Here is a 274,082-nt window from a genome sequence, read left to right as displayed (position 1 = left end):
CCACATGAGAGATGAGGTTCTTCTGCACCAGGCTGCTGCTTCTGGTGAGACAGCAAGTTCTCCCACATGCTTCCTTATTTTCTCTCCAATCCCTTTTGTGGCAGACGAAGCGGGTCAGGGGATTACCAGACAGCTGCCAAAGTTCATCTGATGATACACAGCAGAGAGGCAGTAGCACCATCACATGTGAAATGCACAAGATGCAGATGCTGAGGGCACATGAAAGGAGGGGCCTAAGACACGGGACTTGGCAGGAGTCAGGTTGCTCAGGCTGTGCTGGAAGTGACAGCTCAGTTGAATTAAAAACAGGTGGCAGCTAAGCACAGTCATGTCATCATCAGGCATCAAGGAAAGGTGAGACAGCGGATGCATTCCCACTAGGAGGCAGGAACTGTTCCATGTGCTTGGTTTTTCCAAGACTGTGATTGTAGGTCATTTCTGTGAAGTGCCTGAAAGAAAGAGGTAAAGTACCAGTGAAGTAGAAACTCTAGAGAAAGCAATTGTTTAGTCAGGAATTCACTCCATATGGTAAGTAACAAATTACAAATATTTAAAAAAAGAGGAAGAAGATTGATCCTAGATGTAAATTGACTTTAGCAGGGAGTGTGCAGGTTCTCAGCGTAGATGAGGAGGCTAGAGTGGATGGGGTCATCTCAGCCAGAAGGGCCAGTGAAGAAGTAATTTTGGTGAGTGAGTTTCAGAACAGGTGAGGTGGGACAGGACCAGCAGTGACTGGGGATGAGAACGGTATTAATTATCTTTAGGAGTTAAAAAACAGAAGCATGACAAAGATAGCATAGGGGAGTGCATAAGCCAGGGAGGAGAGAGGGCTTCAAGAGACAGGATGCAAACGGGCAGAGTTTTATGAGATACTAAGTAGGTGGAGTTTTGTGAAGGATGAAGAGCTCAGAGTGGATACAAAAGGGTGGAAGGAGCGCGATGTCTGAGGAGACTGAAATGGCATGAAAACAGGCAGTGAAGATACTTTCACATTTGCTTATTTGCACCAGACAGCGTAAGTGATATTAGAGGTGGGGGCCGTAAGGCAGAAGAATGAAATTGTATTATTTGAGGAGGGAAATAATATAACTTGAACACAGAAGGAAAAGAGAGTAACGACAGAGGAAGAATGGGCTAGTTAGTGAAAGCCTCAGTGCAGATGGAAAAAGGGGCGTCAAGGTTATGCATCTTGGTATGTGGAAGAAAGATTTTAATTAATTTATGTACCAAATAGTGAGCAGTAGTGCCTGTGGTCACAATTTCAGTGTTCTGGGCCATGTAGTACCAAAGGTAAGGACAGGTGATTCTCCCTTAAAGCACTTATGCCACAGGCATGTAGTGTTCTCCATGGTTACAGCTGAAGGAGTTTACTGCAGGCTCACATGATGGGTCATTTAGGCACACCAGCCCACCTGCTCACAATTCTGGCACACTAGATATATTACTGAGTTTTATCTGGGAACTCAGGCCTCAGGGAAGTTGTAGATATGTGAGTGGCCAAGGAAAAAGCTAGTCGGAGATACAAGCGAAAGCTATAAAGAAGATGGGATCAGCTGTAAGAAAAATGGATGGTGATAAAGGCCAAGTCATAGCAGACACTAGCAGAGAAGCATGGAGAATGACGCTGGGGGAGAAATGCTGCATCATCTGGACGTGCAGCTTCAGACCTCGTTCCCAAAATGGGGGAGGACATTCGTGGGTAAGCTGGTGGTCATACTCTATCTCAAATTGGGACCAACCACTTGCACAAGCCTTGCTGTTGATCCTGTTCCATGTTTGCTTTCTGCCTTAGTGAACTACACACAGCCTAGACAGCAAGAAAGCTGCTGCCACACAACGTATCAGACTATCTCCTATCTATGTTGTCTGTAATAGGAATTTCAGCTTTACAGTATTGGGCATCACTTATTTCCTCTGACTGTTGTATGAAACACTGGATCAATAATCTCACCATCAGACATTTCTCTGTCATTAGATTGCTTTGTGAAGGTAAAGGTGTTGCTGAAAACCTCGTTACTCAACCACTGAAGAAAGGCTCAAATAATTTTAAGTGTTTGTAGCAAAATTAATGTTCTTCAAGAAAGCATTGGAAGACAAGAAGGTGGAGACAGAAGAGTAAGGACATGAATATAGGAAAGGTAACAATGAAAGACCAGAACTAGGATCACAGCAGCAACAACAACAGTATTAGAAAATCCTTTCCAGATATTTCCACAATAATTGTGCAGATGCTCAGGTGCTGCAGGAGAACGTAGCGCTCAAACTCCCACAGTTGCTGCGCTGCTTCCACCAGCAAAGGATGGATCAGCATCTCCACCAACCACAATAGGCACCTCATGTTCTCTTTCAATAACATGTGCCAACCAAGGGACAGATCTGTCATTCTGCAACAATGTTAGCATAAAAAGCAATGTGGGTATTATTGCATATTATCTAAACTAAGCCTGGGAAATTGATTCAACTCTTTATCTGTCTTTGCTTGAACAGAGTCCCAGCTACATGAGATTAGAAATTTTAAAGAAAAATGCAAATTTGCCCATGCTAATAAATAAAGTAGAAGGAATCCCAATACCTAACACTTGTAAGCATACTGGAAAGCAAAGGCAGTATCAATATTAAGAACATCTTGTTCACATAATGAGAATCACAGACATGCTCCAATGACTCTGGAGACATAGGAAATATGAGTACGTTCCCTCCATAAAACAATTTGTTGTGGCATTGTCAAAATTATCTAAGGACCCGATCTAAGTCATAGGAAAAAACAAACATTAAACATACTCCTCTTGAGAGCTGGCCCCCAGCCAGGATTTAAAAAAAAAACTCAGTCACAGACAAAGAGTCCACTCAAAATCCCTACATAATCTTTTCACAGGGGCAACATTTTCCACTTGTCAAGCAAAAAATATGCTTCATTAACAAGGAAAAAAACTGTCCATCTGTGAATCTAATGACTTCCACTAAGTATTATGCATTCACGTACCCAGAGTCTTCTCCAACTGGCCTTGAAAGTCTCAGGACTCCAAAACTAATATTTGAAGGAAGTTTCAAACATCTCCTTTTTCATCTGGTGTCATTCGTGATACGTAATCAGTTTTGACAGCTGCCTGCAGTTATTAATTTGGTTCCATTGATAACAACAGCTTCTCAGGACTATCTAGAGATGTCACTGCAGTTTTTATCAGAATTTCCACTTTATGAACTTTCCTGGAGGAAGGAACTCTCCCAGCCTTCTAAGAAAAAAGTAATTGGGGAGATTGTTTTACTAGAAACAGAGGTTTTGCCTCCTGTGGGAAGTACCACAGCCTCCTGTGAAATCCTCCTAGGCTTCTTTTCTGGTTAACTATGAAAATGAACTCCAGAAAGTTTTGTGTGGCCTGGAAATGAATTCTAGGATCTGAAATCAGTCTTAAGCCTGCAACATTAAAAAGTGCCTCAACAGTTCTCTCCCTGAATATCGTAATCAGTCAGCAAACAAAAGAGGAGCCAAGATCATTGTTCCAAGGAAGCACATAGAAGAGAAGATTGACAAGAATGTGTCTAAACCATGGCAAATGAGCCAAGTGGAAGAGCCAGCCATCGAAATAGCAATTCATGAAGTGGGATAGTAGTTCCCTGACTTAATTAAATGCCCTACTGTGAATCCAAAGTGTGAGGAGTTTTGCTTTGTTTGATATATACTTGTCCCAGTATACAAACAATCCTCCGTATTGTTGGATTTTCCTGTAGGGTTTTTTTGTGTGGTTTTTTTTTCTGGTTTGAGCAACTGATGATTTTCTGGAGTTCGTGAGATTTCAGCATATTCCTCAATACTAAAGTGTAACTGCACACAAATTTTATACACAGATGTCTCTGAGCTGACTATTCCTCAAGGAAACTGCCCATTCCACTCGGGTAGTTCTACACTTTTCTCTTTTGTTTGGTGATAACATGGTATATTTGATGCTTGTTAAATTCAGTGTGATAGATGAGCAAAGTGGAAGGCCCATTTGTAGAACTGAACAAAACAAAAGGCCATTTCTTTAAAGATGGGGTTTATATACTTACCTCAAGTTTTACCTACAGCTGCTTGAAAACTGTAGGAAGCTCGAAGAAAACAAAACATCAAGTTTTCCGCTGGACTTGTGTCTGCTTTACAAACAAATTTAACACCAACCTTCATGTATCTCCAGTCTGTGGAATATAGAGAGGCTTGAGATGCTCCAGCTGACAGAGTGGTTCATCACTTGTGTTCACACTTGAAGATCTAAAATTTATTGTACCAGGTACGACCCCAAAATACAAGACAGTATAGCAAGTCAAAGACTGTAAGACCTACCCTGCCAGAAAACATCCCGGTTCACAGCTTTCAAGAACAGTCTTTAATTTATCAATTTTCATTCTGACCCAATTTGCTAACTTAATATTTAAAAAGGCAAAAATAGGACTACATTCATGAGAGTCCATTTAATGTCTGTCAACTTCAGTATCAGTTTCTTAAGGCCAGACACTAGTTCTCCCACGTTAGGCAGGGTTTAGGCACTTTGGTTACAGTATAATCTAACTCCAGCAACAACTGAACACAGTTGGAGTTTCCTGTTGGAGAACAGGAATCCCCATGTGCCTGTGCAGAAACTCCTGTTCGTATTTTAAAATGCCCTGCTATGGTGAAATACCCTGACTGTGTAAGCCCAGTGAGGAGGGGACATCCTCAGAGAGCAAGGATACCTTTTGGGCACTATCCTATTCATTTACTGCACACTCCAAAATGCCGCCGCCTCGAAGGCGGCTGTGAACCATTTCTCTGTTCAGACACAGATTCACCCAAACACTGTTACCTTCCTGGTCCTACGAAATCTGCTCCTCTGGTATTTCCTCACGGTCATCTCTACCTACTTCTCTGTCCCGCTCCTCTTGTGCTTCTGGCTAAGTAATACCCGAGATGTACCCCTGGCACATCGGTTTATATTCCAGAAAGCTTTGCAGTTTTGGGGACATGCACTCTTGCTTGCATTTATCCTGGTGAAGGCGACTCTGTATCACCTCCTAATTTCAAGTAACTTTCTTCCCAAACTACAGAATAATGATATGAATTACTGGATCTGTTGGTGGTTTAGGCTGTAAGTCTGGTGTCCTACACACAGATAAACCAGTACCATCATCAAGTCAGAACAGGCTGATGCAGCGTAGTGACAGGAATTACCCAGTCGTAAATTGCAGTAATACACAACAGCAATCACAGGCCAGTGCATTGCTGCAGCAAGTTTGCATTGCCACCTGCAAAGTCGATCTAAAACCATTTCAGGGAGCTGTGTATGCTGAGGAAATGAAGACTTCTTTTTCATTCTGTATTCATTCTAAGAATTTTAATTTTGCCTATGCCCAGCATCACAGCTATTTAACTACGCCTCTCTGCCACCCTGTTTTTGAAGAATAAGATATAAAGAAGATCAGTCATAACGTCTTAAATTTTCTTGCTCTTCTAGCAAGACCATTACAGTTGGAAAAAACATTTTAGTAGGAAAATTAAGTGAGCAAGTAGGGATCCGCACAAATGTACAGCACAGGGTCAAATCTCACAGAAACATGGAGTCCCCTGCATGGGTTAAACACCACCACCACCCCCCCATCTTGAAATAATACATAAACTGCATGACTAGAGAAAGCAAAGAATCAACCTACAGGGTGGGTTGTGGAGCACAATGGTGGTAAACTGATCCTAACTGGCTGGATAAAAGTGTGATTTGGGAAATAACTCCAGTATGCAAAACTGATTACTTTGACTCAGGACCAGGGGCTAAGTCACATAATAGGGTAATTGCAATTGGTACATCATTTCTATCCTTTGGGAGGAGTTATTCCTCTCTTATTGGTGGAGTACACTAGGAAAGAGAGGCATCAAACGCTTATGCTGTGCAACCAAGCACTTCTAAAGCAGAGGGAGTCAGATGACTCAGTTCTCATGGAGCTGATCTGGAAGTAACAGCAGTCATGAAGACCTTACCAAGGAACAACGACCTGACACCAGAACTTCCTCATCTGTGTGCAATGACCAGGCCCTTCTCTTGCTTACTTGAACCAGACCATTTTCCAGCAAAGGCATTGAGGGAACTCTAACCATCAGGCTGTGCAGATGTGCTATGAGGGGAACATCCAGAGGAAACCTCAGCAGTGGTGCCTATGCCAAAAAAAAGCAATGGTGCTTCCTGTTGAGAAGGAAAGCAAAGAGGTCTGCGTTAAATTGATCTTAATCCCGAAAGGACCATGTGTGAGTATGGGAGCAGATCTCAGGTGTGATACAGAAGGAAATGGTTTATCTACGTGAAAATTGGCATACTTGAGTAATGTAATACACAGCCTTATTCTCTGGGCATCTGTCCTCCATAATTAACATCTCCCAAAAGAAAAAAGCAGCCCTCTGAGCATGCCATTATTTGATAGAGTGCATAGAAATTGAGCTGCTTGTCGTCACCTGGACATGTAAGCATTCACTGTGAGATTTGTCGGCCTTGTATTTTGAACAGTCTAACATGGACACAAAATTCCTGTTCCCCTGGAGACCCAGTCCTGCTCACCCTGGCCACCCAAGTGGGCTTCTCCATCTGGAGGGATGTATCCTATTCTGGAGGACATGGGGAGCTAAAGGCACCAAGTCCTGAGAGATTGGGAGAGTCTGTATCTAAGGGACAGTGACATTCTTGCTGATCTGAAGTAAGGCAATAAAGTACACAGGCTGGAAGCATAGTTAGGAACACCTACAGCAGAGTTTAGCATGTGTTCAGTATCACAAAGAGAAAAAAATATCATTTGCCTGCAGCAGTTGACAGGGAGGTAAAGTCAGGACAGACTGGAAACTCTGGAAGATCCCCATAGGCCAGAAAGGTTGTGCAACTAGCTTAGGAAAATGGTGACTAGAGGTCGGAGAAATACTGTTTTGGAGTAGACTTCTTCAGAGAACATGCCCTGGCTCTCCAGCCCAAGCCCTCCTGTTGGAGACTTTTGTCCATGCAGTGAAGGGTACCAAAACATCTGCCACAGGGAATGCCACCTCTGGAACTGGATGCAGACTCCGTGGCTTCCTGAACAAGCATCTTTGCAACTGAAAGTCCTGAGCCCTCCTTGCACTAGGCTTAAAAGTACTGCAAGCACAGAACTTAACAGAAAATTGCCTTTCTCTAAGAGAAGCAAACACAGAGAGGTTTTATAGAGGTTCAGAGGTGGAATTTGGAAGAAACACAATAAAAGATAACCTTAAAAGAAGCTGGAGCAAAAGCATTTAAAAAATCTCAGTCACCAAGTGCCTCATTCCAAAAAGCAGCAAAGAGAAACTGAAATGGCAGTGGGCAAGCTGTGTGTGCACCCATGTGCTGGGCACAGGGGAGGACTACACAGTACCCTTTACTGGTATTGCAAAAAGGGGAAGAAAGATCTCCAGTCTTAAATAAAGGCATGTAAGTGCATCCACAGTATGAGACTATTTGTGGAGCATCAGTCAAAGAAAGAGGATAAAGATACTCATGCAGAAATGAAGCATTTCCATGAAAACAAACAAACAAACAAACAAACAATAACAGCAAAAACCTTTATACAAGGGTCAATAGAAAACAAACAAAACAATAGATCAATGTGTTTTATAGGGTTCATCAAGTATTAAGTTTTGCAAACTGACAAGCTATTCAAAATTCAAATACTTTTTTTCTTTTATTCCCTCCACTTAAATAGGAATCAGTGATATTAGCTTGTACAGAACTGAAATACAAGTCAAAGTAAACTACCAGTATTAATTATTTTGTTCAATTCCTGAATACTGCTTTATACCTACAAGAATTGATAGGTTTTCCCTTGAGAAACATTCCCTCTCCTTCTCCCATACTCTTGACACTTCTTTACACAACATTGCTGGTATACATCAGCCTTTCCAGGTCTTTAAGCACTTTTTCCCTCCTTGGAGGGTTTTACAGCAGTCAGAAATCCATTTTGTGAGCCATAGGTGAACTGTTCTCAGTATCGATCTCTCTCTCTCTCTGAGTTTATTATTATCTGTGTTAGGAGAGCACTTTGGAGCTTCGGTCATGGACCAGCATCCCACTGCTCTAAGAACTGCGTAAATACAAAAGGAAAAAGGCTGCTTAGAAGCTCTTGGAGCTAAACTCTGAATGCAAGTAAGTATAAAGAGAAAGGGAAAAAATGGGTAAGAAAGCCCACAGGCCTTTCCAGTGTGGAATTCAGAGGCTTTGCAAGGACCTTCTGCACTTCAGTGGATTTCAGCAAGTTTTTATTTCCATACCAAATATTCCTTTTTGCACAGTAGAACGTCACGTTTCTAGTCAGTGAACTACAGTCCTAGAAACAGTTGCTTTAATGGTAGAGTGAAGCATTTCTCATCAAATCTGGGCTCTCATAAATTATACACTAGGTCTGATTTTATTTTTTCTTAAAAGGTAAATAAGTGACAAACAATAGAGTCATTGTCCACTAAGTAGCATTCTTACACCAACAGCCTTTCATAATGACAGCAGCATCATAAAAGTGCTTTGATCTACAAAGGATCAAATATCTTTGTTTCCTATTAACATAACTTTCTTTCCCAATGGAGCACAGAGCATTTCTGATAATGGCACTCTATTAAGATAATTAGAAAAAGATTGTTCAGCTGTATTTTCCTCTTAGAGCTCCATGGCAAATTTCTCCTTTCGTGTCATTCAGATTTTCTACCCCAAATACCTCTGTCATGAGGAAAAAATTTAAAAGTTTCACATTTTATGGCTCAGAAGTTTAGGCTGCCAATGTGATGTTAACCAGCCATTAAAAGATTCTGAAGAAAGATCCAGACTGAAAATTAAGCCATCACCTTTTAAAAAACTAATATTTTATTTTAATGTGAGCAAGATTTTCAATAACTATGTCATAGATCTTTTAATAAGGTAGCAGGAATGTGCCCTGGGTTTATTTGCAAGGGAGGCACGAGACAGCATTACAGGAAAAGCTTACACCAAGGGATTTGTGGGTGCAATATGACCAGAAACAGAATTCATATGACAGATGACAGACAGAAGAAGACACTTGCTAAGAGAGTATACCCAGACATCGTCTTGGCAACCTAGTTTTCTTACTTTGTCTTGCCATGCGATATGCAGGCTTTTGCCTCTTCCATCAGAGATGCAGGTCTGAGGTCGCAGGCAGTTAGGGCCGGGCTGAGAAAGTCAGTCTTGTTTTGCCAGGCACCTAATGCCACCACGTGCCCAAGTGAGCCTCGCTGCCATTGTGAAACACTTATTTCCCTTCTCAGTTTCTGGTTCAGTGAGTCATCCCTCTTCTGGAAAGCTCATAAGGACAATTTGAGGAAACTCCGTGTACAGATTTTGGGAATTCTGGCGGAACGGTTGCTCCCATGTTGGTGGCGGTGGAGGTGGAACGGGAGCCCTTAGGCTTCAATGGTTTTCCATCTGAAACACAGCATCCTTGATCAGCAAGATGGTTGCCAGTCATGGCAAAACACTCTGAACTGCAGAAAGGAAACAATCAATTAAGAGATCAACCGATAAAACTGATCAAAGGGCTCCAGCATTATGAGAGAAAAGAATCTCATCAGTCATGCTGAAGAAAATGATGGCAGGAAAGACAAAGGCAGAGAAAACAGACCCCAACCAAGCAAGCAGTTGTGTGAAAATGGAGACTAGGAAATCATGCACAGACTCCTCTCATATCCGTACAGAAAAGTGGTCAGGAAGTCAAGGAGACTAAGTGGATTGAGACTTACTTTTGTTCGTATCTATGCATTTATTATTCTGTAAAAAGCACATGGTCCAGTTTGCTTCAGCTATCTAAAAATGTAAGCTTTAAACCCAAAGTATTTGGAAGGCTGCAGGTAGGACATAGGACATAGATGTCCTGAACCTGTTGAACTGTTACAGTTCCCAATTCCAGAATCTCAAGGCAGGTGAGACATTAGAAAGTGTGCTGGAGAAGCCAGGAAAACGGTTAATACTGCAGCCCACTTTGACAGCCCATGTACGCAACCTAAACACTGCAGCCCAGCAAGTGTGCAGGTGGGCAAATCACAACAAGGGTGTATGACAAGAGGCTTACACTCCTCAAAAGCAAAAATGTCCTAGAATGTATCACAGTCTGCACACATTTGACTGCTCAGTCGAACTGCCATCTTCATTGCTATCACCACCACAGATTCCATAAGACGTATGGAAAAATAATCACTTTATTAGGAAAGCATCCCCCCTTTCACCCTGCATAACTGTTTACATGCTTGTTCTTTAATCACTACAGTCCTGAGAAGGTTGTCATTTCATGCTGACTCAGGGGGCCTGAAGGGAAAGAGAGGTGACCTGCACTGGAGAGCTTCAGCTGTAAGGGCACTCAGGCAGTGCCGGCAGCCCAGCTGCTGCCTCGAGGAAAAAGCGTCTGGATCCCATCTCTGGCAGCTTGGGCGCTCAGGACTTCCAGGATCCCAGCTCCATCCAATAAAAGAGCCAGGAGGCTCTGGTCAGTGTGTTTGGCTCTATGAGCTCCTCTGGCTCTAGAGTACCAGCACACAGCCTGAGTCACGCCTCTAGGCACAGGGGCCACATCTGTACTGTGAATTAAACAATCTGGGGACATTCTATGGCCTCAGAGGATAATCCAGGTCTACACGCTTACTCTCTCTCCAATCCCTCTTTCCCTCAAAATAGAGCGATCTTGTCCGTAAAACACATTGGGAACAGTGTCTGCTCTACAGTAATTCACCAATGATAGATGCTGCATGGACCAAAACCACACCAGGGAGACTGCTAACTGCATGTTGAACTGTTAGCCTGTGCTTGAGTCCATATCTTGCCCAATACCATTAAAACAACCAATGTTTCTGAAGTTTCTAGCACAAATCAGGTGTTTCAGAGGGATATGGTCCAGAGTTTAGGCTTAGCATCCTATCAGTGTGTCCAGCAGACCTGGAAGCAGTAATCCCAGGCAACTGGGTGGATTTCTTGCTTAGAGACTTTCCAGTCTGATCCATTGTCCAATTGCCTGCAATCTAGCAAAGACAAAAAAACAATTCTGGATAAGGCCCAGTAGCCCATCAGCTGGTGCTTTCTGACTGGATCAAGGATTCTTGACTCCAGGTTTCTATGAATGATTCCATTTGTCCTAGTTATGATTTAGGACTTCCACTACATCAGAAATCAGAATGTGTACAATACCAGAAGTGAGCTCAGGTCCTGCCATTGTACCTCCGTGTTCTCCACCCATCTACATGTTGGGTGAGAGAGGGACAGGCTGAAACAGCTTTCATTGCTCCATTTCAACAAACACTTTTCATAACTTAAAGCCTCTGGACTGCTTAGTGGAACTGGACAGAAAAAAAAGGCAGGAAGACATACAAAAATAATAATCAAGCCTAACCCTTGATCTAGGTTGATCTGATAAAGCCTGGCACAGGGCCTTCAAAAACAACTCAACATAGCGCTTTGGAAGGATTACACTGAACAAGTGATAAAAACACAGGCTTTGTGTTCATTGGCACTTTACAGACACTGACCCATTCACGTGCTGATTTCAGACACAAACACTGACTTATTACCTCCCAGATGAATTCCACTTGTCATTTTCCTATCTCCCATCATGCAATTATAAATCCACTTATACTATTTATGGTGCGATATCCTTCTCTCTCCGCACTATTCCACAGACAATCTATCAGAGTATGCTGGGGCTTTACAATAAGAAAACAGATGGAAGCAGGACTTCCTACTTACCGAGCCAAAACTACTCCACTCAGAGCTGGTGCACAAGCACCACAGGACAGTTCCCCTGGACATTGTTCAGCTGGAGCAAACAGACCCGCTATAAAAACAAGCAGACATTCTGTGCTTTCTAAACAAGATTATTGCCCATGATTCAGTCTTCGGCTTTATCCAAATCTCCAATATTTGGCTTCTGACAATTCAGGAGATATGCCATGGGTTGCTGGCTGAAAAATGTTCTGAGAGTAAGAAAGTCCTGCCTCTTTTTTCTGTATCCAGAGGGGGGGTGGGAAAGAAAGGAGAAATAAAATTTTAAAAGCCTAACCCTTTCTCAGAGAGAAATGTCATCAAGATATGTTTGCTTTTATGATGTTGTCCAATTTCTGCTCAAAGAACATACGTGTCTTACACAGTATTCTTCCAGTTAGTGTCTTGTATAGTCAAAAATGCTTTTATTTATGCTGTAAGGAGCACAGTAACACACCACGAAAATCTTTGCTTTCAGATCAACAGGTGTGCTGGTTTGGACTGGGGTAAAGTTAGTTTCCTTCACAGTAGCTGGTACGGGGCTATGTTCTGGATTTGTGCTGAAACAGTGTAGATAATGCAGGGATGTTTTCGTTATTGCTGAGCAGTGTTTACTTACACAGTCAAGGCCTTTTCTGCTCCTCACCCCACCCCACCAGCGACCAGGCTGGGGGTGCACAAGGAGCTGGGAGGGGACACAGGTGGGACAGTTGACCCCCACTGACCAAAGGGATGTCCCAGACCGTATGGTGTGATGCTCAGCAATAAAACTAGGGGGAAGGTTGGCCAAGGGGCCACTGCTTGCCATTGCTGAGCATTGGTCTGTTGTTGGTGAGCAACTGTTTTCATTTGCATCACTTGTCCTTCTTCAGTTTTATTTCTCTCTCTTTGTTATTTTCTTTTTCATCACTATTATTATTAATGTTGTTATTATTGTTATTAATGGTAATAATATTATTATTATTTTACTATTACTATTATTGTTTATTTTATTTCTATTATTAAACTGTTCTTATCTCAACCCATGAGTTTCATCATTTTTCCACTTCCAATTCTCTTCCTCTCATCCTGTTGGTGGGGGAGTGAGCAAGCAGATGTGGCGCTTAGTTGCTAGCTGGGGTTAAACCACAGCAGTCCTTTTTTGGTGCCCAACAGGGCTCGAACTGTTTGAGATAATAGCAGATTGACCAGAGTGTATTAAAAGGGATTTATATCTGTTAACAGCTGCAGGTCACGATATTGATTTGTCTGTTCTTAATATTATTTTATCTGATCTGCGCCACGCTCTTTTTTTTTTGCTGTACCTGTTAAAGATTGGTGTTGGCTTTTGCAGTTTGCTGTGCTCTGTACTGATTAGTGATGTTTTGACTGGGAGATTCGTTATTAAAACACTGACCTGGAGCTTTAACTGGTACTTGAGCTCTGTATTGAAGCCATTACTGTACTTCAGGTACCATCTCATGGAGACAATCAACGATTATACTTTTTCCTCTGAGTGGCTTTTTGTGCAGGAATGCAGAATGGCAGCTTCTCTACATTCTTCTGTGAGGTTTTTTCCCTCATTACAATAAATTATTAGTTTCTTGCACATCCTTGGGTAGTTAAAATACTTCTAGTGGTATTTCTTATGAATATTGCTTTGATTTTCTCTAAGGTTAACAAGCAATTTAGGAATATGGCCCAGGCTCCACGATAGTATGGTCCTGGGTGGCATGGAATGGGGGAGAATATTGGCAGGTACCTAGAGAACTTCTCACCTCCAGTGGTCTGAAACTTCACACCCAAACAACTACAGGAACTTGATGAAGTGATAGAATGCTTGGGAAAAAAAAAAAAATGCAACATTTATTCCGAAGAGGCACAACTTACCACTTTGTGCTGGGCCCTGGCCAGCATCTACCGAACACTGCTTGGTATTATGCAGCAGCCTCAGAGGGAAGAGAGGGAAAACGCCAACAGATACTGTGGCTAAGCCAGACACTATATCAGCCACCCCTGTAATTAAAAAGAAACAATGGAAGCAGAAGTAAGCTTATTTAGTAAGGGTTGAAGAAGCTTCCCCTAGGAGGGATCAGGAGAAAGAATCAGAAAAGGCAGCCTGTTCTGCAGCAGAGCAGCCACAAGAACAGGGAGAGGAAGAGACTGAAATCATAAATGAGACAGAAGCCTCCTAATCCCTATCCCTAAATCAGCTGCAAGATATGCAAAAATATTTTAGCTGTCAACCGGGTGAGCTAATTCTCAGCTGATTACTCTGATGCTGGGATATTGGGGCCAGTAGTCAGGAAGGTCTTTAGAGGGTTAGGAAGCCCAGAATCTAGTATCCCTTGCTAAGCATAAGGCCATTGACAAAGGGATTGGAAAAAGGGTAGGAGTCCTCAGTCTTTGGTGGTGACTCAAGTCAAGTGTGAAGGACAGGTATCCCTTCAAGGAGGAACTTGCAAATTCCCAAAACAAACGGACCAACACTGAGGAATGTAACAAGTATCTGAGGGAATTAGCCCTGTGGTACAGAGGTGATCTGTAACAACCTAGATGACAACCGGGCATCCAAAGACCTGGACAGAATCTGGCACATGCAGTCCATGTGGTGAAAGTTTGAATGAAATGCTTCAACGTCATACACCTGCACCCTGGTGCTAATGAGCAGGACAGACACAAAGTCACCAACTATAGATGAACTGGCCAGACAACTCCGAGAATTTTAAGATAATCTTGATTCTTTCATGTGGACCTGTGTCACAGCTGTCTACAGACTGACCCAAAAAATGTCTGAACAAGCCAAGAAGGGTAGGTCTTTCTCATGCCCTCCAGCAAAGGCCTCAGCTTTTAAGAGTCAGCTTTTTTCTGTCCAAGGTAAAGGGTGCCGGTGGCACACACCACGTGCAACCCAGTGGTTCTTCCTGCGTGACCAGGGGGAGGACATGAGGCAGTGGGATGGTGAACCTACCTGGAGACTAGAAGCTTGGATAGAGGAACTTCAAGGGAAAAACAACAGCCAAAAAGCAGTCATCCAGGAAAATAACTGCTCCAGTGTGTGTTGTACAGAGTAGAAGGGCTGACTGTACTTTTGACCCTGATGAAGGGACTTCTGTTTTGCAGTTACAAAAACCAAGTAATGAAGACTCCAACCAGGACTAGAGGGGACCTGCCTTCGGCCTAGCAGAAGAAATGGGCAACCAGGTTTACTGGACTGTGTGGATTCAATGGCTTGGCACATTAGGTGCCACATTGGGCACCAAAAAGGACTATCGTGGTTTAACCCCAGACACCACCAGGTGCTCACTCACTTCTCCTCCAGCAGCGGGATGAGAGGAAGAGAATTGGAAGGGTAAAAGTGATAAAACTTGTGGGTTAAAAAAAGTTTACTAATTTAAATAAAATAAAAATATAATAACAAAAAATGTAATGAAAAGGAAAATAACAGAGAGAAATAAAACTGAAGAAGGACAAGTGATGCAAATGAAAACAGTTGCTCACCAACAACAGACCAACGCTCAGCAATGGCAAGCAGTGGCCCCTTGGCCAACTTTCCCCTAGTTTTATTGCTGAGCATCACATCATATGGTCAGTGGGGGGTCAGCTGTCCCTGCTGTGTCCCATCCCAAATCCTTGTGCACCCCCAGCCTGCTCACTGGTTGGGTGGGGTGAGGAGCAGAAAAGGCCTTGACTGTGTAAGCACTGCTCAGCCGTAACTAAAACATCCCTGCATTATCAACACTTTCCTGCACAATAGACATAGCCCCATACTAGCTACTGCAAAGAAAATTAAATCTATCCCAGTCAAAACCAGCACAACAGGGAATGAATGCACCACAAAGACCAGCAAAAACTTCTTAATAATAAAAAGCACATTATCTTCCGTAAATAGACTTAGTTAGTAGACAGGGAATGCTGAATGTTGTGAATGACTGTTGTCAGTATAGCACATGTATCTCAGAGCCCTCATCTATATACTCAAGTTTATCACAGTTTTCTGAGTCCATACTGAACGCTCCTCCCAAAGACAGCACAGACTGTCTTGCTGACTGCTAGCACCAAGGGCTACTTTGAGGCATGATTGCTGACCTCCCTAAACACTTTCTGCAGTACCAGAGAGACATAGTCTCCTCTAAGAGAATCATTCAAGTAGGGAGCCTAACTCTGGTTCTTTAATGAGTGCCTCAGAGTAACCAGGTACATCAGACTCCTCTGCCCACTACTCTCTATTGGAGACTTTGGCTTAGGGGGCAAAGAGGTGTCAGTGCTGTCCACACAGTGCTGCAGTATGCATCTGCCACAGGATCTGGTTTTGCTATACACCATCTCCTGTACCCATCATCAAACCTTGAGCATACCCTGCATCGGTGTCTTCAGGCATAGCCTCAGCTATCTTATGACTCTTGTGAATATCATTTTTTAAACCACTGAATTTGTCCTCTGTATAGGCAAATTTTTAGTTGAACCTCCTTCCATCACTTTACAGGAATGATGGTATCATACTTGTAATTGAACAGTGTAGAGCCACTGCCCTTTTGAAAGCATGCTTCAGTCTTGTTGGTCTATCTAGGGCCTTGCAAGGAATGCACTGCCACTCTTTCCTGCTGTCCCAGCAAGAGGAGATTAGACAAAGTTTGGTTTCTCTTGACTGTAGAGATCTGAACAGTGCAGGCCTTGGTAGTAAACGTCCTACCAAAATCTTCCCAACCACTCCTGACAGAAAAAGATGTCTTAAGATTTCACCTAGAAGAGAAGAGAAGTTCTCAGAAGATTTCAGAGGCAGAAGGAAGCCTCAGGAGGGAAAGGCAAAAGCTAGTGGGAAAGGCAGATGTGATATAGGGAGCAGGGGCTGAAAAATATGGGCTATTCCCACATCACATCAGCATAACTTGAACTTCCTCATGCAGGCTTATAAGGACAGCTCTTCTGCCTTCCTACTCATGCTGTATTAACTCTGGTCCGTACAGGAGAAAACATCATTGCTCTCATGACTCAGAAGTTCCCCAAACACCTTTCCTCAACCACAGCGTTTTCTCAAAGTGAGCAGAAAAGGGACTGACTTAACTAAAAAGAGCCAGAATGACAGTTGTCATGAAAATAAAAAGCAGATATAGACATCAATGAGGATTATAATCTCAAAGAGCAAGCGCTCTTCACACGTCTCCTGTGGCCATCACATGCTGTGGTAGCATTGTGAAATTAATTTGAAGTTATTATCTTTTTCGAAGATACAGAGTTTTTTCCAGCTCAGACTCTTTGAACCAAGTCACTGACATGACAGTTTCACTATATTTTCTATGCTATTTTCTGCTAGACCAGGCCTTGCTCCCTGCTCTGAAAGGCCTCCTGTTTACTCTTTAGCAACATTTTACTAAGCCATGATACGGTCACTTCTGCCAGTACCCCGGGTGCAGCACCACAAATTTTATGATTGGATTTTATGCTCCCATTAACAGAGAGCAAACAGACGCATAGATAATTCATTGCCAACAATTATACAAAGTTAATTTTCAGTTACAAGTCATACTTTGCTTTATTATCTGCTGCTCAGGTAGGACAACAATAAACAGTATTACGTGATAAAAAAGGAAAGCAGCAGTTAACGTCTATATCTTCTTTTAAGCCAAATTCTGATCCTGGGTTCCTTGCCAACATTAAGCCACCTTACAGATAAGGATAAGCTAACACCCCTGCTCTGTTCTTCAGATCCCCTGGCATGAAATACCGACCGACTCTGGAAAACAGCCTTTTTCTGCTCTCGTCTCATTCCTGACCGCTCCCTAAAACCAATGGTAGGATGACCCCAGTTTCAGGTGAAATGGCAAGACATGTGAGGACATCTGCTGGTTTTAGTCTAGGTGCTTCAGGTAAGATACAGATCCATCTATTCCTATGCACTAAAACTACCTCAGAAACCTACTTAGAATTTCTAAAGGAATTGAAAGATTCTGAAAAATTTTGAAGAAAATGCTGCTATATCTTTTTTTTCACTCTATCCAAGATAGTTAGGAGCATCACCACATCCACAATTACGTTCTCATTACGGAGTAGAGATATAACTTGTATATCTTATATGGTAGATAAAGCAGGTAGAGATATTCAACTAACAGTCTTTTCATTGGGTACATAACACATAAATTTGTTATCCTGTACCCAAATACCACCAAGACATAAATGCTTACATTCAACTCACTTACTTAGAAACTATCTTTGAAATCTATCTGATGCAAAGATGTGACATAACATCTAGCAAAATTTTTCAAATTATATCCCTTTTATATTCCCAGAATCAAGGAAATAAATTACTTTATTAACCAGAGGCTGAAAGGTAAGTTAGGTTTTGAGAAGCAACTGACAAGGAAACTCCACAAACGTAAATGGGCTTGATTACATGCAGTTTGCTAAAAAAATCTGTATTCCTGAAACCATGTAATTACCATGCATTCCCCTTATCCTGCCACAATCTGTGTCAGTGAAACAGCCTGTGATTTTTTATGGATACACAGTTGGTGTCCTTCAAACCAAAAGGATGGGGTTCAGTTTGTTCCACAACAGTTCAGGAAGCTAATAGCTATCAGGGGGCAGGGGGAGTGATGACAAAACCAAAGCACAGAAAGCTAGCTAACAGATGTGACCAGAGTCAGTCAACATAAAACCTGAAAAGGGAAATGGGACTGCAGTTGGCTTGACTACCTGACCATCACTTGGGAACCTTTTATTTGGAATCTAAAAAAATATTTCTAGTGGAGAGAAATTACATTATTGATCAGATTGTGTTTCCGTGTTCATATGGAAGAAGTTTGTTCATAATCCTAAAAGGCTGATCAAGATGACCAATGCACTCATCTCTCAGCTGAATTTGTCCATGACATAAATTTGGGTGATCAGACTTCTCATTTATTCACATAAACCAGAATCCGTGTTGCCCTGTAATTCTGAATGATATTTCATGGGACACAAACTCAAATTACCTGTGGGGTGGAAAGGGCTTAGTCAAGGTCCAAGCAGCCTAAGGTGCTATGCAAATCCATGAGCATTCTGGAGCCCTGGGGACAGAAACCCATCCCACAGATGGGGAAGTCAAGAATTAGTTTATTCCTTCTATCAGAAAATTAATTCAAGTCTATCCTATTAAATACTTGTTGTGGTTTGAGCCTGGTCAGCAGCCAATCACCACAGCCAGTCACCCACCCTTCCCCCTCCCCACCTGGGAATGGGGGAGGGAATTGGAGAGGTAAAGGGAGACTCACAGGCTGAGATAGGAACAGTTTAGTAATGGCAATAAAACGAGAACAATTACAATAATAGAAAAAAATATAAATGGGCAATGCACAATGTAATTGCTCACCACCCGCTGAGCGATACCCAGCCCGTTCCCGGCCAGTGATCCCAAAATACCAAGATCCCACAATCGTAATCCCAGAAGTGAGAGAGAGAGAGGGAGAGAGAAAGGGAGAGAGAAAGGGAGAGAGAGCCCCTTCCCGATCACCCCTCCTCTATATAGTGAGCATGACATTACATGTGTCCTGGTTGGGGCTGGCCTAGAGCTCCCGTTGGTCTGGCAGCGGGAGGAGCTGCAGCACCCTGAGACCCCAGGGGCTCCCCAGGGCCCAGTGCCCTCACCTGTGTGCGGGGGCGGGGGGAGCACAGCTGGAGGGCTGGGCCCCGATTGGCCGATAGTCCGTGTCACGTGACATTGTGCTCACCATATAAAGGCAGGAGAGGGCTGGGAGCAGGTGGGTGTCAGTCAGCGGGTGGTGAGCAGCTGTGTTGTACATTACCCACTGATACTGCTGTCAGTGTATTATTCTGTTACTGTTATTGAACTGTTTTTATCTCACCCCGTGAGTCTCCCTTTGCCCCTCCGGTTCCCTCCCCATTCCCAAGTGGGGGGAGAGTGGGTGAGCAGCTGCGTGGCGTTTAGCTGCTGACCAGGCTCAAACCATGACAACATGATATGGAACATTTCATTGGCCAATTTGGGTCTGGTGCTCTGGCCGTGCTCCCTCCCTGTGCAAGTGCGCACGGGCAGGACATGGGGATTTGGAGAGTCCTTGAAATCTCTGTAGCAGCTGAAAACATCCGTGCGCTGTCAGCATTCTTCTCATACCAAACCCAAAGCTGAATCCAAAATGCAGCTCTCATCTAGTCCCTGAAAAGGAATATTAACTCTATGTCATCCCAAACCAGGACAATACTGTGCTTGATAAATATAATCTGTCTTGATGATTTCCAAAGTCTTGAAGTGGTCTTCTTTATGGACCAAAGGGAAAACAAAACCAGGCAATGCCCAAAACTGCTAGAAAAGAGCAGAACTAACAGAGGGCCAGACCAAGTGGTTCTCAGGAACACTGAGAAAGCAACTTCTGCGAGGAAGAGATTTTTATTTTGTGATGCTTTTCTTCCTTCACTGATAATTTACCTCCTTCCAAGGGGCAGCTTTCTGTGATTTCTGCCTGTTTATGGTGCGTGTTTCCTATTGCTCCTTCTCACTAGAGGCCAGAGTCTTTGATATTTCTCTCTGCGTGAAGGGCCCCTCCACTTTAATCATCGTGCAAGAGAGTATCTCAGAGGAGAATTTCTCTAGAGATTTGCAGCTTCCAGCCTTTGAAGAGTACAACCATGACAGCAACCACAGTGACAATGAAGAGTTTATATATCTTAAAGCCACACCAGCACCCTCTAATGAGTCCTCAAACATGTTTACAAGTGAATTTTCCTTGATTAAGGAAATTTCAACTCATCCATACATTGCTATGCATACACTGCTAGGAGAAACATATTCACAGTCATTAACTCCACTGGGATAATTGCACTTCTGTAACAGTCATCATGGTTCGCAATTTTAAAAGTCCAGCTCAAGAGTGCTCCAAGTCTGATCACTTCTGCTTGTCCCAGGAAGGCTTCCTTTGGCACTTGCTACATATCCAGAGTTTGGGCTAGGGGGTGAAGGAGGACTGTTCAATTTTCTGTAGCAAAATATAGATGTGAATACGTTCTTAAAAAAAAAAAAAAAGGATGCCAGGTAGTTCATCAGTTTTCTCAGATAAATACAGATTATGCCATCAGCAACAGGTGGCATGGGAATTCCAGCAAAATTTGTCTGGCATGGATATTATTTCCAGCAGTCAGGTCTGAAAAATAGGCAAAAGTTTCAGACTATTTTGACATCTACTTGCAAAGATTTAGCCATTATATTTATTAAATGCTAGAGGAAAAAGTTACCATCAGCAGATGAAAAACTGGCAAAATGAGGAAGAAACAGCAGCAAGGAAGACCTCTGCTATTTCTCATTGGATTTGTTTCTCATCATGTAGTTATTGTTCAGACCCTCAGGGCTGGAAAACAACGATTATCGTTCAAAGGATTTTAATCCCAGGCCCTAGGTCATAATTACAGAAAATCCTCAAGGCTGGGTAAGATTATTGGTGACATTTATAGTATCTGATTAGATAGCAATTCATCTAGTATTTCATTATCAACACAATGTCAACCTTGGGTAATATGGAATTGGTTCCAAGCATCCAGCTGGACAGGGTATACACACAGGACAGTACCACAGAGCAATGACCATATAGGGGTCTGAGCTGCAGTGTGCCCTTCAGGAAAGCTGGAGGATGTGGAAGTTTTCACCGCCTCCTTTCACTTAGCTCCTCTGAAGATGATGTGAATTTCTAATGTTTGGCAGGATGTTGTCACTTTGAGATGTTAGCTCCTCCTCTGAGTAGTAGTTAATGAGCACTGAGGGCAGCACCAGCACAGCTGTACAAGTAATATACCTGAAGGATTTTGACAGCAAGCCCATTCTACACTTGAGCCTCACAGATCTGGGGCAGGGTCTCAGCTACCTGCTGTACAAGATCAACAAGCATCCTAAGTCTTCTCAATTGAAACCATTATTTTTTTTGTTTCTGCCAATCACCTAAACAAAATTTAAAATACATCTTTCATTGAAGGCCATTGTTACCTCCAGAAAAAATAAAGCTGGGCAGGAAGTCTCTACCAGTAACTGCAGTTCCTGTACTGACTACATGAAACAAAAGGTGTGCAGTGGGAGAACACCTCAATAAAAGCACTAAAGAAACTATGAAGTCCACAGCTAGCTCTTAAGCTACTGCATACACTAAGATAAGAAGTTTTTACAAAGTTAGCCAAGTGCAAAAGGTCACATGCTCACAGCTCTGTCTCAGCCGGGGATGGTAGGAAAGAATCTAGATTTCTCCTGGCTCCATGCTTTTTGCCCTTGACTTAAGGAGCATGAAGGCAGTTGGGGGCCAGGTGCAGCTGATGAGGCAGAGGGGGTGAAAACACACAGATTTAATGTACACCACGAACGGGACAATCACAGAACGGTTGAGGCTGGAAGGGGCCTCTGGAGGTCATCTGGTCCAACCCCCTGCTCAAGCAGGACCACCTGGAGCCAGTTGCCCAGGACCACGTCCAGATGGCTTTTGAATGTCTTCAAGGATGGAGACTCCACCACCTCTCTAGCCAACCTGTGCCAGTGCCCAGTCACGTTCACAGTAAAAAAGTGGTTCCCGATATTCAGTTAAAACCTCCTGTGTTTCAGTTTGTGCCCATTGCTTCCAGTCCTGTCGTTAGGCACCACTAAGAAGAGCTTGGCTCCATCCTCTTTACACCCTCTTTTTGTACACAATGGTAAGGTCTTCCCTCGAGCCTTCTTCAGGCCGAGGAGTCCCAGCTCTCAGCTTTTCCTTACATGTGAGGTACGCCAGGCCCTTAATTATCTTTGTGGCCATTCAGTGGGCTGTCTCCAGTAGCTCCATACCTCTCTTGTACTGGGGAGCCAGACCTGGACGCATCACTCCAGGTGTGGCCTCATCAGTGCTGAGGAGGATCACCTCCCTCAACCCGCTGGCAACGCTCTTCCCAAGGGAGTACAGGAGGCTGTGGGCTGCCTTTGCCACAGGGGAACACTGTCGGCTTGTGTCCAACCTGGTGTCCCCAGGTCTTTTCCTACAAAGCTGCTTTTCAGCCTGAACTGGTGCCTGGGGTTATCTCCTCCCCAGGTGCAGCACTCGGCCCCTCCCTTTGTTGAACTTCACAGGGTTCCCATTTCTCCAGCCTGTTGAGGTCTGTCTGGGTGGCAGCGTGACCCTCTGGCATACCAGTCACACCTCACAATTTTGTGTTACCAGCAAACGTCCTGAGGGTACACCCTGCCCCATCATCCAGAACATTAATGAAATTGTTAAACGGGACTGGACCCAGTACTGACCCCAGGCTACACCACTACTGTCTGACCTCTGACAAGACACTGTACTGCTGATCACCACCCTACGGGCCCAGCTGTTGAGCCAGGTTTCAGTCTACCTCGGTGCCTGCTCATCCAGTCTCTGGGTCAGCTTCCTGCGAGGATGCCATCCCACTGCCCACGGCTACCGCCCACGGAACAACTCTGCATCTTCCCCCCACGTACTCCTGCAAGCCTAGCTTCCTTCAGACACCTAACTCGGTACTAGTGAGGTCGCAGCAGCTGATAAGTAGGTTGTCAGATATGAGAGGAATTGGTTATGAAATTTTTAATATCAAATAGTAAGTACTGGTCAGGTTCTGATGCACAGCTCTAACACCTCTTGTAGTCTCGATATAAATCTGTACTCCAAAAAATAAAGGCAGAAGGCTATTGTCAGCATGGATAAACAGGAAGAAGCATGTTCTCATCGGGTAAAAGGTCCTATTCTGCATGTGATTACATTTTTGGTATGTTTACAGTTTTATACAGCCCAACCATGAAAAACTGTCCATAGATTCATGAGTTAATCCAAGGGTTTGTTTTCCCTCTCTTCACACCTTGCTCAAGAATTGTAATCCAGATAGAAAGATAAAAAAGCTTGTCCCTGTCTTCGCACCATGTCCTAGAAGCATGAAAATGGTAAGATAAAGCAGCTCAAGAATCTACCATCAATGCACAGAACGTAATTCATATGGGAATAACATTAACTCAGCACTACAAGCAGAAATAAAACCCATCTATGTACAGTTATATGACCAATGACTGCAATTCAAAATCCTGGATGCTGCTGCAAAACAACTTGTTGGATGTGAAGGCCAACAGGTAGGAGTCAAAGCATCTGACATCTGATGGGGGCTGAAGAACTCAAGTTTACAAGACAGGGACCTTACCAAGGCCTGCTGGGACAGGACAAATGGTTAAGTTTTAAACTGAAAAAGGGTAGGTTTAGGCTAGACATCAGGAAGCAATTTTTTACAATGAGGGTGGTGAGGCACTGTCAGAGGTTTCCCAGAGCAGCTGTGGCTGCCCCCTCCCTGGGAGTGTCCAAGGCCCGGCTGGACGGGGCTTTGAGCAACCTGGGCTGGGGGAAGGGGTCCCTGCCCATGGGTACCTCAGTCTACTCCACTAAATAGGGATTTGCATCAGCTCAGAGCCCATCCCCTTTCTGCACCCAACGCCCAACGTTCAGAGCCAATAAACCCACAGCAGTTATCCAGAATGGCTCTATTCAACACCAGGGGTGTCCCAATACCAGCCTAGTGTTCCAGAACAGCACTGATTGCAGAAATGTTAGCGATGGAAACCCTGTTTGTTAGTGGGTCTGCTTTCACAGTTGAAGGGTGCATAGCTTTGAGACACTGATCAGTTCAGACCTTGGAGAAAAATTCATTTTTTTCTGAATCCCAGAGGAAAGTAAGGGTTCACAAGCAGCCTCAAGCTCAGAGACCTCTAAAAAGCAAAACAGAAGAGAGGTGGCGATACCAACATCTGACAATGCTGTTCTATGAACTGGAAAGTGAAATTAGAGCTAGGAGGAACCTTAGAACGTGCACTGCTAAAATGAAGCTCTCATGAATGATGCCTGAAATTAAGTAGTAGATGCTGCCCCTACTCTTTACAAGGAGGTACCCCCGGTAGGATCTTTCTTCCTGTTTTTTTCAGTTGACTTACCCAGTGTTCCCTTTCTTCTTTCCACTTTCACCTCACATGAAATCATAATGAATTGGAAAATCACGTAAGTAAAGGGAAACAGACATCACAGGGCTCTGCCTCACAGTCCCGGGCAGCAAGAACAGGTTGAGGCTTGTCTCATTTTTACGCTTTTTATAATAGGAAGCACAAGGGCCACCAAGCACAAGCAGCATGACAGAAGTGAAATGAATGTAATTCAATGAGAACAAGTTATTTCCCACAGCACAGAACAGTTTGTACATCACAGTGCAAGAACTCTGTTCTGTCTCGTTTACAGATGGCCAAGTAGGCTCTCAAGTAGTGACCTCTGATTGTAAGAATACTAATGGTATTAACGGTTGAATGGCAAGAGCACCAGCTGTCCCACCGTGTAGAACACCAAGACTTACGGGCAAGACCAAGGCAGCTGGCAACAGCTAAAGTGAACAGTAAGCTGGACAGAACATCTTGTGAGACTACAGTGCCCTTCCGAAAGCTCAGTGGCAGAACAGGGGGCCCACAGCACCCCGGGCCTGCACCGCTGTTCCAGGGCTGCTGTCGTTTACCCCCGGCTCTCGTCGGACCGAAGCAGTCCTGCGTTTCGCACCTTCATGCTCTCAGCTCCCTGTGTACTTCCATCGCACTTCTTCAGTCTGCCAACCTCCCCATACCCCTCTTAAAAGGTTCGTACACCTGCTGCCAGCTAGACCAGGTAAGCCTGCTCTCTCATTTTAGGTAACAGTCCTGTGACGTTGAAAATTCCTGGATCTTTAAGTTTTATACATAAAACACAAAACACACACTACAAGTTTCCAAATCTTTCACCTGAAACAGGGCCTGTAGAATACGAAAGGGAATCCACATCTGCTTTTAAGAGTTGTCAATTCCCAGTAAATGTTGCTATGTAAAATGCAATTAACCAATGGGCCTCGAAGAACAAATAGGCTCATCCTTGAACCTAGTGAAAAGAGGATGTGTCTTGCAGGAAAATATTATTTATCCCCAAACTTAAAATATAGGAAAAGACAAGTCTCAGTTATCTCAGACAGGTTAAGACTACTTTAAGCCTTTCTATCTAAATTTCTTACCTAAACAGCTCTTTAAAACCTTTCTGCTAACCCCCCTTATTGCTTCCCTCCGCACCTGCTTTCCAACATGCCTTTACCTTGCAGTTGTGAAGAGCATATCTATAACAAAGCTGGGTTCAAATTGAACTTTTGTGAAAAGAAAACACCTGATCAGTTTACGGGATGGCATGCTATGATGAGCACAAAAATGACCAATACTGAAATAGATTATCTTCCTGTAGATCTTCACTGAATGTATTAAAACGAACAAACAATAATTTCCATTTATTTTTCTTCCTAATAAATGCAGCTGAATGTTTTGTTGAGAGTGTTGTGTCTTTGCAATAGCCAGAAACTGGAAAATACTGCAGTAGGAGTAGTTTGGTGCAATACTATTAAAGACCTAGACTTTGTTTCCAAAAAGACTTAAACTAAAGGCAAAACAATCAGATCACTATTGAGAAAGTAGCCACTTTGAGCATAGAACAACTAGCAGCATAATTTTATGTTAAAAATTACTGTGCTTTCCTCATAGTCTTCCTCATAAGCAGCTAGTAATTTTCTTGACTGACTGGAGTTATCCTTTATGCCCAGTTATTCACCACTACTGCCCATAATCTGAAATTTATTTCTTTTAGAAACAAGTCCTCAAGGAGATATCACTAATTTAAAAGACTAATACGTACATTAAGACCTCTGATTAAATTTCATTATTCCTGGCAATGAATTAATGAAGTTTAGCAAACTACAGGAAGAAACCACCTTGTTTGTTTCTTAAAGAGAACGCCCCCTTTGTAACTACCAGAATACCAGAGGACAGAAGGGATTCAGTGGTAGCTGCTGGCCTGTGGAAGTTCTAAATCCTTCCTGGCAGTTGTACGTTACCCAGGAGTGCATTTTGTCTCTGGCTTGATGAAAAAAAAGTGCTTGTGCTGCTCTAAACTATAGAGCTTCTTCACACTTCTTCATTCCAGCTCCTAAATGAACAATTCCCATTATGATTAGCCCCTTTCACATACCATCAAGCCAAGCAAAATTGAGTCAAAAGGCCACATATAAACCCAGAGTATTTTTATTAAAACAATACGGATTAAGGCCAATGGAAGATAGAACACTGGTTTTGGTTCCCCCTCCCCTTGTATCCAAGTATGTGAGAAGCCATTAAGGCAGAGTATCTAAAGCTTAAGGTCTCCTTCAAAAGAGACACTAGGCCTTTTGTTATAAAGTCACGGCACAGCAAGGCAAGTAAGGTGACAAAGGAACACTCCTAAGGGTAAGACAAACCTAATCTAGGAAGCGTGTAAGACAGCACTGAAAGTGCTGTAACCCTTGCCCATGGTAAGCCTTTCCATGTTTAACAGCAGAACAAGAAAAAGGGTATCACACATATAACTGCTGCAGGTGTTGAGGTGTTGCTGCAGAAAAATATCAGTGAAGTGTAAAGACAGATTTCGAAAAGATATTTGGGCAATATGTGTAAGCCAGCATTAACCATACTTGAGTGGTCTTTGAAAAATTAAATACTGAAACATATGCAGACCGTAGAAGTGCATTCTCAGCTATACCACATAAGAATTTTGAAGAAACTGGGATACCACTCTACTACAATGAAGAATGAGTTTGAGTCAGCTTTTCTGATACTGGTTGTGTAGTCTGGAGGAAAACCTGGCCATTAAAGCGGGTATTTGAAGTTTTACTTGTTTTAATTCATGCTTATATTTAAGAGTTGTCCAAAAGGACTTGAGGTGCAGAATCACCCTCCATTCCCCTAGATGAAAACCAGTATTTCCCGCTTCTCCCTTTAAGAGCTGCTTCATGGGTAACTTCAGATGAAGTAAAGGTTTTGAAAATTACTGGAAGTTATACATCACAAACCACTTTGCCCCATTCTCAAACACGAAGACCACTGGTTCCCTGCCTTCTGTGGCATCTGAGTAAGTCACCTCTGCAAAAGTCATGACAGCCATCTCTTGGTACAGATGGAGAACATGGGTGGAAAGCCCCATCGCTGGTTTGGTGGCCCGACAGTATCTCTCTCTGCAACATACATGCAGTGACTTTGGAAAGTGAGTCTCATTTCATTAAAGGTGGGAAGGACAACATGATTAATGTACTTTCCATTACTGAAGTGGTATTATTGACAGGAATAGTTGTTATGGGACAGATGTCTGCATACCTGAGGCAAGAGGAGGAAAAAATCCCACTGAGGTGGAGTTATATTCTACATCCACAACAGGTAGCTCAACCACATTCACCTACCTTCTGATCAAAATAACAAAAGACAACAGATTTTTTTTTTTTTTTAAAAAGGTCAGCTTGTATTGAAAATATCTCTGTAAAAACACCTGTAATACTACAAGGTAGTACCTTAATACAAAACAGATCAATATTAACTTCCTTTAAACTGTTAAACTTTATTATAAATTAAAATTTCTTTACAAAAAATTGCACATAATTGACCACTCTTAGGTTCTGATGCACTGGCATTTGCAATAGTTTCTTTAATCTTCAAGTTTAATAGTCTCTGCCGTGAGTCCAATGCAGAAAAGGGCAGTAAGCAACCCTCTTAGAGCCTTCAAGTGCAAGAAGCATACTTGTGGCCACGGCAGTTACACTTTCCTTAAGAGCGGCTGCTTTTGTTTTAAATCCTGCAATGAAAAAGTCTCAAAAAAGGTTTAAAAAAGGAAAAACCCAAAATGGACTACTTGCTTTTTACTGTAAACACAGCCCAGTAAATTAATCCCAAACACAGATCTCTCAGGCATCAGCGAGAGTGTCAAGTGAATCAGGAACAGCAAAACAAAGAAAACAGAAAATAAAAAGAAAACATAAAAAAATAATGTCTGTCATTTTGATTAACTATACTTACGTAGATGACGTTATGAGAATCTGGCAGGGCCCAGAAGCAAGGCCAGACAGGGAGTTCATTTTTCCAGAGGAGGGTCATGTTAATTGTTTCCAGGTTCAAGGAAAGCAGACTGGAGACTCGATATGCTCAGCAATACTCATCTGCCTTACACAGATCTTAGGCATGGATCAGCCTGAAGAATCATTCAACTGATTTTGGCATTTAATAGGACTTATGGCTGACCGTACCCAGCGTTCAGTGATTCTTGCTTTCTGTTCTGTAAGTGTTTAAATTTAAAAGCTCATCTAGGCTGACTCCAACCTCTTGGCACTTGGAAACTAGTTTTCTCAGGTTATCAGTTTTACCTCCTCCTGATGCTTCAAACAAGAGTTGCTGTAAGAGATGGGGAAGCAGATATAAGATTTAGCCAGAGCTTGAGCATCACCACATCTATGGATATGGGATATGCAGAAAATTTATATGAAACCTCAAACTGAATCATAAGGAGAAAACATTACATCTTTCCACAGTGTTGCACATAGAGGTAACTTCTGAAGGGCTCTTTGATATAAATGATGGACCTGTAAAATAAAAACAAGTATTAAAAGTCAGTACAATTTCGTGCACTCAAAGTGAGTGATCTGAAGCACAAAAATCGCTTGCAGTAATTTTTAATATCCGTTTTTTAAAAAGTTTCAAAGTCAAGCATTAAATAGCTACTAAAAGCAAAGGCAAGTTTATGTCTGACCTTAATTCTGACCCTTGTATGCACATGATTAATTACATGAGGACATTCTATTTTTCTTCACAAGACTCTTGCCTCATTCATTGCACAGGATGGAACACGCTCAGGGAATGAAGCAGCTTACTGAATATTTCTCTTTCACCACTCAATATGTAGTCTCAAGGTCTTGCTTATTGCATAACATCCCAATCCTGCAATGAAAATAACTGTTTCATAGTTTTTTTTTTTTTTTTCCTTCAGTATCTATCTATCTGTGCTTTAACAAGCAGTACGCATCTTTGCAACTCTCTAAAAAGAAAAAATGGTTTTACCATTTTACAGTTGGAAATAGAGGACCAGAATGTTTAATGAAAGTATTTACTCAAGTCTCCTTCAATTACTGGTATCTAGAGTACCAACTTTAATCAGAGAGTCATTAGGGGAGGTATCTGTTAGCATTTTAAATACTCATACCCATTTTTATATTCTTTCAGCAAACCTTTACATGACCTCTGAAGGGAACAAATGACAGGTTCTCCAGGAGCAGGAAATCCAGAATCTGAATCACAATTCAGTTTAAAAGCGGTATCTTACTTGCTTACTAGAAAATACAATTATCTGGAACAGTCACTGCTTCGCATAAACAGTTGTAAATACTCACAACATTCCAAACTAAGCCCCCCCCCCCCCCCCCCCCCCCCAAAAGCACTGCACTATGTGTGCCTACTGAAGTGATTTTACTCCACACCATAGTTAGTCAGGTGGTTGCAGAAGAAAGCCACAAGATTTCTTCTGGGTGTAATCCAGCTATGATGTTTTACATATGCCTTCATTCTAATTGGTTCATTTTCTTCAAGGACCCTCTTTTGGATAAATTGAAATATATTTTTCTAACTTTCTAACCAAACAAAGCAGGGATCTTTTAAGTCACCAGCCTCACTACAGGCAGTGCCTAAAAATGCAGTCCATCTAATACAATGACTGAAGCAGGGATCTGTGACTAATTACAGATTACACCAAACCATCAACACAGAGACAGAATTAAGGTTGAATAGGCAACCATGCCTTTGATATCTCCTGACTTTGAACTATTTGATCTTACAAACCAAGTAACTGTCTGCTTGGTGGGGGGGTGGGGGGGTGGGGTTTCTTTTTAAACATTCTAGGAGACAGTAAAAAAGAAAAGATTTCATATGTGAGTCTAACAATAGCCATGCTACCCATTATGGATCAGTTAAAGCTTTAATGCTATTTCAAAAGACTACTGACAGAAAAGAAGAATGCTGAGAATCGTCCACTACAAGAATGACACAAAACAAGATACAGCAGAGAACTAGCTCAGAAACACCACAAGCAAGTTGAGTCACAAACCCAGGGCGTCATGATCCCCTCAATACACAGCATCTTTCCACAGGCAGAAGAATATATTGAAGGTGACAGCAACAATACCAGGGAGATCCACTCTGAACTTAAAAGTGACTCAATTGCTGTGCCAAAAGCCTCTTGTTTTTGTAGATAGAATGATAAAAATATTTCCCTCCCCAAAGTACTAATGAGTAAACTTGTTATTTCTGGAGAAAGAACTGATGTCTTTGGTGGGGTCAGGGACTACTCAAATTCTCCACATATACTGGCTTGGCAGACGCACCCTTCCAACTACTTGTAAAGAGAATCATTAGCATCTTTCAAGCACAACAATACTTCCTTCCCTCTACTGTATTTTAAGTGCTAATCTTCTCCAGGTAAAGGGGGAAAAAAAAAAAAAAAAAAAAACACACACCCGTGTGAGGAGAATACAGCCCCGCCACCCCTGCTAAGGGAAATATATACATAAACTGTACGTGCAAGTACTCATGACATAACCCTTTCTACCTTGATTGCCAAAGATATTTCTCACGCTTGAGGCAAATGCTTCAGTGTTTCTAGAGTATTTCAACTATCTAGAAGTCTTGGATTTAAGAGATGACCGACCATTGCTTTCGATAAAGCCAAGGTATGAAAAGCTTTACATAATTTTATAATTACTCATTTTAGTAAGCTGTGTTGACTTACTTCTCTTTGTCCCATTAGAAAGCATTCGGCAGCAATGGCTCTGAGGAAAAGAAATATATAAAAAAATATTTATTCTTGAATGATTTTAAATGCCATTAGTGGCAGAATACTGACTGTGGAATGGAATTACAGATTCCTTGAGAAGAAACTGACTAGCTTCCAATGATGTTAATCTACAGTGAAAAGATAAAAATAGCCATTTTTTTAAAAACAACCTTACATGAGCAAGACATTTCAGTGGTTCCCCATTATGAACAAACACTGAAGAAAAAGATCAGTTCAGCATCACTGGATAATGGAGATTACTGCTATTGTGATATATAAAGGGGAGGGTAGACAGAGGGAGACAGAAGTCAATAGTTGAATTAAAAAGACAACGTGTAAATACATCATTCATTTATCTGCATAATATCCATTCACATAGGTTTCCCCAAGAGGGAAATTCCATTTCTCATTTTAAAAGAAGTGACAGTACCTCTGTCTGTTGTAACAGACAGTTACTGTTTAAATAATAATATAATGAAAGAGAGACTTCCAGTACAAGCCCAACTGGAAGGACATTTCAGATTTACCTTTGTGATGTAAACCTTATAAACAAAAGCAATATCTATGAAAACAGATGTATGACTGTTGCATTACATTTTCCAGATGGCCAGGCATGTTGGGATATTATATGTAAACATCTTGGCTTGCAGTTTCAGAATTTGAACATTGCTCTCCTCCCAGTATTGCAGAAGCAGTCTGTAAAAGGCATTCATGAGAAAGGAACACTGCTCTAATCACTGGGAACAGAAAAGCAATCCAAAGATACAAAGACATTACACAAAATATAGTATACCTAATCTGAGCCAAGAGTTGCAAGTAGGAAAAAAAACCCAAGCCACTATATACAATATTGACTGAACATGCTCTGAGAACAAAACAAAACAAAGAAGTTAAGATACACTTTCAGAGAACAACTGAGAAGTGGGAAACCACAGGGAAAATATGATCTTGGCACATTACAAGATCCATTTTTAGCATGCACAAGGTACCTGTATATTTGAAAGAAGACCAATTAGTTTTATAGTCATGTGGCTAGGAGATACTGTTCAGTCAGCTCTGCTCACCCATTTCATGTAGTATCTACATTGTCTAAGGAAGCTGCAAGTTCCATCTAGACACAATTGCAACTCGGTTTAAAATGCAGCCATTCAACTTCATGTGCCAAAGGCAGGTGTGCCACACGCTCCCCACGCCCCCAACCACACACACTTATTCCAAGTCTTGCTCTGAGTTATCTGGGGTCACTGTTGATGACGAACAGTAAGTGTCTGGGGACTTTTCAAAACTATTCAATCAAATGTTCATGAGTTCACTGCAGCTGAATATGGTAAAACATGGACACTCTAATCCTGGAAGAGTACATTTTGAAATACTGTTCAAGTAAGAATCAGTGCAATGCTTGTATCAACTGTTTTGTTTCCCGTAAGATTTTTTCAAAATTAAGGCTCTTTGCTAAATAAATGTGAAGTTAAGGCTTACAGTAGCACTATTATACACTGATGTATACATTTTTATTTATGCTGGAACTATACTTTTAATAGATCATTAACAACAAGATTTTAATATCTATCTGACGTTTCTCTACACACTTGAAATTTTGACCATTTGCAGTCATGTACAATGCAGAGCTAATTCCTGATTAATATAACCTTTCTGTAGATAGAAGAGAACCCTGTCAAATACAAGAAAGATTGAAATGATGTCAGAAGGCAAAATATGCCTCAAGCAACATCCAATAATAGAAGAGTTTTACTTTTGTAGTAGAAAGCAAACCATGCATGTCTTGCACAGAAACCAGTAGTTACATTAACCAGCTGTTTGTCTTGATTACACGTTTTTTTACATACCTCAGTGCAAGTCCAGGATTAGCAGGCATAGTAGAACAAAACCGTTCCAAGGTTTTGGAATGTTGAGATTTTGGAATGCAGCTCAAATAAAAAAGAATAACCTGTAGAATTTGAATTATAAACATTAATCCACTTTATAGCTGTCTAATTTTGATAAGAACAACGGAATGACAAACTATGAACATTATGACTAACATGAATTACCACCTACAAACCTTTTCCCTCAAGGGTACAGAAATCAACTTGTATAATGAAAATTTAGTGTTAAGTTGCTAATAGCACATATTTTAGTCCTTCTAGCCTGCATTTAATGAGTAAAGAGAAATGCATTGGATGTTAGCAAAACGGGACCCAAGATTTCTCTAAGTTTTATTCTGCCTGTAAAAGTGCTGTATTTGTTTTTATTCTTCCTCCTACTCTATTTCTTGTTTCTCAACCACTGTAACTTCTATGATCCAAACTGACAGTTTAAATACTGTTTCCATCTGCCAATGTTGCAGCTCTGCAGACTCCTCTTGCTCACCCATCTCTTCCCTCCTTTACTCATTTTCCTCTTTCCTCTAGGCAAGAATAGTTTATCATTAACAGCTGTATTCACAGTATTAAAGCATGCCATAATAAAGCTTCTCTTTGCCTTACACACCCTTTTTTCAAGGGGTCACTGCTAGATAGTCTTCTACTGAGTACCCTACTCTCCCAAGATACTTGTTTCTTTTTCTAATTCCTAGCTCTCAGTGTTCATATACTACTGGTGCTGTATTTGAACAAGTAAATTACAAGTACCTGCTAAAAGGTCGCCAGTCTCTGTTTAATTAAAACTGTCCACAGACACATTTTTACCTTATTATGAAACTCATAATTGGTCCAATAATCAGCAGTACTAAAAGGAATTGGGTATCGTGTGGGGACTGTAACCAGACATCTGTTCACTAGGTCAGTAAAAAGCTTGAATTCTTGAACTTTGTTGTTGGATCCAACAACTTTGCTACTGATAAAAACAAGATAACTGGAAGAAAAAAAAAAAAAAAAAGAAAAAAGATGGTTCTGGTAGCCTTCACTTAATAGTTTCTAGATTAATTTATTTTCTTCCCTTAAGAACTTACTCCAGCCAGATGTTCTGAACAGTTTCCTGCTGCATCACTGCTCCCAGAGCTGCTTCATAAGCATCCAGTGCTTCACCAACACTTGCATGAAGAGACTGGCACAAACTGTTTGTATTAGAAGTTAAGAAGTGTTGCATGTCAAACAATGCATGTTCTTACATATTAAGAGTAAGAAACAATTAAGAATTTCCCATTCTGAGATGCAAGAAAAACCAGTGTTTCCAGTATAGCAGCATTATGGACTTATTTATCAGTCAACTTATTAAAATGGTGAAATCTCAATTGGAGATAGTAAGAAATAATACAGAAACCATGCAGTTTAAAATTCAACTCTGAATTTAAACACAGATGAAATATCACAAATCGTCTTCTATTCTTGTAAAGTACCTTTTTTACTAATCCTTTTAATAGAGATGCTCTGACTGATACAAAACAGAGACAAGGCTTGAGTTTCTGTTTGGAAAGCTCCAGAATAATAAATTTCAGTCAGATTAAAACCACTTGAGAAATGGTATCAGACTGTGGAAACAAAATTAGGGTTCTGAAACAAATACTGCTAGACATCTCGGGTAGAAATATGCTGATCATGTCAGGGGAAAAAAAAAAAAAAAAAAACAAACTAACAAGAGTAGTCAAAAACCCCCTTAATTGTGTTCCACAGTTCCTCAAAGAAACATATGGTCAGACGAACACATAGGACATCACTAAAGAGAAGCAGGCACATTTTTTTAACCAAGATTCAGTGAACAATCCTTATTTCAAAGTGTAAAGCAACAGTGAAAGAGGTAAAACTTTCAGTCATGAGGGAAAAAAAAAAAAAAAAAAAACAAAACAAAACAAAAACACTCTCGAAGAGGAAGACTACAGAAATGCAAAATAAGATAGCTTGCTACAGAACCCTCCTGACTAGGGTCACATAATCAGAGTGCCTGATTCTACTCCTGCTTTCCCCAAGAACTAAATCACCGATTTGCTACTCTTCTTAAAAAGTATGTGTATACATTTGTGCACACACACACACACAATGATCTTTCCAAATAAAGCACTGTTCTTTGAGCTTTGAGAATTTGCTGATTTTCATCTCATCATTTTCACTTGCTAAAAATTAACTTCTATGTCATTTTTCCTCTGTACCTGAAATAAAGGAAAGACAGATACATAGACCCAAATACCTAGGCACTTACTGTGGCAAAACTCAACCACAGAAACACTCCATTATTAGCTCTCAAAGTAATTTAGGTGCTTACTTCAAGGGCCATAATCTTCCTCTTAGAAGCAGGTGCTAAAATACAGGAGCATCTGAGCTTAAGTTAAGGTCTCTAATGACTAAACAGTGACCGCAAGTGTCTAACAAAGTTTCTATTGTGCAAGTACCAAACAAAATTGAACTTCCAAAGAGGTAAGTATTCTCTAAAAAAAAAAATTATTTGAATTGGTATTAATGGACAGTATAAAAAACAACTTAATCTAAACCTTAAATAAAGATTTTCTTGAAAAACATACATTTCACCTGTTCAGAAGTTGTCCACCAATTAAAAGCTATAAGCAACAGTACTGAAGGAGTTTTGAGGAGTCCTCACTCAGTATCTGAAGCATTACCATCTTCGCCCCTTTACTTATCTGAAAAGCCAAATAGCTACTTGAAGATTGGCAAACCCAGACCATGAAGTGGTAAACTTCTTAAACAGCCTTAGTCAACATCTCAGTAACTACAGTTATACTAGTGTAAGTTATAGATGGCTAATACTTTGGTGCTTGCCAATCCTGGATATTACTGCTGTCAAAAGGAATGGTAGAAGAAACAAAAATAATATTGTGTATACCTAACAAAGATCTGTCACTTTTGCAATCTCTTGCAGAGGAAAAGGTCACTTTGCTGTATTACTTTACTACAGAGGGGTGTCTGTGGCTAGTTCCAACTTCTATAGTCTGTTGATAGTAGCTCCATAAACAGCTGAAACTGGGTTAAGGAAGGTGGGGAGACCAGGACTAAATAAAGTTAAACAGAGCAAGGGAAACTATTGAAAAATAAGTGAGACAACTGAAAGCCAGAGCAACAACACTACTAACAGCAGCAACCTAAACCCAAAATAACACCAAAAAAAAAAAAAAAAAATCACTTTGAGATGAACACGCCTGTTACTGTTCCCACAGGGCAGAATTTATGAAAGATTTCTCAAGTGGAGAATTTAAATTGATGTGCAATTCACAGTTTCATAAAATTGTCTCTGTTGTGCAGCAGGCAAGTAGGTTTTCTAAGGACTAGCAGATTATTTATTGACAGAATCAAGTGATATACTCTTAGGCAAACAATATTCTGCTTTTGAAAATGCAATTTACTCAGACCCAATAGCTGTTTCCCAGAAATACTTTAGAAAGTCTCACCAGTAGATCTGCCACAGATATGGGATTTGCTGGTTTACAACATCATCTGTAAGATGTTCTTTATAGAGAGGTGACGTAAATTCAATTGGCATTGGAAAATTCAAGAGATATCTACAAGAGAAAAAAGCAGTAGTAAATGAGAATATCCCTCCACATGGAAGAGTCCTATGTGGATGAAACACTTCCAAAATCCAGCTCATGGGACATTAAAAAAATATGCATTTTTCCTAGATTTTAGTTTAACTTTATCCAGATAGAATTTATACAAAAAGCATTACATGGAAATATAGAAACAGTTAATATAGAAAGCATTTACTCCCTCATTATGTACTAAGTTCTTTTATATCTCAGATGCTCCCCTCCCCACATGAAGTATATTAAGTAAGGCACAGTCATCTACACACACTCAGCCAAGCTGCACTGCCAATACTAAATGTAATGTAAACAGAAATAAAAATCTAACACCTAACTTGGAGATAAAAACATTTCAAAGTATCTTCTGCATAAGTTTCCACACAGGTCTTCCTTTGGCAGCCTTCAGAGGCATCTATTTTGACTATAGGGAACTTGTCCATTTCAAAACTTCAATAAGTCTCTCAATTAGGGGCTAAAATTAAAGTAAAAAAAATCAGCAGGCTAGATACGATCCTGTGCCTTTTCAACAATTATAATCTGTTGATTACAAGCATGCTGGACCTCTGGACTGAGATCTTTTGCAAGTACCTAAATACAGTGGTTTAGGTATGCAATTTTAGGCTCCTAGCTTTGGAGAAAACAAAAACAAAAAAAACCCCACAACTTTGGCATACATATGATTAATTTTAATTCCCCAAATCCAGACATTCAACTTGCTGGCTCTTTCATCTTTAAATGCTTGTGGTTTTACAAGTTAGTATACACACACAAACAACAGGTATAAACCTTATGAACTACCAAATCATAATTTACTTAAGTTTTAGCAAAACATGCCAAGATAAAAATAGAGGAGTTGACAAATTCTAGAGTGTCTTGACAAATTCTAGAGTGTCTTGTTTTTCAAGAAAATGCCAATATTACCAAAATTTAAGTAGAAAAAAATATTCTAAATGTACCTTAAGAGATCCATGGGACCATGCTGTTGACATGTATTCTCAAAGAAAGCTGCCACAAAATCTTGCAACAGTGGAAGAATACTGCTTGACCTTTCCTGTTTTGGGATTTTATTTTTTAAATATAAAAAAGTTAAAATTAGACATTAACCTGAAAATGACAATAACAATTTAAGCACAATAAATAACAAGTGGTGTGTCTATCTGCAATGCTCCTTTGTCTTCATTCTCTCAAGAATGAAGACTAATTGGGCTAGTCAGCAAGTAGCAGAAGAAAGCTAAAAACATATTACAGGGTTTGCCATTAATGTGTATTATTCTCACTTATGGATATTAACACTGGGTTGGAACAACTCAAACTATAAATTTATGATTTTATGTAATTCCTTTGATTATCTTTAATCACGTTACTGACCTCGACAATTCTATCTTTCCCATCTACGTAAAGGAGTACTTGACATTACAAAAATATCATGAAGATTAATCAATTTGGTAAGTGCTTGAAGAAACACACAAGATCCAAGCTTTATAAAGCCAGCAGACCAACAAAATAAGTTTTGGAGTATAGTATTACCTGTGAAACAAGGAATTTACATAATTGATAAAAAATTTCTGCATTCTGAGGATTCTTCTCAAAAGCTTCAATCCACACTTTGTAGGCATTGTCACTCTGGTCCATCTGCAAATACAAGGTGGCCAAACTCTCCAAGAGCTGACAGTTATTAGGGCAGAGCTCCAATAAAGATCTACAAAGTTCTGCAGCAGAATCCCACCTTAAAGAAAAGTAAAGGTAAGTTTTCAAAGAAGCAGAGTTGAATACTCCAATTAAAAATGTCTTGAAACAACCTACCTTTCAAGAAGCTTCAGCAAAGCTATCATGTTTCTGTAGAGAGGAAAGCAGATAGCTATTCTTCTGTCAGCCTCAAGGCTTTCATCAGTACATGTTTTAACCGCATCTTCAAAACAAAAGCAAAAATCAAGTCTTTAGACCTCAAGCAATGTCAACATTATTTGAAGCCTTAACATAATAAAGAGTCTCATCTAACATGATGAAAATGCTTAAGTGTGGAAAGATATTTCTGAGAGTGCTGCTTTTGCAAATTAAGAAAAGGAAGATGACCATCTTTGGAAGAGCTCTCAACACTTATCACCACAGTGCAAAGATGGAAGTCTTTCAGAAGATTCATCCCTTATTTATGAAACAGGAAACATCCTACCAATGAAATGTTAAAGCCACACTACAGATAGCAGTGTATTAGTACATTTAAAACTACATTCCAGGATTTCCAGCATGGCTGTTGAAAGCTATTGAGACAAAATCTAATATAGGATATCATTTTTCTTCTCAGCATAATAAGAAGCTACCCAATGATGAACACTCCATTATCGTGGCTAGACTGCCTTCACTCCCACAGTTGGGCTACTCAACTTATCCTTGAGTATTTCAACAGTGCATTACCACCTGTGGCATAAATCTGTTCTCAGTGTCAATTCAGTATTGCCGCTGGCTAACAGATTAAGTACTGACTTTTATACAATGCTATTACAAAGCCTACCTATGGCAGCAGCACAAGACAATGATTCCGTTTCTTCCAGTATCTTCATGTTACATCTTTTAAAAAATTATTCCGTTTATGTAAACTTTCAATGAGGACAAACACGTATTGCTCTGCCTCTTCTAAGGAAACACACTAATCTTCCAGGAAAGTAGCTTTCCAATAGACACATCCCATTGAGGGAAAGGAGGGTAAGAGAAAGAACTTTAACAGAAGCTTGGCTTTACACTTGCATAAGCCCAAGAAAACGAGCTATGTCATACTGTCACAAGTCACTGGTCTTTATCTTGACAGAATACAGTTCAGAGGAAAAGCTATGGCTTTAAACCACAGATGAAAAATTCTGTGTTAAGTACCCAAGAACATGGACTTTCCTCACTGCTCTGTTCAGATCAAGATGAAACATTCACTGAATTAATCACAATGGCTTAACAGAGTCATCAGCGACACTGCCTTGAAACTCCAAAAGCTGGATAATATATCTTGATTTACAAGTGATTAATGTATTAAGTAGTTTGCCTCCTTAATCTTACCTTCAAACATAGCTAACAGTGTGTCAGGATCAGTCTTCACATCTTGAATTGTTTGCCATGGTATTAAAAATGGCTCTTTGTTCATGATCCTTGAAGGATTGACATTAGCTGGATCATAGAACTTGACTGGGAGAACGCCAAATTCAGTTAGATGTATGTAAACCAGCCAAGCCAAGCAACGGTCACTTACAGTAAGGCGTTCTGGTATCTTTTCATTTGCTGATTTTAAAGCATTCTGTAAAAGTTAAAAGAAATATAATGTATTTCAACCATAAAATCTTTAAGATCTTAGAGAGTGAGAAAAGGAAACCGGAAGAGTAAGTTTTAATATTGTCAAATCTCTTCCATAGAAAAACTAATTGTTTACATCAGTCATGCTTATATTTGTCTTATGTATGACTGTATTCAAAACATACACATAATTTCTAGTAACAGATTTACAAAAACTGGAGAAGATTGTTACTGTGAAAAGTGAACAGAGATATACACTGAAAACATGCATCTCCCAACATGTGTTCCATTTTTCTGCTTATTTCTTGGACAATTACCTTCTGTTGCATAGAAATAATACATTAGCTCTAGAGACAAGTAATCTACAAGTTGGATTCAGCTTGCTATGTATCCTACTGGGTTTTGTGATTATGGAGTTGGGGGCTTTTATTGTTTTGTTTGTTTGTTAATTAAATTCTAATTACACAGCTACTAAGTTACAGCTATCCAAAGTCTACTGAAAGCACCGCCATCTCTAGACAGTTTAAAAAAATGCATTGGAAATGTTACTGAAAACAAGGATACTGCTTCAAATTTTCCTATCAGTCATATGTGAAACTAGAATAGCCCAATAAGATTGGCAGATCCTAAATAAAAATCATTAGAGCATGCAATTAGACGAAGTCTGAGCACAATTGCTCCTGAAACAGAAAAGAATCTCATGGCTAGTGACGTGCCAACATTTTTCTAGATAAATGCATGCAATCAAAGAATGAACTTTGCAAATTTAGACAAAATTCACCAGGACACTTCTCTTGTAATAGGCAAAAACTAAAGTTTCACAAACATTTCACTTATTCACCCTTCAAAATACTTCAGAAAAACTGCTTTCAAGTTTTCTAAGAAACACATTGCTACTTACTCTAAAATGGCATTGACTTAGGTATTATCTTCTCTTAAACATGGTTAAATAATCTCTCCAATACATTCTTTTCAACTATGCATTTCAGATTAATATTAAAAAAGCTTGGTTTTGTGATGATGCTTTGGGGAAAGGTAAGGGAAACCAACCCATGTTATTCTCCCATATATACTCAATTTCCATGTCAATTCAACACAGAGTTTTTTCTCCGTTTTTTTTCATTCAGTCAAACATTCAGAGTTACATTTATCAATACTGCTGTATTTAGGATAGATTTTAAAGGGAATCACACAGCATTATACTTTTCTATTTCAACTGGAGCTAGGAAAAACCATTATGGCCTTAAACTACATAACAGAAAAATGTTTTAGGGTGTAGCAAGCAACATGTGCCACCTGCTGGTAGGAATGAAAAAACTCGCAATTGAAACTACAGCAGCTCCCACTTTTAGTAGGAGCTGACATCAGCACTCCATTTCTCACCTTTATCTACCACTTCCCTTGTCTACAGAACAGTTAACAGTGACCTAAATCCTTTTTCTAGTCTCAATAAAAGCCTGAGATACCTCCATGACTTTGGAGTTCATGGGATCAATAAGGACAGATTTAACAGTCTCCAAATTCTGGAGCAGGGCAATACTATTAGATAACACCATACTCTGTTCTTCCACAAGAACTACTGTTTTGATGATTTCTGTAGCAATAAACATTCAAGTACCTGAGGCAATACATTACTCACAGGCCTTTCACTGCAGAATAGTATTTTACAGCCTACCAGAAATCAAGCAGTAAAACAATTCCCTGAGAACTATTGAGACATAGTGGTCTAGGCTATTAGCTACACAAGAAAAGCAAAATAGGTAACAAAAACCCCAAGGAGATACCGCTGTAAAATTTGGGTACCGTATCTCAAAACACAAGTCTCTAGGAGAAATACTTCAGCAAATAAAGGAAGGAACAGTTTGTCTAAAGTTGACACTACCAGAGCCACAGGTATGAGAAAGGTGAAGATATGAAGACAATTCCTGGGGTGGTAGCCTGGAAGTTACCTGCAGCAGAACAAGAGCATTCTGATGCCTTCCTGTAAACAGGCTTAAGTGAACCCTGTACAGCAGAGTCTCCAGCAGCTGAAAAGACAGGAGATTTGGATTTTCTTCTCCCCCCGTCACTTCCATTAAGAACTGTAGCATCCTCCCACAAATGTAGTCTTTTCCATCAAAGGAATTCTCCAAATTCAAAAACTAAAGAGAAAATATTATTAATAATAACAAATACTAGCAAAGCTTCTGGGTTTAAGTTTAAAATCACTTGAATCACAAACTTCAGTTCATGTCTTTCACCACCTCAAACTATACTGCCCCCTCTCACCAAATTTTCACATTAAACCTCAAAACATGCTGTTTAAATATTAAAGATCAAATACTCAGGGTTAAATTTTGCAAGCTTAAGCAACAAAAAATAAGACATGTAACATCTCAATTTTAAGTAACTCTTATTACCTGAGGTAGTGATGATTTCTACAAACACCTTGCAAACAGAACTTTGAATTGCTTTATTTTGAGCAACTCTAGCTTTCTGAAAACTCAATAGTATTTTTGGGTGCACACTTTCCTTGTCATACATACTGGTTTTCTACAGTAGAAAATGCACACTTACATAAACATTTCACATATATATTTTTTTTCACTTACGGTCCACCAGATTTGATAGGAGGGAGCATATTCTACCGCTGTTTCACACATTTCCTGTATCTCCTCCTTGGTTCCTCTTTTTGAGAAGAGTCTGAGGTAATGACACCAAATTTCAGGGTTTTCTTTGTTGTTCTCAAGGGCTCGAGCCAAAACATTTAAAGTAGAATCCAAACATTCAGATGATGAGCTGTAAAAATTAGAAAATTTAAAAAGCACTCAATATCAACTGTGCTAGTATTATGACTTACACAAGATCAAAATGAAAATGGATGTTTGTAACAGGAATGGAAGTGACAGTCTTTTTTTTTAAAAAAAAGTCTTGTCCTTTACTATGAAAGTTTCAACATTTCACTAAGTTCTCATCCTTCAAAGGTTATTATTAGGTGCAATTATTATAGAGCATGGAAAAATAAGTTCTTTAGGAAAAGAGTGCAAATTCAAGTCAAGAATATGATTTAATTGAAAATGGGTAAAATTCATCTGTAAGCAAAAGTCTCAAGCTGCAATCATACCAAGGCATTTACATCATACAGACTTATGTAGAAATTTCAAAGGCTTAATAACTTAAAATATTTATTACATATTTAGTTTACTTTCTACATTCAAACAGAAGCCTTTATTTCAGGTTTCTATGCACATGCAAGTTCTCTCTGCCTCTGACCCATTAAAAAAAAAAAAAAAGGAGATTTTACTTTGAGGTAACTATCATGAGATGATACTAGTAAAGTTATACAAGATTAGCTCAAATAACTGACTACATTAAAAACCACAGAGCTGAACTTTAATTCATAAACAAACTTCCATAAAACCACAGAAAGCTTCTGAGGTCACATTTATTCTGAAAACATCTTTAGAAATTAATTTGCATAGACATTTATGGGAGGAAAAACACATGTCCTAAAATACAACTAACACAGTTCACCATGTGTAAGTCTGAAGACTCCCCAGCTCCTTCTATCATCACTGACACCTACTAAACCACCCAGTTTCTTCTGAGTATTGAGGCAGCTGGCAGGGGAATTGGGAGAGGTGGCTGTTTTAACCTAATGGAAGACTATGCACCCTTTTCTTTTCTCCCTTCTTTTCCTGATCTTTTTCCAAGTATATTTCTATTTAGAAAGTGTGCTCTTCTCACCACACCACCTGCTGGTAGTATTTTTTTTGAGTACTCACCTTTCCAGTTCTATCCCTTCTAGTGCTCAGGCAGCTATTGATATAAGCAAACTGATCTTTTGCTACATTACCCATTATCCACAGTTTACATAAGGCTTTTAAAACAGAGTTGCTCCTCTCCATTCCCCTTCCTCCCTACTGCAGCTCCTCACTATTCAAAAAATCAAAGTCAATCTCTAGAATGAAACCATCATGACAGAATTCCTACCAAAATTATCTGATTGCCAATAAAAACATGGTACCCTGCAGAATAATTTAAAGGAACCAACTAGAGAAATTTAAAAATCCAAAAATTACAAAATAAGAAACTGAGTGATCAACTGGACCATTTCTACAGGGATAAAACCATATAGCAGAACTCTTCTCATAAGAAAACTTTCTAATGAAAGCTATTTCAAACATTACTGCAAGCATTCATGCTGTAGAGGAAAAATGGATTTGAGTTTATTGGTCTACTACTTTATCACTGGAAGTACAATGTTCCACAGTGATTTTGGGAATTTGTTAGCTTGTGCACTTTTCAAACACAATTATTTCTCCCACACTACCTTCCATCAACTTCTCTTCTCAATCAGAACCTACCTAAAGATAAACCATCAGTGCTATTTATTACATACTATACTGCATACAGTAGAAAATCTACTTTTTAACCTTTAAATTATAAATCATTTGTGGCATTGTCAAAGCAAGTTCTTTAGCATCAGAAAGAAACTTGATTATGGCAGCATGGGTAAAGCACAAAATCTAATCTAAAATGTAGCAGACTTACCCTTCATTTTGATTCAAGTATTTGTACGCAAGTTTAATCCAAAGCTGTACATCACAGGGGTTTTCTTGGACACTTGCCTCCAAGTTGGAAATGTCATCAGTCTCACTTGTAAAATACCGGACATCATCTGGAGTCACTACAGCATCAAGAGCTGGAACTCTTTTTTTATGTTCTGTGGGATGGGCTGCAAATAAATAATTTTTGAAAATGTTTCTTTTCAGAACAGAAGTGACCTGTAAGATTACAGCTCACACAAGGGCAGGCATTTATATATTTCAAGTATAACCATTTTTTGCTGTGGTCAGTGGTTATTTCAACATTCTCTGAAACTTAAAACTGTGTAGTCTGTAGGAAACAGGTTGTATTTCAAATGAAGGCAAGAAATAAATAGCTGTACAAAGCTGCTTTGATCATCACACAACAATTAAGGCAGTTCACTAGGAAATGAACACATTTGACAAAGAAAAATTTATCACAATTATGAGTCTCAAAAAATCCTTTTTACAGTACCTGATAAAAAATCCTAAAGCTCCCACTTGCACAAATCACACGTGAAACACTTACAGGTTATTGACACTCTGTCAAGCTTCCAAGTCTCAAATGCCATTTAACAGCAGCTTTTTTTAACTCCTGACCTCAACACCAAATACTAACTCCGTGTAAATTTAAGATATCCACACACATTAAGTTTTATTATTTATAGTTCTGGGAGGGAAAAAATAAAAATTGTAAAATAATCCTAAAGGTCTATAGGCAAAGCTGAAGCATTCTAGGGATACAGTTCCTTATGTTCCTTTTAAAAATAGGTAAGTAGAAATTCCACTTTGACCTCCTGTGACACAGGTTTTGGGGTTTGTTTTGTTTTGTTTTTTAACTTAAACACAACAAATTCAGGTTAAACTTCACCCAAAAAATTATGCAACAAACTTTGCATGCAGAAAATCTGAAAAGAGTTATTAAAGCCATTGTTTTTAAGAACCACTTTAAAAATTAGGTGTTGGGAAGAGGTTGGTAGGTATTTTCTCCCAGTACTCTTTTCTTAATGGATGTCACAAATCCAGATTACCATATTTAATAGGTCCAACAAACTGTTCCTCTTCACTGCTGCTACTGTCTAACAGCGGTTTTCTCCAGTACTTTGGTCTCCATTTCCTCTTATCTTTCCATGTTGTAAATGGAGGTGCTGTAAACAAGTGAAGTAGAAGTTTTTACTTTTCTGTATTTGAGATTAAAAATCTTTGCTAATAAAGATTTTAGATAAAAACTTTCTGTGAGTGCAACACAAGTGTGTAAGTTTCAACACTACTTAAAATCTATTGTGCTGAAGTGCATAAATCACTTTTCCAAATTGGATTCCAAAACTACTATATTATTGCCTTAAAACAAACTCTGGTACCTTTAATTTACCATAAGCAGAATTTATACTACTGAGATAAATACACTAAGCAACAACAACAAAGTTCTTGGTTTACAAAACCATCAAGGTACTTACATAATTTTAAATGTTCATATTGTATTGAATCTACCAGGTTACTTACTGTGACTTTTACTCTCATTGACATTGCTGGCCAGAAGAACAGCCATCTGATCCACTGACATACGGTCTCTGTTTATACCAAAAAGTTTTTCAACATATTTTTCTGAAAGAAGGATATTTGTATCTTACGTAAATACATAAATGAAAGTGGATAGGCATGTTAATAGCAATTTAGCACGACCTATGCTGAATTCATGAAATATGACTGCTTCTAGAAGTACGGTAATTTAACACACTAGAACAAAGAAATGTAAAACTGAAAAAGTTTTGTCTGGAAACTTGCCTATATGGCAACAGGATTGTTACAAAATTGCTGCTCCACTGAAACAGACCAGTCCAGTAGTTACAAGAAGTGAGGAAAGGGAGAGGGAAAGATTCCATGCCCACTGCTCCCCAATCCTCTGAATCCCAGCAATACTTTTTTTTTAGTGAAATGCTCCACAGATCAATGAGTTTTTATTTCTGTAATCACACAAAGGTAACTACCCACTACAGAGGACTGAATTAGACAACTGTAGAAACCTATTTTTTATCATATAGCTGTATCTTATACATTGCATCACAAAGTCCTTGCACCCAGAGCTTTCAACTAAAGCCATTCCCTTCAGAAATGAATCTTTGTATATAAAAGTGAACAAAAGACTCTTAAAAACCTGTGGCAGTGCTGATTTCCTCATCAGTGCTTTTTTCTGAACAGCCAATCAGCTCTAAATTGTAAGACAGAATATCCTGAAACAGCTGCTTACGGCTAAGAGTGCAATCTTTCATGTGCTGCCTAAAACAAACAAATAAGCGATTAATTAAATTATTGCTGTGATAAATATATAAGGGCTGTAACTAGAAAGTTTGCTTTCGTACACATTAGGGTGAGGCATGAAGAAAATTATACCCACAGAAAACACTATATCCTGCTTTGAAATTTCTGGTAAATATGTCTGGTTCTTCTCTAAACTTAAGCCTGCACCAGTGACTCCATTCCAGTCTTCATTATTTTACTATAGCCTTACTCTTTAAAATACACCTTTACACACCCAGTTCACACTAACACAAAACCACAGTACTTAAAACTTTCCAGTTTAAACAAGGTAGTTAGAAAAATTAGATATTACTTTGTATTTAAAAGATTCAAACTATGGTTTCATGCTAACAGCTGACCCAAAAAGCTGCCACCAAAAAGGGAAGAAAAAGAGCTAAAGTCCACTCCTATTAAATTTTTCCAGTAGTTAGAAGTTTCCAAACTGAGTTTATTCCTGACCAATTCACATCCATTTGCTCTTGTACCAACTTTTTAAATATACTGTGCAATATTGGTTAATAAATTATTTCTAATGTAATTTAACACCAGGCTTCAAAGAAACAAACAGCCAGTATTTTCCCAGAAAACTAGAATTCCACTACAATAGTTTTTTTGTTTTTTTTTTTACTTAATCATATATTTGGTATGTGTTTTATTTCAGTTAGTAGCACGATACCTCTCTAGATGGTCTGAGATTATGCTGAAGCTATAAAAGCAAGAAAAGTCCTGTCCGAATTACAAGGCAATCAAAAGGTGAAATATTCTATAACAGTCCATACTGCTGTTCTAAATTTACGTCTAAAGAACCTCCTTTCTTCATGTCTTAGATAAAAGTATTTTTTTTTTTCCCTGCCAATGAAGTATCTGCAATAGGGTATTAAAAATAACTTTATTTTCTAGAACTTGCGCATAGGACCATAAATCCAGACCTTTTAAACAAATGAAAAATGTGCCTATTTTGGTCTTTGAGTCAGACATCTAGAAGAGAGGCCTAGTTCAAATGAACAAAATTAAAAAGAACTCACCACTGACAGTCATCATCATTACATGTGCCTGTTAAATCAAAACGGCAGAAACACTGTTTTGGCTCAATCATATTGCTATACGTTACTGAACTGAGGTACAGTTTTTCCTTGGTTCGAAAATACGGACTGAACCTAAAATGAAATGGTGAATCATTGTGACAAAGCATACAAGGTAATACATCCATTTTACTAAACAAAACATTTGGGGGAAAAAAAAAATGTCACTTTTTCTGTATTAAATCTCATTTCTAAAACCCTACTACTACCCAAAAGCATTGCTGATCTACGAGTTAAGAGGAAAATGAAAACAGAGGGAAGGAGGAACAAGACAATACTTCTTAACTGAAACAGTCTGTTCTAGAATTCTCTTCTCCCTTAAGTGCAGAACTTCATTTATTTGTATAAAAACAGGAAATGTAGTAATGACCCAGTAGGGAAAGCAAACTACTGAAATTGAATTTCAGTTTAGTTCTAGAAAAACTGCACTCATGCTCTAGTCAGCGTAAGATCAGAGTCAAACAGAAGTATAAGAGAACCATGAAAGATTAACCTGAATAAGTGAAAAAATTCCCATCACATTTTAGAATGCGTAAAATAAAAAAAAGCAGTCTGAGCTGAGCAGACTAATACCTGTTTTAAATCTTTAGCTAAAATCTGACTATGTTGATTTTGGTATTTCTAGCTCCTTACGGAGTTAAAGCTGTAACTTACAAGAAGGTAAAACGAATACGCCCGTAAAGACAGCATCCTCTGTCTTTTGCTATTTAAGAGTACAGAAACAAAAAACCTCAAGCACGTGGGTAGGACTCAACAACTCCAGTTTAAATTTCAGACTTCTGTTTTCTAAAATTTAATGTGTAGGAACAAAGCTCTCTCTAGTCAAGACAGAGGGGTCAGTTTGACTATACTTGCAGGTGCCTACTTTTAAGTTAAGATGAATCACTGTGGTCATACCTCTTTCCACTGAGCAGGAATCTAGAAATAGTTGATTGGCTCAATCTTGATTTAACGTAAATCCTAGCCAAGTTTAAAGACTGTATAATCGAAATACACTTCTGTTATGTTTTCCTGGATTTCAGAGTTTCATATTAGATATAAAAATCCTGTTTTCAAATGCTTAACTATTATTTTTTTAATTTAGTCATACCAAACAATGATCCAGTTGTAGGGAACAGTACACAATACAAAGCAAAAGCAGCGTACTGCTGAAAAGCAAGGGACTCCTGCATACCAGAAAAAAATAACTAAAATCATTAGATTCCCTAAACTAGACAAAACTGTTTCGGGACAGTTCCTCACTGTTACTTTTATTTCTGTACATGCCTAGGTATCAAGGAAGAGCAGTGAATAATACTTGAACAAGAACACATACACACAGAAGTCAGAATTGCTACAGTCTTCATACCTGTAGGATTTAAATGCTAGAAGAGGACTATGATATGGTCCAAATGGAAATGGTTTAACTTCAATTTGCTTATTCTGTGACATAACAAAATCCATGTCCACTGAAATTTCCTAGAAAACAGATAAACAGATATACAGCAATCACAGTATCACCTAATAAAGACAACCCTCGTATTTAGTTTTAAAGCATTTACCTGACCACACAACAAATCTTCCTTAGGTACTATAAAGGCAGTACTTTTCACTAGCAGCTCTTTCAAGCTGTCAGCTTTAGCATAAAGTTTTTTCAGCTCATCAATATTCAACCCAAGAAACAGCTCAGGCTCCTCTGATGCCTTTTTAGAAAGTTTGTTTATAGTTTCTTGTTTTGGAGTGTCCACGTGTTTAAGATTTGGTTTAGTAAAAGAATTAGACTCTCTGAAAGATCTCCTTCGTTCTCTGTTTGAATTAGACAGAACTTCATCATCAAAGTAATTTTCTTCACTGTCCAAAGACAATTTATCCTGTGTAAGATCATGAAGTGATGGCTGAGGTAATGCAAATTCAGACTCCTCTTCTGCATGAGGTACAATATTCGATTGTTCCTTGGTTTGAAGTGCACGGGCTTCTTTCAATTTCTGAATCTTTAGAGCATATTCATACTCTAGTTGCTGTAGTCGTTTTTTCTCTAGTGCAATCAATTCTGCTGAATGTTTTTTTGGACTTGATGCAGGGGAGTTCTCCAATTTCAACATTTTGCTTGGCTGAAAAGAGAAAAATTCCCTTTATTTCATTTTCACATTTACTGATCTATTGACAAGAGGCAAATGAAACATGGGCAAGATATTTAATTCAGAGTTTGTAAAAACTTATTTTAAACTCTGCCAGAAAATTTCAACAAACAGCAGGAAAACAGCACACGGGTTTGCCACAATTCAACTAGCAGGTTTTTTGGTAAAAATTACCCTACATCGTGTACAGGGCTTCAACAGAAGTTCTGGACACATTTAAAAGGTGAACTATAAAACAAGTATAGACAGTAGTGGTGGGAAGATAGACAGATAGGGACAGGACACACCGAAAGAAACATTTATAGGAATGTTTTAGCCTTTTCTATCTTTTGTTTTTCAAAACAGTATCAGATTCCCTCTTCACCATCTTTGCTATATAGTCTCAACAAGATCAATGATGTCTACAGACAGTAAAGTATTTCCTTCCTTCCTTCACACGCATGTATCTCCTCTTATTATTTATCTATGACATTCCCCTGGCACAGTACTGTAGGTTTTGAACAGTTTTCTTTTTTAAACTATTAATGCCTTTTCTGTTGGTTTCCTATATTTTTGAGAATTCAACAGGAAGATTCCTGCAGTGCTTTTGAAATGTTTTCCTATTTTCCTGAAATCCCATTTGAACTCAAGTTTCCTAATTAAAATTGCTACTGCTTTTCAAGTACAGCATGGTTTAAAAGCACGAAACAGAGAAACAGACTTACTCCAAGATGATCTTGCTCCAGTTTTCGTTTCCCAATTTCCTTACTTGCTACTGCTTTTGCTCGAGCAAGTTCTTCCCCATATTTTAATGCCAGAGCTTTTTTTACTGTAACTCGTTGTTGAACTTTATGAATCTGAAAAAAATAAAAAGAATACTACAGTAAGATGCAGTTTTTCAGATATGAACGCATAATAAAATATAATCAGAAAAGACACAGGAATTAATCATTAATTCAAACAAAGCCTACTGCCTCCAAAAGTCAGGCTTCCCATTTCAAGATTTCCAGCTCTAGGAAACAAACTTTTCAAAATTCACATTACTTGTTCCTGAAGCTTCTTGAGAAACATCTTATTAGCATTCAAGATCTTCTCTGTTGCTTGTAGCTGTTCAGCCAGTTTGTTAATTTTATTTTCAGCAATTCGAACATTCTCTCTTTTCTTGGCCTCTTGTTGCAACAAATGTTTCAAGACAGATTCATCCTTCATCAACAGAAGTCTAGAAGTAGAAAAGCCAGTAACAATTTTTTTTCCAAAAGGAAGTTTCTCAGAGCCATCACTGTTCCTCTGAAACCCTACTTATATAAGAACCCAGCTCTTTTTCACTTAGCAACATTCTGAGTATCTCCAGATATTCTTAACATCCATGAGCCAATAAATATTGATAGTACATACAGCAGATTTCAGTATCCCAAGTTCAGCACGTCAGCGTAAAACAGATGAAAACATTCTAGTTACGAGGACAAGGGAAGGTAAGCAAGTTGAGTACCTTTAATACTGTTTTTAACAGAAAGCAAAAACATGTTGGTTTGGATGTCTTAATGTTAAGTAACAACCCAATTCTTCCTTAAGGCACATACATGTATTAGCAGACTACAAGCTGTAGTATTATGGCACAGTAGCAGAGTGAGTAAATATAAAAATCTATGCATTAAAGGAAACAAGATAAAGACTTAGACAGATGGGAGGGGGAAATAATGTTCTTCAATTGATGTCTAATCACAAAACAGTTTGTTCACAAGACCGCACAGAAACAATCAAGTGGCAACAGAAGCAGAAACAAAAAATGCAAAGCATTTATATTTTCCACAGTAACTTTGAAGAAGGGTGAGAAACATGGAAGAGGCATGCTAAAAGAGAAAAAACGTACAGGAAAAGCTTCAAACAGCTTATCTGTTTTTCAGAAACACTCATTCATATATATATATGCACACACATACATTTATACATATAAATGTATATATATAGTCAGGCATATCCCATTGGAACATGCTACCTTCAGTGTACTGAGAACTGAAAAGCACACTAATTTTTTCATAGTTCAGAGTCTTTAAGGGGCACATGAGATATTCTAGTCACTCAACATAAACACAGCTGAAAACAGTTAGCATGACAAACCATACTTAAGAGTTACCAAACACCATACTGGCACTACAACACAGTTCCTCTTGTACAGCAACAGAATTCAAGACTGAACAGTTCAAGACAACAGAAAACCAACTGTTTGATATACTTAAAAACGTTACACATTAAAAAGTATTATTTACTATTTTCATCCTGCTAAGCAAACAAGGGAGGATTTACGACAGTGAAATACATACCTATTCTTCTTCAGCTTTGCTTCTGCTTCTGTGACTTGTTTTGTCACTACTGCTATTCTCCCAATTCCATCAACTTCACCATCAGAATTTGCAGGGGATGAATTGTTTCTCAGTGGATCAGATTTAATTAAGCGTTGCTTCTCACGACTACAACAGAGATGTTCAAAGCAAAGATGTTCAGTAGCTTCAGTATTCATTTCAATGTGTACTCATTAGTTTTAAAATCTTCCAAAAAGTAGCAGGACAAGATTTTAAGTTAAAAGAAAGAACTTTCCACAACTGCCATCAATTCTTGTAAGTCAGTTCAAATCCAAGGACTTAAGATTCCTATGTTTTCTTACTAAAAATTGAACGAGGGGAAATACCTGAAGGTAACAGCAGGGTTTTCAAACTCAGATTTTCCTTCCAGTTACAAAAAAAGACTAGTAAAGGACTATAAAGAATATACATTTTGCATTAACAATTAAATTCAGGTGTACCTGGCAATCTCTTCTTTTAAGAGCCTGTATTCTATCTTTTTATCTTCTGGTAGAGCCTCTGGAGTTCTCATTGGATCATTTTCTTTTTCTGATTTTGGAGGGGCTTTGATTTTTGAGGCCTGTTACAACAAGGTTCAAGTCAATACTAGTTGCACCAGTTTAAAATACAACTATTAACTACTATTTTTAAGAGGCAAATCAGCACAAATTTAAAGCTGTTCTAAGCTACTAAGGTATTTCGAAACACTATTTTTTTGCTAGTAATTAAAGATGCATTGAATTTTAATTGAAAAAATGAAACTGAAGTATTACAAATTCTATCTTCAGGATGCCATCTTAACCAAAAGATCATTTTAATTAGCTTGTGCAATCCAAATTATAATGTAATGATCCAGACAGGAGTTCTGTATGCACTCTTGCACATTTCTGATGTAATCCAGTATTTCTTGACCAAAGTTTAAATGCTGTATACAAACCAAAATCATTACAAAATAAACCTATCAAATGCTGATAGTGTTTACCTCAACATTTCTCCTTGCCTCCTTTATCATAGATTCTAGTCCTCCAAACACACTGCTAGTTGAGTTAGACGGCTCTCCATCAGACTCACTATCATCAGAGTCATTTAATGTAACCACAACAGACTTGTGCTTTGGAAGCTGTGGGGTGAATGGAAGAAGTTTTATAGCAAGAAGAAAAAATTGGAGATAGATACAACTGAGCACAGATTTACTAGAAAAGAAAAGGTGGTTAGCTCCTTTTTTATCATAGCACACCAATTCCACATTATAAGAAAAAACCCAAGCATTTGTGTACCTCCGCTGCAAAACAGCAATATTGTACCCATTCTTGATACTGTAACATGAGAGATACTCCAACATTTTCAACCTATTCCCAAGTATCTGCAGCATATTTACATCTCCATGGTCATAGTATACCAATCTCCAACCTCTGACTCCTATAATTCATGAATTATTTCAACTAATGATAATTTTCATCTGCCACTTGCAAGGAATTTTTTTAAGCACCTAAGAGGTAACAATCAATCAAGTCTGCATTAGAAGTGCTGTGGCAGACATACCAGAACTCCTTTATCTTCCTGCCACACAGTTGTGATGCCTCTTGTCCCAGTTATACTTAGCTGACCTTACTGTGAGCTGCTTGGGTAGTTAAATTGGCAGAACACCAACAGTACATAAAGAACAAATGAAACAAGATTAATCACTTTTTGCCAACATCACTAACTGAAACAGCTCACAAAATCAGATGACTGCCAACTCCAGCACAAAGAAAGATGCAGAAACAAGCAGACAATTTAGATTAACCTCAAATGCTCTGGAGTTACAGTTTGAAAAGAAGCAACTTAGTTCAAATTTCCAGGACTGCTCTTCTCATCTCCCAGTGTAGGTCTGGACAACTACAGTTATACATTTAACCTTTACCTCAGGACAGGATCTCTTTCAAAGCTCTAAGAGTCTTTTAAAGCACATACCCCACATAAAAACCTACTTTTAATGTGAAAAATATCTCATTTCCACAATTGTTTATTTTTGATATTCTCTTTCTGGTCAGTTCTTAAAGTAAGGATGGCATCTACTACTTCTGAATGTATTACAGCCGCACCATTTTTGCACCACCATAGCACAGGTAGGTGAAATTCTAATTTACATTGGTGCAAAAAAACAGAACAAGGCACTGGTGCTCTCCTCACAAACGTTGTCTATCTGTACCTCCATGGAAACTTAACCAGGCAAGGCACCCTACCCTTCACCTAATCTTCAGATGCTCAATACACCCCTTCCTATCACAGGCTCTTGGTACTAAAACACCAAAACTGCCAAGCTGCTTTTGGCACAGTTGTGTAGGGTAAACTGTCTCCCAACTGCCTTCTCCATTTTTCTTCTAGGGGAAAAGCTGATAGTAGGGAGGGTTAAAGTCAGGTTTTCTCCAAGGTTTTTTTCCCCCAGCTGTTTCTTTGATGTAGTCCAGCAAAAGATTTAACAATCAGAAAAATAACAACACTAGGCAACTATCATCACACTGCTTTCTGTTAGATTAGCTTCTACTGCAGGGGAACCACAGCCTCAGTTGTAACACAAGATCTCTCCATGATTTTCTAAAACATATTTTCAACGTGTGGTGAGCAGAACCCTGAGTGTCCATGAACTACTTGGAAAAAGTTATCACTGAAAAAACAAACCAATATCTGTAAGCTGTTGCACTATGCAGAGGTCCTCAACTCCACAGAAGAAAGAAATCCAAAGGTTTGTACATTTAAAACCTACAGCATATTCAAACATTCAAAAGCTACCAAGCCCCCAAAACTATGAAATTTGATTTCAAAAGCCTGAACAATCTGCATTTTCTATACCTTTCTGATTTTTAAATTTCTGCAGATATCCATAATCCTCTCAGAAAATTTACCAGTTTTTAAGTTCAAAAATAAATTCTCATGAGTTTCCTTTTTTAGGCTCTAGTAAGAAACACCAAATACTGTGAAAGTTTAAAAAATAAGTTTTAAGTATTCAATACAAATTGTTTCTAAAAACTTCAAATAACTGGAGTAATTGATACTGTTTTCACATCGAATTGTTTTCACAAAGGACAGAAATGCCTTGTGACTAGCCTCCTGTGAACACTGTTTAGCCACAAGCTCTTTAAAACACTCATTTTTTTATATATATAAATATCCTTATCCCAACCTATTTAAAACAATTTTTAAAATGCAAAATGCTTTGCTTCTACAATAATTTTTGTAAACAAAAAAAAAAAAGAAAAAAGAAGAAAAAACACACTAGCCAAGCTAGCTGATTCAAATACAAGTGCATCTGTCAACTTTAACTAAGGTAACCATCATTAGCGACAGGCACTGAATTTCAGTTGCAGGTTTTTTAACATTTATATAATGATGCCTTTCAACAGCACAGCTGATAAGACAGTTATTACATCACTAAAACAAACCAACAGCTCCCCAGTAACGTGTTTGCCCTCATTTATGCAACAGTAGTCAATGAAGTCTCAAAACCATAGAGTATGTGGTAATTTAAGGGCTTTTTCAGAATAGGTTTCATTTTTAAACATAAGGACACTTGAAAATACAAGTAAATATGAAAATTACAGAAATGATATAAGCATGTCCGAACTGAACAACTACCCTAGTTATATCTCGAATTTAAAGTAGATTGTGAAGATGGGTACAGCCAAAAAAAAAAAAATCCACTTTAAACTAAGAGCACATTTTCCTACAGAAAGTAAAGCAGGTTTTCAAATGACTAAAAAAAGGAACATTCAGGTCTCTACCACCTTAAACTTTGTTTTACATTATGGCATCTGGTGACCAAGTGATCATACAGTCTGCATTTATGGCAAGGAAGCTGTTGGCCAGCTACAACTAGATTTGATAGTGTTAATAGTCTCAATGACACTATTAGTTCCTCCAAATTTAGTTTAAAAACAATAGTTCATTAGTATCACCATCCACTGACAGAAAGGCAAAGGTATGGACTCAATCATACCATTCATTAGAGAATCTGCATAGGGAAGAGCTACAGCCAACCAAGCTTTGTAAGATGTGTTGTTAAAATAATCACAAGCTATCCACTACGTATGGCTCACTGCCATAAATGGAACAGAAGATACACATGGGCTTTCAGTCTGGCACAACACAGGCAAATATGTTTTTATAACACATTTCCAACAATCTGAGAAGGTTGTAGACATCATAAATCAAATGCTAGCTGCACACACCTCCTGTGACCATTGAGCCAATGTAACAAAGCCTGCTGCCTAAAGAAAAGTCCCTCCTCTGTCTTCCACCCACACTCAAAGACATCATCTGCCACTACTTTTGTGCCAGCTCTGATGCTCACACACTGTTCACTGAAAAAATACAACTCCCCATAGAAGCACTTTTTTCCCCCCAAGGCTAATTTTCTAACTACTTTAGCACGTTAAATAAGCTAAGCAACAGGACTGATGCTCCAGATCACAGTCTAAAAGAAGGGAGACACCATTTGGCCAGGAACAGAAGAGCAAGACAACCTCTTTTGTGGCAACGAACAGTGATTAGATTGGTTCAGCTACCATTGAGCAGCACCTTTTAGTCTGTGCTAATCTAGAAAATAAATTAATTGAACATTATTTACAGTCTCTTTCAGTTCAGATGAGTGGAGTGTTTTGCTACTCTCAAGCTATAAATTCTTATTTCAGTGTCAGATTCTTTCTAGAAGAGCATATGGATTATCAAAGTTACTAGTAATTCAAATGTTTAACTGAAGCTCCACCATTCTGTGCTGCTATGCACTTGAACTGAGGATAACTTCAACTCACAGTGTTATTAATGTAAAACACCGATATTTCCTTACTGTGATCACTGCTCGTGGAGGCCTCGGTACTCTAATAAACTTTGTATTTTGTACCCGTGGCTGAGACACGGTATTAATACTGACAGCAGACAGGTTGCTTCTTGGCAGAGACTGCAAATTATCTGGAACAGGAGGGGAAGGTGGACCACTGTTACTTGAAGTTTCCTAACAAAATAAAACAAAAATATCATCATAAAAATGCACACTATACACAGCTATTTTAAAATACATAAGCATATAAGAGATTGTTCCATACATGTCTTGGAACTTCGAACTGTGATTTAGGCAGACTATCCAAATGGATTAAACAGATCTTGCAATTCTCCAAAAATATCAAAAAGGCACACAAGAATATGACAGTTATTCACAGGTCAACTGCAAAAGATCTCTGACCTTCTCATGAGGTCAAAAACAACCAAAGATTACAAACCCACAAACTTTGCTTCTCACTCAAAAAAAAAACAACAACAAAAAAAAAAAAAAAAAAAAAAAACCAAAAACACAAACAAACAAAAAAACCCCAAAATCGTAAGTTAACCTCTCCCAACTGCTTTTGCTAGAAAGTTGAAAAAGTCTTGCTTTCTAATTGACAGCTGATACAGAAACATTTTTTTTCAGAAAATAAGATATCCATTGCCCTGATCATATGAAACTCCAAGGTACTGATAACAGTTATTCCTTCAGAAATAAAAAACAAGCCCCAATTTACAATTCAAAGGGTGTGCCAGCATGCCTTTTGTTTTGGTTCCTTTTGGGAGGCAGAGGGCAATAGAAATTCAGAGTTAGTTGGGCAGTTTTTTTTTTTTTGTTTTTTTTTAAGTCTTCAGAAAGGCAGCATAAAAGCCTGTAATCCTCACTTAGTGGGTCACATTTAAGTTTTGGTCAAGATTGCCATCTAGAGGTTTACATTGAAAAACCAATGATTTACCTCAGATCTGAAAGCTCGTTTGTTGGCTAGAGACTTGAGCAATTCTTCTCTTAAGAGCATCTCCTCCTCCTCTTCCTCATCAGCAAATGGAGGTTTTGGTGGCTGTTCAGGCTCTTCAGGGGGAAGAGGTGGAAGAGGTGGAGGTGGCTCAAGAGAAATACAAGAAATACCCTCCGTGTAGAGTTGGCTCAAAGACGGTATAGGCTGAGATAAAAATGAAAACAAGGGTTTAAAACATGAAAATTGCTACTACTTTATGATTATTTACCAGAGGTTGAGACCTAAAATATTTCATGGTTTAAAACTAATCCAAACTCCAGAGGATTTCGAACGCTGTCAATGGCTGCTGCTAAACGGTTAGTAATTACTTGAAGATAGTGGAAACAACAAGGTTACATTTGGATAATGAAGTAGTGCAGGCATACAAACTAAATATAAATGAGAATTCAGAATCAGAGATAGTCTAGCCACAGAAATATGGCTGACCAGGTAAGTTCACACTGCTTGAAAAAAAGGGTCCTTAGCAGATTTATGTATTTATCTTAACTAACAAAATTACAATTTCCATCAGTCAAAAATTCAGAAGCTGTCCTGGCAGGGAATGGCAACTTGCTACTGCTTTACTAAGAAACTTAACAATCACTCAGTGAAGAAAAGCGGTGAGGAAAAAAACACCACACACTAATTCAATATCCCTGTGGACTCAGGTGGGAAGACAGACAGCATATCATCAAAATGCACAAAGTTTGAAAGGAGGACTGTGATGAGCTACATTTTTGGTTGTTTCCCTCCCTCTCCCCTAGATAACAAGTCAGAGAATAAGCATACATACATACATGGCCTAGAGATGAGGCAAAGTTGACTTGCACTAACAATTCCAATTCACTATTTTTCCTTGTGTGCCTCAGGTAATTTTTGCTTTCTGTCATAAGACATCATAGCTTTAACAATGAAGAAAAATGTTCTAGTTCAATAGAGAGAACTTCCTTTAAACAGGAATTTGATCAGCCAAAAAAAAGCTGAAATAAAGAGTTTAAGAAGTGACCACAAGTCTATCAGATAGCTCAAAGGAATCGCCAAATATAGAGTTGTATTAAAAAGAGAATCTTAATTTAATCCTAACTTTAGCATTAGAAATAAGATAAAAAATGAGAATTATTAACATTTTTGAAAACATACTCCTTTCGAGGTTACTTACTGGTATTGGAGGTGGCAAGGTCAAGGAAATCGGTGGTACAGGAGGTGGAAAATATCCTATCGGACACTCAAAGAAAGGAGGCTGCACTGGAGAAGAAGCTATAATTAAAAAAAAAAAATGCTGAGTGTAAAAAATCTGGCAGGTAATTACTAAACAGCAACTCATGCTTATACTTCATCTGATTTAATGCAGCAGAAGGAGACATGTTTTTGCTGTGCACAAATTTGAAAGGTAACGGCAGATACAGTACAGTGCACTTATTTCTTACATACATATATACAAACAGAGTAGTTACCTGTCCTTTTTTATATTTTACATATGAAATGCAAGTACAGTCAAACAGTACTACCAAAATAATGGTTTAGCCCTCATATTTGATTTAATTTGCAACAATCTACCTTCTTAAACTAGGTATCTCAACACAGTGTCTCCTGATCACTGGTTACCAAAAATACAATACAAATTAGGACAGAAGCAGGCCAAATGTACAGCTGATACTGATTTCTGTAACATAAAACTAGAGCTTGAGACGCTTCATGAAGAGAAGATTCATGTAGCTTGCATGTCCAAAACAGCAGGTGCAGTATTTTAAAACACTAACGTATAAAGAAGGCTGACAAAAAAGGATGGAAGATGAAAAGCAAGAGATTTTAAAAAGGCTAATAAAGTAGTATGCTTAATGAAGCTTTCTCAACACTCCACATGTTGAAAAGGAACAAGGAAACCTGAATACCTTAAACGCTCCTCAAACTCATTAAATTATTTGATCTGGAAGAGACCTCTGGAAAGCATATGCTCCAGCACAGGTGCTCAAAGCAGGGCTGCCCCCAAAGTCAGGTTGCTAAGGGCCTTGTCCAGTCAAGTTCCAAGTATATTTGAGGATGGAAAGTCCACAACACTTCCAGTTAACCTGTTTTGGTGTCTGACCATCCTCTGTGAAAGTTTTCCCTTATATCTAATTAGAATTTACTATGTTACAATTTAAGTGTTGCTCCTTGTCCTTCTGTTGCACACTCACCAGAAGAGTTTGGCTCCATCTTCTCTACAATTAACCATTAGGTAGCTCAAGACAGCAGCAAAAGCCTTTCTTACACTTCTCAACACAAACTCAGCTTTCCCAGTCTCTTTCCATAAATCAAGTGCTCTAGTCCCCAGTGAACTTTTGAAAAACAAGCTTTTTTTTTAAAAAAAACAAGCCTGGAATAGTTTTCCTCAGTCAAAAAAAGTCCTTTGCTAGACTTATTCTAGCACATCATTATCCTTCTACTCTGAAACCAGAAAACCGATCTAGTCTCATCAGTGTTTAACAGCACCCTCCAACCACCCACCCATTACAGACACAGGGCTACAACCCAGGCTGCAGTTTGCTTTTATCACCCAAAGCCACACTGCTGACTCACATTTCACTTAATGACCTTGGGGACTCCCAGGCCCTTTTTTGTAAAGCTGCTGTCTATCCAGTCACCACCCTGGGGCCCTTACTTTCTACACAGCTACTTGGGAATGTAAAAGAATGAACTCTAGAGCACTGCAATGAGGATAACCTTGAAGACCTTAAAAATACCACTACAGCAGAGGGAAAAAGGAAAAGGAGTCAGCAGTAAAACAGGACAGAATTAGCTCACCTTAAAATGTTTATTCTTTAACTGCCACACCTCAAAAGAAAGACTTTCCTGCTAAAAATCCTACTAAAATGGTAGCTCATTTCCTACTTTTTAACTATTTTTACCAATTACCATATAAGAAAACTATAAATAAGTCTTACCTGGAGAGTTAGTTTCACTATCTGTATCCATAGCGACTTCATCATAATTATCATACTGATATATGCCTCCTGCACTATCTGTAGTCTGCTTATCCAAAGACCATCGCAAGTCTGTATCTGAAGACTAAACACACGAAAAAGGTTATTTTATTTAGCTGGTCTTCTGTTACTCTTTTAGAGCAAACCAATTCAAAGTCCATTTTAGAAACAGGCCCTTATAATTTTGTCTAATTGCTTTATAAATACAATTTACTTAGCTTGTACAAAAAGAGCAAGCTGAAGATAACTTAACCAAATCCACTGCAGGTAGTGACTTCACAAATTAACAAGCAGTTTTAAAACTGCATCTCATTGGGAGGTGGTGTGGAGGAGGGTGTCATGATGCAATTTTTAAATACTTGTTTGGTTATTACATATCTGGTGAATTGTCATGGTTACATATTTCTGAAACACTTAAAGAGAATTAAATGCTTTATTATTTCTGTTAATCTGCCATGGCAATTACCAAGAGCACTTGAACTATCCCTGTTAGTAACAACACATAATTGCACAAGGATCATCTAAACTATAACAAACGCCGTGTGTTTAGGTAAAGCATGTTGATTGTTATAAGACTGATGTCTCAGGTGGAGAATCTTTTTACTGTCCCAGAAGGAGCCACATACCACACTGAACCACGTCCAAAGACTGTCAACTAATTAATCAGACTGTTTAAAGAACCTCTAAGACTCTATGGATGCTAATCAAACGTTCAGTGAACAATGAAAATATACAGAACAGGTAAGTATGACTTCTTAAAACTCTTCAATTTGTATCTTTGAGGCATACAGTAGACATTTTGGTAGCTTTTAGAATTCCTACTGTTTACAGTTAAACACTTTCAGCCTCACTTTTCCAATCGTTATTATAAACGCAACTCTTCTGTAACACGACCTCAAACAGGGAGTCCCAGTTCCCTTCGTTGCAGTTTCATTTCTCCTTATAGCATCAGTAGCTCCAAGCACTTGAAGCACCTAGCTGCAGCAACTGTACTGCTTCCATGATGAAAGAATTTATGCTGAAGAAACACTCATTTTTTCAGTAATGTACCAAAGTTTTAAAGACAAAATATTAGTGATTCAAGTGCCTTTTGCTAATCTCAAAATGAGAGAATGAAGACAGCCTAGCAGTGCAGCACGATGACCACAGCAGTAACTCTTCATTAATTTAACATAACTCTGTAATCCTGTAATGAGGCTGAAGTAGTTATCTTTTGTGTCTGAGCATATTTTGTACCTTGAGAAATTAAAAAATACTACAAAGAAACCAAACCTGAGATAACATTTTGAAAGATGCAGGCATTGAAGTTATATAGATACAAAAAATGTGAAAGTGTGGAGACAAAACTGCAACCTAAGAAGAAAGCCAAGAAAGTTTGGTTGATTGGTTTGTGTTAAATTAACACAATGGTCTTTGATCACAGTGTTCAAAATATCTTTAGGAGGAAAATGATTTACCACTGACTTGCAAATGTACAACTCATACAAAACCAATCTTACCAAACTCAAAGGGAATACCTGTCTAGCATGGGATTAGAACACTGTAAATCCTGAAATACTTAAAGATTTTCTTTTTTATTTTAAGGTGGGGCAGGGACAACAACCTAGAACCAGGAAGGACAAGACAGAAATCACTCATGAATCCCAAATGTGCCACCTGAACACCATATAACAAATTTGTTACCCTGCTTCTCGATCTCCTCTTTCCTCCAACTAGCTTCATAAATCGATTGTACTGCTCTTCTTGGTTTGAGAGATCCCTAATTTTTCTGATTTCTTCTTCTCTCTTTCTTCTCTCCTCTTCCTCTTCTTGTTTCCTCTGGTCTTCCTCTTTCTGACGCCTGTCTTGTTCCTTTTGCTGCTGCATCTTCTTTGATGTCTTTGTCTGTTGTTTCCTCAAAGCTTGCTTGGCTTTAAATAAAAAGATAGGTGATTAACTCCACCTTACCTAAACAGTTCCCTCTAATCCTAGATTCTTCAAGAGCTTTGAGCAGATGTATGGGGTTTTAAAAGGATTAAAGGCTCATTGCCCAATGTTTCACATAACGTACTGTTTTTTTTAATTTCAGAGGTCATGCCATTGATAGCCATTTCAGTAACATTAAACTTATTACCTGTAGCACTAGGTTTTTTCGTTGAATGTGCTTTTGTACTGGCTTTGACTTTCTGAGTTACACTTTTCGTTTTTGTTAATTTTTCCTTGCTTTCCTTCATCACCTGTTGTTCTTTTTGCTGCCATTTTTTACTAGCAGACTGAAGTGCAAGAAGCCTAAGTTGCAATTCAGACATCTCTTCCTCATCATCAAGCAGCTTCTTGAGAAGAAAAGAGAAGAAAGGATAAGACAAAAAGTCAAGAAATATCATTTATTAACTGAATCTTTTTTGAGTAAGTCGTTTGAGGTCTGTCCCAAAATTTATATTGAGAGAAAGATAAAATTCCTACTGTACTGGTAGTGTTATTCCTTAAGAACAGACTGTGTCTATTGCAGTCCAGAAATGTTTCAGTAATTTGGAAAAAGCCATCGAGTATCATACTGCAATTATGCCTCATCTACAGAATACTTTCTTACCTTTTCAGATGTAACATCTGAACTGCTAAACTTTCTCACTGATGTTTGTTCTTTGTCTTCTGTACCTTCCAAAAGAAAAATACCATATTTTTGAGTAAGCTGTTTCATGAGACAGACATACATTAAAATGATGTACAGAATTTAATCCATACAAATATATTTTATCAGTATCATTGGTACATAGTATAAAACAGAACAGCAGTTGTATGTGTAAGATCACATTACCATTAATATAAACTTGGCATGTCTGATGAAACCCACATCAGCATGATGCCATAAGCCTAAGGCATGATTGGTCATTTTTTAATAATTCTCTGTCTTAAGGATGACACATACTTCCCCAAGAAGCAGAGAAAAACAGATTTGGAGACAAGGGGGAAAGATGACTTCTGGCCACCTGCTTTATGCCACCCCCTCATATCAGCTGCTGTCCTGAGCATCTCAGATTCCACTTGCAGCTATTTTGAGTAACTGGTCAGTCTTGTGCAGAATAAAATAAAGGCCCAAAACTGCAGTAAGAACACATTACTCCATTTCATGCCAAAGAAAAATAGAAAAGAATTATCCTATGGAAATGAATAGTAAATGCAAATGCTTTCCTGCTAAACATTAAGATGTTAACATATTAATTTGTTACTGCCCAAAAGCCATATATCCATCTGATTATTATATAGTGTGTATACATATACATTAACTTTAAAATACAGATAAGGCTATATATTATTACACAATTTAATGATTATAGCTAATAACTATTAAGATAATTGATAACAAAATTATAATTATATAATTTGTATATAATCACACATACACATGTTTATTTGCATCAGAGGAAGGAAATACTTAGAGAGAAGCTTTGAGATCTTTTCCTGTATTAGCATGTCTTCAAAGAGAGATTCCTTCCCACAATTCAAATTGGTAGAAAATAAGTTTACACTCTGTACAGCTGTCCTGGGTTGAGTGAATGGTGGAGTTTTTTTGGTGGCAGGGGAGGGGGCTATCAGGGCAGCCCCCTGTGAGAAGCTTCTCGAAGCTCCCCCAGCTCCACGTCAGCTCCACTTCTGTTTGGAAAACTGAGCCAATCGGCTGCGCCTCTGCGATAACGTATTTAAGAAGGGACGTGGTGACGGGCAGTGGGACTGGTGAGGAGGAGTCGCTGCATCTGCATGAACACCAAGGTCAGTGGAGAAATGGAGGAAGAAAGGAGGGGGGAGGTGTGCCGGAGCAGAGACCCCCCTGTATCCTGTGGGGAGACGGCAGGGCGGCCCCCCCCTGCCACCCATGAAGATCTACGGTGGAGCAGACATTGATTTGTGGCCTGTTGCTCCTGCTCTGATGATCAAGGTGCTGTGCCCAAAGAAGGCCGGGGTCTTGCGGGAAAAGGCAGCCCCGCTGCTGTAATTCAGCGCTGGGAGGATTGCAGCATGCGGGGGGAGTCCCACGCTGGAGCAGCTCGGGAAGGGCTGCAGCCGTGGGAGGGAATCCAGTCAGGGGAAGTTAGTGACCCATGACGGAGCAGTGTGGGGAACGCTGTGGCCCATGGGAGGAACTCATCTCAGAGAAAGTTTGTGGAGGACTGTCTCCTGTGAGAGGGGGACCACGATGGAGCAGGAGGAACAAGTTCTGGACACTCCCCTCACCAAAGATGAAGGAAGTGGCAGCGCTGACTGCACCCCCCATTCCCTGCACCTGCACCACTGGGGGAGGAGGTAGAGATATCGGGAGCAGAGCTGAGCCCGGGAAGAAGGGAGGGGTGGGGGGAAGGTGTTCTCAAGATGTGGCAATGCTTCTCACTGTCCTACTCTGTTATGTGTTGTTGGTGTCTGTAATAAATGTATGTTCTTTTTTTCTTCCCCAACGAGTCTGCCTTTTGCTCATGATCATAAAAGGGGAATTTTTCCCTATCCCAGTCCTATCTCGAACCCCAAGCCTGGCTCTCTGTCCCTTCTCATTGCCGGAGGGGAAGGGAGAGAGAGCTGCTGCATTGTGGTTGGCTGTCAACCAGGCCTAAACCACGACAACAGCTTGTACTCTTCCTAGCATTTTATGAAAAGTCACATTCAGAAAGGTGCTGTTTAAAATATTCTAAGACCTTATACCTAACAAAAATGGTATGTAGCAAATGCTGAAGGTCTTCCTGCTTACATCTGCATGCATTTTTTAAAAGCACGCATAAAAGGAAGAAAAATAGTATCTAATACCCGTGTGTATTAAAAAAGATTATTCAAAAAAGTTATTAGACTAAGCAAAGATCCTAACCATTCAGTCCAGAGGATGGAAGCAGGGAGACACAGATGGCACTGCAGTTGCTGTGATGCAGACAGACATAAACAGGGACATACTACACAAACTAAAACACTCTTTCAAACCAGAAGGGGACAACACAGGCAGAACAGACTAACAGACAACAAGGAAAAGAAAGCAAGAAATACTATAAAGCCTCTGTCAGAGCAGTTGAACCACAGAGAATTAATTCTAGCAAGAGACACAAACTTCCCTGAGTTTTAAGACAAGTTCTTCAACTTGAACAAGTCCGAAGAAACACCTAATATACCATTTGAAAATAAATATAATGGGAAGACCAAATTTTGCTAATTTCCCAATATATGCATAATCAAGTAGTATCCATTTCACCTGATAGACATGAATCTGCAGTAACTCACATCAGCTGGATGGTTCTACTGTGGAAGCCTATACTATACTGGCTTGAAGCCACTCTCACACATAACCTATCTGCTTTCAGATCATTCTTATACAGTTGAGTGGTGTGCAAAAATTAAGATGCTCCGAATAAGCATACTATAGCATCTATTTTCATTATCATATGAACTGTATTTTCAACTTCAGTGCTTGTAAGTTTTGAGGTTGGATTTTTTTTTTTAAGACTGTTTTGATTTTTAAATTGCTCTTGTACACCTGCCTTGCTATGGTCAAGATCTGTTGGTTTTCCTCATGTCTCCCATTAAAAACTACATTACCTCTTACATAATACTAGAACCTAATTTTTTTCAGTTATTTTTGTTATTAATGGGAAAGATATAAGGGGAAAAATACCTAGAATGAGGTGGTTTGATTATTATCAGTTCTCTCAGTTTCTTTACAGGCTTTGTCTTCTAAATTCTCATTCTCCAGTTATATCACTGCCTTTCAGTGCTCTAGCCCTACCTTTCTTCATATTCCTACTAATTACTCACCTGTATTTTTAATCCATCCATTTACTACTTTGTCTCTTCCCACTCAAATTGATAGTTTATACACATGGACAAATTAGCTAATGTAAGACGACAAGTAATATCCACAAGCACACCCTCAATAACAGCAAACACTTACTACAACCAGATGAAGCCTCACAACACAAAGTTTAAGCTAGCTGCCTTATTTCACTGCAGACTTAGAAGTAAGCTCAAGGACTTTTACAAGTCGGCTGGAGTCCATACCTTGTTTCTCACTACCTGGTTTACGTATTGGAGCAATTTTGCTCTTTGACCTGCCATCCAGAACTACCTGGACAAGATACGTACTCTACCCTTCCACTACATTTCTTCTACAAAACCTTTGTATTTCCTTTCTGATTTCTTCACTACTTGTGAATACCAATAATGACCAAAATAATTCTGCTGAAAATAACTAATAAGAGCTTGCTACACCAAATAAAAACACGTAACAAAGATGAAATGCAGAAAAAGATGTCTCTAAATGTTATCTTTTCAGATAAAAAAAACAAACACACATTTGACTTCTGCAAAAAAGAACAAGGGAAAGAGATGGAAAACTTTCAGTGAAAGCCAATGATTTCCACTGCAAACAGCAATTAAAACCTTCAAGTCTTATCCTCATGTTTTCTGTCAAACTATCAGTTAATCTAAGACATCAGAAAAACAAGCAAAAAACAAACAATAACCATGCTTCGAAGCATGTTTATGTAATTCAATGAATTACATAAAACAGAAGTATATTAATAACTTAAAATGTTTAACGCGTTAAGTAAAATTTTCTCCAACACATCATAAATATGATTGATAATGGCAAGTAAAAAAAGCTTACAAATGAAAACAACTTTACAAGTACTTACCTTGGCCAGAATCTGTGACTTCAGATTTTTGTGAGGACTGTTTTGTTCCTTCTTTGCCTTTTTTTAATCTGCTCCTCTCAGCTGGAGTAGGCAGTTTTTGTCTGAGTGGTTTCAGTTCAAAAGCCTGAAAGGCTATAACCGGATTTTTCTCCTCAGGAGATACTTCTTTTATAGCATCTGTTGTAATACTGTCATTTTCTACAGTTATTTGGTCCTCTGTGTCCACTGTTTTATCATCATCTTGTTGTTCACTTTCTTCCCTGTTGCTCAAAGCCAGTCTTTCATCTTTATTAATATATTCAAGCTCTAATTGTATCTGCTTATACTTCAAGAGCAGATCCTCAAAACTTTCTTCCACAGAGTTTTCACTTTTAGAAGAGTAGTTCTGCTTTCTAGATGGGGACCTTCCAAAAGTTTTGGCTGAATTACTGGTCAAGAAAACTAAGACAAGAACATGTATAACCTTAACACAGTGGTGATACTATCACTGAAGACTAAATTATGACAAACAGAACTTAAGATCATTCTCATAATTTACTTAAATTTTACCTTAACGCTAATTTGAAAAATGCCCCTTATAAATATGAGCAGTATGCAAAAGATATATCCATTATTATATATTGGCAGCTTAAATAAACATCTTCTCAAAGCAACAATTTAAAACATCCTACTTATGACAAGAATTTTATTAATTGCTGACAAGTCTTGTCTCTTGCTCTCACCATACTCCCAGAAACAACAGCTGTAACACTGAGAAGGTTCCCTATCACCGACTTACAGAGTTCGTAACTCAAGTATAGACTCCCCATTTGACCTTCTGGAAAAGACAGATTAAATCCATTCTCACTCATTTTATCACTCCGTAAAATGCTACCCCTAGCCACAGCACAATTACACACTGCAGTAACTACAGCTCAACAAATCAAGTAAGGCACAGAATAATCAAGAACTGAAAGGAATGAAATAAAAAGTGGCTAAAGACTTGCAATCAAAACATTCAAAAAATGCTTAAAGAAGATTGGGAATTGCTAATTACTTAGAAAAGGTTGTCAATGCATGCCCAGGGGATAGATTTTCTTGAGAACGTATTGTCCAAGCCAGGCAATGGCAATATTCTTAGGCAACTGTATCCAGAATAAAAGTTGTCACTATTAGAGGTTCACTTCCTCTTACCTTAACCTGACACTTGAAAAGATAAACTACCCTGGAGAATAATCATGCTCGAGGGGAAATCTTTTTAGGATACCAAGTAAGGTTTGACTCACTGGACTGTCAGTGTCAACCCCGCTGTGGTAACAGCTGACTCACACCCAGTTATGCGAAATGCTTTTTATCAACGTCATCTCTTAAAACAATAAACAGAGTAACATTAAAAGCTAAAATAGGTGTCCTCTGAATGCAGACATATTGAATTCAGAGGAACATAGCCTTGTATTTGTCTTCTGCTCACAAGATGCCTCAACAACTTGGATGTTTCACTATGTTAACTTCTAACATAAGTATGAAGAGTCTTGGTATACTACAAAAGCAACTTCTGCAGTATGAGGAAGTGTTTTGCTATGCAATGCTTTCTTAAACATCAGCATAAAAAGCAGAAACTTGTAAAGATAAACTACAGAGAATCCAGAAGGCAATCAAACAATCTATAAATATTCTGCAAATACTAAGACCTGTGTGTAGTATAACACCAAATTAAGTAAGAAACATATTTGCCAAATTCACTTCCAACACATTTCTACTTCCAAAAAAACAACTACATTATTGATTCTGTGAGTCACAGGAAAGTCTGAAGCTAATTAAGTGATACAATAAGACATAAAAATAAGCCTAACTATTATTTGATATTGAAATACTTCAATAGCTTCTAGAGTCAGCCAGAGTTGGGATTTAATTTTTTTTTTTTTTGTGCTCAGGAAAATAAAACTGCTAGAACTCCCACAACCATATTAATCAGAAATTCCGTGTTCCACATATGTAGAAAATTTTTTTATATGTGGTTCTACACACAGAATGCAAGACTATATGGAGTGATATGAAAGGCAGACAGGTACATACACATTAAAACAAGGATTATTATTCAGTCAACTCAAGAGAAACTTCTACAGCCAAAATCCTACAATCAAGAGTTCAACTTTAGAAACTGGGGGGTTAGAAGAAAAAAGTGCACAATGTGAAGAGTTCAGAATTTATCAGAAACATTTTGGTCCCATATTTCAGACTCAAAATTCCACAATTCTCTATGCAAGACTTTCTGCAGAATTGCTATCCAACAGCTCCACGTTAAAGTTGCTGAGAATTAAAAGAGAAAAGCCTATTAAAAGCTAATGCCCAAAGAAAAGTAACAAGAATTTTTCAAGTGTTCCAGCACATCATTTACTCCTTTTGTATATACACTCCTACAAAGCACTGTACAAACTACTAGTTGTAAGGGTAAAGAGAAAAAAAAATTAAAAAAAGCCATCTCTCTTAGCAAACACTTAAGCATCTTGCTTTCCTGGGGGAATTCCAAACACCACTCTCCAGGCCACAAGCCTCCTTGTACCAGCTGATGTGAAGGTCTCTTCTGAAGTCACATGCCCATGAACTATGCCCCTACTTCATTAATATTTGCAACATGGGGGTACCTTAATATTTAGGAATACTGTAATACTGACTCCTTTAGGTGGCAAGGATATGAAAAATACAAAGAACTTACATTGCAAGAAAATCATGAGCCTCCCTTAACTATATTATCTATAAACAAATCAATGCCACTTATTAAAGAACAATAGTATTAGAAACTTCTCTATCATGTTTAAACAGAAAAGTGCATCTTAGATACTGAAGGGGGGAGAAAGACTCATTTTCTGCTTTCGGTTTGAAAATGGAATGATTAGTTTCTGAATGCTTCTTTAATTAAAAGGGAGAAGACTCTATATCAGTATTAACAAGCACTGCAAGGTCTGTTTAGTATGATGAATATGTTTGCCCTGCAAATTTTTCATTACACAGAAAGTAACCATTTTCTGGTATGCAGACCAACACTGCAAATTAAGATACTTAAAATCTATTTTCAGCACTAGAACCATCTTACTCTGCAACCTTGGGCAAATCACTGCTTCACTCACTGTCTCTCAAGACAAGATCCTTAAATTAGAAGTTCTTATGAAGGCTTCAATAATGCTGTAACTTTACCAGATGAGAAAATAAAAGCATCTCTTCATCACTAGTTTACATATTCCACCCACATTTAAAAAAAAATAAAATAATTACATGGATGAGTAATCTTTTATCTAAAATAACACAAGGATCCAATGAGTAGCTTTCAAAACCTTAAGTGCTGGCACAAATAGGAAAAATTCCTGTTCCTAGGATCAGCCAGCACAGTTAAGCAAACAACACACATCCTTTGACTATTGGTACAGAAGACAATAAAACACTGTAAGATCCTGGAGAATATATTTTAACCGCTAGTTCTCTCGCTCAGTGTTTTTTACATTTGTCTACATTTTCAGTGAGGCGACAATGCAGTTACATGAAGTTTCAGTACCAGACTGCCCTTAAATTACATATGGAATCAGTTCTTTACGCTTTTTCCTACAACAAACCTGGAAAATGAGAGCTTTTTTTTTTTTTCCCATCACTTCACAGTTCCTGTTCCTAAAAGGAGAAAATAGTAGAGCTCTATTAAATGTCACTTAACCAACTCTACGACCAATCAGTGCAGAACATCCTACAAGGAACGCTGTGTATGCCTTTATACAGAAACAGAGCTTTCCTACATTACCAAAACTCCCATATAAACCACATTCTGTGCATACAGCCCCAGTTCAACTTAGCTTTAAAGTTAGCTTTAGCTATGTGTAACTGCCTCTGAAGGGCTGGAAGCTAAAATGAAAAAACAGCGGATCCTTCATTGCCCAACAAGGAAAATTAACAAGCTTTGGGTTTTGGCTTTACAACTGTGACACTAATTATATACATTAAAACTGCCGCACCAAAGACTGACCCCACTTCACAATACTCGCACTTCGGGCTAGAAAGGCTGCCAGCTGGGATACAATCGACTTAAGGCTTTTGTTTCAGGCTACACTTTCTCCCTACACGGGAATAAGCGGCCAGGTTGCAAGCCAGGTCACGGCAGTAATCCAGCTTCGCAGCAGCCTCTCCTTGAGAAGCGGTGCCCGCTGCCCCTGCCAGCCCCCGGGGCTGGGAAGGGGGCCTGCCTCTCTGTTACCCCGGCGGGAGTCCCAGCGCCAAAGCGGGAAGGAAAATAGCCCCTTCCTGAGGCTTTCGGCCACGTAACGTGGCACACACACAGCCAAGCCCACCCCAGCAGCATGGCCTTCCCGCCTCCGCTCCCTCTCACGTCTCAAGGATACATTTTCGAGGCGAGGGTTCCCTCCAGCCCTGGCTGCTACTGAATCCGGCCCCGCCTCCCCCTCCAGGCGGTCTCCCCGGAGGGTTGCCCCCCCGATCACCGTCGCCTCGACTCCTACCCCAGCGCCCCCCGCCCCTGTAGGGCCGGCCTCGGAAGCGGAATCGGTCCAGGGCATTGTGGCTGCGCTCCCAAAAGGAGAGCCGGGGGCCCGTCTCGGAATGCGAGCCCGCCGACATCCGCGGCGCCGGCATGGGTGGCGGATGGGAGCGGAACGAGTCCTTGGGCCGGTACCCGCCATGGCCGTGCGGGTGCCCCATCTCCGGCGGGGGCTGGTGCCGCGAGCGGGAGAAGGGCCGGCCAGAGGAGGAGGAGAGGGAGATGCCCCCGCGGAGGCCGGGAGGCGGCCTGCGCCTCGAGTAAGGCCTGCTGCTGACGAGGCCGCCGCCGGGCTCGGAACCGCCGCCGCCGCAGGGCCCGAAGCCGTTGTTATCATCATCGCTGATTTCGCCGTCTTCCAACTCCCCTTCTTCCTTCGGCGAGAGCCCGCTAGGATCCAGCGCCGCCGCCTCCGCGGGCGCGGCCGCCGCCATGGAGCCCAGACCAACGGTCTCTGCAGGCAGCGCGCGGCCCGCCCTAGCCGCTCGGGCGGCTTCGCTTCCTGCGCAGGGCGGCCCCGCCCCGCACTCTCGCGAGACCCCGCCCCGTCCAGCTAGCCCGGGGGAGCCGGCGCGGCGCGGGGTATCTTGGGGAATGTAGTTCCCAGCTCGGGGCGGGGCCGTGGGAGGCAATGGGAGGGTGGGGAAAGCCGCCGGCTCAGCCTATTAGCGGGGAGGGGGGCGGGCACCAATGGGAGCTCGGCCCGCCATGTTGGTAAAGGAGGCGGGTGGGAAGGCGGACATCTTGTCGAAGGGAAGCGAGTTGCCGGGCGGAGGAGAGCGGTGAGGGGGTGGCAGTTGGCTGCGCGGCGGTGGGCAACGCTGCGCTGCTGTTCACCGCGGGGGTGTTGATGGCAACTTCCCTTAGCACCCTCCCGGGCTGCCCCAACAACGGCGCCTCTGGGGCGTGGATCCTCCTGGGTGCTCATTTCTCTGAGCCGCAGACCCGTCGTTCTTCGTTGGTGGGGCCAGCGTCCTGCTGCCCCCTTTTAGGCTTCTAAAGAAGGAAAAGTAGTGGGTGTTTTGGCAGTGCCCAGCACCCTAATAGACATTATTAATCTGTCCGCTCCAAGTTTCTGGGAAGCTCTCCCGACCTTCAGTTGCTTTGAAATTCAGATTGGCCCTAATGGCTTCTGTGATGGGAGTGGCATGCGAGCACTGGAGAGGGTAAAGCAATTACATATATTCCTTGAATCATTAGTTTTCATTTCACTTCTCAAAATTTTCTTATTCTGGTGCTACCTCGTCTGTTCAGACAACTCAGTGTCCTACAGGGGTATTGTCAGGTGATGTCTTGCTTGGTCAGAAGGAGAAACCTTTAAAGCCTTTCAGCCTTTCTAAGTCAAATCGGTGTCTCCTGGAAAACTCACAAAACTTCTAGCAGTGTCACTGAGTTTCTTAGCAATGATCATGCATGCTAAATGCTTTTACAGACTTGCCATGGTTCTCAAACTCGACAGCTGCCTTTTTGTGCTTTTCCTGAGGGTGAATTATGAATGGGTTTTTTTTTCAATGAATAATGTACTATGAAAGGAAAGGTGCCAAAAATAAAATTCAGTATCATGTTACTATTTATTTGTCTTTTTGGTCTTTCTCTCTAGATTTTTTTTTAGATCGAATAAAAATAGGAAGAGTAGATAATGCATATCCTTTGTAAAGTCCAAAATATTGTGCCAAACAAAACACTTTTCATCCTTTTGTTTTGACCTAACTGGACAAACTAAATAACTTGGTAAGAGATGACTCTGGATTCCCTGAAACAGGACTGAGAGAAGCAGCCTGAGGGAAGTGTAGACAATGACAAGAGAAAGGAGGTAATGGGAAGGTAAAGATAAGGCATGAGAGGGCAGGAGGCCCTCCAAGCTGAGGAATGTCTCAAACACTTGAAAGTAATGAAACTATAGTTGTATCATGAATAATGTAGAGTCTGCAGCTGATAAGGTTGTCTGCATAGCACAGGCTGTGTCTGGCGGAGGGAGCCCTGTGGAGACAGGATGGTTCTGCTCTAGTGCATCTTGTAAACTTTCAAGGGCCATCTGTTCAGTGAATGACCTTTGTTTCATTATCAGCAAAATAGATAATATAGTTGACACCCCTGCGTATGCTAATGAAGGTTAACAAGATCGTGGTAATTACAACACCCCATGAAGTGTCTTACTCCTCCCCATACCTATGATACATCAATATGTAGGTTGACCTTGGGCAGGCACCCAAGGAAAGTGTGTATAAATTGGAGAGGGAAAAGGATAACAGAAGTGAAGTGAAGATGACAGATAGATCCTTGAAGCTTCGCTGGCAGGACCAATGCAGGAACCCAGACCAGTGATCTCTATCCCTATACCCACCTCTATCCCTATCTCTGTCTCTTCTCTCTTTTCCCCTTGTTATCATAAGTAACGCAAGGCGTATCATACCGATTGCCATAACTGGTTATATACTTAGTCAGTTACTGTATATCCAATTAATACATTGTGGGAAATTAATAGATGTTTTATGCATGGACTTTGAGACTTGTCTAACTGTTGTCTACTCCACTGGGAATTTACAAATCTAAGTCACTTTTCTCCCTCTTCTGAGCGGGACATGACAGACTTAGAATAGATACTGTTCCAATGACTTGACTTCATACAAAACTCAGGGTGGAGTAATTGAATGTGTATATTATGTGCTAAATTTCTCTGATTTCTTCTAACAGTGTGGACCCTATTAAGATATTTATAAGGAAGAATGAAGCAAGTTGAAAGGTTCCTTTTTTTGTTTTACAAGTATCCATCATACTACAGTAGTGTGTTGTTTGTGTCAGTTCTTTTATTCAAATAGATATTATCCCTAGAAATCATGTTTTATTGGTGGCTTATACAGTGCTAAAAACAGCCACAATTATGACACAGGACCTACTGAAAACTATCTGAAGTAGCAGCTGAGATCAGGCAGGTTTCTTAAGCAGTGCCAGGTGCCTGTGTCTGTGTCTGAAATCTGATCTGCTGTAGTTACAAAGAAGTTTCAGTATCACTACATCTAAGCTGCAGAAATTTCCCTCCCAGCAGACGTTTGCTTACTTAGGCATCCCAGAGCTTTGCATATATTTGGTTCCAGTTTCCTTTCTACAGTTGCCTTTATTTCTAAGCATTTTCACCAGTAGGAAATTAATATCAGCATCTTTTACAGTGGGAAGGAAAATATTTACGGAACTGTAAGGTATTGGCAAAAAAGCAGCAGCTCTATGGGAAATCAACCTGATACAAGTATTCCCACTCTATTGACTGTTAATGTATGTTTTCTTACAGTTCATCGAAAAAGTGTGCTGTATTTATTCAACAGGGCTATATGATCTGTATTATAAATTTCTAGCTGAGATACTTAACCATCTGAAAAAGAAGGTCCTGAGAATCTTCCAGTGGTTTTGCGTGTCCTGTGGTATCATATGTCCCTTCTTTTATTTCAGTCATCTGATACTGCATGCTTTTTTCTCTCATCTAGGGTTATCAGGCAAATAATTTTATGTCTAAATTTTCAGGAAGAAGTGGATTCATCAACTGTATTGATCACTGTTAATAATCAGGGAAACTGATGTTGTTGAAATCTTTTCTGTAAAGTGAATAAAATGCCATGTGTAAAAAAAAATGTGTTGATCTGATGGTTTTGGTATCTACACAATTGAACAGGAGGCCATAAACGTTTGAAAACTGTGAGGGAGCTACCATTCAAAGAGAAAGCATTAAGAAACTTCCCTGCACATGTCATGAGTAATAGATGAAGAATTTTTTGTGAGGTTTCATTGCAATCTGTAAATTTAAGACTAATCGGTAAAGAAATTTTATCTTAGCTGCATTCGGCTTCATGCATTTGAAACATGATATCGCTGCTGGGGAATGAATTTTTGTGTTAAATACTGAATATGTTTTCAGTAAAGTACAAATGGAATAATTAAAATATAGGAAAGTATATGTCGTAATACTGGAGCACAGAATTAGATTTATTCTTTATCCCATTCCCTGAATATTACCTGCATCTCTAGACATGGACAAGAAAGCTCTGGAGAAATAGCATGTTTGTGAAGATGTACGTGAATTACTGAAATTTGTGTACATAAGCAGCTAAGACTCCTGGAATTAAAAGATATCTTTCAGATCCCTCCTCTCCCCTTTTCTCAATAAGAGATCCCATTGCTTACTATCATTTTCCAAGTTTAAGTTGTTTCTACTGCATGTAAAACATTTTCACCAGCTGTTTGGTGTCTTAACCGGAGGGGATCACAGAACCTTTGCACAACCTGGGCTCCCAGTCTGGGTGGTAACAATACGTCTCAAGCTCTTTATCTAGAGCTGAAAAAGAATACTGCAGTTAGTGGTCTCAATGTTGTTACTGCTTTAGGGGACCTCATTTCTTGTCCACAAAACATAAAAAAAATCAAGTTTTCTGAGGCAGAAAATTAGTGATATGTTTGCCACATAAGTTAAATGAGCCCTGGCTTTTTTTGTGCAGCTGCCTGTCCTGGTGTGGGCTCCTCCACAGGCCACAGGCCGGCCTCTGCTCCACCGCAGACCTCCGTGGGTGGCAGGGAGGGGCAGCCCTGCCATCCCACCATGGGATACAGGGGGGCTCTGCACTGGCACACCTCGCCCCTTCCTCCTCCTGTCTTCCACTGACCTCAGTGTTCACACAGATGTCTTCCTCTTCCTCACAAGTCCCGACCCTCTCCCAGCTTCCCCTTCTTAAATACATTACTGCAGAGGCGCAGCCACTGTCACTAATTGGCTCGGCCCTGGCCAGAGCCGGGTCTGACTTGGAGCTGGGGGAGCTTCAAGAAGCTTCTCACAGGGGCCACTGCTGTAGCCCCTTCATCTGCTACCAAAAACCCTGCCACAGAAACCCAGCACATGAGGATTATGTATTTTTTTTTTTCTAATCAAGAAAACATGAAGTGGTTAAAAATTGAATTTGGGGAAATGATAATGACAAAGTATGTGACAAATACTTCTTCATAGGTTCGGGGGGGGTCAATTTTATGATGAAGGCGTTCTACAGAAACAGTTGAACACTGTATAGATTGAATTTGAAGTTCAGAGAATTATGTTCAATTAATCCATAATTTGACAGTATGCAAGTTGCACAATTTCACATCACTTTGTTGTTTTGTTTCCTAACTAATTTCCTCTGTTTTTCTTGTCTTTATCAGAAACCTGTGTGAAATCTTCCTAAGAAGAAGGAGGTTTATCTCCAAGAAGGATCATCCAACTTCAAAATAAACATTCAGTGTAAACAAAATCTTACTGAACACAGTTAATGCCTTCAAAAGAAAGTGAAAAGAAGTACAAATTAAGGGAGACTAAGATTGTTTAAAAGAATGAAGAATCACATTCAAACAGAAGACAGAGCTGAACAATGATAAATTGTACTACTTGCCTCATAAGAAGCTCAGAATCAAATATTTCACCAAAAGATATATCTAAGCAAATTGTACCAAATACCTTCCCTTGGGTAAGTTAAAAATACAAGATATCAAAATTAGATATTTATATGAGATAGATTAAAATGAGCTATTTTGCAAAAAAATATTTACAAAAGTTTTTCAAATCAGAAAGTAGTCTGTAATCTTTACTTTGGTATTAACAGTGAGTTAATGCTAAAATATGAATCAGTCACATTAATACACTCTCAGATTGTCCTGTTTTGGGCTGGAATAGAGTTAATGTGACTTTTTGGTAACTAGAATAGTGCTGTGTTTTGGATTAAGCATTGGGTTTGGTATGAGAAGAATGCTGACAACACACGGATGATTTCAGCTGCTACAGAGATTTCAAGGACTCTCCGACTCCCCGTGTCCTGCCCGTGCGCAAGGGCGCAAGAAGCAGGGAGGGAGCACGGCCAGAGCACCAGACCCAAACTGGCCAATGAAATATTCCATATCATGTAATGTCATGCTCACTATATAGAGGGGTGGTCGGGAAGGGGCTCTCTCTCTCTCTCTCTCTCTCTCTCTCGCTTCCAGGATTGTGATTGCAGGTTCTTGGTATTTTGGGATCGCTGGCCAGGAACGGGCTGGGTATCGCTCAGCAGGTGGTGAGCAATTGCATTGTGCATTGCCGATTTATATTTTCTATTGCTGTCATTGTTTTCATTTTATTACCATTATTAAACTGTTTCTATCTCAACCTGCAAGTCTCCTTTTACCCCTCCAATTCCCTCCCCCATTCCCAGGTAAGGGGGAGGGTGGGTGAGTGGCTGCGGGGTGTTTGGCTGCTGACCAGGCTCAAACCACAACACAGATACTCACTTAGTGATGACAAAGATCTCTTTTTTATTACTTCAATTATTCAGTATCTATTAGTTACTAATGAAGACTTCATTAAAATTGGGAAAATGTTAAAATGTGATTTTATGTTTTCACCTCAGGTAACAGTAGTGTCTGATGGAATAGCTGGTTCTGTGAGTTCTGTCTTTCCCAAAGTGCATACAAGAAGCTTGTTTTCTTTTGGAAGAGGCTTTATTTTTAGGAACATAAAAAAATCACTGCAGATAATTTCATGATGGAACACATTTACTCAAGTAATAGTTAACTTCACCTGTAAGATGTTGCTAAAAAGAATGGAAATTTCCTCTAGGGAACGTCAGCACCTTTTCCTTTATCCCCAGAGATTCACAACTGAGGATCCTGTGCAAGTACTTGAGACTCTACACAAGCCTCTCGGTAAGGACTCACAGGAATGAATGTCATATCAAGGACAAGTAAGCAAGCAAGGTCATAAACTGAACCATATCACTCATCCCCTCTTTAAGGCAAAGAAGACTGTAGACTTTTTCTGTTGAGTTTGTTTTGTACTTGTACATCTAGCCCAAGGTTAACCCCAAAGTCTGTGGTGAGTGTGTAATGCTTTTTTTTGCCCTTTGATGAGGTGATTGGTGTTCCTTAATTCTTCAAATTGTGTACATGGCTGATCATGGTTCTTTAACTGGAAAGATCATGTAGAGTTTTCCTTTAATTTTGCGCTGTAGCATATGCGTGTATTTTTACTAATCAAAAATACCTTTTTTCTTCAGATAAAAGATGAAGAGAGTTGTTATTTGTAGTGCATTGATGATGCTACAGGCAATTTCATTGTAGAGCTATTTAGCAGATCAAATGTCTGTGGTTATTTTTTACACTTTAATAGATATGCAAATACATATATAGATGATTAAGTGCAATAATTTCCATTATTTTGGCATTTTCATGTTTTTCCTAAATGCTTTTTAAATTTTTCATATATTCCTTAAAACAGAAAATCTGAATCTAAGGGCTCAAATTAGCATGATTTAAAGTAATATAAGCTATTATACCTTTTCTATTTGACAGGTAAATACTGCCATGGGTTGGGTTGCACACAGAATGTTGGAAGGAGAAGGAAGTGAAAAAATAAACCTCACATTAGCTTCACATGAGGATTTTTTTTTTTTCTGATGAGGTGAGTGAAACTGTACTATAGCATTTTCATCTATTTCAAGGTACAGTATCTTTCTTTTCATTAAAAACACTGTAGAAATATTTAGAAGCAATACCCTATCATGTCCTGCAGTTTTTCTCAGTTCTTAAAATTCCTCCATATAAACATTTGTAAAGTATTTCCTGCAGCAGATATTCAGAACAACAGGTAATGAAACTGGTCTTGGACAGAAGTTACAAGGTGGTTGTTGCAACCATAAAAGGAGCCTTTATTAACCATCTTTTTGGAGGGAGGGAATGACGGGTTACAAGGCAGTACTTGTTTATTTGTATTGGACACAAGTGAAGATTTGCGCTGTTGGAGAAACATGAGATAAGATTAATAACTCCTCCCTTTTGACCAGGAAAGTTTTCTTCATCTGAACCTGCCCTTCAGAAGTGTATTTCTGGATGACTGAGACTGCATTTTTTTAGCTAGTAAATGACTTGTCATGTCACTTCACATGAATTTTACGTATTACTTAAACAGTAATTTCTCAAGTGCAAATACTGCTGAACGTATTACCCCTCTTCTTGTGTATTTTGACAAAATGCATTTCAAGTAAATCACTGTTTCACTGGTGTTACAGAATAAACATGCAGCCTCTTTTGCAGACTCCGGTCAGGCAGAAGCAGATTGTTTCTGTAGCTATAGGAGAGACCACAAAGTGACGGGCTCAGCCTTCTATCGAGACAAACTCTAACAGAAAACAAAAGCACTGGGGCTTATATACATATATGGCAGATACAGGCTGTTTTGTGAAGGGGTCTGATATGACAGCAGCATCTGCACAGGAGGAAACTCTTTTACAGCAGTTGTACCAGTGTGTTCCTGATAGCTCAGTCTGCAGCCCTGTGGCCTCGACCTACAGCCGTTCAGCTCATCCATCTTGGGACGCTGCTGTGTTCTTGACCAATGTTTGGGCATAGGGAAGCCTGCTTCCACATTCCCCCCTCACAGTTTTACAATCCTGAGGGACCCCCAGGGTGCAGAAGACAAGGCGTAGACATCTCGCCCACGGATCTACTGCCAAAGACTGATCATGGTTCTTGTCATCTGCTTTTGCTTCTAGGCTTGGATGCTGAGCAGCATTTCTTCTGGATTTTTTCTCTTTCTACCCCTGTTATTTTCATGTCAAGGTACACAAGTCCCATCTGCAAGGCCAGGGTTAGTGTGGCTAGAGCAGTATCCATGCATTTCTTAATACACAGTTCTACTGTACAAAGAATTATTTGAATAAGCACATGCAGTACAACCAGCAGCAGTAACATGAATAAAATACTATACAATTTCTTTTTACTTAGCAGTCTTAAATTTTTAAATGTTATCAAACCAGCTCAAAAGTTCCAGTTATTGGGTTCTTTTGCTTTGGCTGCCTCTTTTTTAATGTGTTCACTCAAACCATGAATGGTTTCAGAATCGGCTTGGATAAACATAAGACATAATTTTCCAACTGAAGTGCGTATTTCACACCTATGAGCCAGCATAAGGTCAAGTGTTAATCTGTTTTGAAGGGGACCTGTACGGATAGTTGTCATTTCAGTCATTATTTTGCAAGAATAATCTGCAGTGTTATTACCAATTTGCTTTAAATAATAGCTAATAAACAACTTTTTTAATGGCTCTTGCCACCTCATACATGGAAACCACAGTAGTCCCAAATTTTCAGGCTCTGAGATACCTTGCCTTTTCTGAGAGTATTCAGAAGGGAGAGACAACAAATGTTGAACAGCTGGGGTTATACACCTGATATAACATGATCCAAACCAATCCTGTGGCTGCCACGGGTATGCAAATGTGCCATGAATGAAATAGGCTCCCAAGGACATATGTAGAGATGATGTCAGCTCACAGTTTTGTGAGCTATAAAATAAACATCTAGTATCAGTCTGACAATTAAGAGTTTTGGTACAATTACTATGTCCCATGTAGGATGTTGCATTTACTTTCAATTAACAAGTGTTCCCAGGGACATCCAATCCCAGGAGGTAGGTAGGAGCTGGAACTTTGTGCACATCTGTGTTGGATCAACTTAGATCAGTTTCCATTTATTGTCATTAAGGATGATCTTGGACAAGGAATTTCTATCCTCTGGGGATTCCAGACTGGTCTTTTTACTGACAAATTGCACGCTATAGGAAGCATGGAAATACCTTCACTAGAATGATGAGGGCTGTGGGAACACACCCAGCCTAAGTCTTCAGCATAATGGTAGGCCAACTGAAGAAAGGTATTATTTTACTAGTTTGTGTGATGATATAAAGACTTTCAGTGCTTGGAGAACAGGGCATCCTTATGGGTTCCATTCTATTGATCATGAGTAGTCTGTGTGTCACCTTGGTGTAGACCCAAGTCTCCATGCTCCCAGGAGTGGCACGTTCAGTGGCAGGTTCTGGAAGGGCTTCTTTTACCTGTGAGTGAATAGTCCTCACACATTTCATTAGAGACTTGCAATAATTCAGCATAACATCTGTAGCGTGGATCAATGCAGTGGCTTACATAGGGTATGCAGCAACCTTATGGGCTTACCCCTTACAATTTCATATGGGGATAATGCATGGTTTTTATTCACTGTGCTCTTGCTATCTATTAGAGCCAATGGTAAAGCTTTTGGCCATTTAAGGCCAATTTCTTCACAGATTTTGGCTAGTTTGGTTTGTAAAATGGAATTCTTACTTTCAACAGCTCCACAGCATAAATGCCATTGAATTACTATGGCTTCACAGAACACCTGGACAACTTGTTCCGTGAAATAAGTCCCCCAGTCACTGTGTAGTACAAGGGGTATTCCAAAGTGAGGCATTCTCTCAAGAGTTTCTTGGTGACAGTAGTAGCTTCTGCATGTCTATATGGGCAGGCCTCTACCTATCCTGAGAACATGTTTATGATTACCAAAATGTATTTGCAGTTACAGCAGTTGGGCACCTGTATAAAATCCATTTGCAAATTTATAGAGGAAACCTACGGGTTTGGGTGTGCTGCAAGCTTGGTTTTGACCCTTTGATGTTATGGACCAAGCAAACGGGACAAGTGCTGCAGTATTGGTGTGCTCTTACAGAGAAATTTGGAGCAAGCCAATCTCATTGTATTGCTTGCCCAAGCGAGCCACCAAGTGAGTCACACCAGCAAGGTAAGGGAGAACCTGAGGTGCAATGAGGTGGCCATCTGGGGAGCACCACAAGGAATGGAGGTGTAACTGGCAGCCCTGGAACTTTCAGACAGTGGTGTTGTTTCCAGGGGCTGGGTCCTGTAAAACAGAGTTCTGAAAGAGAAGCAGGCAGTGACTGCACTGTGGAAAGGCTGATGAGAGCATGTTTAAGAGTGTGCTGGCCAGAAAGGCCTGCTGTCCTTGCTGATTGATCAGTTAAGGCATTTTCTCATGTGATATGATCATAAGGAAAAACATGAATTTAGCATTTTACTATTGCTAAATGTAATGGTAATAAAAATGCTTGTAGAAGAGCTTCAACATAACAGCTGTTTTGAATAGGAGTGCCAGATGATGTTAAGTTGAGCTCTTTTCAAAGTTGCCTACAGTTGTGCACAGCCCCAAAGTCATATCGGGAATCAGTGTAAACACGGATTGCTGGGAGCAGCTGACTTTCTTTGTGCAAGTACAGAGGTGTGACTCAGGACAGCAAGTTTTGCAGTTTGTGCTGAAGAAACAGTTGGCATCTAAAGCATCTAGACCTTTGATGGAAGTACAGACAGCACACCCTACAGCTAGGTGCTCGGTGGAGCCATGGGGACAGGACCCGAGGGTTATGTGTGGCTTCTGTAGGGGAACATCTCTGAGGTGGTGGTGGGTTGTCAGGAGTTGTTCTGTGACAGATGGCCATGTGAGTCTCCATGGGCAGGGGCAGGACATAATGCTGCAGGGTTAAGGGCAGAACAGCAGGAGAAATGATTGCTGCTGTCAGTTGTTTTTGTTGGAACATATGTTTGTGTTGGAAATGTGCTGGGGTTTCCGTTTTAAAAGGAGGGCTGTAACAAGTTGGGGAACAACAACAGTTAGGGGATGACTCAGGACCAGAATATCTGGGGGTTTTTTTCTATGAAAAAAAAATCAGCCCTGGCTTTATGTGGTTTCTTTTGTTTGGGTTTTGCTTTTTCCATTGGATGTCTTTTCATGACAGTTGAAAAAGACATCCCATTGGACCTGGGCCACCAGGTTGACTGAGTATTTATACTATTAAACATATCAACAAGGGATCCAGATTTTAAAAAATTAATGCATTATGAAAGTTACATTAAAAAAAAAAAAAGTGTGTGTATTACTTCTCAGTTGGTAGTTGTGAAGTGTTGGGATTGCAGTCCTGCAGAATTAAACCTATATGTAAAGAGGTGTGACATGACTCTCTGTGCCAGGACAATTTTTTCAGCTTTTCCTGCAGCATTTATTTACTGTTATTCTTCAGCCTAATCTGATCTATGACTATGTGGGAAAATTACAGAATTTGAAGTGTTTTGTCCAGCTCCAAACATATCTTCTTTACACTATCTTCGGAAAGCTTAGGAACCTTAACTTGGCAGGAAAATAGAAGTGGAAGGGGGATGATATTCACAAAATCCCCAGTTTAAAGCATTAAAGTCTAATATTTGGCTTTGTGCTGCTAAATAAGTGGGCTTGGGTCCAATGCCTGGCCTCAAGGCCAGCTGGTGCTTAGGACTATCCCACTCTCTAGGAACCTCCTGGAAACAGGTTGTTGGAGCGATCCAAATACAGCTGGAGAGTAAGTTTACAATTAAGCAGTGTTGATTACAGAGAAGTCAGTGCTTGAGCTGTACCCAGGTGCTAATTATTTAACAGTATAAATTTACTGACAGGATCTTCTCTCTTAGTTAATGGAGAAAGAAAAATTTTGTTACTGATTGTTTCAGTTCACCTAAGGTCAGGTGACTTCCAGGGAGGACACACAGCAGAAATCTCCTTGTATTAATTAACAGGAAGAGAGTGGCTTCCATTGGCTAAACTTAAATTTTATATATACACCACCAGTGTCCTAAGACAATGAATCTGTTAACATCATACCATGAGGCATTTATGCAAAAGCTTCAGTACCTTATGCCAGGCAGCAGCTACTAGTGGCGTAATTATTCTATAGAGAACTTTCCATTACTAGTTATATTTTGGATGTGAGCATTTTCTAGTGAAACTGTAATATCAGTTGTCAGGAAAAAAAAAAATAAATTCAGAAGCTCTGTCTGTGGCACTACTGACTCTGGAAGAGTTCTTGAGTTCCTCATTTGCGAGACAAAAATCTAAAGCCTTTGACAAAAGTTCTTTTGGGTTTGAATCTTTAGACAAAAAAAAAGTTTTTTTTTTAATGCAAGTACTTTGCTCACAAAGACTGGAACAGCTCCAGCATTCCCAAGGCTTACAACTAAATCAGTGGCTAACGTAAGAGAAATTAAGCATATGACATGACTTCCAGATAGTTGAACAGATTTACAGGTGGGAGGCTCAAATAATTAGCATAAAAGCAGGCTGGGTGAAGTCTCAAGACAGAAGAATGCAAAATATATTAAAAATTCATGATCCATTCTTCTAAATTAATCACTGATGTTAAAAATATTCACCTTTTATTTATGTCTTCAGGTTTCTCCTGAGAAGGTTTTGTTTGAATCCAAGTCATTCTTTCTGCATTCATACTACCTAATGTCTATGTCATCAAGAAAATATACCAAATGTAGCAAGACTTGGCAGCTGTGAGATAACCTCCTGTTTTTATAATGATGTCCTAGACTTCCAAAAACTGAAGTATCTCATATTTGTATGGAAAAGCAGAGCACCAAGTTTTGTTTATTTTTGTTATGACCATCCTGGGGAATAAATGCAGACTTTTTTTTTCCACAGCTATTCAAAAATACAATCTTTTCTGAAGTTAAAACAGTGATACCTTAGAGTGTTGTGTACAGTGATAGGGTGCTCTGCAACTTCAGTACCAATTTATGACACTGGGTGGACCTCTGAAGTCAGAAGAACAAGAAAATAAATACTTAATTGACATGGTCATGGCATGACAAGAGTGGATTGGGCTCCACCCTGTTTGTTAGTGCCGTGATTTCTCCATGCTTCATGACAGGGAGATTTGCTGCGGCATCACTTTACTGTTTGTGACTGAAAGAATGGGAATAAATTATCACAGAAAAGCAGCACAATAGGCAGTTAAATATTCTTCCTGATAAGAAACTTCAGTGGCTGTTTGGAATCTGCAGTTCTTTATCATAGGACTTTAACTCATCTTGCTCTTGAAATACTTCTTCTGCACCAGTTCTGCGGAATCTGGACTAGAAGTTTTGAAAGGTAAGGGATATTGTTACTTAACTGTTGAGTGCACATTGTTATAGCCACCTCTTCTAGGTAAAACTCTCCTTCCTTACTCTGTAGTTTTAGTCTTCCAGGATGTCTTCACATTTTGTACTTAATTATCCAGTTTCTAAAGTGAAAAATTCATCATCTCCTTAGTCATGTTTGAAGCTAGATATGCAGGTGTTTATCCTGGGTGAACCAGAACTAAAATTCTGTATTGCCAAAATCGTAAGTATTGTATTTGCATGAGTAGAGTATTTAATGATACAAAAATCCAATTTGTTGTCCACAGATAACTTTGTGCTTTCATCTATCTGTAAAATGTAGCTAAATCTGTAGTGTACTTAGCAAGTGTGTTATCCTCTAATATATATCTCTCCAAGGAAATAGTATTTATCTGGTTTAACAGAAAACTGAACATCCATCCAGGTATTACACAACATGTAGTTTTTCAGTTGCGACCTAACAGGTACATATTTACAATCTACCATAAATCTAAGAATTATGGGGTTTAATTTATATTATAAACTTTATATCTTTATAATAATGCTGCAGTTTATATAAGAAAAAGAATCCTCTTCAAAAACCCATGAGACACCGATGCTGTCTGTCGTAGTTTTTAATATGCTGCTACTAATGTGTAGGGTCTTCTGTGTCCTGAGACCAAATCAGTGCAAGGGTTCTACAATGTATGAAATATGTGGAAGGTCCCATTGTGCTGTGGATTTGAATTTAGGTACACCTGTCAGCTGGATAAGTCCCTCATGAACTTTCCGTATAGTTTCTTTGATAATTATACAGGTAAGCATTGAATGATGATTGTATCATTTATTTTATTACAGGATTCAGAATCTCTGCTTAGGGCTCACAGCATCATTTACAAATGTTTAATAAAATGTTTAATATAATGTTTAATTGTGTATGAAGGAACTGGCGGATCATCTGATTTTATGTTGTTCTTGATTAAGTTTCCCATGTGGTCTGGAACAAGATGTTTACCAATAGTATTTCCCTTCCTTAAACTTCGCCAACATGTAATGTTTGTGAAGCTTTTTAACATCTTGTGACTGAATTGCTATAGAAATGCAAAGTATGTGTTACTAATTTAGAGAGACAGAATACCCTCAGTACTCAAGCTGTGACTTCATAATTGATGTCTCTCCATTGCATGTAACATCCAGCCATAATATCACACTAATAGTGCCTTCATACCATCATTCATTCAGTTTAAAATACTCATTGCTTTTGATACTTCACTTTCAGCTATCCCATGCTTTTAGTAACCTAAAAAACTGAAATAAAGTTGCTTTGAAGGTGATGTAACAGGCATTTTACATGCTTCACTAGATTTTATATAATGGTTTATGAGCTAAGAATATGTAACTGCAGAAAAGAGTTGTAAAAGCTGTTTTTGTATACTTTGCTAGTCAGACCTGAATTTAGTACATATGCAGTAAACTCTATTGTGCTTCTAATCTTAATCAACTGAAACAAATGAAGACTACATTCAATAACGGATTAAGTGAAGTGATGGCTACTTTATTTCTTCTATCAGAACTACCAGGAGCACATCAGTATTCATCATATCATTCAACTGAAATGAACACACTTATCACTGGAAATATGAATTGTATCACTTTCATCCATGTGTCTAATATGAGTCCAAACTGTAGTGGCTTAGGCAGCTAAAGCAAAATACACAAGTAGGGACAGTGCCTTCATCATCTGTTCTTTGCTATCATCTGTCTTTCTTCATCAGCTCAGCAAAGGCTGAGCCACAGCTTTGTGACCCACAGCTTTGCTGCCTAGTAAGTACCTGAGCACAATTCTTCTGCTAGTTTAAAGGAGATATATCTACAAGGTAAAGGTAATCCAAACCCCAGAAATTTTGTGATTTACCACTTTGAAAACATTTGTTACTAATAAAAAATACCACTTCCTATGTTTATTTCTCAGAAGCAATTAAAAAACAAAAAAATTGTCAAATGGAAGTTTGATCAGGATCAAAAAAAGTAGAGACACAAAATAAATGCCTTTAAGTGGTGCTTGAGAACCAATCTCTCCTTTAATAAAAAGAAATTCTCACTGTAAGTCTGCTTTTTAAATAGTAATTAGTGAGAAAATACATCCGTTTGATGGTGTTAACAGCATCTACCTTGTGGTTTTGGGTCAGATCTGCACATTGTATCATCACATCTTCAGATTTGTGTGGCATTGCAGCATCATACAGCCACAAAAGGTTCATCCCAGAATTTATGTAAGTCTGTTTTTTTACAATAGCATCCCACCCTCCTTCACGTGGAAAAGGCAAAGAACTGGAGTTAAGCCCATCTCCACCTGTGTTTCCCAGGCGTTCTGCCTGACCTTTTCTTTGCAATCCTCATTTTTGCCCTAGAATTTTTTTTTTTTTTTTTTCATTTGAAGCCACCAATCTTCTTTTATATGAAGCCCCAGCTCAGCAATTTCATAGCTCCCACATGCCCTTCTGGATTGCATTTCTAAGTATTTTCCTTTTAAAGAACTACAGCTTATGTGTTCACAGATATTTGGCTCCCATTTCCAAGTAAAATCAATGAGAGCTTGGCAAACCTGTAAGAATCCAGACCTAGTCACTAATAACCTGGAGGACAATATTTTTTATTAAAACTTTATTCCATGTCTGGATTTAGCTTTGGTTAATCCTCTTGCCCCCCAGTACCTCTAACAAAATATTTTAAACACAGTAAAAAGTTAGTTATCTGAAATTTTAGCAGTATTTACTAGAATTGTCCAATTCTGCTCAATACTCTAAAAGTAAACATGACATAGTTCTTTTTCTAAAAATCTTAAAATCTAACTATGATCTATGTAGAGAAAAATATATATGTGCATAATTCTTCACTTCTGCTCAGTCTGCCTAAACAGGTCAAACTGCTGATTTGAATCATTATGTATGACAAGTTACACCCACTTGTTTTGAGGCAGACGTGGAAGGACATGTGTTTTCTCAGGCTAAAAATGTATGTAACTTAATGATTCTGAATCATGTAAAAGTTATCTAAATCTAAAAGCCAGCCAATCGTGTTCCCTTGCACAGCTATTATTCTGTCAACATAGACTATGCTCTACCTAGTGCAGTGATACACAGCAATGATGCAGCTTTGACACCAGTCCCGTGGTGTTCTCATCCACCAAATGTCGGTGTTTGTTTCTCAGAGCAGTTTCGGTGTATATGAGCGAGATTCCTCCTGGAGGAGCCTACCTCCCAGTTTCCCTCCAGACACATTCAAAGGCTTGAGGGATCTGACCCCACATGTGGACCACGCCATTGCAAAGTCCTGCAGCATGGACCTAACGAATTGCCAGTAAGAGGTTCTCAAGCAGGACAGAACTCTCAAACACTGTGGATCCATCTGATGCTCTAGAGAGCCAAATGCCATGGGAGCATTTGCCTCAGTTGCCAGCTCTCAACTCTTTCTTGAAACTCTGCTGCTTCTTCCTCAATCATCCACATTCCTTATGCATAGTCCCTTCACATCTTTACCTGCCTTACTTCCTGTTACTCTTCCCCACTGCTGAACCCTTTATTTTTTTATTACCTTATTTTTACAGTCTAGTTCAATCTCTTTAACTTTCCTCCTGTGTAAAATGCCTTTCACCTCTCAGAAATCCACTAACATTACGTGTTAATCTGAAAGGGACAAAGATATCACAAAAACCATAGGATAACTCAGCAACAGTACCAGGAGGTTGCTAACCTCAGGACTGCTACCAAATGTAAGACAATCACTGAGCAATAATTTATTAAATTTAAAGAAAATCAGATTGTCTTCTCAAAGACATTGAACACTCCAGGGGTTTGTGTCTTGGGATGGGCGCTGGATAGTAATGTGGATCCCCTCAACACTCTCACTTTTTGCAAACTCAACAGGACCAAAGAACAAAGTAAGTTCAATGGAACCATTATTCAAACGAAAAGTGTTTCATGGATGGCCATGGATGGCCTAAAGACTTTGATCACTGTTTTGCCCACAATGGACTTGTCTATGCAAAGCTGGTTAGCCACTGATTAGTAGGAGTTGGGGGTTGCAAGACTACACAAGGCAGTGGATGCTCTTTGAACACAAGAATAGGTTCCAAAATATTGTGCAAAAATGATAGAGGAATGGAGCCAGCTCAGAGACACCTTCAAAAGGTGCCCCTCTACATCTGAAAATTTCACAGCAATTGTTGATTATCCCATATGTTATGATTATGCAGTTCCACAAGCCTGAGGTCACCTCCCATCTCCATAAACTTCCAGTCAACTGTAAGCAAAGCACCTGGAGCAGCAAGGTCTTCAGAAGCACATTCTTCCACTGCTTCTTTATGTCCGAGGACTGGAGGCCACTTGGTCCATGGTGTCTTCTTAGCATTGCTGCTGCAGGTGCTGGGTAAAGTCTGTTCTTCCCCAAGTCTTCCTTGCAGTGTGTGTTGTTCGCACTTGGACAGAGGAGGTAGATCAGACAGCACAAGCCCTTGTGTCAGGTGGAAATGGTACTAATAATAATAAAACCACTTTCATATGTATTTCTTTAATACTAGTGATAATAACACGGGCATCGGTGTGTTAATGCCATTGTCATGAGTTAAATGAATGGAGAGGTTGGTGTTTCCAGAGGGACCCACAGAAAGGTTTGCAAGCTATCTTCCTTTCAGATAGTTTCAAACTACAGATGTAATACAGTGTGCAGTACTGAGCCCAATTGTATCTCATCCAAAATAAACTCCCCAGATCAAATACAGTAGAGCTATCAGAAGCCTGAACACCCACTACTTTCAGCATATTCAACCTTTCCTGAATTACGTGCTAAAATAGATAAATACATAGTAAACACATAGCAAAAAGTAGGTCATGTGTAATAAATGGTCATGTGTAATAAATGTTTCCACCACTAAAAAAATGTCAGTTTTCCTGAATCAGAAAGCTAGCCTGGACTATAAGGCAGTCTCTGGGCATATAATGCCATCATGAAGTATGTCCAACTGAGGAAATAGGAGACCAGAAGGGATGGACTTCTGTCTCTGAAAGTATCCCAGGATCTCAAAGAGAAAACAGTGTAGAGTTGATTTCATCTAATCAGAGGAACTAAAATAAATAGATCACTACTCATCAAGTGTAAATTTTCAAACCAGAAAAAATCCTCACAATATTATTGTCAGTTTGCGAACATGTGTTATACTTGTTAGGCACGTGTGCAAAAATCAAGCATAGGAAGATCCTTTGTGAAGGTTCACAGACAGTCAGTGATCAAGAGAGGGAATAGAACTGATTCAGCAAAGCATTTTATCAGAAACCAATATGACTAATATGTTTAGAGTCAGGTGCTTGTAGAAGTTTTTCAAACTGGGATAATAAATTTATAAATACTTGTGAAGCATTTCTCTGTACCACACTTTCTCGCGGTTGTTTCCAGTAGTACTCAAATGTGTTCACAAGCTTTATGAAAAACACAGTCCTTGTTCTGAAGTTACAGATGGGGAAGGAAGATGATAGTTCTGTCTGGTATAAATTCAGTTTTGCACAGCATACATTGTGTACAAAATGCTTATCTTGAAATAAAATTGATAAATCCTTTTTAAAAATTTTGGCATACCCTGTGAAATACCAAATCAATTTCAAAAGGCAAAATAATACTTTGGATACTTTGAAAAGGTCAAAACATTTTAGGATATTATGAATAAATTGAGTTGGTGTCATTGTGCCTGGATAAACTGAACCAACACAAAGCTAAAGCCTATCCACATATATTTAATAAATATAATATTTAAAGCATCGTTCTGTGTTCTGTTCTTTTCAATGAGGCAAGTGGATATTTTCATCATTTGTTGCTTTATAGTCCACAATCCAAATCCTGCTATAAATAGTTTTCCTATAGTGTTAATCACTGACATTTTTGACTGCCTTAAAAATGTTATGAATTCATCTGTATAGCAACTCCTATGGTATGAAAATAATCGTTTGCAATTTGGTTGGTATTTTCACAGGTGACTACTAATTTTGGGTGCTCTACGTAAGATGGATATTGTATAAGATGGATACTGCTGTATTATGGTTTTCCTTCTGTTTTCTATAGACTAATGACACTCTCAGCATAAAATTTTACAGTCTATTTTGTCTTTTCTACGAGTGTGAATATTATTCAAGGCCCTTGTGAATAGCTATACTTAGTACAATGTTAACAATGTTTACAGATTTTTATTTTTATGTATTTAATAGTATTTTGTCTTCAATAAGTTTCGGCTATTGAAAATATAAGTTTAACAATGAAGAATAAAAGATGTCTAAATCAGTATTTAAGTTTCAAGCTATAGTATTCATAATGCATTATATCGAGCACAGAAACTATAAAGGCAACTGATAAAAAGCAGAAATATTCTCTTAAGTAAATATATGTATAGATATAAATTCTTGAGAAGTGTTACAAAGAAAATACAGCATAAAAGTTCGTGTCCAAGTATGATGTTTTCTCCTGTAATAACCAAGTAAAAGAATGTAGTAAAAATTGAGACCATCAAAGGGTTTTTTTCCTTCATTGTCATAATAACTGTAAAACAAACAATACTTGTCTCCAAAACCAACTTTAATAGTTTAATCTGTTTTTAAAAAACAATGGTCAGCTCCCTTTATCTTTCTTTTTTCTTCTACTATAAACAGTATTTCTTACCCTGTAAAAAAGACTACAGGGGGAGGTGAAAGGGATTATTCCATGGTCAGATCAGCATTTTCTATTAATTTTATACCACTAACAAAAAAGAATAGCATAACAAAAACAGAACTCTCACAAACATTAATAATGTTTTAAGCTGTGAAGAACAGAAAGTCTACTTCTAAAGTCTTCATGAAAATTCGGAAATTCTATGCTGTATTATGGCAACTCTACTAAATTCTAATGTATTCCTATGAAAAGAATTAATGTAAAAGAGTGATTAGCATGCTATGTACAGTAACATGCTATTATCTTCAATTTGTCATGCTGTCTTTAATCATCTAACATTCCTGTCTCCTATTAAATCGTATTTATTTTTACTTCTAGACTCCTACTGCTAGACTTTGCATCCTATAGATCTAAGTAAAAGGTAAGAAGAAACTCTTCTTCTAAATACTGGGCAACTTATAATTCTTTTTTTTTTAATCTAAATTTTTCAGATTCTTCTTATTTCAAGTATGTATTTGTATGGGAAAGTGTAGAGAAAAGCTTTCAGGACTATTTGCCTCAAGCAACTGTTACTTGTCATTTTTTTAAATTATCAAATTTATCAATATTATTAGGTGTGAATGAGGAACGTGTTGCTTATAAGTAAAAATTGTTTATGAAATATATGCACTGAGTGTATTAAATATACATAATACTCTTCTTACTGATTCTAGATAGAATTTTAAATGCATGATTTCTAAATTCACAATATTGTAAACATCCTAATGGACATCTAAATTAAAAAAAAAAAAAAAAAACAACAAAACAAAACCAAAACTTTTGCACATTAAAAGTGTTGTGATTTTTTTATTATTATTATTGCAGGACCTAGTAAAAACAAAGGACAACATCTAGAAAAGAGAACTTTAAACACAGTATTTGGACCAATGACAGTAAGTGCTGTAGACATTACTTTAAAAAATGTGGTTACTTCTTTCAGTTTCTCAGTATAGAAAGAAGTCTAACTTCGGGTTCCTTTCTTTTTCACTTTTTAATCTACTTGTAACTTTTAATGTGTACCAAGTAACTGCAGGAAATTTTGTTGGTTTCATATAACTGAAAACAGTGAAGAGGGATGTATGGAGCTCAGTTACGTAACACAAGTATAGGATCTGAATCGCTGAAGGGTCCTTTAGAGCCCCGCAAACCTGCCCCACATCATCTTGTGTGTTATCATTAGTCATGGTCCCATTGTCCTACTGTCCCACAGATATCAGCCAGGGCTGCATGATTCCTGCAAGAACCTTTCCAGATTTCTCCACCAGAAATTCCAGTATCACTCTGTTACAGTTTAGAAAACAAAAAGTAAGCAATAAATTAAATAAAGCAATTTATTGCAGTTAAGGGTGTATTTGAATGAATAAATTTATGGGAGTTGGTTACACCTAAACAAGCAGCTACTTGTTCAGCCACCGGCCTAAGCAGAGTTGGTCGTCTTCTGGTTGAAAAATTCAGTTACCTATATTTTGGCAGGAGCATCTAAGCAATGTCACCATTGGTGTTACACTTTGAAAGGTGTCCTGTTCTTACAAAGCAGCCCAGCTAATGAGCCCCTGATCTTTAGATTTAAAATCCAGATGTCAGATGGAGGTTTAATGAAAATTTGGGAGGTAAGAAAGAAGAGACCATATATACCAAAGGCAGTCTTCCTACATTAGTACTGATGTTTTGGGGATCTCTAGTTCAGAGAAAATCTGGGTGTTGCCAGTCTTTATTATCAATAAATACAGCAAAAAAAAAATATGATAAAACTTGTCCACCTCATCCAGGCTCTTATTGCCTGGAGCAGATACATTGTAAACACCCAAGCGTTAACTTTAACCTCTGGAATAGGCCTACTATCTTCAGCTAAAACCAAGTATCTGTAAATCTTTGCAGAATACATTCCCCTAGTTTAGACAGTATTTGAAGAAGCTCTGAGTGATAACTGAGTATTTCTTTCACAACAGCACAAAAATATAAGTTTTTTGTTGCAAAAGAATCCACAACCTGGACTGCATTCACATCCTGTTAGAAACTTCAGATGCTGAATGAAAAATAATAGAACATGCCTCAGAGATGAATGGGTCCCAACGAGCCAGAAATAATGGTCTTAAATTCAGTAGGGAAATTATCAACTCTTACACCAAGGTTATTCACTTGAATTTTCAAGTTTCTCAACTAGTCTCATTGTATGTAGAAGATGTTTTAATTCACTTTTTACTATTACTCTGCCTCTCACTGAATATTTACTCTATTCTGCTGCTGCTTCAAGTCCATGAAAACAAGCACCTGAGGTTATTGATGTTCATGTTTCTACCAGTGTTTGTAAACTTGAGCGTTTTTTGGTCTATCTTCCACTGAACAAATGCCGTATAGATAGATGCTACTGCAAAATTATCTTCTGTGATGCCTGAAGTCTTATTTCATAGGCAGCTGCCTCAAAATGAAGGGAGAGTTTTTGAAAAGTTGTGGAGTTTTCACATCTATGTGCTTTGTTAAACAAAGCCTTTCATGGGTGGAAGGGACAGCCGTGGATCCCTTCTAGTTACTCATGTTAGCGTCTTTATTTACAGTAAAGTAATTCTGGCATGTCCGAAGAAAAGCTACCACACAGGTTTGGCTCGTTTTCATCCCAAGTTAACTTTAGGAAACATTTTGAGTCTCTTTCCTCTAGTGTGAATGAACTTTGCAGCGTTCCAACGAGCTTCAAACCTCATCCAGATACTCCCTGGAATCACTGAATATCAACCAAATTAGTACTTTTCACATTGGTGTCATTCCCATTTTTATTTCACAAGCATTATTTCGCAAATTGGCTTTATATTTAACCAGTGTTTCTTCCTCTGGCATGTACACCAACTGCTGTTATTCGGGCCTACCGCGCAACGCCCTCAGCGCCCTGGCCGTGCAGGCCAGCCAGGGCCCCGGCAGCCCGTGGATGGCCGCTGACGGATGGCCGCCTCGCGGACGGCCGCTCGCCGCAGGGGAGGCACGCTGGCGGCACACGGGGTTTCGCGACGAACAGCCCCCGGTCTCGCTGAGGACTGACCACCCGGGAACCCACCCGGGGCTGGGAAGGGCTCCGGGAGCGGGGAGCGCGGCCCCAGCCCAGCACCGAGGCCTCAGGCCTGGCTGTGCCGCGGAGAGGCCGGCGCCGAGGGAAGCGGAGGCCCCGGCGGGGCCAAGCAGCCGCCTCTCCCTACCGAGGGGCCGGGGCGGCCGGCGGAGGGATGCAGCCCCATCCCAGGGCCAGGGCGGGGCGGGGGTGGCGGGGGGGGAAGTCTGCTCTGAGGGGAAAACCGGGGCGGGGAGGGGACAGGCTGGGCCGGGCCGGGCCCGCGGCGCCTCCTCTTCCCTCCCCGGCGAGGCAGACGCAGGCGCTGGCGGGGCGGGATGGTGGCGGCGCCGGCGGGCTGGGGAAGCGGGTCGGTGGCGGAGCCGGGCGGTGCGGGGGGGTGGGCGGGGGCAAGCGGGCGGCGGCCTGCGGCCACCCGGCGCCGCGGCCAGCCCGGCTTCCCCGTGAGCGCGGCCAGCGCGGCCGCAGCCGCCTCCCCATGAGCGCCCCGGTGACCCCCAGCAGCGCCCCGGGGGGCCGGGGGCCAGCGGGGGCCGGGCCGGGCCGCGGCTTGGGCCGGGCGGCAGGAGGAGGAAGAGGAAGAGGAGGAGGAGAAGATAGCAGCGGTGTCACTGATGCGCTGCGTCTTGTGCTTCCCCGCCAGGTGTTCTCCCTCTGGCTTCCTATGTCCTATTACCAGGAGGATTTCTTCAAAGAGTACCTCAAGATGATGGCGAATATTATTGTCCTGAACTTGCTGATTTGTATTTCTCTGGCGTTCTGGATCGTGTCCATGACTGCAAGTACGTACTACGGTGAGTCCAAAGGCCAGTGAGCGGGGAGAGGCCGGCATGGCGCGGCGAGGGGCGAACTGAGCCCCCCCCATCCCCTTCAGCCCCGGGAGGATGGAAAGAGGGGTGTGCACAGCCCCTTCCATTGTCAGTAGAGCTGAAAACCTCAGCCCTGATAGGAGGTGGGTGCTAACAGCCACTGTACCCTTATTTGCAGCACTACCCAGGGATCCCGTTGAATTTAAAATGGTATCCTTCGTGATTTGTCTCCCTGGAAAGGGGAGCGAAAGAGTGAGCTGATAGAGGTCTTTCTGTATCTGGAGAAGTAGTGACAGCATGGGAGGAGTGCGCCAGCTTTCAAAACAGTTTCGGGAATGCACATGCAGCCTTTGAACTGGGCATGCAAGAATTCCTTGGTCAAGGAACAGAACCAGGGGAAATAGTACAAAAAGAGAGGGATTCACTGGCACGGTGTATACAGTCAACTCTGTTCTGCTCAGGCAACTCTGGCAGGCTGTGAGTTAGTTGTGTGTAGTTGCAGGGACACTAGTACTCTCTGTGGTCTATAATTTCGGTTCTAGGACCATCTTTACAGTAGTGTGCAAAAGCAGCAGTACTGCCTTCCACATCAGTTCAAGCCTACAAGAGTTTAACTGCTTTCCTGGGACAGGTAAAGACCTCAGCCAGTTTGATGCAGGAAGAGCTCCTGTGTCATTGCAGTGTTGCTGAGTGTCACGGGATGCAGTATGAACACCCTCAGCTGCCTAGTGTCACCCTGGATCCAAAAGCTAGAATAAATATCCCACCAATATAAGCTGCTTTTTGCAGTGGTAGTTGGATGTCTCTGCTCAGTGTTTTTAGTGCTTCAGGAATTAGAATGGGGAATTAGTCCTGGTACAGCACTGAATCTGTGTTGCCTGGACACTTCTACTGTGGCTTGTAGAGAGATGCCAGACACATAGAAGGTATGCAGAAGCAGGCTTTACAACCAGGTTTTGTATGTGTCATTTAGAGCTAGGCAAGTTGGATTTAAACATGGAACTTTGTGTGTGTCTGCTCTCTGTCAGTATAGCGCTCTGAGTTTTTCTGCTAGTTAGGATATTCCAGTCCTTGCTATCTAACCTGATTGAGAATTGGCAGCTTCGAGTGGAGAGGCCTGGTATCAGATGAATCAGGATAGGGACTGATACAAAGGAGGATGCTGCAGACGAATCCTCCTTTTTATAGAGAATTGTTATGTAACAAAAAGGACATAAAACTTTTTTTGTCCATTTGCCTGAGGCTATGGAAAGACCTTGGCTTGAGGAGGTGAATGAAGTGTATAGTATCAATGGGCTTAATGAAGTGAGAGAGTTAAGTAAATTCAGCCCATAAAAACAATTAAATCTTCTACAGTCTTTAATCATAAATATAAAACTACTACAAACATGCATTTATTAATTTACAGTTTATAGTTCATAGTAATGCTTAGTAGTCTTAACTAGTAGTAATTTAGTATTACATCTAGTAGTAATTTAGTACTAATACATTTTTTTTTTCCCCCAAGGAAATACATAAAGGTCAGTTTAAAAATGGACTTAAAAAAATTAAAATTTTGTTTGTTAACTCAGCTAACCAAAAAGAGCCCCTTTCTGTTCTGGTACTGCTCACACTCAATACCAAGAACCTTCTTGGTTTGTGATTAGCAATACCAGATTACAGCACTGGTGGTGCTTTTTGAGTTTTTGAGTCAACCCTTGGCGGCAAGACTCCCTTGCACACTTCCTATATCATTGCAGCTTTTTCAGTACTGTCCTGGTTGCAGCTGGGACAGAGTTAATTTTCTTCCTAGTAGCTGATATAGTGCTGTGTTTTGGATTTAGTATGAGAATAGTGTTGATAACACACTGATATTTTAGTTGTTGCTAAGTAGTGCTTATCCCAAATCAGAGATGTTTCAGTTTCACACGCTCTGCCAGCGAGGAGGTGCACAAGAAGCTGGGAGGGAGCACGGCCAGGACAGCTGACCCAAACTACCCAAAGGGATATTCCATACCATGGGATGTCATGCACAGTATATAAACTGGGGTGGGTTGGCTGGGAGATGCCAATTGCTGCTTGGGGCTTGGCTGGGCATCAGTCAGCTGGTTGTGAACAGTCGCACTGTGCATCGCTTGTCTTTCCTGGGTTTTATTTCTCTCCTTTTTGTTATCTTCCTTTTGATTACAATTATTTTATTTTATTTAAATTATTAAACTGTTCTTATCTCAACCCACAAATTTTACTTTTTTTCCTTTTCTGATTCTCCTCCCTGTCCCACCAGAGGGGAGGGGAGGTGCAGGATTGAGTGAGCAGCTGCATGGTGCTTAGTTGCCAGTTGGGGTTAAACCATGGCATGTACACAGAAGGGAAGTTTTCGCCTTCTGAATCTTTATGCTTGAATGACAAGTGTTTTATTGTGAAATGTGTTTGTCCTACTTTGCACCAAGGAGCCTGTATATCTGCAAAGCTCTAGCTACTGCTGACACAAAAGTTCTTGTTGAAAGTCATCTTAGCTTTCCAGCAAGACAAGCTGCTGTACCTGTGTGAAATCTTTCTTCTATGGGATTAAGAGCTAACTAATGATAGATTTGTGATGTCTTATATTTGTATAGCAGATATGATAAATAACTTCTAATGATTTTGTATTTTTTGCTCAAATCCCACATTAACTATTAGCTTTACTTTTTAAATTTGTGGATTTTATAAACAAAATTGTCACTTAAAATTTTGGTGAGATAGTAATTGGCTTAAAGTATATTTTTGAGAGCCTTACATCAAGTTCAAAAGAATGGAAAAGGCTGATGTTTTAGAAGGCAGTCACACCACTTTCACCTAATAGACTGACTTTCTTGTCATTTTCTTAGTAGTGAAATTCTGTCAGAGTAATAGTGTAGTTCAGGATGTAATCAATAGCTTTCTTGTGTCTCTGACTGCAAAGATGGAAGACTTTTAAACTATAGTGTTAAGGAAGAATTTATTCTCAGACTTAAATTTCAGTATTCTATAAGATGTACGTTTGGCATCTTTTGCAATGCAATTTGTGCCTTCCAATTTAAAGTCAAAATGAGGTGGTAGAATATAAAGGTTGTAAGAATTTTACTACTAAGGCAGTAATTTCTTGAGTCAGTTTTATGATTAAAATAATTTAGCTTTTAACTGGACAATAACATCTCCTTTATTAACTGCTTTTATTTTAGTAAGTGTTCTGGAATTTTATGAGGAAGCAAATATGTTTAGGACATTGATAAATTGTCTCCTTAGAAGATAAGTTGCTATGGACACTAGTGCTTTATGGAATGGTATGGAATTATGACAGTTGAGTGGGATATTGTTTTCCTGTTCTGCAAGCTTGTTTAAATTCAGATCATAATGACTTGAATGACTAAGCAAAGGCAACAAACTGGGAACTCAAGAAAAAGCTTTTTAGAAGGCTCTGTAGTTATCTTGATGAGAAAATAGCTTGACCTTTTGTATTCAGTTTTGTTTGCAAAAATAAACCATTTACAGTTTTGACAACCAGCATTTTTTTGTTTGCAAGTTGTTCAAGTGGTCTCTCTTGGCAGCTTAATAATTGTCAGTGAAGATATACTTAAAAGCAATCCGTTCTTGTAGAAAGTTCTAGGTTTGACTAATTTGCAGTTAACTACTTCAAAACATTCTAAGTTGGGTTTATTTTCGGTGTGAAAAGGAGGATAACAGGTGAGCCGGTTTTGCATAGATGTTAATGCTAGACCTAAAATAATTTATTTCTCTTTAGTTCCTAAAAAGCAGTATACTTTCCAAGTACAGAAGCTTTGATTATATAGAATTGCTTTCATACGAAAGCAAGGAATTGGTAGATTTAAACCATGCAATGTATTGCAATTGTTAGGTCTCTGAGAAATCCAGCAAGCTACAATCAAATATTTGAATAGCTGTAACCCAGGAAGCTCAGTTTGATGAAATTATTTTGACCCGTAAAAAAAGTAAAGAGGAAGCTCAGAGCTGTCTTGTTAATTTTGCTACCCCTAAATTCACAGGTATTGTTCACTTAGCAAATAGGTAAACCTAAAATCCATCCTCATGTGAAATTGCAAGGTAAATCTTGAGTGATGTGGCAATTCGGTTGCAGCTGCTGTCAGAGAACAAAAATCAGTGGAAAGGATTCCCCCACTACGTGGGGCACATTGTCTCATAGAAAAAGAAGGGTATCTCCTAGCTTGGATATCTGTTTTCATTCTATGCTGAATATACCACGCTACAAAGAAAATAACTTCTCGTGCAAACATGTTGTACAAACAGAAAGAAATTCTCTTCACTCAATCTGTTTGGTTGCACTGTACTAGGCAAAATTGAGAAAAAAATAACAGGGAGGACAGTGGAACACAGAAGTAGAAAAGGATTAGTCTAGAGAATCCACAGAGAAGGAAAAATTTTTGAGAGTAAATATATATTACAAGACATTAAATTGTTGGATTCAGCTCGACATGAAGTTGTTGGATGCTTTTCAACAAGTCTCTGCAGCACTCCAGACCAAATTGTGCAGTTAGTTGTCTATACTGCTGCCAGGTTGGGAAGAGGCTGTGCGTGCACACATGTACAGTGGAGAGGGACTACACAAAGCAAAGAATAATAAGTTTAAATCATCTGTGATTCTCAGCAAAGCCAAATTTTCTATAAATTAGAGAAACAGACAGGATAAGGAGAACTGCACTAGATTACTTCAGGCTTGCTTGAGGATAAATACTTGGGTGGAAATCAGACTATATAACACCTGACTTGTATGTTAAGTGGCTACCTTTCCTTAAATACAAAATGTATATTATATAAATACAAAGTGTATAGTGTTCTTTATTAAAAAACATGATTTTGGGAACGCAGTGGCTTGCTGAAATAAGTTTAATTATTTAGAGTGTTCCTAGGTACCTTTGCATGTTTCTAGTACTAGCCTTCTTGGTGAAAAATTTAGGGTTAATAAAGTCATAAGAACATCCGTTGTAAAGATAATGGATGTGTTCTCAGGACCTGAGGGATGTAAATTCTCCCTAAGATATGGTGGAGAGAGGGACCCAAGAGCTTGGTTACCATGGATAAAAGTGATCAGATAGTAATGCAAGAAAATATGATGAGAAGAACAGGGAATAGCAGGGCAAGTACATGTTTCACACCTCAGCTATCTGCAACTGATAAACTGCTGTGACTAAAGAGGTCAGTAGTCTGGTTCAACACAAGCAGGTAATTGGGGAAGGGAAATTACACTATCCAGGTTACTTAATGTATTCTCCTCTTTTTTTGGAAATGAAACGCCCGTCACTCAGCCAAAAAATCAGTAGATTGTTGGAAATAGTAAAATCTTGGTGTCTCTCTGCTATGAGTACTGCATGCACTTGCAGTCATCCCGTTTCAGAATGCCCATGGCAGAATTAGAAAGGAACGGTGAAGACAGCAAGGATGATCACAGCAGGTAACAGCATCTGTTTGAAGAGGACTTAAAATAGGTAAAGATGTTTCAGCATAGAAAGGGGACATCTATGTAGGTCATGGATGGTAGGAAGAATGTGAGTCAGAAATCATTATTCAGTTGGTCATATAATTTAGCAGATGTCTGATGAAACTTGAGGCAGCAGTATCTCTGTTGTTCAGCTTTTTGAAAGGCCTTTTTTGGTGCATCTAAACCCAGAATTCAGTTCTGTGGGTAGTTGTGGAGATGAAAATTATAACTATTTTTAAAAATGGATTGGACAAATATATGGGGGATTTTAGAAATGCCAATGTAAAAGTTCCCAGTAAAACAGGAAAGATCAGTCTGTATCTGTTCCTTGTGCTCTTTCCTTGAACGTGCAGCTTACCACTGCCAGATGGGATTCTGAATCAGACAGATGTTTGGCTTGATCCAGTTTGGAAGGTCTCCTATTTTCCACCAAGTGTAGTGTGGAAACAATCAGGACATACTGGATATCAAGAAAAGAGGAATATTTCTATTTTTAATTCTGTAAAAGAAAGCCAAACATCTAAACTTCATTTCTTGCATTGGTGTAAATTATCAGTGATGCTGTGATTAAACTGATGATTTGTTCAAAGACCAGCTGAAGGACAGAATCAATGTACAAAATAAACGTATATATGAACTGCAGGACTTCCTACTAGTTTTGTTAGATGACACCAAGTATCACTGTAGCTCAACTACGCACTTAAATATGTTACAGTACATGTAAGTTTTCCAAACTAGAATACAAAGGATATGGTGGTAATATTAAAGCTATAGAAGCACAGCCATTAGCTAGCTTATATGCATGCTGACATTTCCTCTCCACGTAAACATGAAATTACTTCTGAAGTCTTCTGTCAGCCAAGTAGCAGCAGTTCTTCTATTAACATAGTGTAAAATTCGAATCGATAGCATAGACAACAAGTGACGACATTAGGCTCATCCTAGGAGTAACTAAGGATACACAGATGATGAAAAAAGTTGCCTGTTTTTCATAGCCAGAAGCTACCAAACTAAAGCTTTTGATAAACAAGAATAACTTCTCTGAAAAACCACTGGTATTTGGGATATCTTGAAAAGCAAGGTAAAGCTTCCAAAATATTGTTCTAATTTTCCTTCCGTTACAATGCTAAAAAGCATTAGTGACCATCGACAGTGTTGTTTGTTCCCTTTATTGCTACCATATTTTCTGAAACTTCATAAAAAAAAATCATAATTAAAAAATTCAGATTTTTTATTGTAGTCACCAGAGAATCAGTCATAGCATATCTATGAGGGAGGTTCTTGCATGAATTTATTTAGCTAAAGTTGCTTTTCAGTCTCTTTACATGTTTTGTTAACTGGTTAGTTTGAATCTTACACATACTTGAAACTAAATTCTGTATAATTTACTGTGGATGTATGGGTTGTTTGTTTTTTCTAAAATCTGAAATGATCTGTTCTATCCAAAACAGGTTTCAGCTGGTCTTAACAATTTTAATCTTAATTTTTGGAGTGTGTAGATCCCTTTTAGAATGGAAAGTATCACCACATTTATTTCTTGACATATTTGCTATTCCTTTGTAATTTATTTTAGTTAGTGTATTTTATTTTTTTCTGTGAAATCTGAATAGAAAAATTGAGTAGATAATTGCAGATCTTTTGGTCTTCCATTCATAAGAATTTATTTCTTCTAAACGGTAAAAGTTTAATTTCTGTTAAGATCAGATTTTAAATATATACTGGAAGGTAATTACTTTTAAGATATAGAGGCATTAAAAAGGCTTATAAGGATTATCTGTAACCATTTTATTTGATTTATCAGGTACTTGGCGACCCATTTCTCCATGGCGCTGGCTTTTTTCTGTCTTGGTTCCACTAGTGATTGCTACACAGGGTTTTAAGAAGAGGAGTCTTGATCATAGTGGTGCATTGGGAGGTATGTTTTTTTGAGACTACTCAACATTTAATAAACTAAATTAAGGTCCTTTTTATTGTACATAATATTCTTTTAAGACTTTCCCACCTAGTTCTATCCTAATAGAAGTATAAATGTAAGCATATATACCTTGAATTCATACTGATTTTTTTTTCTCATTCCTGTTTAAATAGTTATTTTTTGATGTTGTAATTAATTTTATTAATATTGTCATTAGATTTATATAAACCTATAAGATTGTATTAAACTTCAGTACAGCATGCAGTTAAATCACATGTTTTTCTTTAATGTATAGATGGATTCACATAGAAATAATGAAATGTCAGAAGCAGTGATAAAGTAATACCATAAAACTGAGCCGTATCAGCAGCCTACCTGCCTGGTAGGAAACCAGTAAAGATAACAGTTCTCCTTTCTATAATCAGTTTGGGGCATTTTTTGCCTCCCCAAAATAAGAAGAATATTAAATCTATACTTCACTTCAAGCAAATGACTGTTTCAACAAAGTTCTTGACCATGAGAAAAACACCAATGTAACATGCAATAGCATTCACTGGAATCTCATGCAAGGTCTCCATGTGACATGATTCACCCTTGTCTTGTGACGTTGCCTGAATTGATGGTCGATGGAAAGAAACAGGACCTCAAGTCCTTTCCTCCCATATCACCCATTTTGCAAATCTTGTTCTGTCTGTGAATTAAGGGGAGCATTTTCTAAATTTAAAAAAAAAAATCTCTTCTCTTCTGCTATGTTTTTACCTCTTAATGTAATGGCACTGCTAGCCAGCTTATATTGGCATTTGCTTTAACTGCAGCCAATTTTCTTTCAGTCATGAAGAATTGTAATCTCATGGTGGGCAGTGAGAATTAGTCCTCCCCTGTGAAGGAGGGAAGAAAAAAGAAGCATATCCAGGAGCAGAAAGAAAAAGATGGCACAAAAATTGGAAATGGAAAAAGAGATTAGGAATTGAAGGGAGAAGTAACATCTGTTAAAATATGGAGGTGGATTGTCCAGGTTATCTTAGAGACCTTGGGGGGGGGAATTTGATTCCTAAACTGAAGATAAACTTGCTGATAGAGACACAGCCACAGCTGTATATATGATTCTTATACAAATAATCATATTCTTCAGGCGGAGTACTTAGATTTCAATGATATATCTTTTGGCTTTTTTTTTTTTTTTTTTTTTGTTATTCTGTTTTTTATTTTTGCACAGTGTGGTCCTAAAAATCACACACTTTGGCAGTAGCAATAAAATTAGCAATTTAACAATAAAATTTCAGAGAAAATTATAAAGATGCCTGGGTTTTTTTTTTTTTTTTTAGTCAAGATGTCTCTGGAATTCTCATACAGGTATTAGGTGCTTCAGTCTCTTGTTGCATGGTTGTGTTAGTTTTGTCATGAAGATACTCTTTATAGTCAAGATTCAAAATACTTAATTGATTTACAAAGGAGGCATTGTTACATGATGAAACTTTATGTGTTTTTTTTTTTTTCATAGGATTGGTAGTTGGATTTATCCTTGCAGTTGCGAATTACAGTTTCTTCACTTCTTTGTTTGTGTTTTTTGTTACTTCTTCAAAACTTACTACATGGAAAAAAGATACAAAGAAGCAAATAGATTCAGAATACAAAGAAGGTAAGCTGTAACATTTTATTTCTTTCAGATCCCTTTGGAGAATAATTACTGCATGTTCTTTGTTGCAAAGGGTCAGATGAGATGTAACATCCGGAGTAGGGAACACTGTTGCTGTCCCTCCCCTCCACTCCCATCCCTGTGAACATTAGCAAGTGGCTTTCCTTTTGCTTCTGTTCTATTTAATAAATTGCTATCTAGTTTCTGTTTTGAAAGTGTGTGTCTTTAAATCTAGCTTTCTATATAATGTATTTTGGTTTTGTCTCATGCTGTTGCCTGTCAAGGTATTTTGCCTGAAAACACTATAATTCAGTTTTTGTCACTTTAGGTGGACAGAGGAATTGGATGCAAGTATTCTGTAACGGTGGTGTTCCTACCGAGCTGGCTGTCTTATATATGATAGAAAATGGACCGGGTGAAATTCCTATCGACTTTTCAAAGCAGTACACAGCATCATGGATGTGCTTATCCCTTTTGGGAGCTTTGGCATGCTCTGCTGGTGACACATGGGCTTCAGAGATTGGTAGTGTTATGAGTAAAAGCAAGCCAAGGTTGATAACAACCTGGGAGAAGGTTCCAGTAGGTAAGGGGTTATCTGTTCTACATGTTGGTAATATTTTGCTAATCTGTTTTGAATTATGTATCCAACTTGAAAAGTTCCAAAAAAGACAGAAAAGCAGACAGAAATCTGGGATTAGAAAATGTTAGCAGGAATGCATTCTCTCAAATGGAATATACTCAGTTGTGTTTCTGCTGCATCTTGTTGGTGAGATGCACCAACACAGCATCCAGGGACCTAAAATCACTCTTAGTGAATTGCTGTTGTTTCTCATCTCTGGCACTACTAGAAGTGTTTATATCGGCAATAATATAAAGTATACAAGTTACCGACTGAATTTTTCAGACACTAAAATTTTAAGCAGTAGAAGAACATATGTATTCAATACAGACACTACAAAAAATTCACTTCTTAACCAAATCACTCACCTACTTTACTCTCTTACCGAGGGTGGGTAAAGTGAACCTTGTGTCTGTCAAACCTTGCCTACTCAGTGGATGACATTGCTACATTATAGCAGTGTGTCTTTTTTGAGTCTTGGTGGCATGTTGATCTGAGTTTTAGATCTTGTGGGATAGGATTTAAAGGCATGGGCATTTTTTGTCTCTTTATAAGCATTCTTCAGATTTTTATTCAGTGAGCTGTCAAACATCTTCCTTTCTATGGATTTTGTTTTTTCTTTTAAATGTGTTGGTGAAATATGTCTTGGTATACTTCTGAAAGAGGCATTGCTTTAATAACATGCACTCTCAAGCTCTGTATTTTTTGGAGCAAACCTCTTTTTCCTATCCCACCCCCCACCTCTTACAGCAGAGAAATACCAGGTGACATTGAGAGGTGTGCTATCTGTTTTTATTGAATTTAATGCTAGTGAATATTTCTAGATAACTAGCCTTAGACACAGGAAAAATAACAGTAATAGGCTGTAATGGTACAGGTTAAGCTTCTCAGCAGCATAATGAGAATTGTAAATAAAAGCTGTGGTAGTGGGGTGTTGTGGATATAATGGGGAAAGATTACTGTGAAGATAGTTTTGATTTTATATAAAACATTTGAACAAATACAAGTTTTTAAGAAAAAGTTTTGTAACTCTGCTTGATTTTGTTTGACTTAGGTACTAATGGAGCAGTTACTTTAGTGGGCCTGCTCTCAAGTTTGCTTGGGGGCATGGCAGTAGGTATGGCCTACTTCGTAACACAACTCATTTTCGTGACTGATCTGGAAATATCTGCTCCACAATGGCCCATTGTTGTTTTTGGTGCAGCAGCTGGCTTACTGGGATCAGTTGTTGATTCATATTTGGGAGCTACGATGCAATACAGTGGTAAGATTCTTCTCTTTTTTTCTTTTTTTTTTTTTTTTTTTTTTTCCCCTCTCCTAATGTAACCTAAAAATGGGTTGAATTTCCAGAAGGGCTGAGGATGTGATTTGTAAGTGGAAAAAATACAGAATTAACAACATGAAGGACAAAGGGAACCAAAGTGATGGACATGATAATGAAAACAAGAGCAAGGGCAGTTGGCTCTTTTCCACTTTAGATTTGTTTATCTTAATGTTACTGTCTTGTTGGTGACTGAAAGAGACCAGAGACCTCCAACATATTACCTTTGAAGAAGCAATTGCTGCCCTCTCCTTTTCTATATATCTACTTATGGTAGCATTTGATAAGAAGAAATGTCAGCTTAATTTTATCCATTCAGTCAGGTTAAGTTGTCACTGCAGAAGCTTAATTTCTAACTCTGAAGACTTACCAATAGTCTCAGCTTTAAGACTGAAATAAGAAAAGCTCCAAGAAAATGTGCACAATATTTTACATTTTGGGTTTTTCACTGCTTTATAGAGTACTGTTCCCTATAAGTTAACCTTATCACAAACTAGCTGTGACTTTAAAAAAAAAATATTCAATTTTAAAAACAATTGTTGGCTGGCTGATTCTAAATGATTTCAGTATTTATTTACTTGTTGCCCTTAAGGATCACTGTGAATAAACACTACAGACAACCTTTAGGCTAAACTGTAAACTTACCCTATGTTTAAAAATTGTTTAAAGCCTTTATCTGACATTATTCTGTTTAACAGTTGGTTTACAGAGAGAACTTAAGTTTTCAGATTTCATTATCACTGTATTTATTTGTTGGAAGTCAAGGTTTGAATGTGCAGATGAACTGCTTAAGAGATACGTGTCCTTTAAATCTACCATCACAGTAAGAGCTGCAAACTGTTGATGATGCTGTGGATTTGGCTTTTCAGCAGTTTTTATGCTCTGTTCCTTGTAGTTCCAGGAAAGTCCAAAATATAGTGGAGCATTTAAAAAATTTAGGAATTTTTAGACATTTCTGTACCAAAGAGGAAAGCACTCAAACAATGTTTCATGCTCCTAAAGAGTCAGATGCATTAAGAGAATGTGGTAAACCTAGCTAATGCATGCCTGCACTTAGCAGCATCTATTTCTTCTTCACTTCAGATATTTTTCCATGATCAGCAACTTACTATGCTAGCTGCAGCAATGACAGCTTGCAAGTTCCACAATTTATTTTATAAATTCATAATCACTGCTGGAGTATATGTACTATATACACATATGTGCTAGGATATATAGATATATATGCTGTGATATAGATGAAATAGTGCTGCTCATGTGGTGCAGAGTTAGGTTTTGTGCCCCTCCTTACCTTAACCCACTTTTCCAATCCCTATTCCATGTGGTCTCATAAGATATACTCCAATGTCTCTGCAGCATCTTGAAAAACAGTAAATAAATATGGCAGTAGTAATAAAGAATTGTGTCTCTTTTTGGAAACACTATGCTACCATTGCTGATCCCTTCTGTCAGTGTTTCTCCTGTTGGTAATCTTCCTAGATTTGGTTTATGTAGTAGTCTGTGATACCCACTGTTTCTAAGAGGAAGTCCTTCCCTGCCCACACTTTCATTAAGTAAAACTTTGTCTGAATAGCTGTGCAGAATTAGATTAAAATTTTCCTGTGTTACCAGTCCAAAGCTGGCAACATATTCTGTAAATAACAAAGCTAATGGAAGGATTTACGGTTACCTTTCCTGCTTGTTTATGCCCTGAATCTATGCTTTATGTGCATTTGAGGTATTTACAAAAATTTATTCCCAGTTTTTCTTTCAAGAAAACTTACAACTTTCTAAAACATAGCAAGTGTTGAGAGTTAAACTATCAGTCTTTGAAGTTTGATTTTCTTGTAGCTCTTTTGCATTATCCAAAGCTAGGTTTAAATGCATGATTCAAAGGTAGCAGTAATACTATCTATATACCTTCCAAGCAGGTGTGTGGTGTGGGGACTTTTTTAAGTCTTGGCTGAGGTGCTGAAAATTTTTTTGTAAGAAAACAGAAGCTCGAAATGAAATTTCCATGTTGTGGGTATTAGCAGATACTCAAATTTGCAGAGAAATATAATGTTAATATAAAATGTACTGATTTGGTTTGGAATGTTTCTTTATGTCAACCTTAAATGTGTGCATATGCATACACTCAGTTGTACTTCACTATAGTGTGAGTTGGCATTAAAATCAAGCATGCTAGAATTTTATGCTTTTATCAGCTTATAAAATAATGCAGCTGGACAAAACATAGGATATTGGTGTATGTACAGTAACAGCTAATGAAACACAGTGTTAGTGTACCAATAATACAGAGGTAGAGCAAGAAATGGCTTAAGTAGTAGGGAAAAAATCCAGCTGCTAATAGTATAAAACTGCTGTGTAAATAGAAATGATAAATTCAATTTCTGTAAGGAGCTTGTTTTCTGTCAGATCAAGTAATAATGTTATTTCCATAATTTTCCTTTGAAAACAAATACATCTTGACAGGAAATACATGTTGCTAATCAGCTGTTTCTGTTCTGTTCAAAACAGCCTCCTTTTGCCTTAGAGTAGCTCTTGGAATAGCTTTTTCCTCTTCTGATTTAGCTTGTTTCATTCCTTTCTTTGCTATGAAACTACATGAAGAGAGAAGTAGACCTGAGAGAAATAATTTCTAACGTAAAGTATTCCATTTATATCCCATTCTTTGAAGCTACCAGATGAAACTAACTGTCATTTAGTTCAGTCTGTTGGTGTCTTTTCTTACAGAGGTTTAACAGCATAATGGTGAACTAAATTTAGGAAGTTGCATACATTTAGTTAGTAAGGTTTCTTTTCAGCTCAGTTGGCTTTGTAAAATGAAGTTTTTATCTTTTCCCAGGTTTTGACCAGAATATTGGCATGGTTGTCAGCCACCAAACAAAAGACTCCAAGCACATATCTGGAAAACCTATATTAGACAACAACACAGTAAATCTTTTTTCTTCTATAATCATTGCTTTGGTGCTTCCAGGCGTGGCGTGGTTTTTCTGGCCCAGGGGTTGACATGGTTTAAGGTTTTCTGCATGTGATCCATTTATGTTCAGTCTTACTCAAAGACTCCAAAGACTTCTCGTCAAACTCTCTTGAAAAGAGGGATCTGAAACTTTGAGAGAGCCAAAGGACTTTGCATCTCAACTTACTAAGGTGTACGCTTCATATGGCAATTGGCATCTCTCGGGGCAGGGAAGGGGTTTGGTCAATATGCTCTTGCTGCTCTTCGAGTGGATGCAGATCACTGCCAAGTGAGGTGAAGCACTTCATTTATCCTCATGGAGCTGAAGGGTTGGTGTCATGTTCTCGCCTGTCCCCAGCATCTGCAAGAAGCTGGAAATAGAAGTCAGACACAAAGTACACTGCAATTCCGTGTAGGCAGTGATAACATGGGTGAAATGGGTGAATTCTGGTGTTTCTCATAATCTACAGTATGTAAGGTTTTATGGAAATATTTTTTGGGGGTGGGGGAAGAGAGGAGTAAGCCTTGTTGCCTATTCTGTACCCTGATACTATCTCCAATTCCCTGAGAATAGGGTTGGTAAAAGTGATGACAATACATAATGCTTGAAGCAAAAGACTAAATTTAAAATAAAAAATCACTAGTTTTTCCAGTAAGAATAATAAATTTGTCTGTGCTTTTCTGACATCTTTATTTCAAAACTAATGATACTTATGAAGATTGTCAATACTGTGGTACTTATTAAATTATCTAAAATTAAAGATTACAGTTGTGAGTTCACATTCATCTCTTTAGAAGTAGAGCATTTTTCTTCCATAAGCATACAATTGCTCCATAATATTTAGCGTTCTGACCAAACTATACTCTTTGGTTCTTTCTCAGCAGTGGAAGTGTTTTCTATTTTGTTAGGGGTTGCTATTCAGAGATGATGGCCTCAGCCAAAGAAGCTACAGAGGTTATCCTCATAGTGAATGGGGAAAGTCTCACTTATAAACCATTTAAAAATGGGAATTTAACTTTTGGTGCTCAGGCTCCTATGTTAGGTAATTCCATCTTCCTTCGTTAATTTATAAAGTAATTTAGCCAGCAAAGATTTTTATTTAAACTTTAGAGATACCCTCATAAAAACCTGTCACTGTCAACATCCAGAAGGTAGGGCCCATTCTGTTAACTTATAAAAAGCTTTTTTTTTTTTTTTTTCATCTGTAGAGATAGTTGAGTATTTTGTAGTAAACATCTGGGTTTTTTACAAATGTCTTGTGTATATTGCCTGTCTTAATTCGCTTGTGTTTTATGTCACCTTTTATGGGACTATTCAAAAGTTTGAACACCTTTCATGTTGAGTTTACCCTTCTGAATTTATCACTGGAACTAGTTCACTGTATTATCCAATTACAAAGCTGAGATTTCAAACTAGTAAAAGCTTTCTGAAAAGAACAAATTGTGTAGCTGCTCTATGTCTGTTCTTGTGAAGAGGAACAAAATTATAAAAGGAATATATGCACTTAAACTGTAACAATAAACACTTGAGATTTTTATGCATTGTTTGGATTTATGCGGCTTCTAAATAAACACTGGATTAGTTGTCTTTTAAGATTTTATTAATAGTGTTGTGATTTCTAGAAGTAAGAGAGACACAGTTTTTGTAAGATACTTTTTCTTTCAATTAAATGCCTTATTTTTGTATTCCTTTGTTCCCTGAAACAAAGTATACTTTCAAACACCGAAGTGGACATGGTCAGCTTTTCCCTATTTAATACGGGTCTCATTTGAAAAACAGCTTGTCACAGTGAGAAGACATCTGTAATTTTAAATTCACAGCAGCTCGAAATGCTTTGATCTGTTAGTATATGAATGAATGTGATCTGAATGAACTCCTGCAAGGAGGACCTTCAAAGGCCATTATTCAGAATTTTTTATTTGTCATGTCTCAGTGATGGCACTGAGTTGCTTTTGAAATTCCCACTCTCAAATCTCCAGTATTTAGGAAGATCTGAGCACTCTTGAACTCTGGGTATATTACACTGAGTGGAGTATAACTTATGCAAATATTGTTACATTTAACTATTTAGTAGCTGTAAAGCTGTTAGATTTTGGGAAGAGGCAGTAAAGAATACAGGGAAGAAGTTACAGAATGTGACAAACTCCCTGTAAGTTGGTGTGTGTCACGAAGAGCAGTTCCTGAGCTCAGAAAGGAGAAGACAGGAATACTGTCCACATGCTACTTGGAGAGGCAGAAGATGCAGGAAGTAAAAGGAAAAGTAACGAAGAGAGGAGGAGCTAGGAAACCCCAAGGAAATCCATAGATCTGAAGGTGCAAAATAGGTCGCTGCAGTAAGCAAATTTAATTTCATTCTTTAAACACTCAACTATTTATTTTGCTTCAGAACCACCAGTACCATTAGTGTATGAGAACTCTGTCACCGATTTCCTTTCATATTGAGGTGGCACCAGTATTTCCACAGCACCAAGATAATACACTCAATATTTTTTTAGTTGAAGAAGTTACGGTTGTGAAGCATTGGTCCTCATTCTTGCCTTGATTTCTAGATGTGTTGGAAGTTCAAGTAACAGTATGATTATGATACAATTGAAAAATTGAGAAATCTTTAGGCAGGTCTCACTTCGGCCTGATGTCTTGATCCTAAGTGTTGAAGTATACGGGTATCAGTCACCAACATTCAGTTATTTTTTTGTATTTCTGTTCTGTTGTTACAGATTGTCTTGGGTCTGTGCATGCTGCTGTTAAGTGGTCCATCATTGCAAATGTAAACCACAGTTCCCTGGGGCGACCAAATAACGTGGTATAAAAAATGAAGGGGATATGCCACCTCTCCTAGGTATTAAGGACTAGCGGATGTTCGGAAAACTGAGGCTGAAGCATTTTGAAATACTGTTGGTATTTTAAAGAACCTGATTTGGGCACTGGATAAATGTGACAATAGATTGATATTCACATTAAAATCTGTTAGGATTGGGTATCTCAGATTTGTAAGTGGGATTTGTTTTTCCTGTGTTTGCCCCAACAGTGCTTTGGTCCCTACTCAGTCTTTTTTAAAACTTCATTATCCAGCATTTTAAATTGCAGTAAGTCACTCTTCTTCAAGCAGGAGTTAACCTATTTACAGAAAGTTTATTCACTTAAAGCTTTGTAGTTATATTACAGTCTCTGCTTCTGGTTATTGCCATAACTGGGTAATAACTTTCAATTTAAATACTGCTTCTGTTGGGGGGGTTGGGTGCAGCTCTCACAGTTATGGACCTGTTGTAATGTGTAAATCAGTGCAGATACATGAATTCACTCAGACTGTGGATCCCTGCAGTGTTCCCAAGCCTGCAGCCACCTTCAGTAAAAATGCAAGTCCCAAATGAAGATGAAATATGGAAATGTGGAAATAAAGCTGCCGGGCAAATGGCAGCTTGTACTTGTGTACTCACAAATCTGTAAAACTTGAGTCCAGCTAAAGAAATTCCACCAGGAAAGCATTTATTCAGTAGTTTTTTCAGTCGCTATAGCCACTAACTAAATCATAGAACAGCCCAGGTTGTAAGGGACCTTGACAGATCATCTGCTCCAACCTTTTGTGGGAAAGGGAGCGTAGATGAGATTATCAAGCACACCGTCCAATTGCATCTTAAAAATGTCTGGTGGTGGGGGCTTTACCACATCCCTAAATGCCAGTTTTACTTGAAACACAGTAAGGCAGATGCACAGGAAAGCAGAAGACCACGGTTGTGGGAGTTCTGACCAGGAAGCCTTCTATCTGATGGACTGATAATAAGAACTAGTAACATCACACACATCACTTTGAAAATATGTTTAGAATAAACATGTTCTCCCTTAGCAGACCTAGCAAGATGGTTTGCTCTGTGCTGCTCTGGGATTTGCCGTTTTCAAGTAGGGGTAAGTGCTGGTTCCTAAGTTGTTGACTGAAGAAGACCAGGTTTAGCTGAAATGTGGAAGAACCAGTCTGACCCGTGTTGAGGGAAGGGGTTTTGGAAAGGGGAATGCCACCAATATGGGAACAACTGCTAGTTTGGGGGGAGCTACCTGGTTGGACTTGCAGAGCCACCTGTGAAGCCCTGTATAACTTGTTTGCACCTCTCTTGACAGGCGGCTGCTTTTTCATAGCTTTGTTCAAACAAGCATAAAGCAGAATTAAACACTGCAATGTGATCACCATCCAAATTTGTCTTGGAGGTTCAAACCACGCCACTAGCAGGGATGACTGGTTTTAAAAAAAATGAGTGCAATCTGCAATTAGAGGAAACATCGGTAGAAAGCAGTTAAGAGAAGTCTTCTGGCACTCATTTGTTAATATTCTCTAGTAACTTCAGCAACTAGTTTGGTAAGGACTTTGCAGCTGCAGCCCTAGCTGCAAAGCTAAGAAGATTGAAGGACATCAAAAAAAATCATGTTGGCCCTAGGAAATGACATCATGCACATAATGCAGAAGCAAACACCTGTAAACAAACCTCCTGTTGCAAAGGCCGAGCTCTGCACCCCACCCTTGTGGTTCTGCAGCTGGGGAGAATTTTAATCTATTTTTAATTTTCTCTTTCAGTTAACCCAGTTATGGGTTTCATACAACCTCTTGGGTTCACAACATGTTTGTTTGGATAAACGCATCAATCAGCTTCTACCCTTAAACCCCAGCACAGATATACATTTATAAGAGCATTAAAATCCCCATGAAGCAGCCCAGATCACCACTTCTTCTGAATGCTTGGCTAGTATCAGTCATGGGGGCAACAGTAGTGACTGTGATCTATAGTTTCTTGCTGAAGGGCTCTTGCTGCAGTGACTTCTGCAGAGTTCAGCCCAGTACTAGCAGAACAATGACTTCTGTCTTCCTGATTTTTTTTGTTACCATTACTCATTATCCCGATATTTCATTACTCCATTTGCTGCTTCCTAAGTCCTGAAATCACTCCACTGTTGAAGGCTGCTGCAATCAAATGCTCCCCCAAAGCAACAGTAGTTTCAGTCTGCCTTAAACTGCCAAATGCCTCTGGTTATGGTGCTCCCAATACATGTGCATCATCTTGTATTAAGCGTCTCCTTCTAATATAATTTAAAATGAAAAAGTGAAAGGAGCTGATCCATGATGCATTGGGATAAGAAGCATGAGTGTAATTCACCTCTGGAATTCTGGAAACCCTATGTTTTTTGGTAGCTGCCATAAGAAAATTAAGAAATGTGTGTCATCATCTGACATTGCACCTGGTGGTATCTGCCCGAGAGGCTCTACAGCTGGTTTAACCTGCGTAAAGCTATGCCAGAAATCAAAAACAAAACACCAGCCAAACCCTAAAAAGTGCCTGAAGCCATTATCACAAGACAAAATGGAAGCATAATTTAATTTATTGTACTTTAGAGTTTGAAGTTAAAGTAACAGAAATATTCTCACACTAGGTTGCCTCTAGACTTATGAGTAATGCATCACTAAGACTCAAATAGGTTTGGTTTGGATTAACATATACTTTATATGCATTCAGAACTCACCTGAAATAAAGAATATAATCTAGAAGTTAAGCTTAGATGCCTTTCCTTTTCCTTTCTTATCTTTAATGAAGCCAGTTTTTTACTATATACTTTGATTTTTTCCCACAATGGAAAACTGCTAGTCATCTGTCTTCATTTACTGTTCCATGTGAGAAACTATCTTAAGGTATAAAAAAGTCACAAGGACAGAGGCAAGAATAAATCCATTTGTAGTTCTGAAAATGCTTTGCCTAATTCCTCCTTGCAGATGTTTTGCTCTGGAGTGCAAGCTCTAGGTTGATTACAACATGTTCCAGTTCATTGACTTGTACTCTTAAATCATATTTAGGCAAACTGTTCTCTTGCCTCCACCTCTCCACACAATCACAGGAACACAGGTCTTGTACAGTGCATGGCTTGAGTGAGCTTGCAATAGTATTTTCTGAAAGAGAATAAAGTCCAAATTCACTAAATACACAAGGCTTAATTTAAATATTCTCCAACCCAAAATGTTCTCCAACCCCATCTAGTGACTTTTGCAGCAAATTTCTTCCTTGTTAGAGAATGACAGTATTTTCATAGCAAATAGATTATATTCAATCTTGATATGTAGCACATTTAAAGTGAAAGAGATGTTCTATCTCAGATTTTTTCCTTGATTTCTTGGTTATTTTCACTGTAACAGGGCAGTGTTGTTACCCTCTATTTTCTTGAGATTTTTTGAGAATACTGCTTTTATTGGAAAAAGTAAACCTTCCATGTGCTCACTTAATACTTATGCTAAAAAATAAGTTACTGGTGCTACCAAACCATTATCTGTCATAGGAGAAAAGTGAGTGCTTAAGAATTTCGTAACTGGCCAAACTGAAAAGAAGAAATTAATGAATGCAACAGCTGATTTCATATTAAGGAACACAAACGAACATATCATTTAATGGCAGCCTGAATTACGTATGCACGTATTAATGTTGATATTCAGAATTTAAGGATTGTCCTGAAGAATGAAACATGTTAACAATTAACTGTTGTTGACATTTGTACATCGTGTTAACAGCAAAATCCTACTAGGTTGGGACTTGTGAGGAGGAGGTGGGAGGAAGATATCTGTGTGAACACTGAGGTCAGTGGAAGACAGGAGGAGGAAGGGGCGAGGTGTGCCAGTGCAGAGCCCCCCTGTATCCCATGGTGGGATGGCAGGGCTGCCCCTCCCTGCCACCCACAGAGGTCTGCAGTGGAGCAGAGGCCGGCCTGTGGCCTGTGGAGGAGCCCACACCGGGACAGGCAGCTGCACTTAAAAGAGGCTGGGACACTGAGGGGAGAAGCGGCCCTCACTGTTGTAGTTCGGCGCTGGGAGGACTGCAGCTCACAGGGGTGACCCATGCCAGAGCAGCATGGGAATGGCTGCATCCCATGGTAAGGACTCGGGCTGGAAAAACTTTGTGGAGGACTGTCTCCTGTAAGAGGGGGACCACATGGAGCAGGGGAGGAATGTGCAGTGTTGTCTAACTTCCGATGAGGAAGAAGCAGCAAGCTGACTGTGACCCCCATCCCCTGCCCCCTGTGACTTTGCAGGGGAGGAGGGAGAGAGGTCAGGGGCAGAGCTGAGCCGGGGGGGGGGGGGGGGGGGGGAGGTGTTTTTGGGTGTGGTGGCACTTCTCACTGTCCTACTCTCTCTGTTAAGTGTTGTCACTGTTAGTGTTTGAATTAAATTTATGTTCCTTTTCTTCCCCTAATGAGTCTATCTTTTGCCCATGACCATAACAGGTGAGGCACCCCTTCCCATCCTTATCTTGATTCCTGAGCCTTTTGCTACGTTTGCTCCTTCCCAGTCCTGAGCAGGAAGGAGTGAGTGAGCAGCTGTGTGGTGCTCAGTTGCCCTTTGGGCCCAAACCATGACAATATGAAAGGGATAATACCTTTTAGATTAGTAATTTTCTTCACACCGTTACCAGGATAGCATCTTGTTTAGAGGTTACTCATACTTTTTGTCCAAGAAGCAAACATTAAAAATGCAAGTTAAAAAGAACTTTTAAAGATTTAAATGGAGTTGAAGTTATTGAAAATTGCTGTTAAATCTGTGATGACACTTAAATTCCCTTGAATGATGTTTGTATGCACATGCATACAGCAGCTCTAATTTGGTATTTAAGCTAGAAGAGGAAGAGAAATGTGATAGTCATGTAAACACATCAGTCTACGCCCATGTCTTCACAGTATTTGCAAATCCAAAAATAACACCTGCACAGATTCAATTTTGGGGTTGTTTTCCTTAGTTCCCTGCAAATATAATCATTAAAGGATTTTTGAAATTGTTATATATCCCCTCCTCTCTATTTTCTGCTATTACCTGAAGAATCCAGTTCTCTTCATTCCAGTTTATCTCTTTTTCTATGTTACTGCCCCGGCGCCTGGAGTCCACAGCTACCCTCTGATCCTCATGAATGTGAATTAGAGGAACCACAGAACAGTGACTCTTCATAGCAGCAGATAGATACGAAGTTGGTGTCTACTCTTCTGTGCATGGCATAGGACTGATCTGTTTTGTGCAATTATTTTTTTTTTTTGCTAGCACAGATAGTCATATGAAAATACTATCTGATGTCCTCTGGGGCCTATAATGTCTCCCTTCGTATTCAGGTTTAGGGAAAAGTGAAATGTAAAACATCAAAAGCTGGCAGCTAGGGCTGAAAGTTGCAGAAAGCTGAGCTCCACTTCTGAATTAAGGATGCTGAGGAGTGCTAAGGTACCCCCGTCTGTACAAGAGTTCAATGCAAAGAGATACCTTTAGATTTGAAGGCAATTCTAAAAAACATCAGCTCAGCATCTTCCCCAGAAATCAAGCATCAGCCCTGTGTGACACTATATCAGGATACAACAGACACATCTGCACCAGGATCATTTTATTTCTCTACATAAGAGCACCTAGAATAGGTTGCTTCCCATTTTTTTTCAGATAGGAAAGCTGGAAAGCAGAAAAGTAAATTAGCTTTGCCAAACCACCTGCACTTACATTGGCTTGTTTTGAGTAAGAAATGGTCTGCTTAGTAATTTTTGTAAAGACTCCTTGTAACTATGACAGCACTTTTATCTCTACTATGCTAAAGCAGGCTTAATTTGAAGTGTCACAGGTTGATTGAAGTTTTCAGCACAGCATTTGTACAAATCTTTGCACAATCAATAACGCTGTTGTAGTCTTGCCAAGGTTAGTGGCATCAGGCATTCCAGCGGCAGCTCTACCTCCTCACTGTTTAACCCCACTAAGTGGAGAGCAGCAAGATACTAGCCAGCAAAATGTTCAAGCCCACAGTTAATTTTAAACACAAGAGTAGTCCCACTGAAGTGCTAGTAATCAAGGAGTATGCTAGTGTTGTTTAAAGTTAAGCAGACTCAGAACTGCATTGCTGAACTGCAGGCAGCATGCTCCTCTGCAGCACCTGTAGCAGATGAGCCCTGCTCAGGTCAGTAAAGTTCATTAAGTGCATGCACAGTTGCAGGACTGAGTTAATAGGTTTTATCTTTGATGAATTATGTTTAATCTTCAAACATAGAGTAACTAATTCAAAATGACTGGATTATTATTGCCACCAGTTCAGACCCTCCTTACCCTGGCACTTATTTTCAGGCTAAGCAAAGTAAATTTAGTGATAAGAAGCAATCTTGGACCTATCTTAATATTTCACAAATCTTGTCTGTTTTTTCAATCAGCTTGTTATTTTCATGCAGCTATGCAAACGTATTCTGTCCTGCTACTTTAGCTCATCCTGTCCTCTGTTTTGCATGAAAAAAAGCAAAATATTTTTCTTTTACAAAGAAGAGAGCTATCAGCTGATGCCTGTTGACAGAAGCACAGCTTACTATGAAGGGAAGCATTTGTTTTCCTTGAATTTGCTAATAGATACACACAGTTTCTTCATCTGCCAACATTAATACATTTAAAATTTATTTGGACACAAAAATACACAAGCAGCCTAAAGTGTTCAGACCCAAAACAACTTGCAGGCCTTTAATGGCGAGCAGAAATGATTTCCTAGCATCCTGGTTTAAGCACAAAGGGCAACTGAGCACCACGCAGCTGCTCACTCACCCCTTCCCCCTCAGGACTCGGAAGGAGAAAAGAAAGCAAAAAGCTTGGGAATAGAGATAAGGACAGGGAGGAATGACACCCATTATGGTCACGGGCAAAAGACAGACTCGTTAGGGGAAGAAAAAAAACCATAAATTTAATTCCAACACTAACAATAACATTTAACAGAGAGAGTAGGACAGTGAGAAGCATTACCACATCTTAAAAACACCCTCCTCCCACCTCTCCCTTCTTCCTGGGCTCAGCTTTGCTCCTGATCTCTGCACCTCCTCCCCCCAGCAGGGCAGGGGGCAGGGGATGGGGGGTACAGTCAGTGCTGCCTCTTCTTCCTCCTCAGGGTGGGGAGAATTCCTCGCATTCTTCCCCTGTTCCCTCATGGTTCCCCTCTCCCAGGAGACAGTCTTCCACAAAATTTCTCCAATATGAGTCCCTCCCACAGGTTGCAGAGTTTCCCATGCTGCTCCAGCGTGGGTCACCCCTGCGTGTTGCAGTCCTCCCATCACCAGAACACAACAGTGGGAGCTGCTTCTTCCCACAGAGTCCCAGCCTCCTTTGGGCACAGCCACCTGCTCCAGTGAGGGGCCCTCCATGGGCTGCAGGTTGTCATCTGCTCCACCGTGCACCTCCATGTGTGGCAGTGGGGGACAGTCTCTGCTATCTCACCACAGGCTGCAGGGGTGGCTCTGCACTGGTGCACCTTACCCCCTTTTCTCCTTCATTCTTCCACTGACTTCAGTGTTCACATAGATGTCGCAATTCCTCCTCAGAACTCCAACTCCTCCTCCCAGGTTCCCCTTCTTAAATATGTTATTGCAGAGGTGCAGCTGATTGGCTCAACCTTGGCCAGAAGTGGATCTGACTTGGAGCTGGGGGAGCTTCCAGAAGCTTCTCACAGGGACCACTGCTGCAGCCCCCTCCCTTGCTACCAAAAACCCCACCACTCACTCAAACTCAGCACACCTGGTAAAAACACAGAATTACTAAATACAGTAGGATTTCCAAAGTGGTTTGCCTCAGCAGAGCTCTCGACTATAGTATTATTGTTGCAACACCACCACTGGAAGAATTTAAACTATATTTCCATTACTGCTACAGGTCTCTGTGCTTCTGTATCCTGAGGGACTTGCCATTTAATTCTGCTTGCTGAGAGGACTGTTTGAATGTATTACAGCAATTCCTGAGGTAGGGCTGGGACAGCAGGTCTGGGTTGACTTCTCCTACCAGGCTGAACTGGCAGCACCAGGGAGAGAACTCGCTCTGCCCATCTTACAGTCTTCTGGTTCTACAATACCAAAGTATTCAATGGCAGGAGGAGGGGGCAAGTCCTCCTATCTTCCTGACCCTCAAGATTTTTAGTTGGCTTCTATGAATTATCTGAACTCTTCTGGTTGTTGCAAATAAGTTTTGTCTCAGGTCCTACAGCACCCGAAAGCAGAAGCCCAAAGTTGGCTGCCTGAATACACCCATATTTGCACAGACAAGTATTGTATTCTCTGACATGGAATAATCTCCCATAACCAAGGACCTTCTTGTATAATTTACATAGAGGCAGTAGGCAGAAGGTATAACCTGGCAGACTGGTGTAACATGGGACAATTTGGCTGTACTGATGTGAGGAACCAGGTAAACAAGACACATAATCAATAGATTTTAGATGGTTCTTTGATATATTCATTCCTTGATGATGAATGTATTCTGCTGTTTATACAGACATGTCTGATACTGATGACATATGGGTTGTTGCAATGAAAGATCCTATGACGTTTAGTGAAAAGAGCAGAGGTCAGCACTATCTTCTAGATGACTTGTATGTTGGGTTACTACAGTCTGTCTCACTGGTAAGTGTTGTGGTGAGTTTAAAGTTTACAGCGTTTTTCATTTCTTTCTTCTCAACATTTCTGCACTGGAGGTTGTACTGCAGCTTCCTTTCACCATGCTTCAGTGATGTCTGCTCATTTTATCTGCTGGTGAGGTTCCCATATTTTGCACAGAAGCATAGATCAAAGACAACAAACAGCCAGGGAACGTTTAATGAAATGCATTACTTGAGAGTCAGTCATCCTTTTATCAGTATTAACCTTTAGGGACTAGTTAACTTAGTTTTTACAAAATAAAGGCCATGACCTGGAAAGTTCCATGAAACTATTTTTTTTCCCATTGTTTCTATGACAAAAATCACAAGCGTTGCAGTTTTGTGAGTCCTGTTTTACAGCTCTCATTCCTGATCTGCTCACACCCACGACCTCCACCAGCAGCACCTCCTGTGCAGTGCTGCTCCTCCAAGTTCTCACACTGAGGTACAGACGTTGTTGCCTTGAAGACAGGAAGGTCCATTCCACCTTTGGTCAGAGAAAAACGTTGTGCGGAGAACAACACGTGAAGAGTTAGTGATATTATAGCATACTTGTAGCATCAGAGAGACTATTAAATTGTGTTGAAGTACATAAGCAATTGTATTATGTTTCCCCATGGAACAAGTCAATTCAGATCCACAGGTAATGTGAGCATTCACCTTTTGAAAAAGCTGTTTATACTGTTAGATGATTTTCTTCACATTTTCCCTTATGATGTTAACAGACTCTGGGGAAAAACAAGAGACCAAGAAAATGCTCACATCTCCTTGGAGAATTCACAACTACAGTGCAATGGAAAGAGAAGTGGAAAACTAGCCATCACCTATAACTTCAGACCTTTTTCTAGAATGCCTCCATTGAAATAGGATCATTCTCCAACTCTTCCTATCTCTTCGTTTAACAGGAGCAACAGCTGTCCTGTATGAAAGTGAAGTAGGGAGCCACCAAAATGGACCCTGAGGCTTCAAGGCACTAGCTTGTTGCCTGTAATTCCCGTGACTCAGTCATGTGAAAGTACTCTGTTTTTCTTCTCTGTGTTCCTGGATCTTGTATTGCTCCCTTGTCAAAGCCATGTAGAGACATTAACTTTTCTAGGAACCATCAAATGTTCTATCAAATCAGAGCAGAAGTCTCAGCATCCCTCCTGGAAACTGGCCAGTGCTGAATGCCTCGAAGGAAGAATCAACCTGAAGTAAAGAGAATTGGCCTGGACAATTAGGAGCTGACTTGCACGTAGTGGACATTTCTTAACTCACCTTAGTTAGAGGCTGAATTTCCTGAAGCTTTGGATTTCGTGTCATTACTTCAGTTACTGTTGCACATCTGGGGAGCTCAGGAGTCAAGAAATGAGACTTGACAGAGCTGGAAGCTCAGAAGTGCCTGCTATGAGCATTTTAAAATTCCTATCATGCATTCACCAGCTGAAAGGCAAAGATGACTGAACCAAACCTTATGCCTGTCACCCTTGGAGATTCTCATCATTCCCCTTGCAGTTGTCCTCTCGTGGTAAGGACAAGGCAGATCAGAAAGTGCCACTATTTAAGCTAACCTTTGCTGTTACATGAAACAGGGAGGCACAGAAAAGCCGACACAAAACCAAGTTCAGGTATCATCAGTTGTTAAAGGTTCTCTTCAGCTTTTGTTTGAACTGGCATGCATATTTTAAATGAATGAACAAGTTGAAACCAGCTTGATTACAAAACATCAGAAATAAAATCATGTTTTATTAGTATTAATCATGCTAGCCATGATTTCTCTGCCTTCCCAGGTAAAGCTATTAAGTAGCTAGTTCTGTTCAGTCAGCAAACACTACTCTGTAAGAAAATTCAGATTTGAATGCGATCCTGGTAGGAACTTTCATTCTTAAGAAGTAGCATACAGTTCAAAGTGAATAACACATGCTTCACATCCCTCAGGCTTGCAGCAAACAAACCCTGCTCCCCTGCCCACAGTACTTCTTCAACGGAGCGAACAGGATTCCCACTGAGCATGGTGGGTTGGGGAGCAGAAAAGCTGGCTCACTCATCCTGCCGCCTCCTGCCTGAGCAGGGGCTTCTGTCATCGCGGGACACAGACACGGGCAGCAGTGGAAAAGTCCTTTTGGTCAATTCACAACTAATAACTGGAGTTATAAACACACAGGCCTTCCTTCACTTCTTCATGTTTTTATTTGTAGTAAGTACTGTTTAGTAAACCTTACCAAGCTTCCACTCCTGTTCTCATGGAAAAAAATGTATTAACCAAGGATGCAACGGTATTTTGAATAAAAGTGTTTGTAAAGAGGACTTGGAAAACTGGATTTCTCCCCAGAGGGTTTGTGTTTGGTTTTTTTTTGTTTGTTTGTTTGTTTGGAGTTTTTTTGTTTGTTTGGGGTTTTTTTGTGTGTTTTTTTTTTTCCCCTGGATCTTGGCTGTTCTAGTAGGCAAAACCTGTTGTTTGCTAGAAATCTGTTAATAAATCTGTGTGGTTTATTGTTGGGTTTATATAAATATTTTTTTTTAATAAACACAGCAATATGTCTTGTAGCCATCAGTGTCTCCACAAGGGAAAAGCAAAACTACCAAAATACTGCAGAGAATCCTTAACCATGGACCCACTCATTTAAAAAAATGTAGTTCACAGGAGAACTGATGCTTCTGGTCTTACTTGTCACTTTTTCTGAAGTATATACAATTAAGTGTCATGGAGGTCCTCAAAATAGATGAGGCAGGCACTCAGCATGAGATTTATTCTAATCAAAATTGTTTAGCAAAATTGTTGTTGTTAGACAAACATTAGTAAAATACAGGTTCAGATGTCTGTCAAACAGAATTACTACTACACAGACGACTTTAGAATTCCTAAGCTTTAGAATGATGACCCAAACCGCACAATCACTCACCCAACAAGGCAAGTGCTCTCAACCTCAATGAATTACCTTGGGAGGCATCCCTATCCAAGGGGAGAGTCCCTAGCTGCACACCTGCTGCTCTGAAGAGGACCTCCAACTCAATTTACCCTTCAGCAGGAGTCCATTTATACCCTAGTCAAATCTGATCTGTGGTCAAAGATATGGTCATGTTTGTTCTCACTGGCCGAGGGTCTTAGCTTTTGACCAAGGTCTTGGTCTAACAATAGCCAGTTATGCAACCCTGTTGTGACCAAAATCAACAGATGTTGTTGTTACCCGAGTCAGACCAAGTCAGCAGATATTTGCCAGAACTAGCAGATATTTTTATAGCTCACTGGAGACCAGAATCAACAGATGTTTTTATATTTCACCAGTTAGCTAATATTGTGGCTCAATAGTCTTTCCATCAGGGTGGGTGCACGTGCCACACTAACATCTTACATAAACTGTTTTACTCCTCCATATAGCTTCAGGTAGAGCTTCAGATGAAGAAAATGAGACGATCATGCTTTTCAGATAAAATGTGAACTCCCTGTTTCCCCTCATCTACTGGACAAGTAGTGTAATCTCCCTGCCCCAGCAAGCTTTGGGAATGCTATCAGGGCTTAGTGAAACACTCACCAGGTTGAGGGGAACATAATTACTCCTTCACAATTTACTCCAAGTAACCCAATTATAAGCAGCCTCCAATTCTCACTTTATAAAGAAAGATCTGAGGGGTAAAAACCCCTATTAGGTGCAGGGTGTTGGTTGTGGCTCCACTGTCTCTGTGCCAGGCCTGTCCACAGCCCTACAGCAGTCCCTGAGCCAGCACATTTCCTGGCACCTTGTAGGTCACCAGATCACCTCAAATTAAGATGATTCATCCCTTTTCAACCCAAGATTTTTAGTGTCACAACTCCTCATGGGAAATTTGCATATATCCTCACCAAGTCTGGCAAACACTGCTGTGCATTTGTTTTTTATCTGTCTTTTTAAACTTGTGCTCACTACAAACTTGAAGGATTATGCTCACGCAGAAGTATAAGGTTCAGAAAAATAATTTGTGTGAGGAAAGAAAAGCACATGATTAAACTATAACAAGGCAGCTTTCAACTGTTAATGATGCTGATGGTTAATGACATCCAAGCCTGTAGTTTACTAATGTTTGTCTAAAAACAATGTTTAATGATGGCTAACTGCCACCTCAAGCTTCTGTATAAATTCACCTGCAAACTACATGTCCTAATGGTACTATGCCATCAGGGCAGAACCCTACAGATGAAGGAGAACAAGTCTCCCAGAAGTGTTCATTGAATGGGAGACAAGGGGTCTGTTTGGAGGTTCATCACCTCAGACCTTTACTGTGAAATTCCCCTGAGACTATAAAAGTCTCTCTCCAGAAGCAAGTTTCAAAGTAAGCAGCTTACCAGAAAAAGAAACACTAAAGTTTTGTGTGATTTGCCCCCAGAAGGCTGTATGGAGCAAACTGGGTTGAGACCTCAACTTGGGTTGACAGATGTTTCGTAGTAATGGTATGAGGGATATTACTATAGGGTTAAAATAAAATATAAACCCCAAAGCAGAACACACAGAAAATGGGTATGGGAAACCATGACAGTCCCATACCATTTAGCTGTGACTTCATCTTCATCGTGGCTAATGACGTATTTTATATTTCCAGCACTAAGGACTGCTATCTTTGGCTCCAGACCTGTTCTCTGTGGCTTCAGTTTCAAGTCTGAAGAGTCTGTAAAACCCATCTCTGTGGGAGGGGATGCAGCCTCAGGCACGCACCCAGCAGAGGAGGGGGCAGGTGCCACCCCACACAGGCAACAGCCTCAGCAGAGCTGGCTGGTACCCACTGCAGCCCCCCTGCCCCGCTCCAGGGAGGTGCCTTTCCCCCTGTCCCGCCAGGCCCCACGCTGCCACAGCTGGGACGGTGTCAGAACCAGCTGAGTGGCCTCCCCTGAAGGACATCTTGCTTTACAGTGGCAAAATTGCTGCTAGCTGGATGTGCAAACCTGCTACAGGGGATGTTTTTTTATTGATTAACTAAGGAACCGCTTGAAATAAATAATGGCTTTCCAAAGGGGCTCCCACTTGAAGAAACGCATGTTGTTATTTGAATGACTATGAGCTTCATCTTATCCTTAATCTCACCTTTTATATACACAGCTGTCCTGGTTTCAGCTGGGACAGAGTTAATTTTTCTCCTAGTAGCTGGTACAGTGCTGTGTTTTGGATTCTGTGTGAGAATAATGTTGATAGCACACCGATGTTTTAGTTCTTGCTAAGTAGTGCGTATCCTAAATCAAGGATTTTTCAGTTTCCCATGCTCTGCCAGCGAGGAGGTACACAAGAAGCTGGGAGGGAGCACGGCCAGGACAGCTGACCCGAACTAGCCAAAGGGATATTCCATACCATGGGATGTCATGCACAGTATATAAACTGGGGTGGATTGGCTGGGGAACTGCTCAGGCATCAGTCAGCAGGTGGTGAGCAATTGCACAGTGCCTCACTTGTCCTTCTTGGGTTTTATTTATCTCTTCTTTTGTTATCTTCCTTTTTGTTATAATTATTATTTTTATTATTATTACTATTGTTATTATTGTATTTTATTCTATTTTAGTTATTAAACTCTTCTTATCTTAACCCATGAGTTTTATTTTTTTTGGTTCTCTTCCCCATCCCACTGGGAGGGGGGAGGAGTGAAGGAGTGGTTGTGTGGTTGCCAGCTCAGGTTAAACCACGACAACAACTTATACACCTATAATAGAAAATTATATATACATATCTATCAGTCCATATATACATGCACACAGTGTACACACATCATTTTGTTTACTTTCCACAGGCTGTCTAACACAGCGCTGGCAGCAGCCTCCTCTGGGATACAATACAACAGCAACTTGGTGTAGTGCTCTCACTCATGGGCAGATGGAGGATTTTGCCCAGAAACACATCACTGCTGTCACTTGTTACAATATGGTTCTCAAAAATGTAATCCTAATCTAATCTGGGAACTAGGAACCCAGTGGGGCTGCTCATGTTAATCATCTCCTCACTTAGCACAGGAGGTTTCTTGTTCCCTGCAGAACTGAAATGATGGGTGTAATGGCCCCCAGCCCCTCATACTGCCCTGGAGTATCAGATGCTTCACGTTTGGGGCAGGAGTCCTACTTAAGCATTTTTCTAGACAGAAGATGATACCAATATTTCTATCACTACAGCTCTCCATCATGCTCCCCATCAACCCTCACACAAAGCTGCCAGAAGGTGAAGAATTGTTTGCTTCACTTGGTAGTTTGTCCTGGTTTTAAAACTTGTGTTTCATTTTGAATCTGAATGTGTCTAGCTTTGTATTTCTGCTATTAGTTCTTCCCTTGTGCCTGTCCCTGCTACAACATTGATGAGCTGACCGAAGTGAGCCTTTTCCTGCTCTCTGCCCTATTTTCAAACTGCATGCCAAATTCCAATACCAGTTTTATCAGTGCTACAGACTGAGATAAAATCACTTCTTTGTCACTTCCTTATTTCATATCCAGGAATTACCTCAGCCCTTTTTCTGCAGTCATATATACTGAGATACTTGTTAGGTTTTGACTCTCATATGCTTTATGGTCCCTTATATCCTTTACAAGGTTCCTACTTTTCAGGAGATAGCTTTTCATATAGTTCTTGCTGGCCGCCTTATTCTTATCACTGTTTATCACACTGACAGTGCCACATCCCTTCAAGTTTGATTAGCATTCATTTTATATTTGCTTTCCAGGCCATTTAGAAACCCCAAGAAGCCCCAAAGGAAACATCAGTTTTCAAAGACGATTGTCTCCCCAACAGCTACTTTGAACTGCTTATCCAGTTCCTGATACACTGAGTCTGTGCTTTATTGCATTATAAAGTAATTTTTTTCTGATCATTAACATGTGGTGCTAAGTCAAGCGCCTTAAAAAATTAGTAAAGCGATGACATTACCTTCTAGTAGCCAAACCTCTAATCTCATCTGATATTTCTCTGATGAGACCTATTTTTCCATTAGACTTTGTTGACTGGCACACATAGTATTTGAATGCTTCATTTAATTGTTAGCTGTTCTTTGTGTCATCATCTGCTCCTCCCCACAACTGAAGGTATGAATGCCACGGTGAAGAGGGGTGTATCAAGGCTTGTGCGTGTACAGAAGGCCGTAAAAGCCTATGAGTAACAGGCAATTATCATTACCAAAGAGTCAGTGTGCGAACAGGTTGTTTGCTGTTATGCAGATGATGATCTGGATGAAGATACATAGTTGATTAAGTAAGCTTTCCATGATCCAAAGCAGACTGGTTTTGCTCAGAGAGGCTCATTCCTTTCCTCACCGGTGTGATTATCACTGCTTAACTGCAGCCCAGTAGCAATGAAATGAGTGGGTTTTAGGATGTCCCTGAGGAATCCACACTTCCTTTCCATGTTCCCGTTCATGCTATAGGACCTGCTGGAAAATCTACTGGCTGATCAGCCAGTAAGTACAAAACATTTCTTCTACTATTACTGCTGTGACTGACCCGCAATCAACACACTGCAAGATCTCACCGGGGACCAGCCTGCACTTCATTCTCACTCAGAGTGGAGTCCTACGGTGCCACTGACTTCCCCATCTTCTGCACCACTATGGTGGAAAGTTGCATCATTTCCACACCCCAGGAAGTAAATACAGAACTGCTGGGTCTGTACTTGTACTTGTCTGCTTCTGTAGTTGAAAACATTGGCAGGATTGTTTAAACAAGGTTTGCCAAGGACAGATAGTAGTCTAGGAAGTTTATGATTGCATGTGTTCCATTTTTACTTCTTTAATTTTGACATACTCTTACCAGTTCTGCCTTCCTCTGGAATTTCCCTGGTCTGCCAGCATGTGTTTAATGTAAGCACTTCTGCTTTTTTTTTAATGTTCTCATTCTTATTCATAGCATATATCTAGTAAATAGACTTTTGGGTGAGAGACGTATTGGCTTTTGTGATTCTGACACTTTAAAATGTATTAACTTTATAAGCGGTGGGTTTACCCTCTACTGTTTGGCTCCACTGCTCATATTCTGCCTGTCATTACCTTAAATAACTACTAACTGCTTTCTACTTCCCCTGTCTTCTTTCTCTGTTGGCATTCAGCGAAAGTTACCTCTTTCTTTTTTAAATTACGGAATTGTGATTTTTCTAGCTGTACAAGCACTTCTTAGAGGAGTCCCAATTATGATTTCCACTTTTCTTCATAAGCAAAAAGTTTTCTTCCTTTGTGAAATCAGCTCATTAGATAGTACTATAATCCAGGGGCTGGAACACACCTCTCCTGTCAGGACAGGCTGAGAGAGTTGGGGTTGTTCAGCCTGGAGAAGAGAAGGCTCCGGGGAGACCTTATAGTGGCCTGCCAGTACTTAAAGGGGGCTTATAAGAAAGATGGGGACAGACTTCTTAGTAGGGCCTGTTGTGACAGGACAGAAGGTAATGGTTTTACACTAAAAGAGGGTAGATTCAGACAAGATATAAGGAAGCAGTTTTTTTACAATGGGGGTGGTGAGGCACTGGCACAGGGTGCCCAGCGGAGCTGTGGCTGCCCCCTCCCTGGGAGTGTCCAAGGCCAAGATGGATGGGGCTCTGAGTAACCTCGTCTAGTGGAAGGTGTTCATTGTGGTCATTGCTGGGCAGGTTGGAATTTAAAGGACCCTTCTGACCCAAACTATTCTATGATTCTATGATGCTACGATTCTACTAACTGGTAATGTTCTTTTTCTGACCATATTTATGTCCCTGATGCCTAGGAAACCATCACCAATGCCATGATTCTTTTTAAGCATTAAGTCCCCAGCAGAATTACCTCATGCTGTGTGCTCTAGTGTTTGTTTTAAGAAATGAAAGGTAAGGCACACCTGAAATTCAGCTGATAGCTCATAGATGGTCTCTGGGTCCTCCAACACAGACTTTCTAAATGGGATCTCACAGTATTTCCTCTCCTCAACCGTACAGGCAGAATACAGACAAGTTGCTATGAAGAAAATCAAACTAATTTTCTGGTTTGTTTGGTGGTCTTTTATTGATCTCCAGCAATGTCCCTTTCTTGGGTTTTACCAGTTAAAATGATGCATTCAAGCTTCTCTGTGTCTGAGCTATTAATAATTTTGATACAAGTTACAGTGTCTTCAAAACAAGTCGTAGGGTCCTGTGTGTACTTTTTCACTATCTGTATGCTTATTAAATAGATTAGAGCATATTAATTTTATATTTCAGCTGTTCAAATTGTCCATGCAAGCTTCAGAAATGCTATTCATAGCACATTTCTTCTCATTAGTGATTTTTTTAACTCCTCTTGCTTATTTCTTGCTGTTAATATAAATACAAAACAATGTAGATGACCTTTTAATGTATTTATGCTCTCACTAACTTCTGATTTCACCTTGGTTGCCAACTGGGAGGACTAATCCTCATAAACAAAACCTTCAGACCACAGATGAATGCTCCTCAAAGACCCAATCTTCCATTTGTAGCAGCTGAGGACCCAACAATTGATATTGTGTATCTTCTTCTGGGGCCTCTCCCCAGAAGAAAGGGGCTGGCACCCTGGTGCTCCGTACTGGCACTGAGCCCCGGTAGCCAAACCTCCCAGAGAGGGGCTGCTCTCAAGGTCCCCACGCAGGGCTGAAGAGTGGCACCGTGGGTTAATGCTGAAAGCAGCTACACCACCATTTGCCTCTTCTTCATTGCTTTGAGATTCTCTGTAGGTTCTGTGGGATGCCAATCTATTTGTTCTAATGTGTCGATGAAGAGAAATTTCCAAACCTTTCAGTCCCGGGGAATCTTGCTGTTACACGCCGCATTTCTGCCCTGAAATTAAGTAGTCCAATAGATGCTGTCCTCATGGTCTTTGCTGCAAATTCTGAATAACTAAAATTCACATTAAAGACCTGTGGGAAATGAAATAGTGTGTGAGAATAGTTACAGTCAGTCAAATTTGGGAGTACCTGGACTGAAGCTACACCGTTCTGACAAAAGGCCTCCTTGTGGATGACTCTATTTGCCTCATATTTTTTACATCTTAAATGTTTTATTTCCTATAAAAAATATGGCATATCCACACATCATTTTGAACAATGTTATCAGAGAGCACAAGAATTATTATTTTTATAGCTTAATTATTAATACAGCAAGAACTGCAGCAACTTTAATGGGTGGCTTTAAAAACATACACTGATCAGTCAAGTGTATTCAAGAGAAAGGCCAAATTTTCCAAAATTGAGGTACCTGGAGAAAAATTTTAGGTATGAGTATGAGAGAAAGAACTTAGAGAGGGGGGAGAAACAAAGGATAAAGTTTTATTTCCTCCTCATTCTTAGTCCAGATCATTATTCCCTCTTCTTTTCTTCTTTTTCTAGGAAATGGCAGAATTGCAATAAATTAATAAAACATTCACTCAACTTCTTCTTGAGTAATTTCTTTTTTTTTTTTTTTTCCCTCCAGATCTCCAGTGTCTCTCTGAACTTGCTCTGAGCATGCCGATGCATCTATGCATCACTGTCTTACCCTCAGTTTTGCTCTTGCTTTCACCCAGACATTCCTTTGCTAAAGGATTTGAGGGATGTTCATGCCAGGGAAAGCACGAGAAGACCGAGTAGAATATTTAGAGCCCAAGCAGAGCCTTTGCTCCTGTAAGTGAAAACTCCAAGAGCAGGGGGTGAATGGATGGTGGAGCAGCATGCTGCTTGCTGTTCTCAGCACATGTCCAGGATGCTGCTTGTCAGTGAGGGGATCTATCAGGATCGCACGGGGGTGGTATCTGGCATTGCCATATGGGCCGTGGTGTATATATGAAAAAGATAAAGCAAAGTGGCAAAGCGTTCAGAACTGCTTATCCCAAGGGAGAATGACATTTACAAACAATTCCTCCTCAACACTGAGAACTGAACTTTTAAAAAATAATCACGTTTTTCTTTACAAGGAAAAACAACAGTTGTCACTTGCTAGCATTGCTTCTTAGCTAAAAATCTGATTCTGTGTTTTACTTGTTTCCCCAAATTATAAACAAGTTTCATGCTGCACAAAGCCTCCAAGGACATTACTGAACCTGTCAAGTACCTCCCTGTGGGTACATGGAGGCTCTCAGCGGTAAGCAGGTAAAACATGTTCAGAAAGGTCCCTCTGGGTCAAGGTTCTTTCCGAATTATTTGTTCTTTTCTCTTCAGGTTCATATGCTTTTCTCTTTATCTTTATTCTTCATCTTCAGAACCTGAATAGTAATTTTTCTTTTTGGAGCAAACCACACCTTTTTACCACACTGACATTTCTTAACATGTGCTTACTGAATTATCATGATTTAAGCAACCTGAAGTATTGAGATCTCACCCTAGATAAATACACCTACTGTATTTTTGATGGATAGATTGATGCTACCTGTGATTGCCATGTGGTAGAACAGCGTTCAGTGGCTTTTCATCTAGACTGGATGTTTGTATCAGTCATGTTAGAAGCACAAATACACACATTTCATTCTGAGCATCTCCTGCTAGTACTGAGACTATATTACTAACTTCATTTCGAATGTGGGTACTTCTGTTGTTGTGATTTTTTTTCCCATTCTGATTTCTTGCTTTTATCGACATCTATACAGTTTCAAGGATTCAGTTCTTATACAACTGTACATTATTTGGCTGAGATTTTGTACTATCTTTTCCAAGTAAATCTGATAAAATCAGAGCATTTTACCACACCTATGATAAATTGTGCTCAGAAATATTTTCCAAGGGAAAGAATGCAAATATAACACTGACATTATCTGCAAAACAACTGCCACCTTTATAATTTACAGGAAACTCATAATTATCCCGGAAATCAGTTGCGTGTTGTCAATGGTGTGGGAGGTGTTCATGCTGTTGTAGGTTTGACCAACTAGAATATATCCTCTGTACATCTACTACGTGCAATTAAGTTTACACTGGAAATAAGACATCTACTATTTTTATAAGATCTAATAATGCAAGCTGAAAGAAGCACATGATTTTCACTTTCAGAGATGACACTGCTTTTGAAGAAAAAGGCTTGAGTAAAGTCTTACCCAGAAGGATGAAAGATAATGGCAGTTGATACAGTAGTGCAATTTTTTTTGGTATAATAACATACAGGGTATTGTAGTTTCTTTGTGAAATAGAAAATATGTCTCAAAAGGCATTTTTCATGCAAATGGAATCAGCAACATAGTTAAATCAGGAGGTCTGTAAAAGTACTTTTAGAAAGCTATGCAAAAAGGGGAAGCATACCAAATTAAATGAAAAAGAGGCATTCTCTTCTCAAATGTGCTGAAATAAAATAAACACTTCCCAAATTAAATTGACGCTATAAAAATAAAATTGATAACTATCACAGATAGTTAAACCTGCAGATTTTCATGTCATATGTATCAGATTACAGTGAAATGTGACACCTAAGGTAGCTCTGACAGAATTTTCTGTTCTCAGCTGGATCAGCCTTTTAATTTAATTTAGTACTGGTAGATGAAGTTTTGGAAGATACAGGACTTCTCATACAAGAAAATCAGTAATCACAGGTTCCAGGAGAGAGAGGAAGCCAGAAATGATGGAATACAGTTGTTACTCGCAGCAGCCTACTGTCAGTGTGAAGATGCATCTTCTGCACCACGTCAGAGGATTCCTGGAGAAATAGTCTGCCAGAATTGAGCTTCAGTGGCATCTTACGCCCTGCTGTGCCCTCTGTTAGAAAAACAATGCTCACAGTTAGCACTGTTAGGTGCATTCGGCACATGGACTGTATACAGGGTGTCTCTCCTGTAGCCCTTTTCAAAGCTTTACCTCTCTTTTTCACTGGAAGATAGCCTGTATTTCCATCACAGTGTTTAGTATAATAATACACTTGATTTAAGATTGATGAAAAATCACCCATGCAGAAAGAACCCTTTTAACCAAGATGTAACAGATATATGCATCATTTCTATTCAAAGGAGAAAAGTACAAATCAGGCACATGCTTCAGTATAATCCTGTGTAGTTATAAAGAATGTGCATAGAGCCCATTTTGTTGAAAACAGTATAAAGCTGCAAGAAGTTTTTTTGCTAACGGTTTTCAAGACAGCCTTCCACTCAGCCCTGTGTCTCAGCAGATGCTTTTGCCACCAGTTACCCAGAAAAGCTTCAACCTGCTGGGCTCTGCAAGCAGCTTGTGCTCATGAGCATTAATTTCCATTGTCTCTGGCAACCTTAATCTGAACCCAATCTTACCTCCTTCTTCTACTCAGCCTGAAAGAATAACTAACATGCCGGTCAGTTTTACTGCTTGTAACCAGAAGGCATGTCTGACAGAAGCCAGCATGGCTTTCCAGCAACAGTATTTTAATCGTAACTTGCTGAAACCATTTATGTGCTAATAAAATTGGGAATTTATTTAAAGAAAATATACTTCTGAAGACTGTGTCTGCATTGATTTTTTTACTTTGTCCCACTTGCTTTGTTTACATCTGGATAAAATAAAAAGGTTTACTTTATTGACATCCGGAGAAAATAAAAACAATCCATTTTCTATGTGAATGTAATGCTGTTCAGTAACAAGGCTTCTTGCTTCAGGAAATTTGATCTTTGTTCTCCTGGACGCATTCTCTGTTCCTTTCTCTATTCTTTCTCACACAACAGAGCATTAATACTACCTGACAGAGAAAAAGGAAATTGTACTGCAATGCCTTTTCATAAGCGTTATTTGTCTTACCACTAGATGATCACTAGAGAGAAGTTATGGTGCAGTAGTTTGGATCGGTTTGCGAGGAGTGCTTTTAATTACAGAATGATACTGAGTTTTACAAGGCAGTTATCTAGTTCTTCAGTGTATGAAACACTACCAGACCCCTACAATCTAGGAACTCAACAGAAGAGTATTTTTCTTGTGCCTTTTTTGCCTGCTCCCACGCTTCTGGTTTAAAGTATTTTATTATGGACTGGGTTTTTTTGAAAACATTTAGAGGCTCATATAACTTAGTTCACATGAATAGGGCAACTGAAATTGGGACAAAACGCACACTTGTGATGTTTAGAATCTGTTTGGCAGAGGCTTTGGCCTCCTGCTCACAGGGAGATGCCTGGTAGATACATTTGCTGCATTAGAAAGCCTTAATATGACATTTAAAAGCAAATTTGTATATGCCTATGAATCACATTAATGGGACCTTGAAGATCACCTAGATCCAGCCCCCTGCCACGGGCAGGGACACCTTCCCCCAGCCCAGGTTGCTCAAAGCCCCGTCCAGCCTGGCCTTGAGCCCTGCCAGGGAGGGGGCAGCCACAGCTGCTCTGGGCAACCTGTGCCAGTGCTTCACCATCCTCACGGGAAATAATTTCTTCCTTATAATCCAACCTAAATCTTGCACGGGTTTCCATGTCTACCGACGGTTTATTTCTAGACGCGGTGAAGCTGTGTGTCACGCTCGGGCCTGCCGCGTCACCCCCTCAGCGGCCCGCCTCCCCGCTGCCCCCCCTCATTGCGCGTTTTGGGGACAGGCGGGTATTTTTAGAAGCTGCCGGGGGCACAGGCCTGAGGAGGAGCTGCCTCCCACTCCTCCGCGGCCCTTCACGGGCGAAGGAAGCGCCCAGCCCCTCTGCCAGGGCCATTCTCTCCCGCCCCCCCCCCCCCCCCGCGCCTCAGGAGCGTGTGTCATCCCCCTGCGGCTCCGGGTTCCGGCGCAGGCCCCGCCCCCTCCCCCGGCAAGCCACGCCCCCCGCGACCGTGGGCGGGGCCTCCCGCCGCCGTCACACCCACCCCTGCCATCGGCGCGCGCGCGCGCCCGCGGAAGCGGAGGGGCGGGGAGTGGTGCGCGCGTGACCCGGCGGTGCGTGACGTAGGAGGAAGAAGACGCCATTAGGGGGAGCGGGTCCGTCGGCCGCGGGGAGCGGTGTGGTTCTCGGCGGCGTTCCCCCTCCGCCGGTCTCCCTTCCGCTTCCCCCCGACACCCCGCCGCGGGTCCCCGTCCCGGAGGGTGGCGGGCGGCGGCGGCAGCGCCCCGCGGGCGCGGCGCGGCCCGTTGATGTGAGGCAGCATCCCGGTGGGGCGCGGATGGCGGCGGGGGCCGGCGCGGCGGCCGGCGGCCGCAGCTTTTCCTTCAAAGTGGTGCTGCTCGGGGAGGGCTGCGTGGGGAAAACCTCCCTGGTGCTGCGCTACTGCGAGAACAAGTTCAACGACAAGCACATAACCACCCTGCAGGTGCGGGCCGGGGCCGGGGGGGGGCGGCGGGGTGAGGGGGTGTCCGGGGCTCCTCTCCCCTTCCCTTCAGCATCTCCCGGGGTCGCTGGCCGGTGCCAGCCTTCCTGGCATCTCCCTGAGGCGCTTCCCGGCCTGCCCTTTCCGCCGCGGTGCTGGGGGGGGGGCTGGGGGGGCCTGTCGCTCCGCAAAGCCGCGCTGGGCTTTTGGTGCTCGCCGTCTTGTTAACGGCTTTAAGGGTGGCCGGGGTGACCCCTGCCCGCTCGTTAAACGGTGGCTGGGCCCCGCCGAGTCTGGCTGGAAGCGAATTATTTTTATTTCCTTGGTTTTAAGCTTTCCGTTTTTTAAGGCCTTGTTTCTCTTCTGAATAGCAACTGCTCCTTTTTTTCCAGTTATGTACATTAATGTCTTCATTTGAATTTGGGGAAGTATGATTTGCAAATAATGCTGTTGTAAGCATTGACGGCTAATTGTTTTGTATGTGCTGCATTTCTGTTAATTATAGTCTTTGTCCTGTTCTGAAATCCTAATGCTGGAGCTAGCTAAATATTACTGTTCAAAGTGAACAGCTTTCATGACATGGTTTATGAGATTAAGGCTTATGAGTTAAGAACAGAAAAGATTCTTAAGGCCTACTTGCTTGTCATGTTATGTCCCTGAATTCTGGCCTGATTCTCAGTAGTACTGTCTGTAAATTTATAAAGAACTAAAAAGTGATGTTCCACTTATAAAATGCGACAGGATGTCTGCTTGAAAGTAATGTTTTTACGTTACTTACTAGCACTGAATGGTATGCATGCCATGTTACAAAATAAAATGCTTATACTGTACATGGTCTCAGAAAACATGTTTTAAACTTAATGCTGTGGGTGGTATGTTAAGTCTTTTGGGATGTCTCTGCTTGCTTAATCTTTTTATTTGCAGTTGCACCAGTTGCACAGCATCTTTCTTAGCAGTTGTGAACATGTATATGAAAGTGTGATTTTAACACTGTAATATATACTGCCCTTATTTTTTTCTTATTTCTGTAAATAAAGAAACAAACCCTGCCACCATGTGGGCCACAAATGAGTTTTGAGCTACTTCTGATGTTCTGTGAATAAATAGTGTATGGGGTTCTACAGAATCAATAGTAAGTGGTGCCAAGAAAGAGCCTTAGGGTAGCTGTGTACTGTTCCTGTGCATTTAGGGGAAAATTCTTGTGGGTTGGGTATCTCAGAAGTATTTAATAGTGAAACTTTCCCTTGAGAAACATTAGAGATGCACTAGAAACAATACCCTGAATATTTCATTAATAGATACTGTTGCTCTATTTTTGCTATAAGGAGCTAAAAATAACATGTTTTAAACTTTGTTACCCTATGTTCATACTCTGCTGTTGGATTTATCTGTTGATATGTTTACTAGGCATGGTGTGGTATTTATGGCAAGTTGATTGTAGCTCTGATTGCCATAGAGGTAATTGGAATTTGCTATGCTACAGAAATGACTAGTAGCTTGTAGGTGTCATAGCTGCAGCTGAAGTGTAGCAATGAGCAAACAATCATTTGAAATGCATCCAAATGATTGTGTATAGCTGAATTCTCATGTCCCATGTAGAAGGACAAGAGCTGAGTAGTTTGTCATGTGATGCAGCGCAGTTGGTTTTTGTGTTAATCCTGTTCTTTAAATCTGTAATGGGAAACATAATTTTAGCAGCAAAAAGTGAGTTGGAATACAGACTTGGGTCACAAATGTCATAAAAAGGACCTTTAAATGGCTCCGAAGTGTTGACAGGAAAGTGTCTCTAGATATTATGACTTGAGAGCTCTTGGTTTTGACTGTCTGGAGGGGGGTGTGTGTGTGTTCTTGTAGAGGAGTGGAAGCATGTGCTTACGCTTGATACTGAGATTTTGTTTCTCCACTGTGATTAGGTTTCTGATTGCTACCTGTATATTTTAATTGACTGCACTGTTTCTCAACTCATTTGCTTTTCTGAGTCTCCTCAGCTGCATATACATCTTAATGATTGTAAAATACAATGTCAGTTGCTGTTGAATCTTGTTTTGCATCATGTGCACTTGTGAAGTAGTATGTTTATTATTCTTGTTTTTCTACATATTACAGTTCTAGGAGACAGTTGTAGAAAGGCCTTCCACTAGCAAAGTAAAACAACCCTTAAAGTAAGATAAGGAGAAGAGTAACTAGGATATCTAATAAAGCAATGAAGTGACATTTTTTGCAATTTTTTTTTTTTTTTTTTACGATTAAAGGCTTAATCTGATAAGGTGGCTTTGTTTCATGGCATCGGTTCAAAGCACTGCACCAAATTACTTTTGTTCCAATAAAGCCAAAATTAGGTAAATACTTAGCTCCTGATTCAGCAAAGGAGCCACAGTGATGAATCATGAAAAGATCACTAGACACTGGGACAAGAGGCTCTCCATCCAGAGTAATCTCTGATTTAGAAAAGGAAAGTACCGTATAGTGCTTTATTCCAATATGATTGCAACAAAAAGTGTGGTGAGACTGTAGTCTGGAAACTTTTAGTTATGTTGGCTGGTGCTGCCTGAAGTGTGAGCCCAGTGATGGGGAAGTGCATAGGAAGTCTTTAAATTGGTCAGTGTGAATCTTTCATCTAACGTATATCTATGCTTTCCTCTCTGAATTCTAGCACTTTAGTAGTATTCTATGTTGAAGTTAACCCGTGAACACCCAAACAGGAGACTTTCTTCTGTGCTAGTAACAGAAGGCATTTAGTGAAAGGGAGCTGTTTCTCTTCCCTCCACATGCTAGTTAGAGGGAAATGGTGAACTGCAACTTTCTTTGAGGTTAGGAGGCTGCTGGGATGTGTTGCTGTAGTTATGTTAGCTTCAAGGCATGTACTTATGATATTGATGACCTGCACATTGAAATCAAGGTAGCTACTGATTGACAAAAGAAAACATTTATCTAGAATAATGTGAAAAAGCTGATGTAGGAAATGTGTAGGGGTTTTTGCAAGCAATGACTACAATCTGTAACCTTTTGCCAGATCTGATGGGATAGTTAGAATTGGTTCCCATTGAAATACTGAGGTCAGCGCTCTTGTCTTGAGAAAGTAATTCTAAGCTATAAATTGATACTAAGGGAACTGTGCTGGAATTACTCCAATAATCTAGTGTCAAACTATTTAAAAAAAAAAAAATCAGGTAGATAATTTCTGTAAGTTAATTACTCAAGATAAATACGGCTTTTGTGTACTGATCTCTCAAATATGTGGAGAACTGCAAAATACCCAACCCAATAGAGCCGCTGATGTAATCATACTATACAGATCCTAGTTGCTTTGCTGGACTTCCATAACCTGGAAAAGCTGGCTTGGCTGTCTAAGATAGCTGGGGGGGGGGAGGGGGGCTGGGGAAGACAATGCAGGGAGGTTGTGCTGTGTGCATTGTTCCTATGCCTGGCTTGCTTCTATTGAAGCAGTCAAGAGACAGGTGACAGACACCTGCTTTTATTCTGTCACTTTGAAGAGAATGTTTTCCATCTGGGTCCTCCTTGTGTTCTACTCAGGCCCCTTTATCAGCTCCTAACAGAGCCTAATGGATATGTGAAACTGAGCTCTTAGAATTAAATGAAAGAAAAGATTTTCTCCAGGCACATAAAGAGAATGGAATTTTAGATCTTACAATTGCATTATCCTTTTCTAGGTATATGAGTATTCTTCAGACAAGTCATAAGACACTAGAGTCAAAATACCAAAATTACCTTACTTCAAAGAGCTGTTTGAGATTACTTATGTTTGAATTAACCATGGTCCTATGTATTTTTGGGTTTTTGAAAGTCCTAGTAACAAAAATAATATGGAAAGCAGTAATTGTAAGTTGAGTCACAAATCAGACTTAACTCTGTAGTTCTAGGTTTGGTAAATTCTTGGGAAACTAGAAAAAATGTTGGATCCTCTTCTGTGTGTAATTATCTAATGCTATCTAGACTGTACTGATTACAGAGGCTTTGACACTCTTGGCAGTTGATTTTTTTTCTTAAGCCAGTCTCCTAAGCTATCTCAAAACAGTAGCTAAAGCTCTTTGTTCTATGTTGGGGTGTTCCCACCCCACTCCCAAATTTCAAAAAATTGTGTAGTCCTGATGGTCACCTGACTATTTTCTTTCTCTCTAACCCCAGAATGAGTGAAGATTAGTAACCTTGCTCTTGCATGAAACAAATAGAACTTGAAGAGGGGTGGGTGTTAAAAGGTAGATATTAGGTGGTGTCTCTGGCACGTTTGTCACTGTTATGCACTTTACTGGTGGTAAATATGCCAAACTTACCCATACCTATTAATTCAAGAATGGAGTCTGCTAACAGTATTCTTCAGGTATATGAACACGATGAAGAAGAATGAAGCATTTAATCTGTAATTATTATTGACTGTTTCTCGTAAAATGTTCACAAAGCTTTCTGTTCATTACTAACCATGACTATTTCAAATACCAGGTTCCAATCTTGTTATCAGGCAAGCTTTTTAGAAAAATTTGCTTATAATCAGGATATTTCCTATAGTATATTGTCTTTACTTTTTTTGGTTAGGGGACTGAGACTGTTGGTAGGCTGAAAATTAGTACAAATTCATCAAATTTTAATGCCAAGAGCAAGTACAATAGCCCAATGCTAAGTACCCTTGACACAGTTTCCTGTGATTTGGGGTTTTTTAGGAGATGCTGAAAAGCCGTACTTGAATGTATGGATCTTTTCAATGCTTGGGTATATAGGAAAGGGAATACTATACTCGTAGTGCTAAAAGACAATATTTCTATCAAAAGCTGTAGTCACCTGAAGGACTGGTGATATTTAAGCAAAACTTACCTATGGGGATAAGCCTACTTTAATGTTTGCTCTGCCAGGTATCGTGTGCTATTAATCGGGCCAATGCCTACAGCCATGTTGATATAACTTTATGGATACTGAGTTCTGTGTTTTTTTTTAAATATAAATTCTGTTTCTGTGAAGGATTTTTCTGCCTTTTGGTCCAGAAATGTGGTTCTCAAACAGTTATGTGAAATACATATCAACCAAGCAGGTTTGATTGTCAGTGTTGTGACAAAGGCAAACAATGCTCGGAAATGCTCTTCCTTTGAGATTTGCAGTAGAATATAAAGTACTGTAGTCCAGCAGATCAATAAAATACTGTCAGGTCAGCTTGATTGATTGTGCCTAACCATATCTTCTCTTAATAAGGCCCAACTGTTGGTGAATTAAAACTTTTGAAGTCACCTCTAAGCTTTTGGCTTTTCAACTCTGGTGTAGTAGAACAAATTATGATGTGAAGACTAGACATTGATGAGATAATCCTTAGGGACAGCTGGTTGAAAGCAGTAAACTACTTTATGCAGAGTTTTTGATTAAAGAATTAGCTTTCCTGATGGGTAAGATTTGCTACTCTGCTGTTAAGCTGTTTGTTACAAGTTAGCTAGAGTGTTAAATACTTTTAACATGTTGTCTGGAACTTTTTCTGAAGTTGACTTATGCCACCTCACCGTAGACTGAAGGGGTAGCATTAATGCTTTAGTTACGTTGAATACAATGGTTATAATGATTAGTTCTTTGCAATCTGTTCTTGGAAAGTTTGAGTTTTTATTTCCTCTGGTTTGTCTTCTGTGTCTGTACTGTTTATCAGACTTTGTGGAAAGCTTTGGAGGAAAGTACAGTTTGCTTCAAATAAGAAAAGTTTGAATCATCTCACCTTAGATCATACAGATGCTAGAGTTGATGTTGGGAAAGTAGCTGAAGAGCAAGAGCTGCTCTAGCAGCTGAGTGTAGGGTGACTGGAACTGTAACACAGGCAGCACTCCAGAGAGGCACTTTCATGGCAGTTGGAGCTGGTGTAAATTGAACTGTTATAATCTTAAATGCATATTGGTTGCTTGTGTAGATAAGCAGCAAGCTGGTTCAAGCATCTGATCTGGCCCATGACACTTTCCACATGCACATTCATTTTAGTTAGTTCAATGCCTGGTCATACAGAGAGCTGATGTTGAGCTGCTACAATCCAGCCTAAAATGATCTGGGATGTAGGTATCATAAAATACCACTGAGTACTTGTTTGTGTCCAAATGCAAGTTGAGGTAAAGCTGAAAGGAAAATTGAGTGTCATTTAAGACAAAAGACAGTAGTTAAGCCTTGGCAATTGAATTGTCTGATGTTAATCTGTCACTGCTAGTGTTCACAATGGAGGGGGGCAGGTTTGTAGTGTATGAACTCCTTCAGGCACTGTTTTAGCCTATTAAACTTGTATTAAATTATACCCCTTTTTAGCCACTGAAGTATACACTTGGTAACAGAGGTGGTGTTTGAAAATGTGGCTCATGCAGGTTTGGAGAAGAACAGGTATACTCTTGTGTTACTGAAGTTAGGCTAATCCTGCCATATGCTCTGGTCATGTAAAACATTTTCAGGAGGTAATGTAGTAAGTAGAATTCTTAGAGCAGTTTATATGCTTATTCTGAGCCTTTCCTTACCCTGCCGCTTGCTTTCCTTCAGTGTATTAGCTGAGAAGTGTATCACTGAGTGTTCAGTAACAGTGTCTGGGGGGGAAAAACAAAACAACAACAAAAACCAACCAACCAAAAAAACCCAACCAACCAAAAAACAAACAACAAAAAACAAAAAAACCCAAACAAAACAAACAAAACCCAAATAACTGGAACAAACTGTACTACTGTTCCCAAAAAGCCCCTCAAAACAGATGGGACAAGTTGTGAGCTTACTTTAGCAAAAAAAAATACAGATGAGAAAAAAGAAAAGATACAGACAAGGAAGCTTGCATGATAGTAGTGTTCTGAGACTTTTAGCATTAAATTCAAACTATTTTATTTTGTTCTAGTAGCTTGCTAATGGTGAACTACTTTGCCTAGTTCCTGCAAATTAAGAATCATGTTAGGCTGGTTCCTACCCAAACTTCATGTACTCTTGTGAAATGTTTGGAGTTCAGTTCAGACTTATCAGTGTTGTGATTTCAGACTCTTTCCACACAGGGCTCTTATCCTTCAGAAATCATTCTAAACAACAGCAAAAAGATGTAGTAAATGATTGGCTTAAACCAAATTTATTTAGAATAGACTCCTGGCAAACTGCAGTGAAATGACTAACTGGCTTAGTATTGACTCGGCCTTCTGGCTTAAAGAATATTTTGATCCAGAAATCTGTGTTTTATTGATTCAGATGTTTTTATTAGTAATTTAATCTGAAGTCAAATGAGACATTTGTGTGTAAAATGTAACTCTAATCTGTTTTGATTTCCAGGCATCTTTTCTTACAAAGAAGCTAAATATTGGTGGGAAGAGAGTAAACCTTGCAATATGGGTATGTTTACTTTGCTGTCTTCCATCCCGTAGGTAAATAGACTATTTTCTGAAAAATTCCTTAGGTTTGCTAGAACTTGAATGTCAGGTGCTTCTTAACAAAGTAAAATTTCAAAGTGTTTGGAGTTTCTTCAAGTATTGTTTTGCATGGTCTGAAATGCTAACAAGTGTATTTTAAATGCAGGATACAGCTGGTCAGGAAAGATTTCATGCATTGGGGCCGATCTACTACAGGGATTCTAATGGCGCTATTCTAGTATATGATATAACAGATGAAGACTCTTTTCAAAAGGTACCGGACAGATTTTTACCTCTATGCGAGATGTAAACTGATTGAAAGATAATCTCTGAGTGTGTAAATGGAAATCTTCTGTTTTCAGCAATAGCAATACATATTACATCTGCAAATTCAGACCATATAATGGAAGCATGCGCCTTACTAGTATTCTTTCGAAGGTTGACTTTTTCAGTTTACTAAAGTTCTAGCAGGGTTATTCAAAAAGCACAGGATAAATAGATGTACGAATTACCTGTAACAGGCTATAAATGTAAACCAGTACGGTTGTGATAGTATCTGATACTGATCTCTACTGTATAAATTAAATTACTAAAAGATGTTAAGTGACATGATCTTTTACAGATCTGAGAACTCTGAAATTGCAATACATGATAGTGGAAACATTACTTTCTCAGTGATAATAGATATTTGTGCTTCAGATCCTCATCAAAACCTGAAATTCGATCGCTAATTGCTTTAGAGCAGTATTAGTTGATCAGTATGAGCAGGTAAGTTTTTTCCAACCCTGTGTTAAATCAGTGCTATCCCTGTTGGATGTTCCAGATAAGGAAAAGAGTGTTACCAGTTTCTAAGTGGGTTTGTTTCAGATAAGTTAGTGGCAAAATCTGTAGGACTTCTGCATAGAGTAAGAAATTGTGGTTGTATGGGCAAGGCTTGGGTTAGCAGTGATAGAAATAGTATAAGGGTATAGTTCCACAACAGCTTAAGTAATTTAAATAGTCTGATGTGGCAAGTGAAGCACTTATTCTAGCAGTTAAACTCTTGCCCCCCATCTGCAGAATTGTGATGACTTGAGTACTACTTCAGCTTTTGCTTTTTCATGCTGAGCTCTACTTAGTAAAATTCTATGATACCAAAACACCTAAATTCTCAGAAAAAAGAGGGAAGGTTACTTTGCAGAAGTTATTGCATAACTACCTCTATCATGTATCCTAGCTGGTTTTAGGTTCTTGAAGTGATTGCCTCTCTTCACGACTTAAATTCCTTTAAAATAGCAGTTTTCAAGTCAATGTAGTGATCATACAACTTAAAAGCATGACAACAGAGTTGATAACAGATACTTTATCAGCTGATTCAACACTCTTGTCCCATCTGTTCTCTCAGGCAACAAACATCTGTTATATTATAACCTGAACAAGTCAGTTCAGGTACCTCTACCTTTAAAGTACCATTTGTGATCTGTCAGTGCCTGTTGATAAAAGATCTCATGCCTGACCTAAAGTGGCCAATGCAGTGAACTTGTTCTTTGGAGTGGGGCTAACACGAGTGTGGTGAGTTATATTTCTGGAGTAATTGAATCATTTTATGTAAGTCCCTTGCCCTTAATTTCAGCTTCAAACTAAAACCTGCTGAACAAGAGCCATGTGTAGCTGTCTAAAGAATATTTTTGTCCATCTATATTGCTCTAAAAATACTTGTTTCAAGTTCAGAGTAAACAGTTAATGAAGGGAATGGGTCAGTTCTACAATGCCTAAGTTAGTTGTATATCAAGTGAAAATAAATTTACCCGTGTTCTTTTTGCAGGTAAAAAACTGGGTTAAGGAATTAAGGAAAATGTTGGGAAATGAAATCTGTTTATGTATAGTAGGTAAGTCTTGTTTTTAGTGTGATTCTAATAACTGAATCAAAAATGTTTCTTTTGATTAATAGCATTTTCCAAACACTGTTTTGACAGCTTGTACATGTGGAGGGGCAACGCTTATGTTAATTTGATATTTTAAGTTCAGTTTGAGCTAGAAGTTTCAGTAGATCACATTGAGGACATAAGAGTTTCAAAAAGCTGTTTAATGATGCACCATGTCAGAAGTGCATGGTACAGATGACGTCAAATCTGTATTATCCTTCTTGCAAGTACTCAAATGTCATGTTTTTTATTGTTCTCAGTAAAATGATGCCTGTCTGCTTTCATAATCAAGTGCTTGGCTAAGCGAATAAGTCTTAAAGGTTGAATATTTAAATACAAACAGAATGCAATAAATACTGGGTTTAGATTTAAAATCGGATATAGTGATTAAACCACTTTCAGAAGGATAGATGTGTAGATATTCTACAAAAACTACCTCTGCAGCACAGATAAGCTGCTAATAAATTACAAAGAAAAGCAGAAGGCTGAAAACATGGCTTATGTGGAGGTATTTAGCTATCCTGGTCTCTCCACAGAAGTGGAACTTCATTGTCTGTAAATGCTTGAGTGAAAGGGGATTTGTAAATCATATTGTTGTTGTATATAAGAGTTGTTTTTTACAGAGACAACTTGTGGGAAAATGATGGGGTACAATGATTACATGACTGTCTTCTTTTGGGTAACTTTGGAATACAAAGGCTTCAAAAATTATCTTGTTTCCAACAGGTAACAAAATAGACTTGGAAAAAGAGAGACATGTTTCAGTGCAAGAAGCAGAAACGTAAGTTACACCAATTATTAATAGAAACAGTCATTGCAGAATGATGCTGGAGTAATAAACTTGTGATGCTGTTAACAACTGGCAGGCATAAACTGGCAGTGCCTAGCTGGCTGCTATGTTAAGTGTTCTGTTAGTATCTGAGTCCTGGAATGTCCTTACTGACCAAAGTGTAACTTGAGAGTTGTATGTGATTAAAGTCAGCATTTGTACTTTAAATGTGTTTCTAGACAGGAAACTTTATTTCATCTAGTGTTTTTCATCAGTCATGGTAGTTTTAACCACATAATTCTCTTTTTAAATTAAATCAGCATGTGTAGTTTAACTCTGAACTCAGAACAAAACCTCTTGTGATAATCTTTTTGCTTCATGTAAAGTGGCTTAGGAAGATTGAATTGTTTAGTACAATGAAGTCCTGTATCTGCATTTCTACAGGTATGCTGAATCTGTTGGAGCAAAACATTATCATACTTCAGCTAAACAGAACAAAGGAATCGAAGAACTGTTTCTTGACCTGTGTAAAAGTAGGTATCTAGTTTGTTGGTAAGGAGCTTGTTCACAAAACACTCAAGACTTCAAAGTGCTTAAAAACATATGGAAAGCCTTAAACTTTTACTAAGAACTGACTTCTTACAAGTCTACCTTAAGGCACTTGTGTACTGTAGCAGCTATGGAAACTTGATGGATGGATGCTCATAACGTTGCAAATTCATGCTGTGCTCCAGAAATACCTTTGTTATTTGTTGGAGCACTGACTGTTTCACTGGGCCTGTCTAAATAGTAACCTCAAATCAAACTTCGTGACAGGCTTCACTAGTGTCTGCTTCAAATCCTGTATTTCAGCCTCTTTAAAAAATTTTCTCAGATTATGTCAATTACAAATCATGAAATCAGTGTTGTAATGATGCAGGTTTTACACAACAGTTTAAGCAAATGGCAGAGGTCATGGAATGTAGGATAAAACCCCAAGGAAGTTGTCCTATTCGTTGTGTTCTTATGATACAAGACTTTAAGCAAAACTTCACCTGCATGTTTGAAGAGTGGGTTGTGGGTTTTTTTTTTTGGATGTGGGGTGGTATGTGTGGTGTGTGGGGTTGCTTGTTTTCTTTTTAACTAAATATTCTTGATATGGGTGGGTAAATCTAGCTTTTGGAGCATCTAACGGCTCCCTTAGTCAACAGGAGTTGCTGGATGTTTAGTGCTTTAGGAATAAGACTTATGTATGTTCTTGCAGCTGTGCCATGTGGTACCTGAGTACTTCTGCATAACAAATAGGAGGACCAGTCTTGCTGAACTTTGTGCATGTAACTCAAATAGATAAAGATCTCAGTCTTGTGTAAAAATGCAGTGGAATGTCATCTAATATATTTCTTCCTTTACAGGAATGATAGAAACTGCTCAAGTGGATGAAAGAGCAAGAGGCAATGGTTCCAGTCAGTCAGGAATAGCAAGGCGAGGTGTACAGATCATTGATGATGAGCCACAAGTACAGAGCAGTGGAGGGTGCTGTTCTTCTGGATAATTATAAAACTGTGCATCACTGCCCTCTCAATCTGAAGACTGCCATATTCCAAGTCACGCATTCTTTACCAATGGAGTAATAGAATTAACAGTATTTAAAAATAATCACATGTAACACTGCAGAGACCTTAAGTGCTAAACTAGTGGCGTCTGTGACCAGAGAATTGGCATTTTCTACAGTGGTTAACAAAGCAATTACCAATGGCCTTTTTACATATTTTTCTTTAATAAGGAATAATATGCATGTAGAAAAGACCTACTTAAAGGCTTCATTTATATTCTTTTAAATCAGATCATTATTTAATAACTTATATACGTTGTTGTTGGAATGGTATACGTTTTTGCAGCTCTTTGTATTTTGTGGTAGATTGAATTGTATCACTTCTAAAATGCAAATTGATTTTTTTTTTTTTTTTTTTAATTAGCAGATATCCGAAGTAATATTTTTTGCAGGGCCTCCACAAGCCTTATAACTGTCAACTACTTTGATATATTCTGTTCATCCTGTATGCCAAGCTGGTAAAATACATTGTAAATTACATATTAAATACTTTATCTGCTTTTACAATTGCAGGTGCAGAAATATGTACATCAGTCTTGTCAGTGATTGTGAAGTGAGTAAGTCAGTGGAAGATACAAGCTTTTCATGTGTACTGTTGAATTGCTCATTCTGTTCCCCATACCTGAAAAAGCTTTTTTTGGGACATTCGTAGCTACAGCGTATTTTTTTTTGAGCTGTTTCTGGCAAGCAACAGTATTTAGAGTATCCCCTTAGTGGGAAGAGAATGCTTCCTTAGACTGCTGTTTAACATTGAGGTGTTTGACTCCCAGCTAAAACAGTTGGCGCATGCATATATCTTGCCTCTGCAGTTACTTTGGCCTCTCAGAATATTTCCAGAAAGTGAAAGCAACTTCAGCCCTCACCTGTCTGGTAGCCAGAAACCCAGATGCACAAGAAACTTAAGCTGCGTTAATACATTTGTGTCCCAAGACAGCATTATAAACTATTAATAAGCATTTTTTTTTTTACCCCTGTATTGCAGGGCTTGAGTGAACAAATGAATTTGCGTTAACTAGAACTGCTTCTGATTTGGAGTGATTAAATGGAAGCTATGAAACTTGCCAGCTGTAATTGTAACTTTGGGGATACTAGACAGAACTGAACTTACTCCTGACTTGCTCTTTCTCTTGTAAAGCGTTTTGAAGCCTACTTAAGTTTGGGGAGGAGAGTTTTCAGAAAAAGTGTATAAACTACTATCACAAAGGAACAGAAATGGTGGTAGCTGAAACTTCAACATGTTTTGTGCTCTGACTTTTTTTTACTTAAGTTGTCATGCTTGGAAAAACAGTAAAGGTGATGTCTATGACAAAATAGAATATTCCTTGGCCTTCCTTTTTCTGAAGGGTAGAATTAGTATTGCATATGAATGCATTGAATGGTGTGGTATGCACAAAAGGAATAGTAGTAACTAATCAGACTGTGTAAGAAGTGTGCTGTCTTCAGTCTGACTTTTTATTTTCTCTGAAATAATAGATGGCTTTGATACAGACTGGTCCTGGTACATTTTTTCCTTTTCTGCTTAAACTGTGGTGTAGATACTTTCTCTTAAGTTACCGTTGCTGTGATCTGATGTGATTGTGTGGATGATGGACAAAGGTGATCTGTCCATGCTAGTGAAGATAGTTTCTTGATTGCATAGAGCTTTGGTGTGAATCTAAAATTCATGATTAAATGTGTCTATATATATAGCAAACCCATTACATTAACATTCTGATATTATATTGAACTTAACAGTGAGCCTTGCCAAATTTGAAAAATGGGTCAGTTTGATCTAAAACCAGTACCTTCAAATCCATACAGTTAGATGAAAACCAGTCTTCTAAGTGATAATATTGATATGGTGATTGAAATCGGCAAGACTTTATGTTCAAGACTGGAATCTCCTCATAAAAGGAGTCCTAGATTCTTTGATTCAAATCAAATTTTTTCCAGAGATGGAAAAAAACAACCAAACAACCGAACCTAAACTAGTCTTGATAAACAGATGAGTCATGGGGGCTTACCTACACCAGAGCATATGTGTTTTCAAGAGCAGAGCTTTCTCCATTGAAGTGGACAGATGCAATTCTGTTCTGGAAATTAGTACTAGGTGTTTACCCAAGAGAATGTTATGTTTGACTGCTTTGAAACAGAAGCAGTGTGTAGAATATATCTCTTTGCCTGCAGCTAAAGAGTTTTTCTTTAGTGTATTCTGTGGTAGGGGTGTTCTGTGTGACTTGATTACAAAACTAACAAAGCCATGTTGATACTAACTCTTGAGTCTCTTTCAAAACTAAAACTATTACTACTGATGACTTTGGGGTAAGGAAACTTACAATTTTGTACAACCAAAAGGTTCTGGTTGCTATTAGCAAAATACTTCCTAAAATAAAATCTGAGAAGTTACGTTTCTTGCATAAGCTACAGCATGAAGAATACTCTCTGGAAACCTGCCAGTCTAAGCTGCAGCTTGGTTGGACTTGATTTATGGAACTTAAAACCTGTGCTTAGCAGAGTATCATTGTATTACCTTACAAAAGTAGTATAGTGTCGTGAAGTCAGGGAAGTTGGTTTCCAAGACCAAAGCAAAACCATTATGAATTGTTTAGACTGATTAACATAAGACTTCAACTTTTTATTATTAGCAGACAAAACAGTTCCAGGAAAAAAGCAGCTTTATTGAAGTTATATAGAGTGTTCTTTGCATTAAATATATAGGAAGGCACAGATAGCTTGTTTTTTCTATATTTGAGCAGGATCTTACTCAAGTAACTTGGTATTACTACTTTATGGCTTTCTCAAGAGTCTTGCATTTGCTGCAGTCTATCCAGATTGCCTGGTTTGTGTATCTTAAGGAAAACTGTTTTTTTTCTTGTGAACTTCTGTTGCTGAAAACAAATAAGCTGTTTTTCATTGTTCTGAGAAGAGTGCAAGAGAACAACTGTGTTTAGAAAGTACTTCTATTGCGAGATAAATAGAATCACCTGGATGTCTTATGTGATGCAGAAGGTAACATTGAGCACGCTTCCCCAGAGTAAATTTTGACAAAGATTATACTATAATAAAAAAGGTCTAACTTACTACAAATACCTTTCTAAAACAACTTTAAGTATTTGCTCACAGTCTTGGTGCTGCTGCTATGAATACTTGACCTACCTATGAAACTTGATCACTTGCTGAAATAAAATCTAACAAAATGAAGTCCAAATGCTTTAATGCAGCAGTACGCATCTCCTAATAGGAGTTATTTATGGACACTGCTTTACTGCACCTAGACTATAGTTCAGCAATTATAAAAGACCAGATAGAAGGATTCAAACAAGGACACTAATAAGTTCAGATGTGTAGTACTTGGAGATGAGTGTATCTATCTGTAAAGATTGGAGGTGATGAATTCATCTGGTTTGCAGTGAACTTGCATATGGTTCCAAGATGGGGACATCCACTGTCCAGATGAACTGTATTGGCTGGTCTTTTGAAGCAGTCAAGTAATTGAGTGTTGCCTTGATTACATGCTTTTCTTCTGTGTTCACACCTTGTGGACAAATGTTCTTGCATTAAAATGTATCCCTTAGCCCTTTTTATCTTGCCACTTTTATTCAATGTGTTTAACTAGTATCTCTGCTTACAGCTCTTGAAGAACCTAGTAACTCAATTTCTAATTTAGATTCCAAGCCAGATGAAAAAAAGCTTTGCAAAAAGGTATGAGGTCATGGAAGGTGGTTGGAGCTCAAATGGAGTTCTCTGACAATGTTGGATGCTGTCAGAAAAAATGGTTTAAAGAATGTAAGAGGAATGGGACACCTGCTCGAGGACAAATGGAGGTCAGGAATCTCAGCAAGCTGAAGGCAATTAAGTGGTATAAATGATAGAGTGGGGGAATAAGAGCTGAAGCCAGTCACCTCTGTTTTTCTGCTTTTTGTGGAAGGAAAATGAGAAGTAGAAAGAAAAAGGCAAGTAGGAAGAACTGAATGTGCTGGTAAAACTGAATGTGCTGGTAGTGGGCTGCTGAGTGAGGTACTGAGTTAACCATTTCTTGGTGGCATTGCTAGCATGTTCTCTCAGCAATGGTAGTTGTCTAATTGAAGACTTTACCAAGACGACTTCCTAGGTTGTTTTTACTTACGTGAAACACCACTTCTGCTTCACTAGGGAGGATATAACTAACTTCCAATAGGCTTTCAGACACAGTACTAACCTACTTAAAACTTGATTAGAATATTCTAATTTGAGCTATTTACAGTTAACGGACTTGGTTAATCTTAGTTTGCATCAAAGCTGAGGAACTTTTTTCCTAGCAAGTCAGGAAGTACATCTAGCAGTGAGGGTAACTTTTATTACAGCTGTGTCAAGGAATTGCAGATGAAGACTGAGATCCTTGGCATTAGTTACTGCACAAGCTCAACAAAGCCCCAAAACTAGCTCTCAACTGTGCTGGGCATTTGCTCCTGCTAGTCTTTGGGGGGATTCTGCTCAACACTGGGACAAACTTGTGCATCTTGGTGATGTAGGCCTCTAATGAATTCATGCTTTTTCTATCAAATAATAACCATGTACTCTGTTCCCTATTGCATTTTTGGAGCTGTCATTGGCCACTGTATCGAGCAGAATGAGGTGGAAAAACTGATTTGAGAGTTGTGGAGAATCTGGAATGTTTCTTGGCTTCAGATGGCTTGAAAAGTGAGAATCTATGAAACTGTCACCATTATGACAAAGGTATTAGTCTGTCCAAGATAACTGAAAATATTTTGGCTTGGAGAAAGTTTTATTGTGGTCTGAATAAAAAGATAAATTGCTCTACTTCCAAAATCAAAATTTAGTTCAATACCAGGATGTTGAAAGATAGACTGCAAAAATAATTGTTTCCATCTATTCCACTGCTTTGTGCACTTGGGCAAGCAGCATGACCCGATGCAGCTGCAGAGTGAGTGTGAAAAGAGGGCCTCTGTCCCTCTCTTCCTGCTTGTTGGCTGCACTGATCCTCAATGCTAATTAATTACTACTACAGGAAACTTTCTGTGCTGGAGATTCCCCATACAAGAAAGGAAACATATATGTTCCCTGCTTGCTTCTCTAGCTTTTCTACACAATGATTAGTACAGCAGTAATACCCCGTTCCCCTCAGTTTGAGAACATTGTTTTTTCTTAAGAGGAGCTTATTTCTTGACAAGTCTTTTTTCGGTGTATCTAATCTCACTGATCTCTTCCAAGGTGCTTTAATACTTCACTGTAGGTCACCCAGAAGCAATGCAATTTGAAAATGTGACAATGAAAGATAATGGGTAGCAGTATTGCAACAATTTTCCCCAGCAATTATTCATATCCTGCCTCCAAACCAGTGAAGGGAGAATATTGGAAGTTTAATGGTGAGTCCTTGCTACCTCTGGTACCTGACTCCTGATTCTAGGATATTGGATTTGGTTTAGAAGAAATCCAAATCGAGAGGATTGGAGAGAGCAAGGACTACTTTCTGATCTGTTGCCAAGTAGTTGATATCCTGTGATGCCTCCAAACTCATGTAATAGATCTCTTTCAAGCTGTTGAAGAAGAGCCTGCAGTTTAACAGTTTCAAGTTAACCACTCCATTCTGAAAGGTCAACAAATTTGGGACTCACAGTGGAAGAGAACAAGGAGTTTCTCTTTTTCAGAACAGGAAACTTAAGAAAGTGCCTAATCAGGCTTTTCTTAATGCAAACATAAGAGGAAAGCAATTGATACCTAAAGATTTAAGTGCTGTCAGTGCTATTTGATCATACAGGCATTATAATGATTGTCTTACTGGATTTTTCTCATCAGATAAACTCATTGAGCTTATCAGGCTCAATCAACAAGAATACTTTTCTTTGAAACAAGAGAAGATGTTAGCAGGGCAAAAGCCAACACTGAAAAGGACATAGCATTTTTAATATCGGTTAACTTGACATTGTCAAATGTAGGAATTTTCTATTTGGCATTTATGGATAAATGAAATTTGGGACAGAAAAAAAAAAAAAGGTTTGTGAAGCCTTTGCTAAATACTTAAGTTTCCCAGTGCATTGCTGCTGCTGGCGTTTTAAAATACACCTTAGAGTATTTTATATACCAGTGCATTTGCATGAGATAGTTCTGTGAAAAATTAATTCCAAATGATAATTAATTAGGGAAACAAGAACTTCTTTGGCATGACTTATTCTATCAGTGCTTAATATTAAGAGTGAAAATGCATGTAAGTGGAAATGGATCAATAGAAAGGGGGAAAAAAGTGTACTGAAAACCAATAAAAGAAAACAGAGCTGGAAGTTCTTGTATCAATTTTCAGATATGACGGTAACGTCTTACATTTTAGTAAGTCATAGAATTTGTAACTTGATGAACAGTCTGTAATAAAGTGTCCCTGAAAATTATTGGAGGTTTGGGGCAGTGGCCTGGCTTACTGCAGTCTCAGCTTTTACCAAATATCATTGTACGTTACAAATACAATAACAAGCTTCTGAACCCATCTGAGTATGATGTGATGAAAGATGGGTTTAAGATGCAAAACCAGGCTCAGTGAGGTTGCTCTACATTATGCGAGCATATACCCCAGACTGTAATGTGAGCAGGGACCCATCAAAATGCAGCTTTGATTCTATAAAACTGGTCTTTGGCAGCCCAGAACAGTTCATGAGGAAGAAGCAGTTGCTGTTGAACCACGTTTGCCAGTTTAATGATAGCCTGCAGCACACAGCCTGTATGCGAAGGGAGCAACAAAAACAAGTCAGACATGGAATCAAGGCTCAAGGTTCTGGGAATTCTCCACCAATTATGTGTTTGTATCCTACTGGTGTCCTAACTCCACAGTGAATGTTTGTGCGTACTTCTTTAGTGAAAAATGGGGTTCAGCTGATGCTGTGGATTTGTACTGAATGGACACTGAGTGAAAACAGCAAGCAACAGAAAGAGCAGAGCAAGGTAAGAGGAGTTCACGCAGTTCCTGCTTTTACTGTTCTTAGATATTTCACTTGCATTTTTAAAAAAGTTAGTATCTATAGCCTACTATCTGTGTCAGAAAGTGTAGTTTCTATTTGGTGAGAATTTTTTGGTCAAGAAAGTAGTATCTTAAGAGCTTTTTATAGTAAATACAGCTCCTACACAGGTTTAGTCTTTCCAAAGTTTGTCACCATCTCATTAAAGGAACTATATTAAATGTTGAAGAGCAAGTGTGCTGCCTGTAGTTACACCCTGCAATCGGAGTCCTATGGTGAATGTTTCAAATATCAAGAAGCAGCAAAGTACCAAATGCACCTCTGCCTGTCTAATCCCACTGTTTTGTGACGTGTACTAATTACAAAGCCATCCTCAACTGTAAGATGTGCCCATAGTGGTTAGAGAAGTCGGTTTGAGGCTTAAAATGACATGAAAGTGTACTTTGATTGGAGCCTTCAAGGAATCTTGACCATCCTTTCAATATGTGAATTTTTGGCACCATGGGACACAGTTTATTTTTCAGGGACTTGGGGGTTTCTGCTTATATGGGAAACAGAACGATCTCTGAAGTAGATTATGATGGCAAGTAAAGAGAAGGAAGGAAGTATTGTGTTAGCGACCTAGACCCATCCTTAGCACTGCTTTTTGAACGGCTGGGATGAAATACAGCATTGACTACCCCCACCCTAGAACAATTCTTTCATTAGTTTCCTGCTCTTTCCAGGAAATGTTGCTTGTTGGTGGTGTTGTAATGCATATGTAGAAGTGATGGGGTTACTACTATTTGCCTTTGCTTTCTGCATTCCTTGCTCTGGCAATACTAGTCTGTGCCAATCGGCAAACAACAGATCAGTTTCTGTTTAGTCATCACTCTCGGATAGCTTCCAGCTAGTCTCAGTAGAGGCTGATGCAATCATGAATCTCTCCTTGCATGACAAATGCAGAGCATTTCATGTCGGTATCTCTCTGCTTCTTTTATATTTGAAAAAAGCTTCTTGTCCTGCTGAGAGAACAAAGCTATTGTAAATTTGTGATCAGTTGTACCAATTGTAATGTTTTCTTATGAGAAATCTTGTATGTTTTGGGTTGTTTCATATTCTGAAATTCTATTAATACTTGATAAAAAGTACCAGGTTCACAGACAGGAACTCACGGCTGTGGGTATGGATATACAAAATGTGACATAGTACAAATACTTGAAGCAAGCTCATCGTCCAGTGTACTGCCTTCATGTCTTGTTACATCTCCATGCCTTCACACTCTAAATACAAATAAATGCTGCTGGGGAATGGGTTTTCCTTCATTTTAATTTCAGTCTGTGTGTACTTAATTTCTTTGTTCCTATTCTTGTCTGACCTTGTGGCAGAAAGCAGCCAAGCGTGGAACATTACCTGCATGCTTTACTTGTGCAGGTTAGGTTTTTTTAACTTAGAGGAACAGGTTCAAAAGACTCCTATCTTAATTTCTCAGTTTCTACATTGAGGTAGAGACAACTAGTGAGTAGAGAAAATCTTAATTGGTTGCAGAGGCTACATTTTTACTGGCAAATAAATTAGGCCGGGGTGCATAAGGAGCACTGGCCTCCAGAGCAACTGGCACAGTACAGCTTTCATCCAGTTAGTTATCTTCTGCCCTTTAAATCATATTTATGTGCTGCTTGCTTGGAGTGGCTGTGCTGTTCCCCATGCTGTGTCTAGGTATTAGTCTGAGACACCTTAAATGCTATAAAAGAGCATGCTAATGATTAAACATCAAGGCTGACTGTAGGTCAGTACCTCAGGCTTACCTGGTTGACTTGAATGGATGTAGCCAGAGCCTGATCTCCTTGCTCTCCTAAACGTGGAGTGGGACAGGAGGATTCTTTTTTTACCTTTTCCTCTTATATGTGGAAAACAAGAGCATCTGACAACTAAATCCTGGGACACCTCCTTTGTTGTCTAGAATAAAATTCACACTGGGGACTGGTACCTCTTAGAGTATGAGGAACTCAAGAGAAGCCTGGTCTGCAGCTTCCTCCTGGATGTCCTGCTGCACCCAGAGTCCAGGACAACACCCCATTTACTGTCTGCTCATGATCTGTGATAAACTGGCACAGCCTGGAAAAACGGTGGGTTGCATCTGTCAAAGCAAGGCTTGGAAATATATTGATTTCCTGTGATGAGAAATAAAGGTCAAAGGGAAGGATATTTTTGGCACTGTTTATCTTTCCTTTGTTGTGGTGTTTTTGTTGGTACAAATTAAGCCTGTGGTGGAAGGACTTGACAGAATCTGCATTTGTCTTGTGTGGGACAGGTTTTCATGTGGTTGAGCACATGGCCAGCTGACACTTGTGACTACAGGAATGGATCTTGGAACTGTTGAAATAACTGTGTGAACAATGACAGCAGCTGCTGCAGCTCTTGGCATAGCCATAATAGCTATGCTTGCAGCTGTGACAGCAACAGAAACCACAGGAAAGCCAGGAACGCTTTCTGGCTGCACGCTCAGTGCTATCTGGGGTGCTGTGACTACCTTAATGTGGCAGAAGATTCCTTATTAGAGCAAATGGCTACTAAAAATCCAAGTGAGCCACCAAGCTGAAGATACCATCCATCTTAGATTCCCATCTGTGTACCGTGTGAGGGGTTGGACTTGAGCATTGAGCTACAGCCTGCCCCAATGTCTCCTTAATGGGTTTATGGAGAAGGGAGAGGAACCTGCTAGCGCTGTGTCAGCCTGTGGAGCTTAATGTGTGCCATTCAGGTTTGTAAACCTGAAATAATGTAATGTACCAGTACAGGCTGGGGACTGACTGGCTGGATAGCAGCTTTGCACAGGAGGAGCTGGTGCACAAGTTGGTGATGAGCCAGCAAAGGCAGCCGCTGGCATCCTGGGATGCATCGGGAAGGGCAGTGCCAGCGGGCTCAGGGAGGTGATCCTTCCCCTCAGCCCTGGTAGGAGACTTTTGGAGTGCTGTGTCTAGCACTGCTCCCCAGTACTACAGAGACATGGACAACCTGGAACAAGGTCTGTGGAGGATTATCAAAGATGATTAGGAGACTGGACCATCTGTCATAGAGGCTGACAGAGCTGGGACTGTTCAGTCTCAAGAAGGCTCAGAGGAGGATCTTGACAACATTTAAAAATACATTATGAGAGGGAGTAAAGAAGGTGGAGCTGGTCTGTTCAGTGGAAGGACAAGATTAAATGGACATAAGCTGAAATACAAGAAATTCCATTTAAGCATAAGGAAAAACTCTTTCACAGCAAAAGTGGCCAAACACTGGAACAGCTTAACTGAGGAGGTTGTGGTGTTTCTATGCTTGGAGATACTCAAAACTCAAACTGGACAAGGCCCTGAGCAATCTGATCTGCTCAGCTAATCTGTTCTGGGCAGGAGGGTTGGACTAGATGCTCTCTAAAGCTTCTTGACAACATCAACCTTTCTGTGATCCTGGGATATTGCAACCTGATAGCAGAAGGTCGTTTTGCTCTCCATCTTGAATAACGGTATACTCATTGTTATGCAATGATGGTTTGCAAAAGAGCAGGGGAGAAGGGCCCAAGAGGGCTGTTGAGTAGATTGGGTAATTGGCTAGAAGGTGGTCATGTATCTTGTCGAGTAAATTGGTCTGTGGGACTGTGAGCTCTCTGAAACACTCCTGCCTTCTTGACATTGAGGCAAGTGGCGACTGGCATGCTGAGGGCAGCGCGGTAGGACGGGAGATCTGGAAGTGTCCTGTGGGACCTGTTGATCATTCACTGAAGAAACTTGGAGCAGAAACTCCTGTCCTATGTTTGGTGGAAGGAGAAGGGAGCTGCACTGAGCACATCTCCCTCAAGGGAAAGAAAAGTCTCAGTCTTAGGCCTGAGAAGTGTCAAGCTTGACTTTAAGGCACCTCTGAGAAAAGACTTACCTGGGAAACAAAAAGGAAAAGCCTGGCTGTTGTGTGAGAGCTACCACTTAACACTAATTACAAACTCAGGTGTAATTCAGTGGGACTGATACCTGTGTTTGGGACTAAAGCATCCTTCCTGAGGACTGGGGTGGCCTTAAAGCCAGATAAGAAACAACTGTGTTGCATTTTAATGCTTTAAATAAATTTCAAGTTTAAGACTTTACACACGTACTCTGGTACTGCATATTCCAGTGATGTTTTCCAATAAAATTTTACTAATTTTGGAGATGTAAGCATTAACTGATGTCCAGCAGTCAAAAAAATGTGAATTATCTTTTAATTCTTTACTTATTTGACAGCTCCTTCAGGTAATGCTGTGCTGCTCCCTGTTCTGGTTGCACAAGAGTGAAAGTGTTTCATCGCAGGCTTGTTTCATAGCCTTTGAATGTTATCTTTTTCTCTGCTATGGTGCTTCTTGAGAAATTCTTGGGATTTAAAGCTTTAAAATACCTTTATTTAAAGATAAATGTTATGTTTCTAACCACTCTTCCATTGACATGCAATGTTTCTCGGTAAATCTATTTTTCAGAATTACTTATATGTTGCTTTTGCAGTGTACCTATATATTTGGAAAATGATGGGCCCACCTGCATGGACATTTTAAAGTCTATGTTTGAAGACTGCAGGAGCTTCTTTCTCATTCTAGTCTCTTTCTTTTGAACTGCATATTGAGTAGGGCTGGAACAAATCTAGATCCAGAGACTGGGAATGTTTTAAACGTAGGGGTTTAGTCAGGTTATTGTTTTTCTGTGTTTTTTGCTCAAGGCTTATCCAGAACTCTGTGATGCTTCTATAAGCACTCAGGTTCCATTGAACTTCAAGAATGTTCAAGTATTTGTTGGTCAATGTTTTTGTTTTGTTTAGTTTTTTTTTTAATTGTACCTTTCTTGTACCTCTTGTTTTCTCCAAGTCTAGTTTCCAGAGCTCCAGTTGCTGCTTCTCTTAAGAAATAATGGAGGATAGTTTTGTGTCTCTGGTCAGATTTTGAGCTGCAACTCCCTAGTACAAACACTGATCATCTTAGCACAGGTCTGGCAATGATAACCAGTCCCAGCAAATTAAGTAATCTTTATCTAGATGAAAATGTTTAAGAAAAACAGTCTAGAAATAGTTCACCATTTCCTGGATATTTTCACAGCTCCATCTCTCAAATTTATTCCGAGTTTTCCCCGTGTTAGCCTGTCCCCTGCTAAGTGATCTTTTTCTCCCCTCTTTCTTCTGAAGAGCACTTTTGTCATTGTTTTGAGTTGTAGTTCCATGTTTGGTAAAGCAGCTCTGATTTTGTGTATAGATACATAAATGCATTGTGTTAAACCCCTTCTCCCCTCACAAGGGGTGTACAGTAGCTGTTCCTCACTGCTCACAGCTTACATCGAGTCTGCATCTTCGTATTCTCCAGTTCCCACTCAGTGTTTCTATTCCCAGTGAGTGCCCATACAAAACAAATACAGAAATGCTGGAAGCTTGAGGGAAGATGCATTGAGGAGCACAGGTTAGCATTCCGTGAGCTTACAGAGACACTGGTATTAACTGTTAATTAGCATGTTTTTAGCAATAAAAACACTGAAAGAAGAGACTTTTAGTGTAGTAGTAATACTGTAGTACCTTAAAAATCTCATAAAGGAACAAGAGCCTGCTGTGCTAGATTCTTTAGCTTGATCTATAACTTAGGTAAATAAGTGAATTTGAAGGGCAGTCTCTTGAACTGTCTTTACCTTAAATGTCTAGGTTTGTTGAAAAGCAGCCATTAACCCTCATCACATCAGCAATAAACAAGATTTTTGAACCATCCTCAGCGGAGAAAATGGAAATCACTTGTCTTCCTCAGGGCAGGATTTTCTGTAAGCATGTTATACTAAACATGTCTCTAACCCCTGCACAGTGATTTTGTTCCGTCTTTCAGTCCTTCAGCTGTGAATAATGCTTCTTAGCTGATTGCAGGGTGCCTTTGCACTTGTGTTCCACAGTTTGATAAGGTCATATGGTCTGTCACAAAGCAAAAGTGACTGAGCAATCTGACCCAACTACTAAATTTGTCCTGCTTTGAGGAACGAGGTGGACCAGATGACATATAAAAATTCCTTCCAACCTAAACAGTCTTATGATCATATGAAAAATTAAGGACCCTATCCAGTCCCACTTGACAATCAAAGAATAGGTAAGAAACAACACATGGATGCAGACAGATAGAATAGATAAGCAAACAAGGAGACTATGGGTCAACAGCATCATCGGTGGTTTTAGTTCATCAACCACCTACTTAATACCAATTTTGGGGGTACCTTTTCTAGCAAAAGTGAGGACAGGATTTAAAGAATGAGAGAGCTTGGTGTACTCCTAAAGGAGTTTTTCCCCTCAAAGAAGGTCAGGTTGAAGAAAAAGCCTTTCACGCAATTTCTTGTGTGAAAAATTTACAAGTAAGAGACAGAGTCTAGCACTGAGTTGACTTGATGTGGAAGCTAGACCTTTGGCAGTGAGTGGGAGGTAACCATCCTCAAAATGAGGAAGGGCATTTTATGTTGGGCCTTAGAGAAGGGTGAGAGTTGGTAGGTGGACAGGAGGAGCTAGATGAGAGGGTTCAAGTGATGTGGGCTAGATGAATGATCTTTGCAAAAGCATTATCCAGGAATCTGAACAGATAAAAATGGTGTCAGTCAGTGTCTGCAAACAGAATGTTACAAGAAAAAAATTGTTTAGCTGTGTGAATAGACAGGTAGAGCTATGCTTTGATGCTGTTGTACAAGAAAAAGTCTGAAAGGGAGCTAGTTTTAATGTGAAAGATAGAATCCATAGAGATATCAAAGACTGAGGCCTCAACCAGGCTGTAGGCCTTGGAGACAGATGGATATTGATGTTGAAAAGATCAGTCCTAAGAGAATCTGGAGGGAGATAGAACCATCTTGTCCATTAACTGCCTGCAGATGATGATAAAAAAATATTTTTGGATCAGGATTAATTGCTGTAGTAGAAATGAAGTGGTGAGTCATGAGATAAATATGTATTTGACACAATTACCTACGAAGAGAGGGAGGCTTTGACTGAATACTCTAATGATCAAATCCAAGACTTAAAAGAACTAGGAGGAGGCAATCATGCTAGTGAAGAGAGCACACTTCAAGGAGTTCATTGTAGATTGTGATATAGGCTAATGAAGCTGAGATGGGAATCTTAATTCTGAGCTTCTAGGAAAGGACCTTTGAAAGAAACCTTGACAAAGAGGTTTCACGGGAGGGCCAGAATGAGAGTATGCAGTGGAGCTAAACGAAGGGAGTCCCCAGTGTTCATTGTGGACTTCAGGGACCTGAGAGATGAAAAGGAAGTGGAGAGAGGAGTGGGACTATACGTGGGTGTGTAACTAATGTACAGTTATATTGCAAGGAGAAAGAAATAAAAGAAAATGGTAAGAAAGGGAAAGGATGAAAATGAACACATGGAAGACCAAACAAGGTGAAATGGGTGTGGAAGATGGCAATAACAATTTCATGACTCAAAGCAATTCATTTAGGGTGATGCATTTTTAATGTGTAGCGTTCTTTCTTGAATTCAGTGTAACACTCAGTTATGCTCTTACTAAATTCAAAGGAAGGGATCACTAAAGCTGTGGTGTCCATTTTTGCTATGCCCATACAGCTTTCCAGACCTAGATATTACTACAAGGACTCGTGTCTGACTGTGGTTTTATTTTGTCATCTTTATCCATGTTTATACACAGAAAGTCACAACCAGCTCTCATGACTTTGAAGCAAATCAGTATTTGTCTTGAGAACTGCAAATCTGGTTTTCCATGGTAAAAAGTACAATATGGGTGTTAATCTAACCAAAAGAGCTTTTAACATGAGAAGTCAGAAACCAATTATAATGCCATGTTGTGACAGAGACAAAAAAAAAAAAAAAAAAAACAAAACAAACAACAAAACTTTTGCTTCTTCAGAGTAGCAAATCACTTCCCTGTGAGCATCTCATTCATCTGTTTCAGATAAACAATATTTGGGGACATACTAGTAGCTCAAAATATTTTGAAGTGTTGGAATCTAACATGTCTGTCTTTATGGCTTTCAGCAGGATCAAATGTTGAAGAAATTAGGTGAAAGCTATTTTTTAAAAAAGTAATACCACACATTGTATGCTTTTCCAGGTAAAGACCAATCAAAACCTGTTGCCATCTGTAGAATTCTTTCAGACTTTACAAATCTTTACGTGTATGACTGATGAATAGTTGCTAACATGGATGAGGTTGTAATTAAGATTTGACTTCATCCCGTGATTAATATTAATGTGTTATGTGTTGAAAGCCATCTTCCTGAAAGCGGTGTGATTTTTACCAACAGTAAAGATCGGGGCAGCTTAATGGTGCTTATGGGTCCCTATTTCCTTGGTATTTACCATACACAACAGCAGGAAGAGAAAGGAAACAACTGGGAGGAATACGCTGGGTGTTTTCTATCATACTTTCAACAGTCTTCAAATTGTAATTACAGTAGCAGGTAGCTCAGAAAAAGCTTTAAGCATGAGAAAAATAAAATTAAAAAATCCCTTCTTTTCCTTGCTGCCATACTTGCACGATCTGCCTCGGTCACCGTTCCCCTCGCTGTGGAGGCCGAGCAGGGCTCCACGCCGGCCCACGGGCAGGTGGGCTATCCTGCCGTGCCGCTGCTGGCTGGACAAGGCTGCAGCGAAACTTTTTTTTTTTTTTTTTTTTTTTTTTTCGCGGTCCCCTTACCCCTCCATGACGCCCTTGTAAACCTTCGCGCGGGGGTAACGGGCAGCGCGACGCCCAGCCAAGGCCGGGCCGCAGGCCGCGGTCTCGCAGGGAGCTGCGTGCGAGGGATTCAGAAGAATAAAGACGACCGTGGGAAAAAAAAAAAAAAAAGAAACAAACCTGGTATTTTCACCTCTTTCCCGGAGGCGCCCTCTGAACGGCAGAGGCGCTCGCCGCCCTCAGAGGCCGGCGGGGGCGGGGCTCTCCGGCCCCGCCCTCTAGTGACGTAGCCCCGCTTCCCCCCCGCACTCCCCCGGGCCCGGCAGTGTCCCGCGGGGCCGTGGCGCCGTTCGCAGCCCCGGCGGCCGGCCGGGACGTGTCCGCACGTAGCGCGCCTGCGCCGCGGCGGAGCCGAGCGGGGCGTGGCGTGCAGCGGCCGGGGAGCACGTGAAGAGCGCAACGTCATCATAAACACTCGTCGGCAACATGGCGGCGCCTCCGAGCGGCAAGGTAACGGGGGCGGGCGGGCCCGGACGGCGGCTGTTGTTGTCTCTTTCCCCGGGGCGGGGGTCGCTCCGGTTGGCGGGAGCCGCGGGAAGGGGCAGCCGCGTCTTTCCTCCGGCCGCGGGCCCTCCCACCTCTCGGGCGGGCCTGGGGCTGGCGGGAGGCCCCGGGCCCTCGGCGCCGCTCTGTGCGGGGCGCGGGAGGGGGTGGCGGCTGGGGCCTGGGCCCTGGAGTGTTGCGGCTCCCACCGCCCGGCCCGGGTCCCTCCGTCGCCTCAGGGCCGCCGCGCCGGCCGCGGCGGCGGAGGAGGCCGCGCTCCGGCGGAGGCGGGCAGCCCCGCGGCCGGGGGTTGTTCCACCGCGGGGCGGGCGCTGAGGCTGAGGAACGGGGCTTGTCCCGGGTACGTGGCCGCCTGCCCCACAGGCGCCCCTGGACTTTCCTGTCTTTTCTCCTGGCCTGCGCGCTGGTTGTGCGGGTGCCTGCCCCGGGGTGCATACAAAGCCTGGTCAGTTGGAGAATGGGGCGACGTAAAGATTCTTCTGTGCCGCTGGTCCTTGCCGAGTGCTCTTGAGTGGAACAGCAGAGCTTGACAGGGATTCAGATGTCTGCCGTGCTTTGAGGTCACGAGAGGGAAGGTATTGGCAGCTCTCTCTGCCTCGCTCTTACCCCACCAACAGATTTGAGTTGTGCTCATATGGTCTTATTGTAGAAATACTATTATTCTGTGACTGTCTTCTGAAAGTGTTACTTGGGAATGCTGGGCCGCTGAGCTTGTGGATCCTTTATCTAGGATTTAAAATTTCAGCATAGCGTCTGACTGTACGTAGCCAGGGTTAGAGTGTGATAGTTTTCCGTTTCACTCTCTCAGTGCACGACAGTAAATGATTATTTCAGCTTGTGCTGATCTCAGCACAAGAGAACATGCAATTAGCCATGTCTGTGCTTTTCAGAGGGTGCTGAGGAGTGCACTGAGCTAGCAGGAAAATTCAGTAAAGATCTTTCTTGTGCCCGTTTACCTTATCCGTTTCAACCAGAACTGGTGGAGCAGGCTATTTGTTCAGCTGGAGTTGTTACAACTTTATTTTTAAGTTCTTTATTGCTGTTAGGTGCTGTAATTGTAAAAATAGCCGTACTGTTCTCCCACCTGTTTCTAGCTACGTGCATCCAGTTTTTATATATACAGATAAAAGTTATTCTTCTGCTTTTGTCCATTTTAAGTTAAATCCAGTAGTTTATTGGATGATGGTAAATATTTCCATTTTGCACCTTTTATTTTTTCCATGTAGGTTTTTATCAGGATTTTCTTCAGGAGGTTTCTCCTGAAAGCAGCTGTATTATCATAATTTGTATGAGAGACTAAAACTATTGTAGATTAGCTGTTTCTAAATTTGCTATGTATTTGTTGTTTAAAAAAAAAAAAAAAGGTCTCTTTGCCTGAAACTAAATCTCTAAGGTTTGCAAAAGCTGTTTTCAGTTATTCCACATCCATGATACTAATGTAACTTGTTAATGCAACTTCTAATTTAGTAATGTTTCTTGCCATGTCTGTTTTGATACAGAGAAAGAATTACAGCTGTGTTTTCTCAGATTTAGTGAAGTGGCTGGGCTGGTTTGAAGTTTCACTGCTCTCACTAGGAGCAGTTCCATCCTTCTCTAAATCTCCCCACCTGTGTGTTGCACTTCTGCTTGCTTGGATGCTGTACTTGTTTGATCTCTGTGATTTGGTTTAGCAAGCTGAAATAATACATGAAACTGTGTGTGCTTATTTTTGACTGGGTTAGTTTTCTGTTGGCCTAGGGGACACATTGGATCACAGGTTGTTCCTTTGGATGACAACAGGATTTTAGAAGGGCTCATAAACTAGTGAAGCTTCACTGCAGATGGAATAAACACAGTGTAAGTTGGTATAGACTCAGCATTCTCACTTAAGGCGTTTTGCACTTTGGTGTGTTTCCAAGCTACGGATGTCCTAAAATAGTTACACTTTTCTTTCTGGCTGCGCAGGTGTTTCAGGTGGTAGATTTCTGAAAGAGCAGTAAGCATTAGTTTGTGGGGTGCTTTAGTCTCATTTGGCAGATCTTGGTCACATGAAAGTAATGTATTTTAATGTCTATGTTCTTTTCTGCAAAACATTTCACAAAGTAATTCCTGTGGAACGCACATAGCAATTTCTTAAGCAGCTGGGAGAGCTGGCATTCTCTCATCTATCATGAAATCTTGTTTCAGCAAACCATGTAAGTTTGTGGCTTCTATTATATTTTTACCCTGTTTGCCTTCCCTTTCTCTATCACATTTTTTTTTTCTTTCCCGGTCATCATTAATATCACAACTCTGCTATTTCATATCGTCTCTGGTTTCTGCTCCATATGGAGAGCAGAATTCCATTAATGGAGCATGAATTATAAATTTGATTACCTCATGTAACTATATGTACTATTTTACTTGGATTTTATTGTTTCATATTTCAAAGTTCTTTTCTGTGTTTTTGTCTACATGGTTAACTTGGTTCTGGAAAACTTAAGTTAACACTGAGTTCTGGAGTCGTGACTCATTCTTTATTAATGGCCATCTGTACTAGAACAGTTTGGGCTTCAGTTTTTTGCCTGTTCTTAGAGCTTCCATTTTTTTTCTGCAAGTAATTTGGCACTAGGGTCTTTTGTTTTCAGTGCTTTTGACTTTATGCATGAAAGGAGGTATATTTTCTCTTTTTTTTTGTCGCTTAGCAAGTGGCAGTTTGTTTTATTTTGGAGATCTGACTCTGGACTCACCCTTGTAACAGAAAACTGTTATAAAATGAGGTAAAAACTTGCATACAGGGAGAAGTACAAACTTTAATTTTGATCTGTCAGTGAATAGGCTATTATTACAGCTGGTCTAAAGACAGTAACGATTTTTGATTTATGCTCTTGGAGTTCAGACTGTCTTCAGCACATGGGCTGTTAGATCTTTCTCAAATTACCAATTGACACATGGGCTGTCAGAGAAGTTATTTTTCACTTGCCTTTGCCCTTGCTCTTGAAGCTAAAACTTCAGAGCTTTAACTGGTGAAACATGTGAGCCTCAGGTCTAAGCTCAGATGTTTGGCCAGTTCAGTAACTAGAAGTGTTTGACTAGCACTATAGCTACTACTAAACAATAATGTTGTAAATGCTGTGGTATTGGGGGGTGGGGTGTGTGTTTGCTGTTGAGGGTTTTTTTTTATAGTCAGGACCAGCAAAGAGATATAAAATGCGGTCTGTTAAAATAAGCTTTGCGTCCTTCAGGTAGTTTGCTGGCCTGATATAGCAGATTATTTTAGATGTATATATATTCTGTGGTACAGGCAAGTGTCTTGCTGCACCTCCTACTAGTTAAATTTGGGGGCACAGAGACTTCTATACTATGCATTGTCATTCCATTTTATTAAACACTTGATTTAAAATTTTCATTATAACTTTTTAGCCTTTATAATTTACTATGTACAGAATTGTAAGCCTTTCTGAATATATTGTACTTAATAGGTTTTCTTTGTGAACAGAAGCCTTTGCATGCCTTTGCCTCCTTTGAATTTAGTTAAGGTTTCATTATGCTTGAATGTAAAGCAATTCACTGATAATTCTGAAATTTCTGTATATTCTTTCTGATTCATATTCATTAAGGATTTCTTTTGCAGAAGTGCTTACAATAGAAATAGCATGTTACCACCTCAAGCTTTTATTCTCGGTACCCTGAAGAGACTTATATTTCAGTGATATCCCACTATTGTTGCATAAGTAGCAGAAATACTTTGTGGTTCAAGAAATCTTTGGTGCATCTAAGGCAGAACTTGAAAAACTTACTCTTGTCAATCAGGAAATCCTTCCTGTCATAAAGAATATTTGTGGGATATTCCACCCCTCTCTCCCCCCGCGCCCCGCCCCCCCCCCCTCAGAAATCTGATGTTTGTAAAACTTTTATTCTTTTAAGACTAGCAGGATGTGAAATTTTACTGTTTTAGGAAAAAGGTTGAGTCACAATCTCAGCAAGCAAAATGCATATAAGGTTATCTCTTTATATTTTTATTAAAATTCAAATGCCAGAAGTTGTAGCTTTTCTTCTGTGGAGTGGAAGATCATGTTGGTCAAGTAATGTTATCTTGATGCTTTGCAGAGCACTCAAGTGTGCTGGTATCTGGTCACTGAAAGCAGACTACTGATGTAGTAGGTACTTTGATATGCCCAGTGGCAGTTCAAGCATTGGATGTGTGAATAACCTCTGGGGAAACCACAGCTATTCCAAACAGAGAGATGGAAAATAAAACACCATAATGCAGATTTTTAAATTGAGTTATATTTCTTATAACTTAAAGCACAGCTCTAAACTAAGAAAATTTATTTTGTGGATGTAAGGTTTCTCAGGACAACCTAAATTGAATTTATCAATCTGTAGTTGTTTCCTTACTGTGTTGTGTCTTTTGTTTTGTTTACATTCTGTCAGAATCTGAAGGTAAGATGCAGGCTGTTTTATCTGTTGTTAATGTTTGTAAACAGACCCATTTTTCATTAATATGTAGCCTTGGAGCATTCAGACTTTCTTAGTCACTTTCTTGTGAGCATGCCTGCTTTCTACTTCAGCTGTTGAATACACAGCGAGATCCTTTACCTGATTCTCTAATATGAGGTGAAAATGAAGTAACTGATACTGAAAAGTTGTTAGAATGAGGATTTGCTCAGTACCGTAATTACTTAATGACCCCAGGGCAGTGGCTGATTCACTGTATAAGTGCTGCAAACTGTGTCTGTCACGAGAAGCTGGATGGCATTTTGGCAGAGCAGCGCTGGCTTCAAGCTGTACTCTGGCAGAGGAGGAGTGCGAGTTGGGTAAGAGCACAGGGAGAGAGTATGAAGCGTCTGAGAGATGGGACCACCTAACTAGCTAGGAGAGTTGCAGTGCTTCTCCATTCTCTGAGATGTCCTGTGTTTGGCAGGTTGTTGGTGTGACAGGGGTAAGAGCAAGAATATAAGGTATGAACAGTAAGTGGTGCACGTGACATCAGCTAGTACGGGGGTGCTCAGCACAGGCAGGGTGGGAGATACATGGGTGAGGAGGGCAGGACCACCTTGTTTTGTGGTAGCCCCACATCCTAGCTCTCCACCTCATTGTCTTTGCATGCAGTGATGTCTTTCACTAGCTGATAGCGCAGGATGGTAAATTGCCGTCAAATGGCAAGCATTTATTTCCCAAACTTGGCTTGTGTTCTGGCATGTATTGTAATTGTTGATGTGGTATGTTGAAGGCTGCCTGCTTGTGTATGCCCTAGCAATAAAAAGCTACAAACATTGCCTGTTGACTGCTCATTGTAAGCAGTACAATGAACTGGAGATACAAATTGTCCATGCTGTGTCCTTAGAGTATTAAGATGATACAACTTATTTCTCGGAAAATGTTACTGGGGCAACAGTGGGACTTCTTCAGAAGGTTATTTTCTGCTGGACATGGAATAGAAATACTTGAAGAGTTTTCCAGAACCTTAACTAGCGTATGCCATGACATGTAAGCTGAGCCTACATCCTCCTGCTTCCCACTGTTTTTTATAGTAGGTGGGTGGACAACTACTGCTTTGTGCAGCTTTCTTGAATTTTGTGCTGTGGATCCCTGTTTTTACAGATCCTCTCACGGTGTATGAGATGGAATAACTTCGGTCTCTGTGTGGCACAGAGCTTTAAATGACTGATTAAAAAGAATTGTGAATTTGCCTTTGACATCCATAGCACCTATGGAGAAAAAACAAAATAGGTCAAGGTGGCTTAGCAGTGTTTAGAAACTCTTGCATTAATTTTTATCTTTTTGGAAGGATTCTGAATCAAATAGGTAATGGGTCTAGATTTCATTCTGTGGAACTGGAAAAATAAATGTGGTGTAAGTCATGCTTGCAGACTGCAAGCACAGACTTGCTTGACAAGCTGGAAAGACCTATGAACATAAGCTTCTTGGGTACATAGTATTTCAAATTTGAAATGTTAAGATTATTAAAAAGAAATACTTAAATAATACAAACCTATTTTTTTCCTACTTTCTTCATCACTTCTTTAAGAAAAACAGTTGCCAACTGAGTGCTTTTACAGTGATAAATTTCCTTAGGTAGTCATGCTTATGATTTGAATCATTCAAGGAACTTAAGTATACCATACATGGATAAATCCGGAAATCGTTTTGCATAGAACTAGCTTTAAGCTAATAAGATGTCTGAAAACCTTTGAGTAATTCTGCTACATGTATAGCTACAAGACATAATTAAAATCTGTTTGAAATCAAGTAATTTTCAGAGTTGTTTAGCTTCTGTCACATTACATCTTCATTTGCTTTGATTGAGTTTCTGTGTGCTTTTGACAAACACTTGGGTTCTGTTTTCATTTGTGTTTTTGTTGTGGGACCGGCAGGATCTGGCTTTCATATATGTAATAACATCAAAACCTGAGGAGCATGCATCTCTGTGGACAGTTCCACAGACGTTTGCAAATACGTAAAGAAGAAAACAAAACAACAGTTGCTTAAATCTGTATTTAGGCCTTTCATGGCTGGGCAACTTTTTTGGCCTCAAGCATCTAAGCAAGATACGCTGCTTTTCTTCTCTGGAGTTCTGTTTCCATGAGCAGTGGGTTGACTTTGCAGAGCACAGGACTCTTACTGGGTGGATGGGTGAAAGGGCTGTAATACTGGGGGTGAGCAATACCTTTGGGTTTTGATTAAAATCCTAGGGACATTCCAACTTATCTAGTCACCTATGGTGTACAGTTATGAAATTGTGTTTTTTTCATGATGGTTTTATTGATGTTGTGTAGACTTAGAGGAAGAGCTCTGGCTCTACTCATATGAAAAGAAAATGAAAGATTGAGATTGACTCTATCTACTTCTTACTTTTGAAAAAGAGACCATTGTGAATGTGTTAAATAATGAATAGTACAAATGCAAGGTGAGCCAGTAGTGTGTTTTCCTGTCTTGTACTACAAGAAGCATAACTGACTGACTGAACAGATGATGTTCTTTAAAACAATTCTTCCACACAGTGGATAATGAGGCCTTTGTAGATCACAGATCTCTGTCACTGAAGGCAAAAAGTTATCAAGATTTAAAGGAGATTGGGTCGCTTTCCTGTGCAGGAGGTGTTGACAGATAATACTGATGCAGGTTTTGGTTGGGTTTGGGAGGTCATAGGTACTTTAACTGCTAATTAAGGGGCAGTGGTCTCATTATCCTGCCCTGCTAGTATCTGGTTCCTTCTACTGTCTCCATATGTACCAGGATCTCACTACATAGATTTTGCCTTCGCACCTTACACAAGTCCCTTAGTATTTTAATGATGCTTCTGATCATCCTCCAACATTTGCTGTCTGTTCTCCCACATCTTATTTCAAGGTACTCATTTTACATGTTCTGCGGTAACCTACTGTTTAGGCAAGCAGCAGCGTATGCTGCTGTTGCCTGGTTTTGAAATGTCTGTTTTCCTGGCTGCTTAAGAGGTCTGTGTGTGCTGATTGAGCAGGTATTTGCCAGATTGTTGGACTGTGGAGGCACTGAGCAAATACCTTTGTGGGCTGCATGGTGTGGAGTTGAGATACACAGTGTTATAGCAGTTGTCTACTGATGGATGTTTTTTTTTATTCAAATGTAGCTATGGGCATACTGTTTTTCAATTTGATACTTTCCATAGTGCTTATTACTTGTATGTGTAATTTAATGTTACTTTCCCTCTTTGAATTGACTAATAGCTTGCCAGTGCTGTAATACCAGAAAAGAAAAATCTATCACAAGATACATTTTATTGTAAGGTACTGTAAGAATACTTAGTAGTATTTTGAGTTTTCAGTTTAGTAGGAAGGTTGTGTGAAATACAGTTGCCCAGTGTAGCTAATCATCAGGTGCTACCACTATAAAATAATATTCTCAAAATCAGTTTAATCAAATTAAGTTATTGCGTTACCTTACAAAGTACTGCTGAACAGAGCAGCGCAATGTTTCAGGTAATTCAAAGATGGTAACTTCCAAAATGTTTTGCAGTGTTAAAGCTGTTAAACCACTTCCTAGATAATCTTTTGTAAGATTAATGACGTAGCTTTCTTCAAATTAGTTACATTATTGCATCATCTAGACTTTCATCTACATGTGACTCAATGTTTTTCTTCAATGATGCAAGAAAAATGCACTTTTTAAACTCAGTTATATACTTATGCTCAGTTATATACAGAAATACTGTATAACAGTAGGTGAAAAATATGCAGGATCACACCTGTTATTGAATAAGAACAAATCCCAGCAGCTTGACCTTCTGGCCTCTCAAACTTGGAGAAGTTTTTCTCTTTAGTAACAGTAGGTGGGAAATAAACCACGTGATAAGTCTGCTACTTTACACATACCCTCCAAACTTGTGAGCAAATTCATGCTTCTGTGGTTTTATCGCCTATTTTGGTGGAGCACAGGGCAGGGAGCTGGATCTGTTAGGAAGAGCAATGTAGAATTTTTCCAGTTCCATGAGAGCAGTGCCATTGGGAACACGTTTTCTTTCTCTGTGTGTCATGGTTTAAAACCAGCCAGCAGCCAAACACTACACAGCTGCACACTCACCCTTCCCCCCTGAGGGATGGGGGAGAGAATGGGAGGGGTAGGGGTAAGGTTGAGATAAAATTGATTTAATAATTGAAATAAAATAAAAATGATAATAGAAAATACAAACAAGTAATGCACAGTGTGATTGCTCACCACTTGCTGACCAATGCCCAGCTCATTCCTGGCCAGTGATCCCAGAGAAGAGAGAATCCTGAAACCACAATCCTAGAAGCCAGAGTGAGCTTCCCAATCAACTCTTATCTATATACTGAGCGTAATGTTATATGGTATGGAATATTCCATTGTCCAGTTTGGGTCTGTTGCTTTGGCTGTGATCCCTCCCAGCTTCTTGTGTACCTGTGCACTAGCAAGACATGGGGAGTTGAAAAGTCCTTAATTTCATAGCAACAACTGAAAACATCAGTACATTATCAACATTCTTCTCATATCAAATACCATACTGAATCCAAACCACAGCACTATTCTAGCTACTAAGAAGGGAAAAAACATTATCTCAGCCGAAACGCTAACACTGTGAAAGGACATGTTTGACCTTCTGAGAGATTAATGGCTGGAAAAAAATAAAAACAATGATCAGATTGCATACCTTCTAGACTGAGAACCTATACTTTGTGATACTAACATTATCGGCAGAAGTGTACTTTTACCAGTAAAACTCTGATACAAATAGTTTTTTCTGGAACAGGTGTCCCAAAGATTGATCATTTCGATTTAATACTTCTGACTAGTTGTGGTGATAGATCAGGTCCAAATAGCTAGAAGGTAAAATTTTAGTAAATTCCAGAGTTGCATTGTTTAAACAGGCACTGAATTCAAAAACAGGTTTGGTTGAAATAGAAGGAGAATCTTCTTTGATAGAAAAAAGATGTAATAGAGAAGGGGAAAGAAGGCTTCCAATATTTGAAAGGTTAATATTTGTTGTTGTTAGTAATTGCTGATGTTAATGATTGTTCACGAGGGAGATTATACTAACTGATCTCTAGATTAGTTATCATTTCTTCCAAATGATATTTCTGTGATTAAATGGGGCACTTCATAAATTTCTTGCTTGTGTAAAGTCAAGAGAAATTTAAGAGTAAATATACGGCAGAAAGGATGAGTTAACTGAATCTTACTGCTATTTTTAAGCTTTGTATTCTTGTTTGGCTAGCTAAGCTTACATACCTAACCTTCTAGTTTGCTGACCTGGCTGCAAATGTGATGATTTTAAAAACCTGACAAACGAGTAAGTTGAGAAAAAGAGAGAGGTCTATTTTAATACCAAAGAAATGTAGTATCTGTCTCTGATTAGTTAAGAATTACTAGGTTTTGCCTTTAAAAAATATCTATTTCTTAAGACAGTGTTTGCAGCTTGGTTTGAAAAAATAACATGGTTATAAAAAAATTACTGTTACTGTTTGATGTATTTTACTTCCACAAAATCTAAGTTTGGTATGTTAGGGACTTTTTACTCTTGTTTTAGAGAGTTGTTTAAAACAAACCTGCCTGCATTGTTTATAGAGCTTTTAAGAGTATGTATAGCATGTAGCTTTGAAGACCCTGCTGAATTCTGACAGACAAGAGTTGTCTGTTGTTTTTGTTGTTTGTTTTTTGTTTTTTTTTTTTTTTTTGTTGTTGTTGTTTTTTTTTTTTTTTTTTTTTTTTTTTAAGAGCATGATCAGAATACTGTGAAGCGTTTTATAAATGCTTAAATGCAGAAGTTATGTGGGTAGTGTGTACGCCTACGAGCCTCCTTCATCTGACTGTCACAATCTACCTTTGAAGTAAAACCTTTGTGATTTGCCCTGAATGTAGGATTGGGTCACTAATTAAGGCTGCAATTGTTTATTTCTATGGAATTCATCTTTTGTACACTAGACTGTCCATTTTTAATTTAAATTAAGGTTATGATTTCAACACACTTAAATGGCAGGTGGGGGAAAGACATATTACGTAAGAAGGACTTTTAATGTTTTAAAAGCTGTGTAGTGTTTCCATATGAACCCTTGCCTGCTGATTTAAAAAATACTAGGCATTGAATACATTTTTTTTGTGATTTACTGGTGAAGTGATAAGTCAGTATGTTGCTTAGAGAGTGAGTTTATCAAGTTCCACTTTCTATTGTTTCTTGATTTAAATAAGTGAAAGACTGAGATCTTGGGGGTGAGGAGGAAGGAAAGCCCTTAACAGGGTGGAGGTGTTCACACCTACATAAATTGAAGAGTCAAAATGTTAAGGAGTACCACAGGAGAGAGAAACAATTTTAAGCTTTTTTTAATTTCATTACTCGTTTTGTTATAGATTGTATATGAACAAGAAGGAGTTTTCATTCATTCATCCTGCGGCAAAAATGATGACCAGGACAGCTTAATATCAGGAGTACTACGTGTCATAGAAAAGGTATTTGCATAATACAGTTATGGAAACTTCATGTATTTGTTGAAGCACGTTATGTGCTTGGCAATCTTAAATGTCTTTTTAAGTATAGGATTTTGTAAATGAGCAAACATCACATGATGTTTGACGTTGTCTGTATCATTTATATTTATATAAAAGTTGTACCCTAATCATACCATGAGCAAATAGTGAGATATGTACTTTGTTGTGTAGTACTGAATTTTTTAATGATTGATTGTATTGTAGGAGAATGAAGTAATAGTAGACTGGAGACCGCTGGATGATACTTTGGATACTTCTAATATCCTTTGTGCTGGAAAGGTATGTTTGTTAGGTATCAGTGTTCTTCATTCTGTTTCTCCAGAGATTTTATGTTGTGTTAACTTATGCATAGGTGATCTCATAACTGGATGCAAAAATCTATTTATGTGATCATGATTGGTAGCTATATGTAGGAATCGTACTTGTGGACTGCAGCCCATTTCAGGTTATTGGGATACACATGTAGGTGACTGTATTTAGTTTTTACTTGGTTCATATATGAATTAGAAGGGAACTATCTGTATGAACAGTAAAGACCGAATGAGTATAAGTGTATCATGGTCACCAGTCCCCCTGCATCTACTGTGTTGTAGTCTGGTGATTCACTCTTCATAATTGAACTCAAAACAGAGAGATACTGTTCTAAGGCAAAATAAAAATAGAATTCTGTGGGGGTTCCAAGATGCAGTGATATGTGCTATTTAAGCAGTATTAAGAGGATGTGACTAAAGAAGAAAGATTTAAGTTTTCCATTTAAATAAAAAGTTTGTTATGTTGGTAGAGTCTGCTAGAGAGGCTAGGATATTTTAGTATCATGTTAAATTTATAAAGTAAAACCTCTTAGTATTAGTCATAAGTCCAAATTTCCTGTGTTGAACTGTATCATGTTTCTTAGGATTTTAATACTACAGGTTCTTTTAATCTGTGAAAGTGAAGGTGCTTATTCTTCTTGTTGAATCTGAGAAACTAGCTCAATTTTCATGTCTTGTGTCTTTTGATAGTCACTCTTTTTTCTTCCTCAGGATTCCAGTTCTGTTGTGGAGTGGACTCAAACTCCTAAAGAAAAATGTTCCCGGGGAGCAGACCGTCCAAGTAGTTACGAAGCAGAATGGGACATGGTCACCACAGTCTCTTTTAAAAAGAAGCCTCATTCAAATGGAGGTACTTAAAATCCCGCATGCTTTGTTTTGTTTTTACTTTATGGTAACTTGCAACTGAAGAATTGCCTCTTATAGACAATAAAATGGATTTTATTAGGAATCGAAAAGCTGGGAGTCATTCGTGGTAAGAGGTGAATCTCTGAAAAAATTCAGAATGGAATAGCTGCCGTCTGCCTTGAAGCAATTTTTTTCTCTAAATGACTAGAGAATTGTATTGAAAATAAATGGTAAATCGAACTTCTTGCTGTGATGATGATTAGATCATGTCATGGTTTTATCTGCATTGCGCTCTTGCATTCTTTCAAACAAATGTTGTGTTAGAAAGGAAAATGAAAAAATAAGTGGGTTACTAAAATGCCTTTTCATACTGCGACAGCAGGGGGAGATGGAATGTACAGTTATGTGGTAGATGGGTCTTTTTTATATGGTCTTTGACAAAATAATTTTACAGCTACATCATTTTTGTAATAGTGTCTCAGTAGAGATGTTGCAAAAAGAAAAAAGTGGGGGAGAAAGGACAATGATTCTCAAGTAATATTTTTTTTTTTTCCCCTCTGATTTTCCAGTAGTATTTTTCTTTATAATACTAGTTTTCCCTGTGTTATTTCTCAGCCTATGACTGGGGACCATTGTGCTTGTTTCACTATATCTCTGATGGTTTTAAATGTTATGTATGAGTACAGGGTTTGGATTTAAGATTATAAACGTTTTAAGGTAAAGCACAGTCCTTGCTCCTAGAATACTGTGTTTGAGAGGAGCTTGTAGTGCTAGCATGATAGAAAGCAAAAACCAGCATCTCTGTTAGGCGTAGGGTGGTTTATTATGTCGCTGGTTTGTATTGATTTTTCATCTTCAGGCGTCAGAGTATATCTTTATCCAAAGGGAGTGTCAGTGAGCACTACTGACCTGGATTGCGCTCTTTGCCACTTTTTGTTTCCAGTTGCTGTAATTTGATGGAGGCTGGCCAGGGGGCATGCCAGGCATGCTGGCAATTTTGTGTCCTCTGGTAAAGTAAAATATAGTCCCTTCTCTTTGAATGCATAGAGTCTTGGGTAGAGTGTATACATGCTTGCACAGTATGGGAGAGGGGTGGATGGGGAGACTTTCTATTTCTTCTCCCTTACCTTGGTAGCAGTCTTATAACATGTGGCTAATACTGTGTGCAATATAAAGTATAAGGTATTGTAGTGTATGTCATGTTTAGTTTGATGAAGTAGTACTACACGGTGGTGGTGCTGGTGGGATTCAGCTTGCTGCTGGAATTTGATACAGCAGCTATACATTTAAAATGTATCTGGATCACGTGTAAAAGCAATCCAAATATAGCTTGATCACTTTTATAAACTGTAGGCAGAGATTTAGAGGACCAGTCTGATGGACTTGCTCATTTTAGAAATCTGTGGAAGATGAGGAGGCACAAAGAGAAATTGAGATTAACAGTTACAGTAGTTACAGTACACATTTTCAGAACCAGTGCTGGGGTTTGTCTTTTGGGGTTTGTGTGGTTTTTTTTTTTTTTTTAGGAACAGTGACAGATACGATGCATTTGTAATTGCTAACACTGAAAGTCAAACTGAAACTGTGGTAATTTTGTTTTTAAGATGCTACAACTCATGCAAATGGAGAAAGCAAGTGGTCGTTCCTGTTCAGTTTGACAGATCTGAAATCAATCAAACAAAACAAAGAAGGCATGGGATGGTCTTATGTGGTGTTCTGTCTGAAGGATGATGTGAAGCTTCCAGCTCTTCACTTTCATCATGGAGATAGCAAACTATTGATAAAATGCCTTGAAAAGCATGTTGTGCTGAATGAGTAAGTATCAGACAATTCTTAGTTCTTATTTAGAATACGAATTATTGATTTACTTTTTAAATTCTGTAATGCATTTCAGATTAATGCTTCCTGATATATTTTCTATTTCCTTTTTTTTATTGGTAGAATCAATTTTCAAGGTGAATGAAACTGTAATTTCACATATGTATTTGGATGTAGGCTGAAGTTTTAAAATTGTTTGGATCAATTTATGAAACAGTTTAGAATTGATTGAAGTGTTATTATCTCTGTAATGCCTCAGTGGCTCCCTCTCGTGGTTACAGAAGCTTCTTGTGAACCCTGAGTGTAGAATCAAATCCTTCTTCATGAACCACTTCTATTAAATGGGATAGTTTGTGTTAAAATTTGAGATTTTCTACTTTGTGTGAAATATCTATGAGTACTGACATCAGTGTGTGAGGTAACTTACAGTACTGTCAACTAAATCAATTTGTATATAAATGTTTTCCCCCATAATTCTTTTCCCCTGTGATTTCTTGCTGTGGGGAATGTTTCACACTTCATCTTCAAATCAACTTTCTGAATGTAAACATAGACAGACCCTATCATGCCATTAAATACATGGGGTTTGTTTTGTATTTATATTGTGTTATCTCCAACTTTTCCACTTGGATAAAAGCCTTTTTGATCAGCACAGCATAAATGCAGAATAAAATAAAATGTTGTGCTCATACCATGTAGGCATAAGTATAATTTAAGAAGGCAACAGCATAAGTAGGAGTAAGTAGAGCATGAAGAAGCTATGAGGTGTAACAGGTATTCTGTTTTCAAAAACGTTTTGTTATCATTACTTACAATATAATATTGTGATGGCAGATTTGAAGGTAGATAGTGAAATGGAGGTGGGAGTCCGTGTAGAGGGCTCTTCTCACATTGGTAGCATCAATGAGGTCAGAGTTGCCTTTGACAAGTATGGACGGCTGTTGCTGAGTAATACTATCAGGCTGGAGAGCAAGCCAATAGGTCATAAGGGTTGTACATTCATTGAGCTGATTTGTGAAAGGCTTTGACAGTGTCAAGATGTGGTGCTGGAGTCGGTGGTAATCAGAAGTTGTCACCTGCCTGGAGAAGGTAGCATGGTCAGTGTGATCATTTGGTGAAATGGTATTGGCTATAGCATTGTATGAGAGCTTTTTAAGGGGAAAATTCAAGATAACCAAAGGAGAGTCTATTACGGGCACAAGATGAAGGTAGGTAAGAATATTCTCTCTACATCTGTGGATTAGGAAATCCTGGATCACAGCTTCATCTTAAATTCTGAGTTTTTTTCTCTAGGTGCCCTTTGAGTTCTTCCTCAAACCTCCTTTCATTTAATTTCTTCACTACTTCTGCAGGTGCAGGGTACTGTTGTCCTGTCATCCCCTCACTTCCCTTCCCCCCCCACCAAGGAAATTTTTCCTTTTTGAGCATACTGTTCTGTGTTTTCTTATTTGTGGGCATCTTCTGACTAGTTGCTGGTAGGTTAGGGGAGGTTTTTGAGGCAATCTATGTAGCAAACACTGGAAATAGACCTGTGTTGTATGGTGAGTTGCTGACAGCTTTACAGCCCATCTATGTCATCTGTTGCCTGTGTACTGCAGCAATGTATTTTAAATTTTCTAACCAATTCCCATAATACGTATTTAATGAACAGGACCTTTAAGTAGGCCTAGTGAGGACATTTGACAGAGTAGCAAACTCGTTTGCATTGACTCAATTAAAATTTTCTTGTGATGAATTGTCAACCAGAAACTAAGATTTTTAGATTAATATTTTCCCTTTTGCCTTCTTTCCAGTTAGTCTGCTTGAGGCTTTAACAAAAGCAATTTAAAATTAGTGAGTTCATGCTGCTGTTTTTTTTTTAATTGCCACTATTTAAAGAATTTATTATTTAAAAAAAAAAAAAAGTCTGTGCAATAAGCAACATAAAGTTGATAACTACAATGCAATACTGCAACTACAGATCTATAGTTATACTTGGGTTAATTTTGGTGGAGTTCCATGTGTTAAATGGTGAGGCACCTGGACTAAGCTTATTTTATTTTTCATATTTTTTGCTCAAAGGCATGAAATATTTACAAGAAGATACTGCTTTGCTATATATTTTATCTTTTCATATTCAGGAAGTTTTTTGTGCCTTTTGAATTCATGGTTGAAAGTTTTTTAAAAAAACAGGAATCTAAACTAACATGCTGGAACACCTTAGACCATTTTATGAAGTTGGACACCTAAGCTCCTGTAAGTCAGACATCTAAGCTCTGTCCAGCATTTGGTTGTCTGTTTGTTACTGCACATAATGCTAGACAGTTTGTGTTACTAACAGGCATTATTTCCAGTTCTATTGAGTCATGTGCTGCAAATAGTTCTACTTCACATGGCTATGTAAAATTAATGCTTATTGGCCAGTCAATACATGGAAAAGAAATAGGTAGTGATTTTAGTTCCTGTTTCAAACATTGTCTCTTTCAGATAGTCATGCAGTGAGTGAGTGGACACTTAACACTCTTATTTGACCCAGTGGATTCTTAGTTCTTGTTATTTGTAGCCTCTTGCCAGGTGATGTGGACATTCCTCTTGGGACAGTGCAAAACAGTAGCTGTCAGGTGGGGGAAGAAACTCTCTACGAAGAGAGGCAGTCATGTCCTCATGTGCCTGTTTTTAAAAGAAGGCAGTGGTGTAGAGTTCGTGCAGTCTGACCCAGCAGCTGTGCACTGGGGCATCCAGGAATGCTAACAGATGGAGTTCCCTGCTAAGGTAAGACAGGGAAACGTGGGGTGATGCTCAAGCATTCAGGATGTGCTGAGCTACATAGTATTGCCACCTCAAACAGTTCTAAGCGTTGATGAATGCAACAGCAGGTACTTGGGGAAATTTAAAACAACAAACTGAAGCAGCTATGGAAATGAAATTTGAATGAGTTAAGCATCGACCTGAGCAGGAGCTTCCAGTTTCAGTTTTCTTACTTAAATTCATCTCTTCCAGTTAAGGTCTGCTTCTGGCACCAAATTATTTTCTGTGGTATAGTCATGAATTATGATGATTTTTTTTTTTTAAGGAAAGATAAAAGAACAGATATGCCACAAGTTGTGGAAGATTTCAGTCTCTGTATGTTTCTGTTGTTTCTTAATGGTTATTTATGCTTTAGTACATGATGTATCTAAGTTCACAACCTCGATGTGTTTACTCAGCTTTCTGCATGCCACAAGGAAGTACTGGGCAGCATAATTACTTGTTATCCCATACTAGTTTATAATGCATGGGATATTGATGTTAACCCAGAAAGTTTAACTTTTCTCTAAAATATCTGTCGTAGGTGTTTTTTTCCTCTGTTCCTATTGCCTCAAGTGTTTTTTGCCCTTCTCTAACACCATTCCTTGTAAAATGTCACTTCATTGTTGAAATCAGTGTATGTGAAGTGGCTAAACTCAAACAAGGGATTTGTAATTTGTTGCTTTAAAGTTTATGTGCTTCCTAGTTTGGTGTCACCAGACTAATATTGAGAAAACACCATGTGTATAGATGACGCTTTCTAATTTGCAGGATTATGAGTTAAGTGTTTAATAAAGTGTTTAGCTCACAAATTTGTTTTAAACATTACTTAAGTAGCTGTTGATACCCAACTGTCTGTCCTGAGAGCATGTTTAATTAAAATGGAGATATGGTACAAAGTTTTTGTTCATTCAGTTAAGGAAAACGTAATACATGACTCAACCTTTGCCCCTGTGCTGGTTTTTAGCAAAAGCCAGTTGAGCTTCGTTAACCGTTGCTGCCTCAGAACTATGACTGTGGTATCTGGCTGTCTCAAAATGAGATCTCTTGTTGCATTTCATATCCGTCAGTGTTAGGAGTTCTGTCCTGTTGGAATGGGAGAGAGATAAGGCTTATTAAAGTTCTTATCTTTGACTTTAATAACATGGTAGATGATGAAGGTACTAATAAAAATAAAAGTAATTTTTCTTTCAAAGACTAGAGATAGTGGATTTAAACTTTAGGAGAGAGCAATAGAGAGGTATTTTATAAATGTGTGTGATGGATTAGAGTCAGATGGCAAAATGCTTGGCTCTCCTCTGCCAAGCTACCAACTCTGAGGCTTGAATGTCAGCCCCCCTTCTGAGCTGTTCTCTCTTCTGTTTCATATTGAGCTGTAAATTGGTGATTCAGGAGCTGGTTTCATGAATTGATGGGGTATCTGTGCTGGAGGAGGGGAGAAGATGGGATGTTGAGGGGTGGGGGGTGATGGAGTGACAGTAAAAGAGCAGATCAAATACTAGGAGCAGCACAGTTCCACTCTCTTCGTTATTGTTTTCATCTGCCTGTGCAAGCCTGTCAGACAAGCAAATGTTGTATTGAAGAACAAGAGTGTACAAATACAGCGAGTTAGGCCAAATCGGGTTTGCATTCATTTAGCTTTTGGAGTCTACACAGAAATGCATTTGCAGGGCTTTACTGAGGTGGTTCTGTTTCACAGTACAATGGCTGTGGTGTTTTTTAAGCTCCTGTCAGTATGAATCTTAGAATTATTCTGGCAGTAGCTGTTGTAATACTGGTTAAATTTTGTGATGTGCTTTCATACATAGAAAAGTAGTTTGTATTCCTTTATGTAATATTTTACAGGGTGTCTTAATGGAAGATTTACTAATTAGTAGAAAGAATTCCTTACTGTATGTGGAGACATGGGCTCTTTTCGCTTCCTCTGTTACGTTAAAGGAGTATCAGCATACATTATGTTGAGGTTGACTATGTCTCATTGAATTCTTTGCTGTGTCACCTCTTTTTTTTTTTTGTCTATTTTCAAACGTAGAAAACGGTAATTGAAGAAAACTGTATTTACATGTGCGTGATAAAAGTTATCTTCCAGAGTACTTTGTCAAAACTTTCTCAAAAGCATCATATTTTTCAAAGAATGAAAAAGTACTATTCAAAATGAGTGTGATGATGACTAGTATTTTGAAAAATGGAAGTCCTGTTTTTTAAAGTGTTAGCTTGTGAACTTATGACAAGAACTAAGAGTGATCTTACATCAAACCTGCCTTCCTTGCACAGAACCTAGAATGTGACTTTAGTAAATGTTTTAAAAACATATTCAGGGAAAACTGGTGGTGCTTCTAGAAACCCTGTTTTAATTTTATTGCAGATCTCCACAGGATAAACGGGTTCTTCTTGTGAATTCTCAGAACAAGTCTCTGTCCCAGTCTTTTGAAAATCTTTTTGATGAACCATCATATGGCTTATTACAAGTATGTATTATCTTTGACTTTTTTATTCTATTTTTTTTATTCTATTATTTGTTAAAAAAACTTATCCTACCATGTCACACAAATATTCCCTGAATCATTGCCATTGTAGAAGCAATGATTGTATCCTAAAGCAAATGCTTACTGCAGAAAGTACACTTATTTATAAGTTGTTTTCTGTGTTCTAATAATTCCTTAACTTCCCTGTGGTACTATTTCAAACCTATTCAAGTTAATATTATCTGTGATTCTATACATTTGAGTAGAGATAGTTTTAGAAAGGGGAAGAAGGAAAAATTTTAGGAGTTAGCAAAACATATTAATTAGAATTTTCTAAATTTTCCTTGACTAAATATTATTTTCCTTGATCTTTTCTCGCAGTTTTGAAGTGATGTTGGAAATACATCAGTAAAGAGCACATTATTGCTTAAAAGAGTTGGGTTTTTTAATGCTAAAACTGCTTATCATTTGGTGGGGTCTGTGGGCTTGTGAAAGTCAGCAGCAGAATTTCCAGTGACCTGAATGAGGCCAGAGTTCTGACCTACTGATTTCTTTAATGTAAGAAAATCTTTGAGTGAATTGCATCAGTTTCTGGACTTAGTTGTCAAATCAAGTTTTGTGACACTCCTAGAAGAGTACATTATGATTCAAGATGTGTTTTCTCTGTTAAGGTAGAGAAGCAAGGCATAAGGAAGATGTTTTGTGGCATTAATCACTGGAAAGTAAACAGTGGATCAGATCCACTTTTATACGTAGGTCAGGCTTACTGAGCACACTGCTATCCAATGTTTCAAATTAATCAATAGTATTATCTTAATACTTAATATACCCTTTTAAATCGTGTAATGAATGTACTGTATGAAACTACCAGTATGTAAAACTTCAATGACTTTGAGACCCATGCTACTCTTCCCATTGTTTTGCTTTCTTTGATTACAAGAATTCCAAATAATCTATAGCTTTTTGTATTTTACTTCTTTTTCTTGTTGTAACACAGAAATTGAAGAAAGATCCCTACACAGTAACAATGGGAAGATTTTCCAAAGTCACAAACTATATTTTTGACAGTTTCCGTTTAAGTGACCCTTCAAGTCAAAGGCGACCACCATCGGAAATGGCAGACTTTCTCAATGATGCTATTCCAGGGCTGAAGATAAATCAACAGGAAGAACCAGGCTTTGAAGTCATTACACGAGTGAGTGTGTAAATGAATATGATACAGATGCGTTGATTCTTTTTATGCACACATTTAAAGGAATGGTAGGACTTGAAGCTTGGTGAGTTACACTGTTTATGCTTGGTGATTGTGGTGTATGCTGCTCTACTATTTATTCATAACAGTAATATCATCATCAGCTACTTCTAGAAAATATAATTTTTATGCCTGCAAATACGAGTTTTGTTTTGAAATAGAATTTGTCAGTACTGAAATGGGGATTATCATTATCTTAGAGTCACTATCCTGAAAAGTGTGACTTGTTTCATGGTTAGTGTTTCCTTTGTGGTCAGATAGCTATGTTAAGTAAAACTGGGGTATACAGGTTAATAACCAAATTTCTTGGCTAATCACTTTAACATTTCAGTTTGTTTTACAAGAGCTAAGAAGATAAAAACGAAGTATTTAATTGGATGATTAATGTCTAGGGTGTACAAATGTATGGATTTATGTATGACTTAAATCAAAGCTAGAATGAACTAGTAATTGCATCATAAATTGCTTTGGGCCTCTGTTGGTGTCTCTTACAGGTACATGGAAAAAGTTTGTTTTCAGATGCTTGTGATTACTATCTAATCAGCTTACTTGTTTTTAGAACATTAAACTGTTTTGAATGTTATTTTTTTTTCCCTTGAGTTCAAAATAGCATTAATATCTTAGCAGTAGCTGTATGAACTATGTAATTCTAAGAACTTGCTGTCTCACACTTAATCAGTTAATTTATCGGTGAGAAAAAGTATAATGAATACTACATACTGAAAATAACACTGACCTATGTGTCTTAATCTGGCAAATGTCTTAGACTTCTAAAGAGTTGAAACACAAATTAACTTGGTCGTTTCCATAATCAGAATATTTTTAGAAAGTAAGGGATTACTGTCTGCTAAATTCTGCTGTGCTTGAACGTGCACTTTGGGAACTGAGAGAGACTAACCACAGACAGGAACTTTGATGGGTGTTAGGAGTTCTGAAAAGCACATACAGTATTTTGTGTGATTTTTTTTTTTTTTAATGTATTTTTGGCTTTTTGTTTTTGTTCTAAGGGGTGGTGTATTTAAATTGATCTTTCAGTCACACTGTACAGTCTATGTGGGCATAGCAGCTCTGAACCGAAGTAATTTTTCAGTTCTCTCTTCACATGTGCTAGTGTGTATCAGGAACGTGCTGGTCCATGGTTTAGTCAATGGGAAGCAAGCTCAGAGGTGTTTGTGGTGGTAGAAGGTTATTTAAAACACACACATCCTCCTCCAAAATCTGAAATATGAGCATGTATACCCAGATCATCAGCACAGAGTGCTTTGCTCTAAAGGTCTGCTTGTGTTGGTCCACACCACTTGTTAATGTGGACACAGCTTGAGATCCTTAAAGTTGCTGAGGTATGCACATGTGAAAATGTAGTTACACTGAATATAAGAAACTGGCAAGCCTAAAACTGTTTGTGCAGTTGTTTAAAACTATTGAATCACTTCAGTGGGATTCATATAACATATTTGCATGTGTTTCAGATTGATCTAGGAAAACAGCCTGAAGTTAGTAGAAGAGAGCCTGTGTCAGCTGAAGAATGGGCTAAGAATATGGATTCTGAAGGAAGAATTTTAGATGTCGACTACATAAAGCAATTGATATTCAAAGGGGTAACTTGTTTTTCTAAAATCAGCAAGACCTATGACTTCATTGTGGCCCCCTTTTCTTTCCTTCCCGAACTATGGTCATGCTGTTTTCATTACACTTGTAATGCTTCATGTAGGACTTTGAGTGTGAGCCAGTCAGTGTTGTTGGAGAGACTTCATAAAGCATAATTTCATGCTAATCAAATACCTCACCAGTCTTGATCTACAAGGAGGGACATTATGTGGTGGCTGGCTGAGGTGAATGAGTTGAAAACACAAGGGCTTAAGTGATAAGAAAAATCGAAGTGCCTTTCAGGAAAACACCAGTGCTTCAGTGTTAGGCTATCAGGTTTATTCTTTTCTTTTTGCGTTTTTTTTCCTACCCTTCTCCAACAAAAGCTCTTCTTTGCTCAGCAGTTTGCATGGATTTGGCCCTCATCAGAGCAGTCTTAAACACTTCTGATATTTTTCTATTCAACTGAGGATTTTCACAAAATGAATGTGAATTTAGTCTCAGTGATGGAAATTTTGAAAGCTTTAGTTATGTCCTGTAGCTATTCTTCCTAATGTTACTTTAGTATTTCTCTTTTCTGGTGGGAATCCAGCTGCCTTAATGCATTCTTTGTGCACTTGTTGATGCATGTTTGCAAGCATGCAGTTTTGCATTTTTGGAGTTTGAACAGGAGTAGAGAACGATAACATTGGTATTACAGGTTTTTTTGAAGACCTATATATATAAAGTAATGTACTGTGAAGGGGCTAGAGTGAAACTGAGGCCCTTTTCAGAGCCTATGACTGTTCTTTAATATACCTGTGCCTGAGTGCCCAATTAAGGACCCTTCTGCAGTCATGAGAATTACTACAGTCCTTTCCTTCCAGCAGCCCATTTCCCTGTCATCTCTGTTGTCCTTTGCTAGAGGAATTAGTGCTCGATTTTATTTATGACTCGAGATCCCAGTAACTTCCAGTACATTAAGTGCAGATCTTACTTAAAGACAAAAAAGAAAAAAATTTAAAATGCTGCTCTGAAACTGTTTGCCTGTTACTGGAAGAGTCCAGTTGCTTCTTGTTTTTGCAGTTGTTGATGCCGCTAGCTGCATCATTTTCCTTGACTTAATCTAATGGTAAGTGAAGAAATAAAGTGAGGAATCAAGCTAGCCTTGCACTGATAAACTGGGGAGTCTGACAGCAAAACTGCTTCGTTCTCATGACTACACTGCAGGAGTTGAAAGAAGCTCTTTTGATGCGAGTGGGATATGATTCAGCTAGTACATTTTTGTTATCTACAAATGATAAGCATTAGTTAGAAAGATTTCTGACAAGTAGTGTCCTTGAGTGGACGCTAGTGGTTTTTATTGCTTGGAAGATTCATCTGCATGTTGGTCATGTCTTGTCAGATGAAAATACTTGTTTAAAAAAATAAATAAATGGTAGTCTAGACCTCAAGATCAGCTTGTGGTGACACCAGAAGTTTGTCAGTTAAGCAGCATGATGCTTAAATATAAATATTTTAAAGGTACCTTTTTGCTGCTTAAAGGTTCTGTAGTGCCCATTAGGTTTTCATTTCCAACAGTGAAGCAAAAATATAGGAAGAAAAATCCTTTGTGAAGTTTATTTTTTATTTTCTAAGGATGAATACAGTGCTTCTACAGTTTTCTGCTTAATCATATTTTCTTCTTCCTATTTCTTTCAAGTGTGAATCCTAGGTAGCAGATAAAATTTGGCTACTGTGTAAAAAGTTTACTTAAAAGAGAATTTTTATAGGTTATTACTTTAAGAAGTGTTGTATCAACATAGGAATGTTTCCTCACAAAATTGAAATAATCTTTTTGCTAATGTTTCATATCCATTTTTGCCCAGGGTCTCTGCCATACTTTAAGAAAAGAGGCATGGAAGTTTCTTTTGGGGTATTTTCCTTGGAATAGCACTAAAGAAGAGAGAGCAAATCTGCAGAAAAGGAAAACGTGAGTACAGTGGGGTTATGAAGAAGTAAATTAAAAAGCTGCCTTTTTTTCTTAAGGCATATAGTGGTGTAGAAAGCTTTTTGGAAACTTGAAAGACAGTTGCTAAAGATTGTGGAATACAAAGAAGCATGTGAGACTTTCCTAAAAACGATTGTTATATTAAAGTCAAAATATTATATAATCAGTGTGGTGTTATACCATTTATGCCAAAGAACAAACAGAATGAGTGAATGCTTAAATAAAAAAGGAAGAAATGTAATAAATGATCGTGTTTTGGATTCAAAATTATCTTCCACAGGGACGAATATTTCAGGATGAAACTGCAGTGGAAGTCTGTCAGTGAGGAACAGGAAAAACGAAATTCAAGATTAAGAGATTACCGGAGTCTCATAGGTAAAATTTAGATTTAGAAACATACCTAACTGTATAAATTCACACCCTTTTACACTCAATATTAAGTTTAAAAAATGTAACCTTTTGAGTAACCTGTATGAAGGGGCACTAAAAACTAACATGTTGCTGTTTTCAGAAATGTCTAAACTTTGTAACATACTTAAAACTAAAACTTTCTTAACCAGAGTAATTCAGAGCTTTACACGTTAGTATTACAGAATGGCTGGATTTTTAAAATTTCTTTATTTAATAACAAAAGGCTTTTGATTTCATGATGTGATTCTACTGGGAATGTCATTGAAATAATGACATACAATAAGAATGTGAAAATGTGTCTGTTCATATTTTAAAATTTCTCACAGGGATTTGTATATGTACATTCTGACTTGTGGGTTTTTATACCTACTTTTAAAGATTTCATCAAGTTCTGCTGACTATTAAGAGTTTGTATCCTCAGTTGTCTTTGATGGTGAGATTTGGACACCAACGTTTAGGTTCACTGAATAGTAATTTCAGATGACAGGGTAAGATTTTTGTGTTATTCTGAGACATGGACTAAATTTATTTCAGCCAGTTATTCAACAGGCAATCTGAAAGGATTGAGCAAGTCTAATCTTCATAGATTAATAAACTACCTTTATAGAGAGTATGTGTGTTAACAGGAAAAAAGAAAAATATTTGGAGTTCAGGAGAGGCTGAAGTTTTGTTTCCTTTGAAGCAGTTCTGCTCCTTTTTAAGTGCTTGAAATGTAAATGACAATATTAGGCTTATGTTTTAAAATAGATCCAAAACTACAAAATACTCATTTTGTTAAAGTGCACTCAAAAAATCTGCTTATTTCAATACTTAAATCTTGAATTTCACATTATTAAAGGGTATGCTATGTGCTTGGTATGTTTGAGGCATGAAAACTGCCTGATGAAACAGGCAATTTCAATTCATTATGAGTTATAGGAACTTTTTAAACAGAATTTATAAAAGTGCTATTGTGAACTATCACAGTGTCTTTGAGCTGATCATGTGGTAACTTTCCTGCTATGGTTTATGCTGTATCGCGTAAGTATTCATAAATGGCACTGCATAGCTAACTTGCATAAAATTGATCTTAATCCCTGCAAGTGTAAAACATTTTCACCAAATTATAATCAGGAATTTTTCCATAAAAAGTATTAACAAAGTCAGGCAAACCCCTTTACAATAAGTTTATAAGCAAATCCTTCTGTTGCAGATAGGGAGGATTTTTTCTTTTAAAATATTCTTCATTTTGAAATGACATTCAGTTATGCAGTTTTCTTAAACACCTCAAAGCTTTGCCACCGTGTTTGAGGAAAAAATCAGCAGCTTAAAAAAACATTCTGAATTCATTTGATGGTGGCTTTATAAATCTTGTTTTGAAATCTGGACTGTTTTCTTAGAAAAGGACGTAAACAGGACAGATAGAACAAATAAATTCTACGAAGGCGAAGATAATCCAGGATTGATTTTACTTCATGATATTTTGATGACCTATTGCATGTATGACTTTGACTTAGGTAAGTTGTTTTCCTCTGAATGTAAAAAGCCTTTTTTGTTTCTGGTATGTGGCTTTGCTTATGTTAGGACTTGTTAATACAATTGAACTTGTATTGGTTAGAATGCTTTTTGTAAATGTCGGGATTTATATTTTAATAATGCAGATAACTTTGTGCAGTTTCTCATCCTATTTATTCTTCTATCCGATGCTTATCACAGGCATCTGAATTAACGAGATGAGGTGGGATTGGGAATTAAGTGGCCGTTTGTCTTTACCATAGCCTTACTGTTGTGTTTTTGTTGGCTTGTTTGGCGTTTTTAAGAATTGAAGCAAGTTTGCTTTATAGAGTTTTAAATAGGCTTGGGTCTTTGGAACTTGAGTGTTTATCTCCATTTTTAAGACTGATAATAAAAATGATAAACTTTACACTGTTGTAATTAAAGCTCAGCATGCTGAAACAGCTGTTTGTAAACATGGGTGTTCTTATGAATACTTTAAAAGCTGGTTCTTGAGGAGTACACTTAACAGTCTGTCAAAAATTACGCTTTAGTGTATGCATCTGTTGCAGAAGAAAGAACATATAATGTCTTGCATTAATCACAGCGTATATGAGGTGTCTAAGTCTTCAGTTTTGTTAATTGTCTTGGAAGGAAGGGAGGGAAAAGTTAGTTCTAGCCGGTTCCCCCCTCCACCCCTGGCATGAAATTTGGCTGTTGTATACTTGGAAGTTTTGTATTCTCAGAAAAGTGCTGGGATTCTAAAAGCCCACTTTTTGCCTTCAAAATCTGGCACAAAGTAGGAACAAATCTTTAATCACTAGTAATCTTGCTGCAGAGCTGTAGTACTTTGCAGCTTTTGTTCTTACTGTCAAGTCTGATCTTTAGCTTGTAAAACAAGGGAAAGACTAAAACTGATTGAGACTGTTTAAACATGTGGCTCTGTTCCACATGTCTTTCCATGCTTCAATCCACATTAACTCAGAGTGAGTGATGTATAAGTGAAATTAAAGCCCATTCAGCACCCACTCTATTAAAAACACTGTTTAGATGGCTTAAGTGTATGCAGTGGATAAGTCTTCTGTTTTATAAACAATTTTGCAAATGCTTTTTACAGAACTAAAGTTTTCTAGCTATTTGTAAAAATTATATACTCTAAAAACAGCCATTTTATTCTCCAGTTAAATGTAGGCTTTTCCTATCAGGCATGTTAGTGCTCTTTGGGGCATGTGAACTTGATTCACCATTTCTGGGCACAGAAACCTAAAGGCACTTACTTGAATCAGGTCTGGATATATGTTTGTTTCATGTTTCTCACAAGCAATACTTCATTGTTAGTCCCCTTCCACAGAGTGATAGGAAATAGGCTTTTTTTTTGTTGTTGGCTGCTATTGCACCATATGTTTTCCAGGAATTGACACTCAATATCTCTTCTTCAAATCTATTTGAAAAGAAAATCTTCAGTTGGGGGAGAAGTGGGTAGACATTGAAAGATTTTAAATGTATGGAAGAAAGCAACCAATTACAGACGGAGAGGGGAGTAAATATGAGTCTGTATTTGTGATGGTGCATTTAACCTTCTTAAAAATATCAGTATATGCTTCTGAGCTCTAAATGGGAACTTTGTTTACTAAAAATCTGTTCTGGTGCCAGCTCAGTTTGTGCATATTATTACTATAAAAATAATGCATTTGGTTTATGTTCTGTTTAGATTGGCAGAATCTGCTGTTAAGTCTTGTTAGATCTGCTGGATGTTGGTTATTATTAATACAGAAATATGTTTACTGGTGATTGAGTTGGAAAATTATAGTATCTTCACAAACTTGGAATGCAAACATTTGTTTCTGTCATTTAACACACTTGAGAAATTAGTGTTTAACTGCAGAGTTAACTAAATTCCTATTTGTCTTTTTTATTTTCCCCTTTTTCTCCATCAAGGTTATGTCCAGGGGATGAGTGATTTGCTTTCACCTCTCTTGTACGTTATGGAGAATGAAGTAGATGCCTTTTGGTGCTTTGTATCATACATGGATCAAATGGTAAAATAAGGCTTTTTTTAGCCCAAATAAACAGATAAGCTATGGATAGCACTTGGTTTACTTTATAAATTTAATTGGCTTTTTTGATTTCTTTTAAAACAGTCATGTTTGAAGTCAGTATGTTTTTTTCTGGTTGACACATGTTATAATGGGTTTGTTATACTATTACTGTGCAATACAGACAAATTCGGCTTCTTGGAAATTCAGAAGTAACTCAGATCCCTCATAGACCAATTTGTATTAATCAGGAGTCCTCTAGCAGGATTTTGTTCAAAATAATGGTTCCCTGTCATACTTGCCTTTTGGTATTTAAGTGCAATTTAAACTTTCCACACACTGAAGCTTTTATGAATTGTGCATGTGACAAAACAATGTGACTGGTATGAGAATTAGAAAAAAAAAAAGTTGTCTTTTTGGTATGAGTGCAGTGGTGCTTTTTGGAGGTACAGAGCAGAGGCTGATTTAAAATATCACTTATTACATACAAAATTGTTATCAAAGAAACACAGTTCACTGCTTTAGCTAAACCTTTCAGTAGAAAGCAGACATTTCATTAGATAGAAGTGCAGTTAAATATCCGTATGTTAAATACCTGAGAGGATGAGAACCACTGTTGCAATAACAGAACATTTTTAAAAATTAAAAATAGCTGTAAATCTCAATTATCATTGAGTTAATAAAAATTACAGTGCTAATATTTTATTCCATCCAGCATCAGAATTTTGAAGAACAGATGCAGGGTATGAAGACACAACTCATTCAACTGAGTACTTTGCTTCGTTTGCTAGACAGTGGATTTTGCAGTTATTTAGGTAGGTGTATTATTCAGGCACAATAACTAAAATAATCTGCTGCATTCTATGTGCATTGATATCCTTACCAGTCTTTAAACGTAATTCCAATGCTAATTATATGAATACAGGACTTGTAACTTAATAATGCCTAAAAGATTTCAATAATTGCTCCATGCCTACTGAAAAGCAGGGTTATGTTGCTGATTTTAAAAATATGCCATCCTCCATCAAATATCTTTGATTTTAAAAAGGGGCTACAATCTTAAAAATCAGTGGTATGATTGTGTACCTCTAAAGTGTGGTGGTTTTGTTTTTGTTTTTGTTTTTTTTCTTCCCTTTGTTATCTTAACCAAATTCGGTGTTTATGAAATGTAACACTCTTATTCCTAGAATCTCAAGACTCAGGCTACCTTTATTTTTGCTTCCGATGGCTTCTTATCAGATTTAAAAGGGAATTTAGCTTTCAAGATATTCTTCGACTCTGGGAGGTAAGAAGATATTTCATCACACAAACTGCAGCAGTCTTTGGACTTTAGAACAAAAAGCATGGATCATTCTGCAAAGAGATTAATACTCTAATAGATTTTAAAAAAAACCTGGTTCTGTGCAGTGAGGTGAAGACATACTAGTGTATGTTATGTCTTTCTAGCCACAACAACAACTTGTGAAGTTAATGAAAAAATACTTATAAGCACTAGTGGTGGTAAATTTGCTTTTTCAAAAGGGTTTGGACAGAATCTTTCAGATGTAGCTCTTAAGTGAAAGTAGTAAGTGGAGAGTATTGGTTAATTTTAAATGGAAAAGAACTTATGCTAGAAGAAATAGCATTTGTGTGCATCTCCGATGAATTCCTTGATGTTGGTAGTAATTTATAGATTAAGTGAAATGAAGCTTTGGCAGGATAGTTTTTGTGTTAGCCAAATCTGTGAAGAGGATGATGTCAGAAGATCCATTTAATCTTGATGGTGACGCCTCATGATGACAAATAACGTAATAGAAAACATCAAAATGTGAAAGTTCTCATAATTCCAGGTTAATGAGATCTTTTGATTTAGGTGATCATGGGATCAAATGAAGTAATTAAGATGAACTTACATTTTTATTGAACACTTTAAGTATTTGCTTCAAGAAAATTGAGATGTGTGTCAACAGTACAGGTTTATTGTCTAAGATGCATTTAACAATAGCACAGTATCCACTGAAAATTCCCAAACAAGAGAATAAATGTTCAGATGAATGGAAGGACTATTTTTTAGGACATAACGTCACATAGTTGTGCTGGGGAACAGAAGGGTAATGAAAAGAACAGGACTGAGATGCATAAAATTTGCACTATAATGAAAAATAATGTTGATGCTTTTATTCACTTTTTTCACTAATGAAAAAGGAGTCGCATAAAGAAGGACCAGTACTTAAAACTGTCTAAAGTAAATCTTTTTTAGCTTTGTATCATCAGTTGGTAGAATTTACTATCATAGAGTATTGAGGTGATGTTTTAACTGAAGAGGACTAAAAAGTTTATGAATAACATTCATAAATAAGGGAACCAAAAGGTACAAAGCCAAAAGAATTATCTTCTTCTAAGGTATAAATAATAGTGACTTTTGGGGGGGAGGGGGGGGAAATCTCATTTTCTCCCCTCAGTGTTATGTTGTCTTCTCAGTATTTTTTTAAAGACTAATTTTTCTTTTTAAATTGATGACAGCAGTATTTATGGTTTATAGCCCAGGTTATCATGGGACTGCTTTAATGCATGCATGCCTTTGCATACAGAAAAGAAACACTTTATTTCTAACTCTTTAAGTATATTTTTTCTTTCCTAGGAAGATGATGGAAACCTCTTGATATATGATAGTCTTGTGGGTTCCTTCTAGCACATCATAATGTATGTTTACTACAAATACCCAGTTTCTTTGCTAGGAGATACAGAATGGGAAAGAGGGTATCTTGTTTTCCTTTTTAAAGCAAACTAATTAAGGCTTTATATTGATGCTTTTACATGGAAGCTAGTGTTGCCTTTGTCGCAGTTGAAGTCAGTTTACAACAGGATTTGGTGTGTTTTTTTGTTTTTATTTATTCCCCCCCTACCTGTTCGTAGCCATGCAGCTTCATTGGCACCAGAGCAGTGCATATGTGGGATTTACAGAGGCAAGCTATAGGTGCAGGAGACTTATCCCTGTTGTAATCAGTGGAGGGAAATGAACTGCTTTTAGGGTATTTCAGTCTGAGCAAAAATTTCAATCTTAGCAAAATTCATATGCTGTTTTGTAATAGCATGTGAATTGAGGAAACCCATCCAAAGGTGATGTTACCCTGTGACTTATTCACTTGCAGAGGGTGGAATGGGAAGAAGGGGAGGTATCATCTGGGATTCTAGGACTTCTGGGGCTGTGAATTTCAGGGTGTTCTTTTGGATCTCCATTTCTGTCCTCTGAGTTGCCTGAACTATTAAGGTGTCATCAGATACTTTTTCCCTGTTTCCACCAGCTTCATGACTTTCAGTGTTTTATCTCAAAAAAAGGAATGAAGAAGATTCTTCACTGGACTGGTTATTAGACATTCACTTTAGAGATGGGAGATACTGATCCCCATCAGCTGGACTAGAGGCTAAAACCAAGCTCTTCTATTTACTGAGCAAGAGCCATGATAATCAGATTGTGGTAGAAAATGTGGGTGCTTATGGTACAGCAGGGTGTGCAAGGCAGTGAATGTGCCAGAGAGGTGGCATTCTACCTTGGGTGGCTAAGTTGAGACACATTATGTGATTGCAGTTATTTGCAATGCCATATGCAACACCTTTTTACATAAACATGAAATGCAGGTTCAACTGTCTGTGGGATTATTCGCACTATGTTCTATTACTGTCTCAAACTCAACCCAGGTAGACAGCATACTGAGCCACTCCTTAGAGGTCCCAAAATTGAGAGTAGTTGAGTCCCTCCTTCACACTGGAGGGACAGACAATATTAGCTGGTAATTCCATTTAGCTCGTAATCTTTCCTTTGCACAGTTTGCTCCTTAAATCTCAAGGTGGTGCAGGAAGACTGGATAGAAAAGAATCCCAGAAGAAAAATCCTGTAACAAAATTACACAGCTAGCTTACAATTACTTCTAGTGTTACGCTAGGACAGCTCACACAGTATAAAACCAGAATGACCTAGTTATAAACTACATATATGCTGGTATTGGCTACAAACATTCATGGATGCTGAGGTAGTGCAAGAACAAATGAGTCTTTACTTGCATAGTTTTATCAGAAAGAAACAGGAGGAAAAGAGTTACTGCACTTAGGTGGTATATTTTTATATTCTTGATTTAAATGCTGTTTTTCTTTTATACTTTTCCAAGCACTTTGTGATGCTGCTGCTATGCATTTACATACATAAGCTTAAGTGCATGCTCTGCTCCAGACTTTGAAAGGTCTGTCAAAAATGACAGCAAAAAGTATGGATTCTTTTGCAGCTGGTATTAGCAGCTGGTGACAGCTGCTGATTTTCCTCAGAGAAGAGAGAATGTCTGTAAATATCCTTGTTAGTATTTTGGGGTTTTTTCCATTCTTGAAGCCAGATCCAGTTTCTACTGAAGTAACAGCTTGAAGCAAATACTTTTTAAAGTAGATACTCTAGTATGATATCATTAAAATGTAGATATGAAAGTTAAATATGCTGTTAATGTCTATAAAAAGGTAACTGTTAGAGATCTAAGTTTTGGTTCAATTTCCCCCATATCCTGCATTGTCATGTTGCCATCATTTATATTCTGCTTTAGATTTGATGCCAAGAGGCAGTCTGTTGTCTGATATGCTTCCTTAGTGGTTGTTGTAGATGGTTCATGATATGCATACTAGGAGAATTTGCATGTACTGGGAATCCTTAGCCAGTAGTTTGCTCTCTTTATGTGCAAACTTGGTGTTGAACCAAATCCTTGTACAGCTGTCAATATTTCCTTCTTATGATGTAGGAGTTAAAAAACCCAACACAGTAGTGTGTAGACAGACTGTATTTGGTAGACTGTAGGCATTTTGTTACTGTTTTTCGGCCTATTTACATTCCAGCTCTTTTCTTGGGGTCAGAGTGCTTTAACAGAATATTGGATACCTGAAAAAGATTAAAAATTTAATTCTGGACTGAGTGAATTAAATCTTAATAGAAACTTTCAAGACAAATTGGACCTTATTTTAGGTGAACTTGGTTTGTCTGTCTTTCAGATTTATGCTATTCTGTTTGCAGGCTAGATGTATTAGTGATAAAAGTTCAAGTATAAGTAAGCTCTTGAGCTTTAAGGGTTTGTTCTATCAATAATGAAGCAAGAAAATATCAATAATAGAGACAGACTCACAATCTTCATGAGTTTCTTACCTGCCTTTTTTGAGAGTAAATCCATTGACTTAAATTGCTTTATCTGTCAGAGTAATTTATGCAGACAATTTTTTTTTTCTTTGTTGTCAAAACTTTTCTCCACCTTTCTGCTCACCAGAATCATTCTCTTCAAATACCTTTTTTTTTTTTTAAGATTTCACTCTCATGAACATGCTAAAATAGGGTATTAATACTGAGATTGCACATTTCAGTCCCAGTGAACTTGAGAATGACTATCTGTGACCTCCTTGGGACCAAAAGGCAGTGTGTCTGCAGTCAGAAAGTAACACCCACCCACCCCTAACGCCTGCATGTACATGTCTTTGGGCTCTTGCGGGAGGGGATTGGGAACAACTTTAGCACCTTATTTATAACTATTGGAACCTTTTGGAGTGATTGCTGAGCATAACACACTTCTACCAATTCGCATTTAATGCAGACACACTAAAACACACAAGTAATTTGTTATTTTTAATATGTAATTAGTAATTTTGAGTAGGAGAATGTCACATGAGCTGAGGCAGAACACACGCATTCACAAAACTCAGGCAAGCTCAGGCAGTTTAATAGCGTTATAGTGGGCAACCTGGTAGACACAGAAGTTTTAAAGAACCAGATAGGCATTTGGTGACTCATACTTGGGGTTGTCACTAGTTGGCTAAAAGAAAAATTGCAAATAACTGTACAAATACTTAGTTGCCTTCAAAAATAGTTTATTGTTAGTTAAGCCACTTGTCTTGAGGGCTTACTAATTTTCCAAGAGCGGCCCTTCTTTTCAGAGGAAAAGCATAAGCATTTCAAAAGTGGTTTTCCTATTTTAACAGGTCATGTGGACAGAATTGCCTTGTCAGAACTTTCATCTTCTCCTTTGCTGTGCTATCTTAGAATCTGAAAAACAGCAAATAATGGACAAGCACTATGGCTTTAATGAAATATTAAAGGTATTAAATTCCCATCCATTATTTAAACATTAACTTCTCTGAGTTAATGCAATATGTTTATATGTTGGGGAGGGGGAGAAGGTATGCACTGTCTTGTGAAGGGTTACATGTGAACTGAATGTCTGCCCTTTGTGCTTTCGGAATGGTTTATTTGATGTCTGTGTTTAGTGATAAGATCATTAACAAATGGAAAACTGTTCTCCCCTTTTCTGCTTAATATGTTTAATCTTACATTTTGCTTTTTCTTCTGTAATCTTATTTGTTACCTCTTTTAAAATGTGAGCTGGGAGTACCTAGGAAGGCTAGATTGTCACGTTTAGAGGCTACCTCTTGCAGCTCTTGGGTACTGGTGAAAGCCAGCAGTTGCATAACTACATCTTTCAGTGCCCATTTGTCAAAGCAAACAGAATACGTATAGCGCTTCTTAGCTTAAGGGGCAAGCTTGTAAGGTGGTAATTATTAGCAGTGCAGTACAGTATTACTGTATTTTACAATAAAGCTTATTTACCATTTATCACACTTATTCTTTGTGAATCTATTTTTAGCATATCAATGAACTGTCTATGAAAATTGATGTGGAATATATACTTTGCAAAGCAGAAGCAATTTCTATGCAGATGATGAATTGCAAGGTAAGGATATTTTGAATATATCTGCTTTGAGCACTTATAGACAGTAAAAGTATGTAGTTGGCTGTAACTGTACGTGTATGATCTGTGGAATAGTTAACTAAATGTCTGGCTACGATAAAGAATGTGCTGTATGTAGACAGCACCTGTATTCAAAATCCTAAAAGCAAGAGTGATTAATTTTATAGAGTAATATTGTTTACGGGGGGAAAGCTGGATTGTGCCTTTTTGTCACTGTTTCTTAAATGTTACTAGATAATCTCAGTACAAGTAATTTGGGGTTCAGCGTGCATGAGAAAGATGAGGTGAAAGGTGCATTGCACTGAAAGCAAACTGGACTTAGTAGGCAGAAACTAGTGGTTCACTCAATAAAACTAATTTCAGTAACATGAAGTATAATTACAGTAGCTGTTTATTTATTTTGTAATGAAGATTATATTGTTAATCAGGAATTGATTCTTGAGCCTGTCCTCTTTGCTGTCTTTTGAAAAAACAGATACGGAAAATGGTAACTTTAATGGAACTAATGCTGAGAGAGATGCTTTCAGTATGGCTAAATTGAAATGAAAAATTACTTGGTGGAGCGGAGCAGGGACACACATGACCTTATTGTTAACTTTTTTCATTTAATTACAGTGATTTTTTTAATATTTGTCTTTTTTCTCTCCTTTCTAGGAATTGCCTCAAGCAGTTAGTGAGATCCTGGGGATAGAAAGCAGTTCTGTAACACCAGATTCAGATACTGGAGAGGATGAAAGTGGAGCTGTGTTGACTTGCCCTACGTCATTATACCAGAGTATCTCAACACCTGTAATTGCTGCCAATGGAACAAGAGACAGCACTCAACAGATGTCTGAAACACAGAGCTTGGCACCTGCGTAATTTCAGTTGGTTAAATTGAAGAAAGACTTTTACTGAGCACGTTTTTTTCAAGCACTTGAGAGATGGATATTTAAATTTGGTGTTGATTAAGCTTTAAGGTTGGAAAGAAAATCTGTACTGTAATGCTCTTGCATTAAAGCTTTACAACATGACTCAACTTAACTATTTTTGTAGTTTCTTCTACCAAAATAGCCTTTTGTTTTCAATAACATTCCTTAATATTTTTGTAGCCAAGTGCATTTTCTTTTTGCTGGTGAACTGGAAATGGATGGTGATTAAGAATGAATTTGAAAATTATGCATTTGCTGAGCTTTCACATGTATTGGTCTAAAACAGTGTGAGCTCTTTGATATGAGCAGATTCACAGTAGGCCAGCTGAAGCTGCTGTATAAAATTTTCAAGCTGAAGAGAAGCTGATGTGTTAAAGAAGGATTGTTTTGTACATGAATGGGTTTCCCGATCTCAAATGTTTACAAAAATACTTCTAAGTATTTGTTGCTGGTTGAATGTAGATTTGAGATGGACATTTATACTTACACAGTTTAATGTCCAAATATTGAATTTTGTGTAACTGGGAGTGGATGAACAGTATATTTTTACATTAACATATCTTCACTTTATATATGCATATATATATTTACACACATACACACACTATATACACAAATGTTTGTGAATACTAAAAAGGATAGTCATATTTTCAATATCTGAATAAACTTGACTGTTTATTCATATGAATCAGTTTGACCAAATTAATGCACAGCTCCAACTTGAGCTCTTTTTCAGAACTTTTCTAACTGAAGGTAACTTTCATGTGAATACATTCAGTCCTACACTTGAGGTAATTTTGCAATTGATTTCTTGCAAATTTTACTAATGTTTATCTTTGCTAATATATTAACAGATCAATTAACTACTTTCACTGTTTTTATGCCAAGATTATTTGGAGAACTAGTAAGCAGGTTATTAAAAAAACCCAAACAAACAAACAAACAAGCCACAAACCATAATAGTAATCACAACTAACATTAATGCATTTTTTGTATACGCAAAAGGCAATGTGAGTTTATTCCATGCCATGCTGATGTCCTTTGACGTTATGTGAAATTTAACATAACTGATTCAGTGTATTCATTATTTGGTAACTATTGTACATATATAAAATAAAAATCAAAGCTGATTTAGTGTTTTTAATTAAATCATCTTTAGAGAAAAAAATCTAGTTGTCTGGTTGTTGATATAAGAACTAGATAGAGGGGATAGCTAACAACAGTTAGGTCCTTGGATGTTATATATATTGTGAATAATGAAGAACAGTGGGAATACTTGTTTATTACAGAGTAGAACATACCTTTCATCTCTAGGCTGTTGATGTGTGGGATATGACAGAGCTTTCTTTTCTTCTGGAGCAGTTTACTTTTACAAATGTTATTTGTACCATCTAAAGCAAATACAAGTAATACAAAAAGGCTTTAATAGATAAATCAAGTTGTTACAATAATTTGAGGCCCTATTAAACTTCTCTCACCAGTTGTGAACAAACACTGGAGCGCTAAATCAGTATAGATTTTGTTTTTAATATCGTCAATGTGCTATCTCTCATCAGTTAATAAGAAGAGTCTTAGGCGGTGAAAGTCAAGGATTCACAGCTCAGTGTATCTCTAGCCTTTCATTTCCTGCCCAGGAAATTACTGTGAAGCATCATGCCTTTGTTCACTGTTGAGCATTGTGCATCTTGGCAGTTCATTTAACATGGCATAGAATACATAAAGGCGTTAGAACTTAGATAATAAGTGCTTTGGTTCAAAGATACTAAGCAAGTTAGTTTCAGGTTTTTTGGAGCACCTAGTTCACTTTGAAGTGTACCTGCAAAATGTTTTTGTCAAAAATTATGATAAAATTAAACTATGGAAGGGGGGAGGGAAATGTCTAAAACTGAGAAATGCAATAGGCAAGTCTGTCAATTAACTATGTGTTGTTCTGAGTTATTCAGGATATGTAGCCACAAAAGACTGTATGCAACATATTAAGATCTTGGAAGAAATTTATAATTGAACATGAATATACATATGTTTAGAAAAAGCGTATTTAAGTGGAATTCTGTCATTTCTTAGAATGACAACTATGGCTGCTAAGAAATACTATCAGCCCTTAAAGTAAAGTTTGCCATTCCTTTTTGCATATAATTGTTGATCTTTTCCCTTCGTATTAAGCATGTGGATCTCAAGGATGAGAAGGTTGCTCCTGAACTAACAGTGAGCAGCTGCTGTGGAAGGCTCGGAGTAGATAGGCTTGCTCTGCTTCCCAACAGTAAGGCCAAATGCCCTCTGCAGTGTTCTTTAGCTGTAGTTTCCTTCCTGCTGACAGGCAGCCTTGCAAAGCGTTGCAATCAAGAGGAACCGCATCCTCCACCAAACTATTCCTGATTGTTAGGGACGGATTTAGTCTGAGACTACAAACACTGTGAGAGGCCTTAATCAGGATCACAGTGACCGAAAAAATGCCATGGGTTGGATGTTCTGGATGTGTCGTTATGTATTTCTTTTATACACAAATGATTTAGATTGTTCAGAATTAACAAATATGAATAAACTCTGAATGCATTTTTGGTTACAGTTGTAAGGCTATAAAGGAGGCAATACTTGTTTAGCTCCTGCAAGCCTGTTTTGGGGTGGTTTTTTTTTTGGGGGGGGGGGGGGGGGGGCGTGATTTTTTTTTTTTTTAATGTTTGACTTGAAGATAATTATCTTTTGGGGTGAGCATTTAAAATGTCATACTTCTCATCATAGTGTTATGTTTTCCAAAGTTAAAATTACATTTATATAGGTCTCTCCTTGAGAGGGATTTTGCATATTCTGCCTGTTTGGGCAATTTGATTTGTTTTGAAAGTGTATTCTTGAGAGCTTTTTCTTCTGTTTGAGGGCCAGAGGGTCAGTTACAAAAAGGAGAATTGACTGAAGCTTCTTGGAAGTTTAAATCAATGTGAATGTTTCCACAACTGTTTTGATACTGGGAGGTTAAAAAAAAAAAAAAAAAACAAACTATAAAAGAATGATGCTATACTTAATTGCCCATAGTAATCACTTAACGCTTCAGCTGTATCGAATATATTTAGCAAATGTGTGCCTGGCCTGTTCGTCTGTAATGACTGCATCTGCACCCAGTGAACACTGTAGCCAATGGCCTTCAAACCCATGTCAGGTTTGGAGGGTTTGTATTCATTGTTGTGGGTAATCTTCCTGAAGAATATGAAGGCTATATGTATGTGTTATAATAGGTCCTAATTGCTTTAAGAACCAGATGTGGAAATACTTGTGATGTTGATTGTATTAGCAACATTTTTGTTTTGATCTGTAGTTTAATTAAAATTAAGGTGTTAATGTTCAACAAGCCCAGTTTTGTCACTAACAAGTTTTTTCTTAAAATCTTTACAGTTTTCTAGTGGACAAATTTAAGATGCTGATGGTGTCTCTTGAATTATTCTCTATTTTTTCTTCACATAGTACTCTACAAAATTCTTTATTCCCAGTCAGCCAAAGCAGTAAGGAATCAGATTCCTCACTACTTTAAAATATATTATTGAGCTCCATTGCTGAAACTTTTCAGAAAGCTGTAAAAGGTATTCTAGCTTTCACTTTTTGAGAGAATGTTTTAGTTCAAAGTAAGTGAGGCACTTTTTCCTCACTTTTCTAAATAATTTTGTTACAAGCCTCTAGCGTAACTTGAAAAAAAGATTTTGTTTTAAATGGTTTGGCGTTCAGAATTTGGACTGTGAAAAAGTTTCAGTATTGCTAGCATGGTTCATGCATCCTGTTCTGATACAAATGAAGCCTTACCAAGTTTGGGATTGAATTTCTGTAGGTAAAATCTGTGCTGTCCTCAGACTGTTCCCTGTTAGACAACAGAAGCAACGATGCTGAAGATGTTAGAGAAATTTTAAAAGTGCATTTGCAGATTGATTTGTGTTACAAACGGGATTGGAAAAAAAGTAACAAAGTGGGCTGTGTGCAGGAGTAGTAACTTTTTTAGGAAACGTGTTACCTATTCCTCAGACTCAGTCAACATTTCTGTAAAACTGAAGTTTGGTCCATGGGCTGTAGAAAAGTGGCTGGTAACCCGATTTTGTCTGTAGCTGGCTAAATATCTTAAAATATTTTTTTCAAATCTCTTGGCTGTTTTCTGGACATTTCTAGTCAGTGGCTGGTACCACCTCTGTGTGAAAGAACTGTGGCAGAGAGGTTGGTGCTTGTTTTTATGAGAGAAATTCCATGAGCTGCTCTGTGGCAGCTGGGATTGAAGCAGGAAGCCCTAACCCTTGGGTTCTCTATGTGCAATCATGGTACCTATGTCTAGCTCAATAGTTGATGTGACTGTATATGAGCGCTGATAAGGTGATGGGACACAGATACATAACTGAGCACTTAACAGACAGATTTCGTATATGTGTACTATTATATTTGATTTAAAGACGCTTTCAGATGCTTTTTTTAATGGTGTTAAAAGGTGAGTTGTGCTTCACGTTTAGTGGGACTTGAAAATGTCTGCTATTCAATTAAGTGGTGTTATTGCAGTGCAGGCCTTGTATAAATTAAGCTTGAATTTAATTTTTCATTCCAGTGGGGATTTCAAACATAAATATTTTTTAGAGAATGTGTGCTATTTTTTCATGTTAAATCACTATCCTTGGCACAAATTGAATTTTCTGATGAATTGCAAACAAAAAATATATTGTAGGATGTCACTTTTTGCCTCATCCAAAATGAATTTCACAATTGAATCAAATAGGTATATTTCGAACTGTCCATGTAATTCAAATAAATGAAGACTTCTCGATGGGTTATGTTTTAAAGGAATTCACTTCCAGTATGTATTTTGATTATACAGGCTACGTGTACCCTACCTTAACACTAGTTCTTTGGCTGTTTCTACACGTGTATCTTATTATTAACAGACTAACTGCAGAGCCACATTGTGTAGAGCTTCATTTTTTGCCCAGGCCAGCAGTTCAGCAAGTGGCGGTCGCTTGTTCCCTCCCTGTGTGATGTGGTTGACCTTGACCAGCAGCCAAGCACCCACTCAGCCCCTCGCCCACTCCCCTCTCCCATGGGATGGGGAGAAAATAGAAGCCGGGCAAGAAGGCTCATGGACTGAGCCAGTGACAGTTTAGCTGGAAAGGCAAGTGCTGCTCCTGCAAGCGAGGCACAGGGCGCGTGTCATTCACTACTGCCCACCGGCGGGTTGATGTCCAGGCGCCTCCAGGAAAGCAAGGCCTTGGCACGAGTTCCTTGGAAAGATGAACGCCACGACCACGACTGTTCCTGCTTCCTCCTCCTTGCCCTGAGCTTTTATCGCCGAGCACAACGGCGCGTGGTACGGAATATCCCTTCGGTCAGTTCGGGTCGGCTGTCCTGGCTGTGCCCACTCCAGGGGAAGAAGCGAGAGCCCCTCGGCGCTGTGCGGGCAGGGCTCAGCACCGCCCGGGACACCCGTGCGTTCCCAGCGCTGCTCTGGGCACAAACCCAAAGCCAAAGGAGGGAGGTTGGTTAGCTCCATCCCAGCCTGACCCAGTTGGGGGGGATGACAGCCATTGTTGATGGTGTCTGAGGTCACGTCAGGAAGAAATTAATCCTTCTTGTTGGAGGGGGGACACTTTCTAAGTGACCACTGAGACATTATGCAAAACAACAGTTGTATTACATATAAGCAACTTGTATGCAGCTGTTCTGTAGCTTGTCATAATGAGATGCAGCACCAGAAAATTATCCAAAACACCCTTGGTATATGAATTGGTCCAGGTGTCCTTTAGGTTACATGGGTGCATGCCACCTTTGGGCATTGGTCTTGGAGAGCTTCCACACACACTTCTGGTTTTACTGCTAAAGTAATTGATGCAGGAGACCAAGAAAGTCTTTAAGGCACAGATACTTGGCTTCAGGGACCTGATAACTCCTCAAGCAGCAAACCAGTAAAACTACTGCTACGAAAAGTGGCAGTCCTGGTTCTTGTTCACTGCCCTGTGCCTCTACATCTTTTATGCTGGTATGATTAGTTTGTGCAGTGTATGGTGAACCACATAAAGGAGATGATAAATCTCAGACTTAAATGATTCTTTTATTCAGATCAACCATACCACACTTTTTGTTGGTTGGTTGGTTGGTTTTGGGGTTTTTTTGTTGTTTTGTTTTTGTGGTTTTTTATTTTTTTTATTTTTTTTATTTTTTTCCATGAGGTATATACCTAAGTATATACACACATCAAGTTTGTTAAAATCATAGATTTGCAATATTGGAAGGCTTGTCAGTAACAGACTAGCTAGACTGTCTCCTATAAAAGCATGTCTGTCTTCTGCCAGATGCTTGTCTAACCCATTTGGAGCGTACCTTGGAAGATCCTGCAGTCTGTTATGCAAGCACTTTTCTGGTGTTTGTGGACTTCCAGGGCAGACTGAATGACTGCGTGCAGCTGGTGATTTTCTGTAACTTCTGACTGCCTTCACATGAGCTCTGCCTTCTTTTCTAATTGTGCAGCTGTTCATCTGTAAGTATTCCTTCCCCTGACAAGTTGTTTAAATTTTGTAACTGTTACAGTATCTCTAAGGTAAGCACAGTCTGGGAATTTACAGGTCGTCTCTACAGAGCCTCTCATTTAGGCTATCAGTAAATAGTATAGGAGTGAGGGTAGGTACTTGTGGCTCTCCTTTTCCCTGTTCCTTTCCATTTAAGAGTGATCCCACCCCTTTGTCCAATCTGTTAGTCTCATCTGGACCTGGTTTCCTTATCTGTCTTGGGAGAATGTTATGAGAGACCATGCCAAATGCTTCACTACCATCAGGATGAATGACATGTATTGTTTTGCCTTGGTCCACAGGACTGTCATAAAAGGAAATGAGATTTGCTTGACTCCAAATTGTTCTCAGCAAATCCATCTTGACTGATTAATCATCCGTTATCTTTTAGGTCTTTGCAAATAACTTCGGTACTTCTGTTTCCTCAAACAAATGAAATTAGACTGGTCCATAATTCTTCAGTCCTTCCTCCTCCCCAATATCTTCTTGAAAATGGACAGAATTTTGGCATTTTCCTAGTCTTCTGTCACTTGTCAATCCCCTGAGTTCTTAAAATAGTTATTGATGGGAGAGACATAATGAGCCTACTCTGTAAGCGTGGTTTCTGTGCCAAGTCATTTGCTATGATCGGACTTATCCCAAGTATTCTCCAACATTGTTTCATCTTATTAAAATCTAAGAGCTTAGCTCTCTGCCCTTGCTATTAATTATGATAGTCCCCTGGTCACAGTTAATTCTTTTAGCAAAGAATGATGTGTCAAAAAAAAAATAAAAAAAAAGCATTACATACTTAGAGTGTTTAAAGTTTTTTCTGTTTTGTCTTTTCCTTGTGTTCAGTAGTAGCCTAATATTTCAATTCTTCTGACTGCTGCTGTATTTATAGAAAAAATTGCTTATGATGTCCTATACTGATGACTTTGAACTTTGTACCACAGCCTTTGTCTATGCATTAATGTGTTATGCTGCCTGTATTTAGTAGCTTGGTCCTAGTTTTCATCTCCTGTAAGCTCCTTTTTTGAATTGAAGGTCATGACAAACTGATGACTTATGCTACTACTAGGGAAAATTGTAGTAGAAGACTATACTTTCTCTACAGTGAAATAGTTTCCTGATGGAAACTTTTTTTTTTTTTTTTCTGAAGCAAGGAAAGAATTGTCTTTCTGCTCTAGGTTTCCTCCCCTTTGGGGTTGTAGTAACTGTATTTATTGAAGTCTTCTTTTCTGAAACTATCAGTTTCTGCTTTCTTCTCAGAACCCTTTTTTTTTTTTTTTTTTTTTTTCTTTTTTTCCTGGAGATTGTGGATTTCTTTTATGTTCATTCTCACATAGTCCACCTTCTCCATAATATTTTCAACCAGTTCTCTCTGTTGGCTCAAATCAAATCTATCAGAGCCTCTCCTGTCATTGTTTTCTTCCAAATCCTCGATCAAAATTTATCATTTATATTCCTGGATCTTCCTAGCTTGTCTATCATTTGGTAGATATCCTTTCCCAACAGCTGTTGGTTGATTAAAATCCCCTTAATGCTACTAGAAGTTGGGACAGTTTCATTGGCTGCTTGACAACTTGTGTTTCCCATATCTTCATGACTTAACTTTTAAGTCTACATTCATACCACATTTTTTTCAGCAGACCTATATTACTGAGAGAAATGGACTTTGGAGTTGGTGTGTATACCTTTGATAATTTGGGAACAGATTATATATCTTTCTTTCCTTGATGAAGAAGCTTCTTTGGCTAGTCCACTTTTCAATTATTTCACAAAGTCTTTATTTTACCAACTAAATTGTGATTTGGTTAGGTATTGAGACCTCTGTTTTTCACTTGTTGACATCTCTTGCGTTAATAATAAGCGTATCTGTTATCCCTCTTGCTTTTTTGACCTTGCATTGAATAATTGTGGTGTTTTCATTTTTAGATCCTAATGAAGCCAATATTTCTTTATCCTTTTTTGATACTTTTTCATAGCTTCATTTCTTTCCCTGTTCTGCCACATGATGACTTGAAAGTTCTCCTTCCTGCTGTAGCATGTCTGTAGGCAAAGACTTGGTGGTGATCTGGGAGAGTCATCAGAAAATTCAGATTATTTCTTGGTGTATGCTAGCTACTCTGCACTGTGAACTTCATGATCCTGTTAAAATCAAATGGAAGGTCTTAAGGTTCCTAGTATATGCCATCAGACTATGGTAAATGTTACAAATAGTTTTAAGGAAAACTATGCTGAAATCAACAGTACCTGTAAGGGGAAGAAATGACTCAAGCATTGAAAAAATCTCACAGACTTCCTTCGGATTTAAATTTCCACTTGAGAATTCTGCAATTTTTTAAGCTTAAAAAGTGCGTATTTTAGGATTTCAGACAACAGTGACTGTTCTCTCATGAGAGAGGAAAATACGTGTGTGTAAACTAAAGAGGATCTTGCAGCTTCTGAATACTGATTATAGGCAGTAAGATGCCTTTTAGAAACTGAAGTAAGCTTATCTCTTTATTTCTTACTACCAACATTAGCTCCATTTCCCAAAGTGAAGTAAGATTTCTGTGTGGAACCCTGACATATCTTCTAGAATAGATATTTCTGAACAGCTGCTTCAATGAACTTCCAATTTTTTGGCCAGTAATTTTAAGTGTTCACTTGAGTTACATATACAGCACTGTGAACTATAGAAAAATTGAGTTCTAAACAAAATCTGTAGCTTAGCAGTATTCCCAGAGCCATTTACCAGCTGTGGTGTACTGTAGCTAGAACAAAGAAGAAATAAACATTTTCATTCTGTAAATGTATGTCTTTCTATCTGGAATTGATAAGGGAGAGTCCACCTACAAAATACAAGTTGCAAAAGAACAACTTCTCCAGGGAGAAGCAGTGTCTCTGTGTGATTCATGGGCAGACAGCATGGTTAAAATAGTTCAATTTTAGTCTTCCCTGCCTGTTATAAGTACCTGCTGACGTAACGTACCTTTGTTTGTTCTGCATTAATGAGTTATCCTGAAGAGGTTATGAGAAACAGAAAACCTTTGCCATGCTCTAGTTACCGCACAGAGCTGTGATAGATAGCAAGGCTACGGGGTAGTAGTGTCATTGATTCGTGTGATGTCCCAGCTGCAGAGCTAGCATCTAACAGTAGATAAAATCATACTCTGTCATGCTGGTAGGTGAAAAACCTGCTCAGCAGAGCTTGGTTTTGTCATTGGAGCATTTGGAGAGTGCTTGGTCTCACTCCCGTAAACTGTTCAACTGCAGGAACTGTGTCTAGATATCTCAGGCATAGCAGGCAGGAATATCAAAGTTCAAAGACTCTGATGTGCTTCCCAATATTAAAAATAATGAATAAACATAGCAGAGAATATCTTTTGATAACTTAGGATATGAGACACGTTTTCCCCCTAACTGGGAAAATGAAGTAAAACTTCATGGGTTAGCATAAAAAAAAATGGTTGATTTGCATTACAGGAGCAAGTAGAGGAACCAAACATTATTATGATGTTACTGTCAAGCAGAAGAAAGGATCCTTATTACATTTAACACATGGAAAACTCTGGAAATGTGAAGCTGAAAGGGTTTGCTTTGGGCATCCCACCAGTTCTGAGGCAGCTGTGAACCTGTCCCAGTCCTGAGCACTGAGCATGACTGTCCATTTGAAGGAGGGGGTCATCTGACTGGCAGTGGCCACTTTAGACTGGAAGATTTATCTGGCTTTTGTTAGCTGTGATAAATGGTAAAATTCTATGAAACTCCATGGGAGGTATGAAATGGTCTCAAATCTTCTGCTGTGCTTCTGTGTTGGTCTCTTTTTAAGAGCAAAATGAATTCCCTGATGATGCAGATCTGTAAACACTAGTTATAAGGTTCTGAGTCTAGCAAGGCTAAGGGATTTGAGGTTGTGAAGGGAGGCAATCTGCAGCGGAGTTGGATGTGACATGAAGCTTAGTACTATGAGCGATGCCTCCTGTTACTTGCCTTGAGCAGCTCCCTGCTCAGTGTCTCAGCTTCAGTGGATCTGATTTTAACTTTTTCCTCTCCATCTGTGTGTTTGGTCTGTGTACCAAGGCCACATGATGCCAGCTGTTGCGTTCAGCTAGGTTGTCCCTGTTCGGGGAGGCTGCTGGGTGAGTCACTGATGGTGCTTTTCAAGGGGAAGCAGCGATCGTTTCCCCTGCCCAGAAGGTTGGAACAAAGACAATTGTGTATGTATTTGAAGGAAACTTACAGAAATAGTGCTCCCAATCCAGATGTGCTGTTCAGTCCTATACTCTGAAAAGTAACCTATTTATTCCAAGTAGGTCACGGAAAAGTTTTGGGAGAAGCAGGGAGGAAAATTACAGGGAGAGCAAGCGACGGTGGTGACAAAATGAGTGTTTGACCTCAGAATGTTAGTACAAGGGAAATTAAAAATCCTAAAACCACTTCACAAACAGATTTGAGCGACTGAGACAGTACCTTAATACTACAATTGTTTCAGCAGTTGCCTTCTGCTCCCTTAAAATTTCTGAGCCAACAGGAGCCTGAAATGAAATAGTAAACAAATTCTTAAAAAAAACTAAGTAATTTTAACCTCAGAGACAAGTAAAGTTGCCACGTACATATAAATATAAGAGACCTCTAGGATTTGTATGGGATTGTTTTATTGTCACGATGATTAACTGTTTTACTGATGTCGTGGTTAGACAAGTCTTGTAATTGGAGTGTGGCCCTTATGCAGCTCAGGCAGAAGACACAGCCGTTGCTGTCTCAATTAAAAAGCTGCCTCCAGCTCGGCATTCTCTTTCAGTGGAAATACTCTTTGCTTGTCACCAGTCACCTATGTTAAGTCTTTCATTCCAAGATCTAATTCCTATCCATCAATCCATCTTCTCTGAACCAGCCTCCGTTTTCCAAACCGGTACTCAACAAAAGGGACAGAGATTCTACATCAAAGTCACTTGTGCCTCAACATCCCACAACTTCTCCGTGCAGAAACTCAGCCCCTCTTTTTCTTTGGCACACTGTCCCCCTGGCCCGTCCCGTCCCCCCCTCCCATCCCCGGGCCTACCCCCGCCCCGGGCCCTGCCCCACAGCTACCGGGGCCGCGGAGCCCTGCCCGCCCTGCCCAGGGTGGAGGGAGAAGGGGCAGGCTGGTCTGGTTCGGCTTCCCGGGATGGGTTTAAAGCGGTGCTTCCCGGCCCGCGGGCCGGGCCGTGCCCCGCCGCCGTGTGAGGGGGGAAGGCGACAGCCCCGGGGGCGGGCGGAGAGGGCCGCGCCCGGCGGCCATGCCGCTCCCCGTCCCGTCCCGTCCCGCCCCGGCGGCTGAGGTAAGCGGGGAAACTCGTGGGCGTCTATCCGACGGCGGCTCTCCCCTAATCGGCTCCGCCATCGGTCTCCGCGTATAAAAGGAGCCGCGGCGGGGCGAGGCGGGCAGAGCGCGGCGCTGCCGCCCGCCCGCCCGGCCCCATGCAGCCCGCCATGATGATGTTCTCCAGTAAGTACTGGGCGCGGAGGGGCTTCTCGCTGGACTCGGCCCTGCCGGAGGAGCGCCCGGCGGCCATCGGCAGCCTCACCGTAAGTGGCGGGGGCTTCGCTGCCCGGCCCCCCCGCCCCGGGGGGCAGCGGGAGGAGGGGGCGCTGGGGCAAGGGGAGCTGGAGGTGCGGTGGGGTGGGGTGGCGTTCGGGGGGGGCCCGGCCCCCGGCCCCCTTCCTCTGGACCTCAAGGTGAGGTGAAGAGTTTTTCGGCAGTTGCAGGGGCCGGTGGAACTAACTTTGCAGTCGAATCGGCCCTCATCCAAAACGCCGCCTTAAAAGTGTCTTTGAGTAAAAGTTTCACTAGACATGCAAGCCTCGCCGCAGAAATTAACCCCGTTGCTATTGGAATGATATAAAAAAAGCATAGGGGTCCGGTTCGGGTGGCTTTAGGTGCCTGATTTTTGAAAGGCTTTGATTAGTCCTACGGGTTCAATGCATCAGTAGAATCTGCCTTTTCAAGGCACTCGCAAACCTCACGCCGCGGTACGTGAAACATTTTTGGCAATAAAGCGAACCGCTTGCGCTCACACCGCGTTGGTGCCCGTGGCACTTTCGTTGCTGAGCGACTGCCGAGTAGCAGGGGTGTGAGAATGTGCGGGGAGCATCCTGCTGGGGATGGGCAGCTTCCCGGGTGGAAACCCTGTCAGGAGGTGGAAACAGTTCTCTGTACCGTGATGAGGTGGGTGCAACAGGTGCCTGGGTGATTTCAAGCACAGGATAAACTAATGTATACGTATTTGAATAGGTGTACTTTAATAAGAGTAAAGAATGTTACTAGGTGCTAATAATGTAATCTGCTCTGAATATGTGAAACATTTAGGATTATGAAGACTTTGCCTCCTGTAAAAGTTTGCGACACGTGAAGATTCAGATCACTTGAGTAGAACCAACAGAATGCACCAGTTTGTACCAGTTGTGAACTGCCTATTGACTTTATAGTAAAATATGAAATATCTCTATTTGTACATGCTTTGCTTTTATTGGAAATACTGAATTAAAATGCGATAAATTTGCTTTACTGCCTTTGAGTTACTTTCTTTACTGAGTTCTGCTATAGGTGATTTTTCCTGAGTACTTGCACTTGCTCCAGATAATTCATTTTCATTAGGATAGTAGATCTGCTAGTCGTTATTTAATTATGAAGTGTACTAATGAGCATGACTCATAAGACTGGAGTTCTTGCAATATCACAGCCTCTTCTGGTGAGCTCAAAATAAATAGGTATTCTGGTTTTCACATGCTTGAGAGCCTTTCAGGCATCATTTCAGGTAATGCTCACTTGGGAGTATTAGGGAACCTGTGACTGACTTGGAAGGTGCCAAGTGCTCTCATTTCCCAGAGGAATTGATGGTATTGAGATTCTCAGACACTCAGTTGACTACATGATGCTCAGTACATAGCTTCCAGAAAGCAGCATGCAGTGAAAAATCACAGACGTTATATAAAAATAGCACCTTTGTCACTTCATACGGAGGTTGTGTGCTTGATGTATGTGAAAAGGACTCAGCCAAATCCCAGATATTATTGAAGCTAAAACAAAAGTGACCTTCTGCTAAACTATTTCTGAGCAAACCTCCTACCAAGCAGAATCATATAAGCTCAATTAATAAAAAATAGACCTTTGAAACCTTTCATGTATCATTCTGCTTTTCCAGATTGTTCCTGTGTAGTCCAATAAACAATGAGAAAAGACCACAAAGACTGTAGCATGTCCAGTAACTAGCTTAACTGTGGCTGGTTTAACCTGTGCTATTTAAAGAGTGGCTGTTGATAAGATTATTAATTTTAACTACCAGTCTTTTTAATTCAGTGTGTTCTTATACCTTAAAAAAAAAATTATCTTGGAAGATCCAGTGGGAGCTGACTTGAGAGCTGTGGGCTGTCTATTTAGTAGAGGGAGATATTACAGAGTGGACTAGGATTAAGTAAAATATTAAACCAATTTGATATGAACCATAGGAATGCATTACGGTAGACGTGATGCAAATACTTTGTCGCAGCCACATCCATTTTTAAGAAAACTATTTTATATAATCCAGTTTGAAAAGGAATCAGGCTGAAGCTTACTAATTTTTTGCTGCTTCTAGAAAGACTTGATAAAATTTTGTAAAATCTTCTAGAAGCACAGGGACACCCGGTGCTAAAGTCCATTGTTGCAGGTCCACAGATATAACCTACCCGTAAGGAAAAAATAAGAATAGACATTTAACTTGGCTTTCATCAAGTGTTATGAGACCTGTTCAAAAGCTTCGTATTTGGTTTATTTTCCATAGGCTGCTTTACAATTTACTAAAGGACAATTTAATCCATGTGGAATAGTTATATATGATTCTTAATTTCTATGTTCACATTTTTTTAGTGTCTATATTATGGATGATAAAAAAGCAGTTAGCATCTCATTGGAGATCCAGAAGTCACAGTCTGGGTAGTGGAAAATTCAAGTTGTTTTTTGAAAATCATGGTCAAGCTTATAAAAATTGGATATAAAGTCTGTACTTTTGACATCTCAACAAGATTTAAGCTGATAGAATTACATTTTTTGGAAAATGCTGACTGAAATTTGGTTTAAAGCAGTCTTTGACCCCAACCTTGTGAGAAGAATGTAGAAGTGGCCAAGGATGGTGTAATTTTCTGTATTTTTTTTGAGTTCCTCAGCCAGTTCATCTTCTATGGGAGGTACAGTTTTTTACAAGGAGGACAATCAGCCACTGGAATAATTTCCCTAGGGAAATGGTGGATTCCCCAGCATTAGACACTTTTAAGGTCCATCTGGACAGGCTGCTGGGCCATCTTGTCTAGACCATGCTTTTGTCAAGAAAGGTTGGACCATATGATCCCTGAGGGCCCTTCCAACCTGATATTCTATGATTCTGTGGTACAGTCTATGTTTGTATTTCTGTCCTTGTTTGTATAATCAACAGAGGTTTTGTTTGCTCAGGAAAAATGACATTACATGACAGCATTAATTGTACTACAACAGAGAACATAAGGTTTATGTTTTAAATGTAATGGTTAATACAAAAATACACACCAGTGTAAATCATTGTGAATTGACGGGTACAGGTCAGAATAGCCTCACTGCAATTTTGCAGTGCAGTTTTGCAGCAATATTTAGGTTAGCATAGCATCACTGAAGGCTTTGCAGTAATTTAGACTGTCTCCATTTGCTTCATATTTATTACTAATGATAGCATTGTCTTAATAGTATCGTCATATTTGTATCCCAAACACTTACAGGCTTTTCTTTAAACTTTTTCTAATGGTCTGACCTCTTGCACAATCATCTCTAACAGCTGCCTTTGACTTGTGATTCTGGTTTTAAGTAAATGCATTGCCTTTTAAGTTATGTCTGGATGAGTTCCATTCAGCTATTTTCTAACAAAATTTTTTCCTTGCTTAAAAAGACTTAATTTTGGGAAATGCCTGTTTGTATCTGAGATGATGCTGTTCTTTATCCATTTGTAGCTAAACAGATCAAGTTCTGGGAAAAATGAGGAAAAGAAAGGCAATAAGGGAAATGGAAAAGGTGAATCTGTTTCTGAAGGTGGAAAGACAGCCGTGGTGTTTTCCTTGAAGAATGAAGTTGGTGGGTTGGTGAAAGCTCTTCGACTCTTCCAGGTAAAGCTTACAAGTCATTGCTCTGACTGGACTGAGAAAGGCTACTGAGGTCAGGTTGCTTGTTGGTATGAATCTAATGGACCATGGGGGAAGGAATAGAGTGCAGCTACGCTCTGCAGAATTGAATAAAAGTAACTTAAAATTTTATGGACCATTCAATAAAGCATTTTGGGCTCATGAAGGGTTTTTCTGGAATAAAGTTTAACAGTGATGCTGATGTTCGCACCATTCGCTTTAGATTTCCAACGTGCAATTCTCAACACCGTAAATTAGTTTTGAAGTTGTCTGTGCAGGCCACAGTGAAAGGAGGCACTTTCAGAGAGCAGTTCAGAATCTAAATTAGATAGAGTCAGGTGGTGGTGGCGGCCTTGCAGGACAAACTTTGGTCATGAAGTTAACTGCACTTTTAAGTGCTTGCAGGGTCAGGGCTTTATGTGTCTCACTAGAACGTAAACTGTGACGTGTTGGTTCCCATATAGATCCCCATGCAATCGGTGAATTTTGGTCAGTCTGCTGATACTGCACATAGTCTGCGTGCCTTATTAATAATTGGAAGAGGGCTTGGAGGCATGTCTGAGGGTAGCTAAAGCAAAGCAGTATGATAAAAGTCTTAGGTTGTTCAGGCTGTGCAGTGCAGTGAGGAGAAAGTTAGGAGGCAGCTTGGAGTCTACCTTAAAGGCTGTTGGAGGATGGCCTTAAAAACCATCAGAGGGGTGTAAGTGTGGGAGCACTGGGCAATACCAGTCCTAACTCGCAGGAGCTGGCTCTGGGAACAGATTCCCAAGGCTGATGTAGACGCTTAGATTCCCCAGCCAAGGAAAAGGGGTGAGTTCGACTTGCAGGAGGGAGGCTGCCAGGAGGCAAGGTGTTTAATAGAAAGAGGGGAAGCCTAAATGAGCTAATAGGAGTTGCAGAAGGTGTCATGTTTTCAGTGCAGCTTCTCTCCGAGGGTTAAGTGTCTGACTGCAGCTCTGGCTTAAATGCTTGAATGGGTTTGTACCTGAAATCCTGGATTTACACATCAGCCCCCCTTCTTGGGAACTCTTGGGCATATAACTCACTCTAGTCTCTTAAAACATGTCTGGAAGATTTTGCAGAGATATAACCCCCATTCACATAATTACTTAACAATTTGAGTACTGTGAGGGACAGCTCAGGGTTTTGTTCTATACTCAACCTAGGGTAGATCAGAGTGAATTTGTTACGTGAATGGGTTAGCTAAGGAGATACACCGTATACATAATTTATGGAGCATGCCAGTGAAAGAATTATGTACATATATCCAGAGGTGTAAAAGCAGAGACTGCTGGTTGTCTGTACCAGAGGAGACCTTCATCTGAAATGGACGCTTATGTAAAATACAGCAGACAAATGGAAGTACAAGTATATAGTTCACCCCATTTGGAAGTCAAAAAATGTTTTATTGGCTTCACTGATAAGTGAAAGGATAGCTGTGGAAAGTAACAGATAGATTCTGTCTGGCAAAAAAGGAAAAATCAGAGTCAATAGCAGTATTGTTGAAAACAGTCATCTAGTCCAACCTCCTGTTTTGAAGCAAGGCTATCATAACACTAGATCAGGTCAGCCATTACACATTATGGGTTTCTGTCATTGTTTGACACCTTGGCAGATCAGTAATTGTGGTGGGAGAGATAACCCACAGGAAAGTTTTCATGCTAGAAGTATTTACATACTCATTTTTGTTGCATCATTTAGTTTTGATTGAGACATTGTAATAGAGAATAAATTGAATTATATTTTAATTTTCTTACAATTTTATTACTATTAACACTTTGGGTTATTGATCACTGCTGAAAGATAGATGAGGACTGATGCACAGTTATCCTCACAAAGATATTTTCTCCTCATGTGTTCGTAAGAGATACTGAAACAGTACATGTTTAATAACATCTCTTTAAAAAGCACACTCAAATCTAGTTAAATTAACATTATTATTATGCACATTGCCTAATAAAATCACATTAGAGTTTAATATTTATATCAAAGGTAAATATAAAGTTGCATTAGATTTTTTTTTTATACATGATGGTTTATTGTCCTCTGTAAGAGATTGTCTTGGTAGGTAAAATTAAATCATTAGTTGACTTTCTTCATTAAATATAATAGTTTTATTTTTACTTTCAGTAAACAGATTTTTTTTTTGTCTTCAGTATTTATTAAGCATCAATAACTAGTTGTGTAAATACAAAGTGAGTACTTTCAAAGAAAATACCTTTTGATAACTGGGAAAAACTTTCCTGAGGAATATGCTGTTAATGTTGCCCTTCTAGCTGGTATGTCTGTATTTCACCTGTTATTTGATCTTTCCACAGGAGAAACATGTGAGTATGGTTCATATTGAATCCCGAAAATCGAAGAGAAGGAACTCAGAGGTGGAAATTTTTGTGGACTGCGACTGCAGTAAGAAAGAATTCAATGAACTAATCCAGTTGCTCAAGTTTCAAACTAATATCCTGTCTCTCAATCCACCAGAAAACATCTGGACTGATGAAGAAGGCAAGGCTGCTTTTGTAACACTCGGTTTAGACACTGACAAACGTTTTGCACAGGTATCTCCGTAGTCTTACACTCCAGTACAATCAACTCGCATTCTGTCTTCTGCAGATCTTGACTGTGTCCCTTGGTTCCCCAGGAAGATATCTGAATTAGACAAATGCTCACAGAGAGTTTTGATGTATGGATCTGAGCTGGATGCAGATCACCCCGTAAGTGTAACCTAAAATTGTCTTGTAGATAATTTGTTTAGGTTATTTGCTCGTCAAATAAAAAGCCTGTTGACTACTGTTTTTGAGTACTTTTTTGAGCATATGGTTTTCAGACGGTGGGGGTTTAATTCTCTTCAGTAGTTTCACTAAATTAATTTTCCTTTTCTGTAGTAGGACACCCAAAAAGGAGGTCCTCCAGAAAACTTACTCACTAGAACAACTATGTTCCCTTTTGTTCTGCTTTAATTTATTTATTTTTTTAATTAACTAGTTGATAGGTTTCAAACTGGGAAGAGTTTAGGTCAATGTGACTTTCAGTTTTGCCACAAGTAGCTCCTAGGTAAGAATTGATACTAACCTAGGTATCAGAAAAGAATTATGAAAGAAGACTTGCTTGGGCACTCAGGAGATAGTTACAAAATAAAACACAGCAACATGTTCCTGTTTCTTGGATGCAGCAGATGGGAAGGTGTCTCACGTTGTTTCCTGACTTTGGTGACAGGCGACAAGCCTGCATTTCACACAAGCTGTATCTTCAGTAGTGCCAAATACTCAATGCAGAAGGCAGAAAAATAGATTTGTTATTGTTTTACTTCTTTTGGCTGATGTCCGTAAATGCTTAACCTCTGAGTATTTAGATGGCAGATAATTGCAAGTATTTGTGCTACAACATTTTTACTTGTTATAAATCCAAGCTTCTACCTTTGGACCGCTTGGCTGAAAGTTACTGGCGGTAGCTAGATGTATTCCTTCCTAAACCAGGCTGGATTAAACTGGTATTGTAAGAAACTTCCAGCTGAAAGGAAGTAGGTAATGAACTAAGATATTTGACCATAGGACTGTCTTGTAATAGAATCAGATTAAACTCTAGCTGTAGGTGACAGTCTCCTTTGTTTTTTGTCACACATTTTTGTTGGTATTGTGCAAGGTGGTGAGGAACGGCCCCAAAGAGTTGTGAGTGACTGCAGAAAGATCAGTTTTGTGTACGGGACTTCCTAGCGACGCATCTGCATTCCACAGTGCTGCAGTGCCTGTGCACACTCCTCCCTGGCGACCGCCGCGGTTCCCAGCCGGCGCTGCACCACGCTGTGGGCCCACAGCAGGGCAGCGCGTTCCTGGATCCTGGTTTCTGCCATGTACCTCTTGATAACAAACTAGGATTTACCTCACATTTTATCAGAACGGAAAAGTCTGTTGATTACCTTCAACCATTAACAGTAATTTGGTTCAAACAGAGGCTATAGTGGCAGCTCATTCTAGCCTTGAGTTGATGACTCTGATGGGCCATTTGATACTGTTTTATGTTCTGAGCTGGTGCCTTCATTAAATACTTGAGTGCTCTGCTGAAAATGTGCCTTCAGTTTTACAGACAATGAAAAAAGACATTTGCATTATATGAATATATATTTTACACTTAGGGGAACTCTTACAAACATAATTCACACACCATTTGTTAGCCTATGCAGCATGCTAGGTATTAGAGATGGGGGAAAAAAACTGTAAAATCTGTGACTGGCCTTTCAAAGGCCACTTCTGGTGCCTGCCTTGTTCCTTAGCGGTGGCGTGTAGGTGCCAAAGGACCAAAGAGAATTACCCTATTACAGAACCAGCATAGCCCTAACCCACTGCATATTGGCTAACGGTCTCGGTCTCAGTTTCACTACACATGACAGGCTTTTAAATCCCCTGTGCAGTCTTCCATCACTTTTTACCTCCTGAATGGTCTGCAGCTGAGGAATTTAGTGCTTATGTCAAAAGGTATTAAGCCAACACGGAGGCTCCCCCAGATTACAGTAACTTTTTGCCAGTCAAAAAGCTTTACTGTGTAGGAGTGGAAGCCTGAAGTTTTTCTGCACTCCTCTGACATCCTCCCTTACTTTCCCCCAGCAACGCAGCCTTCTGAGCTTTCTGGAAGCTCGTGCAAATATTTCAAATCAAACAATGTTATCTTTTCATTCCCTTCAGTGATTTGTGTTTGTGCGTGTGAGTAGTAAGGACAAAACACATTTTACTTTTCGGCTCTGACTAGCAGAAACCTAAATGCATTTTCTGGGCTACTAACTGGGGAACTTAGATAACTCTCTACTCCTTTCATCTTCAAGAGGTTGGTAGTTCTGCCTTGAAAATAGAAGACTTTCTGTAGTCCAAAACCTGAAGTGTCTACGTCTTTTATAGGTATAGAAGAGATCTTGTTTTAGTTTCGAATAGCTCAAAGGGCTGTAGCTGGCTGGTGTGTATGTGTTATACAGCTCTTCTGCACTTAATATGGAAAAGGTGTGAGCTTACTGTAGCCCACAAGGTTGAGCCCTTCCTCTGAAACTCAGACTGGAGCAGTATGCATATTTGCTGCTGGAGGTTGATGGTTCAGTCCCTAATGTGTTGTTTAAGGTGGCAGCTGCTGAGGTAGCATCTTCAAAATGAATTGTGTCTGAATTCTGGGTGCTTGATTCTTCTAGTGAAGAAAGGTATATTAAGGATAGGTAAATTATTCTGCTTTGTGCCTGTGTGTAATTTCCATTCAGATAAGGAAAACCTGAGTGAGATGATATGACAAGGAAAAAGTTTCCCTTTTTCAACATCTTGGGTGAATGACTGTACCTATGTTCACACCTGCTTCAAAAAAACTCCCGCGGGACTTTGGTGGGGAAAAAAGTGAAGAAATCCATATTTTCTCTTGCAGTCCAGTAGATAGTGTTAATCAAAACACAATATAATTAGGTACTAAATAAACACTTCAGTGATTTATTTTATAATTCTTACAGCTAATTTTCTGTCCTTACTGTAAATTACTCTTTTTCTTCCTTGCTTAAGGGATTTAAAGACAATGTCTATCGACAAAGAAGAAAGTACTTTGTGGATGTTGCCATGAGCTACAGATAGTAAGTACTGACATAATTCTTCCCCATGCTGCTGATGAGTTAGAATTCATGCTCTACTTAATTCTGTAGGATGAAGTTTAACAGCAGACAAAGTAATCCTTTAAACTGACTAGTTTAGTGTAGGCTATAAATGACAAACCTGATGCCCGAAATCCTGTTGCATTTTTGATATAGATACAGGCAAGTAAAGCATTTGAAAGGTAAGCACTATCTCTTCAGCATTTTATTCATAGCTGCTTAAACTTAAGAAACTCTTTTACAAATGCTTGCATATCTTAATGACAAACTGCTTCACTGCTGAATCTCATGTACCTAGCATCCTTATGTAGTTGGACAAGCTCACTAAAAAATTAAATTACTATATTCTTTTAATGTGATTACCATACTGGACACTACAAAATGCCATTTACCGATTTTGCCAACACAGCTCTAAATTTCTCAGAATTCAGTCAGTGGATTTCTCTGTAGTTAGTGGAGCTGGTGTCTGTGCACAAATACACTGCATGTATTTTCTCAATTTGATTTTTTTTTTTACCCACGTCAAGTCAGTATTTTCAATTTGCTGCCATCCCTGGAATTAGGAAACTTTCTGTGCTACCTACAAATACCTACTGTGTTGCAATTTTCTTGTCACAGAGGCATTCAACTAATTCTGGTCATATTCTTGGTTTTATTTGCAACAGGCTTAAGCCCTCATTCTTAAGGGAAAGAACATACTAATTTAATGTTCTTTTCCATTTTATCACACTTCTTCAGGTTTTTCATTTTTTCCTTTGAGATTTCTACATACCTTGTTTAAAGAATATAAAACACAGCAATTTTTTTAACCCTTTGTAGAAGGCACTTCCTGTCAGGAAGCAGTTCAAAAAAGGATTTTTGAAGGTTTTTCAATTCTGTTTTTTTGTTTTTAATATAAGGCTAGTATACAGGCTGCAGAAAGGTGGGTTGACAGGAGGATTAACTCTGCTTTGTTGACCATATTATCCCGATTATATTTTTCCTTTACTTTTGTCCCATGCCTGTCATTAAGCTACTACCAGTCTAATAAATGTGTAAGTGCTAGTGTCAGTTCCCCTTTTTTCTGCCCATGCTGGCATTTGTTTAGCTGGGTGCTTATGACATTCATCCAGCACACTGAGCTGCTGCCTGCTGGGAGCAGGGTACTGGTTGGTAGAGAAGCTTCCTAGGCTGACCAGGAAAATCCTAAATTTAGCCAGCTTTCAAATGTAAATTGAGACAGTTTTTTTTGTTTGTTTGTTTACAGCTGATTGATTTATTATCTTTTTTTTTTCAGTTTAATGATTGTGGCAGAGTTAGTTCTTCTTGCCTAGCATTTATTGCAGTGTGAAATGTCAAGCAGGTACCTGTGGGTGAGGGCAGACTGTGTGTGCTCCTAGAGCTCTTTCAGTAAATTGGATTGTTCTCCATTTACCCGTGATGGTAGCAGAGGTGCCATGCATTTCACAGCTGCTAAGTTGCTGGAAATATCTGCCTCCCTTCTCTCTCCCAGCTGCCTAAGTGTTGGAAAGATCATGTAGCTGTCTTACTAAACAGTGGTTGGTCTTCTGTACAAAGGCTTCTTTTTTTCACCCTGGAACCAGTGAGAAGCATATTTTCACAAAAATTGTATAGAGTAATCCTGCATATTCCCGGAAAAACAAGTAAAGGAAAGGAAAAATTTTTTTCCTTCTTTAGATTTTGAAGGCTCAAGAACTATCTCTGCAGGCACATTACAAAAGTCAAACAACCCAAACCAGAGGTTATTTGGGAGACAGATCTTGTGCTTTAGCAAAACTCTTGGAAGTACTCCTTCACTCCACTGATCTTGTCAAACCTTTAAAAGTTTTCAAACTCTTCCTGTTATTACAAGCAGAGGGAAAACAAGATGCTTCAAATATTTTTAGTCAGGGACCACAAAATGACTGGAAGGCCAGTGTTTAGGGCAGTTACCTAAGATGTGGCAAAACCTCATTCTTACTCCTCAGGTCTCCTGCAGTGGTTATCTTAACCCCAGGGATGTGCCATGTCTGCTGGGCTGTGCAGTCAGTCTCTGCGTGTGCCGGTAGAGACAGCCCAGGGAGACATTTACCCTCAGTGTCCTGCAGCTCAGCCTAAGCCACGCTGAGGAAAGGCTAATCAGCTCAGGGAGGACTCTGTGCTGCTGCAGCTAAGATGCTGCTGCTGCTACCCATGCTGGGAAGCTCAGAATTAATATAGGTGTCTCAACACTACATTGCAGCCTCATCACACTCTCTTCTGTGGTCTAATGACTATTTACTTACTTATACAAAAGGAACGGCTCTGTTGTAAGGACTGCTTCCCTTAGGGATAAATTCAGAGCATTGTCTTGAACCTTTCAGTGTCTTCCAGGTAAGTGACCTTCCTAATTGCTTACTGAGGCTTGATGCCATTTTCCAGTGTAAAAAAAACTCCAGTTGTTTCCTTAAAAAAATAACAAAGAGATTTGGCTGCTAACAATTGGCTGCGAGGAATTGGTTCTGTAAAAAAGTTGTTGAGTTGAAAATCCTGGATCAGCATTTCATTTATGAATGGGTGTTAAAGGGAAAGACATGTTAATAAGAGCACAGCAGTGAAGATCAGCTGTATGAAATAAATGGACCAAAACAAAAAATATTCCTCCCTCCTTCACTTAGCTTCTATCCTAAAGATAGTGAAAATGTGTTGATCTTGCTAATTAGTCTTTCGAGACTGACTGCGGATTGAAAAAGTGTTGAGAAAATTAAATCTGGAGGAAAAATAGGATGTTTTAGAGGGAATTCATAATATGAGTTGATAGCTCATGACCATGGCAAAATGGAAGGACTCTATTTTAATAAGGGGAAATAAAAATTCAGGATAAGCTAGCTTGTAGAGTCATCATAGCCATGAGAAAACTGGCTATGCAGACTGGCCATTTCAGTGATTTATTGAAAAGTTTGAGCGCAAGGTGGGTCTTGGTTGTTGAAATAAGAGGGTAGGAAAAATGAGATTTGCAGAGCTGAGTGAGAAAGGCATAGGTCCTCTCTCAAGTCTGACTGCCTTGATCATCTCGATAAAGAAAGCAGTATCATGATCAGCTGGAAATAAGATCAGCTCTCCCAGGCATAAATCCTATTAAGGAATTAATGTTCAGTGAACCTTACTTCAGTACTAATGAATTAATTGAAACAATAACTAAGTTATAAACCTTTTAGTGAGCAGTGACCAAGCTTCAGATCCTTGATTATGTTTATATCTCTCTAGTGACAGGCTAAATAGAAACCTGAGTTTTACCTCTGGTGCACACATTTCTTCTTCTTTGCTGGGCCAGTGCTGACCCATACTGACAGTATCCATAGTAGAGGTCAGGTCTAAGGAAAAGGGATGAGGCTACTGCATGGTATTCTGGCAGCTCCAGGTGGATGGAGTAGCAGCCTGCTTGTATCTGTCATGTACAGTACAATTTAGAATAGGTGTGTTATGCTTTCCATGAGCTGGCAGGCAGCTTAAGGCTGATAAAGTGTAAAGGTGAAGACAGATACTGGACCTGAGGGACTGATGCCCACCTCACAATGGGCACGGATCCAGTGCAGCTTCTGTTGATGAGAAATGCTTCACTAAATGTGTTGGAATTCTTGTAATGTCTGCAAAAGAGTGGCTGAAGGGGAAGTAGCAGATGTATTGAATGTTCAGTGAGTCTTTAACAAGTATGAGTACCTCATACGGAGTAGTCTTTGACTGACAGATGACTGCCATGGATCAAAATCCTTTGATATAGTGAAAGGCAAGAGGATTAAATGGTAAATTTTCAATAAATGTGAAGGGACGACCACAGTGAATGTAGGGCAGATGATGCTCTTTCGTGCATGTAGCGACTGCGTAGCAGCAATCACATGCGACATGAGGGCTCATTCCTTGTTACCTCACACGGCGGAGACAGGATTATGAACCAGGAAGCAACTGAGATGGAGAGCCAACCCCCAGCAAAAGCCCAGCGCTGGAATTCTGCTGCTGCAGTGGGATTCCCCATACCCAACATGCCCATTCAGCTGCCGTCTGCAATAGTGGGGAAGCTGCAGCCCTGGGCTGGGAGTGCCCACATTGCCAGCCCTGTGCCAGGGGAGTGGGAGACAGGGACACTGATGGGGTGGAGAAGGATCCTGTGAATCCCTTTGCCCACCTCTGCTTTGTTACAGTGCGGGAAAAGAGGATACCTGAGGAGAAGGCAGATTGCACAGATTACATACTCTAGATTGAGAACATTAAATCCAGAGAAAGATGATAAAGTTTCTACGGGGAGTTAATGACATGAGGTGATGGCCTGTGACCATGGCACAGGAAATTCCTTACAGCTAAATACAAGGCAGTGCAAATTGGAAGGAACCCTTCACACTCGTCACACAGTCAGTCGGTTTTGAATTAGCTGTAACCACTCAAGACAAATCTTGGATGTCAGAGACAGATTAGCAGGTACCCTTGAAGGCTCCTGCTTTGCAATATCTGCACATCTGTGTAAGGGGGAGGAGGCAGGGGAATGGTGCAGAAAAAAAAAAAGGAGGAGTGTATTTAGAGGCTTAGTTTCAACTAGGCTAGGCTGTTGGCTCTGAGGTGAGCTTCCTCATGATGTAATTCTGCAAGAATTAGGGGTTCAAAACATATCTGTGCATGTAAGCAACAGTCTAAACAATAAACATACATATTTTAACATTTCTAAACATCTGTGTAATTGCCTAATCTTCACTTTGTAAAATTCTAGGTAATGATGCTGTGTGAACATTATGTACTTTAAGGAATGCATAGAGCGTGCAGTCTGCTGGTGGTCTTACTGAATCTACAAGTTAGACTGAATCAGGATCTTCAGCTAACCACTTGCAAAGGCATCAGGGGCAGTAAACGGAGAAATATTACTCTAGTATAGGAACATGGCATATAAGAAAAATCTCTACTATGAAAGGTACAAAGATTAAGAAATAATCTCATTGCTTAATAAGAAACGCAGGTCTTAAGAAATGAATTTAATATGTAGAACATGACATCAAGAAGTAATTCTAAGAAAAAAGCATCTAGCTTTCATTTTTAAACAGTTTTTAATACTTTTAATAGTCTCTGCCTTTATTTATTCAAATAATACTTTTCACAGCAATTTTGTCATCCACAGTCTGTCTAGAATCTGGTTGTATTCAAAGGTATTTTGTATTAATTTATTTTTTACAGTGGTCAACCCATTCCCAGAGTGGAGTACACAGCTGAAGAAATTAAAACATGGGGGGTGGTATTTAGGGAACTCAGTAAACTCTATCCCACCCATGCTTGTCGTGAATATTTAAAAAACTTTCCTCTGCTGACCAAGTACTGTGGATACAGAGAGGATAATGTGCCTCAGCTGGAAGATGTTTCTATTTTTCTTAAAGGTAAGATTCATATTTGGTTTGTTAATAGATATGGTTTCATGAAGACACTCTTTTTTGTTAGTATGAAATACAAAGCACATTGAATGAAAAGACTCCCAACTTTGCCAGTGGACTTTGTTTTAGCTGGAAGTATCATTCTGGTTTTGACATCTTCCATGGCAGAGAGTTTGTTGAGTCAGGACAGTTTTATGTATGTGTTTGTGAGTGTGAAGCTGAGAGTAATTAAATAGCTGAATGTGTATCATATGATGTTAACTTGCACAGGGAGAAAAGTCCTTCAGTACAATGAAAAGAAGGAGCAGAGTTAGCTCTGCTCTTCTCGTTGCCACAGGGTGGAAGTTCTGGTAACTGCTGTGGGCATCCCCCTACTATCCAGGCAGGTAAAAGCGGGAATAAAATGTCAAGATAACTGAATTTGAAGAGAGCAGGTTTGGCACACTGTTGCACAGCCTGATGAAAATGAGTCCTTCCTGAGTGCTCAAGACCTCATGAAGATAGTAATTATATTTGTATGTTGAAAAAAATCAGTGGGACTCTATAAGTGATCTGGTACTTCTCTTTCATGTTATTTTTTAAGTGATCAGTATATTACATATTTAGGTTTGAGAATACCCTTATTTTTTAGCTGTAATGGAAGTGTGTCCCATCTGGAAGAAGTAGCAGACATGAACCTGCTGGTTTTAACTCTAGAGGAAAAGCCACCAAAGAGTTCATTTGAGGTTTTCATTTCTCCTCAAGGGTCCCTTCAGATACACATACGTGTTCCTTAATCGTCTTGCTCAGGAGCTCAGGAACTAAAACATGATAAAGACAGGTATTTGGAAAAAAATGTTATGTGCTGTTAAGTATTATGAGAAAGATTAGCAAATAGTTTTGTCACAAATATGTATGGGAAATCTTTAGCTAAGAGAAAGCTTACTTTCCTCTGTCCCTGCTTCATCCATAACTCTTGTTTGTGAACACCTGCATTTATTAATAACTGACTTGCCACTTTTTGAGTTTGGTTGTGTACTTGTGTGTCTCATATATTATGCTCTCTAAGGAATGATGCCAAAGTATACAGGTTCTTTTTCCCTAACTGTAAACTCAAAACCTCACACTTATTTCAGAAATATGTTTTCAGACTAAATGCAGGAATAGTAGTGTCTATTGAAGAAAAACGTGGAACCTTCTCCTGTAAGCACTTGGAAAGAGTAAAGAATTAATTTGGGAGAGAAATGTGCTTTTCGAAGTCACCGAGTCTGAAATTATTCCCCACTGGGACTAATCTGACAAAGGAACACTTTGTTAAATATTTAAATGAGGACCTCAACTGTGAAAGTCAGTATTTTACTGTCACAAACAGTATTTTATCTGTAAAATTAAGGACAGAATTGATTTAATCCTATTCTGTTCTGTTAGCTTTTAATGTATTTTACAGAAGTCATCTTCTGTTTTGGAAACTTGTTTCCCATCTGGTACCAGGCATAAAAATCAGATACTCTGTGATTTGAGAATATCACTTACGGTACCTCACCGTCTTTTCTAGACAAAGGTATTTGAAACAATTTGGAAAACCTTAAAAACTATTTTCATTCAACATATGCTAGCAATGCAAAATATTTATTGTACATAATAGGTGAAAATGATGTGTGGCGATCTTCAGCCAAGGTTCTCTGTGTCATGCTTCTGGTAGAATAATTAACAACAAATCATTATGTGTCCTTAGAAACTGATAGGATATATATAATAGGGTCTTTTATTATCTCCTTCACTTCAGAAAGGTCTGGCTTCACAGTGAGACCAGTTGCTGGATACCTGTCTCCCCGGGATTTTCTAGCTGGCTTAGCATATAGAGTTTTTCACTGTACTCAGTACATACGACACGGCTCAGATCCTCTCTACACACCGGAACCGTAAGTTGCTACATTTTCTTTGGTGCTGAAAAAATATGCTCACTGGATTCTTGAAAGACTCAGCTGAATTTGCCAAGATTAGAAGAGAAACCTTGCTACAAATGTAAAAATCTACTTACACTGTTGATGGCAAAACCTTTCACACTGGTGAGCCAGATTTTAATTCAAATGCTTCTTTTGGACTTTTGACAAGGGTCTTAAATAACTGGGTAATTTATATAGTGGGTCAAAAAACTATGTGGATTATATTTCAGAGGAAAATGGAGTTTTCAACTAAACATTTTGAAAAAGTGTCTAAAATTTTATATTCTGTTGGACAACTAAGGAAAGAAGTTGGGAAAAAAGCCCTGAGTCCTCTGAAAAAAAATTGCTTTTAGAATTATAATTTGGTCTTCTTGTGTCCCCATTTATCTTTTTTGGGCCAGACTCCACAGCTGAACTTCATTTCTCTCCTCACACAACACAAGCAAATCATGAGGCACTATTCTCTTACCCAGAGAGCATATTAGATATGAAGCCTGTTGTAGGGAACATGATAGAAATAAGAGACACTTTAATTATGACTTTCATGGGACAACATTGCAGCTTTTCCAAAATAGAATATTGTGAGTTTGGATGAAATATTTTGGCATTTGGTCTCTTGATGAAAAGTGGGAAAAAAAAAGATCAAAGCGATTGTAGTTCTTGTCTTGTATTATATATGGTGTGCTCTGTGAAGTAATAACAGAACAATACATGTCAGTTAGATAATATGGAGGTAGTTTTACCAAAGGCATCTGCTGATCTTGTGGCCACAGGAATGACATTTTTGCAGTGAATCAGTTGTCAGGCAGTTAACATGAAACTGTAGCTGTTGTTTAGTCAGCTTGGACAATTTGAGTGGATTTTATTTTTGCCAAAATTTACTCAAAGGACTCATACATATATATTCAGCTCCAGTCCTGTAAACATTTGGACACATGCCTAACTTTGATTTCATGAATTGACTGCCAAAACCGTGGAGTAATATTTTTGGATATAAAAAGATTAATGGAACTGCATATTAAGCTGTATCTGAAAATGCTCTAACATCATTCTGGCAGGAGTCACCAGGTGGTGCTGTTATACACTTATCTACTTTTTTCCTCAGCCTGTGAACTCGGCAAAGTATTTGCTGAAATGCTATGAGGCTAGTTTTGTGTGTGTGTGTGTTTCTTTTGGGAAAGAGGTGGTAATCCATGAATGAATTCACTTCTGTAACCTCTGTAATTGGAGTGTTAATCACTTAAATTTGTAGGCAAATTGCTACAATGTAGAATTCTGAAAGAAGATCTTGGATATATGATGCTGGACTTCTTCTGGGCTATCTGAAAATACCTGTAGATACTAAAAAAAAAAAAAAAAAGAAAAAAAAGAAAAAAAGAAATTATAGTTAGGAAGTACCAGGTTTTGCACCAATGATTTCTTCTCCTAAGGGAAGCCAGTGTCTCAGATTCTAGCACCTGCCAATGTTCAGCAAAAGAGTGATGACATTTATTAACTTTATACAAACTAGAAGAACATTTCCAACTACTGACAGAGGATTTAGGTACATAACTCCAACAGAAACAAAGGAAGGAACATCTTCTAGGAAACAATTAAGTGCATCTGTGGTTTTGCTCATGTTCTCTGGTTCATTGATTTGAGACCCCTGTAGTTTTCAGGATGCTGCCTACATTCAGAATTATGCAGTGTATCATAGCTGATCCTTTGTAGTAACGACAACTACTTTTTTTGTAACCTTTCTGGTCATGGTGTCTGGAAAGTCACTGTGTGGTAATAATAGTTCAGTTAGAATGAAGATTTTCATGCCTTATTTGGGCTGAACCTAAAAATCCAGGTTAAGGTCTTAACATCTCTAAACATGACTAACAGAGGAATTAAGTTGTCATTTTCTAATGATGTTGCTCTCTTCTTGCAGACCTGCTTGTTCATATAAATTAAATAATATGTACTGACTATAAGGAACTCCACAAGAAAATTTTAAAAATCCCTTTTAAAATGTCTTTATTTTTTTTCATAAGATAGAGTATATAGTAAGTGTTAACAGAAATGTAGAGTGAAATAGTGTGGTTTTTTTTGTTTGTTTTTTTTTTTTTTTTTAAATCAACCACAAAACTAAATTGACTTGAGTGGGGACAGCTCTTCATCTTCCACAATAGCTGCAATGCCCTGAGATCTACTGGTTGATATATGGGGCCATAATGGGGTTTGCTGCAGGTCGCTGGTTTGGTGAATGTTGCATTTCAGTGATATAAACCTGGTAGAAAGACTCCCTTTGACTTCAGTGGGCTTTCCATCAGATTTAACACTCAGGCTATAGAGCTAGATACAAATTAGTGAGTTCATTTGGTGTGATCTGTATTGCTACTGTATGCATTTTAAAACATTTCTTCCTGAGTTTCATTATGTTTCTACTATATTCACAGAGCTATATAGATTTCCTCTGCTCTGCTAACTAATTTACTCCAAGAAAAATCTTTTGCTGTGAAAAGTACATTACAAAAATCTTATTTTCTCTGAGGAATGTGTGTGAATAAATTAAAGGAACTTAATTATTTTCTGAATAAAACAAAAATATCAAGCCTTGGTAGTTAAGCAAAGAATTATATTGTTTAGACTATCTGTAAAGGGCCAGACTGCCAGGGAAATAGAAGACTCCAATGACAATCCCAAATGCTCACTCATGGTTCTGTCTGATTTTTTTTTTGTTGTTTTTTTGTTCATATGCTTTTTGTTTCAAGCTCCCCTCTTTATAAGTGCACACTCAAAATACTACTTTGCATAGTTTTAATGGAAGAATCTGCAAGCTAAAGGCATGAGAGAAATATCTTCTGCCCCCTCATCCTCCTCCCCTTGCCAGGAGAGACAAGCTAATGTGGCTGGACTTTGTCTGTTCTCATGCTGCCTGCAAGGGTGGATGTGACACAAAAAAAGCCTTTGTCCAGGTGCAGAACTAGGAATAACACATCTTTACTTACTTGTTTCCGGGGGTTGTGGCTTCAGCATTTGGAAAGAGAGATGTAGCCACTCGCTGAGGTACCAATAGGAGTGATGGTGCTGTAGAAGCCTGCCTCGAAACCAGCACACTTACCTAAAGCCAGGAACTTGTAGCCAGTTCGACTATATCTTTGCTCTTGTTACTTGAACTACTGGTGTGAAGTTAAATAGATGTGAACTGATGCAGTGAAGGTGGAGTGCTCAGCAATCAATGTTGATTTCTCCAGTGGAGGTAAGAATTGGAGTTAGAGCTCTGGACTTCCAGAGACCAGGCTTTGTGGCCCGTTTCTGTGTTGAAAGGTGATGGTTGGAGGAGTCAGGTTCCTCCAGTGAATTATTTGGTACTGAGAATTCTCTGGGTCTATCTACCAGACTGCAGAATCCATTTCCCTGCTGTCCTTTGTATTGCTAGAGAGTTACATTTTGCAGGAGATGACAGAAGAAATTGTTGTGACTGGAACTGAATTAATTAAAGAAGGATCGTTAACCTTTATTGATTACTCAGGTGATGCAAACCATCTCCTGAATAAAGAGGTGGATACCATGCAGAGCCAGCCAGTTTTTCAAGTCTGAGCTCCAGTGAGCAGGGGAATACCACCTAAGCTACGGGTCTTGTGGTAGGGAACTTTGATCATCTTGTGAGATTCAGAGCATCACCAGAGCGATGTGGAGATTATAAAAGAGAAGGCTTCTTACCAGCCACTTTTTGAAGAAATTGGGAATTTCCCAGGCCCTGAAAGGACATGCAGTGATGTAGAAACAAGGAAGGAAAGATCCTACTTTCAGGAGGAAGGGCAGGCTTTACCAGGCAGTGAAAAACAAATGCAAATAATTTTCCTTATGTAAGTACAATGTCTGATACTGTTCCCGGCCAGTTGTACTTACCAAACGTGGTTCATGGGTGTTGACTAAACATACTGGTGCACAGTAAACTTGAGCACTCAGCCTGTATTGCTACAACTGAATCTGTAGTCAGTGTCCATGGACCATGTTTGTTTTATCATGCCAGGCACATGTATCTATTTACCTCCCTTGCTTGTATGGGAAATACACATGTCTAGGAAGGAAGAGAAATGAGGTTTGGTGCTTCCTCTGTACTGTTGAATGAATTACTCGTATATGAAATTGGCTCAGGCTTGTCATGCGCAACTTCAGTGCGGTGCTTGTCTCACCAAAAAGCATGAATATAACATGAGCCAATGTTGCTAAGCATCTGTCAGTGAGGCCATCTGGGCTGAGAAGAGACTTGTATGTAACCCTCCAATACTGGAACTGTATTTGATAAGCTTTTGGTGAGGCAAACTAGGAATGCTAAAAATGCTAATCTTCATTTGCACACATTCAGAAACTACTATCTACTACTATCTACCTAGGCACAGTGTTGGCACAGACTTCTTGGTGAAGAGTACTGAGTAAGGAGATTTTAAATTATGTAGAGTGTTGTTTTTCTGTTCATGATTTATCTGAAGTGTCAGGTTCTGTGTCTTTTCAAACAAAAATAGTTTATAAAAGACAAATTGGATGATTTTGGATGGAAAGCAGAAAACTTGATGTTTTCTCCCTGCCTCTAAAAGATTTGTTTACAGCTTAGGGGAAAAAAAAAAAAAAAAAGAGAAATGTCTTTGAAGAGACAAAAGCAAAGGAAATGTCAGATCCGATTTTTAAAGTGAACTTTACTACCAAGTCCATTATTTTCTGTGAACAAATACACCAAAACTTTCAGAATTGTTTGAGAGCTTTTTTAGATGATGCATGTGCACTTTTGTTAGGTTGGTTAGCAGTTTTTTGTACACTTGTATCTGCACTTTGTCATGACTAATAATGCACTTACAGATGTGGACAGCAGTTCTTTCTGAAACAATTCGGGTTCTCTGCTTTTTCTAAACTCTGCTTAGTGAAAAGTGGACTGTGTAACAAAAGTACCCAGTAATTGCAGTAGGAACTCAGGACTAAATGAGAAATAGAGCACACAGAAGTCTCTGTAATTATTGCCCTGAATTTCTAGTGGCAAGTGACAGAATGTTTGGTTGTGGACCTGCACCCACGTGTGTAAAAGGGAATGGAGAAGAGGGAATGTGTTGGATTTTGAACTTGATTCATGTGGAGAGAAATGCTGAAAAGTATACTTGTGAGACATCTGACTTTCCTTTGGGCAGTTCAGTCTTCATGGTATTAAGCCTGGAAGACAGCAGTGGCCCTCCCACTCAGTCTGGAAATGAAAGGGAAATCATGGAACTGATGGGGTTAAATGAAATAAAACCCATTTAATAGAAACAAGCATGTACGTTTCTACAGAACCATACACAGGGAAGAACTACTACACTATAAAAACCATGTTTCATGCTAAGACTTTTAAAGCAGAGTTGAGACCCATGTAAAATGTCTTATGTTAAATGAATTATGGAATGATTATGGCATTAATTTCTGTAATAACTCTCTTTTCATTTCCATTGCCTTAGGGATACATGCCATGAACTCCTGGGACACGTGCCTCTACTTGCTGATCCCAAGTTTGCACAGTTTTCACAAGAGATAGGACTTGCTTCACTGGGAGCATCTGATGAAGATGTGCAGAAATTAGCCACTGTGAGTCAAAATCTTTTTGTGGCATGCTCTCTCATTTGTTCTCCTCTTTGGTTGATAAAGCGACATGCATTGTTTTGCTAGAGCTGACTGCATTTTCAGGTTGCAGATCACTGTGATGTGACAATCATAAAGCTTTAGGTTAATTTTTCCATTGTTTTTAATAATAGTAAAGCTGAACACACTAGTCTTCAAGTAGTCAGTTTTACTTTTTATTTGCAATAACCACCAATTTTCAGGGCTAGCTGAGATGGATTTTGTCTACTTTAAGGTGCTGAAAACAAGTAAGCAAGGTAATTTTGAAAAAAAAAAAAAAAAAAAGCCAAGCAGGAAAACATTTTGGTGTGTGCTCTCAGCTCTACACTGTTAGATCCTCCACAGGTGGCCACTTTGGCTCTTAGCACTGCTATTTCTGTACTCACTGTTATGTTTTGCAGCTGTTCACTGTATTGTAGTGCGTGATGGATTTTGAGATTACCTTGCATCCTTGCTGCTGCTCGTGTCAGAGAATATGTAGTTACTGAGCCAAGGCTGTGCAGCAGTAGATCTAGACCAAGGTGAAGAGCCTCGGCCAGTAGCTGTGAGATGGATCCTATGTTGCATCAAAATGAGGCACATGCCAGTAGATAGTGTGAACTGGAAGAGGTTGCGTGTTAAAGATGTTAGATGCTACTGACTACCTGACTGGAGCCTTCTTGGCCCTTGTGTGAGGGACCCTCAGGTTGCACTGAAGGGCCCTGTCAAGTTGCCAGGCCTCTAGGCTCCCACCTACCTGTCAGCCTTGCTGTATTGACATTTCCAAATAACTTGTATGCAGCCCTTTGTGGTATGACATAGGTTAGTGAGCCCTAGTCTAGACTACTTGCTCTGTTCAGTTGTTTTAATTTACTGTATGCTTCCTTATGTGGCTCCTGTTAAAACTAATGCTGCAAATAATTTAATGAACTATATTGTATTAAAAAACAACTTGATATTTAAATATTTTATCTCATGAAAAATTCTGTGAGATCCAGCAGAAGAATTGGTTACTTTGAAAATTACTCAGCATACTAATGATTTTCTACACAAGAAGTGTAGTGGGGATTTAAAGGGTTGGAAGTAACTTGGACACTGTGTTGAAGGTGGATTCAAACCAGGTCCAGTTAAACTGTAATAGTTTTGATGCACTGGCTTATCAGTGGTTTAGAGTCCCATCTGCTGAGAGAGACGTTTGTATCCATTTATTTGATTTTAATCCTGTAGCCCTCCAGAAGAGGCTACTAAATTTATTTAATCAAAGTGGCCTAACTCCTTAGTTAGACAAGGCTCAGTGTCTTGCTCATGGCTCGTTCTTCTCACGTGCTTTAGGGTGTGTCCTTTGGTTTTCTAATGGATGTTTACTGAGAAGAAACTCGTTTGCATGGAGGAGTCATGACACTTGTGTGTCTATTTGTATGTTTCCTAGGTAGGGACTTAGTAGGAAGCAGAACTACTTTGTCACAACCTGCAGCCTCAAAAGAAACTGCCTAACTGGCTGTCCCCGTACATACTTTGAGGAAAACATATGTCCAAGTCTTTTAACCCAAAATAACTTTGGATGACATGGGCCTATTGCAGAGAACTATCTTGGGCTGATCTGTTTGGGCAGAGATACTATTATAAAGTGACCTCTGAATATTATATAAATGCTTTTACTCCTCCCCCTCACAGAAGTTCCCAGTTATGACTGACTCTGTCATCCGAACAATGAGCTGCTCCTGAATCACAAAGCCAAAAATAAGACAGCTGAATCACTTTCCCTCATCACACTGAAAATTTGGTATCTGAGTCAAAGCTGATTTCTCCTCCCATGCTGGAAATAGCTCTTTCAGGTGGAAGAGACATTTAGAGAGAGACTTAAGGTAACCCAGGTGGTGTTAGGTTTTGTAGGAGCACAATGAGGGGCTGTACTCCCCATGGGTCAGGTGCTTGATGAATACAGAGATGTTACTTGCCCTAAAACTTTCAACATAAATGGTCAACTTGAGAGCAGGTAGAAGGAACATCTCTGAGCAGTGAAGGTGAGGAGGCCAAGAGATTAATTCATCTGGGCACCAAGGTGCTATTAACTGACTTCTGCAACATTTGGTCCCATTTCAGTCCTGTATAAAAAGGAGAGACACAGTGAGCTGAGAAATGCCAGCCAAGTTTTAAGACAGAAAAGCAGTGCAGGTTCCAGCAAGGCCAACTTCAAAGTAAATAGAGAAACAAATGAATGGAGAGAGAACATGCATATTAATGAGCTTGAAGCAATATGCCCAAAGCAAGCTTGCCATTAACATGTCCTGTTTCAAAAGATAGTGACATTAACAGCTCAGCCATTGTAGGGAGGACAGTGGCTTTAGGAAGAGAGGAAAATGCCTCTTAGGAATTCAGATCAGAAAGGGAAGAATTATTACAGGTGATTTCATCATCTTTCTCTCCATTCTGCTTTCAGAAGCCACCATGTATCAGCCTTGATAGGTTTGCTCTTTGTGCCCCATCAGTCCTGAGCTGCAAAGGAAATGTGCTGCTGGTTTTGTCCCTGCAGAGCTGACACAGTGGATGTAGAGCAAGCTGGAGTCTGGTCCCTGGGCAGTCTAGAAGTGTTTGCTAAATTGAAAATAGTCACATCTGTGCAGCCACAGTGAGGGCAGGGATTAAGTGGGAGAGCATTGCAGAGGCCCTGGTGCTGGCCAGCTGGAGGGAAAAGGATGGCTGTAGGATAAGAGGGTTGAAGAGAAAGGCTGTGAGCTCCCCGCTCCCCTCATCCTCTTGTTTGAGTCTGGTAGTCAGGTGGGGGCAAGGAGAAAGGAACTGCTTCTGCTCCTTTTTTAACTTAAGCGTTCTTACCATGAGAAGTGGAATATTGAAAGAGCCAAGCAAATGTAGACTTTTTTTGAGAGTTGCAGTTTCCTTCACAATGTTTTAAGAAAGTGAGAAAGAGGGAAGATACAAAAAAAAAAGTGACTGAGAGATACATTACTGAAACAAAGCAAAATATCTGCACAATCCACTTTTTCACATGTAATATGGTATAATGTGGTTACTAGTTGAGGAAATACAATATTGGCCATGCATGTCTAGGTGATAATTATTATCATCGTCATCACTAATGTCTTGTGCTACTCTGTATGACTTTCTGAAAATGGTTTTGAGTTGATTTTTCAAGCATGCCTGGTCTTTCTACTTTAATATAGTACAAAAATAAACAAAGGCTGTGTTTTCTGCTTACCTATCAAACTACAAGCTGTAGGGAGGACTTGACATGAGGTGTTTCAACTAATTTATATAATATATCATTTACAACACATTTAACAGCACATAATGTAAGGTTTTGTCAGGAAAATTGTACAAAATATATACCTGGGTTTACATTTCAGTATTACCTTGTAATTTGTGGACTTGGGAACCAGAGAGCAGCTGTCTTTGTAAAGCTGCAAGTTGATAAGCAGGATCCTGTCTCTCTTGCTAATGGTAGAAATGACTCCTAGCTCCTGCTGAGTTGTTTAAGCACAGCTCAGGTTGCCCCTTTATGGTGAAGTACGTATAGGATGTGTTTGTGTATATAAAATTCAGAGGGGCACGTTAACTGGTGGTGGTTCAGAAAAGAGGAGGTTAGCAGAGTGTCTGTGGTCTGTATGGAGCTTATCATCAAATCTTTGCACTCAAGAATTTTGCCATTAGGGACTAATTAGTCACACTAAGTTGTGGGTTGGTTTTTGTTTTTTTGTTTTTTTTTTTTTTTTTTTTTATCCAAGTGGTTTCTTACTGGAAGCTATGTTTACATCTTCTCTAGAACTGTAAAATTGTTAAGTTTTAATCTTTCTTGATATTTGTTCTGTTATTTTAACAGTGTGTGGGACAGTAGAAATCAATAAATTTCTCTTGTTTTTGATAGTCTTTATGCAGAAAACCACATGAGCAAGTTACTTCTGAATTTGAAGGAATTGTTTGTGATGAGGCCTTGTAAATGCATTTCAGGCTTGTTATGAATCTAAATGTTTTACCTTGCCTGGATGATGACTGAGGTCAATGGTTTATTTCTAGAGCTGACTTTAATTTATCTGTATATGTGTCACAAAAAATATTTTAGATATATATGCTGAGATAAAAATAACATTCAGAACTGCCTCTCTGGAAGAAGTCAGTGGTAATTCATGTAAGCTCACTTGCCTGTCTTCTCTCAGGATCTATGTTATCTGGTCTTGTTAGCTTCGTTCTAGTTCTTCTCCCACTCTGAAGAACTGGCACATAATTCAGGACAATTGCATGTTATGTTTGCTGAGGAGATAACCATAATGGAAGAAATGAGGAGTGTTGTACATAAAGATTGAGTTGCATTTGGTAACTTACGTTAGATACAGAGTTTGTGGTCTCACTAGACAGAGCAGACTGTTGCAGTCTCTCATCTTCACAAACAACAGATTAGATTTCCCAGAGGGGCTATTTGATAGTGCTAGGCCATAAGTACAGCTTGTGAACTAGATTACTGTCTTCCTCCATGAATGAACAAATGGAGCCGAGAAGAAAACTACGAAAATATTTGAGATTTTCGAACATTCCCACTGTGCATCTGAAAAATCAAAACTGCTTGCATGTTTCTCATTCATAGTTACAAAATGATAGACAGTGAACTAACCACTGTTGTAAGTCTGTGATTAGCTCCCCTGCTGAAGCTATTCTGCCATATAAAAATAATTCTGTATTGGCCAACTGAAACCAGGTATTATAGCCCAAGAGCTATGGCAGTCACTGAGCATATTGAAGTTTAACATTCAAATCTCTGCTCAGTCTTTTTCCTGTGTCCCAATCGCATGCCATGATTGTGTGACAAATGCCAAGAGTGAGCATGGTGAGTACCCTAAGTCCAGTGGTGACATAATGGAGTTTCTTACACAGGGGTTTGCTTTCGGCTACATCTGTAGTTAATGAATAAAGGAGCTGCAGCACCAAGAGCTGGGAGTGAATATAATTCAAAAACTGCTTGAGCAAATTTTGACGGACTTACAGGAGACATATGAAATGACTCTGATTTGGGATATGTGTCACTTAAGGAAGATGAACCAATTCCCAGGGTAAAAGCTAGGACTATAAAGCTGAAATCAGTTATGATGGATCACCATAGCCAGACCTTGTCCTGCCACACAGCATACGACTGGAAATACTGTGATCCATATTGTTCATCAGTAGATGTGCTGGGCTATATTTCTGTCCCTGACTTTCACCTGGCAAAAACGCCCATATGCAGATATAGTTGGACATTGCCCGACTGCAAGACCTTCTAAAAGAAACAGAAGAGAAAGCTGAATAAACCTTGTGGCTTTCTTAACCATTACAAAGTCATAGAGGTCTGTTTGAATCAGGTGAGAAGGATAACTTACTGATGGATTACTTTCCTTTGATTGGAGAGGTGTTGCTGGGCACGTTGACTGCTGCTCTAAAAGCGTGCCTTAATTTGTGGGTTTGCTCTGCGTAATGTTCAAAAGCAATTAATATCAGGTAATGATTTCCATTTTTTTAAGGGTTTCTTTCGGCAATACTTTTTGATAAAGTTGCTGAAGCATGGATGTCAGGTCTGACCTACAGTATGCGTATCCAAATAGGTGGGAAGGAAAGATAGTACATATATCACAGAACAGGACTAAAGGGGAAAAAACTTTGTAGATTCCAGGAATCAATATTTAATATTTTAGAATACTGCAGTGCTGCCCTGCAGTGCATTTTCACGGTCATCCCATCAGAGATTCATGACACAAGAACAAAATCTCAGCAGCAATACCTAACTAGCTTTGTAGCTCAAAACCAAATGTCTCTGTACTACATAAAAATAAACTAGCACTCCAGAGAAGTTACTGCAGGGAGAATTTGAAGAGTTCTGTTGCTGAAATGGGAGCAAACGCTCAATGTTTTCTGCAGGAATTGTGACAGTTTGTTGAGGCCTTTGTTCTGAGTTTGGAGAAAGTTTGTTCCCAGGTTCGTATCTGTAAGAATTGCTGTGCTGGTCAGGCCAAGTGGCTGGTGCCTCGTGCCCAAGTGCAGTCCTAAGCAGCTGCTTAGAATAGATTAAGAACAGGATGAGCATATCTGATTGTTTTAAAATGTTTTCCAGATTTCTGACTACTCAGAAATTTGGGGAACTCTTGAGCAAAATGTGGTTTCTGTGTGTTTGTCCTGAATGGATTTCTGTCCAGAGACAGCTGTTCATCTTTGAAGACATGTAAATTTTCAGTACCTGGAGTAACATCTATGGCTCAACTATTCACTGTCTGGTGAACTATCTCCTTCTGTTGTTTGTAACCTGTTTCCTACTAGCTTTTCTGTATTTGAAGAGGGAATGATCAAATCATCCCTGTATGCTTTTTCTATGACATTGTGACTTTACAGAACTGTTTAATTTTCTCCCTTAGTTTTTTCCTTTTCTGCATTGAAAAACAATTGTTTAGTTATTCGTGATGTGGAAGATGCTCTGTAACTTCAAGCATGTTATTTCTTCCCTGAACACTTTCCACGTTTCCAGCTAGAACTGGAAAAGAAAGAGAGAGGATATCTCAATCACCAGGCTGGGGAGTGGGGTAAATGAGGTTGATCCCTAATCTGAGTTTTGGTTAAGAGCAGCTCTGTGGAGCTAAGCTAGTTTTGAATGTGCTTGTTATAAAAATGGGAGCCTTTTGTATAGCAGGAAGAGTGGACCTGATGTCGTAGAGCTGACATGGTTTGCTGCTTAGGGACAGGAGAAATGGGCTGCATGGAGAAGGGAAGTAAGGTTCAGTGGATCCATATTTATCAACCAGCATCGCTATTCTAGGATACGAGTCCCTGCAAATTCTAAGCAGCAGAAGGTACAAAGCGGGGATTCTGCTCCTGCAAATTCTGTGAGGGGATGAGAGAAGTAATTTAGATGGTGGAAAAATTGTGTGTCAGCCACTGCAGTGAAGGTGGGGAGCTGGACTACTGATGTTGGAATTGTGATGTTTTTTTTTTTGTTTATTTGTAGAGGGTGGTATAAAATACTGCTTTGCAAAACATTTTAAAATACAAACCTCCTGCTTTAACTGGTTTTTGGACTAAGTAGGTCAACATGGGATGTGTTACACCTAGAAATGAAACATTTTGTGCTTTGAGCTATGTCACTCAAAGTTAAGAATGTGAAGCAGGGTTCGCCTCTTGCTGTGAGGGTGCCCAGTTGGTCAGGTCAGTGACCTGCTTCTTGAGACAATCTGAAGTTCCCTTAACAGACAAAATTTGCACTTACAAGTAACTAGAAATAGTGTTGTTCTATAACGTGCTTGTATGTTTGTATGCTTGGGCCCAACCCTGTAATGAGAAGTTGAATGCAAGAGAGAACTGATTTCACATAATTGGGAGCAGGGAAGGAATTAGAAATTTTGCTGTAGAAATAGTACAGATTATGATCTAACCACTTTTAGACAGGGTGCAGTTTATGAAGATCAAGCCCTAAGCAGTTAGAAATGCTAAAGAATAAGCCTCTAATAAAATAACAAATTACATCCAGACACTGGATTTGTTTTTATTTCTTGTAGCATTATGTTTCCAAAAGTGGTTAGATCATAATCTGTGAGGTTACTGAACTGCAAATGCAAATATACATGCACACAAGTAATACATTTTGACATATAGGTTAACAAGAGAATGGTGCAAATTTCACACAGCACTGCCTTGCTAATTACGTTTGTATATTTTCAGAAGCAACTTCATTTTCATTAAGAAATTGCAGATTCTGCAGTAGTAATCTTTGCTGGTAGTTCAATAGCTCACACTCTGAACGTGTACTCTGCTACAACAGTAATGAAAGTGAGCCTCCAAAAAAAGAGTTCAGAGGAAATTTATGGAATTTAGGAGTGCATGCAAGTGACAAGCATCTACCATTTTGGTTTTGGATCTGGTTGAGAAAGTCTGAGGAATAGGTGGAAAGCATCTATGAATTTTGATAGGGTTTTTTGCATATTTGTTTTCTCCTTTGACCTAGGGTAGGAAATGTATTAGCAAAAAGGCTTAAAATGTCTTTTATAGAACATATATAACTGGGACAAAAGAAAGGACCCAGCATATGCTTTCAGTGAGCAGCAATAGCACAAGCATTTTGGGTAACAGCTACAAACAAAGCACGTAAGTTATGGGAATGCAGTTTAAATAAAGAAGATGGGGGAAAAAAAACAGTAAAGGAAAGGTTTGGAATATAATGCCATTTCTGTTCATAACTGCCCCTGTGCTTTCACCGCTGTGTTGAAGGAAAGAGATAATCCTAGCCTCTATGTAGATATCATTCATACTGACTCTGCTACACTTAGTTTTCTTAGGTCGTAACACATACATGTGAAACTCACTTGTAAAATGCATTTATGTACAGTCCAGAACTGCGGGGGTCTTGTGCTGCTAAAGCTTTATTTGTGTACCACAGTACATTCCATGCTACGTTAAGAAGTGTTCTCAGAGGAACATACAGGTGTCGAAGCAAACTAACAAAATAAACTTTATAATGCTCCTTGCTTTTTCTGTTGTGTTTGTTTACATACTCAAATCTGTAGGATTCTGTAACATAGAGTGGTGATTACTGGAGTCAGTTGTACAAGACATGGAGATCCTCCAGGAGCAGCACACAGGTGTATGGGGAAATGAAGGAGTTCAGCATGTGGCAACTAATTTCAGTCTCACTTAGGAGCAGGGGAATGTCTGTGGTGTGGGCGCAGGGGTGGAGGAGTTGGCTTTATCCATGCTTTCCCTGGAGCCAGAGCAGCTGAGGAGTGCTGTGCAAAAAAAGTATTGGTGACTGCAGGTGGGGTTCTTTTGGGAGCAGCTCCCCGAATGCAGCTGCCCAGTGCCCTGGCTGGGGTCTGCAGTGGCGTTGGGGTGGGCCAGCTCCAGGTTCCCCTCCCTGAGGGGCCTGGGCACCCTGCCGCGCTGCGCAGTGCCACCACGGCTGCCCGCCTGCGCACCCGGCCCTCCTCTCGGGGGTCAGTGGGCCCATCAGGAAAAGAAACCCCGGGGATTCTGCCTTCAGGCAGAAACCAAACCAGTTAGGGGTAATGAAAAAAGTCCTCAAACCACGCACCTATCTTTTTATTGTCTGGAATATTTCAGTAAAAAATTTTGCTTCCAGAAGAGACGTTCATACATGTAGCTACTATGTGTAGCCCAAATACCATCTTACAGAAAGAACCTTAAAATTTGTGTCTGTACAGAGCTGAAAAGATTGTAATTTAACATTCACAACTATGCACTAATCTGGATTGAATACTGGCTCAAGGACTGAGCATACCACATATGTTTAGTCTAATTCTCTCACCCAGCATGTTCCTGGGTATTTTCTTTGTATGCAGAGATAAAAGTATGGAAGTAAGACAAAACATGGCTGGTATCCGTAAAGAGCTAACTATGCCTAGGGCTTAATTACTTAATGCTGCAGCTTTGGAAGCGGTTCTTGTGCCTGTCGTCATCTTTCTATCAGATGGCATCAAATTACTGGATGGAATATGGTCCCATAAATTTTTAATTGAGATTTTTTGGGTGATCTACCATTACAGTTTTGTAAGTATAGCTTAATTATATATTTATAGGTCCAACTCTGATGCTACAGAAGGCCAAGGGGAGGTTTGCCATTGCTTTCAATGAGTTTAGGTCTGTGGGCTAATCACTGCCTTCATTTCCATGTATACAGTCTCCTAAAACTCAATAAGGTTGTACACATGCAAATGAAAGTAGGTTTTATTGCTGTAAAATTAATGTTAATAATTTACTTGCCAAAACCTGTTATTTAGGAATATGGGTTTCTGCTGGGAAAGAATCGACTCCAGAGGACACATGATTTTGCAGTTGTATCTCTTTCTCTGTCCAAACCAAGCTCAGCATGCAACAAATTCTGTTAGCTACTTCTTAGAGCTGGCAGACCTTCTGATGTTACTGTAAAGGATTTTTTTATTTCTTGACGATTTTGGAAAGTTAAGGCAAATACTCTAAACCTGAGAGCATTGTTGAAGCCAAAGAAAAGTTTACAGAGAAGGGCCTTATATCTGTTAATTTTAGTTGTTTTGGTTTGATTCCAGCTGTGGCTGAAGTTGTCGCAGTGCCAGGTCAACAGAACATCAACATGATGGTGCTGTTTCAGGCACACTTTGAACAAACCTACCACTCCCTCAATCTGTTAGGTTCAAGATTGGTTCAGGATTTTGCTTTTGCATCAGACAAAGCATTAATCCTGACAAGATAACCTTGTTTCAGTTAGCATCTGTAAGCTTTATATTTTCTGTACATTATAGAGAACTTTTTCTAGATCATCATGTGACATTGAAAAAGATGGTGTATAATAATAGTGCTAGATAAAATCATTCGAACTCAGAGCTTTTTCAAGACATGATGGAAAGAGTGGTTATTCCCAGATTATCCTTTTTTCCCCATAAAACACACTTTTTCTAAAGGTTTTTCTTCCCTCCCTGGAATCAGTAGACTGTAATCGTCACATTTATATCGTTTGACTATATAGAAGTGGCTAAAATGATAGTTTAATAAGACATTGTACGTTTCTAGAATGTAAACACCTTTATAGGATTAACTTTTTAACTTTGGATAAACATACGAGTTTATTAACAGGTCTGTATTGTACATCTGCAATGAATTTAGGACCTATATGAGCACAGAAATGTTGCATATCAGTGGGAGCCTGATCACTAGTGACCATTTCAGACTGATCTTCGCATTTAATAAGTCATTCCTAGACCACAGACACTGTAAATTCCTTGGACTTTGGTACAGTGAAGAGCTGTGATCCCTCTGCTCACAGGTACTTGCTCAGTAGAACTTTTTTCCACCTTGCTTCCACATGTTCATGTGACTTGCTTTGTGTGTACAGACTTCTGACAGGTAACTCAGTGGTGACTCAGTTGACTACTCTGTTGTATGATAGATTCATTTTACATGCTCTCACTGCTGAAAGTCAAGGAACTACAAGGAGATGCTCAACTATACTTGAAAAAGATTTTGTTTTGGGCTGTGAAAAACCTCTTCAATTTGGCTATATTTTTAGTAGCAAAATTAATAGATATTTAAAATTCCCTGAGCTACTTTTCTTCTTTGATCTCTCTGTCAGCTTGACATGAATTGAACTTACACTTTTGTGCTGATGCCTACTATCTTTTTTCGGGTTTTTTTGCAAGTCAGGTTAAGCAAATGTATTCAGAGCCACAAAAGCTTTTGGGAGTCCCTTTGCATTTATGTGATTAAAAGAACATTGAGTTTCAATGCAGTGTTGCTGTTGGAAACTGTGATGTTTGAAAACAAGTCTTAGCTATTAAATCAGTTTTCAGTAAATAGATGCAAGAAGTTAACTTTCTTTTTAAATGCACATAAAATTAGTGTGGACACTGTTATTTTTGGAATGAGGTCCTACCCTTTTTTGCTTATCAAAAATAAATTTGAAATGGACATGACTGTGAAGAAATAGTGCATTTTTTCCTTGAAGTAAGAATTTTAAAACTTTGCTGGCCAGTTGTCCCTGTCTCTTCAATGTGTTTCTGCCTCCACGATTTCAGGGCTTGCAAAAGTTCTGAGATCCTTTCTGCCCCAGGAGGCTGCTCTCCTTTTTTGAAGGTATGACTTCCCCTCATTAGCAGATACATTAGGACTTTTGCTGATGATCATATACACAAGAACCTCATACCCCTCCTTGGCAGAAATATCATGGGAGGCTCAGTGGCCTTCTGCATCACTCCCTGCAGTGCAATTGCCATATGGAGTAATTGGCCTGGCAATTAGGGGGAGCACAGCCTGCTCCAGGGAATGGCATTGTGAGAAGCACCATTCCTTCCCCAGGGGAATGCCTGTCGGGGAGGGTGTTGGGGGTCTGTCTCTCGGCTGGCCAAAGATAGTTACTAAAGAGGCCTTGCAGCTCACAGTAGTTGATTCTGACAGTGGACTGGCATAGGGCAGTGATTCAGTAAACTCTCCACTTGTAAAATGAAGATTGCCTGAACTGTGATTTGTTGCTGCACCTTTGCTTTTTCTTAATCTGTGGATTTACCGTACCAGTCTATCAAAAACTTCTCCCCGGATAAGTGGAAGGGTCTCTGGTGGCAGTTTTCCAATTATGCAGTTTCCTTGGATCATTGCAGCATGTTCAAAAGGACAGACTCTGCTTCCCCAGCCTGGAGAGGTTTTCTTAGTATTTCAGGGAGTGTTGCAACTTTATGCCTTTTCTTCTGAGTCTCCTTCTTAGTGTGCTTGATGGGGAGTGGAATTTGGTCTTTGTAGTGTACGGGAAGCTATGATGGACCACTGTTGAGGTCTCCAGGTAACTGTGGGAAACAGGTCCTGAGGGGTGGGATTTTGTAGAGATGCTGCCTCTGGATGTCAGAGATAAAAAAGTGCCTGAGGTTGTTCTTGTCTGTTCTTTGTGTATTCTTCTGAGCAATACAGTTCACAACTGGGTCAACAGTCCTAGTATTGATGACTCCCCATAAAATGTGAATGCTGTCAGGTGAAGGACAGCTAAATGATCTCTTGTATGTGTATTTGTTCCAAATTCTGCTTTTGCTTGGGTCATACCAGCCCGTCAGTGTTCAAGTCCCTGGCCTTTTGCTAGAGGAGTCATACTCTCCAAGCTGTAGCATAAGCCACAATGCTGAGGGAGCACTTCTGGGGTGCCTGCCCTTGCATGTGTTGCATATAAAATCAGGACTGTTCTTGCCTTGATAGGTTTTGTAAAATCAAAGTCCTCATTTGAAATAGTAGCAGGATAAAGATCTGGAAAACAGAAATGTCACAGCCCTGAAGACAGTCCATGCTTGCAGCCTGTGAATTGTGCAGGATCATGGTGAATCAGGCATGTCACATGAGGCAACATAGACTGAAGGATGTGGTTGGACAGCAGTTACATACATTTAATCAGCTATTTTTCCTTTTTAGTTTGGATTTCAGAGGACCCCATGTCTTGGAGTCCCAGATAACATGTCGAAAGACCTGACTGTGGTTCTTATGTTAACTGTGTGAAATCTCTTAGGTGGCTGAAATTTGAAGCAACAGCTTGAAAAATAAATGAGCAAATATTCTCTTCGGCTACTGTAGGGAGTGCTGAACATGAATTCATGTTACATGTTGTAAAATAAAGTGGAAAGGGAATGGCTCATTATTTCACATCATTTGTTCTTAATAACTCCATGTGAAATTAATAAACCTTAAAACCTCAGTTTTAGAAGTTGTTCAAGATAAGAGACAAATGATAGGAAAGAAGAAACAGGAAGGATAAAGTGTTAGGGCTTCAATGCCTTATGTTTCACAAATGATATAAGCTGCAGTTCATAGTTTCAGTGGTCTCAACTCCTTAGCTTCATTTTAAGCTTCAGCATTATTAGTTAATTATGTTGAAAAGACTATGAGTTCTTCCCTGGACAGTGTTGAGCAAGTTGAGGTAAGTGTGCTTTTGTGGGATTGATTTTTTTCACATCATCTCTGTGACCACTAGCTTTGGTGGAAGGAAATTACTGCCTTGCCAGGAAACACTTTTACACATAAACACTTTCTGCTTAGGTGTTGAGGTTCCTGATTCTGCAGTTCCAAAGGTCTCCAAGGTTTCCAAATAAGATAAAATACAATGAGTGGACAGACATCATCTATGTGCAGAGCAAGCCTAAATTCAGATTATTTAGGAGTAATTAAAACATGGAGTGGGATATCCGGTGGCTCCAATTCTGTGGGGACTAACTTCTTTTGGAGAGGCAGCAGTAGAAAGATCCCAGAAGTGCTTCATCCTCTATTCCCTCTGCCCAGTCTTCAGAGTAGCAAGAGGGCTGCTTCCATGTGAGAACGAACAACAGAAAGACACATTTTCTCAAGAGACAAAAAGGTGCTAGTAGGGATGGCCTCCAGATCTTATTCCAGAAAACGTATTGCACCTGCAAGGTAGGCAACAGCCATATATATTTGTTTTATCTTGGATGGGCTCCCCAGTGTTGGAGGTGTAGAGTTACCTCCTTACTGGTACCACTGTGGCATTGTGTTGCTTGAGGTACATTTTCTGCTTCCATACAAACTCATGATGATTATTTTATTTTGCTTGCCATTATGAGTTTTTCTTCAGAAAGTCCTGAAAAAAGAGACATGTAATTTCAAAGTATTCACAAGGGGTTAAGCCCCTCTATGCTCACTGTCGTGCATGCTTTCTCAGAGTATGTCAAGCCTCTGCATTAGAGGAATTTGCATGTAGTGATACTGTGCGCTCTGGCTGTCAACAGAAACGCAAAGGCTGGTATGCTCCTATACCCGAGCGCTCTAATGAGCAGCACCACATCTATTCAAACTTCTGTGTATAAAGAGATTGTTGCAAGCATTCACCCTTAGTGACAGGTCTGAATGCAAAATAGTCAGATGAGGGAAAAAGGGCAATATTGTTAAATATATACACTTTGAAATCCCTGAAGGAAGCCTCATTTCAGTATGTCTAAATGCATTTCATAGTGGTGGACTAAACAAAATACTTCAAGAAGGTAACGCTGAAAAATTAAACTTTGGTTTTTACTTAGAAATGCTATTGTCTGTGAATAGGGTCACTGCCTTTGTTGGAGGTAGGTGAATCATCTATAATGAAAGACTTAGCCATTGAATTTTACTTCTTTTCTGCTTTTGATCTATTCACAAGCTCATCATGAGATTTATTTGTTGTTCAAAAATCTCCCTGCATTTCTACTCAATAATGTTCCCGCATGAATAGATGTCAAATAGCCCATATTGCTTGATGTCTGGACTCTGACATTGGGCTGTACTGGCTAGTTGCCTGGGTTACCTGTGTTATATCTATCTGTTTCTTGTAGTGGAACATTCCTGATACTACTCAACAGACTGTGAATTTTGAATAATTCAGTCAAATGTGAAATGGCAGCTGGTTTTTTTGGTGACTATTGATGTCTTTGAGATTGAAAAATAAGCAAGTATTTACAAATTTATTTGCACCAATTCTGAATGAAGAAAGAAAGCACAAATTGGAGTCACTGATATATCTGAATCAATGTTTGCTTGCAATTTGAGCAACTTTTACAGGGGGAAAGAAAACACCTTTACTTCATTAATTCTTAGGATTAATTTCTAACAGAAATCTTCCTACCAGATAATTACAACAATATGAGAGATTTAATGTCTAGGTGAATAATTTTAGAGCTAAAATATCAAAGGTCTCCTCTTCTAAAGAAAAAGGAATTAATCTTTGCATGTTGTGAACATACCACATGCATCTGAATTGAGTGGTCCATTCCAGTATCTTTTGAAATCTTAAATCCAGTAGAAAGAATGTAAAGATGTTTCTTAAAGATACTTATTTGGCACTGGTCTGGCCAGTGTTTACATGTTACTAGTTGTATTGTCCTCATGGCAACTAATTTTATATATATATTTAAAGTGATTGCTTGTGCTACTGTGTGTCAGCTTGAGGCTGTAGCCCCATCCTATTAGCAGTTCCTGTAGTGTTGAATATTCCTGTCCATGTGCTAGGGTTGCAGTCGTGCAGTTAATCTGTCCTTTTTCCCCCTTGCAACAGGGAGTGCAAGTGAATCAGCTCTTAACGTGGTTGGTGTTCTCAGGACTCAGCCTGACAACATCTCTACAAGGTACTTCTAGAGAACAGATGAAATCTCATGTTATACATCATGCTGAAAATTGCCAAGTGAACACAAATATCAGTCTCTAAGCTATACCATAAGGAAACTAAGCAAAGTGGAATGGCTTGAAAGGCCTTTTTATGGGCAAGTCAGATTTTGAAGTACTGACTCTGGGACATTAGCACCCAACACCCTGCACAAGCTCTTTGCACAGGTACCAGGAGGGAGGTTTCCAAGTACGAAATGATGTGAAGTGAGGAGTGATTTTCAAAGCCTTAGAAGCCAGTCAGATGAGGAGAGTTGAGCTTATCAGACCTTTTTTCCTGCCTTTGAAAATTTCTGAACACCCTTGAATAACATTTTTTTTTTTTTATGAGCTGTCATAGCTGTCACTGATTTTTTTCTTTTTCTTTTTGGTAGTCTAGTTTATAATGCAGGACAGTACCTGAACATGAAGAATAGACATTGTGTTTACTCTGGAGACCAGGCTTGGAGTTTTCCAGGGCTCAGTCTGTTCTGTAAGTTTCCTGTCGATAGTAGGACAACTGGTCTGATTTACAGTTGCACATATAGTGGGCCAGGCCAGGTAGCCCAGTATCTTGTCTGTGACGCTGGCAAATTGCAGACATCTGGAGGACAGTGTAGGTCTAAAGCCATAGGGTGGTGATATTTTCCTGATATACTGCTTGAGTTGCCAATGACTTTTGATTCAGGGACACTGAAGGAAGAGATTTGCTATATTAGTATTTAATAGCCCTTAACAGGATTTTCTTCCATGGATCTATTTAATAATTTTTGAACTCAAGTAGACAGTGTTTTGTGAGTGTTACTAAAGTATCTTTCATATACTTTTGTTAAATAAGAGAAATAATTTAAAATAATACCATACACTGTTTTGCGCTCCTGGCATAGTCTTGATCATTACATTGATGTCTCTTGGCTTAAAAACTATTTTTAATCCTTCATTTGGCACTTTGATTCTTCATCTTATTTTGCTGATTTGGCTTATGGAGCGGCATTTTAGTTGAAGGCTCTTTAAGAAATACAGAATTGATACAACATGGAAAGATACCTTTCCTATTTCAAGAGGCTGCCTGGAGGTTGTAGCAGAACTGCAAAGATGAGGTAGAACTGGAAGTGAAGGGAGATGGGAGGCTATTGCTGTAGCTTGTGGGGGAGCCACATGTCTGGGGCCACAGGCTGGGGAGTATGCCAGAGACAGGTCCAAGATTTGAAATCAGAACCTGAGAGCCTGCATGCCCCCAGTTGTGCTGGCGCTCACCAGCCTACGTATAACAGTGTAATAATTAGCTATTTCCAATCAGGTGAGGTTTTAAAAAATGTATTCATCTCAACAGCCATTTCTTTGTCATTCCCACTCCAGTGCAATTATCCTGTATATAATATAGACTAGCACAGTCAGTATAGTTTACTATACAAAGAGAAGCATATAGTGAGTATTTATGCATCTGGTCTATAAAAAGTGTGTCTATATAGTTAATAATTAACCTCTTTATCTGTGTGCTTCGGTGTGTGTAGACTTGAGAGCACAGCTTGCCGAAGGCTGCGGAGACTCATAATGCACAGAGCCACCTCCGCGTGTCTGTCCTCGAGTGGGAGGGTGGGGGGAATCATGTATTGCTGACTAATGATCTGAAGATGGCAGCATTGGGTGAGCTATCTTATTTTCTTAGCTAAGCAGAGCTCTCTTAAATACAGAAACTGTAGTTGTTCCATATGGCAATTTTTTTTTTTAAATTAGCTTTTTGTTTGAAGGGCTTTCTTAGTGCTATAGCTTAATACCACAAGTTAGTAGAAGGCAGATGTATTTTATCATTCGGTCATTTTGTATGCATTTTATTTGAGTGAGTTATACTGAGAGTGCAGGCCTTATCAATAATGAAGATAGGCTCTCATCAGCAAGCTTTGGCTCATAAATATGACTACTCCCTTTTCTAATAGTAACAATTATAATATTTTTTGAATGTAAGTAGAAAAAGCTCCCTCTTTGTGTGCTGTCTATCCATCAAGGAGGAAGTGAAATTGAGGTCTCTGAACACCCTATCCCTGGGCAGCTGGGGTTGCTCTCTCTCGTGCCAGTGTTAGCTCTCTGCCTTCTACCTTTTCCTCCCCCATGAGTGCACATCCTCAGGGCAGTGGAGAGCGTTTCTCTTCCCTCTCTCCGCTGGTCCCGTAGATTGCAGAGTGGGCATTCTCCTGGGAGCAGCATGACATCGGTTTGGGCCTCCTCAGAGTAAAGCCTACAGTAAAGGTGTCTCACATACCAGGACAAAGTCATGGCTGCTCATACACATCTATAACCAGACTCCTTTTTAGCTGCTGCTGGTTTTAAGAATGGAAATGACTGTGATCACTGTGTTTTATCAGGAGCCCAGTCCTGCTGTGTATCTGTCAGGGTGTTCATGTTCACAGCATAAGAACTACTGCCTGATAGTTCTTTTAAGAGAGTTGAGAGGGATGGGGCAATTTCTAAGATATTAGTGGGATTTAAGTGTAAAGCTGAGTGGTTCATTGCTCACAGTGGCAGCATGTACAGAACCAGGACTGTAGCCTTCTGAAGGCTTTTTCTGGAAAAATGTTTGGTCAGGGAAGCTAAGTTTGTACTCTTCTTGGCAGTAGGTCTCTCAGCTTCACTCATCACTCCTACAGTGATGCCTTTGTCACTTTGTGTACCTGGCTGTTTGTCCCCAAGACGTGTTCTTTGGAAACCAGTTGTCTTGGGCTTCCTCTCAGTGCTGACATCAGCTCATGGCATCTAATGAAAAATTTTATGCCAGCTTGGCTTATCAGAGTCAATAGCAAAGCCAGAGGTGGGGCTTTGATTTTTTTTTCTGTTTGACAGTGTTGTGTTTTCACTTCCTCTTGTGGCTATCTGTGCCTTTGGCTGCTGTGATGGAATCTGACTCAAGACATTTGAAGTCACTGCAACCTTTCCTTCTTCCCAGCTGACTTAGCAGGTTTGGATCAGACACAGGACATGTGTTTTTATTCTTTTTTATTACACCCTTCTACATAGTGCCATGCTGCATGAATCACCAGCTCTACAGGAACTTTTATGAGAGGCAGAGAAATGAATCATTTCTCAATTTCTAAACATTTGTTGAACTTAAAAGAGCTGTTAATTTCTGCTCTTTTGCATTTACCATGATACTCAGCCTGGAAGAGTGGGGGCTGTAAGGAGGAAATGGACAAAAAGCCCCATCATGTTAGGATCCATTCTCAAGTTATTCAGAGAAGGTTTAGTACCAAATACTGGGTTGTTTCTTATCCTAAATTCGTATTTCCTGCAAAGATATGTAAATCTGTTAGGTTCAGTGGAGTTATGTCCCTTTGCACAAAAGCTGAAATTGTCAGATAATGTAATACACATATATAGATATGTGTGTGCATATATATATATGTTTGCATAAGTTAGAAATCAACTTCTTAAAACCTTCATATGTAGAAATAGTTACTAGCTTAATCTCATTTGTTTGATCTAACATCAAAAAGCAATCTTGATGTGTCATAACACCACCAAACTAAAACTCAGTACCATAGGAGCACAAGTGACTCTTTCACATTTAGTGAACAGTGGGCTGGCTGGCTATGCTTCTTACAGTTTTCCTAACATTTAACTTTGCTGGGTGGATACAGCAAAATTAGATGCAGTACTGTTATGCTGATTTAGCACATCTCTTTCACAGCTTCTCATCAGTTTTACAGCTCAGATATGTTACCTGATTGAATGTAGACCCAAAGAGTGATTGTAATGGGTTGGTCAAGTGAACTCATTCAACTGACTGTAATTTTCTGTCTGTAATTTAAGAAGCCAAGTGGCATATGTGTTGTTAATTTATGACGGAGTAAAATCTAGTGAAGACTAAGGCCTCGGCTCAAGAAGGCTCTTAAGCACATTCCTGGAAGTAAGTTCATTCTAAGTCAAGACAGCAGTTAAATATGTGCCAGACTTGAACGTGGCATTGGCTTGAGTTTACAGCGGAGTGCTCTGAAATAGATCTTGGACATCTTCAGAGGTTCCTAAACAGGCAGACCAGATACTTGTAGGATTTTATTTTAAGGCACCTCATTTATTTCAGAAAGTTTCAAAAATCTCTGCAGAATTACTATCAGTGCCTTTGATACCTAAATGAACTTGCTTGTGTGTTCCTAACGGGCCATTCCTTTGAACTGCTTGGGTGCCCAGAAGAAATGCAGAATCTCACATTTTTGTGTGAAGCTCTCTTACTGCAGAACATGGCATTTAAAGTACTTAGCAGTAATAACATACTTTATCTGAATTTATATTAAAGACATGAAATTCTGAAGAAGTGAAGCAATCAAGTGAATATGGTACTGATTGTCATTGCTGAATTGCCTGTTTGCAACTATACTACATGTGTCTGTTTATCTGTATATTTTACAGTGCTATTTTTTTACGATTGAATTTGGCCTTTGCAAGCAAGAAGGACAACTACGTGCTTATGGGGCAGGACTTTTATCTTCTATTGGTGAATTAAAGGTATGTGCACTTAAAGCAGAAATAAACTTTCTCTTGATCTTAACAAAATAATCATTGGATGTAAATATTTTGATTTTCAAGTAATAGTTAAAGTTCTCAAGATAAAACGCTTACTTTAAAAATGTGATCTTGACCTAAAAGCTTTGTTTGAAATATCAGCTGGCACTTGAAGCATGAAATGGATTTGTAAGAACTGAAGTACCAAAGCAACTATAAACTACAAAATTTATTTCTGTTTGAATTTGCATTTCTTGTAAAAGGAGGCTCATACGTTCTAACAGGTAAGGGTGCCTTGGGCTCTGAAAGCTTTGTTTAGAAGAAAAGCATATATTTTCAATACACACAAAAAAATTGTTTTGAAATCAGACGTGATTCTGTTGTAAGTAATCCAATGTATTGCAATGGATTTGTTATTGATATTAAAAGAACGACATTTACTGAGGCTCTGATTCAGTAGATTAATCATGTTTAAAATTAAGGAATTCATATGAACTCATGCTAGACTTGAAGTACATGCCTATGTGACAGTACGTAGAGTCCTATTCTTATAAAGGTGGAAGCATTTAACCTTGCATGGTGTGAGTAGTTGTAGTGGATGATTTGTTGCCTCTTTTTATGCCTAGAAAACATAGGGAACAAGCAAAGGGTATTTTGTCACAAGTGTAGTATTTTGGGACATAATACATCTCTCTCTTGGCAAGATGGGAGGGAAGGGGAAGGAGAGGGAGGAGTGCTATGTTCTGGGACCCAAATGAACTCTAGGTGGCTTTCAGGTAAACATTTGGTTTTAGAAATAATATACAGAATAATATTTATAAACTGTTTTGCAATACATGTGCTGTTTGTGTTTAAACATCTTCCCACCCTCCTAGGCTGGCTTTCAGTAAATTACCTGGCAATTTAATGGAAGTATCTCAGTCTCTTTTTGCTGTTTGTTTCACCTGTAACTGAAGAGTGTTCATGGTGAAGCTTGTCACTCAAATTGCTGTTCTTCCATTAGTAGAAAAAAGGCCAAAGAAAATAGCTTTCTCCAATACTTCTTCTTTGATTGCATTACAGTTGCTCTAAGTTCAGTGCATACTTCAGCCACAGCAGCATTCTCTGTCAGCCTCGCAATATTTTATGCCCATGGCGCAAAGGTGGTTAAACACAAAGACATGAAAATGTCCCACTTGTTTTCCTCTGGCCCAACAACATTCAGTGACAAGCCCCAAACTGTATGCAGGATTCTGCAGAGAATCAGTCTTTTTTTTTTTTAAAGTGTGTGTTACGGTCATTAGGTGATGACCCTGAAAATACCTATCACATCATTTACAAAATCTAAGAGCATAAAACTGAGGAAATGAATAGTCAAGAACATAATAAATCTTCTACCATCAGTGTCATAAACAAACACATTATTCTTGTCAAGTGTGCATATTTTGTTACCACACATTTGTGATCTGAAATCTGTGTTCTTCACTCAGCAATAATCTCAGAGTATAAATGCAAAGAATAATCCGTTTTAAAAGCAACAATAAAAATTAAATAATGTGCACATTAATGGACTATATTGATCTGCTTCGAAGGTATGGCCATATATCATAATAATTTTGCCATAAATCAGTAGTATTATACACTTCTATTACACTACATATATATTTCATACATGTGAAGCCAGAAGGGACTATTAGATCATGTGGTTTGACCTCTTGTGTATCATAAGCTATTAAATTTCACCAGATCTTGCATATCCTGAGTTTAGGGGGTTAAGTTAGACATTTCAGTTACTGAGAGACTTAGCACTCGTGTGCCATGCTCTCCATGAAGGAAATGATAAGGTGAAAAATGTTTGGAAAGTCTTTGTGGGACTGAGGTCCAGGGTAGAAAATAATTTAAAAGATAAGGAAAAAAAGTGCAAAGCCGCTAAGTTTTCTGCTAATCTGACTGTGGGAGAAGCTCTTTCTAGACCGGAAACCTGGCAGTGAGTGTGCTTCTTGTCAACAAGAGGTGTTTGTTGACAGAATCAGACGGGTGCTTAAGAAAGAAAAAGTCTGGGCACCTGTGACATTCATGAACAGCCTTGCGTCAAGCCATTGCGAGTCTCTGATGTCCTGGGAAAGCAACCTCCCTTACCTCCACCCTTATCTCCTAGCATGTATTGGGAGGGAAATTCTCTTCCTTGACCTGAAGGTGTCTGAAAGATAATGCTAATATAATAGACTGTAGTTGATATTCTGATGATATCAATATCCTGATTGTAACTGAAATCCTAATGGATGCAGCAGTTGATCTGAAAATGATGACAACAATACTGGCTATTTCTGTGGTGAACGGGGATGAATAGGAGACTGAGATTGCATGACCACGAAGTCTGACCCTTGTGTGCAACGCCCATACTTCTCATAGGACTCAGAATGAAGAAGTCCTTTCAGAAATAACTATGCCATTCTTAAGACAACGGCAGTTGTGGGCCCATAGTCCTTTCTATGAAGAAGTTCAAATACTTATTTATCCTTGTCTCTAGCACGGTAGATCTTGTTTTGATGCTGAATTTTGCTACCTTGACTTTACAAGCATTTGATATTAATATGCATTTGTCAGCAAGAAGAAAAGCCTTTCTCTAGCTGCCCTCCCTGTCAGCAGTCTTTTCAATGTAACAGTGTTTACAGGAAACAAAGCGGTGGCCAATTTTATGTATAATTTCTAGAAATAAGTAAGTTGCACTATTTGCAGGGTGAAAGTGGCCAACAATTTTTACGCCTAACAGATGAGTGAATGGCTTGTTCAGTCATCCCTGTTTCTATATTAGACTACTTCACTCTGCAAATCTGGTCAACATCTTTAGCAACAAAGGACTATAAAAGCTAGAGAAATGTGGGCACCGACCTATCAATATAGGATTTCCTTCAAGTCTTTTTCCCCAGTCAGCATTTAGACTTCAAATTTTGGATACTGAAAAATGCAACTCCTGATGTGCATGCTATGGAAGCACCAAGCAAAAAAAATTTAAAAGCGCAACAAAATAAGATTAAAAATGAAGCCTGGGGGGAAAAGAATAATACAGTAAGTAGTTATAAAATGTTCTGCCTAATAGTCAGGTTAACTCTAGCTAACGCTGTTACACAGTATATATTTGGGGCGTAGAGATAAGGCAGAAATAATGTACATTTCAGTTGTTAAAACTATTTCTAAAAGACAGTCCAAATGTCTTTGGAAACTTTAATCCATTTGCTTTGTATGATGCTCTCTTGAACTCCTTCATTAAAGGAGTCTCATATCAACTTCGCTTGGCTGTAGATCAAGTCATATATCCCTGTTATGTGCTTCTATATTTAACAGAGAGGTAGATTTCAAATCTTTCTGTATAGATTTTTAAAGCAAATACAATATCTAGTCATATTTTGTTTTAATGATAATTTATATTAAGAAGAGCCAGTATTAGCCTTTATAGCCAAAAAGATTCAAATACAAGTTTTGGCTATGTTTTCTGAAGAGGCTGAAGATGAGAGAAAGCACCTGTCAGATCCCAGATGCTCATTTTAATGGTCTTTTTAAATGGAGAGTCTTTTACTTATTTGTCAAAAGAATATATAATATTGTACTAATGAAATTAAAAAATTCTGGTAAAATCAGGACACTGTCAGATTTGTAACCTATGTTGTAGATAAGCAGAAAAAACATGTAAGAGCAGGTTTTCCAAGACTCTGTGTTCCCCCCGGAATAACAAGGTGATAAAATCAGTACTGGCACACAGACAACTTCTCACCTCTGTTCTTATTCTGCACTCCTGTACTCCTCAGACAGTGCAGTATTTATAACTCATCTCAAGTTTTCCCCTTGATAGCTGAAGATTTTGCTTTTTGGGTTTGGGTTTTTTTTTTGTGGAACTGAAAAGCTCCAAGTTGTATCATTACACTTCATTTTTTATACTCAAAGGAGAAATTACAAGACCAAACTCTTTTTTCATGTGTCAGTGATAGTGGTCACTTAGGAAATGATTCATGGTTGCTCAGCGTAAATGTCTGGTGCCATCTGAGATGCCCCAGTATATCTGACCAGCTTTCCAGCTGCTGCTCCAGAAAATGTGTAAGTCTTCTTTAGGTCCTGTGCTATATATTCCATCCCTGTACAGATGCATGAGACATCCTAGGCCCTAGAGACTTGTGGTTAGGTACCTCACTCTCTTAACCTCTGATCTAGCAGGGAGTGGTGGCATTTCTTTAGTGCTGTGCTTATTTCCAGTATGGATAGTTGTCTTAATTCTTAAACTGTCCGGTTGTCTGATACTGCTGCTTTTCCTGGGAATCAGTGATGATTCATTTCGAAGTTTCACTCCAAACTCTTGTTGCTTGAACTGAAGGGGATTCACCAGTAGCTGTATTAGCATAGGCAGTACAAGTTGTATGAACGGACCATTAGAGACAGCTACTCCAAATCCACAAGGTGGTAAGATGTTTTATTTGACTGAAAGGTATGTTCCATATGATTGTTAGCCTTGACATCTCATTGGAGGTGGATAACTGAAGAGGTTTCTGATGGAGAAATCTGTATTGGATTTGAGTTCACTGAAGAACTGAATTCCCAACCAAAACATAAATGAATAGCATTCATTAAAAAAACACAGGCCTGAGCCTGAAAGCTTTCAGACTCACCAGTCAAAGTTTTTCATTGAGATTCTATACTTCATAATATTGAGAGTGCCATGGACCAACATTTTAGAACACTGTAATGTTTCTGAAAAAAATTTGTGTGGCTTTGGGTCAATGTCCTGACTGTCCTAGTTCACACTAGAGAGTTTATGGTCTGTCTGAAGGTTTGTCTGCAGGCTCAGATCAATTACTGAACTCTGGCATGGCTGGTATCAGCGTATCAACTCCAATAGCAGATGTTACAGATGCCAGGCTGCAGAATTTGAGAACACCATCCAGATTTGCAAAGATGTTTCCCATTGCTTTGGTAGCCATGACAAGGCCTACTTGATCCAAGAGCCAAAAGACCATATCCTAGAAGGGGGATAGGTATCTTGGGTGGGAATTAATCAGAATTTAGGCACTTCATTCCCAAATGGCAGTCCTAGGAATAACCTAACTTTGAAGGCATGTCTGAATTCTTTACCCTCTGTTTCCAGGCTGTGTGTTTACTGGTGTCTCTACATCCCAGTCTCTGCAGAGTTGCTTTGTGAAGCAGCAGCTCTGCTCATGTATAAACTAAACTGACATCCAGAAAGTAGGAGTCATTTAATATAGGTAATCTGAGGAGGATAACCAGAAAGGCTTTCTCAGAGGACATCCACTGTGATAAAGAACTAGCTTTTGCTTCTCTTTAAGCTCGCCCCTTTTATAAAATTAGGGCTCAGTAATTAGAGCAGTTATTCACAATGTAGGACCCACAGGTTTAATCATTTCTTGTCTCTGATGGCTTCAATCCCAAGAGTAGGCCTGGCCCAGCAGGGGCGATCAGTGAGTGGAGGAGGAAGGGACAACACTGTCACCCTTTCTGTTGAAGCTGTCACAGTACAGGAAAGAATCTGTGAGCCAGAAGTAGTCACCTACTGATACACTTCCTAAGAAAACATGGCCCATATCACTCTCTTGATTCCCTGCACAGGGTTTCACTTAATCTACTCAGAATTTTAGAACTTTGTGCTTTAGACATTTGAGCATTAAGTCTCACCTGGAAGTACAAAGGCACTTTAAGAGGAGAAGTTTTTAACTGTAGTTAACCTCCCAGGGAGTCTATTATAATTCCCACTCAAGAAAACCAAATTCATTTCTGTAGAAGGAGGTAAATGCCTAAATATACAGGCACTCAACCACATCATATTTCTGCAAGGAGCAGGTGGCAACAGGGGTATAGACAGGGGCCTAATAAGGTGAGCCTGTTCCTGCAATCCATTTAAAGGGGATGCTGGTTAAGACAGACCATTTTTGATTTTTGTTTCCAAACCTGTTTAACTGATGGCTGGCTAGGAACAACAAACCTTGTGAGAAGGAAAAGATACATGTACTAAAGAAAGTTAATTCCATGATGTTTTAAGATTCCATGCATTAATTTTTCATGTGTTTATTTTTAGAGAGAGGGGAGGTAGGAAGAAGAGGTTCTTGTTCTAGTTTTATGTCCTGATATTTGGAGACTGCAGGTTGAGAGCTAGTGTGATATTTTCAGAGCCTTTCACTGAGATTTAGGAATAAACATGAGCAAGAGCTTGGATAAAAGGTGTGGTGAATACCTTAAGGTTAATACCTTACTCTGCTATAAAGAATGTCCATGTAGAAAGAAAGTAAAGAAATAAGAGGCACTTTCAGACCGCAAGGATCTGCTCCTTTCCTGTCATTTCTCTATGCTTTTCATACACATCTTCACTATGGATAGATATTGGGGGAGTAAAGAAGGTTGAAAGTTGACCTAAATACGCTCTCCTTCTGTAGCTTGTAGATCTGTACAGAGCACTGAGAATGAAAATACCTGTGCTCTAAAAGTTAGGTAGATCGAAAAGCTAATACATTCAAGTGGAAAGGAGAGCTGGAAAAAGATTGTGTTGGAAAACATCTCAGTACCTGGTTTTCAGTTTTAAACCTCTGTGTCCTTTCTACTGGCTTGTGCCAGTCATGTAAAGAGAAAGGCTAATCGGAAATTTATTCTCTGGGTAGAAGCATTTGATGTCTCATCTGCCCAATGTCTGCTCTGTGCTTATCTATGCCTGTTTATTTAGTTATTTTTTTCCTTGCAGTACAATATGGAGCATTATTGCTCAGGTGTACATGGCAGAAGGGTAATGTGTTTCAGCAGCCCACAATGAACAAGCGTTATTTAATGGCTTTCCAGATACATAGTTTCACTCTTAAACTCACTGTCAGGAAAATAGTGTATGATTTGGGCCTGAAAATGTAAAGCACAGATTATATGAATGGTTTGGTCAGACTCAATTTACTCAGCAAGACGATGATCAATTCTGCCAGTTAAGTGACATTTTGGGGATGTACCTATTCGTAGTTGTGTAGATAATTTTTCAGGAAAATCTATTTGATGACTTTCCTGTTTCCAGCTGGAGATATAGGTCTGAATGCCTACATGGCAGGTGCATTTATAATCTTCTCTGTATTGTTTCAATAATTATTTTGGGGGAGAAAATTACTTGCAATAAAAAGAGCTTTTTTAAGTGATAAATTATTTATTCTGTTGAAACTGAAAACCCACTGCATGTAAAACAAGAGAGGCTACCAAATAATGGGAGACACATCACAGCGATATAAAAGTGTATACGAACAGTTGTATAGATACAAAGCAGTATCAGATTATGTTTTAATATACCTGTGGTGTATTTTGCAGCATGCTCTCTCTGACAAGGCCAATGTAAAAACATTTGATCCAAAGACAACCTGCTTGCAGGAATGCCTTATCACTACTTTCCAGGAAGCTTACTTTGTTTCAGAAAGTTTTGAAGAAGCCAAAGAAAAGATGAGGTAAATTATTTTCCTTGACTCAAAAATCTAATTTTATTTTCTTTAATGGTCAAAAAAAGAGGTGTTAATTTTCTTTTATCTCTCAGGGACTTCGCCAAATCAATCAATCGTCCTTTCTCTGTGTATTTCAATCCATATACGCAAAGCATTGAGATTCTGAAGGATACCAGGAGTATAGAAAATGTTGTCCAAGACCTCCGCAGCGATCTAAACACTGTATGTGATGCTTTAAGCAAAATGAACAGATATTTAGGGATTTGATATGTGCGGCTCTGTGATTTCCTGTCAGTTGCTTTGTCTGTAGCCAGTCTAAATCACGTGATACGGCTAACTTCTCAAACCCATCGATTTTCCCTTTATAGCTTGGCCTGTGGCTTGCATCGTGTAGCTCTGTCTAATTGTAATGTGCAGACAAACCAAGGCAATGCTAATTCGTAAACGCAACATGGAATGTGGCAGAATTTAATCATCAATTCCTCAACACAATGTCATGTACAAGTACACCATTAAAAACTTGCCTGGTGATGGTTTTGTTTCTATATGATGATACATTTCCATGTATAAGAAACAGTGTTGCTCATTTCATCAAGTCTGAGTTTATTTTTTATAATCCCTTTCCTCCCATAAGAATCCAGAAAATTTTATTTGCAACATTTTCATTTTCTTTGTAAGAAAATCTGTATTTCTTTCTGTAGTGGCAAAGACAATGTTTTGCCCATATATCTGTAACAGAACTGAGTGTCTCTTGTGACTGAACAATACAATTTATATGCCCGTGCTGAGATCAGGAAGGCTATGTATCAGTACTAAAAGGTCTGTGGAGATTACAGATTATGAGAGCTCACAACTGACAAATGTTCAGTGTGGCTGAGTAATTGCAGCATAATAAAAAACCCAAACCTCTGACATTTTTGTAGAAAGACAGTTCTAGTTCATGCATGTGTTACCTGTGAGAGTCCTGAGCATAATTCCTCTGCGAAGGCTACCTGGGAATAAGAGAAGAAGTGCTTGTGTTAATTCCGAGTTGTTAGATGTGAATATAAAGCCCTTTTACATCATTGTGTGCCTTCCGCATTCCCTTGTCTTTTGAACATACCCCTCTTGCATTTCATGCATAATTTGCCTTTCCTCATTATGCCACATTCAACCTTGACGTGGCCATGCATGGCTGGGTCCATCACTGTCAGCACATATAGAGGGGTGAATATGGAAGTTGTTATTTAATTAGAGTCAAGACGATTATCAGTTAGTAGATTACTTGTGGGGTGATTAAATTATAGAGACACCCAAGCTGCCTCGCTTGTACCAGATGGATGCAGGTAATGCCTGAGTTCATAAACTCTAAGTTAGCAAGCTCTGACAGAAGTACAAGCTCTGTCTGGGGAGCACAGTGCAGAAATATTTGAGCCGGCTCTTATCTGGAAGCAATAATTATGCATGTCTTTCCTTTATCTGTGTTATTCTATTCTTCCATTAGCCAAGATAATGGAGAGTTGACTATATTGTACGGACCCTTCTTAATGGAAACCACAGGGCTTATGCAGATCATGTCAGTATGGGTGAAAGTGTCATAGCTTGCCTACCTATATGGAAAATAGGTATCTATTGAAGCTGCTCTGCCAGCTGAAAGTCATGCAGATACTCTTAAGTGTTGCTAGCAATTTCAGCATAAAAAGAGCACCACTTGATAGTACCAGCTTATCCTTAAATAAGAGGCAATCTGTAAGGATAATTTTCACAGGGAAACCTGCCACCTCCTCAAAGATAACTATGAGAACAGAAAACACTCTTTCCTCTGGATGGTCCCTGCTGCATTCTAATGCTGCTGTTAATAGGGTGTGGAAAAATCTAGTTTCAGATTTAACTGTGACTGCTGTTGGTACAAATAAAGAGCTGTTGAATTATCCCATGGGGATCAGCATGCCGGAGGAGTTTTTAACTTCCCAACATTAGTGCTGACTCCATTATCTAGCACTTATCACAAAGGAATCGCTGGCAACCTTGGCATAGAAGTTTCTCCCTTTTTCTTCCAATGGAATCTGATGAACTGCTCGTAACCCTTTCTGGAGAAAATAGACTCTACTGAGATTTGCTTTAACTGGTCTGAAAAAAATGTCTGTGCAAGGAATAGTAGATCTTACTCAGTTCAAGAACTGACAAAGTATTGTTTCTTGCTTAAGTAAAATAAAGCCACAATGTGTAACAAAGATCCAAAGCTTATGAAGTTACTGAGGCTTTCTCTTGAATTAGAATTACACAGGAAAACTTCAAATAATTATAATATCTGGATTTATTCTTGACTTTTCTGAATAGCTTAAAATAAGAATTCCACAGCAGTAAAACAATAGAAGCATATCTTTGTTTTGTTTTGTGCTGTTAGCAAGTAAATCTTATTATGGATTAGGGAGAAACCCTTGAAATCCAATAGTCATTTTAGGACTAATGATGGCAAGGAAACTGTCTACAATGAAGATATAATGTCAATGAAACAGAACATTGTCAAAGGATAATGGGCTCCTGCTGCTAGATATATGCTTAATCCAATGATTTTATTTCTATTATACAACATGATTAAAAATAAATTAAATATAATGGGCTAAGGAATAATAGTGATTTAGAGAGACAATTGCTCATTGTTCTTACATAGCAAAGCTGCCTTCTTACAGGCTGCAGAGCAAACCGGCTTTGGGCTTCAGCCAGTCAGGAGCCAAGACTGGGAAGGAATACTTTAAAAAGTGCACTATTGCACTTTTATGAATCAAATAGTTCCAGCTTAGCTGAAATTCTTCTCTGCGGTTTTTATTAGCAAATTAAGATCAGCCATGCAGCAATCTCCTTAGATGACAAGCTCATTTAGGCATAATGAGGGAATTATTGACAGTTATCAAATTACACTAACGTTTCATTGAAAATAGGCCATATTTATCTAAGGTGCTTGTTTAGCTTTAGCGAGCTGGACTCTGTAAATTGGACTTCTGGCTTAGGCTCATTTATTTCCTGTGTAATTCTGAACTGATGCTTTATGGGTCTGAGATATATGTACTTGCTTTGCCTGCACAGAGTAAATGGGCCCGAGCTTAATGAATGTAAAGCATTGCACTGTTTACTACCATGCAAAGTCTAAAATGAAAAACAACAGCAAACATTGCAGCAAATACAAATGCCAACTTTCATTTGCAAACCAAGACGTGGTTCATGCATTTCATTTCATTTGTTCAATAGAGGGGATGGAGTGCCAAAGGTGTTAACACAATACATTGCTTTTTCCCTCTCTACTCTTTGAGACCTGTTTAGAAGGCTGTTTGAGTTCAGCTCTTCAGTACAATTTCACGATATAAGGTGTCTTTTCCTTTCTTCTTGTTATGATATCCTAATGTGATGGAGAGAATTCCAGAAGTTTACTGTACTATAATGTATATTTACTGATACGCTGTAATGGATTCCAGAAGAAAGTTTCACATCTTTGAAAGGACAGACTGGCTCAGAGAGCTAAAGCTGCTGAAGGCTTTCACCTACAGGCTGCTGGTACAAATCCAGCCCAGTCAGCAGTTACTGAAAGCTATCACCAGCCAGCAGCAGCCTGGCTTCTGTGTGATGAACTGGGAAGCTGGGATTGCTTAGTTTGGAGTAGAGGAGACTGAGGGGAGACGTGATAACCTTTTTCAAACACACAGAAATAGCTGCAAAATGGAAGGGACAAATTGTTCGCCACCCTCAAGAGCTAATGGACTTAAATTGCAGGAAAGGAGCATTAAGTTATGTAACAGTGAAGCAGGGGGGACGGATTGCCTAGGGAGACAGCGGAGCCTCCGTCATTTTTTAAGAGAACAAGTTAGGCTGCTGTCTCTCAGGAGTGATATCGGCACAGTTGGTCCTGACTTGAGGCTAGGGGAGAGGCTATACAATGTATTGAAGTTTCTTAGAGAGACTGCCTGGAAGAGGCCTCAGCCTGCTCATGAAAGGGCTGCAGCCAGCTCACAAAAACAGTAATGGTCAACAGCCACCACTGCGAAGCACTTGTCCACCTCTTCCCCCTCCTTCAGTCTTTGACCAGTTCTAAAGAGTGGTTCTTCATCTTTCCGTCTTCCCTTAGGGTATGAACAGGATCTGTAGTCAGAATGTAGCCCTAAATGCTGACTACAGCGCTCTATTTTAAGTTCATGGGCCATTTGAGAGAGCTGTGTGTGTGAGTTACCTGCTGGTTACAGCTACCCAACAGCAGAAGACTGATAATGAGCAACCAGCCTTTGTCGTTTTTGTAAACAAGGTTTAAATCTGCTCAACTTTATAAACAAAATAAAAACGTATGTTTCATCCTATCTGTGCCTGCATTTGGGCTGTCAGGAAGGCTGTGCTCCCTTGAACAATGTGGAGAACCTGGAGCTCTTCCAGGCTCCTGGGTCCGTGTGCTCCAGCTCCACATCGACCTCATGTCTTGGTGAAATCTGGGCACAGAGCAGCCTGTTCTCCATAGCTCCCCTGGTTTCCAAGGGAAGGAAACCAAATGCTGTAGTCCAGAAAGAGCTTTGGTTCAGGCCCCTGATGTTCAGGCCCAGGGAACTTGGGGACCACGCCTGCTGATCAGCCCGGTGTCACATTAAGGGCCACGTAAGGATCATTGCAGTGTTCTTCCATTCAGGAAATAGGCTTTCCACTGCAGCCTGGAAACTTCTTGTTTCAGTAGGACAGTCCATGCCTTTTTAGAAATATGGCAGCTTCCCTTCTATCTCAGTAGAAACCAAATATCCAAATAATTTGCGAAGGGAGTAATTCCGAAGGTATTGCTATATAAATTGCGAAGGTATTGTTATATAATGGCTGTACTCTGTGGTATCAGCCAGTCCAACTCTGGAGATGTTTTGCAGACAAATTCTTGCCTTCTCAGTAAAGAGGAGGACAACAGTGACAGATTCCTCTTCTGGGCTTTGAAGTACATCTGAGACACAGAGCTAAGAGAGAGATTCTGGTTATACTAGCAAATATTTATTAGTAATGAGTCCCTCTAGTTGACGTAGTGAAGGCTGTAGAGATGTCCTTGGCATCCTGATTGGCAATTTCCTATGACTTAAGCGAGCTCAGAGGCTAAATAATGTCCTCCTCAGCTGAAATACTCCATGAAACCTCTGTTGATTAGTTTTGTATCTGGTCCTAGAGAAAATGTAAGTAAACATCAAATAATCAGAATTCAGTGATGTCTATTCAAAACATTTTGCAACAACTACATTTAGTTTAGAAAGGCCCTCCAACACCTTACAGTAAGAATTCATATTTCTTTGCCAACAGCTGAGATATTAAGACTAAAAATAAGTGCTGGCATCTGCTTGGGATTTGGCCAGGAGTGGATTATTCAGGTGGAATAAGAGTGAAACGGGTTGCATAGTTGCATACTTTAAAATGCAAGTGGGTGATGGATATTCAGGTGGACATTTTTTTAAGGTAGTCAGAAATTTCAAATGTCCAGGAAGAGTAATAGACAAGAAGCTGCTGTTGCCGCACTCCACCTTTGGAGGAAAAAAAAGTTGAGTTTGCAAAGCAGCAGGAGATAGATTTCAGTCTGTATTAAACTGGCACGTGACCTGAAACACAACCCAAATACGCCTACACCACTGGCTTTGGTGTGAGCTCCAGTGTGAATACAGTTCTGATAATGGAGCAGCAATAAAGCACTCCAGAGCCAAACAGCCCTGCTTCCCCACAGGAGACAAAGTAGGTGATATAAGACCAGCATGGCACAAATAAAATCACTTTTATTTCCTATTAAATCAGTTTTGTTTTCGATTTCTTTTGCAAAATACCTTTTGAAATGTGTTACTATTTTATTTTTCCATAAGGATTATAAAGAGATATGTTAATTATAGAATGGTTGGTAGCACTTTCTGCCTTGAGCTTTTCTTGTTGCCACCAAACTTCCTACCCGGTCTTGCTTCTTTACATGGAAGCACAGTAATGCTGAAGATGTGATGCTGTCATTTCCCAAGGCTTGACAACTGATGGGCACATCTAAAATACTACCCTCTTTAGCATCCCTCCATGTAGTGAATTGCTAACCTCAGAGATGTGAATAAGGCCAGTTAATGGTAAATGAGTTTAAGGTTTTGCGCAGGGTGGATTTGCCACTCTAGCGGAATTTGTCTGGAGGATCAGTTTGGTTGAATTTCCCTTTTAATGATTACGCCTGGTAATCACTTGCAGGTAAAGTTATGAAAAAGCAAGTGTCTTGCATCCGATGGGAACCGGGGAGTCAAAATCTCAACTGCTGCAAAACCAGCATGTGTTCCAAGAGGCATTTTAGTGCCAGTGCCAGTCAGTTCAATTAGAAGTAGCTCAAAATAGATTTCATAGTTGCTGGACTGAAAGGCTACATTTTACCTTTGGGTCTCAACTCAGCCTCTGTTTTCTGAGATGGATCTGTGTCTACTGGAGCAGCAGCTAAAGCCATAAGTCAGGCACGCAAGGCCTGTTCCTTACTTCATTTGCAGGCATTTTTTAAGAGCATCTTCTGCAATGTTATCTCCAGAATAAAAATGCCGTGTGCAGAAGATGCAGAGGCCACAAGGTTTGATCCTTTCCGAGATCTTACTGCTTCCTCCCAGTGTCAGTCAGCATGATCATGCATCCAACTCTTGGCCCGTGCTCACTGACAGGGACAGAAGTTACGAAGCCACCTGAGTCCCAGAGAAGAGCTCCCACTCCTCGCTGCTCCTGTGGCCTCAAATGGCCACTGTTTGTCTTCTGTGATGGGGCAACTCATCAGGCTTCGTCTGAGGGCCTCCGTGTAGCGGGATCAATTAACGTATGGTGTCATTTGTGCAGGAAAGGTAGTAAAGAGAGGTTGAAAAGTTGCAAGAATTTTATTTTATAGCTCCCCTTTTGAATCTTTTCTTCTCACACCTGGCTTCCGCTTGAAAAAAAAAAGCACCACAGAGGCCCACCAGCACCATCCCTGTAGGTGCCAGGCATAGACCATCCGTTCCAGGCCTCCCTCCCTTCGCAGTCATCCCGCAGAAGCTCTGCCTGTGGTCGTTCTAGGCTGTCCAGAGTATCCTACCTTGTCTCTGAGGCCGGTAATAGCGAACGGTGGGCCTGAAGGGCTCCGTGAGCTCCCACTGCTGTGCCCACCCAGGGCTGGTTCCCCGCAGGACACTGCTGTGCAGAGGTGGGGAGCTGAGTGCAGGCCTGAGGATGAACACGGCGTGGTAGCACGGAGTTCTGCCAGGGATGGTAAGCCCAGCCTTGTTGCTGGAGTGAAGCACTCCAGGATAGTTGGGGCTCTCAGTTGTACTGATACAATCTTCCTTGCCCTATTTCAGAGGCAGAATTGCTTTAAATAGCTTGCTTAGGGAGCCTAACACCTGGGGACTATTAAAAATGTCAACAGCTCCTCCAGACTTACAAACACAAGGAAGGGGCATGGGTAACTGTGTGGTACCTGTAGACAAGCATTGATTTTCTTATCACAATGTCAGCACAAAATCTGGCATGCAAACAACGTGGGGCTAATATGAATTCAGTTTTGATACACAATCTCTCAAAAAACTCAGGAGAATCTAAAGGGGGGCTATTTGCAGCTGGATAGGCACAGGGGCCTCTATATAATTCTCTTTTCCTGCCATTACCCTGTTTCCAAAGGAGAGAAAGAGCACTGTATTCATGAATGCTATGTAAAAGCTGTTGCATTTTCACCGAGCGATAGCTTGGTTTGTCAGAGTTGGGAATGAAGACGTGGTTAGAGGGAGCGAATTAAATCTCAAATGTAATACCTGATTTGCAGAAGGGAAGGGGGAAGTGCTAAGTGAATAGAGGAAATTGCAGCATTATGCGTTGTGAGAGCAATTCTTTCCATCCTTGTAGCTAATGGACTGAACAGAAAGTGAACAATTTGTTTCATACTATGATTCACCAACACTCTGACAGGGTTTCCAATTCTGATCTCGGTTTCATATTCAGCTCCCTGTTTACTAGTGAAATAGTACAATTATCTGTCTACCTCTTACATTTTATAAACAGGCAAGGCTATGGTATCTGAAAAGAATAAAAATAAATGTGTAAATCCTGGTTGCTTAAGGCTGGAGGGAACGGAAATGAAGCAAGTGTTATCTTTCCAGCGGTCTATTGGAACACACCTCTAAAAATGAAGTTAAATTCCCTGGGAAAATAGGTCCAAAAGAAAAATGCCAATGGAACTCAGTTTTCATTTTCTATTTAATGTTTTCCTCATCCAGGTTTGTGAAGGGAAATCATAAAACATTTCATGTTTGAGTCCACTTGTCAAATTGTTGATAGTAAAGTAGCCAGAACTGTTACAGCTGAATTGGCCACATAAAGCTCTGGTGAAAACAGGATGCTTCTCCCAGAGGCGTTTGGTAAATGTGTTAAGCTTTTTTACAAGACAGGATGACATTTTTCTGCCTTTAACCCTGGTTTTATTGAGAATAGAAATCACTTAGACTATTAGGAGTTTCAGTTTTTGATCTGGAAATGTTTGCAAGCCAGACCTGACTGCATACATTTCTTGCTTATAGGACCAGAGTGTTTGAATGAGGGAAAATCTAGGAACAGCTTTCCAGAAGAGTGTGATTAGCTGCTTGTTGATAGTGATATATTGGTGCTTATCGGGGCTGTTTGGAAGGAGATGCTGGACAAATATATTGCAAAAGGGCAATCCCTGTCCCAAAGTAAAAATTCAGTAGAGCTTTTAAAATCCAGTGAGAGTCAATGGGTTTGGTGGAAGATAGTGACGGCTATAAAGATCATAGAATGGTTTGGGTTGGAAGGGACCTTAAAGACCATCTAGTCCCAACCCCCCTGCCCTGGGCAGGGACCCCTTCCCCCAGCCCAGGTTGCTCAAAGCCCCGTCCAGCTGGGCCTTGGACACTCCCAGGGAGGGGGCAGCCACAGCTGCTCTGGGAAACCTCTGACAGTGCCTCACCACCCTCACAGGAAAGAATTTCTTCCTTATAGCTAATCTAAATCTACCCTCTTTCAGTTTAAAACAATTACCCCTTGTCCTAAAGAGTCCCTCTCTACCTTTCCTGTATCCCCCTTTACTGAAAGGCTCCTATAAGGCTTCAGGAACAACCCCAACTCTCTCAGCCTGTCCTCATAAGGGAGGTGCTCCAGCCCCCTGATCATCTTTGTGGCCTCCTCTGGACCCACTCGAGCAGGTCCATGTCTTTCTGATGTTGGGGGCCCCAGGGCTGGACACAGCTCTGCAGGTGGGATCTCACAAGAGCAGAGTAGAGGGAGAGAATCACCTCCTTCAGCCTGCTGGCCACACTTCCCTTGATGCAGCCCAGGACATGGTTGGCTTTCTGGGCTGCAAGTGCACATTGCTCACTTGCATTCAGTTTTCCATCCATGAATACGCCCAAGTCCTTCTACTCAGAGCTGCTCTCAATCCACTCCTCGCCCAGCCTGTATTTGTGCATTGGATTGTTCCAACCCTTGTGCAGGACCTTGCACTTGTCCTTCTTTAACTTCATGAAGACCCACCTCTCAAGCCTGTCCAGGTCCCTCTGGATGCTGTCCATGTCACCAACAAAGATGTTAAACAGCACCGGTCACAATACCAACCTCTGAGGAACACCACTCATCACTGCTCTCCACTTGGACGTCGAGCAGTTGACCACAACTCTTTGAGTGTGATCATCCAGCCAATTCCTTATCCACCAAGTGGATAGCTATGAAAGCTATTAATAAGGGTAACAGCCTGCATAGTTGATGATTTATCAGTCTTATTTCAAATTACATAGCTAAAATATCAGCAATTACTTGTCGCAGTCCCTTCTGCTAGATAGTGATGAGACTGTTCCTTCATGGGAGAATCTGAGTCTACTCCTTATGCTCACCATAAACATGATGCTAAAAATGCTTTTAGCCTGAGAGCTGCTTAAATTGATGGTGGCAGCAGCAGTCAGTGTGCATGCTGAAATCTAGGATCTTGCGGAGGTAGGGCAGTCAATGAAGGGAACCTGCATTACTGGGAATGGCACCCATCAGTGGCTTCAGAGCAACTGAAGAACATGAATTTCATAGCACCCATTTTGCACATTATTCCTGGAGACCCAAGGGAGAACTCTGCATAGCAGAGGTAAGGTATCTTCCTTTTTCCTATAGATACAATGGAAGAGGGACAGAAGGTTAGACAAAAACAGCCTACATGACTTTGTTAGGGGAGAGAGATTTAAGATTATCAATAGCAGAAGAGTTGGAGTTACCTAATCTTAACATATTAAGAAAAAAATATGTCCTTTTTTGTTAGTGTCTTATAAATCCTAAGGTATCAGTACATCTGTCCATGCACAGGAGGAGAATCCTCAGTTGAGAACCAAAATCAGCACCCAGGGTGACCTCCCTCAATGACACTGGGATAGAGGTGCCTGGTTAAATGCCTGCTGAGTCTCTGGGTGATTTTACTGCTGCCCTTTCTGGAAGCAGTACACTGGGCCTGGGTTTGCTGGGCAAGCCAGCAGTACTGGCTTCGTGGCTTGGATTTGCAGTGGTACAATTAATCTACTCCCCCTAAAATGGAGAAATGCAGTGTTCCCTTTGGATTGCAGGAGCAAATACAGGGCAACAGGGGCAAATTTCTCCTGTGAGGTGTTTACTTCGGGATGATATGAAATGTAGCCTGGGAGTGCTTTTCTCTGTGAAGTTAGCCTTGGGTAGTTACTGCAAATGTGGCATTACTGGGTGTTTCCATTCAGTTGGATGGCTCTCACCCCATATCTTTCTGACCTTAGCAAGTTCCAAGCAGACCTTGGCAGTGGTCTGAATCTAAGTGGAACCTTTCCTTTTGTTTAGCTCTGAAATAAATCATGTATCTAGAGGAGCAGGAGGAATGCGCCTGAAGAGTTACCATGCTGTGATGGTCCTTGGCAGTTAGGTAACTCTTTGAGCTAAGAAGTATAGGTCATGGTGGCCCAAGGGCTGTTTTAAAGTAAGTCTAGGCAGAATTTGCACAAAGCCATTTTTATGACCAAGGAGCTACAGCAGATTTCTCTGGATTCCCTTAAATTCCCGACTTTCTTCTTTCTAATGGGCATAGCATAAGGGAAAGAAACCAGCAACTGGGAAAAAAAATGTTTTCCTTCTGTTGGTAAGCAAGTGATGAAAACAAACCTTCCCTTTCTACCACCACCAAGTTCAAGAGAGTGACTGCTCCACTTCCAGCTTCGCTGGCACTCTTACCCCAGTAGTTGTTGTAGACAGCATTTGTTCCCTGTGACTTACTCTTACAACCTTATTTTCAGTTGCCTGGAGCACTACAGCGTGGTGAAATATGACTAGTGTTTCCCTTCCAGAAGATGGCTTCATCTTTGCTACTGCAGAAAGGACCTTTATTTCTTGCAGATTCCTGAAAAATGTTTTGTGGTGGGATGACAGACAGTACATCTACTTTCACACATTTGCTTAAATGCTTGAAGCCTGCACATGTCCTTCACTGTTGGGCATTTCCCAGTACTGGGATCTGTAAAGCCCTAAACAAAAACTAACCTATTCTAGTCCTTTCGGATTAAAGCAAACAAGCAATCTGACATTTTATTGCTCTCATTCCCTTCTGTGTTTAAATTACCATTTGCCCTAATTAATCTTGTGTTTGGCTCCTCAGTTAGGCAATACAGTTTTACAGTGTGCGTATGTATGTACACATAAATTAAAAAGAGGCCAGATTATTTTCTGAGCAGATTTTTCCATGGTCTCCTACGTCATAATTGCTGCCCAGGGTTCTGTGAAGTTGCACGTGCGGTTCTTATGCAGAAAACAGAGCAAACATAATGTAACTAATCCATATTGACTACCAGATGCCTCAAAGCATTCAAGACTTATAGTGAATTGCTATTTTCTTAGGTCCGTATTCACCCTGCCTTCTGATGCTTTTCCCTTTGATGTCCTGTGACCTCACTGTGAATGCGATGCCTTCTGTTCAGTGCTCACACGGACAGATGGACAATGGTGCCAG

General features: G+C 39.4%; 5 protein-coding genes across 16 annotated transcripts; 4 read left to right on the top strand and 1 right to left on the bottom strand.

Moving 5' to 3' along the window:
- Positions 1-28,112: 28,112 nt before the first annotated feature.
- Positions 28,113-72,936, bottom strand: ZFC3H1 (zinc finger C3H1-type containing). 9 transcript variants are annotated; one of them, XM_042792216.1, is made up of 35 exons: positions 72,271-72,936; positions 67,910-68,329; positions 63,838-63,902; positions 63,382-63,580; positions 62,952-63,178; positions 61,230-61,353; positions 59,465-59,562; positions 58,267-58,470; positions 57,339-57,503; positions 53,496-53,633; positions 52,975-53,093; positions 52,496-52,642; positions 51,219-51,393; positions 50,900-51,031; positions 49,620-50,168; positions 49,427-49,536; positions 48,022-48,153; positions 46,854-46,975; positions 46,202-46,303; positions 45,730-45,846; positions 44,664-44,847; positions 42,722-42,908; positions 42,080-42,271; positions 39,900-40,134; positions 38,661-38,766; positions 38,385-38,583; positions 37,814-37,908; positions 36,723-36,833; positions 34,338-34,442; positions 34,075-34,240; positions 33,235-33,335; positions 31,982-32,083; positions 31,343-31,382; positions 29,085-29,147; positions 28,113-28,959 (listed from the first exon to the last, which is right to left on the bottom strand). In XM_042792216.1, the coding sequence occupies exons 1-35, from the start codon at positions 72,857-72,859 to the stop codon at positions 28,822-28,824; spliced, it is 5,958 nt and encodes a 1,985-aa protein (XP_042648150.1). In that variant the 5' UTR covers positions 72,860-72,936; the 3' UTR covers positions 28,113-28,821. The 9 variants fall into 9 exon arrangements, 7 of the variants coding, with proteins under 7 accessions (XP_042648150.1, XP_032855844.2, XP_042648151.1 ...); XM_032999953.2 differs by having other exon boundaries at positions 63,382-63,577; XM_042792217.1 differs by having other exon boundaries at positions 63,838-63,896.
- A 13,060-nt stretch (positions 72,937-85,996) lies between these two features.
- Positions 85,997-112,261, top strand: TMEM19 (transmembrane protein 19). 4 transcript variants are annotated; one of them, XM_032999955.2, is made up of 9 exons: positions 85,997-86,194; positions 93,256-93,298; positions 93,742-93,809; positions 96,618-96,768; positions 104,037-104,150; positions 105,652-105,789; positions 106,115-106,369; positions 107,460-107,669; positions 110,554-112,261. In XM_032999955.2, exons 3-9 carry the CDS (start codon positions 93,804-93,806, stop codon positions 110,715-110,717), a joined length of 1,038 nt encoding a protein of 345 aa, XP_032855846.1. In that variant the 5' UTR covers positions 85,997-86,194; positions 93,256-93,298; positions 93,742-93,803; the 3' UTR covers positions 110,718-112,261. The 4 variants fall into 4 exon arrangements, with proteins under 4 accessions (XP_032855846.1, XP_032855845.1, XP_042648539.1 ...); XM_032999954.2 differs by lacking the exons at positions 85,997-86,194; positions 93,256-93,298; positions 93,742-93,809 and adding an exon at positions 95,732-95,887; XM_042792605.1 differs by lacking the exons at positions 85,997-86,194; positions 93,256-93,298; positions 93,742-93,809 and adding an exon at positions 95,732-95,929.
- Positions 112,262-136,803: 24,542 nt separating this feature from the next.
- On the top strand, positions 136,804-157,013 carry RAB21 (RAB21, member RAS oncogene family). The gene is made up of 7 exons (XM_032999883.2): positions 136,804-137,179; positions 144,440-144,499; positions 144,683-144,790; positions 146,321-146,384; positions 147,147-147,201; positions 147,634-147,722; positions 148,581-157,013. Exons 1-7 carry the CDS (start codon positions 137,033-137,035, stop codon positions 148,718-148,720), a joined length of 663 nt encoding a protein of 220 aa, XP_032855774.2. The 5' UTR covers positions 136,804-137,032; the 3' UTR covers positions 148,721-157,013.
- A 7,653-nt stretch (positions 157,014-164,666) lies between these two features.
- Positions 164,667-201,567, top strand: TBC1D15 (TBC1 domain family member 15). The gene is made up of 17 exons (XM_032999882.2): positions 164,667-164,851; positions 175,709-175,807; positions 176,051-176,125; positions 176,869-177,007; positions 178,608-178,818; positions 183,953-184,055; positions 185,050-185,247; positions 186,774-186,902; positions 188,739-188,842; positions 189,141-189,235; positions 190,651-190,767; positions 192,683-192,783; positions 193,496-193,595; positions 193,968-194,065; positions 198,760-198,876; positions 199,422-199,508; positions 200,181-201,567. Exons 1-17 carry the CDS (start codon positions 164,828-164,830, stop codon positions 200,385-200,387), a joined length of 2,004 nt encoding a protein of 667 aa, XP_032855773.2. The 5' UTR covers positions 164,667-164,827; the 3' UTR covers positions 200,388-201,567.
- A 10,645-nt stretch (positions 201,568-212,212) lies between these two features.
- TPH2 (tryptophan hydroxylase 2) lies at positions 212,213-267,898 on the top strand. The gene is made up of 11 exons (XM_032999836.2): positions 212,213-212,487; positions 215,914-216,066; positions 218,400-218,583; positions 218,692-218,792; positions 221,604-221,671; positions 226,865-227,061; positions 228,821-228,956; positions 234,434-234,560; positions 254,580-254,675; positions 261,987-262,120; positions 262,207-267,898. The coding sequence occupies exons 1-11, from the start codon at positions 212,380-212,382 to the stop codon at positions 262,379-262,381; spliced, it is 1,479 nt and encodes a 492-aa protein (XP_032855727.2). The 5' UTR covers positions 212,213-212,379; the 3' UTR covers positions 262,382-267,898.
- Positions 267,899-274,082: the final 6,184 nt, after the last annotated feature.

This window comes from Tyto alba, unplaced genomic scaffold, assembly GCF_018691265.1.
Source record: "Tyto alba isolate M040663 unplaced genomic scaffold, T.alba_DEE_v4.0 Super-Scaffold_2, whole genome shotgun sequence".
Lineage (NCBI taxonomy): Eukaryota > Metazoa > Chordata > Aves > Strigiformes > Tytonidae > Tyto > Tyto alba.
Note: the sequence above shows the minus strand (reverse complement) of the source record. Positions and strands in the feature narration are given on the sequence as shown.

Excerpts from the sequence above, each read along its gene's own strand:
- RAB21 (XM_032999883.2), top strand. The coding sequence starts at position 137,033 with ATGGCGGCGGGGGCCGGCGCGGCGGCCGGCGGCCGCAGCTTTTCCTTC. Across the intron at positions 137,180-144,439 it reads AGCACATAACCACCCTGCAG|GCATCTTTTCTTACAAAGAA; the intron begins GTGCGGGCCGGG and ends TTTGATTTCCAG. Across the intron at positions 144,500-144,682 it reads GAGTAAACCTTGCAATATGG|GATACAGCTGGTCAGGAAAG; the intron begins GTATGTTTACTT and ends TTTTAAATGCAG.
- TBC1D15 (XM_032999882.2), top strand. The coding sequence starts at position 164,828 with ATGGCGGCGCCTCCGAGCGGCAAG. Across the intron at positions 164,852-175,708 it reads CGGCGCCTCCGAGCGGCAAG|ATTGTATATGAACAAGAAGG; the intron begins GTAACGGGGGCG and ends GTTTTGTTATAG. Across the intron at positions 192,784-193,495 it reads TATCATACATGGATCAAATG|CATCAGAATTTTGAAGAACA; the intron begins GTAAAATAAGGC and ends TATTCCATCCAG.
- TPH2 (XM_032999836.2), top strand. The coding sequence starts at position 212,380 with ATGCAGCCCGCCATGATGATGTTCTCCAGTAAGTACTGGGCGCGGAGG. Across the intron at positions 221,672-226,864 it reads GTTGCCATGAGCTACAGATA|TGGTCAACCCATTCCCAGAG; the intron begins GTAAGTACTGAC and ends TATTTTTTACAG. Across the intron at positions 254,676-261,986 it reads CTTCTATTGGTGAATTAAAG|CATGCTCTCTCTGACAAGGC; the intron begins GTATGTGCACTT and ends TGTATTTTGCAG.
- ZFC3H1 (XM_042792216.1), bottom strand. The coding sequence starts at position 72,859 with ATGGCGGCGGCCGCGCCCGCGGAGGCGGCGGCGCTGGATCCTAGCGGG. Across the intron at positions 61,354-62,951 it reads AGAGGAGATCGAGAAGCAGG|TCTTCAGATACAGACTTGCG; the intron begins GTAACAAATTTG and ends TCGTGTGTTTAG. Across the intron at positions 45,847-46,201 it reads CAATGAGAGTAAAAGTCACA|CACCTCCATTTACAACATGG; the intron begins GTAAGTAACCTG and ends ACTTGTTTACAG.
- TMEM19 (XM_042792605.1), top strand. The coding sequence starts at position 95,747 with ATGTACACCAACTGCTGTTATTCGGGCCTACCGCGCAACGCCCTCAGC. Across the intron at positions 104,151-105,651 it reads TCATAGTGGTGCATTGGGAG|GATTGGTAGTTGGATTTATC; the intron begins GTATGTTTTTTT and ends TTTTTTTCATAG. Across the intron at positions 105,790-106,114 it reads AGATTCAGAATACAAAGAAG|GTGGACAGAGGAATTGGATG; the intron begins GTAAGCTGTAAC and ends TTGTCACTTTAG.